At 45.4% G+C, this 288,358-nt stretch overlaps 5 protein-coding genes across 10 annotated transcripts in view; 2 read left to right on the top strand and 3 right to left on the bottom strand.

Moving 5' to 3' along the window:
• Positions 1-39,165, bottom strand: part of LOC111138638 (doublecortin domain containing 2) — a 134,892-nt gene extending 95,727 nt beyond the window's left edge. The window contains exons 1-2 of the mRNA XM_022490669.1: positions 38,873-39,165; positions 34,546-34,600 (exon numbers count right to left, since the gene is read on the bottom strand). Coding sequence (XP_022346377.1) covers positions 34,546-34,600; positions 38,873-39,165 — 348 coding nt within the window. The remainder of the gene's footprint in view (positions 1-34,545; positions 34,601-38,872) is intronic.
• A 31,519-nt stretch (positions 39,166-70,684) lies between these two features.
• LOC111138613 (MRS2, magnesium transporter) lies at positions 70,685-107,780 on the top strand. 5 transcript variants are annotated; one of them, XM_022490627.1, is made up of 13 exons: positions 70,685-70,874; positions 72,632-72,705; positions 75,615-75,651; positions 76,816-76,928; positions 77,491-77,495; positions 83,326-83,372; positions 89,893-90,023; positions 91,627-91,757; positions 92,230-92,346; positions 94,073-94,225; positions 94,456-94,573; positions 103,214-103,327; positions 103,823-107,780. In XM_022490627.1, the coding sequence occupies exons 1-13, from the start codon at positions 70,685-70,687 to the stop codon at positions 103,931-103,933; spliced, it is 1,341 nt and encodes a 446-aa protein (XP_022346335.1). In that variant the 3' UTR covers positions 103,934-107,780. The 5 variants fall into 5 exon arrangements, 3 of the variants coding, with proteins under 3 accessions (XP_022346335.1, XP_022346334.1, XP_022346336.1); XR_002640048.1 differs by lacking the exons at positions 77,491-77,495; positions 83,326-83,372 and having other exon boundaries at positions 89,850-90,023; positions 103,823-103,990; positions 106,599-107,778; XR_002640047.1 differs by lacking the exons at positions 77,491-77,495; positions 83,326-83,372 and having other exon boundaries at positions 89,850-90,023; positions 103,823-106,657; positions 107,669-107,778.
• On the bottom strand, positions 107,780-163,400 carry LOC111138612 (glycosylphosphatidylinositol specific phospholipase D1). The gene is made up of 25 exons (XM_022490624.1): positions 163,307-163,400; positions 159,586-159,641; positions 145,204-145,282; positions 143,266-143,363; positions 142,758-142,868; positions 141,691-141,739; positions 140,488-140,542; positions 129,136-129,243; positions 128,890-128,917; positions 128,651-128,790; positions 126,091-126,177; positions 123,942-124,062; positions 121,627-121,766; positions 120,045-120,231; positions 117,639-117,749; positions 116,342-116,416; positions 116,088-116,244; positions 115,453-115,594; positions 114,641-114,746; positions 114,464-114,557; positions 111,589-111,765; positions 111,048-111,208; positions 109,683-109,709; positions 109,537-109,587; positions 107,780-107,880 (listed from the first exon to the last, which is right to left on the bottom strand). Exons 1-25 carry the CDS (start codon positions 163,398-163,400, stop codon positions 107,794-107,796), a joined length of 2,541 nt encoding a protein of 846 aa, XP_022346332.1. The 3' UTR covers positions 107,780-107,793.
• Positions 163,401-166,501: 3,101 nt separating this feature from the next.
• Positions 166,502-190,400, top strand: LOC111138616 (aldehyde dehydrogenase 5 family member A1). 2 transcript variants are annotated; one of them, XM_022490640.1, is made up of 12 exons: positions 166,502-166,863; positions 170,279-170,362; positions 171,351-171,521; positions 172,875-172,995; positions 175,523-175,554; positions 175,604-175,606; positions 177,136-177,279; positions 178,505-178,648; positions 180,898-181,056; positions 185,020-185,189; positions 188,354-188,412; positions 189,679-190,400. In XM_022490640.1, the coding sequence occupies exons 1-12, from the start codon at positions 166,519-166,521 to the stop codon at positions 189,882-189,884; spliced, it is 1,638 nt and encodes a 545-aa protein (XP_022346348.1). In that variant the 5' UTR covers positions 166,502-166,518; the 3' UTR covers positions 189,885-190,400. The 2 variants fall into 2 exon arrangements, with proteins under 2 accessions (XP_022346348.1, XP_022346347.1); XM_022490639.1 differs by lacking the exons at positions 175,523-175,554; positions 175,604-175,606 and having other exon boundaries at positions 172,875-172,991.
• An 8,345-nt stretch (positions 190,401-198,745) lies between these two features.
• Positions 198,746-264,955, bottom strand: LOC111138609 (KIAA0319 ortholog). The gene is given in 22 exon segments (XM_022490622.1): positions 198,746-198,924; positions 202,695-202,786; positions 204,666-204,753; positions 205,909-206,031; positions 207,724-207,863; positions 211,047-211,206; positions 211,833-211,971; positions 213,754-213,905; positions 216,099-216,247; positions 217,286-217,418; positions 219,912-220,035; positions 224,149-224,377; positions 235,014-235,146; positions 238,123-238,189; positions 238,443-238,602; positions 239,817-240,946; positions 249,392-249,540; positions 250,971-251,069; positions 253,746-253,938; positions 259,921-260,823; positions 260,825-260,838; positions 264,901-264,955. Coding segments are annotated over 22 exon segments (4,611 nt in total).
• Between the last annotated feature and the right edge of the window lie 23,403 nt (positions 264,956-288,358).

Raw genomic sequence — 288,358 nt, 5'->3', positions numbered from 1 at the left:
TTGTCTTTCTGTCACTGATGGCCATAATAAACACTTTTCAAAGCCCATAATGCTTCGTGTGAACCCAGTAAGGCTATACGTGATTTAACTCAAGTTCACCGATTCCACATGGCGCTTAATAGGACAATAACCACAGCTGGGTCAAATTCAAGCGAAACCTACAAGACTCAAAAAATATGCACCTGTTTGTTATAAAAACGAGCTCAGTGTAAACAAAAGTGTTGCTCTGAAAATATATCTTTGAAAGAGTAACTCCAAAGTCTACAAAAGGAGTAAATGGCTATGGGGTCCACGATTCTGCCCTCTAGGATGGACCGCCACACTTTCGATGAGAACCAATTCAATGCCTCACACCTCATTTTCTTAATCTGTAAAAGTAGGGATAATCCTCCTAAACTAGCCCAAAGGGAGGCTCCATGAACTAATTAACCAAGAGGCAATGCCACTCCCTTGGGCTGTTAGGCTGAACGCTTCAGAGGATCCACCTGCCTTTTGAAACCTCTTGAAACCTCTTGAAACCTCTCGAAATCTAGGCCAAGAAAATCAAATTCAGTCTCGGGACCTGAGAAAATGATGCTGTTAAAGGAGCACCATCCCAAAAATCTCATGACTGCTGACCTCTTGGAAACACTCACTATACAATTTTTAAAGTCAGTATTTAAAAAATACATCAGGTTTTTGTGACTGCCCATAATAAAGATAAACCTAGGCATTTGGTGGGGGAAATGTAATGAAGTTATTTATTTGCAAAATATACGCCAAACCACACAAAAAGATTTCAACTCTATTTTCCTTACTGTATGGATTTAAGAAAGAGTGGAAAACAAAGTCCTTTACAAAATATTTCATCAATTTCTACCACTTTTTGATAAACAAGAAGAAAAGGGCCAAACATTTATAGAAGACACAAGAGTTGAAAATAACTCACCTAGGAGTCAATATAGCAGACAAACGTCCAAACTAGGAATTGGTCCAACGAAGTGCTTTAAGTAATTATCCTTTTTCTTCAGTATTACTATTTTTTAAAAGATTTATTTGTTTGTTTTAGAGACAAAGAGAGCGAGCAAGCATGGGGAGGGACAGAGGGAGAGAGAGAATCCTAAAACAGATCCCAATGTGGGGCTCGATCCCAGTGGCCTGAGATCATGACCTGAGCTGAAATCAAGGGTCAGCCCCTTAACAGACTGAGCCACCCAGGTGCCTCTACTCATTTTTAAATGGAAGAAGGACTGGCCAAGATGCCTGATGGATGGTGACGGTACAATGTCCTGTGGTGATTGTTTATATGATAATTAACAATTGGAATATGCCTCTATCAGAGGATAGTTCATGCTTAGAATTATATCCTAAGCTTCACGGAATGAAACCATTTTTTATTGAGATACTCCAGGTGCATGGGCTGAAGGAGAAATGTGACGAGGAAAGCCTGTGTAACAAAAGAGGGGGACAATAACCAAACTTCTCAAAAGAGTAGCTGACTCTCCCTCTCCTTGGATTTCTATCAAAGGTATTACATTGCATCTCAGTTATTATGAGTTGACACATTCTAACCTTCAGAGGAACACAGACCTTCTGAGACACAAGAATTACACCGCTTTTCTACCACTATTTTTCCCTTTTTCATATCTGAGGAAATACATTCTACTAACCGGTATGTAATTTTGACAAATAAAAGGCATCTGCTCTGCCTGTATCAGGTTGTTTTTCCAATTGAAAGAGTTGTTGTTGTTGTTTCCATATTCAGGTAAACTAAAGGAGAGTTCCACTTTGGATTAGGAGGTAGAAGGTTGTAGGGGACTATTGTTCCCAACATGACTACAAAAACTGAAAGATAAGCTAAATAGCATGATTTTCTACATGTAAACATCCCCTGTCATCTATGTGTGTAACACATATAAGTACACACCCTTACAGAGTGAAATTTTTAAGTGTGGTTAGTCTTGGAGGGGAGACTAGGGCAGGAGAAGTAAAGGTGATGTTATAATACTTTCCCTTTTTATACCCCAATCCTTTCTATATAACTTCTTTTCTTTTCTTTTATCTTTTGACCCCTGACCCATTTCTCCTACCCACCTCTGGCAACCACCCATCTATACTCTGTAGCTATGAGCTTGCTTGGGTTGTTGTTTTTTTTTTAATGGCTCATATAAGAGATATCATCTTATATTTCTCTTCCTCTGACTTATTTCACTTAGCATAATGCCCTTGAAGCCCTGAGACCCATCCATGTTTTCACAAATGGGAAGAATTCCTTTTTTTCATGGCCAAATATATTCCATTTTAAATTTATATATCATAGTGTTTATCCATTCACACATCGATGGACCCTTAGGTGGATTTCATATCTTGGCTCTTGTAAATAATGCGGCAATAAATATGGGGGTGCATATTGCTTTTCAATTTAATGTTTTTATTTTCTTTAGAAGGTATCAGAAGAGCCACTGCTGGATCGCATCATATTCTGAGGAAGCTCCATACTGTTTTGCACAATGGCTTCACCAATCAGCATTCCCACCAGAAGGGCACAAGTGTTCTTATTTCTCCACATCCTCACCAAAACTTATTTCTTGTTTTGTTTTGTTTTATAATAGTCTTTCTAATATGTATGAATTGATACCTCATTTTGATTTTTATTTACCTTTCCCTGATGATTAATTAATTATGCCTCGTAAGTATCTTTTTGTGGACCTACTGGCTATTTGTAGGTCTTCCTTGGAAAAATGTCTACTCAGATCTTCTGCCCATTTCTTAATTGGATTGTCTGGGAGGGGGTCGGTTTTGTGGTTTTGTCATTGAGTTGGAGGAGTTCTTTTGGACATTAACCCTTTAGCAGATCTGCAATTTGCAAATATTTTCTACCATTTGGTAGGTTGCTTTTGCTTACAGTGTCAGATTCAAAAAAATCATAGCCAAGACCCATGCCAAGGAGTTTATCACCTATGTTTTCTTCTAGGATTTTTATGGTTTTAGCTCTTAAACATTCAAGTCTTTAATCTATTTTGAGTTAATTTTTGTAAATGGTGAGGGACAGTGGTCGAGTTTTATTCTTTTGCGTATGGCTGTCTGGTTTTCCCAATACTATTGAACAGACTATCCCTTCCCCACTGTGTATACTTTCCTCCTTCTCATAAATTAATTGACCATATATGCATGGGCTTATTTTTGGACCTTCTGTTCTATTGATCTTTATGTCTTTTTCTATGCCAATACCATACTATTTAAATTACTATAGCCTTGTAATATAGTTTGTAATTGGAGAGCACAGTGCTCCAGCTTTGTTCTTTTTTTCTCAAGATTGCTTTAGCTATTTGGGGACTTTTGTGGTTCCATACAAATTTTAGGACAATTTTTTTCCTATTTCTTTGAAAAAACATCATTGGAATTTTGATGGAGATTGCACTGAATCTGTAGATTACTCTGTGTAGTAAGGACATTTTAACAATATTTATTCCTCTGATCCATGAGCATGGTATATCTTTCCACTCATTTATGTCTTCTTCAATTTCTTTCATTAATGTCTTGTAGTTTTCAATATACAAGTCTTTCACCTCCTTGGTTAAATTTATTCCTAGGTATTTTGCTCTTTTTTTTAAGATTTTATTTATTTATTTGACAGAGAGAGATCACAAGTAGGCAGAGAGACAAGCAGAGAGAGAGGAAGTAGCGGGCTCCCTGCTGATCAGAGAGCCCAATTCAGGGCTTGATCACAGGACCCCTGGATCATGATCTGAGCCAAAGTCAGAGGCTTTAACCCACTGAGCCACCCAGGAACCCCTATTTTGGTCTTTTTGATTCAATTATAAATAGGATGATTTTCTTTCTTTCTTTTTTTGAGAAAGAATGTGCACAAGTGTGCACACACAGCAGGAGAGGGGCAGAGGGAGGAGGGAATCTTAAGCATGCTCCACCTCAGCATGGAGCTCACCACGGGGCTCAATGTCACCACCCTGGGATCACGACCTGAGCCAAAATCAGGACTCAGACTCTTAACAAACTGAGCCACCCAAGAACCCTTCTTTATTTTTCTTTCTGATGGTTATTAGTGTGTAGAAATGCAACTTTTTGTGTATTAATTATGTAAACTGTAACTTTACTGAATTCACTTATCAGTTCTAACAGGAGTTTTTTGGTGAAATCTTTAGGGTTTTCTATATATAATATCATGTCATCTGCAAGTAATGACTTATTTTTCCAATTCTGATGCCTTTTTTTTCCTTGCCTAATTGCCCTGGCTGGAACTTCCAATAAGATGTTAAATAAAAGTAATGAGAGCAGGCAACCTTGTCTTACTCCTAACCTTAAAGGAAGCTTTCAGTTTTTACCATTGAGTATTTCAGCTATGGGCTCATAATATATGGCCTTTATTCTATTCTCCCTATTCCCACTTCATCGGGAATTTTAATCACAAATAAATGTTGAATTTTGACAAATGCTTTTTCTGTATCTACTGAGATGACCATATGATTTTTATCCTTAATTTTATTTCACTTATCCACGTTTTGTTAATGTAGTGGTATATCACATTGACTACTTTGAGGATGTTGAAGCATCCTTTTATCCCTGCAATACATCCCGTTTGACTGTGGTCTATGGTCTTTTTAATGTATTGTTGGCTTTGGTTGACTAATAGTTTGTTGAGGATTTTTGCATCTGTGTTCATCAAGGACATGGGCCTGTAATTTGCTTGTAACATTCCTTGTCTGGTTTTGGTATCAAGCCCAAGGTATCAGGGTAATGTTGGCCTTATAAAATGAGTTTGGAAGCTCCTCTTCTTTTTTTTTTGGAAGACTTTGAGAAGGATTCATATTCATTCTTCTTTGAATGTTTAGTAAAATTCACTAGTGAAGCCATCTGGTCCTGGACTTTTGTTTCTTGGTAGATTTTTGATTTCCAATTCAATCTTTTTACTAGTAATCCATGTTTGGATTTCATCATGATTCAGTCTTGACAGGTTGTAGGTTTCCAGGAATTTATCCATTTCTTCTAGGTTGTGCAGTTTGGGGCATACGTTTTTTCAGAGTAGTCTCTTATGAGCCTTTGTATTTCTGTGATATCAGTCATTTCTGATTTTATTTATTTAAGTCATCTTTTTTTTCTTGGTGAGTCTAGCTAAAGGCTTGTCAATTTTATTTATCTTTTCAAAGAAACAGCCCTTGGTTCCAGAGATGATCTTTTTTTTTTTTTTTTTTCAGATTTTATTTATTTATTTGACAGAGACACAGCGATTGAGGGAAAACAAGCAGGGGGAGTGAGAGAAAGAGAAGCATACTTCCTGCGGAGCAGGAAGCTCAATGAGGAGCTAGATCCCAGGACCCTGAGATCAGGACCTGAGCCAAAGGCAGATGCCTAACGACTGAGCTGTCCCTCCACTGATCTTCTTTATTTTTTTTAATCTCTTTTTATTTCTTCTCTAATCTCTGTTTCCTCTTTCCTTCTACAAATGTGGGGCTTCATTTGTTGTTTTCTTCCTTGTTCCTGAATGTGTAATGTTAGGTTCTTTATCTGAGACTTTTCTTGTTTCTTGAAACAGACATTTATCACTATGAACCTCCCTCTTAGAACTGCTTTTGCCGCATACCGTAAATTTTGGTATGTTCTATTTCCATTTTTGTTTGTCTCAGGTATTTTTTTATTTCCCTTTTGACCTCTTCACTGGCTTACTGGTTGTTCAGTGGCATGTTGTTTAATCTCGACACACTTGTGAATTTTTCACTTTTCTTCATGTAATTAATTTCTAGTTTCATACCATTATGGTCAAAAGGACACTGGACATGATCCCAGTCCTCTTAAGTTAATTGGGACTTTTACAGCCTAACACAGGATTAAGATCTATCCTGGAAAATGTTGAACTCTTTATTGTGTAAACTACTTATCTCCACTTTGTTAAGGTGTTTTCTTGTTGTTGTTTCCCTGAAGTTTTATCCTGTTCTTTCATTTGGAATGGATTCCTCTGTTTCTTCATTTCTCCTGACTCTCTGTGCTGGTTTCCATACAGTCTATGAAACATCCAGCTCTCCCAGTCTTGAGGAAGTGGCTCTGCGCAGCAGGCAAGCCCTGCTCAACCCTGCCCCAGCCCTTTGTCATCTCCCAACCTTTGAGCTTGCCCGAGCAGATTATTATATTTTTAAAAGCTCCCAGTAGTTGAAGATGTGCCAAGACCTCTCAGGGTCCCTAAGGGGGAGCTGTCAGCACCTAGATTCTTGCTCTTTAGAATCCAGGTCCTCAGACGGCAGCTTTTAAATGTATGCAGACATATACAGTCCTGGATAGAGTCTTGGGGACTGCAAACCTAAGCCCCACTAGCCTGGAGATCTGGAATGGGCAGCAGTTACAAAAACTAGAGTTCTAGACATAAAAGCAGGGTACCAGCTCCCGTCTAGGAGACACTGTGCTCTGGAGCATGGCAGAGGGAGAACATGAAGATAGCCTCCATCTTCCACCGTCTCTGGAGAAGATCCCAGTGCATCCCTCAGCACCTGTAATTTAAAAGCCTGCCCCTCGGATTAGCTCATAGGCCTCTTCCATGGAAAGACTGAGCTCCTGGGTCTGTTGCCTCTTACTTGGTCCTGGGGGTGTGGCAGCTGTATAAGAACTCTTTCTCTCCCGGTTACTGTCCTGTGGGAACCGCAAGCACCAGCCCCACCGGCTGTCAGAGCCAGGCAATATGGGAGTGTTCCCCGGTAGTAACTGCAAGAAGTGGGGTGTGAAATAGAGATTTAAGCTCCTTTCTGGGTGCCACCAATTATTACAGTCCCACAGGACCAGGAACACAAGGTTCCTTGGCCTCCAGAGCCAGGTGGTCAAGAGGTGTCCCCAGGGTGGGAGCCGCAAAGACTGAGGGACCCAACTCATGTAAAAGCTCCCTTCCAGGAGACGCTGGCGCTCCTGACCACAGGAAAGAGAGACTGCAAAGATGGCACCTGCAAGGGCTGGTCCCTAGAGAGTGTTCCCGCAGGCTCCTAGATGTAAATGTCAAATTAGACATCTGCCCTTTGGGCCGATGCTACAGTAGAAGGAAGGGAGACTTCACTTTATGTGTGGGCGCAGTCAGCTGCCTCTGAGCCGGACCCCTGAGTGGGTGAGTCCAACCACACAAGCCACTTAAGAGATGTCATGCAGACCGCTACAGACTTGTGGATGTTGCGACACCAGCCCCACTGGTTTTCGAAGTTGGCTATTGGGGGCTCATCTCTCAGGTGCAGGTTCTAAAAGCTCAGGTCCCCAGTGTGGGGTTTGAACCCTTCACTCCTCAGGAAGGTGTTCCAGGCTTTGAGTTTTCTCCCATTTGTGGGTTTGCCCAGGGTTTGTCAGGGGTGGGGTTTATGGTAAGTTTGTGTCCCAGCCTCTTCTACCCGCTTTTGATGTCATTTTCTTCTTGTTTGCCTTATATGTGGTTGTCACTCAGCCGGCCTTGAGAGTTTTTTAAGAAATTTGTTCCACAAGCAGCTGCAGACTCAGTGTGTCCATGGGAGGAGAGGAGCTCAGGATCTTCCTATGTCACCATCTTAAACTGGAACCCATATATTTTTTTAATGCATCAAAGAACTTAGGATGCAAAGAAGTCTAAATGAACTGGGGCACCTGGGCAGCTCAGTCAGTGAAGCGTCTGCCTTCGGCTCAGGGCATGATCCCAGGGTCCTGAGATCAAGCCCCTCCCCAGGCTGAGCAGGAAGCCTGCTTTCTCCCCTCTGCTTGTGTGCTCCATCTCTCTCTCTCTCTCTCTCTCTCTCTCTCAATCTCTCAAATAAATAAAAATCTTCTTTTAAAAAAAGAAGTTAAAATGAACTAAATCCTAGAGAGGGGTGAGCCCTTTCTAAATGAGGAGAAACCTATGAGTGCGTTCACCCCCAGGGGCACAGCAGGCAGAAGAAAAAAAACTTTCCACTGAGAGCCAGTGCATGGGCAGACCAGACAGAGGAGACCCAGATGTAGGGCAAGCCTATTTCATCCATGAATTCTTCCCCCACAGGACCTTCTTTAAGCGCACAGAAGTGTAGCAGAAGCTAAGCGCCAGGGAAAAGAGCAGGGAAAGCAATCCCGGGGTGTGGAGAGCTGGAGGCGGGGCTGGAGCACAGAGAGAGAGCTCGAGTGATGTCTAGGTCTGGGCCCTTGTCAAACCACTGCTTTTGCACTGGGTCGTAGGACGAGCATGTCTGGGCACAAGCCCTGTGAGAGCAGTCTCAGTTTCCCACCGCCGTCTGGGTCTCTTGGACGTAAGCCCTGTCGGTTTTCGAAGCCAGACATGTGGAGGGCTCTGTTGCTCCGGAGCGTGGTCCCAAGCATTGCAGGTGCCTGATGTGGGGCTGGAACCCCTTGCTCCTCAGGGATGTGGCTCCATTTTTGCAAGATCCCTATATCTTGTGGGTAGCTGCCCTGGGAGTGGGGTTTTGGTCAAGACTGTGTCTCTGCCTCTCCTAGACATCTCAGTGTGGTCTTTTTATCCTTTGTTTTGGAGCAGACACTCAGCTAATTCTTGGGTCTCCTTCATGGGAATTGTTCTACAGGGAGCTGTAGATTTGGTGTGTCTGTGGGAGGTGGTGAGTTCAGGGTCTTCCTAAGGCTGCCATCTTGAATCTTCTCCAGATTTTTTTTTTTTTTTTGATCAATGCAAAATCACAAGAGATACATAATGCCCATGTGCTCTATTCATTTTCATAACACAATTCTATTAAAGGGTTTTTTTTAAACAAATACATATTTAACCTTTGGTATTTCTCAAAAACATATCCTACACAATGTCTGACAAACTAAAATATCTTTTTCTAGGACTGGGCTCTTTTGGACTTAGGGAAACGAAGGTCCAGAAATACTGTTAATCTGGAATAAATACTTGGAGTTTATGATCCTCTATGAGAGTGAAGAAAAGCAAACATGGAATGTGGGAAATTTCATCCCAGTTCAGCAAAACGTTGTCCAACTTCATCCTTCTGTGACCTCTGTCAGTTTCCTATGTTAAGAAATATTCCTGCCCACACCTAAATGTTGGTTCTTCCCCCAGGATTCCATCCCAGCCTTCTTTTCTTTATAACCCAAACACTCCCCCGGTCACATTTATCCAACTTGTTGTTATTTATTATCAACATCACTTTACTGATGATGATCCGATCTCTGTATTTAGTCCAGATCCTGATCTCAAACCATTTTTTTAAGTGTATACCATGCCTAGAACTGCATCAAACACTTTCCATACGGTGCCTTAACTTTTTACATCATCTTCATAAGGTAGTTAATTTCAAGTAAGTTTATAATTGTAAAACACATCAGAATTTATAAAATGTTTCCATTGGGGCATCTGGGTGGCTCATTCAGTTAGGTGTCTGAGTCTTGATTTTGACTCAGGTCATGATCCCAGGGTCCTGGGATTGAGTCCCACCTCGGGCTCTGCCCTCAGTGGGGAGTCTGCTTGAGGATTCTCTTTCCCTTTCCCTCTGCCCCTCCCCCTACTCATGCACACTCTCTCTCAAATAAATAAATCTTTTAAAAAGATTAAATACTTTCATTTACAGTGACATTTGTTCCTCAAAATGACATTATGAGGTGAGTATTATTCTAATTGTATAAATGGGAAATGATGAGCCTTTCCCTTTGTCAAGGTCACATGGTAAGCAAAGCGGCTAACCCAAGACCCCACTTCTTCTGATTCCCAGCCCAAGCAGGATTCAGTCCTCCTGCAAAGGATGCCTGAGACAGAAATGGGCCACTAGCCAGACGCATAGTCACACTTATTTAAATAAGATCTTTCTCAAATTGCTTGTAGCTAAATCTATGCAAATATTTATAAATATATAAATAGGTACACCTAGAATGTCTTACTCAGTTAACCCCATATTTTCTCAAGACCACTCAGGTTTCTCTCTCTTTGACTGTTCCCATTGAGGTTCCGTAAATTATATGAGTACATCAGTATAATTTATGGAACCCCAATGGGAATGAACATTGAAATCCTTTAGCCCCCAGAACATCTAGAAATCCCAGAAAGGCATGGGGGCAAAATCAGCCCAACCACTGGGATACTTCGGAGAGAATATATTCATTATTACACAGTAAGAAAAAATTCCAACTACTCTAACTTCAGTGAGGACCTAGTTATAGAAGATGCCTCTAATTATAATGAACAGGCTGTTCAGGACATTCCCAGAAGGGTCCAATTAGTCTCCAGGAGCTGATGAAACCACTCATCTCTACCTGGGTCCCCTGTAGGTCCCCATGTTGTTGTACCCAGTCCAGGGGCTGATTCCCAGAGGAAGGAGCTGGATTCATCAGTCCAGTGTGCATTAGTATCTCTTATTCGGGGTTATTTTTCTGCCAATACAAGACACCTCGGCATTGGTTGTAGAAACGTCTTTCGAACTATTCTCTAAACAAATGCCTCCCTTCCTTAAATCAGGAAGACAATTCAAACCAAAGTCACAAAGAAAGGATGTGGCCATTCAAAAGCACGGCAAGGTAAAAGATTTCCTTTTAGCTTAAAAGTGACCCAAGAGTGACATGTTATTATGAATTTGTCCAAACCCATAAAATGTACACCCAGAGTGAGCCCTAACGTAAATAGGGACTCCGGGCAATTGTGAGGTGTCGATGTACCACTAACTGATGATGTTGGTAATGGGGAAGGTGTGCCCGCATGGGGGTAGAGGCACATGGGATATCTCTCTATCTTCCCCTCAACTTGGCTGTGAACATGAAAATTCTCTAAAAAAAAAAAATAATAGTAACATCTCATTAAAAAAAAAAACTCTTAAAAAGTGAACCAAAAGATTATCAATTATAAGTTCCACATTTCTTGGAAAACTCTTAAGTATAACTATAAATTTAAATAAAGTGTCCAGATTGCTAAACCTTCTTGCCTTAAAAAGCAGAATGCCATCAACTGTCGTCATATTTTGAACCATCAAGTCAGTTTCCCAGCATACCATGAATTTTTAAAACCATTCTCGTTTAATTTTCTCTTTATTACATCTTGTAGAATATTTTTTAAAAATCAGATAATCCTAAACATTCTGAATGTATAATGCTAAACCTCACATTTATTATCTTTATTATAAAAATATTATTTGCAATGGGCACTACCTTATAAGAAAGCTGAACATGACCTGATCATTTTTAAGGCCCTTATAAGTAAAGTCTGCAGGAGTTTCCCTAATGCTGGGCCAAAGAGGATAGTATGACCCTGACAAAGTTAAAAAATAACCGATTAACCCAAGAGAATTCACAGGAAATTACAGGAAATACCACCAACCAAGCATTAAAAAAATATTAATTTTTTAATTGTCTTTTCTTTGGAATTCCTTCTTCACTCATTATACCTTGCTTTACTATTTCGCCAGTGTCGTGGGTTTTTTTGTTTGTTTAGTTTTCCCAAGTGGGAATTTGGTTACCAAGCCACTCTAGGCAATGGAATGTAAAATTTCCACTAGGAATGCAGGGCAGTGGGGAAGCGCGTCCGTAACAATGCAAGATGAAAGTCAGCAATGCTGAGTATGTGCGGAGTCTGGTGGGCGGGGCAGAGAACAGCTTCCACCTCCCTCTGACTAAGTCCCCAAGTCCCCGGACTCCCACTGAAGCCTGTGCACCATCTACATTCAGTCCTTCACAAGCACTAAGGACGCTATTAACCCACCAGCACAGACCAAGGGAAGGGCACCTGGTGCTCGGAGGGGCTCTGAGGTCTTCACCCCCACGTGCTGGTTGTGCTGAGGGCAGGTGGGGGGTCTTGACCCCCCTCACGGAGCTACCTGCGGGGTGGGATGTGGACATGAACAAGGCTGTGCAACATTCCTGAGGAGCACTAGGCTAGGAGACAGCCTCCAGCCCTTAGGAGCCCACGTCTTCACGGAGTCACCGAGGCCAGTCACCTCACCAACGTGGGCGGCCACGTCCACTTGGCCATAGGATGGAGGGGACCACATTCTGGTCATCTCTCGGCTCCCTTCAAATTCCCACAGTATCCCAAAATATTGAAGTGTGGTCAAAATGCAACCCGTCTCAAACGAAAAGTAAAGCTTTTGAAATAAAACGATTAAAAATATGATTGGCTAACCCTATGTGTCGAAGAATTGCTCAGACAATTGAGATCTCTATGGTTTGGAACAAAACATCTTTATGTACATCAAGGAGGACCCAACAGGGGTGTCCTCTCTTAGAGAACTCTTAGAGAAACTCATCAACGGGGTTTTTAATAAAATCATCTATAAGCTTCAGTTTCAACTGCTTACAAGAGGCACGTCTGCAACCATACACCTCCCAGGACAAGGAGGCTGGTAAGGGCATCTGAAGTAGAAGAGGCAATGTGAGAACAGTAGTCTCGGACTTACACTGCTCAGAAAACACCCTCCACTCATCTCATAGCTTGTTTCCTTTCCACATAGATGGTTCACTCCTTCAGTGACATCCATCAGCTGTCACAGTTACCAGCTGTATACAGGGCAGCAGGGAAAGGGCTGAGTGCTCCCTGGTAAATGACTCAAGATCCCCGCCCTCATGAAGCCCAAAGAATAGAACTCGGGGATCAGTAGCAAATAAAAAGCAAAAAAAATAAATAAATAAATAAAGCCAAAAAAACACATAATCACAGATGATGAAAAAAAGTGCTCTGAGGAAGATGAGGCCGTGGTGAGGTAAGGCCGGTGGGGAGCAGCCCAGTGTGCCGGGGAGAGCGGAAAGGACAAACTGGCAGGCACCGTGCACGGCCCCACCAGCCAAGGCGGGGAGGCTCGATGTCAGCCTAAGTGTCCGCAGTCTCGACGGCAGGTTTCCACAAGGGTCACTCCGAGACCAAAAGGGGGTCTGTCAAGTTATCCAAGGAAGAGACGGTGGGGGCTTTTCCTAGGGGCTGACTGCGGGGAAAGAAAAAGTAGGCAGAGCCAAGACATAGTGGAGGTAGAGATTAGAACCTACTAGAAGAAGCATGTAGACGGCGAGGGAAAGGGCTTGAGCAGGCGGGGGTCCAACGGTGCTGCACGAGGGACAGAGAAGGAAGATCTACCCAGCTATAGAATCAATGGTCTTGTTTTGGACATTACGGAGACACCTATGAGACCTCCAAGCGGGGCACCCCACAGGCGAGCTGGAGCTCATGGAAGAAGCCAGGGCTTGAGAGGCAAATGGGGGGGGGGGGTGACCAGAGGTGAAGCCGTGACGCTGAGTGAGGCCACCAAGGGAAGGAGCGAAGAGCAAAGAGGGGGCTCAGGACGCCAGCTTGGGGTCGGACAACAGAGGAGAAATCATCCCACAGGAGACAGGACCAAAGCGGACAGACAAGCCACAGGTGAGCCAAGAGAGTGTGATGTTCCAGAAGCTAAGAGAGAGGGCCGGCTGCTTGGAGCCAGAATAAGATGAGGACAGGAAAAGGCCCGCTGAACTGGTCATGGCAGACACCATGGGAGAGCGTGACAAGAGCATCATGAGAGGAACTCAAGACACGGAGCCCTGCTGAGTTAAGTTCGGGGCTTAGGAAGCGGAGTCGAGAAGTGCAGAGGGAGCTTTCCGCTGGCATTATTAGTGTCTGCAGGAGACACACAATACATTTAGGACAAGCTCCTTCCTGTCCATACCTGTATCTGTATTTGCTGAAGCCAGGATGTGTACAAGGCATTTAGGATGGGAGGAAAGAGAATTTCCAGCTTCCGTTGAAACACAGAACCGGCTCAACTCAAGCAGCTAAGCAAGGGAGACCTTTGGGGTCACGCGATTCGATGCGCCACATACACGGGGTCATGAACGAGGAGGGCGTGGAACCCAACCACGAGAGGACTCCATGGGACCCTCACTGACCAGAAGGAGCAGAGAGGAGGTCGGCTGAGCGGAGCAGAGGGGAGAAGGAGCCCGAGGAACACAAACCACACCTGCATCAGGGCATAAGGCTAGATTATCCAAATGTAACTGGTGAAAACTGGAAAACTTGTACAAAATGGCCGTCCTACTTTTCTCATTCCCGAGAGATTGCTAGAAGCATTTCAACCAAGGAGAAACATGTGCCAAAATACTATCACATTCAGAGTGTTTAGAGAACATCGAAACTCCTACACATTGAGAACTAATATAATACCATTCTCCCAATGCAAGGAGATTTGGGGCAAAACTCTATTACTGATAACATTAAATTAATATACCAGTTTTTTAAAACTCTGTGGAATTTCATGCACAAAATGGGCCATATGTGCCCTCTGACACCTGTCACATTTATCCTGATCGAATAATTCAGAAGTAGAAAAAAGCTACATATTGTTACATACTGTTAACTAGAATATTACAGAGCAAAAACAATAGAGATTATCTAAATGTAACTGTAACTTATAGCATCAACTCAATAAAACAGTATACATTACTATAAAAAATGATAAACACTATGTAAAGGTGAAAAATATAAGAAAAACAATGTAAATGAAATACTGTAAAAAATACAAAGCGTGTATAAACTACATGTAAGACAATATAAAATCTGTATAAGATGTATTCTGTAATTACAACTCTCTCTATGCACAGAAAGATAAATATATCTTTATATACTTATATAAAGCCAGACAGACATATATATGGAGAAAAAGTGGAAGAGAATTTACAAAAATGAAATCCAATTGTTTTAATGATGGTCTTAGGGAAAATACAATTTTCACTTTAAATTTTTTTTTTTTTTACTTTTTCAAAGCTAAGATTCAGGATGAACTTGTGTGTTCTCAAGTCCTCTACTTGAGGAGCCGTTATTTTTTATCTTTAAAATGTGTATGGTGGATGACATCTGCTTGGCTAAATGAGAGAGTAAGGTTTCCTTCTGGCTTTGTAGTCTCTGCCCTGTGAGGCGCACCGTAGTCAGGTCTGATGCTTATTCAATGATAAGAGTGCTTTCTTTCACTACTGCCATTGTGGAGACAATTTCTGGATTGAAAGAGGAGGTTCTGTGTTTAATTCTATTTCCCCAATAGTACCCTCTGGCATGATGTCCCAGGCGGGGAACAACCTCGGCCTAATCACCAGAAAAACATCAGGAAAACCCAAAGGCAAAGATGCTTTACAAAAAAAGGGACCTTCAAAGTTGTCAAGGTCATGTAAAACTGAGAAACAGTAGCAGGTTGGTAGAAATTTAGAGGACAGCTGAAAGCAGTGTGGGATCCTGAATTGGATCTTGGACCAGAAAGAAAAAACATCAGTGTCAAAACAGACAAAATTTAGATAAGGTTTGTGGGGGGAAAAAAGGGGGGGGACGGTATCGATTTTAATTTCTTGCCATCAGTAACTGCACCATGCTTGTGTAAGATACTAACAAAGGAAGCTGGAGGCAGTAAACGGATAAAGGATTCTCTGCATTAGTTGGCAACTTCCGCCTAAAATTATCTCAAAATAAAAAGTTAAAGCAATGCGGCATTTAACCCCCCTTATCATAACTAAAAATCTAATACCTGGGAGGCGTCCCTCACCCTGTCTTTGCCTCCCATGGCGTCTTCTTCCAGTTCTCAGACACCACTCTGTGTTTAAAATGTTAAGAAGAAAAAAAAAAAAAACCTTCTGAGAAAATCAACGATAGTCTCTCCGTTTGTAACTAGACTGGCCTTAAGCACTTCTGTCTTGTGACTGTATTCGGTTTTGGGGTTAGTTTCAGAGAAACTGGATCCTCTATTGCTTTCTTAAGCCAAGAGACAAGTTGAAAAGAAGAAAAAAATCATCGAGCTACCTCTGACACTAAATTAGTTATTTATACATTAGTCTGATTTCCCCTAAAACAGAGAAGACAGCACAGTTGTCTCCCCGAAGATCAGTCATGGATTTTGTCACCAACGTGCAAGAGGTGGGGGTCTTTTTTCACACACCAGACTTCCGAGCTCAAAACAGGAAGAAACAATGGTTTACTGTGAACCAGTGAACCTAGCTTAAGTGGGAAAATATCTGTGTTCCCTTAGGGTACAGCTAGGTCAAAAAAATCTCACCCCTATATTAAAATTGCACCATGCAAGAGGGCAAAACACGTGATGTGCATTAAGAATATTTGAGATTCAGTGAAGAATTATTTTTTAATTAAAAGCATAAGAAAACCTCAAAAAGTGACAGTTCAAGGCTGTCACGGGCCCAGTGACACTCCAGTTGATGTAATTCACCCACTGTGAGCTTATCTCCTGCCTATGTGCATGAAGTACATTCATCTGAGAACAGAAAATTAATGAGAATGCAACTCTTTGGAGGAAAACACGGGAAGAAATAAACCTTGTATTGGGCCCATTAAGGACTTAAGATTTGCTGGGGGTGCGGAGGTTGTGACACTTTATGTCTCACTTATGAATAATCGGTATCAAGAAAATCAAAGTCTGTTCCCTCTGTGTCCCCCATATTTTCCTATTTCTCTTCCTTTTTGATCTGGATTGCTTGGGTGAGGGGAGCTCATCAAAGAGCCTTGGCACTTTGGTATCTAGAATATTTTGGCTAAATCAAGAAGCACAAGAGATACAAGAAAGAGTTTCACATCAAATACAATTCAGTGAGGCCAAGTTCATCTTATTCCCAGTCTGCCTAGTGCAGGGGAAGCCTTGAATTCGGAGGTCCCTGGAGTTAACTTCACCTCACGGAACAGTCCACACCGAGAATCTCCAAAGCTACTTGGTTCAAATCAAACACCAGCACTGTCTAGGGAGGAGGACATCCACACACACCCCTAATACTGTCCCTTTTCACGAAAAGGCCCTCACAGGCCACCATCTTGAATTGCATGACAGTGAAGAGGCAAATCAGGATGTCTTTTTAGTGCCAGGAAAAGCAGCATGGGACGTAGGTTATTGTGTTTTTAATATGTCCTATGGAGAAACCCTGAAAGTCTTGAAGCCTCAACCAACTAACCACCTTGGGAAACTAACTTAGACCTTCCCTCCCGCCTGCAAAGACAGCAGGCATGTTGCCCTCCGTGTAGCACACGGGAGGCCCCTTTCTGCAAGGTTGTTGCACAAAGAATGAACTAAAGATTTAGTTACGTTAGCACCATGTCCTAGTCCAGGAGTTTTCCACAAATGTATTCCACAAAGTTGTCTGCAATCCCAAGTAGGTGGAGTGGATTTTTATTATTTTTAAAAATAAATTACTGGAGAACATTTTTCTCACTGTCTCTCTCTCCTCTGTCCTCACACTCACCTCTCAGCCCATAAGAGGATATATTCCTTAGCATAACAGCAAGATCTGTTTTCAAGAAATAAATGTTTAAGTGCAAGACAAGTCACATTTTTCTCACCATGTCTCTGATTTTTAAAGTAAGAGGAACAAAATCTGTTTTCAGTCCCACAACCTCACCAATCTTACTACCATATATTTCCCTGCCATTATTTCAGAACTTCTTATCCCACTCTCATGTCGGATCCTAGACCACACACCAGTATAATTTTTCTTTAATATCATCATATGTGGGAACAGAGAATTAAAATTGTTCATCAGGTTTCATAGGAAATTTCAAAACCAGGAAGGATGGAAGGAAGGAAGTAAAGGAGGAAGGAGGTAAGGAAGGAAGGGAGGAAGGGAGGGAGGGAGGAAGGAAAGAAGAAAAAAGAGAAAAAGGTAGGAAGAAAGAAAATTTCTGTTCTGGTTAATTGAGGTAACTGAAGAAAACATATACCTATACATAATTCACTATGTTATGAGTAAGCCCATCTACACAAAACTTCCAATTCCCCCTATCCATGGGGAAAAGAAGGGCTACAGATAATCACAGCATTGACTAACCCAAAAGTCATTTAAAATTAAAATTTATTAAATCAGCATTTTGCTAATATATTTACTATCTCCCTTTGCAACCCAAACTAATGTGGAAGTAAGTCTTCCTTTTTCGAACACATCAACCGGTAAAAGGTCCTTACGAGAGCTCCCACGATATTAGAAAATCAGTCCAAATTTTAAAGTTTACTATACATGTTCCATGAAATCAAACATGACACAAGGATTTTTAAGAGCTGCTGAGAGGTGTCTTAGCCATCAAGAGAACAGAGGAAAGAAGGCATAGTTTATCTAGCATGTGAAGGAAAAAAAAAAAACCATCACCATTCATATCAATGGAAATGAAGAATAAAAAAAAAGAAACCACAATGAGAATGTATGAAGACTTTCACTTACATCCTCACTGAACCCATACCATCCTATACTCTGGTTAGGACACTTGGAGACTGTTGTCTCCCGGGATGGACCATTCGCCCTGTGAGCCCAGGGACAGCTTCACCGCCCGGTCTTTCCTCCTAGGGGCTCACGTGCCTCCAGCAACAGCAGCAGACATCTGGGGGCTCATGGGGGCCATGCACAAGTCAGTCAGAGTTAAGGCAGCTGGGGCCACAACACAACCCAGCCCAGCACCTCTGACTCTCCATCTGAGATCCTTCTACGCAACCCAAGCATTTTGTTTGCATCTCTGCGGATGCTTTCTTTGTTGACCTATTTACTTGAAACTCATCTCTGCTAATATGTTTGGGGTCTTTTTTAGCAACTGCCCACATATCATGGGTCTGAGTCACACAGACAGAATTCGTTCTCGCCTCAGTGGTCCACTTGGCAGTGATCTGTTAACATTGTAAACTTACAACAAAGAAATAGGGTCTTGCTAGTGAACAAAAGGAATATTCTTTACAGCATGTTTTTAGAGTCTCGTCTCCACACTAATGTGTCTTTCCCTTGCATGCATTAGTCTTGCTTAATATCCACCCAGCTTGATAGACACTCGCATGCCCACCACTGGCTACTCTCCAGCAGATGGCTAAGGTGGCCAGCACAAGAAAATGAGTTCTAGATTAATGCTGTTCCCCTTCAAGGAGTACAATATAGACCACTTTCTGAGTAATGCATAAATTCCCTGACAGTGGGGACAAAAACAGTCTGGGTGCCAAAACATATCTAATGCGTGGTACTTGCCCAAGGAGCACAGAGGAATACCTTCTCCATACATGCAGACACTTGACAAGCTCCTGCTCCGGTCACAGGGTAATTCTAAATCCCCTGCCTATTGGCACTGAGTTGCCAGCAACCGGGGATTTTCAAGCAGAGTCCCCTGTGTAGATCTACATTTACGGTTAGTAGATCTTCAAGTAATGAAGAGCTTAGGTTCCGTAAAGCCCAGGATAGGGGACGTTCACCTGGCTGTGCTTCTGGACACCCAAATATGCGTGCTTGTGAATGCAACTAATTGAGGCCACAACTTACATCTGAACGTCTCTGGGCAAAGGGAAGTCTGTATATTTAGAATGTTCCAGAAACTGGTCTGGGGACTGGTTATAGCTGGGGGGTGTTTCCATAGTGTGAGGCCCCCGGCCTTTCACACCCCAAGGGTCTGCGGCACAAACTCCAGACGACCGCAGCTGTGAAATGTTATGCCTCTGTGTCCTTGCCTGTGGGATCCTTACCTCATCTTCAATGTGTCTACTCAACTACCGATATTTTAAGGCCCAGGGTGTCCCCGCTCCGACCCTCTCGCCATGGCAATATTAATCACATTCCCCTCGGAACGCTGGTGAACTTGGGGCTTCACCGTGGTGCGCGACCGTCACTTGGAGGCACGTCTATCATTCTTGCTTAAAGAAGACTCATCCCTGGACAATGCAGGGGGGGGCTCTTTTTCATTTTCCATCCTGTTCAGCATCTGGCACATGGCAGACCCCCGACTTAACGTCTCATTTTAATAAATACAGCGCCGAGACAGGACAACACGTATTTCCGGTTCCAAATGAGGAAACTGTACGCTACGTCCTGGCATCAGGATTAGAACTTCGGCCTCCTTGGTTTCAAAATTCATGCTCTTTCCCCAGGCCGTGCCGTTTCTCCACCATCATGCTAACCTGAGACATTCAAATAAAAACAGCTGGCCATTCCCTTATTGGTGGAAGCATGTAAGTTAAGGCCTGGAGCCATCATCCAGGAGGGATAAGCTTTGTTACCCAGAATGTACGCAGATACAGAGTAGTTTGGAGACGTAGAGTAACACAACTGAAGGAGAAAGCTCACCCTATAACTCCCTCTGCACAAAGAGGCATTTCTTGGAAATGCCTTGATCACGTTTGTGTGTTGGTTTTCCTGAGCATGAAGTATCACATCAGGAAGAAAAAGCAAGTTCCATTAAATCTGTCATCAACTTGGGTCTGTGGAAATATTCATTGGAAGGAAATCCTGCCGTACTTCTGCTTCATTTCAACTCCTCACTTCTGCCCTGCAACCGCACGATTATAAAGGTGAGGAAGAATGGGGACCACTCAGAACCACAGACACACCGGATGGAGACAGACAGCATGGGCAACCGTCCACGTCAGTCACCTCGCTTCCAAGCAGAACGGGAAAATGAAGAGGGAGGGAGGGATGCCTGCTGTCGCCCCCAAACTGGAAACAACCCATTCTCATGATTCATCTGGGTTTTACAGGAGGTCTCCCTCCCTTGGCCCTTTAATCACATTCAGGGCGAAGAATTCAAGGAAGCAGTGAGAAGACACAAAATCAGCCCTCCCACCCCCGAAGCAGCGAGTCTTCCCTGCACTACCCGCTCTTGCACCAGCAGGAATAGTCCTGCCAAAACAAAGACATGAATGAATAAAACAGAGAGGGGTTGTTTGTGTTCTAATTTCCACACTGTGTTCCTTTCCATTTAATTGTAGTGCTTATATAATAAGAAATGCCGAAGGGAGGAAAAAACACATTTATTTAAAGAAAGCAAGCCTTTTATCCTTTCTTGGATATGGAGAAAAAGTAGCTCCATGAGCCTTCAAATGAAAAAGGATTGTAGCTCATCCACTGTCCGTCCCAACTGAAGTCTTTAGCAAACACTTTACCAGGGATTGTGGAATTATTTAATGATTTTTTTAAAAAAGTTCCACTGCACAGTGATTCAGAATTACTGTACCCCAATTAGCAGTAACTGTGAACGAGAAGCCAGCCTCGTTTGCAAGGGCCGTCTAGTCAATTCCTGGCTGATCCCTCCCGGTATTGCTTTCATTATGAGCACTCAGAAGAGTAACTGTTTGGCTGGCTTGTTGTTGCAATTAGGTTTCCAGGTTACCAGCTACCAAACAACCCCAGGCTGTAACTTCTAGACATGCTTCTTTTAAAGACTCCAAAACCTGCCCTAAGCATCACAGGATAAATTGCAATCTTCACACCCATGGGGAAGGGCGTAGGAAATCAAAGGAAAGCGTCACCCTGTATAATCAGTATTGGTTGGGCAATCTCGCACTGGAAAGTCATTCCGTCTGGCTTTGAAAGAGAAGGGATTTGCCTCCTAAAGTATCTGAAAACTTGGCCTTTTCAAATGGGCCACCACGAAGAACACTCAAGAATTTTGATCTTTGTGAGTTTGCTTTGCTAGTATGTAACGCTGGCTACCTTCCTGATTCGAGACAGGGCCATCTCCTTCTAGATTACTGCATGAAGACAGGATCCCACGATTCAAGAGGAACAGAGAATTTGCAAGGAAAGAGAGCCCACTCAGTCTGAGTAAGAGAAGGCTAGGCTGTGGTTGAATCCAGTGTTTCAGCACTGTAATGAACTCTCCCCCAGCACAGAGGTGCCTGGCTGAGTTCCCAAAAAGCTTAAATTTATTGCGGTTTTTTGAAACTAGGTATTTTAATCATCAAAATGAATCATGGTGAAAAGCAACTGGAGCATTTTCTCTTCTCCACAAGTACAACATTTGGGGAGAAAAGGAATATTGAAATAAGAGGCTCTTCCATTGTTCTTCTCAGATCCACGCGGACATCCATCAGCACCCTGTCCCGTGACATCCATCAGTGCCCCATCCCATGTTCAGCTGTTCAGAGGTCCTCCTATCTTTTACTCAAGCAACTCCTGTCATCTCACCCAGTCTACAAGATCTTTCCTACCTGAGTGAAGACGGGAAGGGAATCCCGTCTGGGGACGGGTCATTTCCATCGGTTTCCCTCGCTCAGCCTTCCAACACACATCCAGCCATTTCAGAATGGAAGTCTCAGCTGAGCATTGTTTCTCGGGTCTTCTAACCTTTCTCAGCACCATCTGCTTACATTATGAGCTCCTAAGGACTGCCCGGCTCTCTTTCTCGGTGAGCAACCCAGCATGGAGACATGAAGCATGAGGACAGGATGGTGGAACATCAAAAGGAAGGGGCAGACCTCCCCTCATGTGCAAATGATTTGACAGAAATGGCTTTGTGGGGTAATTCCATGGAAAATCCCTATTAATTTCTTCAATGACAATTGACATGCATCAGCTTCTGAAAAGGAAAATGTACCTCCCGTCAATTAGGGAATAAAAAATCCTTATGCAGTTTCCATGATGAATGAAACACATACTTGTTTGCAGACGTCCTTGGAATAAATAGATGAAGACCTTCAACTCACAGGACGTTCTAAATCATCACTTATTCTATCTGCGGGAAACAGGGAACTACTTTTGTCATATTACCAGTGAACGTCTCCTTCTACAATGTCTTCCAGTCGGGGAAAAATGGTATATTGTGCCCTTCAGGATGCTAAAAAGAGAGAGGAGGAGGGGGGAGAGAGAAAGGAGGAGAGCCTGTGTGCTAATTCACAAGGGTTTCATCAAACCCACGGATGTCTGAAGGCAGGCAATAACCACATCGAGATGCTGTAAGCAAGAGAGATGTCCAGGGTGGCAGACTGTATCTTCCAAAAATGGCCACAGCAATATTTCTGGCCCGCTTTTTCTAGAATCTCGCCACTCCCCATCAAGAGGTAAAATCTATTTCCTCCCTGAAAACCTTGGACAGGACCTAACACTGACCGGAAGAAAAGAAGGCGGTAGAAATGACTCTGAGTCTCCCTCTCTCTCCCTCTCTCTCTCTTTGTCCCCCTCCTCTCCCAGTCCCCCGTCTCTCTCCCACACTCTCCTCTCCTCCTCCCCCTCCTCCTCTTCTTCTCTCTCCATTTCTCCCTTCTTCCTTCCATCCTTCCCCATCTTCCTCCTCCTTCTTCTTTCCCTCTCTCCCTCTCTCACCCTCACCCCACCTCTCCCTGCAACCCCCCTCCCTCTCCTTCTCCCTCTCCTCCCCTGTCTCTCTGGCTCTGTCTCTCCCTCTCTATCTGTCCCCTCTCTCATTCCTCCTCCTCCTCCTCCTTTCTCTCTCTCCCTCCCCCCCTCTCCCTACTTGCCTCCAGCACCCTGCCACCACTCTGTAAAGATGCTCCATCCATCTAGCCCGCAAGGAGACCACACAGGACAGGGCAGGTGCGGAGGAACTAAAGCCCAGCTGGTGACCGACATTAGCTACGCTCACACGAGGGAACAAGCCTGCCAAGGACCCCAGCGCGCAGCTCTCAAGCCTACAGCCTGAACTCCAGACACGCTGAAGCAGAGGAAAGCTCTCTCTGCTGGGTCCTCCCTGACTTCCTGACACACAGGACCCAAAAGCAAAGTAAATCACTGTTTATGCTATTAAGTTTTGTTGCGGAAGAACAATGCTGAGACTCAGCCTCACAAACAAGTGAGTTCATGTATTTATATAATGATCACCCCAACTGTTTATCAGGCATGGAGTCTGGGGCACCCCAGTCAGAGGGAGTAAGAAACACCCCACAGCACCTGTGATGGGTGGGTCGTCCCCAAGCAACTTCAGTTACATTTTCCCCTTCAGGCCACAGCCCGGAAAAGCAGTGAGTACGATGGCTTATTCCACTGACCAGCTGCTCAACCCACAGAGCCCTGACAGACATGAGAGCCACCAGGCACAATGTCCATCGGCCAAATTCAAACTATTCACTTGGCACGGTGCTGAGAGCATAACGTCGGTCTACGTGCTTCTCATCTCTGCCACAATTCTTTGAAGAGGTACTATTATTTTGACATTTCAGATGAAGACAGTGAGGTCTGCAGAGATCAGGTGAATTACACCTTGAGATCTTGTGGGGAGAAAATGCAATTCGGGTCCAACACAGATGCCTCCCGTCCTCCCTTCCACCCACCCCAAAGGCTGCTCTCTTAGCTGTTACTCCAAACATCAGGTCAGAATGTTTGCTAAAGAGACTGAACAGACCTTTAGCAGTAAACACGACAATTAAAAATTCATCCATGGTTCTTGGTTCAATGTCTCCTTCTCTAACCTCTTTGCACCCTGTGGTAAATTTCCATGTAAAAATATTTTAGGTTTCCTGGGGGAGCCGTTTTATAAGTAGACATGCCAAAGCCATTTCAAGTGCTGTATTGGAAATATTCAACATAAATATCCTGTCCTAGAGGGAATATTAGCAAAGGTTTAAAAAAAAAAAAAAAACAGTCCCCTGAGACTACAACTAAAATAATGCCAGGCAAGATCCCGTGATTAACGGTAACTTGTTAAAGAGTGTGAAGGATGTTGCAAGAAAATTGTGCCCCTTTTCCGGATTCACTTCCCAACCGTAGTCTTCTTTATGTATCTTCTCTTCCCTGTCATCATTAAAGCAAAGCGTAATCAATAAGCAAGACTCTTCGCCCTCTCAGCGCCCTCTCAAAACCAAACAAGGCACAGTCGGTGCCTCTCGACTATGAGCTCTGTGGGACCGTGTCTTGTTCACCAGCTTCTTCCTCTGCAAAAGGGAACAGTAGGGGCGCCTGATGGCTCAGTGGGTTAAAGCCTCTGCCTTCGGCTCAGGTCATGATCCCGGGGTCCTGGGATCGAGCCCCACATCGGGCTCTCTGCTCAGCAGGGAGCCTGCTTCCCCCTCTCTCTGTCTGCTTCTCTGCCTACTTGTGATCTCTGTGTGTCAAATAAATAAATAAAAATCTTTAAAAAAATAAAAATAAAAATTTTTTTTAAAAGGGAATAGTAACAATCACTACTGTTGTGAGGACTGAGTTAGACAATCTTTGTGAGGGGCTTGGAACACTACGAAGCACATGGTGAAGAAACTCTCTTTCTCTTTCTCCCTGTCTGTCTCTCCCTCTCTCCCCACGGCGGGCTCTAGTTTTGTTCAACTCCCAACATTTGGGTTGGCTCCATATCCAAACAGTTAAGACTTCAAATATTTCTGACTGTCATGGTTATTAAGAAAAAAGCTGGGGGCGGGGGGCTGTGGATGCTGGGTGACTCCGACGGTTAAATGTATGACTCTTAGTTTCAGCTCAGGTCATGATCTCAGGGTCATGGGATCGAGCCCCACGTCAGGCTCCATGCTCAGTGTGGAGTCTGCTTGTCCCTCTCCCTCCTCCTCTGCCCCTCCCCTCACTCTCTCTCTCTAAATTATATAAATAAAATCTTTGAAAAAAAAAACAAACTATTCTCCCTGTCTCCATGAAGGGGACTGTATCTTCCCACTGATGATAGAACCATGCATCCTGTTGACAGAGCCAGAAATCCAAGAATCATCCACTAATCTCTCTTCATGAGAGTCCTGCCTGCCTCTCAAATCTGGTCCCTCTACCCTCTCCTCAGTCTCCCCAGTCGTGAGCACCATGTTCCTCTCCACTAAGTGGTCTCCCCACATCCTGCCTTGCTGGGGCAGCAAGGGTCATCTTGTCAACCCCCTGCTGAACCCCTTCTATAACTTCCAATGGTTTTAGAAGAACACCAAAGCTCCTTTAAAAACCTTTTATATCGCTGGATCCCCCTCTACCTCCTGAGTCTCATCTCTCACTTATCCCCCTCCCCTCCCTGCCACCCCCCCATGCCTTTCCATGCTTCAGCCAAATAGAACTGGTGTGAGTTTCGGAAGGTGCCCCACGTTCACTCATCTGCAGAGGTTCACACAGGCTGCTCCCTTTGCTGGGACCTCCTCCTCCCCTGCCGGCCTGGCGGACACCCGCTCATCCCTTCAGGGCTCCACTGAAATGCCATTTCTCCCAGGAAACGTTTCAGGAGCCCCCTGGCTCTGGTCACTGCCCCTCCAGCACCCCACGCCCCCTGGACTGCGTGCTCTGTTCTGACAGCTTGTTGGCCTCCACCGAACAATACGCCTCATGCAGGCTATGACCTTGTCTGGTTTCCCCGCCCCTGTAAACCCAATGTAGCAGGATGCCTGGCACATGAATCGGGGCGCGATACTTTTTTTTTGTTTTTTTGGATGAAAAGATTTGTGATACTAATTTTTTACTACCAAAAAGATCCATAAAACTTGCGATCGGTGTCATTCCCTAAAGCTCCCAACGTTCTCCTCCGTGAAAGGAGGACAAAAATAACAGCAGAGACACGGAGCAATTCATCTCCAGACTCCCCTTCCCCACACCCTGGAAACACAGCCATCTGCTCCAAAGTCTTTAGGATTGCTTAGATGGGGCACGAGAAGACTGCCATGGTGATCTCATGATTCTGCCTATAACTCAGAGTGGCCACGTGGTATCTGCAACACATAAGCTAAAGCAATTGTTACCCAGATTCCAGGTACACCTCTCGCCAGGACTGCCTACGAATGAATACGTTTATAGTAGGCACTGGGCATGTCCTATTGCCACCAGATTGGATGCACTCAACCCTACTGACTTGGTACCAGAAGGTAGAGCAAAGGGAATTCCCAAATGGAGAATTATAATTTGACTATGGTTATATGGGAACAAGTGAATTACAGAGGTGGGGGAGGCGAGGAGAGTTTAGAAATAAATTACAGTCACTGAGTTAAAATGCTGAAAGTTGCCAGGGACAAATCACATCCCCGGCACTCCATTATATCCACACCCATCGCATGTCAATAGACAGACCACCAGTTGGGAAGAGCCAAGGTTAATCCATATTATTGATAAATTAACTGCAGCTGGATAACACAAGTGAACAGCAATCTGACCAGGAGAAGCACCGCCTCACAGAAAGGTAATTTAATTCAGTTTCTATATACTCTTTGACTCAATTAAGTATCAGCCAATGGAGCATTCGTGAGAAACAAGCTCTCCACTTGCAAAAGCCATACTAAAAGCTATAGTAATACGTACACATAGTAATATATAAAATATATAATTTAAAGTTGAGATTTCCAATCACTTTTTTAATCCAGTTTTCAAAAGCAGCGGTGCGAGAGCCCATACTCACTAATGCAAGCCTTGCAGCACTAGAAATCTAGTTATCTGTTCACGTCTAGGAAAACAGGCTGCGAAGACGGCCTTTGACCCATCAATGTACACTTTACAATATGGGTAATATTAGATGATTTGTTTTGTAAAATGTCTGCAAGTCAGCAGCCTGGTTACATTAGGTTGTATAATCTGAAACAGGAAAGATGGCCATAGGAGTTCCTAAGTCTCTGAAACTCAAGATGAGACACACACCCAGCAGCACAGGTTGCCATCAGAAATTTCCTAGACAGAAATGTTCCAGGTTAAACATTAGACACTGCAAATATACTGAAATCAATTTAGTTTTCTCTCTCCCACAATCCCTTCCCACTTCCCAGCTACCAGGTGGGCTGAAACCAACCTTATTTCAACAAACCAAACATCCCAACTATGTAATCATGCGATGACATCTGAGCCTGATCTGGGTGGCTGCTTATAAAGGAGGCTTTCACAATGATAAATGAAATTCTCATTGTTGACCAAGCCAGACACCAAGGCACACCACCTGTGTACTTCCTGCTGCAATCAACCAAATGCAAATAAATAGCCTTTTTTTTTTAAGTTGTTTCCATACTGAGTGGGGAGCCCAACACAGGGCGCAATGTGGGGCCTGAACTCGTGACCCTGAGATCAAGACCAGAACCAAAATCAAGAAGCAGATACTTAACTGACTGAGCCACCCAGGCACCCCAATAACCCTATCTTAAAAAAACACTGCCATCCATCCATTTTGAAGTCGGCTTATTTTGTATATAAAGATAAGACTATTAGCCTGTGACCTACCTTCAAGATAGAGAACTTTATAGGTGTTTTTCCAGCACTGTGATAGAGGTAAGCTAAATTACCCATACACTCTCACCCATGCCTTCACCAGCACCACACCTGAGAGGGCTGGGAGCTGTCTGGGGGTCAGTCTGGGGCACAGACCCAGTAGAACTAAGAGGCCCATAGGGTCCAAGCACAAGTCCTGGCTTCATTTCCACGCTAATCAACCGGCAGACGTCCAAGGGCTTTGAAACGACCAAGACGTCCAAGACGTCTTTGAAACAAAGCTTCTACAAGTAGCCCATGTGAGAATAAAAGAGGAAATGCAAACACACACACAGAGAATTTGCTCTAAACTAAAGGGAAATAAAATTTAAAATTAGGCATACACTGACAAGCTTTAATACCATAATCAAAAATCAGTGTATCATCAGAGATGATGTTATATGCTTGTTTCTCGTCACTGATTCCTCTGAGTTTCACTTCTCTTATTCCTTTCACATACCACTCTCTTGGGTTTTTTTTCCCAGATGTACACTGTGGGGGGAAAAACCTGAAACATCTCTCAGGATGGTTGCTCTATCTGTCCAGGATGCTGGGGTACCTTCACTCCAGCGGTCCTCTCCCACACACGGCCTCCTCCATAGAGGGCATGACAACCCAAGCACGGGTCTTCCTGAGTCTCCCAGGAAGGCTCCCACAAAACCTGGGTCAGAGGGCATTTTGAACCTCATGTCAATCTCAACTCGGCTCCGCCATCTTGGTATGCAAATGAGACATGCAAGTCAGAAGAATGGGTCTGCCGTTAGAAACAGGCGGAAAGGAGCCGTGACCTACTCTTTCAATAACTGCTTGGTAGTCATCACCAATTTTCTTAAAAGTTTTCTTCCAATCTGACTCAAATTCTTCAGCCCCCTCACCCTGTATTTTGATTTTGTTTCCCCCTTTTGGTACTCAGCTGTGATGGAGAAGAGCTAGTTACCACCTTCTTAGTAAGTACTGAAGCCAGTTAAGAATTAGGTCTAAATAAATCATTTTCTCCCCTTGGGGTAACAATCGCTGGTATTATATTTCAATCTTTTTCTTCTTTTTGGTGCATCTTATCTCTTCAAACTCTTTCCAGCATCCTCCTACAACAATTACCTTGTCCTATTTTCTGATCTGCACATGGTAAGGGTCTTTTTATGTCTGTATGGCCGGAATCTAGCTCTCTGGCTGGCAGTCAGCAGGCTCTTGCTAAATCTTGAGAAAATGTGAAAGCATTCTTGGGCAGTATTCAATAAATGGCTGAGCAGAATTTATTTGCCTTCCTTGGCTATACTTTGCTATTTGTCTAGTCACGCTTTCCTGATTATTCCTACATCATACATCCATCATGAATAGTCCCTTCGACCTTAGCAGAAAACTCAATAAGCTCCTTCTAATGATTATCCTAAAACCTGAAACTAAGTATTGATTTTCGAGTAAGCGCACAACTAGAAGCTTGGTATACCATGGCAGAATCCTAGTGCACATTCCTAAAATTTCATCTTTTATGTGTCTGAATCCCATGCAGTATAAGAACAAGAAGTTTTTCTCTGTTCAGTAGGTTTTGTTGTGTAGTGGGGGCTTAAGCGTTTTATTATGAACAGTTTGACACTTCAATTAAGTGGTATTTTCAAACACATACATTTAGTTAGCAATTTATTTTATTAGATACTTTTTCTGTTTTCTTCTTAAAAGGTTGGTAATTATTTTCCAAATGTTTAGTTTAGGTCTGTCTTTGCTTAGAACAGCTTATTACCATAAATTTTAAAATTACACGTTTTCTAATTACATGCCTTCACTTTCACACTCAATCTCCTAAAAATCATGTCTAAATGCCAAATAGAAAATACAAAATATTTGGAACAAAAGTCATGATTCGGGCTAATGGACAAACTAAAATCACTAATCCTTTAGCTTTGGATCAGAGCTGATTAGGGTTATTTATGGATACTTTTCATTAGACCAATATTTTCCCGATTGACATAAACACTTCTTTCTCAGTCTTGTTCAAACACACACACGTACACAGCTCAATACTGAGAAAAAAAGTAAAACAAGAAAGTGTGAAAGGGAAATGAAGTATAGCCAGTTGGTTTTTTAATAGAAAACTTTGTCTTCATAGACCCCTGACAAGGTCATACTCACCTTGGAATCACCATGACCACTGACAGGCACTTACTATCCTTGGAAAAACACCTCTGACTTATTAGTTACATTAGAGAGGCGGGGGAAGGTAAGAAATAAAAGACTGGGGAGAGGCCTCGATTATCGTTGAAAGATCTCACAGATGTGGGTTTTATCTTCTTTGATTCTTCAGTGAATTAGTAAATGTCTAACATAATCTGGAAATCTTTCCCTAAGTTAAAGAAAGAAATATTTGGGACTTTTTACTGTATAGCAGTTCCCCCCTTTGAACCCAGAATTCCCAGGCTAAAGATTAGTGAGTTAAATCAGAAAGCCCCATGCCTTCCCCTCAGCAAGGTTAATAATTATACCCCATTTAATGCCTAGAATCCCATTTCCAACCAAAAGCCTTTAAGTAGCAACTCTCATAGTATGTTTCATTAGAGATTATACCTAATGATTAAGCTGAAGTTTGAAGTTTTAAGAATTATATTCAAAACCTTAAAGCTATGCCCCAAAGGAACCTACCTAAAGTACGGGCAACCCCCTTTACCCCAAACTTGTCAGTTTTGATATTCCTGAAATCTCTCGTCCCACCTCTCACGTCTCTCAGGGGCCCCTGCGAGTGTTCCTCCCCACTAAGAAGAAACAGAGTTCCCCCCAATTCTCCATAATTGAACATCTAAGATGAGGGACGTGGATTCAAGAGGATTCAGGGTGCCTGGGTGGCTCAGTTGGTTAGGTGACTGCCTTCAGCTTGGGTCATGATCCTGGAGTCCCGGGATGGAGTCCCACATCGGGCTCCCTGCTCTGCAGGGAGTCCGCTTCTCCCTCTGACCCTCCCCCCTCTCATGCTCTCTCTCTCTCTCAAATAAATAAATAAATAAAATCTTTTAAAAAAAGAAAAAAAGAGAGAATTCAACCTGATGGCTCATCCAACAAGGAGGATCCCACTTCCTCAGAAATGCATTCGCTGGGGTCCTAGCTCAGAGTTTAACTGGCAGATTTCTCTTTAAGGCCCCAGTTCTCAAAACTAGAGGGAGCGTACTTTTTTCTTGGGCACATTACTCAGACCAAGGCAAGCCTGATCGTCCACCGGTCGTGAAGTGCACGTGTGTCTACTGCCTCCGCTCGCACATGAGAAAGAGCAAGGAGAAACCCAAACAGATCCTTCATTTTTTTTCAGAAATAGGAATGTGAGGAATGGGCAAAAATGATCTTTTCTGCTGGCTCTGAGAACACAGAGTGGCAAGAGTCAAGAAAAGAAAGCTCCGGGTTGTTCTGGACACTTGCATTCGGGGTAGAGCAGAGAAGAACCAGACACAGGGAGAAGAAGACAGGGGAAGCCGAGAAGGAAGGTCGAAGGCCCGAGCCTGAACTGGCCTGGGAGACCAAGCTAGCTTTAATAATGGGGAAGTCTGATACTCAGTTCAAAAACCATTCAGCCCTCAAAATGAGGGCCTTGAATCAAACCAATGTACAAGTTCTTCAACAAAGATCATTGCCAATGGAGTTAAAATCCATCCGAGCAAGAAAGAGAGGCTACAGAGTGGTCTAGTCCACGAGGACAGCGCCTTGTTGCTGGGCTCCCAGGGGACAAGCCCAAAGACTAGCACACAGCAGGCAGCCAATAAATCCTTGTGAAGTCATAACATTCATTTCCTACAGCTCCAGATTACACTGGAGACACAATAATATATCACACAAAGGCTCAACGACGGCTTATTTTATCCCCACAACAAAATCTAAACAGAAGTTGGCCATGAAATGCTTTAGGTTTTTTTTGTAACATCCCATTTATACGGGAAACACAGAACAACCACAGTTCAGCCTTTGCTGCAACATGATGGAGTCAAGACCCCTTCAAAAGCTCCACACAAACTGGATCGAAGCCCTATCAAATGCAATCACTTATTGTCTGGTACTAGATGGGCATACATCTGTCTTTTCAGCAAGACTCTAAATTCCCCGGGGGTGAGAGGCTCTGTGTGTCTTGCTGAACTTTGCCCCCAGTGCCCTGTCAATGTGCTGCGCGGTACAGGCATCCAGTCCCGTGAAGGCAAAGCAGATGAGGTGCAGAAACAAGGAGAAACTCCTTCAGGAAAGCAAAAGGGCCAGAGCACAGTGGGGCCGGTAAGGACGGGGAAAGGCACGCTTTGTGCAGATTAGAGGCTTCTAGCCGGAGGGCAGAGGAAACACAGCCTGCTTAGGTGGCAGAGGAAAGAAAAAAGCTGGTGAGTTAACTTGGAATGTGGAAGGATCACAAAAGATCTGCACCTGGACTGAGAGGAGGGGAGAAGGAAGCAAAGAGAGGACCAAGAAGGCGTAAATAAGAGATGAGGTGCCAAGGTCCGAAGATGAGCAACCCGTCTCTGTTAAGACCCCCACTGATGGAGGGAGTGTCGGAAGAAAGATGAGAAGACAGCTATAGAAAATGCCTGAGGACTGGGAGCATGAGTACGCCTGGTCTAGAAGCTTCCTTTATCTGAATATCAGTAAAAGAAAGACCCACATATAGGCAGACAAGGGACATCTTCTCTGCATCCACCATGCTGTGCTGCCCATCTTGGAGCAGGGGCTAACCCCCACAAAGATGCCTTCTCAGTTTTTAAGACGTATCTCCTTTTTCTTCTCCCCCTTTCCTCCTGCCGTCTGAGGTGTTGGCCAGATAAGATCATGCACTTCTTTAGGGTTAGTGACAGAGGTCGGTAGAGTTCTGCCTTTCTCTGTCCTGGTGATATGGCCACCAAGAGCAAGAGGAACAGGCCTGGCTGTCCTTTCAGTGTCTCTTCAAAGATGAGCCTCATGGAACAGAAAAGCAATGACGGAAACCACAAAGGGACTTCAAATGTCAAGGTGACACGCACAGTCTCATTGCTGTGACCTGTGGTCAGCTAGTGGATACCATTGTGTCTAAATTATTAACTAGCTAGAGAACATCCAGATCATATTGTGAACTTGGGTGCGGGAGCTCTGGGAGAAGGGAAGGAATGCTGTTAACTCCCAGCGCCCACTGGCCGGGCTTCCTACCACATGCGCAAATGGCCTGCAGCGCCTAGGACACAAAGCCACACACCCAGCAGAACGCTTCTGAACTATAAAGGGTCTTTCTAGGAGTAACACGGGCTGGGGATTCTTAGAATTAATATGTTTAAGCTACGAGGATAACGGACTGGTGCACCGGTGTGATGGTCTTTGTTACAGCCCAACACAGACAATATGGACAGTATGACATTATCTCAGTTTTGAGGGAAATACCCCAATTTTGATAAGTAACGTTACTCACCCTTTATACCAGAACATCTCTGAATAAGCATGGTCTGTGTTCCTACTGCACGGGCAGATCCCCCCTTGAACCTACTGTCCACCCTCCGATTCCATGTAAGCATGTTCTAGACCCACTTCAAGAATTCTCTGAACCCTTCCTTGTGACTGGGAATAAGATATGTTACCTTCTTCCAAACAACAGCGGGTCATCAATAGCCTTTGACAAAGGGGTGCCACCTTTTCTCGGTAGACACAAATGCTAAATAAAATCACCACCTCCAATCAAGAAAATAGCATCTATGGTTTTTGTGAAAGGCCGGTGTCCGTCAAGTCTGTTCTCAAATTCTGAACACAGATAGTCCTCTAACCTTAAACTTGTTGCGTTCTAAAGGTTTGATTGTACACCAGTCGTGGAAAAGAGAGAGGTATATCCCCCAGTAAGAATTACACACATAGCAGGTTCTCAGAACAGCTCAGAAATCTAGTCCTCTCCTTCAAACAACAGGAATAATACAGTAGAACTGAGAGCTCAAGTGGTATCTTGATGAGAAAATGCATTCACACTTCCCTTTGGGGATTCCAGGAACCCCAAAACTCTCCCTTTCTGGCAGTGAAAGGAGGGGCTTCTCTTGCTCAAAGTGGTCATTTGGTGGATCCTGGTGTGGACTTCAGGAGGGAGCTCTCTCTGTGTTGAAAATCAAGACCAGGGAATGCAGGGGGAGGGGAATGAATGCATCCATGTCTAGACTGGGAGGCAGGGTTGGAGGACAGAAGGGGGACAGCGGGCCTCAGGGAGGAGCGGGGCTTGGGGAGTCGAGGAGCTCAGACATGCTGCTTCCCACCACCTCTCCCATCTCCCCGGCATGCCCAAATTTCTTCCACTTCTTTCTCTTTATCTCTTCTGGAAGCTTTTGTGGAGAAGGGCTAAGAAAAAATGGAAGGTGACAGCGGGGAAGTTGGAAGAAAGGAGATGCAGTTGGAAGAAAGGAGAAGACGAGGGAATCACCAGGGAGAAATACAGCGGAAGAAACGCAGTCTCCTAGTCGGAGGGAAGGGTTGGGTTTCTCACAGGTAAGATGTGCACCACCAGTCAGAACCTTGTCTGGGAGCAGGTGCACAGACCCACAGGTAAGAGACACTAGGAGCTACTGCTCCTCAGCAGAACACTCGGCACTTAAATGAGAGCCCTTGGGAACACTTCCCCCACAAAGGATGATCTTTGCAAGAAAGGGTCATTGAAAAATTTACTGCACATCTGTTGCACGTTGCCAGCTTCCTCCTCAGACACCTAGAGCCCAGAGAAACATATGCTCACGTTTAAAGAACTCACACACCTCAAATTCCAAGTTCTAAGATATGCAGTAAGAAATACAAAAATGGCACTGTGATTTACTGGAGTCTTCCAAGTGTCACTGGTATTACCTCTGTATTAACAACTTCCATAGGTCTCCTCTTCATCTCTCCTATGTCCAAGTAACTGTGGGAGGAAAACAAAACAGTAAGGTTCCTTTTGTTGCTTTTGAGTTAGTTATGTAAATTTCTTATTAAAAATTATTAAGACGTAAAGCAAGCCATAGGCAATGCTTAGGCCTAAAGCAAAAAATAGTTACCAATTAAAAGCAATGAGGGAATTAGGAACTGCCCTGAGCATCACCCACCAGAGCCGGTCCATGTCTTCTCCCAACATCAATGACACTGAAGTCTTAGAAACACACACTTCTTCGAGGAAACGTTTTTCCCCACAATGGTTGGCCCCTGACTATCTATGCAGTATTACTAATTCTTACACCTTTTTTTTTTTTAAGATTATTTAGTTATTTATTTATTTGACAGAGACACAGCGAGAGAAGGAACACAAGCAGGGGGAGTGGGAGAGGGGGAAGCAGGCTTCCCATGGAGCAGAGACCTCGATGCAGGGCTCAATCCCAGGACCCTGGATTATGACCTAAGCCAAAGGCAGACACTTAACTGACTGAGTCACCCAGATGCCCCTTCTTATACCAGTTTTGATAGAAAGAGTGGTTTGTGTGTACAGTTCCTTAACAGTTTCATTTGTCACAGCTTTTAGGTCAAAACAAAGTACTGGGGTGCCAGGTGGCTCAGTCGGTTAAGCATCTGACAACTCCTGGTTTTGGCTCAGGTCATGATCTCACAATCATGGGATCGAGCCCCACATCAGGCTCTGGGCTCAGCTTGGGGTCTGCTTCAGATTTTCTCTCTTGCTCTCTTTCTCTGTCTCATAAATACATAAAATCTAAAAAACAAAACAAAAAACACAACAAAGGAAGTACTGACAGCATGCATTAGACCATCTGTGAAGGGGGGGGATATCTTCTTCCCTATGAAAACACTTTCATGATATGGAAATGATCAGCCACGGGGATGTTTAGGCACTGGTTCAGCTAAAATGTACATGGATGGCCTCGTTAACCTCTGGAGACCCCTATTACTAAATTACTACTTGCTCTAGATATTAACTAGTGATCTTCTTTAGCTATAGTGTGAGTACAACCTGAAAGCCACACTTGTGTCAACCTCAGGCCCCGAGGCCATCACTGCGATCTGGTTCCACTGTCCTTCACGCATAGCAGGTGGTGAATAAATGTTTTAATATAAAAATAAGTATAAATCTAGCCTTTAATTTATAACCATAGATGCAAAGATACCTCAACCACCATCAGTGCCGAGTTGCCAAAAACAGAGTTTATATTAGAATTAATTTTATCTATGTTTTGTTATTGTTGTTTGTATTTTTGGATAGAATGCTTTAGTTAATCAGTACCACTGGAAATTTACATTTTTCTTACATGAACTGTATTTACATAAGACAGTGCAAAACTCCCTCTGTTTAGCAGTAAAATGGCTCTTTTGCAAATCTGCGGGGACTGATTTCTGACACAAGAGCAAAACAGCTTAACTGCCATTTGCAGAAAAGTGATCTCAGACCCACAAAATTAATGAAGTAGAGTCAACTTCCAAAACTTCCACACAGGAAAGCTTTAAGGAAAATAGCTATCTCTAGAATTCTCCGCTACAAAATAAAGGTTGAATAGCTACCTCAAGTTTAACTATGGTTTCAAAAATTTTAGGAAAACCCTGAGTCAAAGAAATTCAAGAAGGAAGTTGATCATTTTCATTTGAGTATTTTTTTCTACCATTGCTAAGTTCCCAAACATCGCTTAGGGTCCAAATGACATAAATTACCCTCAATATCTTCTGGGCTTTCTTTTCTTTGGCCGGTTGCCCCATTTGTTATGTAAACTTGCGACTGCTAAGTTTCCAACACATTCAGCATTTAAATCTTCAGGGCTTATCATTAAAACCATAGATTATACTTGAACAGAAATAAACAAACTGTTCACCTGTCAGCATGGAAAACTAACCATGGAAACTGTTATAACAAACTCGGGAGTTTTTTTGTATATGAGTTAAGAGCAAAGATTACCATGCAAATCTCTTATATCCATATAAAGAATGACTTGAAATACACTTCCTCTTTGGTTTGGAACTGGACCTGTTTTTAATCTTTTGAGTCGGTAGGGCCAAATAAACAAAAGAGAATAGGAGTTACAAAAGTGAATCTTAGACCTGGAGTGCCTGGGTGGCTCAGTGGGTTAAGCCTCTGCCTTTGGCTCAGGTCATGATCTCAGGGTCCTGGGATCCAGCCCTGCATTGGGCTCTCTGCTCAGCAGGGAGCCTGCCTCCCCCTCTCTCTGCCTACTTCTGAACTCCCTCTCTGGGTCAAATAAATAAATAATCTTTTTAAAAAATCAACAAGATATATGACGAAACATGTATTGTACATGGACATAGTGATCCTTTGTAATTCTATGACATTTTGATGTTTACAAAGCATGCTCACATCCATCGCACTCACTTTCCTAACAAGACCATGATTCAAGCATGGTTATGCTCCTTGTAGGTATCAGGAGGCTGACTTGCTGAGGCAAGTGCCTTGCCCAAAGATACACAGCTAAGAAAGAGCTCAGCCTCATGTCTCCTGATTTTTAAGTGTTAAGTATCTTTGAAGCACATGGCTCCATCTAGTTCTTATCCATGAAGTTAGTTAGCCAAAGTGTGCTGAAGGAGGTTTCCAAATGCATCTGTCATCTCGCATTAAAAACAATGTCTAGCAGAGCAAAAAAAGCAGAACACTCAGAACTCAGTTAAAGCAGATTCAGAAAAGAAAAGTGAATGTGACAACATCGGGGATATTTGGGAAAATATTTCTATATAGTGAAAATTAGAATTCACAAGTCTAGACTTGGCAATAAGGATACGTTTTTGCTATCCTGAGGCCCAAGCCAAATTTCAATGAAAACATTGTATTAACAACTATGAAACATAAAGTTTCCATGCGATCCAGTAATCCACTCCTAGGTATATAACCAAGAAAAATGAAAACTTGTACACAATTGCCTCCAGCAGCATTATTTCATAATAGCCCAAAGTGAAACAACCCACATGCCTCTCAATGGATGACCAAAATGTGGCATAGCCATAACCACGGGGTATTCTTCAACAAGACAAAGAATGAAGTGTTGATACACACTACAACTTGGATGAGTCTGGGAAGCTTCATACCAAGTGAAAAAGGGCAGAAACACCAAAGGCTACATATTGTATGATTCCATTGGTGTGACATATCCAGAACCGACAAATCCCTAGACACAGAGAGTAAGTAGATCAGCAATTGCCAGAGGATGTGGAGAAAGGGAAACTGGGGTTTTGTTCTGGAGTGTTAGAAATGTGCTAACATTATTAGTTCATAGTGATGGTTGCACAACTCCATGAACCTCCTAAAGATGACTGAAATAAGTAAAGTCTATGTTGTGAGAAATATATCTCAATGAAGTTGTAAAAAAAAAAAACGTGTGGAATATTAAATTCTACCTATCCTCCAACACCCACCCCCACCAGAAACAATGTCCCTCAACTGTGAACTTCCACATAATTTTATTTTTCTAATTCCATTTATTCCTTTCTACTTTGCATTAAAATGATTAGTGTGCATGTGGTCTCTCTCCTGCTAGATCTCAAACTCTTAAAGACAAGGAGTCACATCTAGCTCATCTTTGTTCTTTTCACAGATCTAAGCACAGCTTGCGAACTCACTGACCACCTGTATGAGTGAGATTTCTGCCAGGAACTGGGAATAAGCAGACTGACCCCCTGCACTTGAAGGTCTGGCCATCAAGTACCTACAGACAGACATATAGGCAGATACCATAAGCCAAAAAGCTTTTCCAAGCATTATGCTAATAACGTAAACATGCAGGTGGTGGGAGGAGGGTCACAGCAGTGGGGCATGGTCAGTTCTACCTGAAATGAAAATTTGGAAGAATTTAAGCAGGTGGGGTGAGGGGAAGGGCAGAAAGCAATTTTCTCCTCTGGTGATTACATACTATCCAATAGTTCAAAATAATTTTTAAGAAGCAGTTATTTAAACTCAAAAAACATGTGTCAAGAAAAAGGAGAAAGAAAACAAGAAGAAAGAAAAAAAAAAAAAAAAAAAACAACGGAAAACGCTCAAGTGTCCAGTCTGGTCACTGAACACTTTTCTAAGATTCCTGTTCCTCCTGCTTCCCCAGTCACACATAACCCCCCACCCCAGCCGCAGCGGGAGCCCGAGAGGTATCCACCCGCGCAGCCCCAGCCCCTGGTCACCGGGCGGGTGGGCGAGGCGGGGCTCACTCCTTTGCTCAGGCGACGACCTTCAGCGGTGGGCAGAGGGGACAGACGGACTCACTTGAGCTTCTTGAAGGCTTCCTGGCCCCCGGCCACGTAGTTGCCCCCGCTCTGGATCTGGTCTAGCTTCCGGATGCGGTGCCCGCTCCGCGGGGTGTAGATGTTCCTGACCGCCCCAAAGGGCGCCTGGACGCCACCCGTCACCTCCTTCAGAAAGACGTCGAAGCTGGACACCTTCTTCTCGTGAATGACAACGCGACGCCCCGCGAAGAAGGGGTCCCCGTTGCGGTACACCAGCACGCTCTTCACGACCGGCTGGGACAGGTGGCTGGACCTGGCGCCTGTGCCGCTCATCTTCCCCGCGGGACGCCGCCCTACGGGCTTCTCAGGGGAGGTGCCTCTCTGCCCAGATGCCTCGCCGCGCGCACCCCGCGGGGTCGCCTGCTGAAACCAACGCGAAACACACAAGCCCGCGGTTAAAAAAAGAAAGAAAGAAAAAGAAAAAAGAAAAAAAAAAAAAAGGCGGAGCGCGGACTGAGCGCCGGGCTTCCCCCCGCGGAGACCCTGCCGGCTGCGGGGACCCCGCGGGCTGCGGGGCGCGCCGTGCACGTCCGGCGGGCTCCCCACAGTCTGCACAGCCAATCAGCGCTCGCCGTGCGCGCAGCACCCTGCTTCGCACGCTCGGGGCAGAGCCCAGGTCGAGCCGCCCCGGGACGCGAGCGCGCGAGGGTCTTCACTCCCGGGAGCCGAGGCGCCGCGGGAGGGAGAGGTGAGCGCGCGCGCTTCCACGCACACACGAAGGGCAAGGACGCTCCAACTCCATGTCTCACTTCCTAGTCGCGGGACTCTTGCAAACGCTTGCCCGTTCTCGCTTTGCCCCCTAACCCCTTCCTCTCCTGCTTGCTCCCCAAATGAAAGCAATGGAGAGTCTGGCTCGAATTGCCCACATGCTTATTTGCCGAAAAATAATACTCTAATGTGCGTTGAGGGAGAAAAGGGGGGCCTCGGGGGAGGCTCGAGCTTCCGGGACCCCTGGCCCCACCGGCGACCAGCAGCGCCAGCGCGGGCGAAGGTCCCCCGGGTACCGTTTGAACCCCGCGGCGCGCCACCGGGTCCCAGGGCGGGAGGCAGCGGGCGGGGTCCCCGGGGACGCGGCCCCCGCGGGGGTACCTGGCGGCACTCGAGGGCCGGCTGGGGGAGGGCGAGGGCCGGGCGGGGGCGCGGCGCAGCGGTTCGGCTGGCACCGCGCTGAACTCGGGGGCGGCGCGGCTCTGCCGCTGTTCCTCCGCTGCCGTTGCCTCCGCGGGCCTCCCTCACCCCCCGGGGGGGGCGGGGGGGAGGGATGGACTTGTTACTTCTCGCCGTTTCCATAGCGACTGCAGCCACGCGCGGAGCCGCGTCCGCCAATGAGGCCTGGCGCGCGCCCGGGTCCCTTGGGCTTTGCCCCGGGGCCTCCCCAGAGACTGTGGAGAAGTTAGGGTTTGCGGGGGTGGGGGGAGGGGACGCCCGGTGGCGTTACTGTGCAGTCGTAATATAAATGGACGCCCCCTGTGTGCCAAGCGCTATGCTAGAGGTTGGTGATACAGCGGTGAAGACGGCCGCCTGCAGTATCTTGAGTGTTGGCCAAGTCACTCTGGGACATACGTATTGTGAGGCCAGGAAAAGTGTCCTTGAATTCTCCTTGCTGTGTGCAGACTTCATTACTGACTGCTCCTAACGCATCATATATGAACAGAAGTAGCATTGATAATATATATGATATATATAATATATTTAATAACTGCTATTAATGGAATGTTTTCTATGTAGCCAGCACTACGTTAAGATCTTGATTACACTGTCTCCTTGAATGCTCACAATAACCTTCAGAAGCAAGCATTATTCTTTTCTTCTGATGAGGAAACCAAAAAAACTTACCTCGGGTCGCACACAAAAGTTCGAGCCTCCTTCTCTGTGATTCCAGAACTGTCTTGACCACCATGTCCTATGAATCTAAAAGGCGAATGCGTAAACATCGCAATCTGGAGCAGAAACATTTTTATTAAGGTTACCTAATACATTCATGTCTGGAGAGTTCACAGTTTTCCAAAGAAGACCAAAGAGAAGAGAATAATACAGAGAGAAAAGAGAAGGGAATTCTGTAAGCCAGTTGTAAAGAACCCACAGGTTAAGGGAATGAATGGGGAGATTATCTGTGCAAATATGCTACCAAATAAGGAAATAAGGCAGAAAACCTGTTTTGACGGAAAGAAGGCAGTAAACCAAGCAACCCCCAGACAACCCAAACCCCTCTACCACCTATACCACCCTAGCACAAAATGAAAACTTGCTGCCTTTTGTTCAAAAAATTAAGAATATCAAGATGGCAACAGGAAAGCATTAAACCAGACACGGGGACGTCCGTAAGTGTGGGGCCTTGTTGTAAGTCCATGAACCCACCACCTCACATGTACATTCTGGTTCCTTCTACAGGAGTATCTCCAGTGCAGATCTGTCTCCTGGGGCCAGACTTATTTACCCAGTAGTCTCTTAGTGATGTGGTGGCAAGTATTTAGTTAATGGCTGTTGGGGAGGGGAAGTCCTTGATTCATACCTTTTACCAATTTTTGTAGTTTAAATACTGCAAATGTGGCTGATTTCCAGCTACCAGTCTCATGTCACTGAAGGCAAGAAAGGCACAGTTGCATGCCTTTATTTGGTATCTCCACCATACTGTTAGAGTAGACTTGGAACTTCATAGATAATAGTAAAATACAGGTGGTGGCGAGTTTTGAGTGTATTTATTACCTTTGTTTATAATATAATTTATTTAACTGTACATGTAATATAATTTAACTGTACATTTATACAGTTTAAACTTTTTAGTGGCCATGTTTGAAATTTTTTTTGAAAATTTAACAATTGACTCTCACAAGGCGGCTCCTGAACAGCTTCCCTAGACTATCAAAAAGCAACCTAGACTCAACACGTTCATAGGATCTCATGTTTTCACCAACACCTTCTCTTTTCCTCTCCTTCCCTTCTCCATAAAGGGGCCCTCCTCGACGCATCCGAACACACATTCCTCTTGCTCCCAGAACACATTTGACCGTGCAGAGAAACAACAGCGAACAGTCATCTCTTCAACCTCTCTGCTCCTCTGTTTGCTGAATTTGGTTTTGAGCTGTGCAGAAGCCCAAAACCACTGAGCAAAGGGAGAAGCATTTCAGAAGCCACCAAGGGTACCTGAACCCTGATCTCAAACAGTGGAGGGGGAACAAGAAGCCACTTCAGAGACTGATGCTGGACACTGTTAGTGCACACACAGAGAGAGGACAGTTTTGTCTTCCTGCTTCTTCCTAAGTGTCAGAAAGACCTTGAGGGTGAGAGATGGCAGGAGAGGATTTTTTTTTCTTTTCTTTTCTTTTCTTCTTTTTTTTTTTTTTTTTTTTTTTTACAGACAGAGCTCACAAGCAGGCAGAGAGACAGGCAGAGAGAGAGAAAGGAGGAAGCAGGCTCCCCGCCGAGCAGAGAACCTGACGCAGGGCTTGATCCTAAGACCCTGGGATCATGACCTGAGCTGAAGGCAGAAGCTTTAACCCACTGAACCACCCAGGCGCCCCACAAGAGATAATTCTTAAAGAAGTTTTAGTGTGCATTAAAAATAACACCATAAAGATACGGGGCATTTCCTCAAGAGCCTGAGTAAATCTCTGAAATGCTTCCTAGTCTACCTTTCTGCAGAAATAATAATTATTTCAATGGGATACTGGACTGAAACCAGACCACACTGCTCCCTGGGTTTCTAAGGGTTCTTCAGTCAGTCACCATCCTCTATCCATTCTCCCTCTCAAATATTCCTTCATAAGTGAATCCATTTGCTCATCTCCAAATCCATTTCCACCATCATCACCAGAAGTGTCACCCTGTCTCCCGTTGTTTCCCTACTTGCCATTCTCCACAGGACAGCCAGACTGAAAGTCTGTTGAAAAACACACATCCAGCCATGTCACTTTCCAGCTGAAAACTTTATGGATGTCCCTGCTTTTCATAAGATAATACCCGACGTCATCCACAATAATCCCAAAGCCCTGGATATGCCGGCTCATGACGCTTTCAGTCCATTCCCTTCTCACTCGACTCTCCCTATGGCTTCCCAATGTCAAAACCTGACCTTCCACTTCCTCGAGTTCCTTTGTACATGCTTTCCAGCTCCTCGCCCCCCACTGCCTTGTGTTCCAACCAGTACTTCAAGTCCCAGTTAAATGTCATTTCTCCTCTTTCCCAGCTCAAGATATATTTTCTCCATGGTCTTATCAGTTGTAATTATGAACCTTTGTAAAATTATATGTTTAATTTTTGTCTTTGTATGACTGGATGTTTAATCTTTCTATAATTATATGTGTATAGGTATAAATTCACTGAAGGAAAAAAGTATGTCTATTTTTATCCCACAGGGGCTGATATATATATATTTATTTATAAAATAGTACTAGCACAGAGGCTAGTATATATATACATAGAGAGAGAGAGAGCATGCGCCTAGCACAGAGCCTGACATATATGAGATATATATGTAAGAGTACTAAATAATCATTTGATGTGTGAATAAAGTCAAAATGTTTTAAGTTTAAAAATCAATATACAGCTTCAAAATATTTAGAAACTGCTCCTGTGGAAGAAATTTTCAGATGAGCAAATAAAAAAATACTTGATAACTAAAGAGATTCTAAAACTAATTGCTTAGCTTTGGAGAGAAAATGCATGGCCGGATACAGATGAAAGCACCAACACAGGAAGCCGGACTCTTTTTTTTTTTTAATCAATTGATTAACATATAATGTACTGTTGGTTTCAGAGGTAGAATTTAGTGATTCATCAGTTGCATATAATACCTATTCTCATTCCATCAAGTGAGGAAACCAGACTCTTACCCACCACTGAGTTTTGCCAGTCTTTCAAGGCATTAGAGATGTATATAGAATGCGGGACATATTCTGCTAGTTTTTCCTCAAAGAGTGTCATTACTTTTACAACTAGTGTTCATAACTCACTCTTGGAAAGAGCAACAACTTCTCAAGACCATGTTTCTTGGATATACGTTTGGATACGGGTGGCTGCTTCTGATAAGCACTGACTTCCTCTTGTCTGGTGAACTCTGCTGGTACCAGTAATGACTATATTCATCTTCATATCCAGGGATATGGGATGGGATGTCTACCCCAGTTGGCCATATTTTTTTTTTAAAGATTTTATTTATTTATTTGTCAGAGAGAGAGAGGGGGAGAGAGCAAGCACAGGCAGACAGAATGGCAGGCAGAGGCAGAGGGAGAAGCAGGCTCCCCGATGAGCAAGGAGCCCGATGTGGGACTCGATCCCAGGATGCTGGGATCATGACCTGAGCCGAAGGCAGCTGCTTAACCAACTGAGCCACCCAGGCGTCCCCCAGTTGGCCATATTTAAAGCCCAAGGGATCTGTAAGAGGGACCACCCGCTTCTATTTACAGCCAAATCATGTAGATTCCAGCTACCTAACATGCCCTAACCCTTCTCCTTCTCATTATGACCCCTCTCCCTACCTGGGTTTGGAGCTTAGTAAAAACGCTTGCCACATATCTAAAGAGTTATGAACAATAACAAATAATTGTTTCCTACTTTAGCTGAGTTATTGGTATCTAGAGTATGAGATGAGTAACCACAATCTCCTGAAACAATAAACTTGAAACTTCTTTTTTTATATTGCTTCCTGCCATAAAATAAACCCCAAAGGAATCTCTAGCAATTTATCTTTAAATTATACAGAAACTGAATATCACATTTTCCTACGTTACTATTTTCCTTCTCTGAAAAACATACAATTTCAAGGGGAGTTTTTTTTTTTTTTAAAGATTTTATTTATTTATTTGACTGACAGAGATCACAAGTAGGTGGAGAGAGAGGGGGAAGCAGTTTCCCTACCAAGCAGAGAGCCTGATGCGGGGTTCAATCCCAGGACTCTGAAATCATGACCTGAGCCAAAGGCAGAGGCTTAACCAACTGAGCCACCCAGACACCCCTCAAGGTGAGATTTAATATCAGTGAAAAACTTTGCAGTTCACACGGGTGTGTTCTGTAAGCCCAACAGAGAATTTCCACAGAGGGTTTCTATTTTCCCTGAACCACAGAGGGAAATATTATCTTGCCTGAATCTTCCAGCACTTAGCATCGTGGTAAAGGCTGGTGTTCAATAAATAGTTTTTAAATGAATTAATCTGAGAGTCAAGCATGATGCAGACATGAAGGAAGAAGGCAGAACGAAGGCATCTTGAGGGGAGCTGAACCACTGCTATAAGGTGCCAACATTGCGTTCAATGCTATTATGAAATATATTTGTTCATATATGATTTCTGCCTTTAGTGATTCTTTAGAAAGGATACTGATAGAACTCCATCTCCAACACAAGCTAAATATCCTGAGTCACTGTTCTTCTAAAACAGTAAAAACGAAAACAAAAAAACACCTGGATTAAGAAATGTTGAAATCTTTTTAAATGCACTGCCAATTTGGCAAGAATGAAAAGAATTCAGAAAAGCCAAAAGCTAAGTGAAAACAGCAACCTTGGGAGGTAAGTAAGTACTGAAATCAGTTTTAACCCTAAGTACACCTGGCCATGCCCTCGACTGGCCTGGAACTGATGTTCTGATAGCTGTCCATGGTGGCAGACTCGAGAGATAAGTCTGAGAACTTCCTGGGATGGACAGACTGAGAGGAGTCCTCCACCTGGAACTGTGATCTCAAGTTACGCCGTAAAGGTAATGGGCAACAGAATTAACTCTCTTCACAGAGCAGGTACAGTGAGGAGATGTGCTTGATTTCACATTCATGCTAGAGGTAGAGGTAGGAAGGAAGGATGGAGAAATTTCCTCCAATAATTGATAATCATAACAGTTGACTCTGGATAGCTACTGAAACCAATTACTCTATCTTTGGGATCTAAATTATGTGAGGCAGAGAATTAAATTTAAATTTAAAGTGATTCTGGGCTAGAAGTACTCTCAGCTGAGAAAGTCAACACAAATCCTATCTGGAGGAACACAGCTCTTACCCAATCTACCAATAAATCTCATAGATAATATTCTAGAGAACATGAGCTCACAGACAAAACACAGAAAACTTTTAAGAAAACAAGCCATGAGTGAGAGCCTGAAGAAACAACAGATACAAGCCAGACCTGAAAAGATTTAAGAGCCTGGAATTACCAGAGGCAGAACATAAGGTAATTACTCTTAATATGTTTAAAGAAGTAAAATTATTGCAAATACAAGTAAGGAACAAGAGACTTTAAGAAATTACCAAAGTTAAAAAAAAATGGTAATATGTGAAAAAAATAACTAAAATGAAAAAATGCAATAACTAAAATTAAAAACTCCATAGAGAAGTTAAATAGCAAATTAGTCACATCTAAAGAGAGAGTTATTGAAAAGTGTATTTGAAGAAGTCATCCAGAAGCTACACAGCAACAGGAATAAATGAAAAATACGAAGGAAAGGTCAGAGGCTAAATTAAGACTATTTGCCAGTTGTACGATGAAAATTCCAGAAGGAGAAATAGATACAAGGGCACAGAGGCTCTATTTGAAGTATTTTCCAGAATTGTTGAAAGATGCAAATCCTGACATTTCGGAAGTCAAATGAATCCCAAGTAGGATGAATTCAAACAATCACCATTTATATATATTGAAGTGAATCTGCCCTAGAAAATATACAAAATATGATCCTAAAAGCTGTTTGGGGAAAAAGACAAAATACCTCCAAAGGAAAGACGTTAATGGCTGACTTCTCAAAAGCAACAATAGAAATTAGAAGAGAATGAAGTAAGATCTTTGATTTTGAGGAAATCATTGTGAATATGAAATTTCTACCGAGCAAAATTCTCTTTCTCAAGAATGGGTGCAAATTAAGAGCATTTGTTACTAATAGGAATTCACTAAAGAAGATTCCAAAGAACTTAAGGGTAAAAAAATCATCCTGAATGAAAGTGTGAAAGACAAGAAGGAATGATAGACAAAGACATTGTTAACTATGTGGTAAATATTTTTAATGACTACATGAAACAGTAATAACAACGTCTGAGGTATGGTATTTATAATACAATTAAAACAAACGTGTTAAAAATAAGTGAAAATGAAGAAAATAAAGTAAAATAATCTGCCTTTTTTAAAAAAAAGAGCTAACATACTAGAGAATATAAATGAAGAGGGGAGTGATCAAATTTAAGTATTAGAAGAACCTCTTGTTTTCACACCCACTAGGATAGTTTGAAGAGTTTAAAACAACAACAACAAAAAATACGTGTTGATGAGGATGATGAGGAGAAAGTAGAACACTCAGACTGGGACGTCTGAGGGGCTCAGTCAGTTAGGCGTCTCTCAATTTACGCTCAGATCATGATCTCAGGGTTCTAGGATGGAGCCCCCAGTCAGGCTCCCTGCTCTACAGGGTGCAGCTGCCCTTCTCTCTCTGCCCTCCTCAACCCCTACTTGTGCGTGCGCTCTCTCTCTCTCTCTCAAATAAATAAATAAATAAATAAAATCTTTAAAAAAATATATTAGACATAGTGTTTCATGTGACCCAGCAATTCCATTTCTAGGCATATACCCAAGAGAATTGAAAACACATATTCACACAAAAACATGTAATAAATGTTCACAGAAACAGTATTTATAACAGCCAAAAAGTGGAAACAACCCCATCAACTGATGAATGGATATAACACATTTGGATGTACCTGAGGATTGGAAGCTCTATCTCCTGTGTCCTAGCCTTTGGTACTGGGACAAGTCTACTTCTCTTAGTATCTTTACTCTAGGGGTAGTGTTTTTCTCTGGGGCTGCCTCAGTTCCTCGTAAAGACACATTCCTGTTGGGTCCATCTGACAGTCTGGCAGATATGCTCAGATATGTGTGAATCCCTGTAGTGGACGTAACTGAGACCCGAGCGAGGACACCTTCCTTCCCTCGCCCCTACCCTTCCCCCTGCCCTCCCTCCCTTTCTCTCTCCTGCTCTGCCATCGTGTGTCTCTCCTTTTAGGCCCGTACGCATGTAATGTTCATTTGCTCAACTGCTCTAAGCACTTGAAAAAATAGTGTCCCACTCTTCTGAACATTTTAGGGACTGGCAAGGGCTATGAACAGAAAAGAGTGTGGTGACAATGACCAGAGATACATGGGGTTAAGGAAGGCCTTTCTTTCTTTCTTTCTTTTGTTTTTATTTACATTCCAGTTAGTTAATATACAGTGTCATATTGGTTTTAGGGGTACAGTTTAGTGATCCAAAACTTCCATCCATCACGCGGTGTTCATCATGATAAGTGTCCTCCTTCATTTCCACCACCTGTTTCACCCATCCCCCACCTACCTCCCCTCTGGTAACCATCAGTGTGTTCTCTAGAATTAAGAGTCTCTTTCTTGGTTTGCCTCTCTTTTTTCCCCTATGCTCATTATGTTTTGTTTCTAAAATTCCACATACGAGTGAAATCATATGGTATTTGTCTTTCTCTGACTGACTTATTTTGCTTAGCATTATACCCTCTAGTTCCATCCATGTCATTGCAAATGGCAAGATTTCATTCTCTTTTTTTTATATTTTTATTTATTTATTTGACAGAAAGAGAGATCACAAGTAGGCAGGCAGAGAGAGAAGGGAAAGCAAGCTCCCTGCTGAGCAGAGAGCCCGACGCAGGGCTTGATCCCAGGACCCTGAGACCATGACGTGAGCCGAAGGCAGAGGCTTAAACCACTGAGCCACCCAGGTGCCCCGATTTCATTCTTTTTTATGGGTAAGTATTATATGTATCCCACATCTTTATCCATTCATCTGTCGATGGATATTTGGGCTGTTTCCGTAGTTTGGCTGTTGTAGATAATGCCGCTGTAAACATCGGGGTGCGTGTACCTCTTCGAATTAGTATTTTTGTATCCTCTGGGTAAATACCTCGTAGTACAATTGCTAAATTATAGTGTAGTTGTATTATTAACTTTTTGAGGAACCCCCATACTGCCTCCTACAGTGGCTGCTCCAGTTTATAAAGAAGTTATAAAACTCAACATCCCCAAAACAGATAATCCAGTTAAAAAGTGGGCAGAAGACATGAAAAGACATTTTTTCAAAGAAGACCTCCAGATGCATGAAAAGATGCTGAACGTCACTCATCATCAGGGAAATGCAAGTCACAACCAGAATGAGATCCCACCTCACACCTGTCAGAATGGCTAAAATTAGCAACACAGGAAACAACAGGTGTTGGCAGGGATAAGGAGGAAGGGGAACCCTCTTCCACCGCTGGCGGGAGTGCAAACTGGTGCAGCCACTAAGGAAGGTCTTTCTGATGAGGCAAATGTTCAGCTCAGCTAAATGACAAGAGAGACTCAGCTATACAAAACCCTGGCACTTAAGCATTCCGTGCAAAGAAAGTAGCAGTGTTTTTATTTATGTCTTATGTATTATATTCCATAATCTGAGAGCTTCCCTTGCCCCTAAAGTTGGAAGAGGTGGGATTTTACCACCCCTGGTTGGCTTGTTCTACTCACCCAGGTATGAAGCTGGAGTCCACCTCGAGTGGGACCCGCAGGGCTCTCCGCTGTAGGGAGCCTCTCCAGATCCCTCTTGGGGCACAGCCATATTTCCAACTTAACTGCACGTTCTAATGGGGCCTCTGGGCATATGGTTTTCAGGGTTTCTAACCTCATTCCACAGAGAGGAGAACTTCAGGGAAATCCCAGCTGAGGTGCAGAATCACAGCGAGGAGAAGGCAGCGGGGAGCCCACATCCCCCGACCCTATACCCCCTATTTTCAGGGAATTCCAGATTCCACATAACTAAGCTCTAGAAGATGAAGATTAGGAATTTCTCCACTCTCTGTAAGGCATTCTGATGGAGCAAGAACATAAAGCCCGGATTCCCCAAGATGGCTATGGGACTCAGAGGGCTGTAGCACCTCCATGAAGGTCAAGGTCTCCTTTTCAACTCCTCAGAGGGGACTGTGGTCACCACCAGCTAAGCCTCCTCTCGTCTTTGTTCATCTTCTTTTCGTCATGAGATTTCCTTTCATTTCCTCTCCACTTCTTTACTGTATCAGATCATATCAGTTCGTAAAGGCCCATCTCAAAACACCTCCTCTGGGCAGCCCTCCCTGATTGCCGTCACCTCATTAATGTCTTCTTTGCTGAACCCTGACAAATACCTAGTCTCTTACTCATACCCTCTTGGTAGCTACCTTCCCTTCCTTTCTCCTCACTTTCTTCTTTCTATTCTTTGCTTTCTTCTTTCCTTCCTTCCTTCCTTCCTAATAATAAACTTATTCATCTCAAGCCTTCTAGAAAGAAATTATTACTATATTTTGAAAGCATAATGATAATATTTCAAATGCATGTGAGGGATATAAAATATTAACAATACGACAAAGATATGGGAGCACCTGGGTGGCTCAGTGGGTTAAAGCCTCTGCCTTCGGCTCGGGTCGTGATCTCGGGGTCCTGGGATCAAGCTCCCGCGTCGGGCTCTCTGCTCAGCAGGGAGCCTGCTTCTTCCTCTCTCTCTCTCTCTGCCTGCCTCTCTGCCTACTTGTGATCTCTGTCAAGTAAATAAATAAAATCTTAAAAAAAAAGACAAAGATATGTACACCCCCCACCAGCTCAAAAACAAAATATTACCATTTCCCCGTGACATCCCAGTGTGCTCCAGCCAGACTCATTCCCTGCATTCCCCCTCCCCACCCCAGTGGGTAACCACTGTCCTGAATGTTGTGTCTACCGTTCTCCATTACTTTCCTGTGTAGTTTGGCCACTTTGGAGCCCTAACCACAAATTATTTAATATTGCATGTTTCTGAATTTTACACTAATAGAATTTTCCTGTGCATACCGTTTTGCGCATTATTTGTTGGACTCTTGGGTTATGTTAGTGAAGATTCTTCCATGTTGGCCCATGCTGCTGAGTTCGTTTTCACTGCTGCATGGTATTCTATTGGACAACTGCATCATTTTTTTTTAATCTATTCTATTATTCTCCACATTAGAATTGCCTGTATTCTTATTATGAGAAATACTGTTGTAAAGTTCTTGTAGATGTCTCCCGATGCACCTGTGTGGGAGTTTCTCCAGGATACGTACAAAGTATTAGAAATCCTGGTTCTAAGGGTACACACATATTCAACTTTACAGACAACGTTAGATGTTTGCAAAGTGGTCGTAGAGTGCCTGCGTCTCCACATCCTTCATGACTTTAGTTTGTCATCTCTTAATTTTTGTCAATCTGGGGCAAAATCGATTTTAGTTAGAACTTCTCTGGTTTCTGGGGTGTTTGGGTGGCTCAGTTGGTTAAGCATCAGATTCTTGATTCTGGCTCAGGTCATGATCTCAGGATCGTGGGAAGGAGCCCCATGTCAGGCTCCCTGCTGGGCATGGAACCTCTTAAGATTCTCTCTGTCTCTCCCTCTCCCTCTGGGACACCCCACCTGTTCACACATGTACTCTCTTTCTCTTTAAAAAAAATGAATTTCTCCAATTTTTAATGAAGCTAAATATGCTTTCATATATATTTATTGATCATCTAAGTTTCCTCTCTTGTTAAGATCCTGTTCACATTTTTTGCCTATTTAAAAAATTGAGTCTAATCTTGGGTATTTTTTTTTCTCCTTACCTTTTTGGATGTTGAGTAGCTCCTTATATATTCTCAGCAGCAGTCCTTTATTGGCTACATATTTTACAAATATCACCTCCTTGTTTTGGGGGTTTTGTTTTCTATTTATGGCTTTCTTGGAACTGAAGTTCTTTATTTTAGTTAAGTTAGAAGTGTAAATCTTTTCCTACAAAACTTTGTGCTTTTCATTATTATTTAAGAAATTCTTTCTAACTTGAGGTCATGATGATATTCTCTTATATTACCTTCTAAAAGCTTTATGGTTTTGCCTGTCTCATTTCAGTTTAATCCATCACAAATTGATTTTTGTGTGCTGTGAGAGATCAAATTTCATTTTATTTTTCATTTTTTTCATAGGGACAACATATTGTTGATATCATTTATTACATAGTCTCCAATAACATGCTGCTATCTCTGCCGTATACCAGCTCCTCAAATACAATGTGGATCAGTTTCTTTGCTTCTCCTCTGTTCCATTGGTCCCACTGGCTAGGCTTGCCACAAAACTATTCTATCTTTATGGCTTATAATAAGTCCTGATGTTTTTGTGAGGCATGCCCTAGCATATTTTTCTTTTTTTTTAAAGAACATTTTTTTTTAAGGAACATTTTGGTATTTTAGTATTTTGATCCCCTATAACAACAACAAAAAGATAGAACAAAGAAACTAGATTGGAAATGAAAGAGAAGAGGCTAATTGAAGAGGCCACGGATATTGGAAAGAAAATCAGAGCATGTTATGGACAGCATTGCACCAATGCATTTGAAAACCAATAAAGTAAAATATTCTCTAAGTATGTAACTAAGTAATTAGACTCAGCACATGATTTAAGAATTTTGTTTTCTAGTTATTGCTGACAATGTGTATGTATGCAATAGATCTTATTATATTTATTGTGTCCAGAAATGTAAGCTCTCCTGGATTTACTTTAGAATTTTTGCATTAATGCAAATTGCTTTTTTGTTGTTTTTTACCTTTCCAGATTTTTTTTAAGATTTTATTTATTTATTTGACAGACAGAGATCACAAGTAGGCAGAGAGGCAGGCAGGGGTTGGGGGAACAGGCTCCCCGCTGAGCAGAGAGCCCGATGCGGGACTCGATCCCAGGACCCTGAGATCATGACCTGAGCCAAAGGCAGAGGCTTAACCCACTGAGCCACCCAGGCACCCCAACGTTTCCAGATTTTCCAGATTTTGTTATGTAAAAGTTATGCTCACCTCTGAAAGATTTGATATTAAATCAAAATTATAGTTCTTTCAATGTTTGGTTAAAACTCACCAGTCATTTGGGTCTTGTTAGTCATTTTTGTTTTAATCAGATTTGGGAAGTTATATATTTCAGCAATATGCCCATTTCCTTCTTTTTCAAGTTCATTGGCATAAAGTCTTATCTTCTAAAGGTCTGCAGCGTAGGTGGCACGTCCTGTCTTCTCCATTTCTGCCGTTGTTTCTTTATAATGCATTCTTTCACTCATTAATTTTACCAGAGTTTTGTTAATTTTATAAAGCTTTTCAAGAGACCAACTCTTGGCTTTATCAATCATCTCTATGGTATGCTTTATCCTTTTGTCATTAATTTCTGCTACTTTACAAAAACTACCTTTCCTGTTATTTTCTTGAGTTTACTTTGCTTTTCTCCCCCCCAACTTCCAAAGATGGAAGTTTATTGTTTTTATTTTTGTTTTTGTTTTAGCTTTTCTGCCATCAATTCAACTTCCAAAGATGAAAGTTTATTGTTTTTGTTTTTGGTTTGTTTGTTTGTTTTAATAGCTTTTCTGCATCAATCCATGATCAGAGGATGGCAAACTATAGCTGAAAAATCTGAAATAAATATTTCACTATAAATTCTATAAAGCATTGAGTACAAACAGTCCTCCTTTTATATGGTGTGTAAGATACAATGTGGGCAGAAGGGGGTTAGAAGAGAGGCATTCTGGTGAGGGGAGCAGACCCCGCCCTGCAGACCCCAAGGACCCTAGCATCCTCGGCGGGTTACCTGGCAGGATGCAGCGTCACCCCACAGAGGCAACGGTGCATAGGGGCTGGTACCTGCCTTCACAAGCAGTAGACTCCTCAGGAAAGAGAACCAAAAGAAATTAGAGCAGGGCATGAGGGACAACTGTGCTGCTTAAAAACCTCATTCCCTAGGAACTCCTAGAAATAACTGGAGGGAACGTTCGGAGATGCGGAGGGTTATGGGATGCACCTGTACTTTTCATAGGAAGCAGGAACCTGCCAACATGCGCCTTATTAATTTTGACCAACTTTGTGATATGACCTGGGAAAATACGGGGCTTTGAGTCATGAGAGCGAGGGAGTGGGCTATAGGCAAAAAATTAATAGAAGCTAGTCACATTATAAAAGACGAGTTAGTAACTATTTTAAATATCTGTGTGTGTGTGTGTTTAAAGATTTTTTTTATTTATTTATTGGACAGAGATCACAAGTAGGGGGAGAGGCAGGCAGAGAGAGAGAGAGGAGGAAGCAGGCTCTCTGCTCAGCAGGGAGCCAAATGCAGGGCTCGATCCCAGGACCCTGAGATCATGACCTGAGCCAAGGGCAGAGGCTTTAACCCACTGAGCCACCCAGGTGCCCCTGTGTGTGTGTGTTTCAAGATCAGAAGCAACTCTGCATTAGAGTTTCACCCAAAGACGCTGAGGTTTACATGACTGTTCCTTCACAAACACGCCGCTCCTAGAGATCCATTCTAAGGGGTATGGTTAATGAGATTCTTTGATCAATAAGGCCACTTGTAAACTACAGAAATTCTCAGAGGGATTCATCAATGCCCCGTGCCTTCTGGAGGCATTTAACTAGCCGCCTGGAGAATTCCCATCTCTAGACAATTATTTCGCAGTAAGGACAAAAAAAACTGCCTGAGGTTTTCAGCTACAGTTAAACTCATTGGAGTCAACATGGCAGACATCCTTGTAGCTGCTGCAAGTCAGTTAGGCACAAAGTTTTGCTCTTGAAGGATCGCTCCTTTCCTACATTGGATAGCATATAGATAGGACCAAAAATAATTTATTCCAGATGACAGAGAATCTGACCTCCAAAATCAACCCCCTCAATATTTGTTAGTGACAATAGACTTTTATTACAAAAGACAAATGACAGTTGCGGAGTTATTTAATGTTTAAAATACATACATTTTGTTGGGGCTCCTGGGTGGCTCAGTCTGTTAAGCATCTGCCCTCTGCCTAGGTGGTGATCTCGGGGTCCTGGGATCCAGCCCCGCATCGCGTTGGGCCCCTTGCTCCTGTTGGGAGAAGTGTGTGCCAAGTAGCACCAAATAAACACTATCTCTCATTTTTTAAAATAAATTGTTCTTGTGGGGATGAATGTGGTCAGTTGTAGATACTACACAGAGAGCAATCGGCAGGCTCAGGAGAACGTGACAGAGCAGGGAGAAGACAGCCCTGCCTTTGGTTAGTCCTGAGGTCAGTTGCCTCATTGCCTGAGACAGACCCTCCTGGTGCTCAGTCCAGGTGCTCTTGGGTGACCCTGGGTGTGTCCTCTATGTGCCACACCTGAGACTTCTCTACAGGTGGCCTTGAGGCTGCTGGAGCAACATCTTCTGAACCTGCAGAGAGCATAGTGCCTGAGAGTGTCTTTCTGTCCCCACCTTTCACCTACCAATCACCCCGCGCCTGCCTTCTGCCTCTCACTCTACGCCCCGGGTGCAAGTGGGTGAAAGCCCAGACCCCTTGCTCTACGTCGGGATCCTTCTAAGGCAGAAGACGTGTGTGAGAGCTCCCCTCTTGAATCAAGTGGAAGCTGCCCTTGGTGAGATGTTGTCCAAAATCACATCCTCACCTGGCTTCTTTCCAGTTACCCTGAAAGCATTTCCGAACTACGTCACTGTATACAAACCTAGGACTTGATCCATTCTGACTTTCTGACTTCCAGTCCTGGACCTTAGCTGCCTACCTGATATGCTCATTCATTCGTTCATTCATTCATTACTTCGAAAGCAAATGCTAGCTCAGAATCTACTCTGTACATAGCACTATTTCTGATTTACACCGTGTGGCTAATATTCTGCCCTTCCTCCATCCATCTGCATCTTCTGTTTCTCTACCCGGTACCCCCCAGTACTCAACTGTATATCCAGGAAGGAAGGGAGGACACGAAAGAGGGAAAGAAGTAAGGGATGAAGGGTTTGTTTCCAACGGAGTTCAATCAGGTCTTGGGGTCACACGCACACACACACCCCTCAGCACCCCCATCCTCTCCTGAGTGGTGAAGTTCTGCTGTCAGACCAGTGGTGGTCAGTAACCCTTCCGCCTCCTGACAGTTAGGGACCATGGGAACCAGCCCCAGGTGAAAAACATTAAGCACTTGGGGTGCTGTCTGTTGGCTGTTCTTGTTGAACTGCTTCTCCTAGACAGTACAGCTAGGATGCTGCCAGGATGGGCCCCATCTACAAGCCAGACTTACAACTGAGAACCCCCACCCCAAGAAGCACCAGTGGACGGCCCGAGTTGCCCGCCAATATCGACCAGTCAGGACGAGCCCCTTCCAACCAATCAAGATGATGCATTTCCCCCACTTTCTCTTATTAGCGTATTGGACCACAGTGGGAACCTGAGCAGGAACTTTCTCTGCATAGGCAGGTGCCCCCTCTGTTCCGGGAGGTCGGCCTAACTATTATGTGGGTGCTGTGTTTCTCCTCAGCTCAAGCTATTGCCCCAATAAAGCCTTTCTGTTCCTTTGATTTGGGGGTCCGGTCTCATTTCTATCACTGCCAGGGCCAAGAAGCCAACTCTCATGACATTTTTAAAGGTTTTCCCCGATGTACCATTTCAGACACTAGGAGATGCCTAGCATTTAATAACTACTGTCTGTCCCTCCAGTACTGCGTGAGATACTTGGAATGTATTTTAAATCAAAGAACATAGTGGTTAGTGGGCTATGGACTGCCAGAATGCGGCACTGAATTCTGATTCAGCACAGCGGGCATGGTACTTACCTCCCCAAGCCCCTCAGTCTTCCCATCTGTAAAATGGGAGCAACAGTAGTACCTATTTCGGGTAACCCCTCCATGAAGCGTCTGCCTTCGGCTCAGGTCATGATCTCAGGGTCCTGAATTCAGGCCCCCATCAGGTTCCATGCTCTGTGGAGTCTGATTCTTCCTCTCCCCCTATGGTTCCCTCTGCTTGTGCTCTTTCTCTCATTCTGTCTCTCATGTAAATAAATAATTTTTAAAAAAATGATAGTACTGATTTCATGGGTCATAGTGAGGACTAAACAAGATAATACATGTAGAACATTTAGTACAACTAATTATAAATGCTGGTGCTTCTTCTATTTTGAAAAAAAATCCTCACATTCTTGGGGCACCTGGGTGGCTCTGTAGTTAATCGTCTGCCTTCAGGTCATGATATCAAGGTCTTGGGATCAAGCCCCATGATCGAGCCCCATGTCTCTCTCTCTCTACCACCCCCCACTCGTGTTCTCTGTCTCAAATGAATACTATATGGTGACTAACGTAACATAAAAATCAATCAATCAATCATGGCACATAGCCCAAAGCCCAGCCAACTTGGGTGGGAACTCCCAGATCCTAGTATGCATATATCAGACGTGCATGCTATTTTCGGTTGATATACATTTTTAATGATATTCTGCCTAGCAGCAAAGGGGATGCTCTTCTGTAACTTAAGAGTTTCATCATTATTTTTTAAAATACAGAATGATAGAAAAATTCAAAAAAATAAGAAAAATTTTAAAAAGAAATTAAATCTTTTTTCTTCTTTCTTCTTTTTAAAAAAAAATCCTCGCGTTCTAAACCAATTTTTTTGTCAATGATCATTAGAAGAAAGTATAAATCCATGATGATAATATTCTGAGGCTAACATATTTAGCCTATAATATAGAAAATACTACTTATTTATATTTAAAAAAAAAAATACCAGCATCTGCTCAGAGTGATGTGTGGCGTTGCTGTTGAGGAATGGCTCCTACTTGCAGAACATTGAGGTGTCCGTGACGTCAGTTGGCTGGGGTTGCCATGACGAAGTCCCACAGACTCAAGATTAACAGGAATATATCGTCTCTCAGTTCTGGAGCCTGAGGTCCACGATCAAGGTGTCAGCAAGTGGTTTCTTCTGAAGCCTCTCTCATAGCTTGTTGATGGCTGTTTTCTCTCTGTGTCTTCACACAGCCTTCCTTCTGCCCACCACTGTGTCCTGATTTCCCCTTGTAAGGACACCAGTCACGGGAATAGGGCCCACCCCAATAACCTCACTTCAACTGAACTATCTCTTTAAAAACCTAGCATCAAATACAGTCACATTCTGGGACAATGGGGCTTAGGACTTTAACATATGAATTTTGAGGGGGAAATAATTCAGTTCATAATATTCATTATTTGTAATAATAGCTGTCCTGATTCTAGCCAATCACACCCGCTTCCAGTTACACAATGTTTGTCCTAAAGGGCATCCGGTTTACATCTGTTTGTTATACCCAATGACTCCCTTGCTAGGGGCAGACAGGCCTACAGGTCTTAGAGTGCCCTGAAGCAGAGTTTAAAGCTGGTGGCCAATGAAAAACACTAATCATCACGAGTTTCAAAAGCCTTTAACTTTTTTAAAGATTATTTATTTATTTATAAAGATTTGACTTATTTATTTGTCAGAGAAAAAGAGAGCCCAAGCAGGGGGAGCAACAGGTGGAGAGAGAAGCTGACTATCTGCTGAGCAGGGAGCCTGATGCAGGACACAATCCCAGGTCCCTGGGATCATGACCTGAGCTGAAGGCAGATGCTTAAGCAACTGAGTCACACAGGCGCCCCTTATTTGTGTATTCTAGAGAGATAAAGAGTGGGGGCCCATGTGTGTGCTCAAGTGTGGGGGGAAGGGGAGAACGGGAGAGGGAATCTTAAGCAGATTCCATGCTAAGCACCAAACCCACCCTGGGGCTTGAACCCACGACCCTGAGATCATGGCCTGAGCTAAGATCAAGGGTCAGATGCTTAACCAAGGCACCCAGGAGGCCCTCAAAAAGCCTTCAAAGGGGGCGCCTGGGTGGCTCAGTGGGTTAAAGCCTCTGCCTTCCGCTCGGGTCATTATCCCAGGGTCCTGGGATCGAGCCCCGCATTGGGCTCTCTGCTCAACAGGGAGCCTGCTTCCTCCTCTCTCTCTGCCTGCCTCTCTGCCCACTTGTGATCTGTCTGTCAAATAAATAAATAAAATCTTTAAAAAAAAAAAAAAGCCTTCAGAGGATCGTTCAGTTGCGTGAGGCAGCTTAGAAGGATGAGGCTGGAGTCAAAGCTGAAGTGATTACTGGTTCATTCACCCTTTGATTTGATTCTGTGTATCTGTTGGCCTGTTGGTTCATACCTTCTCTGGAGCTTTCTGGATACATTTGAAACCAGCTGTAAGGAAACATGGAAGGAAGAAGCAGGCCATTCCAGTCTGGCGGGTGGCGGTTTTAAACAAACAAAGGGAACATTCATGTGAGGTTTGTCTCGTGGGGAGCGGGACGAATGGATCCCCACATCCACCTGCCATATCTGAAACATCTATAAAGAGGCTGTAACTAGGTTCAGTCATGTGTACCATTCAGGTGTTCTCAGCACCGCGTCATCGTCTCAAAGCTGTGTCCTTGGAGCAGACTCTGGGAGTGGGAAAAGCAAGGGGAACCCACATTCCTAGGACAGAGGAGGAGGGAGAAGCCTCTGAGGCCCGAGTGTACCTCACCAGCCAATCATGTCTTTTTAATGACCTTCCCCAACATGGCAACGTACATCATTTGGATCACTGATCTCCTTTATTCTTGCACACTCTAGTTTCTGGAAATGAAGAATGAATTACAGCACTCTTCTTACAGAATACCAGAACCCGTGTGAGAATGGATCGGTCATGACCCGTAAGGACTAGAATAATGAGCTTGGCTTTTTTTTAATGAGTTCTTCTTAGTGGCAGGGCAAGAAGTGGCTAGGCTGACTTTCCTTGCCTGCAGGACAGCTGGAAGGAGCTGTAATAGTGAAGCTTTTCTTTGGGACGCCCAGGGGGCTCAGTGGTTAAGTGTTTGAGTCTTGATTTCAGCTCAGGTCATGATCTCAGGGTTCTGGGATCGAGCCCCGAGTCGGGCTCCACATTCAGCCCAGAGTCTGCTTGTCCCTCTCCCTCCACACCTTCCCCTGCTGGTGCTCTGTCTCTCTCAAATAAATAAACAAAATCTTTAAAAAGGAAGAGAAAATAAATTTTTCTTTGAGTAATCCCATTTGTGGAACAGTTGACTCTCTCTCACAAGGAGTTGGTTGTGGCGCTCTTGTTCCTGGAACAGAAAAGCTATTTAAACAGAGCAATGTCTCCTCGGGGGTGATCTAACAATCCGGTGATGGGGAGAAACAAAGCTTTCACAGAAGAAGACAACCTAAGTTCAAAATCCTTTCCACACTTCAGGGAAGTCTCCATTCCCTTCATTTACAATTAAATTATTTTTGTCACCAGAAGCAAGACTTTCTCTGATTCCAAGTCAATAAAATTGTTACTCACTTTTTCGGCTTGAGTCTGTGAACTGGCACCTCCCTTAGGAATGGTTTCACTCTGCCAAGCTAAGTTTCCTTTTTCTGTCTCTCAGATCTAAATTATTTGTACCTATAATCATTAAGTAAGGGGTGTAAATATCTTATTTACATAAGTCTGAAGTGACGTGGAAATTAGAGGAAGGCATATCTGAGGTTGCTGATTTTTTTTTTTTTTTTTTTTTTTTTACTGTTGTTGGTAAACTGAGTATCTTTTCATCATTCGGCTTTGGAGCAATAGAACAAGCGATGAAAATACATTAAAGCCTGTTCTCCACTATTCATTTTTTTTAAAGATTTTATTTATTTGACAGAGAGAGATACAGCAAGAGAGGGAACATAAGTGGGGGGGAGCCAGAGAGGGAAAAGCAGGCTTCCTGCCTAGCGCGGGACCTGATGCGAGGCTCTGTCCCAGGACTGTGGGACCATGACTTGAGCTGAAGGCAGACGCTTAACAACTGAGCCACCCAGGCACCCCCACTATTCATTTTTTTCACACTGCGGACAGGCTAACTGACCTTAATTCTTTAAGGTCACGAATTTTCTTTTCTTTCTCTCTTATTTAAATTCCAAAATAAAATCACTCTCCTTTGGCACCAGCAAGCATGTTTGGATGACTCTGGCTCACTCTATCATCGTTAAAAAGCTACTTCCAGCAAAATCTTAGATGCCCAGGGTGGACTACCAATTTTTTTAGGAAGTGTTTTGGAAGAGTTTCCTTAACTCACTGACAGTTAGTGAGGTAAAATAGTACTACCTCTTAGCACCTGGGAGGGTTTTGTTTTGTTTTGTTTTGTTTTCAGGTACAATGTCTGAAGCCACAGGGGACTTAGCAAGTTGAGGACTTTGATGAAAGCAAACTACCCCCTGCTGTGAACAGCCAGGAGAGAAGTTAACCATTACAAGATACCAATTTGGCAGGAAATTATGTCACTGAGGCAGAAGTTACTGATTAACTGCAGTCCGGTGTCTGGATTAATGGACAGAGCTGCTTTAGTGAGCCATGATGTTCTGATGTCATTCAAAGTTTGGAAATTCTAATTTAGAAAACCTGTATCAGTCAGCAAGACCATGACAGCGTAGGAAGCAGTATTATTGAGGCCAGACACCCTAGTATTTTCTCCTCACATATATTGATTTTTACTGTAATTATAAACTAACTACAGAAGGTTCAGTGATTGCACAATACATTTTTCAGCCCCTCGGTTTTATGTCCTGTTTGATCATTTCCCAGTGACATTTTCAGATAGTGCAGTAAAACCATAGGGGGTGTAGAATTGAAAAGCACTTCTTAAAACATCTGTGTGAACAGACGAGAAGGCTTTAAGTCCATTTAAGTTAAAATGCAGTGAAACCTTACCTATTAAAAACCTAGCACACCCTGAGCTCTGCCTAACTGATTTTCCCCATGATTAACTCAACAAATGACAAACAAAACAAAAGTTAATATCAGGAATGCATTCAAGCCAGAAGGGGGAAAAGAGGAAAGTAGAAACAAATCACCACATTACATTTATTCCAAGAGGCACATTTTTTCCCGCCATCTTTAAACCAGGGTGTACCTTACAGTCAATGAAGTCTTGCACCTGCCCATGACCAAGTGGTGTATTGGATCGTGGAGGAATTGGAACAAGGAGGAATCTGGCCGTACCGTTCACGTTGCCACCCCATGAGCTCAGCTATGTGCATGGTTGGTGCCTCACATGCTAAGCTTAATTGACTTTTTTTTTTTTAAGATTTTATTTATTTGACAGAGAGAGAGATCACAAGTAGGCAGAGAGGCAGGCAGAGAGAGAGGGGGAAGCAAGCTCCCTGCTGAGCAGAGAGCCCGATGTGGGGCTCGATCCCAGGACTCCGAGATCATGACCCGAGTTGAAGGCAGAGGCTTTAACCCACTGAGCCACCCAGGCGCCCCCTTAATTGACTTTTTAAATGAAATTTTTTTAAGATCACACCAGAATTTAACATGGAAGCAAAAAAGTTTTAGGAATGTCTTTACCAACATTTTGCTTACATTTTCCCACTTATGTACAAGAAAGTTACCCAAGAAAAACTTAGGTCTAAATGAAATCTGAAAAACAGCTTTCAGTATGCATAAAACTTTAAACAACATATAAGAAAGAGGGGCGCCTGGGTGGCTCACTTGGTTAAGCGTCTGCGTTGGGTTCAGGTCATGATCCTGGGGTCCTGGGATCCAGCCCCCTATTCGGCTCCCTGGTTATCAAGCTCCCTGCTGGGCTCCTTAGGCAGTGGGCACCCTCTGCCCTTCCCCTGCTCTCCCACCAGCTATTTTTCTCTCTCAAAAAAAAAACAAAAAACAAAAAACAACCCTATAAGAGAGTATTATGTCATCATTTATTTGAAATCTTTTCTTTGTTAGGGTTACATAAATAATGGACATCCTGTACATCACACGTTTTTTTTAATTATTTTTATTAACATATAATGTATTATGTGTTTCAGGGGTACAGGTCTGTGAATCACCAGGGTTACACAATTCACAGCACTCACCATAGCACAGACCCTCCCCTGTGTCCATCACCCAACCACCCTCTCTCTATCCCCCTCCCCACAGCAACCCTCAGTTTGTTTCGTGAGATTAAGAGTCCCTTATAGTTTGTCTCCCTCCTGATGCCATCCTGTTTCATTTTTTCCTTCCCTACCCTCCACAGTCTCCTGCCCTGCCATTCAAATTCCTCATATCAGTGAGATCATACGATAATTTTCTTTCCCTGATTGACTTATTTCGCTCAGCATAATACCCACTAGCTCCATCCATGTCACTGCAATGGCAAGATCTCATTTCTTTTGATGGCCGCATAGTATTCCATTGTGTATATATACCACATCTTCTTTATCCATTCATCTGTTGATGGACATCTAGGTTCTTTCCATTAGTTTGGCTATTGTGGACATTGCGCTATAAACGTTCAGGTGCACGTGCCCCTTCAGATCACTACGTTTGTATCTTTAGGGTAAATACCCACTATTGCGATTGCTGGGTCGTAGGGTAGTTCTATTTTCAACTTTTTGAGGATCCTCCATGCTGTTTTCCAGAGTGGCTGCACCAGCTTGCATTCCCACCAACAGTGTAGGAAGGTTCCCCTTTCTCTGCATCCTCGCCAGCATCAGTTGTTTCCTGACTGGTTTATTTAAGCCATTCTGACTGGTGTGAGGTGGTATCTCATTGAGGTTTTGATTTGTATTTCCCTGATTCCGAGTGTACATCACAAGTGTTTTACTTGATGCCCCTGTCCAGGGGCATCAGTCCTGATGTGTAATCCAGTTACGATCCAGTCTCTCCCAGCGCCTTCCACGTGAGCTGGAAGCCCCACCACCTGCTCTACCCTGACAAGCCTCTGTCCTTGCTGCTGCCATCATGTCTCCACCCCTAAAATCAGAGTGTCCTTGGGAAAGTAGGAAGCAAAACTGGTGGCTGCTTCCACAGGTTCCTGCCATCGTCAGCCAATTGTGATTTTACGACGTTATGGAAGTCAAGAGTTCAATCAGTAGGAAATCACCTTTAGAATCATGACCCAGCCCCCCAAAGTTTCACTGACTGCCGCAGAAAAGAATAACAGAGTTAGACGCATTCCCAATAGGAAGGGTTGGAGCAGAAGTGGCATCTAGCTAACCACCCATTGGCTCAGTCTGGAACCCACTCCCTGTACTCTCTTGTAAACTTACACGATGCCCTCCTGGATTGCAATTTGGATCATACGAGAATTTTCCTTGGGCATTTAGGGCTGTATTAGAAATGTACAGATGCATCTCCATCAGTTTTAAAACTTCTCTTCCTATATTTGGTAAACTGCAGAAGGCCTAGAACATGTCCATGAAATTCCATTCTTCTCACATTATCCTAGATGATTCCTAGCCAAGCATGGCTTGCCATCATGCTTGGAGAGGAGACAGAAGAAGAATGGCATATCCTATGGCGAGTTGGGTTTTTAGAAGACTAGAATGGTAACATTTAATGATAGAACACATGTCAGACATGTCATTACTCTATTTAACTCTGTCTCTCCCAATCTGAAATTCTTGAAAGTAATTTTTTTAAAGATTTTATTTATTTATTTGACAGACAGAGATCACAAGTAGGCAGAGAGGCAGGCAGAGAGAGAGGAAGGGAAGCAGGCTCCCCACTGAGCAGAGAGCCTGATGTGGGGCTCGATCCCAGGACCCTGGGATCATGACTTTAGCCGAAGGCAGAAGCTTTAACCCACTGAGCCACCCAGGCGCCCCGAAAGTAATTTTTCATCGGATTTGCTGTCTTGTGTTCTTGGCTGTATCCAGGGCCAATTCAAGTGTATTACAGTATGAAGGGCATGTATGTGTATTTTTTAAAGCATAGGAGTGTACACTTACAAGGCCCACTATCTTCACAAGCCAAAATGTAAACTTTTGACAGAAGCTAACTCTTCATAAAAAGAAAAAAAAAAAAAGAAAGAAAAAAGAAAAAAAAAGCACCGACTCAGATTTAGCACCTTATCAATCCATATACCTGCAGATCGGATATAAACATGGAGACTTTATCAATTACCAGATGTCTGCACAAACCGTGTACTCTCTTCAAAGTTTAGTTTTAACACTTTTATTCAAAGAACTTCTTTAAAACAGCTGGGTGGTACAGCAATCTTTCGTGTACAATGCTACCTGACCACGCTGATTTTTTAAAATTATCACTAAGAGAAATGCAATGCCAGGTGGGCATGAATGTCAATGTATAAGAATGGAGATGGAGTTAAGAGTCCTGATGGGTGGGACGCCTGGGTGGCTCAATTGGTTAAGCGGCTGCCTTTGGCTCAGGTCATGATCCCATTGTCCTGAGATCAAGTCCCACTTCGGGCTCCTTGCTCAGCAGGGAGCTTGCTTCTCCCTTTGCCTCTGCCTGCCACTCTGTCTGCCTGTGCTCACCCTCTCTGACAAATAAATAAATAAAATCTTGAAGAAAAAAAAAAAAGAGTCCTGATGGGTAATCCAGTTGTGATGGCTCATTTCATGGGCTGACTTGAGAAGACACAGTGGAACAGTATTTCTGGGTGTCTGTGAGGGTGTTTCTGGATGAAATTAGCGTTTGAATCAATACAGTCAGGAAACTGTTGTTCCTAGCCTGGGTGGGCATCATTTCATATTTAGGGGACCTGATTAGAAAAAAAGAAAAGCAGAGGAATTCGCCACTTCCTTCTTTCTGCCTCACTGCTTACCCTGGGATGTCTGCTCTCATCTTCTCCTGCTCTCAGACTGGCACGTAAAGCATGGGTTCCCCTGGTTTTCAGGCCTGAGACTCGAGACTGATTCACATCACCAGCTTTGCCAGGTCTGCAGTGTGCAGAGGCCGGCGCGGCAGATCGTGGGACTTCTCAGACATTATCATCAAGGGGGCCGATTCCTCATAATAAATTTCCTTTTCTGCTGTTGGTCTGTTTCTCTGGAAGATCCTGACTAATCTACTCACTGCACTTCTGATTCTTAGGTTAGGAATTCCCTGCATCACTTCACTCTGAAAGCAGGTGTTAAAATAGTTAATAAATAATTAAGCAAGCATAGGAATAGTGCTCCCTCCTGTGGCCAAAGTCCCAGAAAGTTTTCAAACGTGGGGATGCTCTCGCCTGAAACCGCCAGGTGGATCACAACAGAGCCAGACCCCAGAGAAGCCGACTTACCACGGCAGGTGCTGTGTGTGTGAAGACGATGTGGTTTAAAGGCTGGCCTTGTGGTTTCAGGTCATGGGCACAAAGAGATCAGGACACATGTTTAAGTTGTAAAACAAAGAAAAATAAAATTTAACTCAGCGCTGGAGTGTGGTAACATTAGATTTGGATATTTTAATGTCTACGGTGTGTGAAGAAGATGTCTTCTTTAAAGGGATAGATCTTCTAAAAGGAAAAAAAAAACAGATAGTAAAGAGTCACAGAAGTCTGAACTTAACAGCAAATTAAACCAGAGGGAAACATAAAACTATAATGTCTAATTTACTTCTGATCTGTATCACTGTATTTCCCCTCAGCAAAATAATTTTGTACCTTAAATGATGGCAGAGCACTCCATCTGGTGATGGAGCTGGGCGGGAATAAGAGGTTTGAGCATGGGATGCCTGCGTGGCTCAGTCATTAAGCGTCTGCCTTCAGCTCGGGTCATGATCCCAGGGTCCTGGGATCAAGCCCGCATGGAGCCCTGCTCAGCGGGAAGCCTGCTTCTCCCTCTCCCACTCCCCCTGCTTGTGTTCCCTCTCTCGCTGTGTCTCTCTCTTCAAATAAAAAAAAAAAAGAAAGAGGTTTGAGCATATCAGTAAAGATTTAGAAGTATTAGGGGAAAGTGGGGAGGGGTTGCTAAGAGAAGGTAGTAAAATAATTATCAGGTGGTATTAAGGTCAAAACAGGAGACTTGAATTTTATGGGCCCCAATCAACTAAGGATTAAGCTACGGGAAAGCAGTATATGAATTTCCTAGGGCTGCTGAAACAAAGTACCACAACCCAGGCTTAAAACAACAGAACATTATCCTCTCACAGCTCTGTGCTAGAAGACCAAAATTAATGATCTCAGCAAGACCACAGTCCCCCTAAAGGCTCTAGGGGAGAATCCATCCTTGCTTCTTTTGGCTTCTGGTGTCCTTGGTTTGTGGCTGCGTCACGCCAGTCTCTGCCCCCACCTTCGCCTGGTTCTGAGCGTTCAAGTCTCCCTCTCCTTTCTCTGGTAAAGACAGCAGTCATTGAATTTAGGACACACCCTAAATCCAGGATGATTTCATCTTGAGGCTCTTAGCTAGTTAAACCTGCAAAGTCTCTGCTTTCAAATAGGGTCACATTCTGAGGTTCTGAGGGGCCCGTTTTCAACTCATTACAGATTGGTACTTTGTTTCCTTCACTCCTCTATCCCTAGAACCTAAAATAGGCTCCACAAGTACTTATGAAATAAGTTCATCAGTGAATCCAAGAAGTACAAAGATTCAAGGATGCTGAGGAATGTATTTACACTGAGGTGTCAAGGTTGGGGGGGGTGGAGCAGCACCATAGTCCCTTACCAGATGAATCACCAGATGTAAATTTCAAAGTGAATATTCTCAGGAGCCATTACACAACTCTTGGACCTAGCATCTGAGTGGAAGACAAAAAAGGATTAGAAGACTGACGACTCAAGGCCAGACACTATGTGGAAAATCTAGAAAATCTTCCAGAGAAAGATTCCACTCACTTCAAGTCTAGTGAATGGAACTTCTTAAGATCCCTCCAAGGGCTTAAAAAGGTCACACAGACTCATACCTAAGCAGGGGATAGATAGCAGCTCTATGCCAGGGAAGTAACTGTGTTCCCTCTAATGGTACACGAATCCTGGGGTATAGACGCGACCATGGGAAACCAGTCTGGGTTGTTTTTTTTAAAGTATCCTGCCCAAAAGAGCAGCATGTGGGGAAGAGAGAAACCTGGTCCTTTGAGGCAAGAAGAGGTAGACTCTGTAAATGATCAGGAGGGTCACTGTTCACATCAAAAGAATGGCCACCAGATAGGCCTGGGGGAGGGGGAGGACTTCCAGAGAACTCTGGACCAGCCCACAAAGAGGTCAGCTTTAAAACCTGCCCTGCCTGTAGAGAGCACGATGCCATCTTTTGGTAAAAATGTTCCATTCATTCTTACTTGGCCTCACTGCCCCCAGGCAAGTCAGAAATGGCAGCCACAGAATAAGAAAGGAGGTGGGAAGGGATTGGGGGAGCTGACTGGGATCTCCAGCCACACCAAGAATTCTTCGTTGCTTCCAGGCTCAACAAGAGAGGAATCAAGTCTTTTCTTGAATGAAGATTGCAGCAGTAATTAGTGTATAGGGTCTGATATTGCAAATTATTGAATTGAAACTAGTATATGGAGTGGACATTTTCAATTACTGAATTGATGCTGGAGAGAACATTAGGACTGAGAGACCAGGAGAGTCATGGAACCCACCCAGGTTTTTAAGAGGCCAGAGAAGGACTAGCACCACTCAGCAGGTTTGCAGGGGCAAAAATAAAGTGGCTTCTATGATTACACCCCATGAATGCCATGTGTTCCAAGTACTAGTCATAGTGGTTTCAGATGATGAGTTACATAATCTGGGCTAGATAGAGAAGGGAGAAGAGCTGGCAAGGGTCTGATGGGAGACTAGAATTGTAGTGGGTATAAAGCCTCCAGGACGTTAGGGTCAGAGAGTGTATTATTGGTATTTCTGACACAAAACAGTTCTGGATGAGAACACAGTCAGAGTGTGAGCCTGGTTTGAGGCAACTGACATGCTTTGGAGCTCCAGAGCTAAGGAAAGGGATTAAAGAAGCTGAAGGCTAAATTGTTATACAGGTACAGAAGTCTTCCGGGATTCTGTCATGGCTTGGGTTGAATAGGAAGATGACAATCCAGATCCCATTCCCTACCCCTCTATGGAAACTGTTCCTACCAAGATCACCAGGAAACTCCAAAGTGTCACTTCCAACAGAGGCAATGCTCATTTCTCAGCTTCCTTGTCAGTAGCATTTGACATAATTGAGCAATTCCTCATTCCTGAAACTCTTCTGCTTCAAGGGTTCCACCCTTTGATTTTACTCCTTTCCTGGCCACCCCTTTTCATATTCTTGTGTTGGATCCTTCTCTTATCCTTAACCATTAAATGCTAGAGGATCTAGAGCTCAATCATAAGAACTTCTCTGTTTGCTGTCTCACTTTCTAAGAGATCTTACCCTTATGACTTTAAATACCTCTATATGGCCCCCAATATATATGTCTACCACCAACATCTCCCCCAAACTCCAGACTGTTTACTTGATATCTCTGCTCAGACATCTGTTTAACAGAGCTTTCAAATTTAACGTCCAGAAGCAAATGCCATCCAATAAACTGATCTCCAACTAAACTTCTTCCATTCTAGTAGATGGCACCATGATTGCCCAGTTATTTAGGCAAAATATTTTGCAATCAACTTCTTCACCTCTTTACTTAATCCCTCTTGCAAATCTTGTCAATTCAGTCTTCACTATGTAGCAGCAAGCTCGCCCTGTCTCCCCTTCCCCATCACCTACCTTGGCACACACCATCATCACTATCTCTACACTTAATTCTTTGTAATCTCTTCCCCACATAGCCAGAATGATCCACTTAAACATAGATCAGATCGTTACTTCTCTGCTCATTGAAGTCACCCCATGGCTCCCACCCTTCCCAGATTAAATTCCAAATCCTTGATATGAATTGCAAGTCTATGAGTCTGGCCCGGTCCCAGAGCTTTTCTAAGACTTTGCAAGGTTATCTTAAACAGAGCTGTCTCACTGAGCTAGGGTTATTTTTTTTTTTAAAGAATTATCACATTATCTCATAGAGTGGTCTCTGAAGGCATGTTTTTGGAAGATATGTTTCATCACTGAAGCTGTTAGTAAAATGAAAAATCTACCAGGTAGGTTCTTTCTGGATTTTAATGCTTTATGTTCTCCTTTTCTCTCAATGCTAAAATCAAACATCCTCTCTTCTGTGAAGGCTTCTGTCTACTGGCTTCCTAATTCAGCTTCATTCTCAATACCCTACAGGGAAAAAAAGGAAAGAAAAATGAGAAAGCTCTCTGTTTTGTTTCCTTAGCTGTGTTTATACATAGTGATTGAATGGAAATCTGTGAAACTCATGTCTGTCTTGTATCACTACTGTGGAAGGGACAAGTCTATTAACTTAAAAATATGCATATAGGGGCACCTGGGTGGCTCAGTGGGTTAAGCCTCTGCCTTCTGCTCAGGTCATGATCTCAGGGTCCTGGAATCGGCTCTCTGCTCATCGGGCTCTCTGCTCAGCAGGGAGCCTGCTTCCCCCTCTCTCTGCCTGCCTCTCTGCCTACTTGTGATCTCTCTCTCTCTGTGTGTCAAATAAATAAATAAAATCTTTTTAAAAAATGTATACTGTATTTAATCACTTCTAAAACCTACTTTTTTTTTTTCATATTTAAAGACCAAAATTGGGATGAGTCTTGAAATGATGTAATTAGAAAGCATAATTTATCAGCATTTTTTCTTTCTTGGTGGTACATAGTGTTAAACTTCTCCTTGAAATTAACACTATCTTACAGTTGATTAAATACAGAGTGTAAATCTTGTGGGTTTATGTTCCTCAATACTGAGCCGCACAAGTTTAGACTCTCATTCCATAGTGCAGTTAATTGTTTCTACTACAATAAATTTAAATGCAAACTGAGTTAGGAATGGGCATAACGTCCTCACTTCCAAATTGCGCATTTTATCATCTGTATGAAAATCCTCCAGAAACTGCAAAGCATGATCCGCAGCCCGAGTATTTCTTCACACTCTTGGTTACTAGGGATAAACCTTCCCGCGCGCCGCTGACCTCTCCAAGGGCGCAAGAGTCGGATCTAGGTCCGACAGCCCCCGCCGCACAGGTGAGCGCGCCCCGCCCGCCAGCCCAAGCCCGTCCCCCCGCACTTTCCAGGTACGAGACGCGAACTCTGATTGGCCACGGGACGCAAGGAGCGCGCCCCTCAAAGCACCTTCCGAGCATGCGCGATAGGGGAGGCGCAGGCGCAACGCGGCCCGCGCATGCTCAGTACGCTGCGGTCGTACTTTTCTTAAGCGCCCGCGCCGGGTCGCGTCCGTGCCGGCTAACCAGCCACTGACCGGCATGAGGGCCTGGGGTGTTAGGGCAACCTTCTGCTCGCTCCAGCGCCATGGAATGCCTGCGGAGCCTGAGCCGGCTGCTGCCCAGCGTCGTGGGGCTGCCCCGGCGCACACTGTGTACTCTGGCCCAGAGTCTGACCCCTGGGGCGCGCCCCGTTGTCGTCTGCGGCCGCGCGACCCAACTCCTCAGGCAGAGCCGGGCCGCGCCCCTGTGCGCACCCCTTCGGCCCCGCGTGGCAGGTACTGCGCTCCCCGCCCCGCAGCCTAGTACGCAGGTCTTGCGGTGTCCCCAGGGCCCTGACCTGACCGCCCGACCCCACCCGGCGTGGCCGTGGCTACCCCGCGCAGGCCTCGGACCCGGGTCTGCCCTTGGGGCGCCCGTCCGGGAGTGCTGGTGGCCCCCAGTGCGGACCCGCCGGTGCGTCGTGACCCCCTGGGGCCCTCACGCCCTAGCTGCAGATCTCCCCGCTGCAGATCTCCCCGCTGGAGTGCTCTTACGGGAAGAGTTTTGTTCTTTTTTTTTTTTTTTTTTTTTTTAACGACAGGTTAACCTTTATCTAAGTGTTTTTCTTCCCAGTTTTTTCCCCTTTGCGCGTTGATGCGTTTTTCCAGTTCATTTAAGGAATGGGGAAGCACCTGTAGATGAGGCTGAAAACTTTAAAGATTTCATAGTAACAGTTGCTCCTGAGAAAAATCTGTTTTCAAGTACGGCGTGACAAGCTGCAGGGGTCAGAGTAGTGGGGAGGAGGAGGAATCGGAGTGAGTGAGTTATTTATTTATTTATTATTTATTTTTTCGCCAAATGATGAAGCATGATGATATGTTAACATTTTCACAAATGTCAGAATGTAGGTGCTAATGTTGCTCAGAAACCGGCGACATTAAAATGTACGGCTCTCGAAAGGATTGCGCTGTTCTCAAGTTTTCTCAGTTTTATGCTCAAAAGTCTTCTCAAGTAACCGCACCACCTTCCCCACACTCACTAAAGAGACTGAACTGGGGTACTCCCCATATTCCCTACTTTAGTAACTCTTGGGAACCCAGTTTCAGCCCATCTGCTGTTTTAAGACAAGCACTGAGATTCAGAATCCCGAAACATTGTATCTAACTTGTGGCTGATTAGCAAATGAATCTCAATGGAAACATTTTATCTAACGTGGGGAAACACTTTATCTAACTTGAGAAACAACAAACCTCAGATGAGACACTATATGTAATGGGAAGGAATAAGATCAGAAATGAGAATATATCTGCACATTCCATAGAGTCCGCATGATTACTTTGGAAGCAGAAAATAATTGGTAATATTTTTACACTTTCTGTCCATTGCTTTTATGTTCAGTATTTTGAATGTTGTCCCTTGTCAGTCATTAAATTTATGTGATTACACTTCAGAACTCACTTCAACTCAGTCTAATCACACTTTAAATTTTGATTTTCAAATAAGGATTTTTCTTCATTCCAGTTCATGGGGGTCTGCACTCCAGTTCAATGGCTTATTTCATAAGTAGTCACTATGTAATGTGGAAAAGCTAATATGGAAGTAAAATCTAGGTTTCATAACTTATAGGTCAAATAATCCTAATATTGGAATGCTGAAACTGGTGGTATTTTAAGATCCGTGTTTTCTAAAATACATGTACCAGTATAATTTTCATGAAGAGCCTTTTTAAATTATGCAAAAAAGATGAACATTTTAATCTCAAAACACTGTTACGCATTTGTTCATTTGACTTTGAGATACCAGTAATACTTAGAATAAAAGTGTTTGGAATCCATAAATTGTTCTAGTACCTCGTCTAAGCCATTCCCTGCCAAATCTAACCTAATCCCCAACAGATGTTAACATTAGCAAGTAAGAGTGTTTCTTTTTCCTCTAGGAAAAAGTTTCCAAAAAATTAAAGTAGTCTGAAGACCATATAATAGGACAGTTATATTGTAGCCATATGTTAATATCTATTGTATGATTACAGAGAATTCTCTAATTTATTCTTCAGGTGAAATGCACCGGTTTAGAACTTCCGATGTCTCTCAAGCCACTTTGGCCAGTGTAGCCCCAGTGTTTACTGTGGTGAGTATGTATGGTAGTACATTTGATAACTTACACAAAGTATTTCCCATACTTACTGAGTTAACTGGGTTGGACTGGTCCACCAAGATAATACTTATTTTTTGTTTTATAGTGAGTCATTATACTTGTAAGTCCTTTCTTCTTTGTGTTTTGCCTAGCTAATGACCTGGATGTCTGCTAGATTCACTTAACAGCATCCTTGAAACTTTGCTGTTGACTGACTGTGGAGGTTTTCTTTAATCCTAGAACTGTTTGTTCAAATCACAGCTCAGCACTTCCCACTCAAGATTTCCTTGTGAATTTATGTAAAGTCCTTGAAGGCTATTAGCCATAGGTGCTTGACCCTGTGCTATGCAACGTAATATATGCAGAAGTATTTTGAAGGCAGTGAAGTGTAATTTTTAAGAGTGGATGCTTTGAAGTTTCATGATCTCTGCAACGGTCTCTGAAAAGTATCAGGAGAAAATAAAATAAGACATAAGAAATAATGTGTACCACAACCACATATTCTCGAAAGAAAAAAATTAGGCCATTGGGGCAAAATATTAGCAATATTAACAAAAATATTAGCAAAATATTAGCATTCTAGATGAAAGTCACAGGGGAATTGGCTGTAAGATATTCTTGCAACTTTTTTGTCAGGCTTTACTTTTTTCAAAAAAAAAAAAAAGTTGAATTAAAAAAAGTAATGTGCTTGTTATGAACTAGCATCCCTAAATTCAGATCTCAGCTGTGCCTCTTACTATTAACTTGGTGGACCTGAACAGGGTATGGTAACATTTTTATGCCTTTGTTTTCTTATCTGTAAACTGGGGGTGATAGTGCCTACCTTATCAAATTGTTGTGAGCTGTGAACTAACTCACACTGTATGTAAAATCCTCACCCTTGTAAGCATTCAATATATATATTAGCCATCATCATCGTCATTATATAGGCTTATTTACATAAGTTTATTTTCTTTATAAACTATACAAAAAACATAACCTCCAGAATTACATGTGAAAGTTATCACTGTTATCCAATGTTCTAGAACATTTGGCCAGTTTGGTTAAGAATAGATTCAAATATTAAATATTGAAAGAAGATTCTTTGCAGGTGAAGTCATTGTATACCAAGAACACCTAAGAAAATTAGTTGATACTATTTGCTGTGAATTGTGTAAGACTGATGAATCAGACCTGTACCCCAGAAACAAGTAATATGTTAATTTTAAAAAAAGAAAGAAAATTAGTTGATACTGTTTGAAATGAGAGCTTGCTAATCAGCTCATTCTACATGATGTTACTTTACAAGATAGACATTAAAAAAAAATCAGTTTGTATGATTTTTTTATCAGAAAATATTTCATTAAAGAAAAATGGTGAAGATAAATACTGAGATGCAAAAATACTCAAGTTGAAAATGGAAGAGAGAGTGCAGAAAAGTATAACATGAATATATATGAGTAGGAAAAGTCTGGGAGGACATTCAGTAAAATACTGGTATCGTTTTCTCTAAAATTTATCTTATTTCATGTGATATATTTTTAAAATTTTCTACAGCAGATACATTATTTGTGAAATAAATTTGAGGAAAGTTAGTCTATTACACAAAATAAAGTTTCTTTTGATATAATTTGCCTTTAACACTGATGGCTTATGGTACTCATACTAACCTTTGCTCATGAAAAACAAGCTACAATATGCACTGTGGGGTTTTATTCTGTTGCTGTTAACAGAGCACGCATACATTCCCTTGGTAGTGACCCAGCACGTGTAACTTCAGCTATACCTTAGAGTCTTTCCGAACATGCATATTTAGTAGTAATTAATAATTCAGTAGTAATTTAGTAGTACATTCCAGCACATATTCAAACTTGACAAGTATTCAATACTTGTGGACAAGTATTTCAGAAAAATGTTTCCTCTGCTTTATAGGAAATAAATATATTTTCTGCTTCATGTCCTCTCTTCAAAAAGCCAGAAGAGGGGGCGCCTGGGTGGCTCAGTGGGTTAAGGCCTCTGCCTTCGGCTCAGGTCATGATCCCAAGGTTCTGGGATCGAGCCCCGCATCGAGCTCTCTGCTCAGCGGGGAGCCTGCTTCCCTATCTCTCTCTCTCTGCCTGCCTCTGCCTATTTGTGATCTCTGTCTGTCAAACAAACAAACAAACAAATAAATAAATAAAAAGCCAGAAGAGGCCTTTTCTGTAAATCTTTGTTGATTCTGCAACACTTACCAGAGAGACTTCTTAGCCTCCAGTACTTAGAGTCACAGGATAAGCCACATCTGGTCTCACTCTGTTCAGAAGGCTAACGGATAGGAAATGCAAAGGACAGCATCAGGTGTTTCCCCTTCCAGAGAAGTCCTTGCAGCCATCCAGGGGTTTCTCTGGACCTTGCTTGACAGTTCAGGTGCAAGGAGATGATGTTCTTAAAGGTGGGTATGAGTTCCACCTTAGCTTAGAATCCCTATGCCTTTTAGTGCTGATATCTCTTGTAATCATCTCCAAGGCCAATGCAGGGTTCCTGCAAGAAACATGGCCAGTTGTAAAAGCCACCCCACTGAGGGAGAAGCAGGGGGATGGCTTCCTATCTGTAATTCTTTCATAGTCTTCCTTGTTCCATGAAATCTACCAGGCATTGGGCATTTTTACCATGAGCAATGTTGCCTAGTAACACAACTGATACTCCTTTATCAGACTTCCGGGGGAACCAAGACAAAGTTAATCAAAGGTCACATTTGTCCTAGCAGAAGAAAAAGGGGTTCTTTTAACCTTTAACTCATAACCGAATTTAACCTAAAGAAGCAGTTAAGGCTTACCTGTGCACTTCCGCGTTTGGGAGCTCTCATAATACCATATGGTGTAATACTATAAAGAGCATACTCATTTGGGAGAAAATAATATTTTGCTTTTATTTTCTCTCTTCAGACAAAATTTGACAAAGAAGGAAATGTTACTTCTTTTGGTGAGTATCTTTCGTTGTCTTATAATTCACTTTTTAAAAATCCGTGAATGAGTGAATCTCATGGAAATCAAGAAATTGCAGTGTTTTGAGTAGAATATTCTCTGTGTGTAGGGGTGTATTGAAAGAGATCTATCCTCTGCGTTTGTCCACTAGTCCTAATTGGAACTGGCAACACCTGGACTGTGCGTGTTCTCCCAGAATTGGTTTCTGGTTTTTAACAGGAGCCACTTTGTCTCTAACAGAAAGTTACAGGAACTTTTTTAGTCTCCCTTTCTACACCCTAGTCCTCATGTACAGCTCCTGTTCCACATTTGAGGCAGATTTATGTAATACTGCTGATGTTGCGATGGCAATGAGGGACAAGCCTGGAGGGACAGGGCACTACATGGCACTCTGCTGATGATGGCGCCTACGGACAGTGACTTTGTAAAAGGAAACTAAGCATCACTTTACTCTCTGACCTCAGATGCAGGCTTCATTCAGATTTCCCATGTGCTTCCAGCCCCATGATCCTGTTCCTGCTGCTGCTGAGATCCTGGTGGGAAATTTGGGGTATTTTTGGCTCATTATCTCCTTCAAATGACTGTTCTACTTAGTGCTCTGTCGCAGGTGTGATTGGACACTACAACTATACATGCTACTTTAATCACTTCTTGAGTTTCTTCATCCATTGTGCTTTCTCTTGGGTAATAAGGTTAGTTTTCAGGTGGGAGAATCTAGTGAGAAAACCAACTGTCTTCTCATTTTATATTAGTCCAAGAACCAAGAAAACTGAATTCTCTGTTCACAGATTTAAAATACTGAATATAGAAAACATTGGAACGTAAAACAATGGAACGTAAAATAATCCGTATTTTTAAAAAATGACCTGTCTCTAGAGCTAGAAATTGATATTGTAAGTCTTAATTGTGTGTGGCTGTGCTTTTTATACTGGTCCCAAGAGACATCTAAATGCAAAGAAATTTTATGAAGTATGAATAAGATGAAAAAAGAATTAGGGTTTGACCAAATTTTTATGTTTTTGAGGTAAAAATGGCTATTAAAAAGACTCCTTTTGGCTTGTTTCTGGTAGTAGAAAATGATGATGGGAGGGGTGCTCTGATACTAAAGTCTTCCATTAATTGGTTTGGCCCACTTGTTTTGTTAAAAATATTTCTTTTATAGAAAAGAAGAAAACTGACTTATATCAAGAATTAGGTCTTCAAGCCAGAGATTTGAGGTTTCAGCATGTGATGAGCATCACAACCAGAAACAATAGGATTATCATGAGAATGGAGGTAAAGGGCTTTATGTCACCTACGTTTCTCACTGGAGTCTTTAAAATGTTACTTTTTAGCCCTCTTGAGCAATATCTAGGTTAAAAGCAATTCTGTAATGAAATGGCTGTGTGAAACATAGGATACTTTATATTATAATGTGTCATTGTAGTGTAACTCTTTCGTGGATTCTATATGTGAAAGGCATAACTCTGCTCTGTTTTATGTAGGAAAAGTTATGAGTGCAGTCTCTGTTCTTTCTCACTGCTTGAATTTGGGCTCTAGTTTCTGAAATAAGAGAAAGAATCATGATTTATAATAGACATGTTCAGTTGTATGCAGTTACATGTCATCATAGTATAAGTTCAGCTACCAAGAACATTCTGGTTCTCCAAATAGATCAGGAATATCTCCTGAAGTTTATCATTTTAACTTAAATTTTTATTTTAACTGAAAGCTTCTTAAAATAAATTGTATCTTCCCCTGCCTACTGAGAGTAGACTAAATATAATTTGACTTTATGTAGTGATTGAGAATAAATTTGAACCTATGTAATTTTAGTGAGCTAAAGTCTAGGGTTCAGAAATAGTTGAGACATGGTTCTTGATGGTGTGGGTCCTGCAGTAAACATCAGACCTCCTTTCTTCCTTTTTTTTTTTTTAAGATTTAAGATTTTATTTATTTGAGAGAAACAGAGACTGCAAGCATGAGTGGGAGGAGAGGCAGAGGAAGAAGCATACTCCCCGCTCAACAGAGAGCCCAACACGGGGCTTGATTCCAGGACCCTGAGAATGTGGCCTGAACCAAAGGCAGATGCTTAAGCAACTGAGCCATCCAGGCACACCTGAAATCAGTTGCATTTCTATACACTAACAATGAAGCAGCAGAAGGAAAAATTAAGAAAACTCCCATTTATAACTGTACCAAAAATAATAAAATACTTAGAAATAAACTTAACCAAGGATGTGAAAGATGTGTACTCTGAAACTATAAAACACTGATGAAAAATTCAAGATGACTCAAAGAAATGGAAAGATACTATGTGTTAGGGATTGGGAGGATAAGTATCGTTAAAATGTCTATACCATCCAAAGCAGTCTTCAGATTGAATGTAGTCCCTATCAAAATACCAACAGCGTTTTTATTATATTTTTAAATTTTATTTATCCATTTGAGAGAGAGAGCATGAGCAGGATGAGGGGCAGAGAGGGAAGCAGATTCCCTCCCTGAGCAGGGAGCCCGACACAGGACTCGGTCCTGGGACTACAGGATCATGACCTGAGCTGAAGGCAGACGCTTAACTCAGCCACCCAGGTGCCCCTAAGTTTTATTTTAATCACCAATGCTCCTCATAACAAGTGTACTTCTTAATCTCCATGATCTTTTTCCCCCATCCCCCCACCTACCTCCCCTCTGGTAACTATTAGTTTGCTCTCTATAGTTAAGAGTCCGCTTCTTGGTTTGTCTCCTTTTTTCCCCCTTTGCTCCTTTGCTTTCTTTCCTAAATTCCATTTATGAGTGAAATCATCTGGTATTTGTCCTTCTGACTTCACGTAGCATTGTACTTCTAGCTCCATCCATATCTTTGCAAATGGCAAGATTTCATTCTTTTTCTTATGTCTGAATAATATTCCATGATACACATATACTACATCTTCTTTATCCATTCATCAACCAATGGATATTTGGGCCACTTCCATATCTTGGCTATGTAAATAATGCTGCTATAATTTATGGGAGTACATCTATCTCTTTGAATCTGTATTTTGTATTCTCTGGGTAAATACCCAACAGTGCAATTGCTGGATCATAGGGTAGCTCTATTTTTACCTTTTTTTTTTTTTTTAAGATTTTATTTATTCATTTGACAGAGATCACAAGTAGGCAGAGAAGCAGGCAGAGAGAGGGGGGGAAGCAGGCTCCCCACTGAGCAGAGAGCCCAATGTGGGGCTCGATCCCAGGACCCTGAGATCATGACCTGAGCCGAAGGCAGAGGCTTTAACCCACTGAGCCACCCAGGCGACCCTATTTTTACCTTTTTTGAGGGACCACCACACTGTTTTCCACAGTGGCTGCGCTAGTTTGCATTCCTACCAACAGTGCACGAGGGTTCCTTTTGCGCCATATCATTGGCAACACCTGTTGGGGTTTTTTTTGTTGATTTTAGCCATTCTGTGAGGTGTGAGGTGGTATCTCATCATAGTTTGGTTCGCATTTTCCTGATAATAAGTGATAATGAGCATCTTTCCATGTGTCTTTGTTGGCCATCTGGATATGTTCTTTGGAGAAATGTCTATTCATGTCTTCCACCCATTTTTAATTGGATTATTTGAGTTTGGGGTGTTATAGCAGTTCTTAATATGTTTGGATACTGTCTCTTCATCGGATATATCATTTGCAATATCTTCTTCCATTCTGTAGGTTACCTTTTAGTTTCGCTGAGTATTTCCTTTGCTGTGCAGAAGCTTTATTTTTATGTAGTCCCAGTAGTTTATTTTTGCTTTTGTTTCCTCACCTCGGGAGACATGTCTAGAAAGATGTTACTACAGCCAGTGTCAGAGAAATTACTGCCTGTGTTCTCTTCTAGGATTTTTGTGGTTTCAGGTCTCATATTTAGGTCTTTAATCTATTTTTAATTTATTTCTGCATATGGTGTAAGAAAGTGGTCCATTTCATTTTTTCAGATGAGGCTATCAGTTGTCCCAAACCATTTATTGAAGAGACGGTCTTTTTTCCATTGAATATTCTTTCCTGCTTTGTCGAAGATTAGTTGACCAGATACTTGTGGGTCCAGTTCTGGATTCTCTATTCCTTTCCATCGATCAGTGTGTCTGTTTTTTGTGCCAGTGCCATATTGTCTTGATGACTACAGCTTTGTAATAGAGCTTGAAGTCTGGAATTGTGATGCCCCCAGCTTTGTTTTTCTTTTTCCAGATTGTTTTGGCTATTCAGGGTCTTTGTGATTCCATACAAATTTTAAGATTGTTTGTTCCAGTCCTGGGAAAAATGCAGTTGGTATTTTGATAGGGATTGCATTAAATCTGAGATTGCTTTGGGTAATATAGAGATTTTAACAGTATTTGTTCTTCCCAACCCATGAGCGTGGAATGCCTTAACATTTCTTCGTGTCTTCTTCAGTTTCTTTCATAAAGGTTCTGTAGTTTTCAGAGTACAGGTATTTTACTTCTTTGGTTAGGTTTATTCCTAGGTATCTTAATGGTTTTTGGTGCAGTTGTGAATAGGATTTTCTTTTCTTTTCTTTTTTTAAGATTTTATTTATTTATTTGACAGAGATCACAAGTAGGCAGAGAGGCAGGCAGAGAGAGAGAGAAAGAAGGAAGCCAGCTCTCTGCTCCGCAGAGAGCCCAATGCAGGGCTCGATCCCAGGACCCTGAGATCATGACCTGAACTGAAGGCAGAGGTTTAACCCACTGAGCCACCCAGGTGCCCCAGGATTGTTTTTCTTAATTTCTCTTGCTGCTGCTTAATTAATGGTATATAGAAATACAAGAGATTTCTGTACACTGGTTTTGTATTCTGCAACTTTTGAATTCATGTATCAGCTCTAGCAGGTTTTGGTGGTTTTTAAGGTTTTTTTATATATAGTATCATGTCATCTCAAATAGTGAAAATTTTACTTCTTCCTTACCAATTTGGACGCTTATTTTCCTTTTTGTTGTCTGATTGCTGTGGCTAGCACTTTAGTACTGTGTTGAGTAAAGGTGGTGGGACTGGATCTTACCTTGTTCCTGATCTTAGGGAAAAAGCGTAGTTTTTTGAGTATGATGTTTGCTGTGGGCTTTTCATATTTGGCCTTTTATGTTGAGGTATGTTTCCTCCACAGAGGTGGAGGGTTTTTATCATGAGTGGATGTTGTACGCTGTCGGGTGCTTTTTCTGCATCTATTGAAAAGATCATAGGGTTTTTATCCTTTCTCTTGTGAACGTGATATATCACATTGAATGATTTGTGAATATTGAACCACCTTTACATCCCAGGAATAAATCCCACTTGATCGTGGCGAATGATTATTTTAATGTATTTTTAATGTATTATTGAATTTGATTTGCTAGTAGTTTGCTGAGAATTTTTGCATCTGTGTTCATAAGAGATACTGGCCTTTGGTTCTGTGTGTGTGTGTGTGTGTGTGTGTGTGTAGTAATTTTATCTGGTTTTGGTGTCAGGATGATAGTGGCCTCACAGAATGAATCTGGAAGTTTTCCTTTCTCTTTTTTTTTGAATACTTTGAGAGGAATGGATAATAATTTTTCTTCAGGTATTTGGTAGACTCTGCCTGTGAAGCCATCTGGTTCTGAACTTTGTTGGGAGTTTTTTTATTACTGATTCAGTTTCATTGCTGGTAATTAGTCTGTTCAAATTTTCTATATCTTATTGTTTCAGTTTGGGTATTAGTTTCTAGGAACTTACACATTTCTTCTAGGTTGTGCAGTTTGGCATAGTTTTTCCTGATATTCTCTTAAAATTGTATTTTGGGTGTTGTTATTTCTCCTCTCTCATTTGATACTACTTTTGGTTCTTTCCCTTTTTTTTCCTTGATGAGTCTGGCCAAGGGTTTATCTATTTTACTGATTCCACCCCCCAAGAAAACATTTAATTTCATTAATTAATTTGTTCTATTCATTAATTTGTTCTATTAATTTGTTTTCATTAATTTGTTCTATTGCGTTTTTAGTTTTTATATCATTTATTTCTGCTCTAATCTTTTTTATTTTCCTTTTTTGCTGGCTTTAGACTTTGCTTGTTATTCTTTTTCTAGTTTCCTTAGGTGTAAGATTAGGTTGAGATTTTTCTTGCTTCTTGAAGAAGACCTGTATTGCTATATACTTCCTTCTTAGGACCACTTTTGCTGTATCCCAAAAGTTTAGAGCCTCTATTTTCATTTTCCTTTGTTTCCATGTACCTTTTTATATTTATTTCCTGGTGGACCCATTCATTGTTTATGAGCATATATTAGTGTTCTTTCCAGATGTCTTCTTGTGGTTGATTTCTAGTTTCATAGCACTGTGGTCAGTAGAGATGTCAGCATGACTTCAGTCTTTTTTAATTTGTTGAGGCTTGTTTTGTAGTCTAATATATGATCTGTTCTGGAGAATGTTCCATACACACTCAAAAAGAACGTGTATTCTGCTTTTTTAGGATGTAATGTTCTGTATATATCTGTTAAATCCACCTGGCCCATCTGTTACTCGAAGGCATTGTTTCCTTGTTGATTTTCTGTTTCGATGATCTGTCCCTTGATGTGAGTAGAGTGTTAAAGTCCTCTACTATTATTGTATTAGTATCATTTACTTCCTTTATGTTTTTATTCACTGTTTTGTTATTTGGGTGCTCCCATGTCGGGTGCATAAATATTTAAATTGTTACATCTTCTTGTTGGATTGTCCCTTATCATATAGTGTTCTTCTTTGTCTCACATTATAGTCTTTTTTTTTTAATTAACATACAATGTATTATTAGCCCCAGGGGTACAGGTCTGTGAATCACCAGGTTTACACACTTCACAGCACTCACCATAGCACATACCTTCCCCAGTGTCCATAACCCAACCACCCTCTCTCTACCCTCCTCTCCCCAGCAACCCTCAGTTTGTTTTGTTAAGATTAAGAGTCTCTTGTGGTTTGTCTCCCTCCCAATCCCATCTTGTTTCATTTATTCTTTTCCTACCCCCCAACCCCCCATGTTGCCTCTCAACTTCCTCATACCAGGGAGGTCATACAATAATTGTCTTTCTCTGATTGACTTATTTTGCTAAGCACAATACCCTCTAGTTCCATCCACATCATCGCAAATGGCAAGATTTCATTTCTTTTGATGACTGAATAGTATTCCATTTGTGTGTGTGTGTGTGTGTGTGTGTGTGTGTGTGTGTATTTATACACCACATCTTCTTTATCCATTCATCTGTTGATGGACATCTAAGTTCTTTACAATTGAGGACATTGTTGCTATAAACATTCGGGTGCACGTGCCCCTTCAGATCACTACGTTTGTATCTTTAGGGTAAATACCCAGTAGTGCGATTGCTGGGTCATAGGGTAGCTCTATTTTCAACTTTTTGAGGAACCTCCATTCTGTTCTCCAGAGTGGTTGCACTAGCTTGCGTTCCCACCAACAGTGTAGGAGGGTTCCCCTTTCTCTGTATCCTTGCCAGCATCTGTTGTTTCCTGACCTGTTCATTTTAGCCATTCTGACTAGTGTGAGGTGGTATCTCACTGTGGTTTTGATTTGTATTTCCCTGATGCCGAGTGATGTGGAGCAATTTTTCCTGTGTCTGTTGGCCATCTGGATGTCTTCTTTGCAGAAATGTCTGTTCATGTTCTCTGCCCATTTCTTGATTGGATTATTTGTTCTTTGGGTGTTGAGTTTGATAAGATTCTTTATAGATTTTGGATACTAGCCCTTTATCTGATACGTCGTTTGCAAATATCTTCTCCCATTCTCTCAGTTGTCTTTTGGTTTTGATGATTGTTTCCTTTGCTGTGCAGAAGCTTTTGATCTTGGGGTGCCTGGGTGGCTCAGCCAGTTAAGTGTCTGCCTTCAGCTCAGGTCATGATCCCAGGGTCCTGGGATCGAGCCCCTCATCAGGCTCTCTGCTCAGCGGGAAACCTGTTTCTCCCTCTCCCTCTGCCTGCCTCTCTGCCTACTTGTGATCTCTCTCTCTGTCAAATAAATCTTTTTAAAAAAGGTTAAACTTTTTTTAAAATTCTAAAAAAGATGTTAAGTTGGTTAGGAAAAGAAAGAAAAAGAAAGTGGAGAGAATTTGCTCAGGCTGGAGACTAGAACAAAGCCCTGTGCTAGGTTTAGGGTATATTTTGATCTATTAGAAGTTGTATCCCAGGGGTGCCTGAGTGGCTCAGTGGGTTAATCCTCTGCATTCAGCTCAGGTCATGATGTCAGGGTCCTGGGATCGAGTCCTGCATTGGCCTCTCTGCTTAGCGGGGAGCCTGCTTACCCCTGTCTCTCTGCCTGCCTCTGCCTACTAGTGATCTCCCTTTCTCTGTCAAATAAATAAAAAGATCTTAAAAAAAAAAAGTATCCCAAATTTTTTTAGAAGAAAAAACTCTATGTGTCTACAAAAAATAAATTTAGATACAATGAAGGATAAATATTACTATAATAATGAAAGTTCAAAAATATTTTTTAATGACAGGTATTATTAAGATAAACTAGTTAAAAAACGTTAAAAGAGGAAAGAGTAAAAGTTAAAAAAATTAGAATTAAAAAATTTTAAAAAATTAATTAACGTTGCAAGACTAAAGAATCATGGGGAGAAAGCCATAAATTCCATGCTTTGCTTCCTCCTCCTCTGGAATTCCGCTGTTCTCCTTGATGAGTGAACTTGGTCTTGGCTGGATTTCTTGCTGATCTTCTGGGGGAGGGGCCTGTTGTAGTGATTCTCAAGTGTCTTTGTCCCAGGCAGAATTGCACCACCTTTGTCAGGGGCGGGACTAAGTAATCTGATCGGGTTCAATTTCGGGAGCTTTTGTTCCCTGAATGCTTTCCATAGAGTTCCCGAGTATAGGAATGAAAATGGTGGCCTCCCAGTCTCCGGCCCGGAGGAGCCGAGAGCTCGGGGCCCCACTCCTGAGTGCACCCTTAGAGCAAAGTGCTTAATCACTCCTGTCTCTCTGGCCTCCGGCCGCACCCCGAGCTCACCCAGCCTGTGACCAAGCATCTCTGTCTCTGGCACACAGCCCTGCCTGGAGTCTCCAAACCCAGCACTGCTCTTCCAGGGGGTGTCTCCAGATCTGCCACTTCTGGGGTCCCTGCTCAAAGCAGTAGTGTGACTGTGCCATGGATCACAGTTTAAGGTACCGAGTTGAGCGCTCACTCCTTGGCTCTGTCTCTGGAGCTGGCCTCCCTGCTCTAATACCTGTAAGCTCTGTGACACTCAGGCACCCCCGATCCTTCTGTGGCCCCGCAGGACCTGAGATCACACTGTTCCCACATGGGCTCCACCCTGGCTTAGCCCCTGGAGCATTGTACCTCAGTGGAGCAGACTTTTTTTTTTTAATTTCTTTATTTTTTTATAAACATGTAATGTATCAGCCCCAGGGGTACAGGTCTGTGAATCGCCAGGTTTACACACTTCACAGCACTCACCACAGCACACACCCCCACAACGTCCATAACCCCACCACCCCTCCCGACCCCCCTCCCCCCAGCAACCCTCAGTTTGTTCTGCGAGATTAAGAGTCTCTTATGGTTTGTCTCCCTCCCGATCCCATATTGTTTCATTTATTCTTTTCCTACCCGCCCCCCAAGCCCTCCACATTGCATTTCCACTTCCTCATATCAGGGAGATCATATGATAGTTGTCTTTCTAGTGGAGCAGACTTTTTAAAGTTCTGATTTTGTGCTCCGTTGCTTTGCCACTTGCTGGGAGCCGGCCCCTCCCCCTGCAGTCTATCTTCCCGTCGCTTTGGATTCACTTCTCTGCAGGTCCTGCCTTTCAGAAAGTGGTCAATTTTCTGTTTCTAGAATTGCTGCTTTTCTTTTCTTCCATCTCCTGTTGGATTTTTAGGTGTTCGGAATCTAGTCTTTGTTTTAAAGTCTGTTTTTTCCCATATAAGTTATTGCTACCCTGGCTTTCTTTTCCATTTGCGTAAAAGATGCTTCTCCATCCCCTCACTTTCAATCTGTGTCTAGGTCTAAAATGAGTCTCTTGTAAGCAGCCGATAGATCGATCTTTTTTTTTTTTAAACTCTTCTAATAACCTATGTCTTTTTATTAGAATGTTTAGTCCACTTACATTCAAAGTAATTTGGTAGAAATGTATTTATGCCACTTTATTCCTTGTTTTGAGGTTGTTTCTCAAGATTTTCTCTGATCCTTTCTTGTCTTTTTTCATAGTTTGCTGGGTGTCTTTAGTGATATACTTGGAGTCCTCTATTTTTTTTACATATCTATAATTGGTTTTGATTTGTGGTCATCATTATGTTTGTATAGAACATCTTATACCTATTGCAGTCTTTATGAAGTTGATAGTCATTTAAGTTTGGAACCACTCTCCCTGCCCCTCCCACCTTGTTCTAGGTATATGGGATCATATTTTTCATCCTTTCAATTTGTGAGTTCCTTGACTGATTTTTTTTTTTACAGATATATTCATTTTTACTGCTTTTGTGTTTCTAAACTTTATACTGTCATTTTTAGTCTTTCCTTTTGCACTCAGAGATTCCCCTTTAATATTTTTTACAGGGCTGGTTTAGTTGTCATGAACTCCTTTAATTTTTGTTTCTCTGGGAAACTCTTGCTCTCCTATTCTGAATGATAGCATTTCTGGATAAAGTATTTTTGACTTCAGGTTTTCCCATCTAGAACTTTGAATAATATATCATGCCACCCCTTTGTCTTGGAAAGTTTCTGCTGAAAAATCTGATAACTTTATGGGGTTTCCTTTGTATGTTACCATCATCTTTGTCTTGCTGCTTTTTATATTTTTTCTTTATCACTATATTTTGCCATTTTAATTACAATATGTCTTGGTGTGGTTGTGCCTTTGTTGATTTTGTTGGGAGTTCTCTGTATCCTGAATCTGGGTATCTGTTTCGTTCCCCGATTAGGAAAGTTTTCAGCTATTACTTCGGCAAGTAAATTCTCTACTCTCTTTTCTCTGCCTTCTGGGACTCCTACAAGGTGAATGTTATTACATTTGATAGTCACTGAGTTCCATAAGTGTTCTTCTGTTGCATAATTCTTTTTCCTCTTTTTTGTTCAGCTTGATTACATTAGTCTGTTTTTTAGGTCATTAACTCATTCCTCTGCTTCTTCCAGCCTTCTCTTCATTCCATCAAGTGAAATGTTTCTCATTTCATTTATTGGTCCCTTTATCTCTTTATTATTCTTCATCTCATTAAGGATCTCATTGATATTCTCTACTCTTTTCTCAAGTTCATTGAGTATCCTTATGATCATCATTTTAAATTTACATCAGGCATATTACTTCTATCTGTTTTGCTTAGATCTCTGGCTGTGGCATTGTCCTGTTCTTCCATTTGGGATAAATTCCTCTGACTTCTCATTTTGTCTAAGTCTCTGTGCCTATCTCTGCGTGTTAGCAAAGTCCTTTATGTCTCCTGCTCTTAAAGATAATGGCCTTATGAAAAAGAGGTCCTATAGTGCCCTGAAATATAGTGTCCCCTGTTTCCCAGAGCGAGGCACTTCTGCATGTATCTCCAGTGTGTGCTGGCAGAGCTCTGCTGTTGTGTCCTGGCCACTTTATCCTTCAGGCCAGTCATCTGGAGAGGCTTTCTTTGCCTGTTGTGGACAGTGTTTAGTCTCTGGCCTGAATGTGGCACATTTTAACTAGGTATGCTCTGGTCTGCTTGTGAAATGAGAGCTCTTGCCACTGCCATGGAAACCAGGGCCTTGTAAAACTCCTGGGTCGGGAAATGCGGGATGAGCAGGGGTTTGGGTTGGTCTTCTGAGGTAGGGAGCCTGCTGTGCTGGGAGTGAGAAAGGCAGGACTGAGATGACCGTTCCTCCAGCGTGTGGGGTGGTGAGACTTGGTGTAAACAGTTAGGTAATGAGGGTTGCTGCTAGGCTGGTTTCTGCAGGCAGCTCAGTGCTGATGCTGAGGGGCAGGGGAGAGAAATGGTGTCTGTCTGTTCCTTTGGCCCTTGAGTGGTCTCTCCATGAATGCTGCCTCTCTGCGGCACTTGCCAAGATGAACAGCTAACATTTCCCCACTGTGTGCCCCAGGTGCTCTTCAGATTGCTGTTTGCCCTGCCTCTTCTCCAGGAGCTGCCCTAGTGTCCTCTATGCTCCAAGCATGCTGACCTTTAAAAAGCCCCAGGCTTTAACTCACAAAATTCAGGCTTTCCTCCTTTTCAAACCAATCGCTGTGGGGATTTGTTTTCCCCATGCGCTCTCGTGCTAGTTTGCCTCTTGTCTTTCCCCGCAACCACGGCTCCCTCCCCACCACAGCGGGCACAAATTGCGTCTCCATACTTCCTGTCTTCTTTTTTGTGGTCTCGCTTCTACCTTTAGTTGTGGAGTTTGATCTGCCAGTCATCAGATTAATTTCTGGGGTATTTAGGATGGTCTCATAGTTACCTAAGTTGTATTGGTGGGAGGAGGCAAGCCTAGTGTCCTATTCCACCACCATCTTTTCCTCCCACCAACAGCATTTTTCACAAAACTAGAACAATATCCTAAAAGTTGTATGGAACCACAAAAGACCCCAAATAGCCAAAGCAGTCTTAGAAAAGAACAAAGCTGGTGGCATCACAATCCCAGATTTTAAGATCTATTGCAAAGCTGTAGTAGTCAAAACAGTCTGGTAATTGTACAAAAATAGACATATAGATCAGGAATAGACTAGAAAACCCAGAAACAAACCCATGTTTATATGGTCAGTTAATCTTTGACAACAGGCAAGAATATGCAATGGGAAAAAGGCAGTCTCTTCAATAAACGGTGCTGGGAAAACTGGACAGCCTCATCTCAAAGAATGAAACTGGGCCACTTTTTTACACCATACACAAAAATAAACTTAAAATGGATTAAGACCTAAATGTGAGACCTGAAACCATAAAAATCCTAGACGAGAGCACAGGGAGAAACAAACTCTTCATTCTAGAGAACAGACAGATGATTACCAGAGAAGAGGTGGGTGCAGGACAAGGGAAACAGGCGATGGGGATGAAGGGGGGCACTTGTGATGAGCACCGAGTGATGTATGAAGTGTTGAATCACTGTATTGTACCCCTGAAACTAACACAACACTCTGTTAAGTATATTGGAATTAAATTTTTTTTTTATTTCCCCTCATCATTTTTTTAAAAATTATCTCTTTGATGAAGGGAGAAGTGTGTGATAAAGCAAATTTAGAGGAATGTTATTTGTACAGTCTTAATGATATGTTTATAGGTGTTCACTGGGTAATTTTTCAACTTTTATGTTTAAAAATTTTCATAATATGTTGTGGAAAAATGTGAAAAATCTCTAATTTTATATTACTAATACAGTGGCCACAGGCTACTCTTCTAACTTAAATGATGCCACTCTTTAGTATAAATTTCTAATTTCTTGCTCCCTAAATTAGAGTACTAAGGCTATGTTTTGTCTTTATAATTTCAGATTAGCTTAATATGTTTTGGTGACAGTTTAAAAAGGCAACTTTTACATTTCAGCCAAAGTAGTCATGATTAAACTAAATCTTTTCTAAAAGTCTACCAAATATAGGGCTTAAGAATACCTTATCTTGGGGCGCCTGGGTGGCTCAGTCAGTTAAGCAGCTGCCTTCAGCTCAGATCATGATCCCAGGGTCCTGGGATTGAGCCCCGCATTGGGCTGCCCAATCAGCGAAGAGCCTGCTTCTCCTTCTCCCTCTGCCTGCTGCTCTGCCTACTTGTGCTTTCTAATAAATAAATAAATAAAATATTTTAAAAAAAGGAATACTTTGTCTAATTTTCTTTGTTCCCTGTTATTCTCCTGATTATCCTGGATATCTCTTGATATCCTGGAAGTCTTGATATGTAGCTTAATTCCAGTTGTGTTGAGAGTGAGGTAGACGTACATATATTTTAGGCTTCCTTTCTTTAAAGAATATCTTTTTTTCTTTTTCTTTCTTTTTTTTTAAAGATTTTATTTATTTGACAGACAGAGATCACAAGTAGGCAGAGAGAGAGAGAGAGGAGGAAGCAGGCTCCCCACTGAGCAGAGAGCCCGATGCGGGGCTTGATCCCAGGACCCTGGGATATGACCTGAGCGGAAGACAGAGGCTTTAAGCTACTGAGCCACCCAGGTGCCCCTCTTTTTTCTTTTAATAGTGATTTGGTTTAGGGTTAATCCAGAATTAAAGCAGTATTCAACCCTATTTTATGAATGTTATTCTTTTCCCATAGCTATACAGCTTGCTTATATGCATGTATGTGTGCATGTATATACCTATGTATAATTTTTTTTTTTTTACAGTACTTGAAAGCTGTGATAACTCCAGAGTGTCTTCTGATACTAGATTATCGTAATTTAAATTTGGAGCAATGGCTTTTCCGGGAACTCCCTTCTCAGTTGGCTGGAGAAGGACAACTTGTCACATACCCTTTACCTTTTGAGTTTAGGGCTATAGAAGCACTCCTACAATATTGGGTAAGCCTATTTTTATTTTGCTTCTTGAATGTTTTCTTGTTTTAAAATGCTGTTGAGTAGGAAGACAAGTTGGCATTGTTTCAATGACACCATCCCTAACCGTACCCTACCTCCCAACAAAAGTGTCTCTGAGGGTCCTGTGTGAAGAACGTACTTAATTCTTAAGCTATACGATCCAATCAAATAGATCTGAGGTCTCTAGGGACAGTTTATAGAGTCTCTTTGAGAGTCTTATTATGACATTCAGTTAAGCACATTTTAAGTTGGCTGTCCTTTGTATAGTTTTGATAATTGTATTTGAGGGGTGATAATTCAAAATACTTAACATCATATCAAAAAAGTTTTAAATATTCTCTATTATTCTGTAACAAAAGTGAATATTGTAAAACTGCATACATACGGTGAACATAGCTCAGATCATTCTCATACTTTCCCCGTCACTCTGATTTGTGGGTACAGTCCTTGGAGGCAGCTACATGATGCCACTGTTGGAGACCTACTTTGACATAGGAACCAGGGATAATTCTTCCAATGATTCCCCTATTATGTAGATCATTCCTGGGTGTCTAGGGACCCTATCAGGTCCTGAACAACAATGGTCACTGCCCTCCTGGCCCCACAAAATGGTTCATTATCTTTTCTTACCCCCCAGTGGTCAGTGCAGTGCTGTTCAGGAGCCGGCTGAGCGCACCAAGTGGAGGGAGGGAGGGAAGCAGGTGAAGAGGACCTGCAGTGGGTGAGGACTGGATGGACCCGGACCCTTCTCTTCTGTCTCCCCTGCTGTACCGAGGGAGTAGGAAATGGCTACATCCCCCACTCACTCGGGTTCGTGAGGCAGAAGCACTGGCTAGTACCAGCCCAGGAGATGGTGACCAGTCGGAGCCCAGTTACTAAACAGGGGAAATGCAGGGGAGGGAAAGGAGGGAAGGTGCAGCCAGTGGTGAGTGGCAGGCTGCGTGGGCTAAGCGCTCAGGAGCTCAGGCTGAGATGAATAGTGCGTGCTGGCTTCTGTGCCGTTCGTTGTTTTACTAATTAACTGCTTAATTCTGTTAATGCTGTTTGCCAGCTGGTACGGGAATATTTCAATATTTTAACAACGGGTATAGCCTGTATCAGTGCTGTCCTGCTGAATGCCTGAACAATAAGTAGTATAGTTTTGACTTGACACTGGTTTATTTTTCAAGTCCCAAGTTATGTTTTGGGTTTTGGAAGAATCTTTTTCATAGGAATTTTGAACTGTGTTCTGTTTACGAAGAATGTGGGTATTGTTTACCAAATGTAAAGTATGTGTTTTAACCATGAAATGGCAGGTTTTAATCAGCCTTGCATTCCTTTCATAATAAATGTTTGTGGGGAAGACTCTTAGGAGAGTTAATTCCCTGTCAACCAAATGGAAGCCTGGTAACGTGCATGGTTATCTTTTAACCTGGTGGATCTAGTTTATGAATCATCTGAAATAGGCATTCCAGCAGTGACCATGTTCTGAAGCATTACCAGCCTGCCTAGCTATTACAGATTTCTGTGTCTAATCAGAGGATTCACTGATCCTGAGTATTCTAAAAAGATTGTTTTGATTCTTATGAAAGGTCATGTTGTTATCTAGATCAGCACTCTTCAGGGGAAACTTAGCATTTTGCAGCCACTGATCCTTGAGACATTGGAAGCTTTAGTGGATCCCAAACATTCTTCTGTAGACAGAAGCAAATTGCACATCTTACTACAAAATGGCAAAAGGTAAATATGGGAGATCTACCAATTTGGGAGATAGACAAAAATATCTTAAGCTTTTCTTTTAGTAGTCCTAATAGAAAATGTATAGCATTAATTCAGATACAAAATCAGTGTGATTATTCCCTGTTTTAAAAATACCAACTAGTTTTGCTAATGGTAATGGTTTTCTCTCTGTGCCTTGAAGTCGGAAGGTAGCCTAGGTGAGAAGTTGAGCTAACAAGGGCACATAGACTAATGATTATGGAAAAGCTGTTTTTGCATGAAATGTTGTATCAGGGTCTTTAATTTATTTCTGGATGGAAATTGATTCTTGAAGTGCATGGTGAATATCAAAAATTTCTTTTACAAGTCAGTGTTTACCATTAATGTATAAGTGGGTCTACTTGATAAGATACTTTAAAAAGTTACGTTTTTTAATAGGAAAAGTGTTTATAAGTTAATGTTATTGATCATTTCTATACAACTACGCTTATAGTTTGTCGGAGTTAGAAACAGATATTAAAATTTTCAAAGAATCCATGTTGGAGATCTTGGATGAAGAGGAGTTGTTGGAGGAGCTCTGTCTCACGAAGTGGAGTGACCCACAAGTCTTGTAAGTCTGGAGTCCTGCTTTGTCACTGGTCTTGTTAGGATCAGTCTTCTGTCTTCTTCAGGATGGTTCTTCTTAGAGAACGTAACGTTTTCTCCAGAGTAGAGAATACAGGCACTTTTTATCCTCAGTTGTTTCACTATTTGCCCATATGCATGTTTAGTGTAATGAGGATATACTGAATGTCTGCTGTGTACATAGCACTGCGCTGGGCTGTGATGAATACAAACAACACCATTACCTTTATCTTCAAGGGCCTGACCCCCAAAGTGGCTGACACATCTACCCGAATAACTTAGCCTGGGGAGTGCGGTGGGAGAGCGGGAAAGAGACTCACATGGGGGCAGGGAAAGAGGGGTGGAGGAAGATAGGACACTGGCATATATTCTGTAACTTTGATCTGATATAGAAAAGGCTTATCTTAGGGGCGCCTGGGTGGCTCAGTGGGTTAAAGCCTCTGCCTTCGGCTCAGGTCATGATCTCAGGGTCCTGGGATCGAACCCCCCCATCGGGCTCTCTGCTCAGCAGGGAGCCTGCTTCCCCGCCCCCCACCCCGCTCTGCCTGCCTCTCTGCCTACTTGTGATCTCTCTCTCTCTCTCCCTCTCTCTCTCTCTCTCTCTCTGTCAAATAAATAAATAAATAATCTTTTTTTAAAAAAGGCCTATCTTGAGACGCCTGGGTGGCTCAGTGGGTTAAAGCCTTTGCCTTCAGCTCAGGTCATGATCCCAGGGCCCTGGGATCGAGCCTTGCATTGGGCTCTCTGCTCAGCAGGGAGCCTGCTTCCTCCTCTCTCTGCCTGCCTCTCTGCCTACTTGTAATCTCTGTCTGTCAAATAAATAAATAAAATCTTAAAAAAAAAAAAAAAAAAGCCTATCTTAGAAAACTTTTATCTCTTACAGAATTAGAAATTATTTGTTCTTCTTATGCACATCAAGTTAAATGTTTATTTTTTAAGTACTCAGAATATTTCATTTTTGTTCTTTGTAGACAAATATTAGAAATTAATGGAGACACCTCTGTAATGTATACAGTTTCCACAACCTGTACAGATTTTTTAAGCATTTTGGGAAAATAGTTATCTGTATTCTAATAAGGAAAAATTAAGACTATAAGGGCTATTATATAGCAGATATAGTAGCAGAAACTTGAACACATTTGTAACTCTTGTTTGCTTTATTAGGCCAATCTGTGTCTAATGTACTCTATGATCTAACTCTTTCACAGAGCACTTCAGTCCCACTAACTCTCCTTGGTAGGGGGTGGGGGGATGAGTAAAGGGGTACAAAGTGACTATTAACATCACTCAAGGACATATTTCTTCATATATGAAAATAACATTATGTATCTGCCTTGGAAAGGAAAAGCTTTTTGTTTTGTTTTTAGTTTGTTTTGCCTTATTTTCACTAATTTGCACTCATTCATCAGCATTTACACATTCAGAATTTTCCTTTGTCTGGTAGTGCATATGTGCATGAGAATCCCTTGACCTGGGATCGAGTGCAGTGAGCCCAGGCCTGCGGGCTGGAACCCGCACCCCCGCTTACTCTTCATAGTGTTCAGGATCACTTGGTTAAGCTACTCACTGATTGAGCTCAGTCACAGTAAGAAAAAACCGAGGCCACTTTTTTGTTCATAGTTGAGTATTCTGTACGGATTTAGACAGTGTTTGGTACCAAATGGGTGATGCCTGTGTTGGGGTGTGCTAATTATGTTAACTCTTAACTGAAGTGAAAAGAGCAGTGCTGGAATCGACCATGCAGAAGAGATGGAGTTGCTTTTGGAAAACTACTACCGGTTAGCCGAGGATCTCTCCAATGCAACACGGGAACTCAGGGTATTGATCGATGATTCTCAAAGTATCATATTCATCAATCTGGACAGGTGAGAAAGCATCCTGTAGAACAACCAAAGGAATTCTAAAGTGATGAATGTTTTAAGAAAACTGTCATTTTGGGAGGAGTTATACCATCATTATCATGTATAAATACTACATAGAAAGATGTCCTTTTCTAAAGGTGTAGATTTAATTTATGTGGTTTTAATAAATGATTTCATGAATTTACTATGTGTAGTTAGTGGGCCCTTCTGATGTAAGCTGTTCTCCTCTCCAGCCACCGTAATGTGATGATGAGGTTGAACCTACAGTTGACCATGGGAACCTTCTCTCTTTCTCTCTTTGGACTAATGGGAGTTGCTTTTGGAATGAATTTGGAATCTTCCCTTGAAGAGGTGAGACTATTATTTCAGCGATCTAGGGATTATTTTTTGTTTTGAGGATCATTTTTTAAAATGGTTTTTAAGGGGCACCTGGCTAGCTCAGTCAGCTCTCGATCTTGGGGCTGTGGGTTCGAGCCTCACATTGGGAGTAGAGTTGCTTCAAAATAAAATCTTAAAAAAAAAAAAAAGGATTTTAAAAAAGAGTCTTAACATATATACATCCCTAGTGAATTAAAATGTTTACTCTAATTCATTCAAAATTCAGGCAGTATTTTTAGACCCTGTTGTAACACAAATATAATGATAGCCATGGTTACCTCATGTTTCTCAAAAAATGGAACCACACATAGAAAAAGTTTGACAAAACAGCATTACACTGTGAAGGAATGCTCTTTGGAGGATCACACCATCAAAGAGACTGCTCTTCCAGGACCGCGCCGTGAGGCTCTGGTGATGTGGGATCACAGGATGAGGTGGTGCTCCCGCTGGATCGTGCCGTGAGGCTCTGGTGACGCGGGATCATAGGATGAAGTGATGCTTCTGCAAGATTGCGCCATGAGGCTCTGGTGATGTGGGATCACAGTTAGAGGTTGTGCTCCCCCAGGATCGTGCTGTGAGGCTGTGGTGATGTGGGATCACAGGATGAGGTGGTGCTCCCGCAGGATTGTGCTGTGAGGCTCTGGTGATGCAGGATCACAGGACGAGGTGGTGCTCCCGCAGGATCACACCATGAGGCTGTGATGATGCAGGATCACAGGGTGAGGCGGTGCCTCCTCAGGATCGTGCCATGCTGTGGCGGTAAGCAGGATCACAGTGAGGCCATGCTAACAGAAGACTACCTTTCTAGTTTTCATGTTCCCAGCATTGGTAGTTCACTTGCTTTATTTGGTGAGGTCACAACTATGAAGATGGACGTGTTATCCCTACTTTATAGATGAGAAGACAGACTCAGGAAATTGAAGTGATTTGCCCAGGGGCACAGTGCTAGAAAATCACGGTTGTGATCTGAGCCCAAGACTTGCACTCTCCACTCTGCTGCCTTTTCATATTAATAGAACACTAAGGTGCCAGAGCTCTTCCTATCATTGCAGTGTGGTCTTTCAGAAAGTATCTTGCTGTAGGATTTCTAGAAAATAATCTGCACACTACACTGCATTCAGCACACTTGGACTCTATGTCCTCATTAATCTTTTTTTTTTTTAATTTTATTTTACTTAAATTCAATTAATTAATATATAGCATATTAGTTTGAGGTAGAGGTCAGTGATTCCTCAGTCTTATATAACACCCAGTGCTCATTACCTCAGGTGCCCTCCCCTCACCTCCCCTCCAGCAGCCCTCAGTTTGTTTCCTATGATTAAGAATCTCTTATGGTTTGCCTCCCTCTCTGATTCTTATTTTGTCTTTCCTTCCCCTCCCCTTGATCCTCTGTTTGGTTTGTTAAATCCCACATATGAGTGAAATCATAGGTTATTTGTCTTTCTCTGACTGACTTATTTCTCTTAGCATAATGCCCTTTAGCTCCATCCATGGCATTGAATGTGGCAAGATTTCATTTTTGATGACCGAATAGTATTCCATTGTGTCCTCATTCATTTAAAAGATCTGTTCTCTGTCTCTTTGGCTGCCATCCTGGTTGAACCCATGTCATCTCTGATCAGGACCACTCTTTGCTTCTGGAAAATGGTCTGTAAAAGCAGCAAACCTTGTGGTCACTTTTCTGTGAAATGATTCACTGGTGTTTGCCCTTAAAATAAAGACCCAGACTCCTTGGCCCGCAGGGCTCTCCACGCTGAAGCCAGCCACCTCGCCCTCGCCACGGGTGTCGCATCAGTATTTCCTCCCCCTCGAGCTTCCTCCAGGCCACAGCTGTCCTTGGCTCCCAGCTCTCCTGCCCAGCCGACTTCTGCTTACCTCTACATCTCGGCTTATGCACCGCTTCCAAGGACGATCTCCAAGGCCCAGTCGGTGTTAGTCATTTTCACGTTCTTTATAAGATGTGAAAGGAAAAATCAGTGCAGTACATTTGTTCCTTCATCTTAAAAACGTGGGTTTTGGTGCCTCCTCTGTAGTGCGCGCTGCTTTCAGCCCCAGGGAAATGGCAGGGAGTGTCTGCCTTCAGGAAGGAGAGGGGCAGACAGACACAGAGCACGTTTGGTGGTAAGTGCCATCAAGAGGAAGCCGGGTGGAAGGATGCCAGGAGGTACGCTAAGGAGCATTTTAAAGCTGGGTGCTCAAGAATGTCCCGAGGAGGTGATGCTAGAAAGCAGGACGGTCGGAGGGAAAGTGTTTTCAGCAGAGGCGCGCACACAAGGAATTACCGGAGCGGGAACAGGCTGCGCTTGTTCAAGGAATGGCAAGGGCCGTGGGGGCAGGAGAGGGTGAGCCTGGCAGAGACAGGTGGGAAAGGTCAGAGCAAACGAATGGGAGATGGTGTTGAATTTGTAGAGCCTATGATGGTTTGCATTTAAGTGTGTTAGGCATCCGTTGGGAGGCTTTTAGGCCCACACGTAGTTACTAGAAAGTTCAGAAGCAACCAAAACATCTTGTGCAACATAAACCAACCCTTGAAATTCTCCAGAGGTAACTTCTAAAGACCTCTGCAGATTCCCCAGTGTGTGGCTACAGAACTCTTTATACAAGATCAGGTCATTTTTGTTAAGAATCGTGTTTCTATACATACAGTCTACAAACACACTTTTATACTTTTTTTTCATTTTATACTTATTTTCTCATTTAACGTCCATTTTTAAAAGGGATTTTTGAAAATTCCTCTCTGATAGTTCCACGCAGTCCCAGGTGTAGTGCAACCCAGTTATGACGGGAGGTGAGTGGTTTGTGGCCAGTTACTTGCTCAGTACAGGGTGATTAGCTCCGGCAGAACAAGATTCAGATCAGTCCCTCATCAGTTAGTTACTAATTACGTGTCTAGATAATCTGAAGAACAGCTCAGACGTGTTTACTAAATCCCCAGATGTCAAGGTCTCTACCCCTGTGTAGACGGGGTTACTATTGACAATGATCAACCTAGGATAGGAAAAACTTTTTTTACTTCTTGTTTTAAGATAATTTTAGACCCTTCTAAGAGTAGTCAAAGAATTGCCATGGAGCCTTCCCCCATTCTTTTATCACCAACATGTATCACCTTCCCTGTCTCATTCTCTCTCTTTTTTTAAGATTTTATTTATTAATTTGACAGATCACAAGTAGGCAGAGAGGCAGGCAGAGAGAGAGGAGGAAGCAGGCTCCCTGCTGAGCAGAGAGCACAATGCGGGGCTTGATCCCAAGACCCTGGGATCATGACCTGAGCTGAAGGCAGAGGCTTAACCCACTGAGCCACTCAGGCACCCTCATTCTATCTTTATATACAGCCTCTTTTTCCTAAAACCACTTGAGAGTAAGCAACAGAGGTGATAACCCTTTACCTCTGGCAACCCAGAAATAAATCCCACTTGACAGTAATGAATGATTGCTTAATGTATTATTGGATTTGATTTGCTAGTATTTTGTTGAGTTTTTTTGCATCCGTGTTCATCAGAGATATTGGCCTGTAGTTCTCTTTTTCGTAGTGTCTTTGGTTTTGGTATTTGGGTGATGCTGGCCTCATAGAATGAATTTAAAAGTTTTCCTTTTTCCTTTTTTTTTTTTTTTTTTTAAATAGTTTGAGAGGAACAGATATAATTTTTCTTTAAAGTTTGGTAGAATTAACCAAAGCAATCTGGTCCTGACTTTTATTTGTTGAGAGTTTTTTTTTTTTTTTATTACTGATATAATACCATTGCTGGTAATTGGTCTGTTCAAATTTCCTTATTTCTTCCTGATTCAGTTTTGGGAAGTTATATGTTTCTAGGAATTCCACTTCTTCTAGGTTATCCAATTTTTTGGCATATAATTTTCTATAGTATTCTCTTACGGTCCTTTGTATTTCTGCGATGGTTATTATTTCCTGTTTCATTTCTGATTTTGTTTGAGTTTTCTCGTTTTCTTTTTGATGAGTCTGGCTAAAGGCTTCTCAGTTGTGTTGATTTTTTTTTTTTCCCCCAAACAACCAGCTTGTTATATCTTGTTGGATTATCTTCTTTATTATTATGATGTCCTTCTCTGTCTCTTGTTACAGTCTTTGTATTAAAGTGTTTTTTCCAATGTAAGTATGCTACCCTGGCTCTCTTCTAATGTCTATGTGCATGATAAATGCTTCTCCATCCCTTCGCCTTCCATCTGCAGGTGTCCTTAGATCTGAGACGAGTCTCTTGTAGGCACCATGAGATGGGTCTCGCGTTGTTATCCACTCGGTCACCCTGTGTCTTTTGATGGAAGCATTTGATCCGTTCATAACGTTCATAGTAATTGTTGATAGGTGTGTGCTTTTTGCCATTTTGTTACTTCCTTAATGGTTGTTTTATAGTTCTTCTGTGTTCCTTTCTTCCTTTGCTCTCTTCTCATGATTAGTTGGCTTTCTGTGGTGTTATACCTGGAGTCTTTTTTTTTTTTTTTAATTTTTTGCATATCTATTACTGGTTTTCAGTTTGTGGTTGTTGCTGGTTTGTATATAACACCTTCTGGGCATAGCAGTCTGTATTAAGCTGATGGTTGCCTAAGTTTGAGCCCATTCTTTTTTCCTCTCCCCACCCCCACCTTTTAGGTGTCCTACTTTACATCCCTTTACTTTGAGTCCTTTGACTGACTTTTACAGGTGTACTTATTTCTACTGCTTTTATGTTTCCTACTTTTCATACTGTCTCTTACGGTCTCTCCTTTCTGCTCAGAGTCCTCTTTAACATTTCTTAAAAGGCTGGTTTAGGGGGCACCTGGGTGGCTCAGTGGGTTAAGCCACTGCCTTCGGCTCAGGTCATGATCTCATGGTCCTGGGATCGAGTCCCACGTCGGGCTCTCTGCTCAGCGGGGAGCCTGCTTCCCTTCCTCTCTCTCTGCCTGCCTCTCTGCCTACTTGTGATCTTTCTGTCAAATAAATAAATAAAATCTTTTTAAAAAAAAAAAAGGCTGGTTTAGTGGTGATGAATTCCTTTAATTTGTTTCTCTGAGAAACTCTTCTCTGTCCTACTCTGAAGGACAGCCCTGGGAGGTAGAGTGCTGTTGGCTGCAGATGTTTCCCTTTCAGCCCTTTGGATTTGCCACGCTGCTCCCTTCTTGTCTGCATTTTCAGCTGAGAAATTAGCTGGTAGCCATGTGGGGTTTCCTTTGTATTTAACTGCTTTCTTTTGCTACTTTTAAAATCCTGTCTTTATCACCACTTTTTGCCTTTTTAATTACTAGGTGTCTTTTCTTTTTTAAGATTTTATTTATTCATTTGAGAGAGAGAGTGAGCATGGGGCGGTGGGATGGGGAGGGAGGGGCAGAGGCAGAGGGACAAGCAGACTCCATGCTGAGCAGGAGTCAAACCCAGGACCCTGACATCACGACCTGAGCTGAAGGCAGACGCTTAACCTACTGAGCCACCCGGCACCCCAATTACTGTGTCTTGGCGTGGACCTCCTGGGTTGATTTTGTTGGGCTGTCTCTGTGCCTCCTGGATCTGGATTTGTTTCCTTTCCCAGATTCTAGACGTTTTCAGCTATTATTTCTTCATATAAATTTGCTGCCTCCTTTTCTCTTTCTGGGGTGTTATTACACTTGATGGAGCCACTGAGTTCCCTAAATCTGTTCTTGTTTTGGATCATTTATTTCCCTCTCACCTGCTCAACTTTACTTTCCATGACTCTGTCCTCCAGGTCATTGATCTGTTCTTCTGCTTCCTCTAGCTACTAGTTATTCCAGCTGGTATATTTTTAATTTTGTTTATTGTGTTCTTCATCTCTGAGTGTTTCTTTCTTCCCTCCTTGTTAGGACCTTACTGATGTCCTCCACTTTTAAGTCCAGTGAGTATATTATTATTTTTTTTAAGATTTTATTTATTTGACAGAGACACAGTGAGAGAGGGAACACAAGCAGGGGGAGTGGGAGAGGGAGAAGGAGACTCCCCACTGAGCAGGGACTCCGATGTGGGGCTCGATCCCAGGACCCTAAGCGATCATGACCTGAGCCGAAGGCAGACACTTAATGGCTGAGCCGCCCAGGCGCCCCTGATGATTACTTTAAATTCTCCATCAGGCATATTACTTATCTCCATTTCACTTAGGTCTCTTGTTGTGAACTTCTCCTGTTCTTTCATTTGGGACATAGTCATTTGTCTCATTTTGTCTGCCTCTCGGTGTTTGTGTGTGTGCGCTAGGAAAGTCGGCTGTGTCTCCTGCCCCGAAGGTGGTGGACGCATGGGGAAGAGGTCCTGTCTGCCTGCAGGGCGAGTCCCTGCTCACCAGAACCTGGTGCTTCAGAGCTCTTCTCCCAATGTGCTGCGCTCCCCCCCGCCCGCCGTGTGGCTGGGCCGTGTTTGCCTGCGGTCCAGGTGTCCACGTGGCTGTTTTTGCCTGCTGTGGGCCGTGTTCGCTCCCTGTGACATCAGTGGGTCAGTCTGGGGCCACCCTGGGCTTGAGCCGGGTCAGACCGGGTGTTTGGCAGAGCTGCAGACTGCTTCTCTGCACTGTCCCCCGAGACACTTCCACGGGTGGGCAGGGCCCGCAGTCTGACCAGCTGTCTGCCGCCAGCCCGCTGTTGGGGCCACATTCAGTGTGTGCAGTTAGTTCCCCTCTCCCCGGGCAGGGGGTACTTTGGAGTGGTGCCGGCCCCTATGGGGGCAGCTTGCACAGGGCCAGGAGTGGGGTGCTTCTTTTGATGGGCTCCTGCTTTGGGGAGGGTGGATGCAACCCCCCTACTGGGTACAGGAGCCTCAGTGTTAGCAAGGTTTGTTGGGTCTTCTGGGGGAGCAGACCCCGTGCTGGGACTGAGGCCAGCCTGGCTGGAGCGTGCAGATGGGAAGCTCAGGTGAGCGGGTGGGCGCAGTGTAAGCAAATCAGTGGGTGTTGTGCTAGTTCCCCCAGGCACTGTGTGTTTGGGGGTGGGGGGGCAGTGGAGATAGCACCTGCAGGTCCTTTGTTCCTGGAGGAGTCTCTCACGATCTCTGTTTCTCCAGAGCGCTCTCTGAGGTTAGTGAGCCGCTCTCCCTCTGTATGCCCCAGGTCTTTCCAGATGCTCCTTCTGTGCTGTATCTCCCCAGGCTGTTGTGTTGTCTCTTTAATGGTGGGGACTCTGTTTTCTCTCACCCTCTCTGCTCTCCTAAAGTTGAGCCTGCTGATTTTCTACAATTCCAGGTTTTAAGTCCTACTGATTGTAAAAACTCACAAAACTCAGCCACTCTGGTTTTCAAAGCCAAATGTTATGGGGACTCAGCTTTCCACGCAGCCTCCCCCGTGCGATAGTGTGGTTCTCTCCCTTCTCTGTGCTGGCAGCTTCCTTCCTTTCATGGACAGCCCCACAGTTTCACTGAGCTCCCCGCCAGGTCTCTGCCCTGCCCGCCCTCTTTGATGTGGCCCCTTCTTCGTTGCAGAGTCCGTTCTGTCAGTCTCCAGGTCATTGTCTGCGTTACTTACACTGATGTGTTGTCTAGTTGTGCCTGCGTACGAGGTGAGCTTCCGGTCCTCCTCCTGTGCTGTCTTCCCACAGTTTGTGTGTGTGTTTGGAATTTCAGGCTAGGTTGGAACTTCTCTCTCTAGTTTATCACATTTTGGCATTCTCAGATTTTTCTTCATAGGTGGGTTGTAGAACCAGTCTACAGCAAAGACAACAGTAATCTATTGTTCTAAATCTCATTTAAATGTAATTTTTAATAAACTACACCCTCTTTTTGGGTAACTGGAAATGTGTTCACCAAAAATATTTAACTTGTGTTAGCACTTGTCTTCCTGATATAGGTCTAAGTTCCTGTTCCAAAGAGATGGGTTTCTCCTTCATATGGTGTGCATTGCCCCCAGTGAGAGCTAACCGTTTGCGCAACACACCACCCTGGGCCGGGGAGCTCCCCGTCCCTGGAGCCACCCGGGCTGTGGTTGGTAGCCAGCGGTGGCATAGCTGGCAATGGGATCCCTTTCGTGGGGGCCTGTGGTTCCGTCTACGGATGCGTGCACATTACACTGCCAGATAGTACAAGCTTGAAAATGACGGGAAGATGTTTAAGTCACAGGTTCCCAAACTTTCTTGGTTCGTGATATGTTTAGTGTCTAGTGTCTCGGGAATTTTTGCATAGGATTACTAGACCCAGAGTTTCTTTTAGGACATCGTTTCTGTGATATTACCTAACAGGTTGTTTATGAAGTAGCTAGGTCTGTTTTGCAGATGACATTGTGTTTTCCTTGAAAACTTAAAATACTCTCGGGTGCTGTGGTGCCCAGGACACCTCAGCTCACAGATCAGGAACTGTGGCTCTAAAAGCAAAAAATTCAAATTTGGTTGTATGTCCTCTGTGATTACAACTATTAAAATTTGTATACACGCAAACGAAGACTGGGAGGAAACACAAAAGTGGTTATGTTTGGCTTATAGATGATTTTTAAATATCGAAGCCCTTTTATGTCTTTTCTTCTGATCTATTCTCTGATTCTCTGGATGCTATCAAGTTTTGTTCTTAGGTCCTTTCTATAGGGAAGAGCTGTATGAACAACACAAGGCCTCTTTAAGCTCCGGGGCAATCATAGTTGGGGAATTTTACAGCTGAGGAGCCTGACCTTTTGTGATTGAAAGTAACTCTGTGTTCTCTTTTAGGACCACAGAGTGTTTTGGCTGATTACAGGAATCATGTTTATGGGAAGCGGCCTCATCTGGAGGCGTTTGCTGTCATTCCTGGGACGACAACTAGAAGCTCCTCTACCTCCCGTGGTATGAAGGGTCTGGGTTGGTGCAGTGTAGTCAAGGGGCTGATGTCTGGTTCTGCGGGCACACCGACTGCCTGGGCTGGTGGTGTCCCCGGCTTCGTGACCCCGAGCGAGTTCTTTCATTCCCACATCCGTCGGTGGCACCAGTACCAGCGGTTGGAAAGCGCTTATTCCAGTGCCGCACCTGGCACGGTGCCGGCTCAGTCCCCCGTGCTCAGTGCCTCACTCTGTGATGAGCTTTCTGCCCTTAGATGTTGGCAGTTCTGCTGCAGGCTTTGTCATAACCCAGACTGAAACATAGAAGACATGGTGTCGTCATTAAGAGAAAAGGTTGACCCTTTCTTTTTCCTTTCCACACTCCGTTTACACCGGGAATGAATACTTAGGGTACTGACAGGGGCTTCTAGCCTCCCATCTGCTAGTTACCTCTGCTTTTACTTGTGGCATTTCCTTTAACACACACACAGACTAAAATGAGTCATTGTTCTGCTTTATTTAGATGGCCTCTTTACCCAAGAAGTCCCTTCAGGCGGACAGAAGGATGGAAATGAAGCACAGCTTCCGGCCAGACGGGCTCGGCTCAGGCAAGAGTGTCCTGACAAACCGTTAGAGACATCAGCCCAGGAGAGACTGGGTTACTTTTTGTGGTAGTCACGGGAAGCTTCTGGTACTCTTTCATTATTTTCTTTTATAGAGTCAGAGACTTGAAAAAAATCACTAAAATTACAGTGTCTGATGATAAAGATACCATGGCACTCCGTAATGCTAGAACTTCTGCATTTTCAAAATTGAGGAAAGAAGCAAAGGATATGCTTTGTAAAAGGCCAAAATTCTATTTCCCACAACCTTAAAATGCTGTTTTTTATAGATGTGATGTGAGAATAGATTGTTGTGTAGATTTTCTGATTTACACGTGTCTCAGGCCAAGCAAAGCCTGAAAACTTGACAAGCCCACAGTGACGAGCTCGGGTAGCAGTAGTTCTTACTAAGGGGATCATGTTCTTGGGAGCTTCCTGACTCGCAGGTGACTGGAAAGGCAGGAAAAAATACATACTAACCTTAGAACAAACTCTGAAAGTTTGTGCTTTAAACCAATCTTTAACATACTCTATTTTCTTGTCTTTTTTATATAAGGCAAATAAAAAGGAAATGATTAACTAGAATCCATTTAAGCTGATATTAAATCAATATTTTATTCTCTTGACTCCTGAAACACTTTTTCTCTGCTTGGCTACAGTGGAAACCTTTGGAAGTAATGTTGAAACTGTTTCCATTTTGTTACTGTTTTTTAGGTCTGGAGTAGAGTAGATGACTGAGTAGATGGAGGTGTCCCCTCAGCCACTCCCATCCCCAAAAAAGAAAGTGTATGGAGCCCAGTTAATCTGTATGCCTACGCCTCAGAGCTTGACAGGGGGCTTCCTAAACCAGAAGAGTGGCCAGAGCTGCTCTGCTACTACAAACGTAATAGTAGTAAAGCCCGTGCGCTGACAGTGTTGGGGTTATCTGATGCCGTAATAGGATGGCAAAGGAGGAAGTTTGGGAGTCCATTCACCAAGTGGTTTGGTGAAGAGAATAAAAATGCTGTTCCAGTAGCAGATTTGAGAGAAAACAGAGTTGCTAAGTAGTTTCCCTGCTCCCCTGTGTGGTTAGAAGAAGCCACTAGAAGCTGGCACATACGATGACCCAGGCTGGGTTGGTCTCAGCATGGAGTGGCCCACTTGGCACCTCCCCGTGGGTCAGGGACACGCTTTGAGGTATGGGTGTCAGAGTGAGGCTCTCTCTCTCTCTAGCATCATAGATGTGTGTGATGACTTTCAAAACAAAGTATCTTTGATAGTCTTCCGATTCCATGGGACACTGTCATACCTCAGAGCACTGCTGCTGTTCTTGATCTTAGGGAATCACTGGACATAGGTTAGAAATAGGACTTCACTGTAACGGGAAAAACAAAGCCCAAGGGGCTTGACTCCAGTCAGGCACAGAAATAGAATTTTGGCCTTTTTCCTTCTGGTGTGACTTACTTAGTTTGTAGACTTGAATAAAAAAATTTTTTTTTTCAGGAGTCCTGTTTCCTCAATCAAAGGGAAACGTAACTACCTCTTAAGTCTGATGCAGAGAAGTGACGGGTGGTTTATAAAGTTCTTGAAGGTGGTTAGATCAAGGAGGATTTCAAAATGTCAACTCACTCTGCTTTGTGGATAGCAGGATGCTTCTTACCTAAGAAGTTAGGCGATTTTAAACTTTGACTTAAAAATGATTGAGCACAAGTGTTTCGTTATGTGAGTGAGCAAGCAGTCTCATCCCCCGTTTAACAAGGTCAAGGCATGAGATTCTTAATAGACTGTTTTTGGAAGGCCTCTAAGGAAAGGTGGCAGAAGATAGCACAGACTGTGAGAAATAACCACTAAATAAAAAGCTGTTGGTCTCGTTATTCCAGGAGTTGTACATAGCTTTATTTTTGGAGCTACAATATTTAATACACTTTAATCTCAGGATTTACTTTCCCTACTTTAGTAATACCTATGGAGGTGGTCTGAGGGATGGTACGTGGACAGGGCATTCGGAGATCTGAGCTCATTGCCGGACTTACTCCAAATCCCTTTAGGTCTGTTTCACAGGCATGAAACCATTTTGATCTTAAAGCAAGTTTTGTAATAGAAAAATTGCAAATACATACATGTGTTTTGATATCTTTGAAATAAAGGTCATGGAATTAAGTGCAGAGTTGTGTTAATGAGAATAAAACCCTACAAGGTATTTGTTGTTAACCATTTCAGAACCTGTGTTTAGAACTATAGCTAATACTTAGCGTGAAAACAGCCCACCTACGGGGCTAACGCACAGACTGTACAGGCCGGCGTGTACGGCTCTGCCATCCAGGGTGACCTTCAGGAGTAGGAATACCACTTTGCACTTTTGAGTGTGGGATTATGCAGGTTAAGGATTCTGGATAAGATCCTATGTGAGAACCTGGTTCGGTCTGGTGTGTCTAGACACTGAGAGAAATGTCCGTCCTTGGGTAGAAGATGGTTGTGCGTCAGCACAGGCCCGCCCTCTCAGCTGAGGCAGCAGCCCCTTGCTCCAGCCATGGCGGTGTGAGAGAACACAGACTTCTGAGGAAGAGGGCCAGCACTCACAGACCTCTCAACGCGTAAATGAAGCTAGTTAAGGAATTCTGGCCCCTAAAAGTAAACTTCAACTAAACATAGTTATTTCACACGAGTTGAGCTACCACTCATTGTTACCCAAATGAAACCAAATGTGCTGTTCCCTAGAGATGCAGCGGCTAGCACCTGTCCGGAGGAAGGATGACAGTCCCCACAGTCATCGCGAGGTACGCCCGTTGGTCCCCCTCTTCCCTGCCTTTATGCTCAGTGTTAACTCACAGAGCGTTGCCGTGATTTCTACTTTGACTCCTTAGCTGGATTCTATCTTTGAACCAGTCTCAACGCTGCCTCTAGGGAAGTTAAAAAGGGATCTTGTCATCGGTTACTTTTCTCTACTGTTAGAGCCAGGAGGAAGAATGGTTCCTCCCTGATGGCTGCAGGATCCCTAAGAATGGCTTCACATGTTTAGTGAAGCCAGAGCCTGTGGCAGATGCCTTCCCCCCAGTGTCCCCACCTGCAGGCCTGGCCGATGTACGCTCCACCAGTCACCAGTCAGCCCCGGAACCGAGGAAGCCAAGACATGCTTCTCTCTGCTCGCTCTCGCGCGGTGGCCTCCACCCGGAGCTCTACGGGGCGAGTTTTGTGGGCACGGCTTGTGCCAGCCCAGTGCGACGAGGGCTTCTCTTGGGAGGACACAGAACCAGTGGAGTCACTGGGTTCAGCTGTTAGAACAGCCGCTTCTACAAAAGCAGGGGAGGGCACCAACAGGAGGTTTTAGTTTTGTATTAGTCGTTCACTCTGTGAAACCCTGGAAATGCCGCAGTTCTCATAAGGACCCACTCGCTTCCAGCAGGTGACTGGAGTGGCAAGGCTCTCCCGCACCCCCTCTGCTCACCGGACTGTTGCTCTGCCCACTCTGTCCTGTACGCTGTGCTTTCTGTTCCATTTTGATTGGAATGAGTCACCAACTTTAAAGGACATTTTAGGAGAAACTGTGACAGATTTTCCTAAGAGCTAACTAAGTACAGAGAAGCCTTTCTAGGCATCAGAAGGACATAGGTATGGTGTGGAAAGGGCAGCGGTCATACAGCAGGGCTGAGGCCAGGCCAGAAGCTGGGAGTAAGTTTCAGTACAGGGGAAGCAATGGAGGAAACCTGGGAAGGGACACGAGGCAGCAGAGTATCTGTCGTCGTCCACTGGTTCGTAGTCCCCCCCACCCAGGCCTGTCTCCACTCCAGGAGTCCCACTTCTAGCAGGATCCGCCCGGCTCCCCTGGAGGTGCCCCTTTGTCCACCAGAACGCTCACCCTGGCGAGGACTCGGCCCAGAGAGGGGACGCAGAGGAGGAAGAGGTGGCGAGGTCTTTACTCAAGGCCCAGGCTGTAGACGTGCAGGGCCCCGGAGAGTCGGGCTCCCAAAGAGCTCCTCCCAGCAGCGACGACCACTTGGTTCTGTAGAGGACACGAGACAGTATTGTTCATCACGCCCGTGAAGTCCCTGCCCGAGTCCAGGCACCTTGCTGTGCTCCGGTGGCACAGAGATGGGGACATGGGGTAAGTGCCATGAGGGTTCAGAAGTGTGGACTGAGGCGGCTCAGGTGCAGGCTGAGTCCCAACTCCATCCCGGCCCTAATCGGCTCGCTGCGGGAGGTCAGTGAGCGGCCGTGCTCCTCCTCCTCAGACTGTCTGTGTCCACTCCGCAGCGGACCTGGACTCGGGGCTTCACGCCACAATCCCAGGGAGCTGGGCGAACTAACTGGAGTGTCCACCTCGGTGAACTATTCTGAGAAAGGCGGACTTGCACTGTTAAACAGCAAAGAATCAACTGCCAGTTTCTTACAATCTACAGCACCTCGCAGCTTGTGTAAGTCATGGCGGATGTATAATTCACGGGTTCTTGATAATATCTAACTTTTTGGAAAATGAATTTTAAGTGTAAGGCAAGCTTACGATGTAATCTGTCACCAGACCTTTTGAGAATCCTCCCACAAATTTAGTAATCCATCTTTTTTGTTCTAGGTAACCCTACATTTTGCTCATCAGTCTTGCCTAGAAATGGAGTCAGACAAGGGCCACTTGAACTGTGGGCCACAAGAGGGCAGTGTCCCCCAGCGCCAGAACGCCAGGGCCAGCTGTGCGGCTGCTGGTCCTGTCCCTCTCCTCTTTAGCCCTTAGTCCCGCCCTGATGGGCATTTCCCTCTCCTTCCCGTGCGTGTAGACCGTGTGCTTCTCAAAGGTATGGCTTTGTCTCAGAGCCTGCACGGTTCTGTGCGATTCCGATTCCAAAGTAACTGAATGGGTTCGGTTGGTCTAGCTGCAGGGTGGAAGATAAAACCCTTTCACTGCTCTGTCCATTACAAAGTGTGCAGACCCTCTGCTTAGCGATCTTCCAAAAACAGCAGCAGGGATATTTGCATAGTTATATAAAAATATAGTTGTGCAAGAATGCTCACGATAGTAAATAAATTGGAAATAATGGAGAAATAACAGTAAAGATCTGGGAAAAGTGAGCGGAACAAGACAGTGCGTGGGGACAGTCCCCTGCAGCGGCAAGCAGCTGGCCCCGCCTGTGTCTGCGGGAGAGGGAGCGCGATACGGGAGCCCGTGAGCGGGACCAGTGGGAGAGTGCGCGTGCGCATGGTGTGCCCCAGAGGCCTGCAGCGACTCCGCAGTCTGGAAGGAAACACTAACAGTGCTCAGCTGACGTGGCAAGGGTTTGCCCACGCTCCCCTGAAGGCCCAAGTCCGTATTCGAACGTGAGGCTTCGCGGGGCAGCAGCCGCCACAGACGTGCAGGGCCGTGGCCCAAGGAGACTACGGACACTGAAGTTTAAACTTCATATAAATTTCACGTGTCATGAAATAGCCTTTTTTTTCCAACCATCTAAATGAATCCTTTTTAGTTCACAAGCTATACAGAACTCGAGGCGGCCCACAGGCTGGAATTCGCTAGGTCCTGCCGTGGGGGATGAAACCGGGAGAGCGATGGGACGGTGTGTGGAGGTTCCTTGTGTGTGTGTCTGTCTCAGACAAAAGCTGAACGACGAAATGAGATCATCCCACCCCAGCCTTAGCACGGAAACTTCAGGAGCGCCGTCTTCACCCTCACCTTGTCTTTAGACCTCACAGTGACCACAGAGCTCCCAAACCTTGAACTTGCCTGTAAAATGGGGAAAAAAACACCAGATTTTATCAGTTTAAATTAAGGAAAAGAGCACTTCCATGGTTTTCCTCATTCCTACAGGAAGTACTTACCTCAGGAGAAACCAGTACGTATTGGGCCTGAAAGGAAAAGGGGAGCAGGGGACCGGTTACTGTCTGTGTGGATTTAACGGACGCCCCACACGCACACCTCTGCACGCGAGACGGGCCGGGCCCGTGCTGCCCTCAGACACCAGCAAGTCACCTCACAGGAACTTAACAAAGCAGATGTAGTCACATATATCCTCACTTATAGTTCACTTATAAATTCGTTTACAGTATAATTCCCACTGTATCTTTTTTATAACACTGGACTGAGGTAGACTCAGGGACTGATAACAGCTACGGATGTTTACATAAACGTGGCTTATCTGCAGATAACCCGGAGGCAGCCGGGACAGTTGCCGCGGGAGAATGGAAGCGAGCGTGAAAAAGCCACGGGAGAGACCATCGCCTTACAGAGTATGTACAGCGGCTCCGTTATACAATATACCCACACCCAGTGTAATGACAAAGAGTGCGTTTCGGGTGCAGGTCCCTGTCCTTTCATTTCCGAGCACTGTGACCTAGAGCACCTTCCTCGGGCATAGTGCCAACGTACCAGCGCTGACGTGGGTCAGAGGTGGCCGGGCAGGGCGGGGGAGCTGTGCCGTGCTCCGCACAGTGCTAGGCGCAGAGTAAATGCACAGTAAGCGGTAGCCATGGAGGTCGGGAAAATATACCAGAAGGATGCACATCGAAAGGTTAATTATTTCTGCAGCGTGCAATTCTAGGTAGATGATTTTTGAATTTTTAAAAAGAAATTTTGTACCATATTTTCTACAATTTTACAATAAATTTTAATTTTGCAACTAAATAGTTTTTTAAAATAATGGGTGTTTTATGCTCAGGGAACTTAAGGAAACCCACCTGAGACAAGGAATAAAAGCAGTGAAATGGGCACCTGAGTGGCTCAGCAGTTAAGCGTCTGCCTTCAGCTCAGGTCATGATCCCAGGGTCCTGGGATCGAGCCCCACCTCAGGCTTCCTGCTCAGCGGAGTCTGCTTCTCCCTCTGCCCCTGCTCTCTCTCTCTGTACTCTCTCAAATAAAAATCTTTTTAAAAAGGCAGTGAAACGGAAATTAGAGTGTGCGTTTTAACGAGAGTGCAGTGGCCCGGGCCTGTTTTCCTCTGCTGTGGGCTCCCACCCAGTGGTGGCAGGGTGTGACCAGAACCAGTGGGACACCATGTCAGCTAGACTTGAGCCACGGGGACAAGCGCTGCAGACCTGCAAGAAGGCGGGGCCACTTGGCCTACAGAAACAGACCGTGATGGTGTCCTGACCGCACACAGTCCCGGCAAAAACTCTGGGATCCGCAGTGGACATGACTACAAGGCTTCGTGGGCACCCGCCTTTCCCAGCATGGCATGAACACCTTACCTTTTCTTCAGGACACGGAGCCGTCCATGATTTGCATCTGCCTGTCATGTCACCAAAGGTGATGTCTTTGCCATTATATACATACACGCGGCCATCTTCTCCCCCCATCAGTCCAGAGGTGACATCTGTTATCCTCAGGGGGGCTGCCACGATGACTTCATCTGCAAGCAAGAGAGACCAGAAGGAAGTATGTCCCCCTCACTGTCCTTTCCACTGCCCCTGCTGGGTCCCAGCCCAACCTCCCACAAGTCGGATTAGTGCATCCTTCACCGGGTCTACCCTGCGCTCATCCCCGCCCAGCAGAGGCGCGCTTTCCTAGTTTATCCTCCATCGGTGACAGCGGATGTGGGTGGCTCTCATGTCACCGCCTTCAGGAAGTCCAGCTCAGTTGGCTCTGGTCCTGCCGGACTCAAAACAGTTGTAAAGGCCGTCGGGCCACTGAGCTGCCCGTGTGAGGGCGGAGGCTACATGATCCAGTTAGGGGACTGGTCTGTTGAGTAAAGGGATTCGATTCTGAGCCAGAGGCCCGTTCCTTTCCCACCTAAGCCATCGCCGTCCAGGTCACTCAAGTGCAGGACCCCGCCAAACCGAGAGAAGCGGCGGTCCCCGCTGAAGGTGCTGAGCAGAGCAGGCTGGGCGTCGGGGGTCAGCTCGTACATCCGAGTGGTTCCGCCTTGGTGCAAGGTCATGGTCAGGAATGCCATTCTGGACACCTCATCTGAAATAAACCAGGGCACACTGTCTGCTGCCATCCCAGGAACGAAGAGAAGACACAGTCCCAGCCTTGCTTCAGCCTTCCATGCTCCGGTGACACGACGGCGCAGAACCGCACAGGGCGGGCATTTGTAGTGGGAAGGTCCAGCTGGCTGGGGCACGGAGGCCCAAGCGACAGCCACACTCAGGGCTCCCCCACCTGACAGCTCTGACCCACACAAGCGTCTTAGTTCTAACACTAGGTCCCTCAATCCTTCCAGTGACCTCATACCTTCGCAAAACTGGGATTTGGGGATTATAATAAAATGCAGGTACCATGAGAAAATCCACGTGGATTGAAAATGAGGATGGAACTGCCTGATCGGATTCCAGGTTTGAGAACAGGTGCGGTGCCCAAAGGGAGCCACGTTGTTGGGACACAAATTCAACCTGTGCAGGACAGTCACACCAGGCCCCATACTTGGCTTAACACTCTCCAGTCACCAACGTGAAAATCTGATTAATCTTGCAACAGAGGGGCCCTGGGCGGCTCAGTCAGTAAAGCGTCTGCCTTCTGCTCTGGTCACAGTGCCAGGGTCCTGGGTTGGAGCCTCGCATCGGGCTCCCTGCTCGGCGGGGAGTCTGCTCCCTCTCCTCCCTACCTGTGCTCTCTGCTGCTCTCGCTCACTCGCTCTCTAAAAATCTTAAAAAGGCAACCACCTCGGATGTGAAAGCTTCAGGGTGCTTGTCTATGGAAAGCTCAGAACTGCCTGGACCTGTTTCTTGGGGGGGAAAAACTTTTTTTTTTTTTTCCCCAACAGAGGGCTCTGCATTTCTGTTTTGTACCAGGATCCACAAATTATGTGGGTGAAATCTACGCAAAATGCAAGTGCAATAGGAAAATCTGAACAAGATTCGAGCGGTGGATGTATCGGTGTCAACAGCCCGGCTGGGACCTGCCGTGGTTTGCGGTATTATCTTGAAAAAAAACTGGATAAAATGGGACATGGATCTCTGTATGATTTCTTACTATCGCAGGTTCATGAGAATGGTCTCGAAATGGTTGATCTCCGGGGGCATTTGGGGGCCTCAGCTGGACAAGCTGCCAACTCTTGGTTTCCTCTCAGGTCGAGATCTCAGGGTCCCGGGGTCAAGCCCCACCCTTGGCTCTGTGCTCAGTGGGGAGCCTGCTTGTCCCTCCCCCTCTCTCTCTCATAAATAAAAATAAATATTAATTTGTATAGAATACAGATCTCTAAATTAATCTTTTTATATTTCATATAGTATTCTGAAACAGGAAAATACTAAGACAGGAAAAACATTAAAACAAAGTCTGCACAGCACTGCAGTGGAAAGAGAAGTGAAGCAAATAAAACCACTAACAGGTGTTGCAAGAGTTTGGTAATCACCAGCTAGTCTCTGTGAAAGGGGGAGAAACCCCAACTACTCCAAGGCTAAGTCAGCAAGTTTCCGGGGTTGCAATGCTGTGTCCTTAATCATGCAGTGAGAAAATCTCGTCATTCAGGGGTGGCTGGCCGGTGCCGTCCCCAGAGCACGCACCCCTTGATCTCCGGGGTCGTGAGTTCAAGCCCCACGCTGGGTGTGGGGCCTAGTTAAAATGATAGAAAGAAGAGAAAAAAATCTAGCCATTCCTGTACCCAATCCACTCTGCTTATTATTCTAATGTTGTGTGACACAAACACCTTCCTGAAAAATAACTTGACGATATGTAAGAAGAGCCTTGCTGGTAGCCCCTCCAGCCCAGTTCTTCCTCCAGGAGGCTGTTTTAAAAACTATTCAGGAGGCAGAGTTTTCCGTACATCGATGTTCGATGCCAGGAGCAGCCTGAATTTCCAGCAACAGGATGGTGGTAAAAGTTGACATGTGCACATGGGAGCAAATGTGATCGGGATCGAAAACCACACTGTAGAATCAGTACCATGAGGACACGCTCAGGGCATACGATTTAAAAATTACTTATGAAAACGTATACACACACATATATATAGTATGAGCTTAAGTTTTTAAATATTTGGAGAAGGGGCAATTTCTAGCTACGTCTGTATTTTCACAAATTTCTACAATAAGCATGATTCACTTTGATCATCTTCAAGGGAGTAGGTTTTGTTTTGTTTTTAAGATTTTAGTTCGAGCAAGCGAGCGAGTGAGCGTGAGCAGAGAGAGAGGAGGAAGCAGGCTCCCCGCTGAGCAGGGAGCCCGATGCAGGACCCGATCCCAGGACCCCGGGATCATGACTTGAGCCCAAAGGCAGACACTTAACCAGCTGAGCCACCCAGGGGCCCGAAGGGAGTAAGTTTTTGTTGGCTTCTTCAAACTCTTTCCCATAAAGTAAATAAGATAATGGCTTGTTAACACATGTCCTTAGAAGACCTAGTCCTAGAACTGACTCGGGATTTTCTGAGCCTCCCTCTCGTTCTAAGCTCAGCGGGACAGGAGATTTAAAAACACAGTAGGTGACTTTCCGGAGGGACTGTCAACTCTCTGAGGTGGATCATAATCAGCATTTTGCAGATGATGATACTAATGTTCCGGGAGGTTAAGTAACCTCCCCCAGGAGGTTCTCATAACCCCCAGGTTATGAGAAAAGCAAATATTCACAATCAGGTTTGTCTGGCTCCAGATGTCACAACACTCCCCCCACAGGACAGGGTCAGGGAGCCACCGGACTGAAACGCAGCCAAGTCTCGCGGTGCGTGACCTACCGCGAGTCGGGGCTCCAACCAGCAACACCTGTTTCCGGGTCCCGTTCACCAGCACGTGGCCACTGGACAGGGAGGCCCCCAGCTTCTCCATCGCCTGTGAAGGGCAGTCAGTCAACACTGTGCGGCCCCAAAGACGGCAGGGTGCCCCGGCTCCCGCGGAGGGAGCGGCGGCCGTACCTTGTCTCCGGAAATGGTAAACGAGCTTTGGCAATTTGGGGGCAGAAAGCCGTACACCCGACCGAGGCTCTGTTTCTCGTCGTGAGCGCGGAACTGGGGGGCCAGGCTGGAACGAAGCACACACGGGCGGCGGGGGGAGCTGGCCACGTATTCCGGCCCCAGCAAAGACGAGCTCCCCGTGCCCCTGCCCGGCCCCGGCCCTGTGATCCTCGGGGCAGCAGCGCTGGCTGTCCGGGGTCCCAGTACGAAGACCCCCCACGCGAGGCTCGCCGCCCCGAGAGCGGCCACAGGGAGACCCGCGGCCACGCGCTCGGTCGTGTTCCGCCAGAGCCCACGGGTTGGATCCTAACCCCACACCTCAGAATGCACGTTTGGAGAGCGGGTTTTCAAAGAGGCAACCGTTACGCTGGGGTCCCTGGGGTGGGGCCCTAATCCAATGGGACTGGTGTCCTCGTAAGAACAGAAAGACACCAAGGACGGGCACAGGGAGAAGGAGAGGGGTCTCCAAGGTGAACGCCACCGACGTCGACCTCGGATCCCTGGTCTCCAGAACCGGGAGAAAATGCGTTCCTGTGGCTTCTGCCACCAAGTCATCGGAGCCCTGGAGGACCCTTCCTCCTCCCTCCTCCCTCGCTCACGTTTCAGCTTCTAAGGAGAAGGCTCTTGCTGCACAGCCATAGCTGTTCCTCGCCGGGGGGGCGGGGGGGCAGCGGGGGGGTACTCGGCCCCTCTGCGCACCCCCCGCAGGCTCCCGCAGCAGCAGGCACCTGCCCCTCACGCCCCTGGGTCCCTGGGCCCCCAGGAGCGCTCACCCACTGGTGTTCCTCCAGGTCGGGCTCCCCACCAGCAGCACGCTTCTGTTGCTCACGCGGAGCCCGTGGAGCGCGTAGCCGAGCCAGGAGAAGTCCGCCTCGCCCCGCACCGTCCAGTTGGCCGCCTCCACGCCCAGCTCTTCTACAGAGACAACCGGCGCCTTTTACCTTACGTGGCGGGGCGGGCAGAGTCTGTCAGAGCTCCTGTGTACCCCCAGCTGCTCCCAGGGGGCCCCCGTGTCAGACATGGAGCCCACACTTCATAGGAGAAGTACACTTCTGGAGCCCACGTCTGGGGGGTAGAGGATGCGATACAAAGGGAGCCCCCCTCCCTGCCGCAGGCCGGGGCATCACTGGGATGCCTTCCGTGGAAAGCCTCTGCCAACAACCTGCTGGCCCCCTCTGCATCTGGACCTGGACGTTGGACCCCTTTTTGTCTATCCAGGGACTCTCTATCACCCGGATGATAAAGGTACATGCTCAGGTATCTTAGCTGCAAGAGGAAGCGCGATCAGAAAATTCAGACGAAACGAGAGTGGAAGGAGGGAGAAAGGACAGAAGCCCCTAGGCACGAGGGCAGACCAGACCGGAGCAGAGAGGTCTCCAGCCCTCCCTCCCCGCCACACAAGCACTACCTTTGTGGCTCCAGCTGGGGTCGGAATAAAACGCAGCCACCATGCCCTTCTGTTTCCCTCCGCCTGGGGCGAAAGGGGAGCCCATGACCAGATCAGGCTCGCCGTCTCCGTTCAGGTCTGCGGCCACGAGCGTCCAGCCCAAGTTACAGTACGTGTCCTGCAGGGGAAGCCGGAGAGCACATCCCGTTCAGAGGCGGACGGCCGGAGGCGGCAAAGTCTGGCCCGCAGGACTGGCCGCGAGGGGATCCCCGTACCCGGCAGGAGATGGTGACGTTAGGGCTGGAAGACATTCCTCCTCGTCTGGAACCGAAGTAGACGTACACCGCACCCTAGGTGAAGGCAAGCCATGGGGCGGTCAGAGGCAGGGCTGGTGACCCGGGAAACTCAGGTCGCAGCAGAAGAGACAGGGTGACGAGGATCTAAATCCCCCCGAGCCCATGGCCAGGGCTCAGCAACAGACAGAAACCGGTCCTGTGTGTGTGCCGCTGGGCTGAGGTGGTTTTTACAACTGCCACTTGCATCAGCATTGAAGTCCCCAATGCTGAAACGGTCACTCCTGTCCTTGCCCGCCGTGCACACTAGCTCAGTGCACCAGCTGGACAACCGCTTGCCTCCCTGCGCGAGGCCTTCCCTGACCCGGCCCACGATTACTCGAAACATGCCATGTGGCCAGCGTCCACAGCAGACGCATGTGCACCATCAGGCTCTGTCCCAAACCAGCTCCTGTCTTGTAACTTGCTGGCCTCTGTCCTCCCTCGGGAAGCATCTATGTTCCACCACGAGCCAAGGGCAGGGAAGACCATGATAAATAAGACACACTCTGTCCTCCCGAAAAGCGGCCCATGGACAGTGACACCACGGCATGGAAGGTACTAGAGTAGGGGTGGAGGCTGCAGTGTGAGGACAGGCAAGTGTGACCTAGACCAGAGACTGCCGACAGCGGGTGCCGTGTTGCTCCTAAAGGAAAAAGGCAAGAAGACCTTCCAGGGGGAGGGATCCTCTGAGCCATGTCCTCGAGTGAGGGGGCCTGTGGGCCCAGAGACGACAGATGGCTCACAGTCTAGGAGCGCAGAGTGAGGACATGGGCACAAAGGCGAGCTTGTGGCAGGCAGAGAGTGATAAAGGGCCTCTGACCTTTGGGGTCACACAGGATCTGAAGCCGGTGCCCTACCGTGTGCGGGGTACACACAGACGAGAGCCTGTGCTGCAGGAAACAGGGACCAGGGAGGTCACCGCTCTGCTGTGATGACGGGGCTCTCGAGGGCCTGGAACCCCCATCCCCTCACTACCACTCAGTAGCCTGTGGGGGAGGGGAAGGAGTACAATTTCTGGGGTCACCAGGAAATGCAGGAGGCCAAGTGGAGGCCAGGGAGGAAGTAGGCACTGCCAGGCAACCCAAGGTCACGTCAAGGACCCCAACTGGGGGCCCGAGATCATCTCCCCACAAATGCCGGCCCGGCACATCCGGCTGCCTGCTGTTCATGGAGGCTCCACCCGGCCCCGGCCTGCCCCTCCCCGACGCCCCCTCTCCCCCGGCAGCGGCAGCCTTACCGTGTAGGCAAGCTTCTCGGAGCCCACCGATGGCGCACCCACGGCCAGGTCCAGCACGCCGTCCTTGTTGAAGTCCAGCACGGCCAAGGCCGAGCCAAACCGACCTGAGGGCTGAAGGGGCACCAGTGACCTCCGGGCTGAGCCACAGCCTTCAGAAGAGCACGCGACTCCCTGGGAGTCCAGGGGACCCGGGCACCCGACCCAGAAGCCGAGGGCCAAGGGCCAAGTCCGCAGCGACTGGAACACATCTGCACCCGCCCGCTGGGTGGCTCGGCCCCAACAAGGTTTCGGGCACGTCTGTCTGCTTGGAGGGGAAGACCAGGTGCCAGAAAGAAAAGGGTCCGTTCTCACAAGTTCTAGGTTTTTCGAAAATGGTCCCCCACGAAGGGCCAGACTCCCTTTGGAAAGTGTCCAAAATGAGAACCCCATACACCAGCAAGCACGGCCACCACATTCGGAACGTTCTAGAACCACCCCGTGCAACGTGGGGGCCACCAGCTAAACGCGGCTGGATTAGCTGAAGTCGCGTTAAACCAACAACTCAGCTCTTCGGTTGCGCTGGGTCCTCAAAGCCCCCGCGGCCCACGGCCCTCCGACGGGACGGCACAGCCGCAGAGCGGTCCCGTCGGGCAGAGAATTCTGTGGACGCCGCGCTTGGCCCGACCCGCACGGGGCAGGTCCGTTTATTATCCCCGCTCGCGCGGTTACAGATGGGAAACCCAGCCCGGGCGGGGACCCTTCCTTCTGAGGTGGGTTTTCTCCGTCCTCCATCTCCTGCTCTCTAGAATCGGCCTCGACCGAAAGCCACTCACTCGGTCCTCCTGATCTTTCACAACGGAGAGAACAAAGAACGGTCTTGCACAAGTGGAGGTTTGCCCCACTCGCGCACACACGCCCCAGAACCCGCAGCAGTTGCGGATTGGCCAATCGTGCCGCGCCTCTGTGCGATGGCCTCTACGGAGACTGTCCCCTCCCGCGAGGCGGGAACCTGATAAACCAGAAAGGGCTGCTCCGGCCACAAGGCAAGAAGGGGCACCGGCCAGCTGAGGCCAGCCTCGTTTCGTCATCGCAGCTGCACCCCAGGGCCTCCCCCGGGTTAACCCGTGGTTCCTCGACAGGCACAGGATCTCCTCCTTCCTCCATCGGGGCCACAGCCGGGCTAAGCACAGGCCACGGCTAAGGACAGGGCGCTACCCTGGCCCACGCCTTCAGCCGGCCACTGGCCACGTTACCCACGGTCCTTGGGAGGAGAGAGCACAGAGCTGCCGCCTCCTGGTCCCCGTCTGAGGGAGCGGACCACCCTCAGACAGCGGCTGCCTCCTCCCTCCTGGGCTGCAGGAGCCCAGAGGATTAGGTTTTACCCAACAGTCCGACAGGGGCTTGGCTTCGAGGAGCAGGGGCGCCTGGGGGCCCAGTCGGTTGAGTGGTCCCAGGGTCCTGGGATCGAGCCTCACACTGGGCTCCCTGTTCGGCCTGGAGCCTGCTTCTCCCGCTGCCTGCCGCTCCCCTGCCTGTGCGTTCTCGCTCTCTCTCGCTCTCTCTCTCTAGTAAATAAATAAAAATCTTAAGAAAAAAAAAAAAAAAAGGAGCACCTGGAATGGGTAGACTTATTTTGGAATGTTCTCATGTGGTGGCAGATTCCAGAAAACACTGCCCCTCCTAGACGGTGGAACGTCACATGTGGCTGCCAGCGGAGGATCGCCTGTCGGACTCAGGGCTCCCCCGGCCCGTCGGTAACCCCGTACCTCCCGTGGGTCGGGGCCTGTGCACGCAGGTCGTCTCGCTTTGTCCTCGCAGCATGAACTCCACAGCAAAAGCTTTAGCGGTTTCCCCGCAGCAGAACCACCATCTGACCCGCAGTCCAGCGTGCCGTGCCCTGCTGCTTGCTCCCGGAACACGCCGTCCCACCAAGGCCCCCGCGCTCGCCTGTCACCGGTCACAAGGCGCCTGCCCTCCCTCCTGCCCTTGTGAGGACTAACGCCAGTCACTCCCGACGAAACCCTTCCAGGTCCGTGGTGCGCCGGGAGGCCCTGACCCTGACCCCACGCCGAGCATTCCTCCCACGGTCGCTGTGGGGTTTTCCTGGGGACGCGTCACCACTTGAAACCGGGGAATGAAATCTGAGTGAGGTCTGGGGTTCGGGCAAGAGTCACGCACCTGTGTCGGTTTCTTAATTCCGACACGTTGCCACCAAGGTTACGTGAGCCGTTACCTTAGGGGAAACTGAGGGGAGGGCGTTTGGGAACTCTGTTCCAGTGAGGACAGGAGGAGGCTTTTAAACAGGACAGGCGTCCACAGAGGGAGGCCACCAGCATGGCTGCTCCTGTCATCCTCGGCACTGGCCGCTTGCTCTGAGGAGCGCAGCGCACTGACGCGAGAAGGGGGACTTGGGGACAGACGCCTCACCTGGAAACCCTCCAGCGTCACGTGGGCCTCCTTGTCGAGATCCAGGTCGATGGGGGGCAGCCCCAGCTCGTTGCCGTAGAGGAGGTACACGCGGCCGACCTGGGGGTGGCCGGGGCGGCTGTAGCCGGGGGCGCCCACCACCAGGTCCCCGTGCCCATCCTGGTTGAGGTCAGCCGAGGTCAGTGCCCTGGGGGAGGGAGAGAGAGGCCCACCCCGTGTCTGCAGAGAGCCATGCTCCCCGCAGACGGTCGCCTGCTTCTCTCTAGAGCCCACGGCTTGAGCTCCCGCTTGTTGAGTTCTCCCCCCCGCGTGACCGTGGAGAACACCCCTCCTGCCGCTATCTTGTCTTTGGGATTGGGTCTTGCTCTCCAAGAAACACAACAGCAGCAACACTGGACACGTTAAGGGCTCTGGGCATTTCTGAACTGTATGACCCGAGCAGGAGAAAAGCATCTTCACGAAGCATCACGTTCTGTGCAAACCCACAGCCACCACGCAGGACCCTGGGCTCCCAGGGGACAGACAGGAAGTCTGCTTTCGGGCGGGGCAGGAAACAAACGGAAGAGAAAGGAGCCCGAGACCCACGTGCGTTAAGCACCCCGTGGCACTGCTGCCACGGCTGCCCGGGGTTCCTTGTACTGTGAAGAGATGAAATGCTGAACGTATTTTGTGGTTGTTTCTAAGTGCGGGTCGATGACCTACCGGTTAGAGAGCAAAGGTTCAAATGTCTTTGTTGGGGCAGCTAGAAGGACCAGAAATCACGTACTTACTCTAGTTCTTATGGCCACAGAAGCAACCAGAGATAAAAGAGGAAAGTCGTTTCTAGAGGGGCTACCACCTGGTGAGAGGGACCGGACCGTTCCCCGGCTCCCGGGGCTGGACGCTGGGGAGGGACCTCTGCACACCCCTACCCGGGCCCAGCCAGAGACCGTCTTCGGATGTGTCAGGAAGAAGAGCCACCATGCACGGGGACGGGCCAATAAACACAGCATCCGCCTGCCATCACCTGTGCTGGGGCTGAATGCGTCAGGGGCCCAAAAAAGATGGCCTGTCAGCGAACTGCTCCCAGGGAAACAATGTCATTTCAACCTAGGAAGTGTGGCTGAAAAAACAGGTTTCCCCAAAACCTCCATATCCTTGGGCTCCGTTTGGGTTGATTGTGAAAATCTGAGAACTCCCCAACGTTCCACTTCTACAATTATTGGGGGGGTGGGGTGCTAGGCTTTTCTCACATGAAGCGAAGCTACCCTGATCACCGTACTAGCGGCTTATCCGCTTCTGGTGTCATGCCATTCCCCAGAGTCTGTAACATCACGTCTTTAGAACATCGAAGCTTTGCGATCATTCCATGACACCGCATCATGGTAATTTTCAGTAAAGAGAAAGCTCCCTGCACTTAAACCCATCCTGACCCACTTTAAGGAGGCAGTTTCATCTTAAAGTAACTTGGCCGCTATGTTATGTTTTTGTTGAGGAGCTGACTGGGATTTAAGGCACCAACAGGTGCCACCGAAACCATCTGTCAAATGACTGAACTTCGTACCGACACCAGCTTTCAGGAGTGGGAGAAAGTCACACCTACCAGCCGAGTCTTGTGTAGGGAAAAGACAGGAAGTAAGATGCCAAGGGGCTGGACACATGCTTGTAGGACTGCTGGGAGCTGCCCGTGAACATTGTCCGAATGTTCCTTTCCAAAGCCTGGTACATAAAAGTAAGGGAATCCTGGAAACACAAAAACATTATAGATAAAAGACACGTGGCATCGTCAACAAAACTAATATTTCCCATCAAAAGTATTAGACTTTCTAAAGGAAACCCATTTGGACCAGAACTAAAAAATAAAGCCTCGGGACGCCTGGGTGGCTCAGTGGGTTAAGCCGCTGCCTTCGGCTCAGGTCATGATCCTGGGGTCCTGGGATCGAGTCCCGCATCGGGCTCCTTGCTCGGCAGGGAGCCTGCTTCCTCCTCTCTCTCTGCCTGCCTCTCTGCCTGCTTGTGTGTACTCTCTCTCTCTGACAAATAAATAAAATCTTTAAAAAAAAAAATAAAAAAAATAAAGCCTCGATTCCTATCACAAAGTAAGATCTCGGATGCCTGAGTGGCTCATTGGATTAAGCCTCTGCCTTTGGCTCAAGTCATCTCAGGGTCCTGGGATCGAGCCCCGCATCGGGCTCCTTGCTCGGCGGGGAGTCTGCTTCTCCTCTGCCTGCCTCTCCCGCTGCTTGTGCTTGCTTGCTCTCATGTGCTCTAACAAATAAATAAATTAAATATTTAAAAAAAAAAAGAGATCAATCCCTTGGGATGAGCAGTTAGGGAGGGAAATCATGACCCCCTGTGCTGGGAGGGTGGGTGGTTATGACCCTCACAGCCGTGCCAGCATGGTAACGGAGAACAAGCTGGGCCTTTACCTGGACCAAAGTCAAGAGAGTCTACAGGAACCCGCAGAACATAATCAGATCAATGTAATGAATCAAAATGGCTTAAACGTTAATTTAATCTAGAACTAGTGCGAAGGTCCTGAGTCAGTCTCATAGAACTAGTGCTGCCCCCACCCTCATACCCCCTGCGCCCAGCTCGCTCATCCAGGAAGCATTTATGCAGCTCCTACTATGTGCCAGGTGCTAGGACAGGCCTGGCCCTCCCCTGCAGGACTCCCCCTTTCACGGAGGACACAGATCCAAGGAACTACAGGACAACACAGTACGTGCCGTGGTAGGGCCCCAGGTCACGACGGGCTACAGAACGCGCAGAGCCCATGCAAAATGAAAACACGGAGCCCCAGGCTCGGAAGTTACTAAGAATTTTTTCTAAAGATTTCATTCATTTATTTGAGAGAGAGACAGTGTGAGCAGGGAGGGGTGGGAGGGAGGAAGGGTCGGAGGCAGACCCCACCCTGAGCGCAGAACCCCATGCGGGGCTCGATCCCACGATGCGAAGACAATGACCTGAGTCCAAACCCAGAGTCTGACGCTCAACTGACTGAGCCTCCCAGGCACTGCCAAGTTATTAAGGAATTTACGGCAGCAAGAGCAAGAGCATTAGCCCAAGTGTGGGGCCCTTCTCAGGGCGATGACTGCTGGCACACCCACACAGCAGCCTGCTCGGCCGGACCAACTCCCAGAGGCCCCAGGGAGACGGTGTCCTATGACCCTTCTCCAGACGTTAAGAGCCTTCACAGTCCTACGCCTGCTTCCCTTCCCAGACCTCTCCCACCTGCTGCCTCGGATCCCAGTCTTGTTTTCCAGGCAACCAAGTCTACTCGCATCTCCAAATATCCCCAAACTTCCCCAAGAGATAAACGCTCACTGATGAAATACTACCTACTGTTCAGGGCCTAATGCAAATGCCACCTCTGCCGTGAAGCCTTCTCTGATTGACCACAAAGCTGTTAAGCTTTATCTTACAGGCAAAGGACTCCCCACCCATGTGTTACTTGCATTCTATTCACATATGATCATTTGTGTATGTATCACCCCAATTAGACAGATTTGCTAAAGGTCAGAGTCCATTTCCCTTTCATCTGAAACCCCCAGTCGAGTGTCTGACTCTTAATCGGTGATCGCGCGGCCGGATTTCACCCGCAGCATCCCCGTGGGGGCTCTGCGCAGTCCGCCTACCATGCTGCTGACACAGCTGGCCTAAGGACAAAGCAGGACTGGCCCAGGTGCCCCGGGGCCACCTCGGGCTCCACCGGCCTCGCCCAAGGCCGCGTAGGTCCAGACCCACATCTCAGAACATCTCTGGAAAAAACCCAGGTTTGGCAGCCAAAGACGTTTGTGGCCTGACTCTGGCACAGGCGACTCCCAGTGAATGAGAAGAGCCAGTGAGTCTACAGGACGAGATCCCGGGGGCAGCATGTCCCTGTCCCCCCACTCCCTGGACACAGAAGATTCTTACCGAGGTCCACGAATCCACGCTAAAGAACACACCTCTTTTGGTGTGGTTGATGTTTTTCCTGACATCTTTACTTAGGGAAACAGTCAAATTCCTATGGAAATCATTTTTCTGTACTCGTGAACTGCTGAAAAGTGAGAACAAACAAAATGGGTCAGACTGAAGAACGGCGGGCCCCCCAGTAATGGCATTGAAGGTTACGTCAGGTCGATCACAGCTCAGAGACCGTAACATTCAAGTTTCTGGGAGCTCAAAGAGAAACACCTTCATGGGACATTGCATGGAGTTTTAGTCCAATGTTTCCAAGGTGTAAAAGCCTATCCTTACCAAAAATACTTCCCAGAGCCCCAAAGTCCTATTGCATTAAAAAGTGTGATTTCGGGGCACCTGGGTGGCTCAGTGGTTAAGCCTCTGCCTTCGGCTCAGGTCATGATCTCAGGGTCCTGGGATGGAGCCCCGCATCGGGCTCTCTGTTCAGCGGGGAGCCTGCTTCCCCCTCTCTCTCTGCCTGTCTCTCTGACTGCTTGTGATCTGCCAAATAAATAAATAAAATCTTCTTTTAAAGTGTGATTTCTTCTAGATTACTACACACAAAACAAAGAAAACAAAACAAAAACAAAGGCATTTCAGTATTTCACACACGTGGTCACAAAATAGCATGTAGCTCTTTGGGATACTGGTGTGCGGGTACGGACTTCCGACGTGCTAGAATGAATCCTACATTAAAAGTATATTTTCAAATTTGTGCATTCTAATGAGACTACAAACCAGGTGCCTGGAGGAGCCCGACAGGCTTCCCCAGTGACTGAAGCGAAGCCCCCACAGCGGGAGTGAGCGAAGGGGATGTGTGTCAAGCAGCCAGCGGAGGGACCCTGACAGTCAGGGGACTGAGAGCCCCATGTAAACACACTCAAGTCAGTCAGAGGAAGGAGGGAGGGAGGGAAGGAAGGAAGGAGGGAGGGAAAGAGGGAAGGAAGGAGGGAGGGAAGGAGGGAAAGAGGGAAGGGAAAAGAAAGGAAGAAAGGAAGAAAGGGATGGGGCTCCTGGGTGGCTCAGTGGGTTAAGCCTCTGCCTTCGGCTCAGGTCATGATCTCAGGATTCTGGGATCGAGCCCCGCATTGGGCTCTCTGCTCAGCAGGGAGCCTGCTTCCTCCTCTCTCTCTCTCTCTGCCTGCCTCTCTGCCTACTGTGATCTCTGTTAAATAAATAAATAAAGTCTTAAAAAAAATTAAAAAAAAAAAAAAAGAAAGGAAGATAGGGAAAGGAAGGGGCTTAAGGGAACCTGCCTGTCTTCTGTTCTCCTGAAGCTCGATGCTCTGACCTTAGGACCCTTCACCACTAGGACTGCAAGAGCGTCTAACCCTCGCTCACCCTGAAGTATCTCGGCCAAAACACTGCTCGTTCACCGAGAGCTCCCCTTAGGACGCGCCACTGCACGTCCCTTTCCCTCCTAACACCTGAGAGCATCAGGAGCTCTGCTCGGCGCCCACGCACCCACCGGGACGCAGCCCCAGCACGGCAGGAACACGCTCTGTCCTGCTCTCGACGAGCCCTCGGTGCCCACATCGGCTCCTGGCAGAGACGGCGCAGGAAACGCTGCTGTATCGGTATTTATTGTCTGAATCCAGCTTTTAGGCGCCTGCAGCTGGCACACGACCCCCGCAGGAATCCCACCTCTCAGGATACAAGTCAGGCTTCTGGCCCTGTGCCTCAGCAACGGCCTGAAAACCCCCTCCTCATCCCATCGCATCGACCGGGACTCTCTCAGGGTGGAATCTGGGTAAAAGTTACGCATCATAACAATAATGAGTAATAATACTATAATAATAATAATAATAATAGTAATAATAATAATGTAATAATACTATTAATACTATTAAATGCCATTTTTGTTGGTAAGCGAGCACCTTACCGCTGCGCTCTTTACCTCCATTCCTGCACACCAGCAAGGTCGTGATTCTGGGAATCTGCACATGTTCTTTCTTTTTCTTTTTTTAAAGATTTTATTTATTCCCTGAGCAGGGAGCCCGACGCAGGGCTGGATCCCAGGACCCTGAGATCATAACCTGAGCAGAGGGCAGATGCTTAACCGACTGATTCCCCAGGTGCCCCGAGATGTCCTTTCTCTAGGAAGGTTCTGGAATCCACTTACCCCTGGCTGCTGGCTGGTTGGCCGCCGCACGGCCCACCTGCCCGGACGCATGTGATGAACAGAGGGTTCTCGGGCAGGCTGCAGTGGCTGGGGAGAGAGGCAAAGGAATCAGGCATTTTCTTACCTCCCTGGCAAGCATCAGTCTTACTGAGAATCACGGCGCACGTCACACTGTCTCTGGCTGTGAAGGGTCCGGGGCTCACTGCAGAGCCAGACGCGGCAGGTGAGGAGCTCGGGTCCTAACTGATGATGGCCCATGACTGCAGGTAGCAGGATGGTACACAGGCGGCCCCACGCTTGGGTCAGCCGGACTCACAGCTGCCCCCCGCCCCTGCCCAGCAGCCCCAGGCTGACGTGAACCGCCCGGAAGTTCAAGACGGACAGAAACGGATTCCTAACTGCGCCCCTCTCTGCCCGATCATGCCCATTTCTGCTCAAATAGGTCTTAGTCTCTCAAACTCATTCCTTTAAAAACAAAGATTTGTGAATGGACAAGGCCACCGAGAGTACATAAGGTGAACTTTCCTCGCCTCTGGAAAAAGCACTAAGGGAGGGCGGACTCCACTAGAAGAGTGGACAGTGATCGCGGAGGGAGGCTGGGCAGCGTGGAGCCCACCCCATGGGGGCAAGGAGTTCAGAAAATGAGGTCAGGAGAGGCTGAAGGCAAACTTCTGTCAAAATCTTTCTTGGGGCCAGCTTCAAGCTTAGGAAAAGTTTCTTCCTCAAATTCCCACCAGGATTAGGATGGGAATTCCTCAGACTCCACCACCAGGATCCAGACGGCAGCCTTGCAATAAATAAGAGCACTACAGTTACGGGTAATCTTTGTTGTTGTTCTTGTTAAGATTTTACTTATTTATCTGATAGGGAGAGAGAGCAGGAGAGCACAAGCAGGGGGAGCTGCAGGTAGAGGGGGAAGCAGGCTCCCCACTGAGCAGGGAGCCCAACATGGGGCTCGATCCCAGGACCCTGAGATCATGGCCTGAGCCGAAGGCAGAGGCTTCACTGACTGAGCCACCCAGGCGCCCCTGTGAATTATCTCTGAGTTATGTAGAGCTCCGGCTGGGAATGTGACCACTATTCTTTCACTGTTTCTTTAGGAAGACACAATAGGAGTTTCAAGCAACACATTGCTTTGGAAGATAATTATCAGGTAACAAATGCTTATAACATGAAACTATGTACACTATTTCTTTCCCTCATGAATCTGTGTCCTCTTTCTTTGGAGCTTTCTCCAAAGTTCCCATTCAGTTCCACAAATGCTGACGAATCTTCCTCTGTGTAAAGATGCAGCCAATTCATGGAATTTTCCGCCTTGACAAGTTAGAACAGACATCGAGAGACAAAAACAGTTCCCCAATTAAAGAGTAACGTCTAGCTGCCTGTAGCTATTTGGACGGCCTAACCGAAACGAACACTAGTGCTGTTCTCCACTCGAGGATCGTGACCTACGGGCTGGAGACAGCGAGTACGAGCCCCTCACGCTCACGTGACCAATGCAGATTTCACTTCCTTCCGTAATAACAACACCCGCATCAACACACTTCAAGTGCCACCTACACGCTGACCCGTTTACCTGAGTGACCTCGCGTGCTCCTCCCGACAACCCCGTGACAGACGACTGTTACTGTCCCCATTTCACAGAGGAGAACTCAAAGCTTAGGGAGGTTCAGCTACTTGCTCAGAATAACTCAGCAGTGAGAGGCAGGTCCTGCAAATTCTGAGACTCCTCCCGTAGTGTCGTGTGCGCTTAAAATCCTGGCCACAGGGGCGCCTGGGTGGCTCAGTGGGTTAAGCCGCTGCCTTCGGCTCAGGTCAATGATCCCAGGTCCTGGGTTCAAGCCCCACATCGGGCTTTCTGCTCAGCAGGGTGCCTGCTTCCTCCTCTCTCTCTGCCTGCCTCTCTGCCTACTTGTGATTTCTCTCTGTCAAATAAATAAATAAAATCTTAAAAAAAAAAAAAAAAAATCCTGGCCACAGGAGGAGAGCCTGGGGATGTCACAGGAGGCTTATTTCACTGCTAAAAAAATAGTATTTATATGGGACTCTTTCCTGTTTACCAACGGTTTAAAACAGGTTTAACACTCACGGCCTAATACCGACTTGATCATGCAAGGCGATTTTGTTTCAGATCCCGGCATGCAGTTATGGTTAACAGCCTCTGTGTACTGGCGGATGTTTTCAAGGCTGAAGAACATCATCCCACACACAATATCCTGAAGCCACTCGGATCTACGTCCCTCCGATTTAGAGCCCCAGCCCTGTGCCCCTCGACCTGGAAGAGCCGCCTGGTGCAGACGCAGCCCGACAACCTCTCCCACTCCACGGCTGCTGCTCGGGCTTCACACCCTGCCCTTTCCTGCACAGGGTGCTGCCTCCACGGCTCCCTCTCCAGACCCGCCTCCCAAGCCCACTCAGTGCCGGGGCAGGTTGCATACTTAGGAGAGGCTGGGACGTCGTGAGACCTTTTCATCTGATCAGGTGGAAACCTGAGAGCAGCACCAGGAGAGGGAGGGACGGGGCAGGAGTGGCCGGCGGGAGAAGTGGGCCAGTGTCTCACCTGGTCCCGTTCTCCAGCATGAAGCTCGTCAGACGGTAGATATTAGTGGACCAAAACGCCATGTCATCCAGTCCCCCCAGGAAATACTCTTGGAATTGTTCCACCAAAAATGGAGACTTTCTGGAGTACGTCGGATAAAGCTATGGCACACAAAAAAAGAAAACTTATCAGTAAGTGTTTTTTCTGGTATCTTTATAATCCTTTAAATGAAGGTTCTGAAGAATGAAGCCTTTCTTTACCTTGGAAATAGCTAATATCTCTCCGTACCTGCAACATGAACAAAAATTGTGCCTGTTGAGTGAGGTTTGGACAAAGAAGGGAAGCAAGTCAACAACAGGCCCCATCCACAGGTGTCTGCTCTCACGCGACTGCCTTCGGAGAAAGCAGAAATCCAGAAATCCAACTCGGGAAACTAAAACGTCGAAACGCGCACTAAGGAAGTCACACTAAGCTCAGCTACAAATTTTCCTCTGGGTCACACCTACATTTCCAAGAACTGAAGGTATGAACAGTCAATAATTGCACTTCTGGTGATGACTTCTCGGCCATAGAGTTGCTTGTAAATTTCCAGCAGATCTTCAACAGGCACGTACCTGAGAAAAGCATTGGAATAAAATAAGATTCTGAAATTAAAGGGAATATCGGCGGCAAAAGCATTGACCATTTACTGCATGATTGTTCCATGCCAGGCACTATGCAAGGGGCCCTCCATGGACTCTGTATTTAATGCTACCCACAAGCCACAAGAATGCGGCTGGTACTGCCACATTCCCAGCAGACATCAGTGTGAACTACAGCGCAGGACGCGAACCAACAACGGACACCCCAATCCGACAGTCGAAGGTGCACTCAAAGATCGGAAACTAGCTCTGAAATAGAAAATGAATGTTTCGTCTTGTGAATTCACAGTTCAAGGAACAATATATTTTATTCCTTGGAGGACTGAACTATTCTCAAAAGTTATTATTAATTTTTGAGAGAGAGAGCAGGGAGGGGAGGGGCAGAGGGAGAAAGGGAGAGAGAACCTCAAGCAGGCTATGTGCCCAATGCGGAAGCCAACACGGGGCTCGATCTCACGACCCTGAGATCAGGACCTGAGCTGAAATCAAGAGTCAGATGCTTCACTGACTGAGCCACCCAAGTACCCCAAAGTTATTATTTTAAAACACCAAAAATGGCTCCTCACCCCCATCCCAGTTTCCGAGCACACAGCATATGGTAAAAAGCACCTAAGTCAGGCCTCTAGCTGACAACTGCTGTTACTTCAGCTGGAAGAAGAGACCCTACGTGAGACTAATGCTGAACCAGCTTCCGGCTTCATTTCTGAAGCCTTAGACTGTATCACACAGAAATCACAACCAAACAAAACCTGATTTTAGTGTATTTATAAGAAAGAATCTATGGTGATGCCCACTTTTTAATTTATAAGTGCCCCAGAGCGTCCTCTCAGCAAAAACAGCTTCAGGCCAGACAAAATAACAAAATATTTTTTTAGATGAATCACCCCACTAGCAAGAAAGTGCAAATTTTCCAAAGGCCCAAAACAAATTGAATCTGGAAGCTTGAAGAGGTAATAAGCAAGTGTGGAAGCCAGCTGTGCCCCGAGCCCTTGGAGATTTTCCGATGGCTGCGCACACACCAGAGACGCGGGCTGAAGCGTAGGAACCAGCCACAGCAGCCCGTTTCAGAAGAGCCACTTGCACTAAAAGCTACAGCCTCTGCATGAGTATCCGCAAGAAACAAACCCAGCCTACTAAAAAGGACAGCAAAGAAACCGGGCTTCATCCTGAAAATCAATCGAGTAGGGGAAAAACAGATCTCCCCTGACCACTGGTAACTACTACCAGTCCTGCAAATGTCCTTTCCTGCATTCATGCTGTTTCTGTAATCAGGAAAACTTCAAGAGCTGAATGTAATGCAACGTGGTCCTAGGTTCATGTGCCTCGACGCAGCCTACAGAAGTCCAGAGAAATCCTCGCTGAAGAGATGCGAGTCTATGTCCAGCCATGAGCACTTCGAGCAGCATGGGACATGACCAGGAGATGAGCTAAACTCCCATAAGAGCTGCTGAAGGACACCTGAAGGCAATTCATTCATCAGAGATGAGGAGGGTCACTATGCCAAGAGGAAAAGGGCCAACTCACCAGAAAGATGTAAGATTTTTACACTTGAATGTATCTAACAACATATCTTCAAAACATAGACATAGCAAGTTGAAAGAACCTCAAGGAGAAATGGAAAAAAAAATTCACCATCGATGGGGGAAATTTTTTAACAAATTTTTCTCTAATTATTACATCAACCTAATACAAAAGGGCCATTTTATTTATAATTTTAACAGTAAATTAATAAGCTTACATTAATAAGGATATATATAACATTAGGTCAAAAACTGGAGAACATTCTCTTCAAGCAGAGATGGGATATTTACAAGAGTTGATTATATGCTAGACCTTAGATCAGGACTCAACGGGAGACCGCTGGCAAAGACGGCAGAGTAGGAGGAACCGAGATGGAGCTCGGCTCACAGATAAAACTCGACAACACATCAGTGCAAACAACCCAGAAAACTCAAAAGCCAACAGAAGAATGGCACCTGGCTAGCTCAGTCAGAAGAGCGAGGGCCTCTTGATCTCAGGCTTGTGGGTTCAAGCCCTACATTGAGGATAAACATTACTAAAATAAATAATTAAAACACATACACATGCATACACACACACGCGTGCACGCACACACACGCACGCACACACACACGCGCGCGTGCGCGGCAGAGGAAACTCCACAAGTAAATGTAGAGAAGAGGCCAGATCAAGGCGAGTGGAAAAGTCTGAGACACGGTCGGGTGCTAAACCCCACAGGTCTGGCGACCACAGAGAGGGAGCCATAGCTTTGGGGTGGGTGGGAGAAGCAGATTATCACACTGCGGATCCTGAAAGTGGGAGCTACATCCCCACAGCATTTAGCTTTGAAAAGAAGAGGGGCCAAATGTTCTGAGTTCTAGCCAGTGGGACTTAAAGCCTGGAAAAAAAAAAAAAATCAGTGGGCTTAGCTCAGGGAGAGTCCAGGTAGTGACAAGAAGCTGAGTCTCTGCCCTTAAAGAGACAGCATGACAGGACACCTGGGTGGCTCAGTCGGTTAAGCATCTACCTTCAGCTCAGGTCATGATCCCAAGATCCTGGGATGGAGCTCCCACATCATCGCGCTCCCAGCTCAGGGGGGAGCCTGCTTCTCTCTCTGCTTGCCACTTCCCTGCTTGTGTGCGTGTGCGAGAGAGGGATTCACAAAACAAAAGGATGTAAATTATGACACCGTATCTCTAAAATGACAAGGAGTAAAGAATGGGTTTAAATTAAACAACCATCAGCTTAATACAGACTGAGGTAAGCAAAAGATGTTATATATAGCCATAAATCAAAAACCACTAATAGATATGCAAAAAATAAAGAGAAAGGAATCCAAGTCTATCACTACAGAAAGCCAACTAATCATGAAAGAGAGTAAGAGAAGGATCAGAAAGAAACTAAAGAAAGCACAAGATAAGTAACAGGATGGCACTAAATATACTCCTGTCAATAATTACCTTGAATGTAAATGGACGAAATGCTCCAATCAAAAGACATAGGGTGACAAGATAGATTAAAAACAAAACAAAACAAAACAAGATTCACCTGTAGGCTGCTTACAAGAGACTCAACATAAAATGAAAGACACCCGCAGACTGAGAGTGAGGGGATAGAGACACATTTATCATGGAAACGTATGTCAAAACAAAGCTAGGGTAGCAATACTTATATTGGACAAATAGACTTTAAGACAAACACTAAAAAATAAAAAATAAAACACTATAACAAGAGACAAGTAAGGGCACTATGTAATCAAAAAGGTCCCCATCCAACAAGAAGGTATAACTGTAAATATTTATGTTCCCACTACAGGAGCAACCGAGCATGTAAGTAGTTAGTAACAAGCAGAAAGGAAGTGGCTGATACTAACACAATAACAGCAGGGGACTTGAACACCCACTCACATCAACGGACAGATCACCCGAACAGAACATCAACAAGGGCTTTGACGGACACCTTGGATCAGATGGATCTAACCGATGTAATCAGAACATTCTATCCTGAAACGGCAGAATGCACATTCTTTTCCAGTGCACATGGAACACTCCAGAACAGATCACTACTTCCCTACCAAACAACAAGCCTCGACAAATTCAAAAAGACCAAAGTCATACCATGCATCTTCTCTGACCACAAGTGCTAGGAAACTAGAAATTACAAAAAACTGGAAAGAACTCGAATACACAAAGTTAGTTAAACAAGCTATTGAAGAATGAGTGGGTCAACTGGGAAATCAGAAATTACAGTTTACACTGAAACAAATGAAAATGCAAACAGTCTAACCATCCAAAACCTTTGGGATTCAACAATAGGGGTTCTAAAAGAGGAGAGTTTACAGCAATACAGGCCCTACCTCAAGGACCAAGAAAAATCTCAAGTAAACAACCCAACCTTATGCCTAAAGGAGCCAGAAAAAGAACAAACCAAACCCAAACCAGTAGAAGGAAGGAAATGATAAAGAGTAGAGCAGACATAAAGGATGTAGAAACTAAACACCAAGAGAACAGATCAATGAATCCATGAGCTGGTTTTTTGAGACAATTAAAATTGATAAACATTTAGCCAGACTCATCAGAAGAAAGAGAGAGAGAGAGAGAGAGAGATTTTAAATAAACAAAACCCCCCCAAAAGAAGAGAAATAAATGATACCACAAAAAAGACAAAAAACTGTAACAGAATATTATGAAAAGCTATATGCCAACAAGTTGGACTACCTAGAAGAAATGGAAAAATTCCTAAGAACATACAAACTACCAAAACTGAAAGAAGAAGAAGTAGAAAATTTGAACAGACTGATTACCAGCAATGAAATTGAATCAGTAATAAAAAAAAAACTTGGGGCGCCTGGGTGGCTCAGTGGGTTAAAGCCTCTGCCTTCGGCTCGGGTCATGATCCCAGAGACCTGGGATCGAGCCCCGCATCCGGCTCTCTGCTCAGCAGGGAGCCTGCTTTCTCCTCTCTCTCCCTCTGCCTGCCTCTCTGCCTACTTGTAATCTCTGTCTGTCAAATAAAAAAAAAAAAAAAAAAAAAAAAAAAAAAAAAAACTTCCAACAAACAAAATTCCAGGACCAGATTGCTACACAGGCAAATTCTACCAAATATTTAAGGAGTTAACACCTATTCTCAAACTATTCCAAAAAAAACATAAGAGGAAGGAAAACTTCCAAATTCATTCTATGAGGCCAGCGTTACCCTGATATCAAAACCAGATAAAGACACCACAAAAAAAGAGAACTATAAGCCAGTATGTGTCATGAACACGGATGCAAAATTCCTCGAAAAGATACCAGCAAACCAAATCCAATAATACATTTTTTAAAAATTCACCATATTGCTGGATTGAAAGGGTAGTTCAATATTCACAAATCAATCAACACAAATTACACCATTAAGAAGATCATTTGAGAGGCGCCTGGGTGGCTCAGTGGGTTAAAGCCTCTGCCTTCGGCTCAGGTCATGATCCCAGGGTCCTGGGATTGAGCCCCACATCGGGCTCTCTGCTCAGCGGGGAGCCTGCTTCCTCCTCTCTCTCTGCCTGCCTCTCTGCCTACTTGTGATCTCTGTCAAATAAATAAATAAAATCTTAAAAAAAAAAAAAGAAGATCATTTGAACAGATGCAGGAAAAGCATTTGACAAAGTACAACATCCAGTCATGATTTAAAAACAAAAACAAGGGGCGCCTGGGTGGCTCAGAGGGTTAAAGCCTCTGCCTTCGGCTCAGGTCATGATCCCGGAATCCTGGGATCAAGCCCCGCGTCGGGCTCTTTCCTTGGTGGGGAGCCTGCTTCCTCCTCTCTCTCTCTGCCTGCCTCTCTGCCTACTTGTGATCTCTCTCTGTCCAATAAATAAATAAAATCTTTTAAAAAAATAAATAAATAAAAACAAAAACAAAAAACCTCTACAAAGTAGGTTTAGAGAGAACGTGCCTCAACATAACAAAGACCTTGTATGAAAAATCCACAGTGAACATCATACTCGATGGTAAGAAACTGAGATTCTTTCAAGTTCAGGAATAAGACAAGTATGTCCACTTTCACCACTGTTATTTAACATAGTACTTGAAGTCCTAGCTACAGCAATCGGACAACAAAAAGAAACAAAAGGCCTGGCACCTTGGTGGCTCAGTCAGTTAGCCATTCACCATGGGCTCAGATCATGATACCAGGGTCCTGGATTGAGTCCCCGATCTGGCTCCTTACATCACAGGGATTCTGCTTCCCCACCTGCCTGACACTCCCCCTGCTTGTGCTCTGACAAATAAATAAATAAAATCTTAAAAAAAAAAAAAAAGGAAATAAAAGGCACCCAAATTGATAAGGAAGAAATAACATTTTTACTATTTGGAGATGACACAATACTTTATATGAAAAACCTAAAGACTCCACAAAAAACTGTCAAGAGTTGGTAAATGGATTCACTAAGATCATAGGACACAAATGTCAATGTATAAAATTCTGTTGAATTTTCATATATGAATAATGAAGTAGCAGAAAGAGAAATTAACAATCTCATTTAGAATTGCACCAAAACCAATAAAATATCTAGAAATAAAGAGGTGAAAAACCTGTACTCTGAAAACTATAAAACACTGATTAAAAAAAAAAAAAACTGAAGATGATACAAAGAAATGAACAGACATTCCAGGGAGGCTTGGGTGGCTCAGTAGGTTAAGACTCTGCCTTCAGCTCCTTGTCCAACAGGGCACCTGCTTCTCACTTTGCCTCTGCCTGCTTGTGCTCTCTCTCTCTGACAAATAAAATCTTTTTAAAAATCTTTAAAAAAAAAAAGACACTCCAGGTTCATGGATTGGAAGAATATTGTTGACAGGTAGATACTACTCAAGGCCATCTTCACATTTAATGCAATCCTAATCAGGACGCCTGGGCTGCTCAGGTCTTTAAGTGACCAACTCTTGATCTCAGCTCAGGTCTTGATCTCAGGGTAATGAGTTCAAACCCCTTGTTGGGTTCCACACTGGGCATGGAGCCTACTTAATAAAAAAAAAAAAAAAGGTAATCCCTATCAAAATACCAATGGCAGCTTTCAAGAGCTAGAACAAAAGACCCCAAATAGCCAAAGCAATCTTGAAAAAGGAAAGCAAAGCTGGAGGCATCACAATTCCAGATTTCAAGTTCAAAACAGTATGATCTTGGCACAAAACAGGCACATTAATCAATGCAACAGAATAGAAAACCCAGGGACGCCTGGGTGGCTCAGTTGGTTGGACGACTGCCTTTGGCTCAGGTCATGATCCCGGAGTCCCGGGATGGAGTCCCACATCGGGCTCCCAGCTCCATGGGGAGTCTGCTTCTCCCTCTGACCTTCTCCTTGCTCATGCTCTGTGTCTCTCTCAAATAAATAAATAAAAATCTTTAAAAAAAAATGGAAAACCCAGAAATGAACCCACAATTATATGTTCATTAATCTCCACAAAGTAGGAAAGAATGTCCAATGGGAAAAAGGCAGTCTCCTTCAACAAATAGTGCTGGGATGTTCAGACAGCTACATGCAAAAAAATGAAACTGGACCACTTTCCTACACCACACACAAAAATAAATTCCAAAATGGATTAAAAACCTACATGTGATAAACTATAAAAATCCTAGAAGGGAGTAAAGGCAGTAATTTCTCTGACGTCAGCCATAGCAACATTTTCCTAGGTATGTTTCTTGAGACAAGGGACATAGAAGCAAAAACAAACTATTAGGGCTTCATCAAAATAAAAAGCTCTGCACAATGAAGGAAACAATCAGAAAAGCTAAAAAATATTATGTGGGATGGGAGAAGATACTTGCAAATGACATATATGATAAAGGGCTAGTATCCAAAATATATAAAGAATTAATGTAAGTCAGTACAAAAAAAACTCCCAAATAATCCAATTAAAAATGGGCAGAGAACATGGACATGTCTCCAGAGAAGACATACAAATGGCCAACAGACACATGAAAAGATGCTCAGCATCACTCATCATCAGGGAGATGCACATCAACACTACAGTGAGCGATCACCTCACACCTCTTAGAATGAGGAAAAAACAGAACACCCACAAACAACAAGTACTGGGGAGGATGTAGAGAAAAAGGAACCCTCGTGCACTGCTGGTGGGAATGCAAACTGGTGCAGCTACTGTGGGAAACAGGATGCAGGTGTCTCAAAGGTTAAAACTAGAACTGCCTTATGACCAAGCAATTGTGCTGCTGGGTATTTACCTCCAAAACACAAAAACACTAATTCAAAGGGATACATGCACCCCGTGTTTATAGCAACATTATTTACAATTGCCAAGTTATGGAAGCAGCCCAATGTCCATTGACTGATGAATGGAAAAAGTGGTATATGCAGACAATGGTATATTACTTGGCCATAAAAAATGAAATCTTGCTATTTGTAACATGGATGGAGTTAGTATAATGCTAAGTGAAATAGAGACAAAAGCCATATGATCTCACTCATATGTGGAACTTAAGAAAAAAAATGAACAAATGAGGGGGGGGAGAGAGAGAGAGAGAGAGAGGCAAACCAAGAAAGAGACTCTTCACTATACGACAAACTGAGGGGAGATGGGTGGAGATGGGTGAAACAGGTGGAGGGCATTAAGAACACACTTTTGATGAGCACTGAGTAACGTAGAGAATTGCTGAATCACCGTATTGTACACCCAAAACTAATGTGACACTGCATGTTAACTACACTGGAATTAAATTTAAAAACTTAAAAAAAAAAAAGACTCCACAAATTTCATAAGAACCTAAAGAAAATAAATATATGAGTAAAAAGTAATGAAAGAGAAAATGAACACATAATAGAGAGGATCAATAAACCCAAACCCATTCTTTACGATAATGAAACTGAAATATATTAGATGAGACTAATTGAAAAATGCAAGAAACGTCAGGATCAAGATAACAAGGGAACACAAGTACAAATAAGGAAAATAGACGGTAAAATATTAAGAACTTCAAGTCACAATCTTTAAACATTTAGATGAAATGGAAAAACCCTAGAAAAACAGAACACCTTAAGAAGAAATTGAAAAACTGTGTAGTCCTATAACCATGACTGAAGTTTTTAAGAAGTCCCTGTAGAGAGAGAACACCACGCCTAGAGAGCTTTACAAATTCTACCAAACATTGAAGCAATCAAAGTGTTGATCTTACAGAGACTTCCAGAGAACAGAAAAGAAAAGAACTTTCCTCCTGATATCATGAAACTAGCATAACCTTGATACCAAAACCAAACAAGAAGAGAAGAAAGGAAAATGATAGCATGAACTCACCCATAAATAAAAATACAAAATCCCAGGCAGTAACAGATGCAACAAATATTAAAAAGGAAATATACTATTGCTAAGTTGGTTTTGTGCCAGGAATTCAACTTGATTAAATATTGGCAAATAGATTAGTACAATTGTTATATTATCAGATTAAAAAAGAGGGAACTATTTCAACAGATGCAGAGTAAGAGTTCAACATGTGTGAAGTTATTTCATAATTACTACTAGCAAACTGAAATAGAGGGAAACTGCCTTAAGCTGATTAAGGATATTCACAAAAACCCAGGGCAAACATTGTGTCTGATGAAATTTTGAAAGCATTCTCTTTAAGGTCACAAACAAGGTAAGTATGCTCAGTATCGCCACTTCTATTGTACTGAAAACTTTATAACTTTCTTCTTTCTGCTGAATCACACAGGCTAAAGACTGAGAAAGGAAAAGCAAAATGGTCGCAATTTGTAGATGATGCACTGTGAGTATACAGTAAATTAAAAAACATCTCTGGGAACATTAGAATGAATGAGGGAATTTAGAAATGTGGCTAGAAGCAAAAATCAAAATGAGAAAGTCACTTGCATTCTACACAGCAACAATCAACTAGAAAATAAAACTGGTACCGAAAGTTACCATTTATGGTAGCAAATAAAAAGTCTCTGCAACAAAATTGAACAAAACATGTAAGACCTTGAAGGGAAAAACTTAGACAAGTTTAGTTAAAGTCACTAAAGGGGGCTTAAATAAAATATATAGCATATTGAGAAGACTCAATATTTCAAAGTTGTTAATGCTCTTCCAATGGATCTCTAGATTCAATACAACTCTAATCAAAACCCCAACAAGATCTTTCTTAGAACATGGCAGCTTGCTCTTCTCACTTTATTTGAAAGAGCCAAGGCAAAAGAATTGGCAAGGTATGTCTGAAGAAAAAGGATAGGCTGAGAGACCAGCCCTACTAGATGTCAAGATGTATTATAAAGCCACTGTAATTTAAAAAGAAAAAAATCAGTATTGCTCATGGACAAGTAGATCAATAGAACAGAATAGAAAGCCCACAAAAAAAAAGGGGGGGGGAGACTATGGATAAGTGTCCTGATTTGTGGACTATCTAAGTTACATCCACAGAAAGAAAGAAAATCAGATTCTATCTCAGAACACACAGAAAATTAACTCCAGGTAAATGAAAGACAAAGTTTAAAAAAATAAAACCATAAAAGCTTTTGAAGGCCAAGGAGGAAGAGAATGACCTCATCCCCAAAAAGTAGGGAAGGATTTCTTAAATCAGACATCGAAAGCACAAATTACAAAGGAAAAGATATAGTCAACTACATTAAAATTAAGTTCTGTTTATTAAGATACATCATAAGTTAAAAAAAAAAGTCCCAAAGTATAAAAAGATATTTGTAACAAATAAATGATAAACCAACAAAGATTAGAAGCCCTAATATACAAGGACCACTCACCAGTAAGTAAAAAGGCCAAACCAACCAACAGAAAACTAGGCTAAAAGCTAAACAAGATGTTCACGGAGTATCAAACACAGATGATCCGTAAAGTATGAAGGAACTTTCAGCCTCATTAATCACTGGGAAATGCAAATGAAAACATCAGTAAGATACCAGTACACACCAAACAGACTGTATTTTAAGTTGGACAAGACCAAGTCCCGGAGAACGCAGGGGAAGTAGATCTACCACATACGCCCGAGGACAGGGTCCGCTGGGAAGGCCTTTCTGAAAGCCTCGGCTCACTGATGCTGAACTCACATCCGCCCCAGGACTCCCTGCCAGTTCCGTGTCCGGTGCTGAGGATGAGAGACCCCCACTGTGGTGCACAAACGTACGAGATGTTCACCACAACACCGCCCATAGAGCAAACACACACGCTCTGCACTAACACCTCCGTCCCCGCGGGAGTGGAGCACCGTGTGGTCCATCCCGGTAACAGACGGCCACACAGCAGGGAAAATCCACCACGGCCAGACGGACACAGGTGACCGGACCTCGGAACCAGAAACGCGATTCTATTTATCTGAAGATTAAAATCACGTCCTATTTTGTACATGGACACATCCATATGTATTCATCTCTAAAGAGAAGCAACAAAACGATTAACAGAAATCCCACCGGAGCAGTTTAGAAGAGCAGGAGAGAACGTTCTCGGTGGGAGGCGCTTAGAAGACACCCAGAAGGCTTGGCTGTGAGCCAAGTGTTAGCTACAGGAATGCACGTGATCTTATTTTTTGTAAATATGCATTGGATATGGTGTCGGTCACAAGTTCAAAGCATCTTAAACTGTCCTCATCTGCAGTTCTGCTTTTCAAAATTTACAAATTTTTGATGCCTAATTGCATCGGAGGCCGCATTTTCTACAGGGATAAAAAAGGTCCAGCTTCTAAGCGCCATTTAGGGAACACACGTGTAAGCGTAGTTGTTCTTACCAGTGCCGTGCGAGGTAATTAAAATTGAACTCGAACTGGCTCAACACATCTCCTCCTAAAGCACGAGAAAAATATTTACACTTGGTGGGTCAGCGACGACACTCGGCTTCTTTCCGCAGATCTGCACGGTCAGGTGATGAGTTCGCTACCTTGCCCGCATGTTCTGCTGTTTTAGGTACAAGCAGATCTCAGAGAAAAAGCGATCATTCACAGCTTAGCCAGTGAGACTTGTGAGTTAAGAAACACCCAGATAACCAAAAGTTTTTCACTTGAAGGAAAGATGAACCATAAAAGTTCTTTTAAAATCCCATTCACCATCTACTTTGGCTATTTCAATAATTCATGGGAGGGAGGAAAAAGACAGAGGTACCAAGTTAAAGTGAGGGCAACCTTAGGTAAAGAATTTTAAGCTAATATAAGAGTAAAGCTTTACTAAATTAGGACATATGCCAATGATGAACTGTGATTTTTTTTATAAAGACATACAACTTTTGGGAAATACATCTCTATGGCAAATGAGATATGCCGTACTCTAAATGAAATATTAAAATAGAAAGCTAGTTAGTATATGGACTGGCGAGCTGTGATTAAAAATCTGTATTTTGGGACGCCTGGGTGGCTCAGTTGGTTAAGCAGCTGCCTTCGGCTCAGGTCATGATCCCAGCGTCCTGGGATCGAGTCCCACATCGGGCTCCTTGCTCATCAGGGAGCCTGCTTCTCCCTCTGCCTCTGCCTGCCATTCTATCTGCCTGTGCTTGCTCTCTCTCCCTCTCTCTCTCTGATAAATAAATAAAATCTTTAAAAAAAAAAAAATCTGTATTTTACTTTAAATACTTGGTTTTTTAGTATAAGTTGAAGTTGACACACACAGGAGAGAAAGAGGTACTGCGGGAGTCCGCCATGATCTGCGCACGTCTCTGCCAGCAGCCACTCCCGGAAGCATCTCTCTCTTGTCGTCTAGACACCTGCCTGGTTATTAGCCATTTCCCAAAGTGACTGAATACCCACCCCATAGAGTATGAAACTGACACTTTTGCTCAAGAGAACCACATAGACAGTCCTAATGCAGCATGAGATGGTCTCAGTTAAGGAGAGAGGTTTTTCGACATGGGGGAGAAAAGTACAGATTTAAGGTACAGTAGTGACTCTAGGACAAGGGAGACAGAACCATTGCAAAAGAAACCCGGCAAATGTAGACAGTACCGAAATCACCCGCTGAATGCGCCTCGGAATAGGAGCCATGAAAGTCAACCTGAGAAAGAGAGAATCATCTGACATGTGTACGGGTATCACCGACTGTAGCCCAAAGCCCACCCCGCAGCCATGCCAGGGGCAAGGAGGTGAATGCCTAACCTGGTCAATGCAAAGGGTCCATAACAGATGGACTTGATCTTTTTAAAAATGATAATTTTATTTTTTTGTTACAAATTTACAGTGGCAGCTGAGCCACATATTAGCGTCTGGAGACAAAGCTCTTGCAAACACTTGCACCGCTGGGGATGTAGACACAGTCTCCAGTGAGTCCAAGGGTAAGTTCTGCACAGAATGGGACCAACAACAACTGGGGACCGGGGGGCTTCCAGAAACAAGGGCGCCATTTCAGTTCGGGGCCCTGGCATTTTCATATAGAAAACGGGGGGGAAAAAAAAGCCAGCGTGGGGAGATGGGCGAAATGGGTGCAAGGGAGTAAGAGCTTACGGAGTGACTAAGTCACAGGAATGAAGGCACAGCCCAGGGAAGACAGGGTCTGGCAGTGTGGGGGGCTGGGCGGTGACGGGGGGGGGGGCGAACACAGCTGCACACAGCTGGCGGATCGTCACGTCGCCCACCTGGAGCTCACGCGACGCTGTGTCAACCACACGCAAATAAGAACACATTTTTGCATGTTAGGAAGGAAAATTTTAAAAGAACAAACACGTGGAGTGGAGAAGAACTCCAAGGAGAACTGAGTGGCGGCTCTTTGTGTCCTTATTAAGACACGCGACTTGCCCGGAGCGTGAAATTTCACAAATGCTGTGTGCGACGACACAGGACAGCACATTTACTGCTGATTTCGGTGCACGTCAGGGTCCTGCCCGCGGGCCGAACGTGCAGGGAGCCCAGGGAAGAAGGGGAATGGGGAGGAGGAGCTGGAGACGGACGGCTGCTGGGGCAGGAAGTCTCACTTGCGTCCACATGGCCCTGAGTGACCTCGAGTTCTCCCTCCCGGGCTTCGTCCCGGGCAGGACAGGACAGTCCCCTCGAGTCACCCGCCACCGACGCGTACTCACGGCGCCCATGGTGCGAAGGAATCCCTGCTCGATGCCCAGGCTGTGCCAGCTCACGTCAGCCGCCATGTGAGAGGTGATGCCGAACAGGAAAGCCACCAGTTTCTCCGTGTCCTGCCAACGAGCAAATTAGAGGGACGGGCGCTGGGGTTATTTTGTAAAAGTCCTATTACGGTGTTTAATAAAGAGGATTTCCATCCCTGAGCCTTCACAGCAATACAGAGGCTGGTACACTGCAGTTTCTAGTGACAAAACCCACCAAGGACTCGTGGAGAAGTGTCGGGGGTGCCTTGGAAGTGCTTTCAGAGGAATTACTCTTGGGGCAGAAACGGCCAGGTGACCTCCTGCACTTCTCTGAGTAGTTTGCTCAGGTCTTAACCAACCGCATCCTGGGCTCACCCTCAGCAAGGGTGAGCTGCTCTCCCGGAGCCTGGGGGGCGACAGGGTGCAGACAGGGGTGGGGGTCTGGAGCGGAATTTCTTCTCGGCACTGGAGGGCCGGCCATGCCTACCTTCTCCCAGGGAAGCGGGTAGTTCTCTCGGATATAATGGATGCTGGCATTCAGAAAGGGGGTCCAGTGCGTGCTCTCGGACACATCATGGAACTTCCCTGGTGAGACAAGAGCAGGTGTCAGGAGTCTGTCCAGAAAAGCTGGAGATATCTCTTCCTTCCCTTCCAGCCTCCTGTGTTCTTCCGTTGATGTTCAGAGGAAGCCTCTAGAAGAGAAGGGCCAGCTGGGAGGGAGAGAGAAAGCTGGGACTAGCTCACAGCATCTGGAATCACAGGGGCTGCTGCGGGGCTGGAAGGGTTTTCCGTTTCTGTGCTAAAGGGAAGGAGGAAGCAGCTGTGCAGGGTAGTGGGTGGAGGGTGCTGGAGTTGGTGGGGGGCAGTGCAGGTGGGGTGCAGGGGGGTGGGAGGGGGCTGTCAAATGTCACGAGGGGCAACGGAAACCAGAACACCAGAGTTTAGATCCTTCTGTTGAAATAGTTTTGCTGTCACTGAAGTAAAAACATCCTTTTTTTTCTAAGATTTTATTTATTTATTTGACAGGGAGAGAGATCACAAGTAGGCAGAGAGGCAGGCAGAGAGAGGAGGAAGCAGGCTCCCCACTGAGCAGAGAGCCCGATGCGGGGCTCGATCCCAGGACCCTGAGATCATGACCTGAGCCGAAGGCAGAGGCTTAACCCACTGAGCCACCCAGGTGCCCCTCAAGTAAAAACATTCTAACCAGTTTTAAACCATTGGCTTTTCTTGAAATGATTTTCAAAGACACCACAACTAGAAATTTGATCCGCTCTAAGTTTTCCTCGAGATAAAACTTACAATTCCTATTTTACAGAATTCAGTAAAAATCCCAAATTAAGGGTAACAGCAGCTCTTTGAATAAACCTCCCCCTTCACCAAATTGCCAGATTAAGCAACGTTTTTGTTCCCCTCTGTAATCCTAGTGAACGGAGACCCAAGGAAGCCTGCCCAGGGAGCCTGCTTCTCCCTCTGGCTCTGCCTCTCCCCCTGCTTGTGCGCGCGCGCTCTCTCTCTCTCTCTCTCTCACACACAAATAAATAAAATCTTAAAAAACAAAACACTGGGATAATGGCCATGACCCTGAGACTCCAAATATGGATTCCGTGACGACCAATATACTGGATGTCTTTCATTTGTCCCTCCAGACCTTCTGTCCAACCTGCTCTGCCCTGCACGGTGCCCCTGAAGGGACCAGCCCGACTGGCCTCTTTGCCCCCCAGCTTTGGGTGGGTTGGGTCCGGCCAATGTGGAGAACGGAGACGAGATCAGAGAAAAGGAAGGGAGGTGGGGGTATTCGTTCCCCCAGATCCCTGACTTAGGGTCCTGGGGGCTGGCTTCAGTCCCTGAATGAAGGACTGGCCCCTCACAGGGGCCTTCCGGCAACTGCTCCCTCCCTGCCCTGTTCCTGCAGATTTCTTAACCAGGCCCATAGCTCCTACAAAACACCCCCCAATTCTCTGTCAGAGTGCACCTTCCACACCCCACGGGGTCCTGATACTACCCCCAAGCCCAGGTCACTGATACCACTGCCTTAGATCTGCACACCACTCGATAATATACATTAACACCAACAAAGTCCGGTAGAGGCAAGGGAAACATTATTATGATTATGTCCCAGGCGTGGAAACACTTTCTGAAGGTCACAAGGCTAATAGCACAGCAGGAACGAGAACCCAGACCCTTCCACCGCTTTCAAAATCTTTTCTCTTCTGCCACAAAGTAGTAAATTAAGGACACACAGGATCGTGAAAATTTTCAGAATTTCTACACTTAAGTAGGTAAGATCTGGTTAAATGAAAAATGCAGTTATGTGAACCAAGTCAGTGACCAAGGACAACAGAAACACGCTGTTGGAGTTCTGTCCTAGCTGCTCCTGTTAACCAAGTGGAAGCCGCATCACTGGGTCTGTGAGACTCGAGCTTACCTCTCTCGCAGATGCTGGGGTAGAAGGCATCAGGGAACACGGCTCCAGCCTGGTACGCATCCTGGTGCTCAAGTAACAGCTGGGTAAGAGGAAAACAGAGATTAGGGGCAAGAGGCAGCAGCCTGGGGAGGGACAGAAGGAAGGAGTAAGTACGCACGTAGTCAAAACTCGGGTATGATCCAAGATGACACCCTACAACAGAGAAGCTCAGGTTCTGTCCGAGCAAACACAGGCTGACCAAGAAGGACCAAAAGTCACTCATTTGATTTCAGCTCCTTTCTCTGGCCACTAGCAGAGCAGGATTTCCGCAAGGCTAGTTCACTGACTGGTTTGTGGTGAGATTTTCAGCGATCCAGTGAAAAGTCAGTGCAATGAGAGAAATACAGACATAGGCCTATAAAACACACACACACACACACAGTTACACCGCTGACCCCAGAACACAGATTTGAACCACATGAGTCTAGGCAGATGCAGATTTTTTTGCTAAATATAGTGGAGTACTAGAAATGTATTTTCTTTCATGCATTTTCTTTAGCTGCTTTACTAGAAGGATATAGGATATAATTCATATAACCTCCAAAGTAAGTGTAAACTGATCAGTAAGGCTTCCGGTCCACAGTAGGCCATTAGTAGTTAAGTCTGGAGGGAGTTAGAAGTTACATTTGTGTTTCTGACTGCCTGGGGATCAGCACCCCTAATCCCAGTGTTGGTTCAAGGGTCAACTATATACACATAAACTGATCTATTTACATATAAGTTTATAGTTACCTGTACTTTACAGTCAGATGATATCTTGAGGGCTTCTAGGGGGGTTTAAAAACTCCTTTACCTTTTAAAATTATGGTAAAATAACATTATACTTCAGGGCACCTGGGTGACTCAGTCAGTTAAGCCTCTGCCTTTGGCACAGGTCATGATCCCAGGGTCCTGGAATCGAGTCCCACGTGGGGCTCCCTGCTCAGCGGGGAGTCTGCTTCTCCCTCTCCCTCTCCCTCTGCTGTTCCCCCTACTTGTCCCTCCCGCTCACCCCCAGCCCTGTCTCTCTCTCTCTCTCTCTCTCAAATATATAAAATCTTAAAAAGAAAAAAAAAAGTTATTATATTTCAATGTTCTCCTTGGTTGACTGGCTCACTCATTCCATTCTAACCCACTTCAGGCGGCCCAGCTGTGGCCACAGTTCCCAGACTCCACACGCAGCCCCTCTCCCCTTCTCCTTCCTCAGCTCACAGGTGACAGGGGGCCGTGGCTGCCACCGGGGAACCCTGTAGGCCAGCTCTGCGCGAGGCTCTGGGAGCCCTTCCTGGACGCTCCGCTCCGAGCGTGCTCTTCCAGAGCTCAGAGACCATGAACACGCAGTTCTCCAGTTCTGGGGGGCGCTCACCATCAACTAGCCGAGGGGTTTCCAGGATCTGCAGATAAACTCGGATTGCCAAAGTAAAAATGTGCAGCCTCAACTTTTTTTTTTTTAAGTATTTATTTAACTAATCTCTATCCTCTCCCCCCAACCTGGGGCTCAAACTCACAACCTGAGATTAAGAGCTGCACATTCTTCCAACTGAGCCAGCCAGGTGCCCCCTAAGCTTTAAGATTTTATTTATTTGAGAAAAAGAGTGCGAGAAAGCGAGAGAGCCAGAGAGCATGAGCAGGTGGATGGGGTAGAGGGCAAGGAAGGGAAGGGGCTCCCCCGCTGAGCAGGGAGCCAATGATAGGGCTCCATCCTAGGATCTTGAGATCCTGACCTGAGCTGAAGCCAAACGCCCAACCAAGGCCACAGGTGCCCCACCTTAAACTTTGTAATTTATTCATAAGGACTGAAGAATCCCCACGGCCACCACAGTCTGTGGCTCAGAGATGCACGTCTGATCGAGAGCTTTCCCTTGTGGGTTTTCAGGCTGAACGCTGAAGGCCTGTGTCCCCCACGTGGAGAGAGACCACCACCCACCTCTGCGTGCAGCTCTGCTCCGAGCGCCATCAATTACATAAGCCAGTGGAGTCTCCTTTTTCTCTAAAGATAGCTTGCAAGTTGCACTTTGGTCACTTGAAAATAATAATTAACTTTATTGACTATTTACCTTGCTTTGGTGTTGGTTGCTTTATATGATTAAAACTTGTTGAATCTGCATTTCTAGGTGAAGAAGATGCTACTGTTTAACACTGAAAAATAATCTGAAGTAAACTTTGAAAAGTAAATGTGTCAGCAAAATAGGAAGCTGCTGGGGGTGGGGATTAAGTACTGGGGAAGGATGGCTCCCTTAGATAGAAAAATGTATTTCTAAGCTACAGAAATAAGAGCAATAGGATATTGGAATCAAAAGAGATCAAGGAAACAGAATAAAGAGCAAGAAAACAGACTCAAGCCCACACCACGTACAGTGGGATGAATGAAGATGGAGTCCCCAGCCGGTGGTGTCGGCACAGCCCCGGGCGGTGGGGGTTCCGTTCCTGGTGGGACCCAGTGTGGCCGATGTGACACGGACGTGAAATTAACATGACCAACAAGAGGTTCCCAGACCGCTCACGGGCTTTATGCCAAAATATGTACAACATGAATCAAAGAGTTAAAGGCAGAACAGGAAGCCACAGAATAAGCAGGACAAAACTAAAAGGAATAACGGCATAATCTCGAGTGGGAATGATTTTTCTAAGGAAAGCATACAGGCAGAAGCCATAAAAGAATAGAATGATGCACTTAACGACACAAAAATTGGAGCATTCTGCACGGTGAAGAGCACTGGAAGCAAACTGAAGAGAAAAATAACTGAATCATTTGACACACGATGGGGCGGGTAAGTTCAAGAAATCATCCTTATGCACTGAATGTAGAGAAATGAGCAAAATGTGCAAAAATGAGCAAAACACGTAAGTGATTCACAGAAGACGTAATAGAAATAGTTGATAAACACCTGAAAGTATATTTAACCTCGTTAACTAAAATGCCAATAAAGCCTGTAACAAAAACACCATTTTCCACCTACCAAATGAGCAAAAATGAAAAAATGTTAAGTCTCCTTCTCCTTCTCCCTCTGCTCCTCCTCCTGCTTGTGCTAATAAATGTTTAAAAAAAATTTTTTCAATGAAATACACAAGCAACAGAGAATATTAAGCCTTCCTCTGTTGTAGAGGTCTTTTCTGTTTCGTTTTGTTTTTCCTTGGTTTCTGGGCCAGAAGAACTCGGGTAGCAGTGTCAGAACTGAAGGTTTTGCCAAACGTGGTTGGGGACACTGGTCACAAACGAGGAGACTGAGCACAAAGGATATATTGAGAATGATGGCTAGGCTTCTCAGTGTTGGAGAAAGGGGACACAGATGCGGGCACAGAGAAGGCTAGAACGATTCATGTGGCGAAGGCCCCTAACTGGAAATATTCTTGCGTGAACTCATGGTTTTAAAAAAATAGGCACATAAACAGACACAAAAGCCAACTTGAAGCAGAATCTGGGACAATGTCAGTGTCAAGATGAATGATAAGGTAACATAAACGATTAAATAAAAATCCATTAATGTGCATATATGAATGGGGAAGAAGGAATGGCTCTACTTTAACAGTAGAAAGCCAAGAAATGTAGAAAGACTGATGGAATCAGATAAATAATTTGGCAACCATCATAATAATTATTTCAGGCAAGAATTAGAAAGAGATGCTACAACCAGTGGCTAAAACTTGATGAGAAACAAGATATTTACATTAAGATCTCTCCCCACAAAATATTTACTTGCTAATTAAAAAGCAGAAAATACTATTAACTTTCCATTGTAAAAAATGTGAAGACATCATCTTAACCAGGAGATAGAAATTAACATCACTAGGACTTCTGTTCCCAGGAAGAGGGAACAGATGTATTTATTCCTCTTGCTAAGCTAACCCCTGGGCGTTGTACACAAAATGAGCATAAGAAGCCCGTGAGAGGTAGAGGTGTCTGGGAGCTCAGGGCCAGAAGAAGACACTGGTCAATTCTCTGGGCTTTCTCTTTGCCTCAGAGATCCCAAACTGGATACTCGGAAAGCATGCCAACCTAGAAACTCTAATGGGCATAAACCCCCCCCCCACACACACACACACATGCCACAACAAAAGCCTGCTTTCTCTAACCCTAAGACCAAGAAAAGGGCAGCCTACCAAGACAGAAAACTTTTAGACAATAGCCTTTTACTCCAGCCGAACATCACAGAAAACACTGTGGCCCTACCCTCACCAGGACTTTCATCTGTCCCCCGTCCCTACCCCTCCATGTCAGTGGAGACAATGGGGAGAGCCTGGGCCTCCAATCCCAACTGCAGTAACATGGCGCCTCTCCCCATCCCCACTGGGTGGGATCAGAAGAGGCCCTGGGGAGGGCAGGAAGTTCACCACCATGAGGAGACACCCCCCCAGTATCTGTAGAGGCCACAGAGAAGAGCAATAGTTGGGCACTTCTACCCCTCCCAGCCAGAGAGGTGTCCGTGGAGGTTCAGAGGGAACCTTGACTTCTACCCCAAGTTGGCAGTCAGGAGAGTCAGGAGGTGGGTGACCCTCCCCATTCTGTTTCCTTCCCAAAGAGGTGTCAGAAGAAGTCAGTAAGATCCAGAGTCTCGTAACCTAATGCCTGAAATGTCCAGGTTTTAATCAAAGATCACTTATCACACCAAGAACCAGGGATCTCAGAAGGAATGAAAGGAGATACCAATAGAGGCCAACACCAAAATGGTGGAAATTTTAGAATTACCTGGCAAATACTTTAAAGCAGCCATCATAAAATACTTCAGTTACAAACATACTTGAAACAACCCCCACCCACCACCACCAAAATAATCTCAGGAAAGGAATATTAAAGAACCACCCAATGAAAGTCTTAGAAAGGAAAAATTCAGCATCACCAAAACAGTACACTTGACCCCATGAACCTTCTGGTACGATGCCATAAGAATACGGCATCGCTTCTGTGTTCTGTGATGTTTCTGTCAAAAGATAACCTGCAAGGGGCGCCAGGTGCCTCAGTCAGTTAAGCGTCTACTTTCAGCTCAGGTCATGATCTTGGGGTCCTGGGACTGAGCCCCGCATCGGGCTCCCTGCTCAGACGGAAGTCTGCTTCTCCTTCTCCCTCTGCCCCTCCCCCAACCCCTTGCGCTCACCCACATGCGCTAAGTAAATAAATCAAATCTTAAAAAAAAAAAGGTAACCTGCGAGGAGGAATGTGCACATGAAACCAAACTAGGGTACATTTGGCTGTTACTGGACTGTGCCCTTTCCAAAATATCAAGGTCATTAAAGACAAATTAGGCCTGAGGAACTGTTCTAGATCATATGGTCCTGGATCAGTCCTGGAACCAGAAAGAAGATTAATTACTGAGACAACTGGAGAGATTTTAATAAAGTCTGAGGACTGGGGGAGAGTGTTACTCAATGTTGGTTTCCTGACTGATTATTGTGCTGTGGCTCCATAGGAGTGTCCTCGTTTTTAGGAAATACACGATCATGAGTTGAAGGATAATGGGCATCACACCAGGAATTCACTCGAGAATTGTCCAGGGGAAAAGAAATCAGTATGTATAAATAGTGTGGAATTGCATGGAATCTCTAGCCATGAGAGACTCCATTTTCATGCCAACTAACAAACTGAACTGGGCCAGAAGCAGCAATTCTTTGACAAGCGGTTGGCTCATAAGATTTCAACAGAGCCACTGGCATCTGGATCAGATGAGGACAGCAGAGTCAATAAATACACAGGAGGACTTTGGCTTGATAGCAGCGATGATCAGTAAGACAGTCATCACAAGTGGTTCCACTGGTTAGCACCAATACAGCAGCATTCTTTTCTTCTCTGCTTTATGTAAATCCTGTAATTCTCTCTTCCTTCTCGTAAAATCCCCTTGCTTTCCCTGCATGAGTTGGACACTTTTCTGGTTACTCTGGAATCCGTGCTCCCCTGAAGTGCAATTCTGAGACACTAAATAAAGGCCTTCATTCCTTCCCTGTTCTACCTCCTTCCCTTGGGGGACAACAGAGAGGATGAAAGGCCAAATATGCCAATAGAGGATCTACAGGAATATGGTAAAGAGCATATAGAGATTGCCCAACTGTCCAGCTTTTCTATGGGTTTTTAATTACTTCCAAGTAAAAAGTTAAAATATAAAATTGGCTGAATAAATTATGATACAGTATGGTAATAGAAAAATATGTAATTGTTCTAATTGATTCTCAACATCTTTTTTGACATGGAAAGATATCACCAATATATTCAATGAAAAGTAGCAAGTTGCATAGTGTGTAGAGTGTAATTTGGGGGGAAGAAAGTACTAATAAATTAAAAAACAATGTCTAGAATGATATAAAGCCAAGTGTCAACATTCATTGTCTCAGAGTGTTTTACAGTGAGCATCTCTCAGTTCTCTAATCACAAAAGGACAAATCTCTCCTGTAGGCAGGCAGAAGGAAGTGGGGCAGAGAAGACAGCACCAACCACATAACTACCATTGTAGGATTTCATGGTTAAAATAGCAAATTATGTCTATTTTTATAGAAAGTAAATCTATATAGTGAATCCAACCATCACAGTATGAAACTAGAAATCAACTATAAGAAAAAAAAAAAACTAGGGGAGAAACAAATGGACGCTAAACGACATGCTAGTGACAACGGACGGTCAATGATGAAGTCAAAGAGGAAATGAAACAACACATAAAGACACACAAAAATGGAAACACAATGACCGAAAATCTTTGTGGGGACACCTGGCTGGCCTGGTTGGTAGAGCACAGGACTGTCAGGTCTCAGGGTCATAAGTTGAAGCCCCATGTGGGGTATAGAACCTACTTAAAAAAAAAAAAATCTTTGGGATACAGCAAAAACCGCTCTAGGAAGGAAGCTTAGAGCAGTACAGGCCTATTATAAGAAACAAGAAAAGTCTCAAAAAAGCAATCAAATCTTTATCCAAAGGAACTAGAAAGAGAATAACAAAGCCCAAAGTTAGTAGAAGGAAGGAGATAATAAAGTTTAGAGTGGAAATAAGTGAACAAAATTATTGTTTATCAATGAAACCAAGAGTTAGTTCTTTGAGAAGATAAACATGACTGATAAACGTTTAGCCGGACTCCTCAAGAAAGAGCTCAAGAAAGAGCAAGCACTCGATAAAATCAGAAAAGGTGAAATAACTACCAACACCACAGAAATACAAAGAATTATTAAACAATACTATGAAACGTTACATAACAAATTGGAGAAACTAGAAAAGATGGATAAATTCCTAGAAACATACATTCTGCCAAAACTGAATCAAGAAGAAGTAGAAAATATAAACAGACCAGTTATTAGTAAAAACACTGAATCTGTAATCAAAAAATTCCTCAACAAGAGTCCAGGACCAGGGGTGCCTAGGTGGCTCAGTGGGTTAAAGCCTCTGCCTTTGGCTCAGGTCATGATCCCAGGGTCCTGGGATCGAGCCCCGCATCGGGCTCTCTGCTCAGCGGGGAGCCTGCTTCCCCCTCTCTCTCTGCCTGCCTCTCTGCCTACTTGTGATCTCTGTCTGTCAAATAAATAAATAAATAAATAAATCTTAAAAAAAAAAAAAAGTCCAGGACCAAATGGCTTCACAGGTGAAGTGCTACCAAACATTTAAAGAAGAATTCATTCCTATTCTTATCAAACTATTCAAAAAAATAGAACAGGAAGGAAAACTTCCAAATCCATTTCACAAGGCCAGCTTTACCCTGATTCCAAAACCAGACAAAGACAACACTAAAAAAAGAGAACTACAGGCCAGTATCCCTGACGACCACAGATGCAGAAATCCTCAACACTTATTACCAAACCAAATTCAATAGTGTGTTAAAAGGACCATTCACCATGATCAAGTGGGATTTATTCCTGGGATTCAAGGGTGGTTCAATATTCTTAAATCAATGTGACATATCACATTAAGAAGAAGTATAAAAATCATATGATCTAAAGAGCTCTAGAAAAAGAATCTGATACAGTACCTTTGTTTGTGATAAAACTGTCAGTAAAGTGGATTTAGAAGAACCATGCTTCAACATGATAAAGGCTTCCATGAAAAACCCACAGCTAACATCCTTCTCAATGGGGAAAAACTGAGAGCCTTTCCCCTAAGGTCAGACACAAGACAAGGATGTCTGCTCTCACCACTTTTATTCAACAGAGTACTGGAAGTCCTAGCTGCTGCTATTAGACAAGAAAAAAAAAGGCATCCAAACTGGTAAGAAAGAAGGAAAATGGTCACTCTTTGCAGACGACATGATACTATATATAGAAAACCCTAAAGACTACCGAAGAAGCTATTAGAATAAAGGAATTCAATAAAGTGGCAGGATACAAAATTAATATGTAGAAATCTGTGGCAATTCTATTTGTTCATAATGACATAGCAAAAAGAAAAATTAGGAAAATAATCTCATTTACAATTGTGCCAAGTAGTATAAAGTATCGAGGAATAAATTTAACCAAGGACGTGAAAAACCTATACTCTGAAAACCGTAAGATATTGATGAAAAAAACTGAACATGACACAAATGAAAAGAATTTCTGTGCTCATGGATTTGAAGGATTAATGTTGTGAAAACGTCCGTATTACCCAAAGCAATCTACAGATTAATGCAATTCCTATCAAAATATCAATGGCATTTTTCACAGAACTAGAACAAACAATACTAAAATTTGTACGGAATCACAAAAGACCCCAAATATCCAAAGAAATCTTGGGAAAGGAGGACAAAACTGGAGATATCACAACCCCAGAATTCAAGATACACTACAAAGCTACAGTAATTAAAATGTATGGTACTGGCACCAAAACAGACACATAGATCAATGGAATGGAATAGAAAGCCCAGAAATAAACCCTCACTTAGTCAATTAATCTATGACAAAAGAGTCATAATATACAATGAGAAAAAGAGTGTTTTCAAGAAATGTTGCTGGGAAAACTGGACAGCAACATGCTGAAGAATGAAACTGGTCCATTTTCTTAAACCAAACACAAAAATAAAATAGATTAAAGACCTGAATGTGAGACCTGGAACCATAAAAATTCTAGAAGAAAATATAGGTAGAAGAAAAATAGGACATTGGCTTTAGCAACATATTTACGGATAGGTCTCCTGAGGCAAAGGAAACAAAAGAAAAATAAACTACTGGAACTATGCCAAAATAATAAGATTTTGCACAGGAAAAAAAAAAAACAAAAGAACACAACAGAACAACAAAGTAACTTACTGAATGGAAGAAGGTATTTTCAAATGATACATCCAATAAAAGTTTAATATCCAAACTTTAGAAAGAACTTCTATAACTGCGTGCGCGCGCGCGCACACACACACACACACACACACACACACACACACACACCCCTTAACAATCCCATAAGAAACAGATGACTTGAGGACATTTTTCCATAGAAGACCTACAGATGGCCAATACACATATGAAAAAAAGTACAACATTACTAATCAGTGGGGAGATGCAAACCAAAGTCACAAGGAGATTATCACTTTATACTTGTCAGAATGGCTAGTATCAAAAAGACAAGAAATAAGTGTTGATGATGATGTGGAGAAAAAGGAATCATCGTACACTGTTGGTGGGTATGTAAACTGGCACAGGCACTGTAAACATAGTATGGAGGCTTCTCGAAAAATTAAAAATAGAAATACCATAGGATCCAGTAATTCCATTGCTGGGTATTTACCCAAGAAAATAAGAACACTAATTTAAAAAGATACATGCACCTGAATTTATAGTCAAACTATAGAAACGATCCAGGTATCCATAGACAGGTGAATGGAGAGAGGAGATGTGATTATGCGCGCGCGCGCGCATGGAGCCTGCTTCCCCCTCTCTCTCTGCCTGCCTCTCTGCCTACTTGTGATCTCTGTCTGTCAAATAAATAAATAAATAAATAAATCTTAAAAAAAAAAAAAAGTCCAGGACCAAATGGCTTCACAGGTGAAGTGCTACCAAACATTTAAAGAAGAATTCATTCCTATTCTTATCAAACTATTCAAAAAAATAGAACAGGAAGGAAAACTTCCAAATCCATTTCACAAGGCCAGCTTTACCCTGATTCCAAAACCAGACAAAGACAACACTAAAAAAAGAGAACTACAGGCCAGTATCCCTGACGACCACAGATGCAGAAATCCTCAACACTTATTACCAAACCAAATTCAATAGTGTGTTAAAAGGACCATTCACCATGATCAAGTGGGATTTATTCCTGGGATTCAAGGGTGGTTCAATATTCTTAAATCAATGTGACATATCACATTAAGAAGAAGTATAAAAATCATATGATCTAAAGAGCTCTAGAAAAAGAATCTGATACAGTACCTTTGTTTGTGATAAAACTGTCAGTAAAGTGGATTTAGAAGAACCATGCTTCAACATGATAAAGGCTTCCATGAAAAACCCACAGCTAACATCCTTCTCAATGGGGAAAAACTGAGAGCCTTTCCCCTAAGGTCAGACACAAGACAAGGATGTCTGCTCTCACCACTTTTATTCAACAGAGTACTGGAAGTCCTAGCTGCTGCTATTAGACAAGAAAAAAAAAAGGCATCCAAACTGGTAAGAAAGAAGGAAAATGGTCACTCTTTGCAGACGACATGATACTATATATAGAAAACCCTAAAGACTACCGAAGAAGCTATTAGAATAAAGGAATTCAATAAAGTGGCAGGATACAAAATTAATATGTAGAAATCTGTGGCAATTCTATTTGTTCATAATGACATAGCAAAAAGAAAAATTAGGAAAATAATCTCATTTACAATTGTGCCAAGTAGTATAAAGTATCGAGGAATAAATTTAACCAAGGACGTGAAAAACCTATACTCTGAAAACCGTAAGATATTGATGAAAAAAACTGAACATGACACAAATGAAAAGAATTTCTGTGCTCATGGATTTGAAGGATTAATGTTGTGAAAACGTCCGTATTACCCAAAGCAATCTACAGATTAATGCAATTCCTATCAAAATATCAATGGCATTTTTCACAGAACTAGAACAAACAATACTAAAATTTGTACGGAATCACAAAAGACCCCAAATATCCAAAGAAATCTTGGGAAAGGAGGACAAAACTGGAGATATCACAACCCCAGAATTCAAGATACACTACAAAGCTACAGTAATTAAAATGTATGGTACTGGCACCAAAACAGACACATAGATCAATGGAATGGAATAGAAAGCCCAGAAATAAACCCTCACTTAGTCAATTAATCTATGACAAAAGAGTCATAATATACAATGAGAAAAAGAGTGTTTTCAAGAAATGTTGCTGGGAAAACTGGACAGCAACATGCTGAAGAATGAAACTGGTCCATTTTCTTAAACCAAACACAAAAATAAAATAGATTAAAGACCTGAATGTGAGACCTGGAACCATAAAAATTCTAGAAGAAAATATAGGTAGAAGAAAAATAGGACATTGGCTTTAGCAACATATTTACGGATAGGTCTCCTGAGGCAAAGGAAACAAAAGAAAAATAAACTACTGGAACTATGCCAAAATAATAAGATTTTGCACAGGAAAAAAAAAAAACAAAAGAACACAACAGAACAACAAAGTAACTTACTGAATGGAAGAAGGTATTTTCAAATGATACATCCAATAAAAGTTTAATATCCAAACTTTAGAAAGAACTTCTATAACTGCGTGCGCGCGCGCGCACACACACACACACACACACACACACACACACACACACCCCTTAACAATCCCATAAGAAACAGATGACTTGAGGACATTTTTCCATAGAAGACCTACAGATGGCCAATACACATATGAAAAAAAGTACAACATTACTAATCAGTGGGGAGATGCAAACCAAAGTCACAAGGAGATTATCACTTTATACTTGTCAGAATGGCTAGTATCAAAAAGACAAGAAATAAGTGTTGATGATGATGTGGAGAAAAAGGAATCATCGTACACTGTTGGTGGGTATGTAAACTGGCACAGGCACTGTAAACATAGTATGGAGGCTTCTCGAAAAATTAAAAATAGAAATACCATAGGATCCAGTAATTCCATTGCTGGGTATTTACCCAAGAAAATAAGAACACTAATTTAAAAAGATACATGCACCTGAATTTATAGTCAAACTATAGAAACGATCCAGGTATCCATAGACAGGTGAATGGAGAGAGGAGATGTGATTATGCGCGCGCGCGCGCATACACACACACACACACACACACACACACACACACACACACACACACACAAGGACTATTACTCGGGTATAAAAAGAATAAAATCTTGCCATTGGTGACAACATGGATGGACCTGGAGGTTATTATGCTAAATGAAGTAAGTCCAAGAAAGACAAATACCGTATGAATTCACGTGCATGTGGAATCTAAGAAATACATGAACAGACAGACTTTTAAATACAGAGAAGAAAAACTGCTGGTTACCAGAGGGAAGGTGGAGGGTAGGGAGGGATCAGCAAAATAGACGAAGGGAGTTAAGGTACAAGCTTCCAGTTACAAGTCATGGAAACAAAAAGTACAGCCCGGGAGACACCATGAGTAACATTGTGATAACACAAGGTGACAGGTGGCGACCACACTTCTCAGTGGTGAGCACGCGGCAATGTGCAGAAGTGTGGGGTTACTGTGTTGTACATATGTAATATAGCAGTATCTGTCAACTACACTTGAAGACTAAATAAGGATAGGAAAAAGGTATCAGGGCAATAATGACCACCAATATGAGGTGAGCTTGCTTCTGATAGTTCTTATAAATTAATATGCTGATTTTCTCAGCTTTATGCATTATTCTCTTTGTAGAAGTCAAAGGCTTCAAAGAGCAGTCAACTCTGGATATATTAACAAAAGATAATTCCAGAACCAACAAAATTCAGACCCCAGTGAGTCTGGAAGTCCCCGAAGAGCAGGTGTGAATGGGGAGAAAGAGACACTACAAGTCCCACATACAGAGACACAAACTACGTCATAAAAAGGGATCGGTTGTATCATAAGAGGTGAGGCAGTGCGACCCTCAGAAACTGAAGGTGGAGTGTAAGCACTCAGGGCACGGAGTCATTTCCAATGACGACATCAGTATCTGCGTTAGGACCGACACGGAGGGGAAGGATAGGTGTCCAGCTCACACATTTCAAATTAAGTTAATGATACAAGTGTATCTCTACGAGAAAATTGCTCTGCACGCACTCACGACTGACTGTTCACATGATGAATTCAGCAGGTTCTTGCTTCTTCCCTCATCCCTAGCTACCCTCCACCAGGGTCAATGAAGTTAATCAAACACTATTCAGTTGCCAAGTAAAAAAGCTGAAACAGGGCGCCTGGGTGGCTCAGTGGGTTGAGCCGCTGCCTTCGGCTCAGGTCATGATCTCAGGGCCCTGGGATCGAGCCCCGCATCGGGCTCTCTGCTCAGCAGGGAGCCTGCTTCCTCCTCTCTCTCTACCTGCCTCTCTGCCTGCTTGTGATCTCTCTCTGTCAAATAAATAAATAAAATCTTAAAAAAAAAAAAAGCTGAAACAAACGTCTAAAAGTGGTTTGAGAATATGACAGATTTCAGATATCTTGCCATCCTGCTTCCCATACTGAATTACAGATACTTACTGGTAATAATTTGATTCAATTCTGATGTCACCAGGGAATATTAATCTCTATTATCAAATGTTAAGTATTAAGAATCATCTTTGCACAAAGCATTATTTAGCCTAGAACCAGAGTGTATAGCGTCAGAACAGAACCAATTTGAGGATAAGTACAGGAGAGCCATTGGATAGTCTTACCAAGAATAGAGTGGGAGGAGACACAGACCAGCATCTCAAAGCGGACTTCTGAATAAACATTCCCTGCTCCTTGTGCTGATGCAATTTTTATAGGATTGCAGTCAAGAGGTGAAAAATAATTTATCTCAGGCGTGACCTCTCTTTGTAAAAGCAAAAAGATGTACCATTTTTAAAAAGTTCTCTCTCAATTCTTCAAATCTTGATTCATCATTAAAATATCCCAGTGATACTATTTAAGTTATATATAATATATATAATTGCATATAAGTTACACATGTTATACATATAAAAATAAATATATAATAGTATTAAAATATCTTAATTATATAACATATAGTATGTATGTTCAAGTATAAACTGTATATATGTTATATAATACAAACATATATAATGTATATTCAAGTACATGTATTATATGTATATATATAATATATATATTTGTATGTTCAAGTAGTACAGGAGGGGACATACACCTTTTATAATCCTAAAGATCAATGTTTTATGAAGAAAAAAACTGACTCCTAAAATTGCCTAAATATCTGTTAGGACCTTTATTTTGGCACCAATGGAAGAGAGTTAATGCACAAGGAATGAGGAAAAAAATTAAACTTCATACCTCTTTGTAGTTAACTCTCCCATCCTGAAGGTGGAGAAACTCCAGAGCTCTGTGTCCTGAGAGAAATAAGTAAATCAATTAAATTCAACTGTAGCTGAGACAGAACTTATTCAAGATATTTTAAAAGAAAATGGGGGTGTATGGGTGGAGCAGTCTGTTGTGTATTACACTCTTGGTTTCGTCTCAGGTTGTGGGATCGAGCCTCGAGCAGGCTCCATGTTCAGCATGGAGTCTGCTTAAGACTCTCCCTCCCCCTCTGCCCCTCATCTCTCTCCCTCTGTCTTAAAAAAATAAAATAAGGGCCGCCCGGGTGGCCCAGTCAGTTAAGTGTCTGCCTTCAGCTCTGGTCATGATCCCGGGGTCCTGGGATCGAGCCCCACACTGGGTTCCCTGCTCAGCACAGAGTCTGCTTCTCCCTCTGCCTCTGCTTCTCCCCCAGCTCGTGCTCTAATAAATCAATAAAAATCTTTAAAAAAAAAATAAAGTAAAAGGAAAATAATTTTGTTACTCTATCAAGGAAGGGGGAAACGAAAATTAAGTGTGTACTCACTAGTCACTTTCATTAGGCATGGTAAGATTCAGATGATATTTATATTGCTAAAACACGAATCAAGTTTGCATGGCGATTTGAAGCTTCTGCTTATCTGGCACCACCGCCCTGCTAAAGCCAGGGCTCAGTTCCCTCCCGGGTAAAAGTAAGTAAATAAGGTGTGCTGAGAGGGTCACCCAAAATACATGTGATGTGATGAGCACAGTGGCTGATACACGGTAGGAGCTCGGTAAACAGCCTGTGTCTTCATTTTATTTTGCCTCAACAACCCACTGAGATAAATGACCCTCAGCAGGAAATAGGACACACGGCCAAAACCATGGACGAGTCAATTACTCTCAAATGTTTTATCATCAGTTGGGCCACAGTAGATGGACCCCCCCCCCAAAAAAAAAATCCCAGGTCACCTGCTCCACCCACACACCAACACACAGACACACACACCCTGAATCTTCCTAGAATCTCTAAGACAAACATGCCTTCTGAAGGCACATTCAAAGGGGACACCTTACTCCTGTTGTGAATCACATCCAGCTTTGTAAGTCATACAAAAATAGAGCCACTCCTCTAAGCCTAACACTAGAAGCCACAGACTCCCAGCCCACACCAGTAACCTGCACACAGAACTGGGGGGATTTCCAGCTGCAAACCACCGCACGAGGCCTATTCCAACTAACTCACAGAACCGTTGGCCTCCCGACAGGCTTTACATAAGGAGTGAAAATGTGAACCAAGATATTTACAAAATCCTCTAAATAACTAGCAGATGTTGGAGTTTTGTCTCTCACATATGACTCCTCAAAATCTGTGGTTAGGAATGGTCTTCAATTATGTTCACATAAACAAAGTTTTATATTAATATATTTAATATATTAATATATTAATATTTATATATTCATATCATATATAGAATAGGTAATTAAAAGTATATACTTAATTTTATATTTAATAGATATAAACATTCATATATTTGCTATATACTTATTTTTATTAAATATTAATGTTTACATTTTAATATATTCAATGTATATTGAATGGTAATGTGTTATAGTCAATGGTTAATGTGTTGATATATATTCATAATATATAGACTGGTAATATGTTTGCATTTAATAAATCTTATAAACATGTTTAATAGATATTTATATATAATGTACTACCATGTTTAATATTGTATTAATAGATTAATATATATGAAACATATATCCAGCATAATCTATTAGGATCTTTGGCACCTACTGAAAAAAGGCAAGCAGTTATATGATTTCATTAAGATTTCATATTTCATCTGTGTTTAAATTCTCAAGATTGGGGCACCTGGGTGGCTCAGAGGCTTAGCCTCTGCCTTCGGCTTGGGTTGGCCTTGGGGTCCTGGGATCAAGCCCCGCATCGGGCTCTCTGCTCAGCGGGGAGCCTGCTTCCTCCTCTCTCTGCCTGCCTCTCTGCCTACTTGTCATCTGTCAAGTAAATAAATAAAATCTTATTTAAAAATTCAAAAAAAAAATTCCAAAGATTAAAAGCTTTCCATTTATACTTATTCTTGAATATTTTCATTTATACTTCTTCTCAGCCCACTTTTAATTTTAGCAATTTCAATCTCAAAGAACAAAAACAACAAAACGACAAAACTTTCAAAATCACAGAGATGTTCGGCTGCTTTACAGAAGAGGAACACAGAAAATGAACCGCTCTGAGTCACGTACTTAGTGTACAGCAGAGCTGGTATTAGAAGCTGGGTCTAATTCTCCTTTCTATTGTTTCCTGACTACCTCTTAGCAATAAATGTGTTTGGAAAGAGCACTGGCCTGACTCTCGGGAGCTGCAATCCTAGGCCAGCCCTCTAACGAGTGAGCTGGGAGACTCTCCAGATCGATTTCCTTGTACATGAAGTACAGGGACCGGGCTCCGTGACCTCTCCTGCCCTTTCAGGAGGCAAAATTCTGGGATCACAGGTTCTTGTCCACCAGAACTCAATGAATACCTTGGTCTATTTGGTACTGGGAAGTTTCACACCTTATTTGTAATCTTGTTCTGACTGGTACCTTCTGGCCAGGGGGCCTAACTATAAAATATTCTTGTTTTTATCTAAAAGAAAACCCAGACATCAGATATAGTTGAAATCAATCTGAAACTGTTATAGAATATAAATGTTTCTCATGGCATTACAAATTGGCTTACATTTTCCATGAGTTAAAAAAAAATTACAAATAGGGGTGCCTGGGTGGCCCAGTCAGTTAAGTGTCTGCCTTCGGCTCAGGTCATGATGCCAGGGTCCTGGGATCGAGCCCCACATCGGGCTCCCTGCTCAGGGGGATCCTGCTTCTCCTTCTCTTACTCCCCTTGCTTGTGTTTCCCCCTCAGTGTGTCTCTGTCAAATAAATAAAATCTTTTAAAATATATACATATATTACAGGGGCGCCTGTGTGGTTGAGTGGGTTAAAGCCTCTGCCTTCAGCTCAGGCCATAATCCCAGGGTCCATCGGGCTCTCTGCTCAACGGGGAGCCTGCTTCCCGCCCACCCCCCCACCCCCACTTGCTGCTCTGCATACTTGTGATCTCTATCAAATAAATAAATAAAATATTTAAAAAACTATATATATATATATAAAAAACTATATATATATATAAAATACACTTCAAGAACCAAATCCACCATGTGCCTGTATCTGCTACTCGGCCTCCAGCCCCGAACCTGTCCTCCCCAGCTCCTGTCATCATCCCGGGCCCCTCTAATGCCAGTGGTCAGACTCCCTCGCTTCTTTGCCCTCCCTGGAGCCAAAAACTTGACTCAGGGGACCCACTCCCGTGACCACAAGTGGCCTTGTATGCATACTTGGAAATATAAAACAACAAAAACACATTCCTTAGTCCTACCGAGTTCCACCCATCTTCCTCCTCTCCCATGCTATGGTCCTGCTGCACGGCGGCCTCGAGTTCCTCCAGCTCCTCCTGTTTGCCCACCTGGAGGAACAGCCTGGGACCGGATCATCAACCAGGCATTGTTCTGGAGCCTCCTGCCCGCCCCTACACGGAACCCACCCGCCTCCAGTCCCGGCTCACTGCAGTCCTGGAAACTCATTACCAATACATGGGACAGACTCCACATCTCTTCCTGAACGCCCTCTGACAGACTTAGCATCCCTCATCCCATGGCCAGGTGCAGGCACTTACCTATCTCGATGTGCGTGGAGATGCCGCACGAGCCTGCCGGGCAGAGGGAGCCCAGCGCAATCAGCAGGCCAAGCCAGAACCTGCGAACAGACATGCCCTCGTTACTCGCCGCTCCTTGGTGACACAAAGTGCTCAGAGCTGTGGCAACTGGCCTGAAACCCGGGCCCAGATCCACTGTTTTCCCTCTAAGCAGGTCACTGACACGGAAAACCAAGCCTCATTTCAAAATAATAACACTTCCCAGTCAACTGTTTAACTACTGTTTAACTTCACCAGAACAGCAAACAAACTCCACCTGGGAGAGGGGAAAAAGCTATCAGCCAAACTGTGAATGTCCTGAGCAGGGGGCATGGCTACTTTCTGACCCGGGAGTCCTCCAGATTTCTTGTTAACATGAAATGAGTATGGTCACCCTAGCAAACTTGTCTGTAAGCGTTCTTTGCTTTCTTCAAAAAAGAAAAAGAGAGAGACAGAGAGACTCACCTGCCTAGACGGAGGGTCCGCATGCTGGGCCACCTCAGCTCAGAGGGCAGATCCCTCGGACATCTTTCACACACGTGGATCAGGGGGACCAGCGTCCCTGGCCTCCGAAGCCACAGTGGCTGGGAGAGCTTTTATGACGATCAGCTGGCGCTGGCTTCTCGTTCAGGATTTGGCAACAGATACCGACACCTGCACGGGATTACACAAGAGCAAGCCTTCTGGTCTCTCGCTTCTGGCTGTTCTTACGGACCTTATCTCAAGCTTGCTGCACGCTCAGATTCCTGCTCCCCAAGCAAAGACGATGATTCCGTGGCAGGGCGGGAGGCGTGGGACAGATTTAAGACCAAGAAACAAGGATTCAGAAAATGCTAGTCTCAGAATATAACCGTCAAGAAGTATCTGGTCTGCAGCACTTAACCCATGGGAAAAATTCGGAGAAGCTCTTCATGAAATGATGGTGATCTTACAGCTCAAATTATATGTATTATATGTGAAAGGCAAGAAAGGAGATCCTGAAAGAGTGGGAGGAAACCGTACTCATGCTCAGGTGAGCAAATGGAAGAGAAGAATAGGAGAAGATAGGATGATTTGGGACCCTTAGGTGTCTGCCAAGTTTGTTCTGTAACCTTAGCTTGGCCACCTGCAAGCCCCAAAGAAAAGAAGCCCGTGGCTCTCTCCCAATCCGGAGGGCACTAGGTCCAACTGCTCCTGACTGCTTTTAGGCCAGAGGCCATGAACTTTGGCTAACAGGGTGTTTTATATACAGAGGTCTAATCTCCCCCTTATGGCAAGTGGAGGAGCAGATGGAGAAGGGTGGGAGTAGAGGTGGAGGTGCCCAGGTCAAGACTGGGTGAAGAAGAAAGGTCCCAAAAGCCAATGGTCTTGTCCTCATAGGCCCCACTGAACCATCACACCCAGCCAGGCTCTGGGAGGCATCGGAGCCTTGGAGCAAGACAGAAGCAGGGGGTTGTTCCCACTCGGAAAGGGGCTCACAGAGGGCACAAGGCCGTCAGAGAGAAGGGGAGGCCAATGTCATGACTTTCCTAGGACTTAGGCACTTTTGATTTTGTGGTCCCCTTCCTGAAAATAAGTCAGAGTTTACATCTCTGTTGGCCTAAAAGTTCTTTTTTTTCCCCCTGATTTTTAAAAGAAATGCAACAGTTTTGTGTGCCTCCAGAAGTACTATGGGCCTTAAGCAGTGTGCGTTTTTTGAGAAGTCAGCTGGAAAAGGGACTGGACCCAGTTTGAAACAGAACCTTAAGAAGATAAGCAGACTGGTTTTGGATCCAGAGAGGCGGCTACAGTTGTCGCAACAGCAGGGCGCCCTCTGCAGGCAGCAGGTGGAAAGACGCCAGGTTACCCATCCTCAGTGATAACCCACCTGGCAGCATCCTCCCCTCCAGGAGGTCCTCTCTCCCCCAATTCCTTCACTAGAATACAGAAGGAAATAGCCAACACACACACACACACACACACACACACACACACACACAGAGATTAAACTCCACTGTTCCCACTTCGGCTAGATGTGAGACTGAGTGACGCCGGCTCAGCAAAAAAAAACAAAACAAAGTCAAAACTTAAAGTTACTGCCTCTACATTTTGCAAATAAGAACTCAACGTCCCAGAGAAAGTGGAAGAGCCCACAGGCTCCGGAAAAGAGACTCGATGCAGCAGGAGAAGAAGAGATATGCTGAGACTATTGATCCTAAATCAATGCATAGAAATGAGATGGACCCCAACCTACAGATGCCAAAGACAGCCCTGCTAAATACGGACCTGTGTCCTCATTAAAGCTGTGACTCCCTTCCTGCTTCCAGATTCTTAGGCGCATGTCTACTTGTAGGTATACCTCGGCTGACTCAATTCTGACAAATGGTCCCATTGACTAGTTGGAGGCCTAACTTCACTAGTGGCTTGTTCCAGGGCAGCTACTAGAACTTTGAACGATGTGAACTTAATGTAGCAACTCTGCTAAGCAATTAATTATAGATTATCTCACAGTAAAACAGAGAACTTTCTACAAGAAAAAGAACTGAAGTTAAGTAATTTGTCTAAGGTCACACAGAGCTTGTGAACAACAGATTCTGAGTTTGGAGCCAAGCCGGTCTCTCTCCGGAAGCTCTGTGGCACATCAGGGGGATCCCTGCTCCCAATAAATGGAGAAAATATGTAAACACACTCCCAGAAAAACACCCAGCCCTCAGAACACTGAGCCACGCTTGGCCAGGGCAGAGAACCCTCAGCCCAGATCCCAAGTGCGCGGGAGCTCCGGCGATGAAGAGCGGGGATCATGCCCTTAGCAGCTGGGGCAGACGCCACCAGCGCATCCACAGACCCAGGACAAATTCCAGCGGCAGGGCATACAAGTTTGGGGTGGGGGGCGGGGGTCGTGGGGGAAGGAGCTGTTGGCTTGCAGCAGATAGGGAGCTGGGGAATAATTACAAATGAGCACTCGAGGCTGGTAGGGTGAGGGGGTGAGGCCCGCAGGTGCATCTCCGGGGGAGCCTTCCCAGGTCTGCCGGAGAGCGAGGCGGCGCGCCACCGAGGACCAGGTGCGGCGTCAAGGACGCGGGAGAGGGCGCTGCTCCGCGTCCCCTACGCCGCCTCCAGTCCGCGTCCCCGCGTCTCCGGCGCGTCCCCGCCGCCGCCTCGCTCCTCCCGCCGCCCCGACCCTTGCACTCGGGCGCGCGCTCGCTTGCCTGCTTCCTGCCGGCGCCTGCGGGGCCATGGCGACCTGGCTGCGGTTGCGGAGCTGCCGGGCCCCGCGCCTCCCGCCGGCGCCTGCAGGCCTCGGCCTGCGCCCCCGCGGCTCGGTGCCCGCCGCGCCCGCGCTCGCCTCGGCGCAGCCCGGCCGCTCCGCCGGGGGCCTGGCGGGCCTGTCCGCGGCGCTGCTGCGCACCGACGGCTTCGTGGGCGGCCGCTGGCTCCCGGCCGCCGCCGCCTTCCCCGTGCACGACCCTGCCAGCGGCGCCGAGCTGGGCTTGGTGGCGGACTGCGGGGTGCCCGAGACCCGCGCCGCGGTGCGCGCCGCCTACGAGGCCTTCTGCAGCTGGAGGGGCGTCTCGGCCAAGGTGAGCGCGCACGGGGCCCCCGGGTTGCCCCATAGAGAAACCAGCTGTGTCGGCTCCCCCTCCCCGATCCACCGGGATTCATCAGGCAGAAAGTCATAGGAACAGGACAGAGGTGATCCAAAAGTAAGTCTGGAGCGTCGGTTTTGTCACAAGCACTATGCCAGGGGGTAGGGACAGGCGCCGCCCTCCAGCCTCTGAAATGTCCAGTAGCGGGGGCAGAAGCTGTGTGCTTAACATGAAATTACCAGCGAGCGGGGGCTCTGGTGAGCAGGGAGAGGGGCCTGACGGTGGAGGGCAACTGGGCGCACACCCAGATAGACTAGCAGCCAGGGAGAGCTAACACAGGAAGGCTCGTGGAGAAATCGGGCTTTGTGCAGGCAGACGACCATTCTCCAGGTTTCGGCCTGAATAGCGCGAGTGCGGTTAACATCTGCTTGGCTTGTGGACGGCCGTCTGTGCACGACCTTGCCTCAGCACCTTCCCATGTCCTAACCTCTTCTGGTAAAGACACCAGTCATACTGGATTAAGACCCACATCTCTGACCACATTTAACCATAATAACCTCTTCCAAGACCCTGTTTGGAGGTTAGGACTTCAACCTGTGAATGGAGGGTGGGGCACGATTCTGCCCACACATCAGGGCGGCCTCCTTGAAGACAGCAGCTGCAGAGATTAAAGAAGGGGCGGGAATTCGGCTGAGTCAGAAGCATGCCTGACCCACTTGTAGAACAGCATGGAGTCCACGGCAGTTCTGAAGGCCGTAGTAACAAGGGGAGGCAGGGCTGGGTCCAGTGGGGTGTGTAGCCGTCTTAAGGACTGGGGTTTTACCTTGAGGGAGGTGGGGCACCACTCCAGGGTTTGGAGCAGAGCTGTGATCAGGTTTGCAATGGAAAGGGTACTGTGGGCCCCAGCATAGAGAACAGGCTGAAGGAGGGGCATGGTTGGGCAGAGGCCCGGTAGGGGGCTGCTGGCAGTGACCGAGGTGAGAGAGGAGGGCGGCTTGAACCAGGGCGCTCTGCAAGAGGATCTGCTGGGACTGGAGAGTCAGCTGGAGGCCCTGGTGATGTTGGGATGAGAGAAAGAGGGCTTCGGGCCAGAGCAATGGGAAGGAGGACCCACCGGCTGAGATGGGGGAGGGGAGGAGAACCTGGTGGTGGGACAGGTGTGGGGAAGCTCTTCTGGCCCAGTCTCGGCTTCAGTGGTTGTTCGGGGCACCAGGGCTAGTGCCGGGACCGCTCACGGACGCTGTCCGCTTGTGGTCACATCACCCACCTGACATCCACGCCTCTGGAACGTGAATGTGGCGTCAGCCTGTCCTGGGGAGGCTTGAGTCTTCTCAGGGAACCTTCCTCCTGGGAAGGACCTCGGAGTGTCTTGCTGAGGAGTGGGAGGGGCCTCAGCATTCCGGAGTGAGGCGGGTCCACCTATGCGGCAGGGAAAGGTGGGCTCTGCTGGAGCCCGAACCCTCCCCTCTTGCCCCCAGAGGCCTGTCTCCACCCTGCCCGCTGCTGGTTTGTGTTCCCCCTCCGGCCCCCTCCTCCAGGTCTAGCCCTAGGGTTGCGTCTGCCATTGCAGGGTCAGAGCACGCACCCTGCCGCTGTCCCTGCTTCCCGGAGCTGCAGTGTGGGTCCGCCGCCCTCCGGGGACATGGTTTTCATTGCCTCACGTCTTTCTTTTTGCCTGTTTTAGGACCTCGTTTCCCACCCTGTGAACTCCTAGGGGATCTCGGGGGAAAGCAGCAGCCAGACACTTACCGCTCTGTGCCCTCAGCCGTTCCTTACGTTTCGCCCTGTAACAAATTAACACCAGTTTAGTGGCTTCCGACAACACAGATTTATTCTCATACTGTCCTGGGGGTCGGAAGTCCCAAATGTGTTGGCAGGGCTGTGTTCCTTCTGGAATCGCTAGGGGCTTCCTTTCCTTCCCGGCGTCCCGCTCCGTCCAGCCTCTGCTCCTGGGAGCACGCGCCTTGTCTGATGCAGACCCTCGTGCCTCTCTCTTAAACGAGCCTCCTGATTCCACTGGGCACACCTGGGTGATTCCAGAAGCCCTCTTCGCCCCCAGATCCTTCAGTGATCGCATCTGCTGAGTCCCCTCTCTGATGGGAGGGAGCAGATGCACAGGTTCCAGGGATTAGGACGAGGCCGGCTCTGAGGGCCGCCAGGTGCCCTCCACGGCCGAGTGCTGCTCTCGGTGCTTTCCAGGCGCTTTATCTAGTACTTTCAGTGGCTCTCGGAGGCAGACTTGAGCCAGGGTACAGATGAGGAGCACAACTGAGAGGCTCCGAGTCCACCGTCCACCACGCACCCCTGCTCAGGTGGGCCCCGAGCCCCAGACCCCGAGTGCCACCCTGTTGGAGACCCAGGTACTCTCACAGCTCCTCACAGAGACTGTAGTAGCTTTCCTGGGGTGTCATCACAAAACACCCCAGACCTGACGGTTTCAACAGCAGTAACATACTCGGTTCTGCAGGATCGAGATCCCAAGTCGAGGGCTGGATCGGCCCCGACCTCTGTCCTTGACTTGTAGGTGACTGTCTTTTCCCTGTGACACCCCCACTATCATCTTCCCCCTGTGCATTCCTGTTTCTGTGTCCAAAGTCGCCTTTTTACAAGGACCCCCTCCTTTTATATGTTGGAGTAGGGCACACCCTAATTTTAGATTAATAAAACTTTAAAAAAATTTTTAACTTTAAATTTATTAAAAGTTGAACTTCACGGTAACTCGCTTGCCTTGGTCACATCTGGAAAGACCCTGTCTGTCGCCGTCTGAGGTACTGAGGGCTGGAACAGTGACAGATCTGTTTGGGACAAATACTGTTAACCCACGACACAGGCTGTGCATCCTGAGCAGGGCCCGTTGGCCTCCCTGATTTCCGGAGTTCGGCCTGGACATCGTGTTTCCCGTCAGGAAGCCGAATCTGCTTTGCATGCCTGCTGTTCTCCCACTGTTCCGTGTTCTCCCTCCTCTCCCAGGCGAAGGGTGGGCTCTGTGTGGAGCAGGCCCTGGGCTCAGATCTTTGCTTTCTTGCTCCAGGCCAGGCCCCCTAGAGCTCAGCCTTTTGTCTCTCCCCCAGAGTAAGCACTGGCCTCGCTGCTCGTGCACAGGGCGGGCAAGGACCTAGAGCTTCGTGTGGGGAAGTTATTGTCTGTGCTGTTCCACACGAGCCTTTTTTTTACAGCTTATGACTCAATACACCCCTTCAGATGCAACTTGAAATGGAACCTTCCTTATTGCTTCTCAAAGAAAAGTCTGCATACCTGTAACTAACATGTCATAAACTTCTGCCCCAACTTAAAAAAGCAGAAGACAGGTCAGTGTGTGTCTCCCCGAGCCTGAGGCCACACACGCCAACCGTCTGAGGACACAGAAGGTTATTTAGTAGTTCTGTTGCTCTTTTTCTTTCCTCCCCAGGAGAGGAGTTCTTTACTTCGGAAATGGTACGACTTAATGATACAAAATAAGGATGACCTTGCCAAGATAATTACAGCCGAAAGTGTAAGTTCAGGGCCCTAACTTGCTCCCCTAAGAAACTGTCCCAGGATGCTCAGGCTCGAGCAGGGGCAAGCCCGCCGCTAAAGAAAATGGGAATTCATGGCCTGATGATGCCATATCAACTAACTCTTGTGCCAGGCCTCACATCTGCCCAACAGTTTGGATGTTCTACCCGAATGTTCTATTCGAGAAACATGCATGGAGCAAGAGCCCATTCCACTAAGTGAAATCAGTCATTCTGAGGAAGACAGATACCGTAGGATTTCACTCTTACGGGGGATTTAAGAAACAAAAAAGAAAGAAAAAAAGAGAGAATGACTCTTACAAACAGAGAACAGGCTGGTGGTTGCCAGTGGGAATAGTAATGATACTAAACTGAAGAAATAGATTTTGAGTGGAACTGTGTGAATAATGCTTTCCCACCATTCCAGATTTTTTTCTCTGTGATTGGCGTGCTTGACTTTTTTCACACGCCATGTTTGTACGTTTAAGAATGTGCCAGAAGTTTGTCCATAGCTGTAATCGTGGCTTTCCAGCAGGGTCCCAACACTGAGGAGATGTCAGAAGGAGAAACAAGTGGGACATCCGGGATGCAGACAGCTTGTGGTCTGGCTTTCTGCCTGCACCTGTCCTGCTTTTCCAGGCTCCTGCTGGGGTCACACATTTCTCAACAGCCCCGGGGTTTTGTTTTTTTTGTTTTTATGATTTTTTTAAAAGATTTTATTTATTTGAGAGAGATCACAAGTAGGCAGAAGCAGGCAGAGAGAGAGGGGGAAGCAGGCTCCCCACTGAGCAGAGAGCCCGATGTGGGACTTGATCCCAGGAGATTGGGATCATGACCTGAACCAAAGGCAGAGGCCTTAACCCACTGAGCCACCCAGGCGCCCCAGCCCCAGGGTTTTGTAAGGAGAGAGTGTCTGCTCTGTGCACAGCCTGACAGAGTTCCGCCTTTGTCCTGAGAAGGCAGCCAATGTGTCCTTTTCTGATTCAGGGGAAGCCACTGAAGGAGGCGCAGGGGGAAGTTGTCTATTCTGCCCTTTTCCTGGAGTGGTTTTCAGAGGAAGCCCGCCGCATCTACGGAGACGTCATCTACACCCCCACAAGAGACCGGCGGGCCCTGGTCCTCAAGCAGCCACTCGGGGTGGCCGCAGTCATCACCCCGGTATGAGGACGGGCAGACAGGTGGGGTCCCGGGATAGGAGATGGAGTGGGACTGGGACAACGCCTTCTTCCTTGTTAGGAGGTGTGCTGCCCTGTTAGCTGCGTCACCTGTCCCGGTTCCCGGTTCCTTTGCTGTCCCCCGGTCCTCTGGGATACCCAGCTGTGGGTGCGGTGCGTGGGAATGCCAGCCGGGTCACACCTGCAGAGGTGGGAAGACCCACAGCAGGACCCAGGCCTGTTCGGACCAGGTGTAAAGGCTGCTTCGAGGTCATGCCTGGCACGTCAAAAAAGATATATTTTTTTTAAGACTGAAGCTATGACACATTTAATGGGCCATTTTATGCTTAATCGATGATTGTCATCAACAGTAGGGTGTCATCGGTGTGCTGGCCCGGGTTCTGCAGGTAGTAAGTTTTCCAGATACAGCACCATGTGTCCCCAGCTGGAGCCGTGGCACGCTGGGGACACCCTGCTCTTTCCTGGTGGCCAGCCTCATGTGGCCACTGTCCACGACGTCCCACGTCCACTCCTCTTGGGTGCTGGCGGGTCTCAGGGCTGCCGTCCTGGCCCAGCAGAGGTGCAGACGGACACCCCCTGAGCCTCGCCTGACTCAGTGTGACTCAGAGCCCCCCGTGCACGAACTGTGTGACCTGGGGCAAGGGAATTGGCGGCTCTCGGTTCCCCTGAAATAATGTTCTCGTTATTCCCCAGTTTAATAAGGGCCTCAGTGGGTTGGGATGAGGATTTCATTAATGATGATTTAAAAGGGCTTCCTAGCACAGCATGAGCACAAGACAAGGATTTGTCAAAATTTTTTAAAATGCTGTTCGTGTAGATATGGGGATATCTACAAATACCTATCCATAAATAGAGAGAAGGAAGTCGTCAATCATCTGCCATTTTCAAAATTACCTTGGCTAATATAATCCAGCCTGATGCATTGGATTAAATGATGTTGTGAATAAAGTTTTACTGGGACCCAGCCGGGCCCATTCCTGTACTTACTGGGGCCGCCTGCACACTGGAGCCACGGACTCCTTGGGACAGAAACTGTACAGCCCACAGAGCCTAAATATTTACCATCTGGCCTTTTACTGAGAAAGTCTGCCAACTCCCAGTATGGATGGGCTTGCACTGTTTCAGATTCTGGGGAGGTGTCCTTTCTTTATGAGCTCGTGGCTCCAGAGGTGACCGGTGTCAGGGGTTCTGAGCGCTCACCTGGGCAAGAGCGGGAGCACCGCTTTGAGAGCCTGTTTGTGCAGTGGAATTGGTTGACTGACTCCTTGACCTGCCTTGTTTTGAACTACAGGGCAGTCCACCCGGTCTCATACTTTCTCTGTTCTTCTGACCCCAGTGGAATTTCCCCAGTGCCATGATCACCCGGAAGGTGGGGGCCGCCCTGGCAGCCGGCTGCACCGTGGTGGTAAAACCCGCCGAGCACACGCCCTTCTCCGCCCTGGCCCTGGCCGAGGTGAGCCTCTCCCCCAGGTTTGCGCACAGCTGGCCAAGTCTGAGCGGGGTCATTTATCCAGGCCGGAAAGAAGCTGACTCGAAGCCTCCTTTGGCTGTATCTCATGCTGGATGTGCTGTGTGCTTTAATTTAGCAGCAGTCATTTTAAGTCTGATATTTTAAGTCTTTAAGTAGGCTCCACACCCAGTGCAGAGCCCAGTGCAGGACTTGAACTCACGACCGTGAGATCAAGAGCAGATGCTCAACTGACCGAGCTCCCTAGATGCCCCCAAGTCAGATGTTTTAGAAAAAAACAATGGATAGGGGATTCCCTGACATAGAGCCAATGTATATTTTAGGCCGCCCTAAAAACATCATCTGTCCATCACTTTCATTAAGTCAGCAGGAGGATGACTAAAATGTGGGCATTTCTCACATTTACGGAACCTCTTCTTTTTTTTTTTTTTTTTTTTTTTAAGAGAGAGGGAGAGAGAGCAAGCACAGGCAGACAGAATGGCAGGCAGAGACAGAGGGAGAAGCAGGCTCCCCGCCAAGCAAGGAGCCTGATGTGGGACTCGATCCCAGGACGCTGGGATCATGACCTGAGCCGAAGGCAGCTGCTTAACCAACTGAGCCACCAGGCGTCCCTTACAGAACCTCTTCTTAACCTCTCCCTCTTCCAGTTCAATCGGCATTCAGTCAGGTCTCGCCATTCTTGTTTAAAACCCTCCCATGGCTTCTCTTGTCCCTCAGAGTGAAACCCGGACTTCCTACCTTGGCTTCCGAGGCCCTGTAAGATTCCCCCCCCCCACCCCCAGCCCTAGTCCCCCTCTGCCCTCGCCCTGCCTGTTACTCCAATGTCCCAGACCCGTCAGCTGCAGCCAGTCGGGCCCCTGCCACTCCTCAGACCGCAGCAGGGTCACCCCGACTCAGCTCTACACCTGCCTTTTCTTCTTCCAGAAAGTTCTTCCCCAAATGCCACCTTTCCAGGGAGGCTCTGCTTGGAAAATCACAGCCTCGGACTCCTGTGCTCCCGATCCCTTCTCTGCTTTGTTCTTCCCGCTGCGCTCCGTGCACCTGACATGCCGCTGTCTCCCTCACTGGCATGCAGGGCCCACAGAGAGCTGTATCTGTTGGGTTCACTGCTGAATGCCAGCGCCTCTATGGTGCCTAGGCCCAGGGGGCCCCCAGGGAAGGTTCGTGGCAAGGAGGGCTTCCGTGAGAGCCATGCTCAGTGTGGGGTCAGTTTCTGGCCTCATCACCTCCATCCTTCCTGGGCCGGGACCTCCTCCTCATTTGGGTCCTTGTGCCCCTGTCTTTGGCCCTGTGGTCAGCTGGAGAAGCTTCCAGAAGGCAGAGGCATTTGCCGCGTTTGCTGTTCTGGGCTGTCAGAGACTGGATGCAGCTCCAGACCCAGTGACTAGAAGCTCCTGTCCTTCAGGGCGCTTCCCCCAACGGCACCTTATTTCAGAGGCAAACTGGACATTTTATTCCTATGGAAACATTAACCGCATGGAAGGCTTCTTTTAGATGAGCCGTTACAGTTTTCCTTGAAATAATTCTAAAATCTGTGCGACATGTGTAAAGGAACTTATCACTAGACTCCTGAGGCGTACACAGAAACAGAGTGAGTGGTGCGCTTCCTACAAATTCTAGTGTCCGGAGTCGGTCTGTGACCAGCAGACCCTCCTGCTTATGAGGTTGATCTGGAAACACACATCTGTGTTGCTCGGAAAGGTGCAGGACCACGTTTTTAAAAACCTCCGAGCCTCATCCAGACTTTGTCAGACTTTGGTTTGGTCTCCTTGTGTCCTTTCATCAGGAGGCACAGCCAGTTGTCCCTGTTGTCATGACACTGGCAGGGCTGCTGGTCCATGCTGCTCATTTTTAAGTAATCTTTATACCCAACGTGGGGCTCAAACTCACAACCCAGGGATCAGGAGGTGAGCTTCTCTGAGCTACCCAAGCACCGCTGCTTGTCACTTCTTCTTTTTTTTTTTTAAGATTTTATTTATTCATTTGACAGACAGAGATCACAGGTAGGCAGAGAGGCAGGCAGAGAGAGAGGAGGAAGCAGGCTCCCTGCTGAGCAGAGAGTCCGATGCGGGCCCGATCCCAGGACGCTGAGATCATGACCTGAGCTGAAGGCAGAGGCTTTAACCCACTGAGCCACCCAGGCGCCCCTGCTTGTCACTTCTGAAATTAGTTTTTCCTCGTATTTCTAATATCTCCTGCGTTCCCTTACCTCATTTCCAGAATTTCTCTAATTCTGATTCATGTTGTTCTTTTGTATCTTGGCACATTTTTTCCCTTCATAGTAAGTTACCACTTTGATCTGTTTTGTGGGCATGTCTTCCTGGAATGCTTTTGTCCACGAGGATGCTTTCTGCTCTTTCTTCTCTTATTTTCCTCTATTAATAATGTCGTATGGGATTTGATTTGGGTATTTTTCTGAGCATTTACTTCATTCTTTTTTTAACGATTTTATTTATTTGAGAGAGAAAGCGCACACGAGAGAGCGAGAGCACGAGACGGGAGAAGGTCAGAGGGAGAAGCAGGCTTCCTACTGAGCAGGGAGCCTGATGTGGGACTCAATCCCGGGACTCCAGGATCATGACCTGAGCTGAAGGCAGTTGGTTAACCAAGTCAGCCACCCAGGCGCCCTGCTTCATTTTTGTACTTAGTTTTCCAAAGCTTTTGGCAGGAGGCCCATTCCCTAACTTCATGAGTGTCTTGTTTCCTTGCTCTGAGATTTCCTGGCGCATTCCCTTCCCTGCTTGAACGGAGCCTGCCCAACCCACCACGTTCCAGCACTCCTCCCTGCGGCCCTGCTCTTCCTCTATCACAGGGTTCCCTGCGCTCCTCTCTGCGCCCCTGCACTCCTCCCTGTGGCCCTGCTCCCCCTCTGTCACAGTTCCCCGTGCTGTTGCTCACCCACCCCCCCCCCCCCCCCCCCCCCCCCCCCCCCCCCCCCCCCCCCCCCCCCCCCCTCCCCCCCCCCCCCACCCCCCGCCTTCCTCCCTGCAGAGTCCCTGCCGCACCTGCTCTTGGGCTGGGCAGTCCGTGGGCCGTTCTGGCCGGTCTGCCCCGGTTCCAGGGCGGTTCTCTGGCACCCGTCAGAAGGCTTCCTCTACAGCTTCTCCTGCAGGTGCTGTTGCTCCCAGCTGTCACCAGCATGTCCACACCCCCTGGTCAGGCAAAAAAAGCCAGTTGCCAAACCCCCGTTTTCCGAAACTTCAGAGGAAGGGCTGCCTGGCTCCTCATCTTAGCGGCGTGGCCAGCAGAGTATGTGCCCCACACAGGCATTTAAGTGGATGCCCAGGCGGTCAGACCTGAAGTCGGCCTGCGCTGCAGTAAAACACAACTGTCCTGGGCCCCCATCACATCCTGTCTTGGAAATGTTGTCTCTGATGCTTTGGTTTGGCCCCGTAATTGCCCTATTTTTACAAGATGAAATTACTCTGCAACACTCTGCTATTCCGTCTTCCCAGAATCCCCAGATTTGCACAGTGAGCATTTTAATGAGATTCGGAAGCTATCTTAATCCCAATATGCCCCGTCCAAAGAGGGCCGCTGTGGAAAGAGCGCAGGTTTCCGGCCCAGGCAGCGGTGGGTCCACATGCTGGCTCCGTTTCTCCCTGGCCTGCGGCATGGGCACGATCCCCCAACAAGGCCTCCAGGTCGTCACCACTGCCCCAGGGGTCCCCTGCGGGACGGCCTGCCCACTTCCCCCCACACAGGCGGTGCTCTGGGCGTGCTCCGCTGCACCCTCTCCCTTTGGTCCTTCTACAAGTGAACCCAAAACTTCTGGAACTCTCTCCAGACTTTTCTCGGGAAAGAAATCCAAGGGTTTTTTTGTTTTGTTTTTTTAACCAAAGTGGCATTAAAAATTTAGTTAATTAAAATAAATTTTTTTAAAAAGTGGCATTGAAATTCATGCTATAAAATATTTAATTGTGTAACAACACATTTAATATCACTTTAGCATGAATAAGGATCTTATTTCAGTTCCAAGTAGTTCTAAATGTATTCTTATTCTGTCCCCAAAGTTAGCTTCGGTTTTTTTTCACTCCACGTTACGTTTTGGATTAAAACATCTATTTCTCTTTTTCTGTTTTTCCAGTTTGATCATTTGCTGCCCCCTGTTTGCTGTTTCTCTTTATAGCTTGCAAACCAGGCTGGAATTCCCCCAGGTGTGTACAATGTCATTCCCTGCTCTAGAAAGAAGGCAAAGGAAGTAGGGGAAGTACTTTGTACTGATCCTCTAGTGTCCAAAATATCCTTTACTGGCTCAACAGCGACTGGAAAGGTACGTGACTTAAGTCAGACTTCATTGACTTCAAACAGACGTCATACTAGTATTTTCTCTCCTATGGCATATGAAAATACTAGTTCATCTTTATCACCCTTCTTAGGGAGATTTGCAGTAGAGAGTTAAGAGGTCTGTGGGATAAAGTAACGTCTGATCACCGTCCGGAGACTTTTTGGATGGTGTCCCTTACTGTGACATGACAGAGGTTCCTCTCTGACGATCCCAAGGCATTGGGGCAGCCACGAGTTCCCATTATTTGTTGCATGTGAAGTGGCTGAAAGCTCTCCCTTGTACCTCCTCAGTTCTGGAATGCATGTTCCTTTCACAATCTAGAATTAAACACACAACTGATGTTGAAATGGACCTCTTAGAAGGGAGCCAAAATTGTATTTAGTATAAACGTACTTACAGAAACAGAAAGGTCTTTGTTTCCTTAAAAAGCTTTATAATTGTGCACTGAGCTGGCAATTCTATTTCTACAAACTATACTGAGAATAATTGCAGCATTATTTTGAATAGCAAGGAATTGGAAACCTAAATTTCCCACAGATGGGGGCTGAATAAATAAATGCGTGGAACAGCCATGCAGTGGAGTTTTATGCAGGCAGCTGAGGGAATGTTCTAGAAACACGTGTGCTACCATGAGCGTTACCCTGCAGGAAGAAGGTATAAGGTGTTATGAACATGTTAAAATGTTCCAGATATGTGGTTGATTGGGAAGATCAAAAGATTACAAAACTGTTTAAATCTACATTCTGTTTTCTTAAAAAAAAAAAAAAATACATCTACATGAAGCTGTGTGTGTGGCCAAATTCTGGATCGATAGACTTTAAACTTCTATCAGTGGTAAGCGAAGGGTGTAGGCTTCTGGATGACTCTGTTATCTTCCCTATATTATGATTATATAATTTTTAATAGGCAGTGTGCTTATGTGGCTCAAGGATCAAGACCGTGTAAACACGCTTAGGTTCAGAAGGCTCACCCCTGCCTCGACTCCCTCCCTTCCGTCTGTAACTACCTTTAGTTTCTTGTAATCTCCCTGCTGTCTCTAGCATGTACAAACGCCTGTTTCTATTTCCTCCTGTTTGTGTGCAAACTAAGTCATCCCACAGACCGTGCTGAGCGCCTAGCCGTTTCCCTGACGGGTCAGAATTTAAACAAAGGCTTAGGCAGGTGGCTGGGTCATCGGATCCGGCTCACCAGGTCTGGGGTCTGCCCGCAGGTGCTGCTGCACCATGCCGCGGGCTCCGTGAAGAGGGTCTCCATGGAGCTGGGTGGCCACGCCCCATTCATCGTCTTCGACAGCGCCAACGTGGACCAGGCTGTAGCAGGGGCCATGGCGTCCAAATTCAGGAACTCTGGACAGGTGAGCCCTGCAGCGTTTTCAGGGTGTGTGTGTGTTTCACAAAGTTTTTACTGTCTAATCACTCCTGGAAGGAAACTTGCAGGTTCCTTCCGTCATTCTTTCTTTGCTCACTTTCAGCAAATATTTAGTGAGGGCCCTCTTTGCCAGCGATGTTCTAGCTCAGAGGGTCCAAAGAGAAATAAGGTGTAGTCCCTGGACAGCAAATGTTTTTTAATCAAATTGTTCTCTTCGTCTTCCTGCTCTTTGAATCTGGTTATTTTTGTAGTTTAACCTCTTTGGGCTTTTCTCTGAATAGGTAAAATCATCCCCTCAGACACAAAACAGCCCAAACAGCTAGGGCCTGAGGCCCACAGTCTTAAGGAAAAGAAGGCAGGAAAATGTTGAGATTGTTCTTGAAAAACTCCAAACGCTCTTGCCTGGGTCTCCCTGTCCCTGAGGTGGAGGTGGCCTGATAGGCACATGGTACAGTATGCCCAGGGGGTGCCCAGGCTGTCATCGGAGAGGAGTGGCTCAAGTTCACGCTTCCATAGGAAATCCTGGCTGAGCACACCGGGCATGACCTTCAAAGTGACCTGATACAGACCTCACATTTCACAGTTGAGGAAATGGAACTCTGGAGAGACTGGTTGACTTGGAAGTCCTAGGTCCTTGGGTCATGGTCACAACTCAGTGGACTAGGGTCCTGTCTCCCAGTTTCTGTCCAAGCTGTTGCCAGGAACCTGACTTCTTACAAAATATTAAGTACTTTCTCTCAGCGGACCATCAATAAGTAGTTTTAAATGCATTCCAGAGACAGAATAAAAACTCCTGAAAGGTTCTATTAGGGGGAAAAAAAGGTAAAATGTTGTATAATACTCTGTATCAGGTAGTTTTCATCCATCTTTTGACTTTGAGTAATTAATTTTTCCCCTTTTATATAACCTTAAATAAGCTTGGTTGTTTCAGAAATACCTGTGTTTCCTTTTAGAAACATAAAATGCTAATGGGTGTAACTTCAGAGTCACACTCCTAAAGCTACAACTTCAAGGTATGTTGCTTGAAGCCAATAAAAATGCGTAGGACACAAAATTATATCTATATGTATCTATTTACCTATAGTTTCTACAAGAAAAATACATGATTAAGAAAAAAGACAAGAAGAATATCTATCAGTGATAACTGCATTTCCTATAATATGGTTATATTTTATAATTTAAAAATATTAGGTCTAGGAGTGCCTGGGGGGCTCATTCGGCTGAGTGACCAGCTCTTGACTTCAGCTCAGGTCATGATCTCAGGATCCTGGGGTGGAGCCCCATGTCAGACTGCACTCAGCAGGGAGTCTGCTTGAGGATTTTTTTCTCTCTCCCTCTTCCTCTCCCCCTGCTCACACATGCACTCTCTCTCTCTCTCTAAAATAAATACATATTTAAATATATATATATATTAGGTTTAATTAGAAAAAAATAAGCAAGAGTATTTTCAATAATTTAGGCTGACATGGATGAATGGTATCGTGTCCATTTTCAAAATGTCGGATTCAGCGAAACCCTGAACAATTTAATAAGCTATTGGATATAAGTCAGCCTTCGACCACCTTCCATCCTGCCCCTGCTCTGTTACTGCTGCATCCCTGTCTCTCATGGAGTTACAGGGTTTTTTTTGTTTTGTTTTTTTGTTTTTTGTTTTTTTTTTAAGATTTTCATTTATTTATTTGACAGATAGAGATCACAGGTAGGCAGCGAGACAGGCAGAGAGAGAGAGAGGAGGAAGCAGGTTCCCTGCTGAGCAGAGAGCCCAATGTGGGGCTCGATCCCAGGACCCTGGGATCATGACCTGAGCCGAAGGCAGAGGCTTTAAAACCCACTGAGCCACCCAGGCGCCCCAGAGTTACAGGGTTTTTAATTCTCTTTTTTTCTTGCCCTCTGTTTCATAGTGGCTTACTTAGGCCGTTGGTAAAAACTTGGTCAGGCGGCTTTCTCTTGTTCGCATAGATATCTGTATTCACTTACTCGTTTAACCACAAGGTGTGGCAGATGTGGAGAAGGCTGGAGAGGAATGCACACTTCCTACGTTTATCTTCGGGGCCCCACCCACATGGGGAGGAATGTGGCGGGTTGGACACAGGACGGGACCCACCTGGGGAAGGGTTCTCACATTCAGAGAGGTAGCAGCAGTCACACTTCTTGGGTTGGGTCAACAGCCTCTGACAAACTGACCTGTGAATTTGGGTTTTTCTGTTTTGTTTTGTTTTTCCCCCCCACATCTAGACTTGTGTTTGCTCAAACCGTTTCTTGGTGCAAAGGGGGATCCATGATTCCTTCGTGAAGAAATTTGCTGAGGCGATCAAAACAAATCTGCATGTGGGCAATGGATTTGAGGAGAGAACTACTCAAGGCCCATTAATTGATGAAAAGGCAGTAGAAAAGGTACGTTCGTTTGATTTTTTTGTTAAAGTAAATTTCATGGTTTCGATATCAAAGGCTTAACTAGCAAAGGACACTTCGGTAAGGTGCCCAGCAAGGCTGTTTTGGCAACAATGGAGAAATCAGGAAAAAGTGAATTTCTGCCCATAAGTATAAATCATGTGGCTTCATCTGCCTCTAAACTTTCCCAGCTCTGGGTTTACACTGAGTGCCCATGAGATCTGTCACTTTAGATCTTCTACTGCCCTCCCTAAATTTTCTGTGATCGTGATGATAATCTTATCCCTCGCTGCCCTAGGAATTAGGATCTTGAAAGACGAAGGTCTTTAATTTTTTGAATACCCAAAAGGAAAGGAAGACTCTTTTTATTTTTGAAGTCATGTATGTTTCAGCTGAAATGCTGGCTTCTGTTGACAAAAAAATACCCTTCCTAAAGAGTCCTTGACAGACGCATCCTGGTAGGGAGATACGGAATAGCAGAAGCTGCGCCCAGGATTTACAGGTGGCAGAAAAGGGAAATTGCTTTCAGGAAGAATCTCTTTGTTCATAGAAAGTCACAGTCTAGACAGACCACTAGCTAAGTGAGACTTTTGTCCTTGCGGTTTTAAAACATAATCTCCTGTTTTTAAAACATTACCCTTTCTAATAAAGAAGATGTGGGGGGCGCCTGGGTGGCTCAGTGGGTTAAAGCCTCTGCCTTCGGCTCAGGTCATGATCCCAGGGTCCTGGAATGGAGCCCCGCATCGGGCTCTCTGCTCAGTGGGGAGCCTGCTTCCCCTTGTCCCTCTACCTGCCTCTCTGCCTACTTGTGATCTCTGTCAAACAAATAAATAAAATCTTTAAAAAAAAATAAAGAGGATGTGGCATATATATACAGTGGAAAATTACTCAGCCATAAAAAGAATGAAATCTTGCATTGGCAGTAACATGGACGGATCTAGAGAGTATGATGTGAGGTACGTCAGTCAGAGAAAGACAAATACCATATGATTTCTCATGTGTGGCATTTAAGAAACAAAGAAAAAAGATACAAACAACAAAAAAATCAGACTCAACTACAGAGAATTACTGGTGGTCTGCGGGGGTGGGAGGGAGGCGGAAGAAAGAGCTGTGGAATAATTGTGTACAATAATTGCTGAATCACTGTCTCGTACACCTGAAACTAACCCAGTGCGTGTTAACTACACTGGAATTGAATACATAAAGGGGAAATAACATAATCCTTTTTAGAGTTGCTTACAAGGAACTTTCTAATAATATGAACATCCAGAACAAAAACAAAACAAAAAATATGAACACCCAGTATATTCCTTAGATAAGTCTCTACTCATGGAAAGGATTTTAGTGGACTCATTGAGCAGATAAGCTGGAGGCTGGACTGTGTGTGAAGAAGGACGGGTGACACAGCCAGCCTTCTGGGTGTCACTCGAGGAGCCAAAATTAAACTAGAGCCAGGTCAGCCCCCAGCTGGGATGCACAGCCTGCCTGGTGTTCGTCGGCCGCCTGAGGACCAAGACCCCCAGGGCTGTCTGGCCTCAGTGGGCAGACAGGCCGGCTGAACCCACGTCTGTTGCCCCAGCCAGTGGGAGCCAAGGGGAGCATCGAGGCTGGACAGAGCCCTGTAGCTGTTGCCCTGGGATTGCCCTAGTAGAGAACATGCATTAGAGTGTCCATGGGCACCACCAGCACTTGAGGGGACTTTGGACCCTGTGACTTGATCAGCTGGTGCCCACGATTTGGGTCTGTATTAGCTGTGGTTCAAAGGCCCAGAGGGCTGGTTCCCAAGCCATTCTGTGCCTTTTGCAGCTCCAGATGCTGGGTCCTACCTGAGGAGACTGGGTGTGTGCAGGGCCTCAGCACTGGTTGTTTTTGTTTTGTTTTTTCTTTTTTAAGTGCCCCAGCTCTTGCTCATTTGCCAGCCCTGGAGACCTCCGTCCTCAAGATTTTGTGGTTGTTGCAGAAGTGAAGGTGCAAACATTGCCCTGTAGAGGGTGCCGTTTCCCAGCACTTCAAGCAAAGACTGCAAAAATTTTTTAGAGGGTTTAGAGAAAACACGTCCTTTGAAAAAAAATCGACTGTGTTGGCTTTAGTATACAAACGGTCACAGGGGAAATTCCAGGGGAAGAAACTGCACATGACATTCTATATGACCAGAAAAGGGCAAAGCATATAGTCTATCTGGGGGCAAAGTGGGGGGCCTTGTTAAATATGTTAAATGTAGTTATTTTTGGAGCTATAAATCATGCGAAGTAAGCCACTATGGCTACTGGGGATTAGCTGCAGACACTGGACTTGGCACCTGTAGGGGCAGGGGCTTAAAGAGGGTGGGTCTGGATGGTAGAATGTGCCCAAGCACCTTCCTGAAGTGCCATAGAATATTCCGCTGAGAATGGAGAAGAGTGGACGGCTCCAGTGGACCAGAGGTTGTGGACTTCTGAAGGCAGAAGAGATGGTGTTAACAGAAGTCAGCGCAGACAAGGCCTATCTAGAACTGGCTGGGTCCTGAGTAGGCAGGGGAGTAGGGGAGCCATAGCGCCAACTGGTTGTACTTTTGCACAGTTTCCGGAGTTGTTCCTATATCACTCGTCCTCGCAAGCACCACCAGTACACACAGGACAGCAGAGGCATTTGCTCTGGGCTGGGCTCCAGCTTCAAGAGTGAGGGTGGGTGTGACAGAGCCGGGCTTCCCTGCCCTTGCCCCTTGGGGAAGGGGGCTGTCCCTGAAGTGAAGCCTCCCAAGTCAGAATAAACCTGAGCTTGCCGTTGGCCCTCTTGTTCAGGGGAGAGAATGGAAACCGCAAAGGCCACCCATGTCACCCACTTAAATTAACCACCAGGCCTTCATGAGGGAGGTGAACATTCCGGAATCATGATGCCTTTAGGGCAAACCCTCAGCGCGTAAGAGGAACAGTTGACCCTCAAGGAAGAGGTGAGTCTGGGAGCAGAAAGGAATTTTCTGAGAACCGAGCAGCGTTCTCCGTGTGGTTTGAGCAGCATCGGTAAAACAAAAGCAGGTTCTGTGAAGATGAGGCAATGAGGGCGAGAAAGTTCCTAGAAATTAAACACATGACAGTCAAATCTTTTTAAAAAATCAGTAGATGAAGATGGAAGACAGAATCAAGAAGAACTCTTAGAATTTAAAGCAAAAGACAAAGAGATGAAAAATATGATAGCAATTTGAAAAGAAGATAATTAATCTGTGGTGAGGGGGATATCCATTTCAGCAACAGGCGCTCCAGAAAGAACCGAGAGGGAAGCAGTAGCAAATAAATAACATGAAAACTCAGAGCCAGGGGAAATCATTCTTCAGAGGGAAAGACTTTACTATTCTACCTAGTGGAATGAAAGGGGAAAAACCCAGCCACGTTCTGCTGAACCACCAGAATGTCAGGAACATAGAAGAAGATCCTAAACGCTTGGGGGGGGGGGGGCAGGTACCCGCCAAGGAGTAAGAACTGTCTTTGAACATGACTTTCATCAGCAACACTAGAAATAGAGGCATGTGCTCAAGAGCTCTGAAGCAGGATGATTTTGGATCACCAATCCATCACTAACCAGTAGCAAGTAGGACATCAGCCATGCCTTGGAAAACTCAGGAAGTAGGCATTTCCAGTGAACCTTTCTCAAAACAGCCACACGAGGAGAATGTATTAGAACAGGATGAAGGCCGAGAGGACAGCATGGTGCCCGAGAACCCAGAGCTGACTCCAGAGTGTGAAGAACAAATCCCAGGAAAACCAGAGTGTCAGGCCCAGAAGGACATCAGGCCATACCAGACCCTCAACGAATTATAGTGGAGAATCTAAGGGCAGAGGAAGGTGGCACAGGGCATGTCGTTCTCAACCTATTTTTTAAGAAAAAAAAAAAAAAAAACCGTTTTCTGCATATTTAACACTCCAAGAGACTATCATCCCCACAGTATCTTCAAGCCAGCTTTCCTAAGCTTCTCTTTTTCTCTTCACACAGGTAGAGACACACGTGAGTGATGCAGTTTCCAAAGGGGCCACCGTTGTGACCGGCGGGAAGCGACACCAGCTTGGAAAAAATTTCTTTGAGCCCACCCTGCTCAGCAACGTCACCGGGGATATGCTGTGCGCCCATGAAGAGACGTTTGGGCCTTTGGCGCCCGTTATCAAGTAAGATCACCCCGCCAGCGGGAAGACTGGAGAGGGTTCGGGCAGAAGAAGGTCCCTGGGAAAGGAACGCAGCTGGAGAGCTGTCTTGAGACCAGGGGTGGGAGGGGGAGCTGCAGAGCAGAGCTCTGTTATGTCAGCTGAAGAGCCAAGAACTATTCATGGTTCTCAGAAAGAACATATATAACATATAACAATATTAACATATATAACGTATATAACATATAACAATATTATTACCTATTTAGATCCCTAAATAGGGATTCTTTCCTTCGCCTTCTTTCTTCTCACTTTGGGCTGAAGTCTGTTTTCTCCTCAGTGGAGCACATACTCAAAGAGTTCTTTCAAGGGAGTCAGTGGTTCTTAGGTGATGTTCTGTCTCACTTCCGGAGGTCGGTAATAGTTCACCTGGATAAGATTCTCGGTTCAGCACTGCGAAGATATCACTACTTATCTACTTATTTCCGGGGTTGTTACCGAGGAAGCTGGTGTCTGTCTGGCTCTTGTTCCTTTTTCTCTTGGAAGCTGCTGGGATTTCTCACGGTCTCTGACATCCTGAAGTCTCACGGGTGAGGCCCATCACGCACGTCTCCGGGCTGCGGTCCTGTCGACTTCCTCTTATATCCGAGCTGTCTATCTAGTCCTGGGAAATCCTTGGTCATCGTTTCTCCAGATACTTCTCTCCCCTCCTTTCATTCTGAAGTGACCTTCTAGGAAGTCTTGTGACGGTGACACATCTGTGTCACCCCCCACTTCTCTTCACACCTGTCTCTTCGTCACACGTCTTCATCCATTCCCAAAGCCTTCTGAGACCCTTGGTACCCTCTGCCTGCAGCTGAGCCCCCCGTTCCTCAGAGGCACGCACGCTGCTACCCTGCCGGCCCACCACAAGCCTTCGGCTACTCTACCGTCCCTCATCTCTCCAGATCGTTCTTCCCCATCGTGGGTTCTTCCCGCTTCATTATTCTCCCTTATGTTGCTGTGGATGCTTATCCGTTTCTTGTATCTTATTCTGTTGCTCTGTTTCCACCTCCTGCGGTGTGGCTTATTCTGTATGTCATCCTCCTTGTCAGAGCTCCGCCGGTGTCTTGTCATTTCCCACGTGGCCTAGTCTGGAGCTCCTGGAACTCTCAGCAGCCCTGACTAGAAGTGTCTGCCTTGGAGTTGTGGTAAAAAGCTTAGACCTTAGTCTGGGCTGCTTCCAATACATTTGAGCCTCAGGAAGGAAGCTTCTAGTATGAAGACCCAGTCTCAGCACAACTGCCCGTGTCCTGGGTATTCCTGGGGTTTGGCTTCCTGGGATATTTTGTTGTTACCTCTGGTGTAAAGAGAGGCGTTCGAGGGAAGAGGCCTCTGGTTCGTGCTGTTTGCACGCGTTTGGGCTGACTCGCCAAGGCGGCTGGGCTCCAGTTCTGCCTGGGCCCCCCACCCTGAGCTGGCCCTGCTGCTTTTCTGCCCGTAGCCATGAACCATTGGTCCAGGGACCCAGGTCTGAAGGCAGCAACACCTGAATTTGCAGACACAGTGGGGAGGTGCAGCCCCTCCCCCCACCCCCACGTGCAGGCTGCCAGCATCCTGGCCCTTCCCACCCCTCCATGGGTAGCCCCCAGCCCTCTCCCACTTGAGGCCATCATTCCTTGAGGATTCCACCACCTTCTCAGCCTCCAGAAGCGTCTTGTTTTGGGTGTTACTTGCTGATTGAGGGTTTTTGAGCAGATTCTTTCTCTCTCCTCCAGCATCCGGTTCTCAGGGAGAGCTGGCCCCTGGCACTCCCCAGGCCGTCTTGTCTGGGGCAGAGGTCTGTCTTATCATACAGTTTCCAGGCTTTGTTACCATCTTGCCAATACAGTTTACATATTAACCCACCAGAAATGGAGCACTGGAAGAACTTTTGTCTTTGTCCTAGTAACAGTTGTTTTACCTAGCATGTGAACTTGACATTTTCAAGGAGCCTAGAGGATGCAGTTGGTGGTGAGGGGTGCAGGCTTTGGAGTTGAACTGGGTGTAGATTCAGGCTTTGCTGCGTCCTACCTGTGCGCTTGGACGGATTGACTTCTCGGAGCCCCAGGGTCCTCTCCTGGGAAAGGAACAGGACTAGTGCTTGCTCTGCAGAAGTTTCAGTTAACGTGGTGTGCATAAGGCACTACGCCCAGTGCCTGCTAGCATTATGGTTGTTGTTATGTAGTTAAAGAGTGAGATCGGGGGAAAAAAAAAAAAAAAGAAAGAGTGAAGTCGGGGAGGGGGACGGTTGTTACTAGTGGGCTCTGGTCTTACCACCCCTCTGCTGTGGGCACAGGGTGGCGGGCGCACAAGTCCAGTGTTGGCAGGAGGTGAAAACCCTCAGAGATGCCACAGTCAGTGCTGTGATGACCGTGTGAGGAAGGGGGCGTAGGAACCTCAGCCGTGACTGACTTTCCGTGCTCCGGCAGGCAGGACGGCTTGTTGTCTGTCTGCAAGTCGACAAGCTCAGGAGATGCGGCTGCTCCGCCTCAGGACAAGTGATCCTCCTGGGGTGCCCCTCCTTGGTCTCTCCCTGGAGCCCTCTTCTCTCCTACCCTTCCTCTTGGGTAGACGCGGGCCCAAGGTGACCCCGCTGCCTCTGCCCGGTGCCTTCAGAGAGATGCCTGGCGTCCACAGCCAGCAGATCCCTGAGTTTAAGAATGGGGGCCTGAGGGCCCTCTGCCCCAGGAGAGTGCTTCTCAGATATTGTTCAAGAAATAAAGTGATAAAACTGGAAGGGACCTCGTAGGGCTTTGGAAAGACCGATCCTCGTTTCAGGCAGGAGCAGGCCCCCAGCGCTGCACGCGCAGAGCCCCGGCCCTCCCCCTCCGGATGCCTTTCCGCTGCATGACGCCTGCTTCTCGGGTGGTTGCTGATTGTTACGTGGCCTCCGCAGGGAGCAGAGCCGTCATGCTTTTGGGAGGCGCAGGGTCAGACGTTCCGGATACACTGTGTCCCGCAGGCCTGCTTGCCTCTCGTTCTCGTGGAAGAGAGGAGCCAGCGCGTGGAACCGTGGGCTGCTTTCCTCTCTCCCCTGCCCTGGGGTCTCTGTGCAGAACTGCCATTCACCCTTTGCCACTATTTGGGAAACCGGTCAGGAGAAAAGATGGCTGGTTTTCCTTACTCTGGCCAACAGATTCTGCTGACCACGTGTTTCCCTCTGGTAGGTTCGACACGGAGGAGGAGGCCGTGGCGATAGCTAACGCGACCGACGTGGGGCTGGCAGGTAGGTGGTCCTCCTCGTGCTGTGCGAGGCTCCCGTTTCTCCAGCTGGTGCCACGTGTGCCTTTCAAACACCACCCTGGGTTTTGAGGAGACGCCCTTGTGGGGTGTGTTCTATTACTTTCCGGGGCACAAAGGGGTTTGTGCAAGTTCACAGTCTGCCACCTGGTCCTTCCGTGTTTGGGAGCTCCCTGGTGAGAGTGGAGGGAGTTCAGGAGGAGAGTGGGGCCGCTCGTGGGGCAGCCCACACCCCACAAGTCCCATGTCCTCTGAGGCTTGATGCCTGCAAATTCCAAGTCTTTTTTCTTCCATTCCACCTGGCTCCGGGCAGCCTGGCCCGGACTGAGGGCAGCAGCAGAGCGTCAGGGATGGTGGAAGAGGCAAGAGGCATGTGTGCAGACAGAGCCTCGGTGGCCGCCATCCTCTTAGTTTGGAGATGGTCAGGGCGGCCGCAGCACTACCCCGTCACCCTGACATCACTAGACGCGCACACTGGCTGGACATCGACGTTCAGTGTCCGCAGTGGGGGGAGTACGGAGCAAGATGCTCCGTGGGGTCCCTTCCCCCATGCTGCAGGGTCCCCCACAGCACCTACAGAGTTGTTCTAGGGCTCGGGTGAGGGGGGTGCGGCAGAGCCTCTGGGACACTGCACTCTGGGCTCCGTCCCTTCATGATAGGACGAGGGGAGCTGCACTAGGTCCTCAGTGATGGGCAGCGTCCTGATGATGCAGAGATGGGAGCAGAGAGGTTCTGGGCAGAGGGGACCATGGGAGTTAAGAAGGAACGAGGAAAGGACAAGGACAGTTTGGTCACAGAGTTCAGAGAGGATGGTTGGCTAATGGCGTGATGGAAGGGAACACTGAAAACGTTGCCCGAGTCCACACTGGGGAGGGTTCAAGTACCCAGAAGACTTTAACCTTATTTTGTAAACAGCAGGGAGTCACTGGAAGGGTAGGGCAAACACAGCACAAGGACAGTCCCACCGGGTGGCAGAGTGTGCGTGAGAGACTGGGCCCCGGACGGCAGGACCTGGGGAGGCTACGGCTGCAGTCCTGCTAGGGGGTGAAGCGATCCCTCATGAGAGTGGGACAGGAGCAGAACCAGATGTCCCCCGGGTCTGAGATGAAGACACGGACAGGACCAGCTTAGGGCCCTGTGGGAGCAGTGGGATTCCAGGCCCGACGAGACACCCTGTCGCCCGTGGCTTCCTTGGCGTTAGATGGGATGTCTTTAATGGCTGTCCTATGTCTGTCCTCTATCCCCATGACAGGTTATTTCTACTCTCAAGACCCGGCCCAGATCTGGAGAGTAGCAGAGCAGCTGGAGGTCGGCATGGTTGGCGTCAACGAAGGACTGATCTCCTCTGTGGAGTGCCCCTTCGGGGGCGTGAAGCAGTCGGGCCTCGGGCGAGAGGGCTCCAAGTATGGCATTGATGAGTATCTGGAACTCAAATACGTGTGTTTTGGGGGCTTGTAGGGTTCACTAGTTCTTTCAAAAATAAAAAAGGAAGCTAGCCTACATATATGGGAACATGCCATCCATTATTTTAAGTTAACTTGTAGGTGACTGGGATTAGGCATTTTTAAAGACTCATCCAGTGCTCATTATCTCAAGCAGAGGTGAATCCCACCCCTCCGCGGACCTGACTCGGGACCCAGGGATGCCCCGTGCCTGTGGCGGCTTTCCCGCCAGGAACCAGCACGGCCCCGGGGTCTGTCACAAAGGCTCCATCACTGCCTGGGCGCCTGGGGGCCCCGCGCTCCTACCGGAGGTCTGCAGGGAAGAGCCCTGGGCACAACGCGCAGGCCGGCCGGGCGGGGCACAGCAGCCCCGGCCACCCGCTGGCTCAGCACTGCAGACCCCGCTGCGCGTTCAGAGGTCTGGACACACGGGCTGAAGTAATCAGACCTCTGGAACAGCCCAAAACTGCCTGTGTTTCTGTGGGCAGTGAAGGAGCACCTTTCCCTTTTCCCGGACCTTTTTTTTTCTCTTAGATTTTTTCTTAGTAGTCTCTACACCCAGCATGGGGCTGGAACTCATGACCCCGAGATGAAGAGTCGCGGGCTGAGACAGCCAGGTACCCCTGGACCATTTTTTAAGTTGAAGGCTTCGTCGTCCTAAATATACTACTTAAAGATCATGTTTTCATTTCCATCCCGCGTTCCATCTCATTTTGTTTCCTTTAGGAAGCGAGCCTAAGCCTAAAGCAGAGCCCTGCCCTGCTTCAGCTAGTGGAAGGGAAGGGAAGGGAAGGGAAGGGAAGGGAAGGGAAGGGAAGGGAAGGGAAGGGAAGGCCCACGCACCAGAAAGGCCTGACCCAGCGGCTCCTCCCCCAACTCCCCGCCCCACCCCGCCCCGCCCCGGTAGCTTTGTTTGCATAGACCTGCCTTTCAGCACCCCTGTTCCTCCTGTGGACTGGAGATTCCGGGTATGCCTTACTTAGCTTAACGGGCAGAAAGTGAAATATCTGCAAAAATAAAATCAGTGTAAGTACAGGGGCCGTTAGTAGTAGTAGCAGCATAGCCCTCCTTGGGCACTGAGCTGCGGCTTTGCCAAGATGGGGAAGGCCGGTGCCCACCCGCTCTTCTACCTGAGACGAGGCGGTTGTCACCTGCAGCCTGCTCTTCCTGTCCTCTCGGGGTGCTGCTCCCTCACCTCCAGGAGGACAAACACAGTCTCCCCACAGCGATCCTGAGAGGAAAACAGATTTCCATAAGGGCCCATCCACCTAGCGGAAGGGATGTGAGGCCTTGAATGGCAGGTACCCTTTATCCAGTAAGAGTTTCTACAGTTCGTTATTTAAAACAAAAATGACCGGTGTTTCCTGTCACTCTGAAAGAAGAACTCTGATTCGGAAAATTCTAGGCTTTTCTGGACACGTCTCCCGTCCGTACTCAGACACTGAGGAATCAAGGCTGTTTGTGGCTGAATAAGCAGTCATGGAACTTTCCTTTCCCACCATGTGTGGAATCCACCGTCATTCCGTGGATATTCTGGGCGTTGGAAGGAGATCCTGAGGGCAGGTGTGCTGGGGAGGGGTGTCCCCTCCCTGCCTCTTGGTAGTTAGCATCGTTCCCTGTACCCCTGGGGAGCCGAGGTTAAGTAACTGTCTGGAATGCCCGTGGGCACAGAGGAACTCGCCTCTGGTCCTGGCGCTCCCTCCTGTTGGCCTGCCTCGCACCAGCCATCTCCCCATTCCCACCAGAGAGACAAGCTGACCTCCGCCTCGGGCCGACGTATCTCAGCCATACCCTGTCCAGAATCACATGTGCAGCATACTGATGGTTTCTTTCTTTTATAGTTTTAGGTGGTTTTCTATAACTTTCTAATTATTTAAGATTTGGATGTATCCATCTGTTTGAATAAAGATGCTGTAACATTATTTGTCAGAAGTCTGGAACACGGACACCAGGAGGTGTTAGGGGAATGCGTTCACCTGCGTGGGTAGCTTGGTAAGCCCGTGGATTCCTTGTCTGGGTGGCAGACTGGAGTTTTCTTGCTTATCTGGCCCCCCGGTTCCATAAATCGAGGTCCAGAGACTCACTGCAATGTCTTTAATTATGTATTTAAAGTGATTTGAGAAGGAACTAGGTTCCTGTTGAGTAAAACTGTTCTGGGTTGTGGGAAGAAAGAAGTGTCTCTAACTGAACATTTCGGAGGGCGGGTATCTTTGAGTAAGGTGACCCCGTGTGGTGAAGTTGGGCAGCGGCTGGCAGACAAGAGCGCGCGCACAAGCCAGACCCAGCCCACCACCTGTTTCTGTGTAGCCCAGAGCTAAGAATGGGTTCGTATTTCCAAATGATTGGGGGCAAAATCAAAAGGACGGTATTTCATATCACAAAATTGTAGGAAATTCCGACTTCAGATTCCATCCATAGAGCTGCGGTGAAACACAGCCACCCCCATTCATTCAACATCAGATCCGCGGCTGGTCTCTCGGCAGAGTTTAGTACCGGCAACACAGACCGACAATACGGCCTGCAAAGCCCACAGTACGGACTCGCCGCTCACGGGAAAAGTTTGCCAACCCGAGGTGTAGTAGAGCTACTGATGCTGAGGGAGATCTGATCTTCCTGCGTTTATCAGGCACTAGTTCATTGAACGCCTGTGTAAAAGGTACTTTTCTGGGCATTGCTCCAGCGAGTTCTCACCAAGAACTTGCCAGCAATGATCCTGTGATCAGATGAAATTACCTGGATAATAGGAGTCTGTTGGCCTCGAGAAAACTATTCCATTCACTTTCCCCAGCTAGGCAGGGATTCGCATTGAAATCGCTTATCTGCACTTACCCCTTTGAGTGGCTTTCAAACACGATTTTATGTCAGGCATTGTTTTCTTTTCTCCTTTATTTTTAGGGAGAGACTGTGAAAATAAGCATCGGAAGCACAATGCAAATAAATCTGCTTTTACTGTTAAACTGTTAGTTTTAGATTGTGCCACAGGCCTGCCTTCTCCAAAGGCTGCAGCCCAGGGTTTTAATCATTCATGTGCAGCTATGTTAGCATTTTACTTGAATAATATTGATGCTGTGATTTTCTGTGTGTGCTTTATTTTGTAGGATAAAACTTGGGAACAAGTGTAGTGGGAAGTATGGGAACATTCTGCTTTTTAAATGTGCCTAGAACTGTTTTCCAGTTTTTGATAATTGTGTACGTGTATCAGTCTCATCAGCAGAGTTGTGCGTGTGTGTGTATAATTAATAAATGTTGCATTAACAGAATTTCCTGTTTCTGTGTTAAGGTTTCTGGTTGTGGTTTCCTCCTTCCCAGTTCATCATTTCTGTTTATACTGGGTACTATTAGCCCAGTTCAGATATGCATGAAGAACAGCAGAATATGCTATCCCAAAGTATGCTGCTTTGGTATAGCAATTACCATGAGCTGAAGATGTCTAAAAGAAACAGATACTAGAAAAGCTCTCTGCCCTCCTCCTACTTTCTTAAAAGCAGGACCTAATTTACACAGGTGCCCCCACCCCTGCAGTAGGAAGGATAAATGTTGATCCCCGGAGACAACTCCAGACCCTGTGGGCCTGGAGAGGCACCAAAGGAATCTACAGGACAGATTTTACCAACTGGCTTTTGTCTCAGCCCTTGAAAGCCGACAAATGCTTTCCTCTGTCCTGTCATTTCTCTGTAAATGTACTGCTCTTTGTTGAGGATGCTACGTAAGCCAGAGTTTCAAGCTGCCTGAGTTCCTCATTCTTTCCCGGGCATCTCCAGGACACCTGAGGCATACATGGTAATAAGCTCCTGTTTTTTTCCTCTAGCTTTTATTTAGCCAAGAACTCAGAAGGGTAGAAGGAAAATTATTCTTCCTCTCCTGCAGGTGTAAATAGTGAATGCCGTGGGCCAGGAGCCTGCATGTGAAATTCTGTACCCTAGCATCTTCACAAAGATCTGTCCCATGGTTTGTGCTCATTAAATGTTTGCTGAATCAGACTGAAAATTTACATGGTTTGTAAGTGTGAGAAAGGAGCGCACTCCAGCTTTCTCAAATTTCTACTCACTCCACTGTTACCCATTATGTACTTTTCCTCAAGTTTGAGTTTTTCTGATAAAGAGAAGTATGAGGAAGAAATTCCCTGAAATCCTACTATTTGGATATAATCACTGTTAGTTATTTTAACAATGTATCCTATATTTTCACTCCGTGCTCATTATTTTTTATTATTAAGCTTTTCACTGGAAGAAAGAACTGTGCCACTGGATACGTGTTTCCCTCTGCCATTCCACTGAGTTCATGCATTTCTTTTCACCTGCTTTGGTTTTTTAAAAAATGAACCTATGGTAAGTATTTTATTTAACTCATTATTGAGGAAGCTGGTAAGGGCATTATAACCAGTTGAAAGGAGAAGCCAAAAACTCCCACAAATTTATATGGGTGAGAAACCTTGAAAGGAATGTCCGAGTGGAAGTACAATAGCTCCTTCCACATTCAGGAAGGAGGCCGGTCAGACTCTCAAGATGCCAGAATCTGCATTTCACACTGCTCTTCTCTACAATGGGATAGGGTCAGAAAATGCATGAAGGGCACTGAATGTGGGAATCAAAGAACCCAGAACCCAGGAAGGCCTGCTCTATATAGATGATGCCTACTGTTCTGCTGAACCTGGTTTTTTTTTTTAAGACTTTATTTATTTGACAGAGATCACAAGTAGGCAGAGAGGCAGGCAGAGAGAGAGGGGAAGGGAAGCAGGCTTCCTGCTGCCTGCTGTTGATTTTTAAAATTACTTGATTACCAGGAGGTTATCCACTTACCTCTCAACTTGAGGGTTCTTTACATACTAGGAATAGGCCTCTGCTTTAAAGCAAGTGTTACTTTCGTCTTCCTATTTCTTCCATTCTCTATCAGTAAGTGTAAATGCTACAGCTTCATTCTTAGTTTAGCCTGCAACAAATTAAAAAGCAAATTAGCATGGTTTTCATTGATGAAGTCTGGGAAACCTCCAGAAAAACAGCAGGTCCTGCTTCATCTAAGGGCACTGAAAGGCTACCAGCATATTCTGTTTTCATGTGGTATGTATAAATGAATGGAAATGTGTTTGGAAATTGGCAGTCTGAAGATTTACTTATCATCCATCCCTTTTTTCAGCTAAGTAGGAAGGACTTGCCACAGTGCAGGCCACAGACAAATCCCCTGTCCTGGTGATGCAGGGGACATGGTTTTTGCAGGTGATGTGTCAGATTAGGCAAGACTGTGTGGTTTCTTCCTGTTGTGCTAAGACCTCGGGCCTGCAACTCTGGGCTCGTCACCTTCAGGACAGAGGTGACAGTACTAAGTAGGCTTGAAATACAAGAAATTTGGCCATTCCCTAAACTCACCTCAAAAAGAGAGACTGCTCCGTTGGAGAAATCCTGGTTGTCGTTGTTGCTGACTTTAATGGAAGAACTTTTAGTACAGCACTGTTGATCACAAAGCTGGCTGTTTCCCCTCAGCATCTTCCAACTTTTGATCTTGAAATAATTACAACCTCATGGGAGGTTGCGGAATCAGTGGATTCCTCTATGCCCTCCACCCCTCTTCCCCCAGTGCTCACCACCATACATAACTCCTACCAGGCAACTGACATCAGTATCATCCTGCTGATACAGGCCAGCATCCGCAGTGCCCTGTACACTCCTTTCTGTGAATGTGTGTGTTACCCAACTTAACCCCATCAGTAGGAAGGTTTATGTCACCAGTGCCACAATCAAGATACTGAACTGTCCCACCAACACCACCAAGGAAATCCCCTGTGCTCTCCCTTTATATGTAGTTGGCTTTGGAAATGAAATCACTCAGCAAGGTTTCTTACTATTGGGTGACGGACATTAAGGAGGGCACTGGATGTAATGAGCACTGGGTGTTATGTACAACTGATGAATCATTACATTCTACCCCTGCAACTAATAATACAGTATAAATTAACTAAATTGAATTTAAATTTAAAATTTTTTAAATTTCACTCACTGTAACATGCATGCCAGAAAGAGTACATAAGTGAATAAGTGATCAACTTATGGAACCTTCACAAGCTGAGGACACCTCGTGACCAGCACTCAGAGCAAGAAACAGAACACTGCCAGCCCCCGCTGGTGCCCCTGCTGGAATGACTAGCGTTGTTTTGTTGGCAAAGATGTATTTATTATGGAGAGAGAAAGAGGGAGCGGACATGCAAGGGGGAGGGACAGAGAGAGACTCTCAAGCAGACTGTGAGCTGAGCACGTTGAGGGAGGTAGGAAGTGGCCAGCTGTGGGCCTGGACACATGGTTCTGCGAAGGGCCAGGACCCGCTCCTCTGACGTCCACAGAAGCAGGAGCGAGGGGCGCGCCTTCCGCCATGGCTTTCTTGGCGCACACCGAAGTCTCACAACAGCCTTATGACTTCTCCAACCATTTGGAAACATGAAAACCGCCACTGGTGCAAGGGCCACACAGGACAGGTCGCAGGCCAGCTGGCCGACTCCCACCAAGGGGAGCCCCGCACAGGAGGCATGAAGTACCCCCCCAGCTCCGAGGTGGCGTTACAGAAATACACTTGATTTAGTCTCCTACGTGCTTTCCTGCCATTAAGACCTGGTCTGACCCGGGAAATAACGTACAGCACAGGGCGGCCTGGACCATCCGGGACCCCCGTCCTCCGGCTGGCGAGCCTCCAGTGCTGCGTGCCTTGCGGGATCTTCCATCACAAACATAGCTGGCCTCTTAGCCCCCGGGTCACATCCTCTTGCACCGACTGTTAGGGTCTCGTGGGCAGCCCTCCCAGGAACAAATGGTCCAAAAGGCCTGCCAGAATTTGCTGTCCACCAGCTGAGGGTGGGAGGTCCTTGTGTAGTCAGGGAGGAGGGTGAAAAGCAGGGGCTTGACAGCTTAAAAAACCTGCATTCAGTTCCCAGACCTAGCACTCTGGCTGTCACCTTGCACAAGGTACTTAACCTCTCTGGGACTCCAGGTCGTTCCCTGCAACATGAGAATAATCGCATCTACTTTCCAAGGTTGACTGGAAGGACCCGATGGGCATCTCTAGTATGTGTATTACGCACATAAACACTGAGCACACGCTCGCTCCCGTCTCATCACTGCACTCCATCCACCTGCTCTTCCGCAGTCCTCGAGGCCAGAAAGTCCTGGTGGCACACAAAACCCCCCACTCTGCTCACAAGGCACCCCAGATACTGAGTTTATGAAGATAAATTCTGGTGTAAAAAACATCACACTTTCCAGATAGCAGACTGAACTGACTAACAATGCGGAAAGAGGAAACCTAAGCAAAGAAATTATGTTTTAAATAAAACAGTCTTACACTTACAGTACGTTCCCCAGAAAGTACAAAACTGCAAGCAAGATGGTCTCACGAGGATAAATACAACCAGAGAGAACAAAAGCACTTGCAAGCTTCATTTTGCTCAGGGACCCACAGGAACTATCTTCTCATTTGTTCCCACCCTGATGGTTTAACATGGGTTGTTTAATCCTCTTGCTTTTCCACTTAATCGTGGTAAAGCCATCCCAGTTTCACAGAAACTTGTACACTAGGATACTCTTCAGGTGTGTTCCCGCCTGAGGCCACAACACGGGTTCAGATCTGTGATGGGCCCCACCTCTATTCTAATCTCTCCAAAGAATGCCAATGGGCCCCTCCCGGGCCACCCATCTTGGCTGGGTAGAGAACCCACCTTAAGGCTGGGTAGAGAACCACCATGAGCCAGCCACCTCCGTAGGCTACGGTTCACCCCAGGTCACTGCTCTGTGGCGTTCTGTGATTGGGGATAGTTTTTTCCCCCCAAACATTCAAATAAGATTTGGTTAAAAAAAAAAAAAGTTTAGTATGTTTTTTAAACATATGAAGTGAATGTCTATGTCAATTTGTTACCACGGAAAGAACCTGTAGGCCAATGATCATGAACATACCAACCTAATTAAGACAGACTGTATTTCTGATTTTGAGACTATGTACAAAGTTGCTGAGTCATTATTCCTATCTAAGGCAATCCAAATGCACGGCCTATGGGCATACTCAATAAATGCTCCATCAGTTAATAATCACTTTTATCATGTCTAATGTACACTGGGGCTAGGAGAGGCTTCAGGGTAGTTTTTTTGTCTAGAAGAAAGTAAAGGCAAAGAATGTTTCCATGCAATCTTCAACTTTAAACCTACAGGTCACTAAGCCCCCACGTCCCTTTCTGTGCCTCTGGTCCTTGTCCTGTGATTCTCACTCAGCTCTCGGATTCCCAGGAGCTGCTGTCCACAGAGGACACAGAAACAGTGGTTGGCCATAGCCAGGAATAAAGGTCCCGGGGGTTTCTGCTCTGTTCGGGTTTCTCGGTCAGCACAGAAAACTTGCTACACAGAAGACAACCCACACCTCCAATAAACTATTGTAACAGACACAGCAGCCTTGGGACTGTGGGGGCCCGACCAGAGAAACCATGTCTGGAAAATCCTCCTTGAAGGCAATCACAGCTCCCAAGAGAAATGAGACTCTCTAAATGTGTTTAATTTATCTAGAGGTCTGCAGATAGACGCAGGTGTCCATCCTTACTTTCACAAAGGTACTATAAACACTGTGCCAGCTACAAAGCACAAACTCTTTTAAGTACATACCTCGTATCTCACCCAAACTGTATCCCTATCAGCAAGCATCTCTGCTAAAAGAGCAACGTTAATGTTTTGTTTCATATCTCAAACGCTCCAAGAAAACAGATCTTTTAAACGCAGGGACACACATCCAGCCCGCTGTGAAAGGACCGTAATGCATGATTCTCACAGGAGTTAGCTCTGTGTGTGAACTCCCATTCACCGGTCCTGGATTCAGGGATTCCTGGGGGTAACCTTTGAGTTTACAGCTGCTTCCTTATCTGTCCTTTGAGCAATAGCTGAAGGGAGCGCCATTTCTGAGGGACCCATTCACGGAAACCTTTGGATTCCCTCTTTCCATCCTCTCTCTGCTGAAGATGGTGTCCTGATCACTGTCAAACTCCGACTCGGACACCATTAGGCTGGAGTTGTGCTCCGTGCTTCGGTGTTTAATACCTGGGGAGAAGCAGACAGATGCATCTTGGGGGAAATGGCCCTTTCACTCCCAGCTGCTCTTCTGGTCGTAGGTCCCATGCACCCAGCTGTGCTCTCTGCACCTTCAAAGCAACACTCACAACACTGCAGGGGTTAGAGGCCCTGGTGAGCAACAACAAGGGCTTTGAGTCAGCCCTGAGCTTGAGCCCAAGCTTTGACACTTACCAGCTAGCTGTGTGGTGCTGGACAAGATGCCTAACCTCTCTGGGCTTTCAGTCTCCAGCACCATCAACACTGAGAGACGGCAGGCACGTACTCCACGGGTTCGGGGTGCGGACTCCGTGAAACAGTGCGAGTGAAGCTGAGGCCCAGCAGTTAGCACTCAGGAGGCGCTCAGTGAGAGCTGTTAGGATTTTATGATTCGGTTCCATCAAAATATTTTGGGTAGAATATGTGATTGCCTGTGGTCAAACTGAGACAGAAGTGGTAAAAGACGTGACCTCTGCTCTCAGAGAATATCTATTATAGTATCTAGCTAAGTGTTTAAGACAAAGGGTTTAAGACAAAGACTCATGAGAAGACAGTTCAAAATAGGCGTAAATGTTGAAAAATCAACCTCACAGGGATCAAGAATGGATAAGCGCACACCGATCGGCCAGCATTGCTTCAAGCCGGGATTTAGACAGAACCCAGGAGGGCGTGAAGTGTGCCGAGTGGCACCAGAAATACTGGGAGAAGCAGGTGGCCCGGCCCTACCTGCCACGGGCCCTCGCTGGCTCGGTCACTCCCGGCCAGTGGCTAAGCTTTCCTATGTCTCAGTTTCCTCTTCTGTGAAATGGGGATCATCACAGTACATGTCTCAGAGCTGCTGGCCGCCCTGGGATTAAATGGGTAATGTGCTTGGAACAGGATGTAGTACGTCTGAAACAGTTACAGTTAATGCTCTCAGATCCTGAGGGTCTGAAGGGGTCATCAGAGTGTTGGGGACAGGGGACAAGAGACTAGGCGAGACGGTGGGTGGAGTGGGAACAAGGCACCAACAATAGGTTTAGAGCCCGGCAGGAAGAAGAATGGGGGTTGGGACATGAGAAGGACAAGGTTACTCTAGGAGGAAGGGGGTGACATAATGCAACCTGAAAGTGTGCTGAGAGGCACCTGGGTGGCTCAGTTGTTAATCATCTGCCTTTGGATTGGGTCATGATTCTGAGGTCCCGGGATGGTTAGTTTCCCAACTAAAATAGTTCATTTATTTCTGTTCAAGTAGGAATATCTGTGTTTATAATGATAAGCCCTGAAGATTTAAATGCTGAATGTGTTGGAAGCTTAGCAGTTGCAAGTTTACACAACAAATGGGGCAACTGGCCAAAGAAAAGAAAGCCCAGAAGATATCGAGGGTAATTTCTGTCATTTGGACCCTTAACGATGTTGGGGAACTTAGCAATGGTAGAAAAAAATATTCAAATAAAAATGATCAACTTCCTTCTTGAATTTCTTTGACTCAGGGTTTTCCTAAAATTTTTGAAACCATAGTTAAACTTGAGGTAGATACTCAACCTTTATTTTATAGTGGAGAATTCTAGAGATAGCTATTTTCCTTAAAGCTTTCCTGTGTGGAAGTTTTGGAAGTTGACTCTACTTCATTAATTTTGTGGGTCTGAGATCACTTTTCTGCAAATGGCAGTAAAGCTGTTTTGCTCTTGTGTCAGAAATCAGTCCCCGCAGATTTGCAAAAGAGCCATTTTACTGCTAAACAGAGGGAGTTTTGCACTGTTTTATGTAAACACAGTTCATGTAAGAAAAATGTGAATTTCCAGTGGTACTGATTAACTAAAGCATTCTATCCAAAAATGCAAACAAAAATAACAAAACACAGATAAAATTAATTCTAATATATACTCTGTTTTTGGCAACTCAGCACTGATGGCAGATGAGGTATCTTTGCATCTATGGTTATAAATTAAAGGCTATATTTGTACTTATTTTTATATTAAAACATTTATTCACCACCTGCTATGCGTGAAGGACAGTGGAACCTGATCACAGTGATGGCCTCGGGGCTTGAGGTTGACACAAGTGTGGTTTTCAGGTTGTACTCACACTATAGCTAAAGAAGGATTACTAGCTAATATTAGAGCAAGTAGTAATTTAGTAATAGGGGTCTCCAGAGGTTAATGAGGCCATCCATGTGCATTTTAGCTGAACCAATGCCTAAATATCCCCGTGGCTGAGCGTTTCCATATCATGAAAGTGTTTTCATAAGGAAGAAGATTCCTCCCCTTCACAGATGGTCTAATGCATGCTGTCAGTACTTCCTTTGTTGTGTTTTTTGTTTTGTTTTTTAGATTTTATTTATTTATGAGAGAGAGAGAGTGTGCACGATCAGGAGGGAGAGGGAGAGAGAAAATCTGAACCAGACTCCAAGCTGAGCCCAGAGCCTGATGTGGGGCTCCATCCCACGACTGTGATATCACGACCTGAGCCAAAACAAGTTGTTGTCGGATGCTTAACCAACCGACTGAGCCACCTGGGCACCCCAGTACTTTGTTTTGACCTAAAGGCTGTGATGAATGAAACCCTTAAGGACCTGTACACACAAACCACTCTTCCTTTCAAAACTGGTGCAAGAAGGGGCGCCTGGGTGGCCTGCTGGTTAAACATCTGCCTTTGGCTTGGGTCATGGTCCCGCAGTCCTAGGATAGAGCCCTGCATTGGACTCCCTGCTCAGCAGGAAGCCGGCTTCTCCCTCTCCCACTCCTGCTGCTTGTATTCCCTCTCTTGGTCTCTCTCTCAGTCAAATAAATAAATAAATCATCTTAAAAAAAAAAAAATTAAGCCCTCTGAGCTCTTAGGTCTAAAGCCGCTGTATAAAGCTGGTGTCCCACGATGTGATGAGAGGCGAGCGCACACATGCACTGATTAGGTGTGTCCTCGTGTCCGTGTCCCTGCCAAAGCCCCTGGCCACACTCCCCGGACGTCAGCCACGCGGACCTCGGTGCTCGGCCAGTCCCGGCCGGGCTGCTGCGGGATCACCCTCTCCAGCCGGGGCTCTGTGCTCCCCCGGGCCTCGCTCGGTGTCCGCGCAGAGGGCAGGCACTCAGCATTTACTACGGACGTTTTGCATCTCACGACTTTGAAAGTGATTATGTCCCTCTGTGAGGATGCAGTTACAAATGCAGGTTATGAAGGGCCCATACGAGCACTAAGCAGCCTCTGACGGCCAGGAAGGAGAGCCAGCAAGCTCGCGGGGTGGCCGGGAGGTGGCTCAGAGCATCGGGGTCTGCGCTTTGTGGCGACAGTGTTGTGTGGAAGCTGGGGTTCACCCACGTCTGGCTAGTCCGCTAAGGGCAAGGCTCCAAGCTGGAGCCTGCTGGTCATCTGGGAGCATCTCTCGGGGAGCAGACCCACAGGGCACAGTGTTCAGAGGCGAGCTGGTGTGGAACGCTGTCACACGCCCCACACCCCAACCACGAGAGAAAAACCTGCTGGAAAAGCAGTCTTTGCCTGCGGGCATTCGATGGGGGCTCAGCGGACGCGAGGCCTCTCCGTCCCTCACCCGGTAAGGCCTCTAAGTGCGTCACCAAAATCTCACAGAATCTGGATACAACTATGCCGCCGTCGCCTCTCCGTGGGCCAGATGTAGGTGCTTCTTCCTGGAAACTCAGACTCACTGTTCTTTCCCCATTAACTTGCCGGCTCCCGCCCGTCGTTCCACCTCCCACCAAGGCAGCACTCAGGGGTGCCGGCACCCAGTCCGCTCAAGGCCCCGGGAAGCATCCCACAGGCCATCTTACCGTGCTTGGGCCTCAGCTCCATTCTCTCCTGCTCGTCCATGCTGTCCAGGATGGTATACTTGGTTTTCTTTCTTATTTTAGTCCTTTTTCGTCTGAAAGGAACAACAAAAAGCTCGACTCAGATTCTTAGGGAACCGGGAGCCAGGAGTTAAAACAGTAGCGGAAACACTCGGCCTTCAGAACGCAGGGCTCGGCACCGGTGGGAACGCTGTGCGCACACGGCCAGGTCTGCGTTCCGGGCACCTGAGGTACCACGCGGGTCCTGAACACACACAGGAGCGGCACGGCCACACCCCTGGTGCCCACCCACCTGTGGGCTCCCGGCTAAGCCCGGGGCTGATGAGTCCAGACCCCCGAGGGCCGTCCTCTCAGCACCTTCGTGCTGGCACAGCGAGCTTTCCCGTGAGTGATTCTTCACTCAGAGAAACCTGGATGCCCACACTGGCCCCCTGAACCTATACTGGCCTAGAAGGTCCAAAGATGCAAAGATGATGGAAACTAGCAACTAGGGGGTAACAAATCAACCGACCAGAAATATAGCAGATTCCTAAAATTAAGTGGCAACAACCCAGGATTTCATTTTCCACAACGCATGAGAACAACTGGGCTGGTCCTTCGTGTGTCATCCCGAGCTTCAGGGGATTATGTGAAAACACACCTCAAAGCCGTGGGGAGGTTACGCTGAGGACAGTTTTCCACAGGCGGGTGACTAAGAACATGGGCCCCTAAGCCTTGACTGAGTGCTCACCAGCTGTGACTGCAGGTTCCCACCGGTAAAATGGGAGTAAAAACAGTCCCCTTTGGTATGGTTGCTGGGAGGACTGAATAGTGTAGAGAGCGCACAGCTGACCGAGAATGGCAGATACTTAATATTACTTACTAATACTTAAAATGGTCACAGTCAAATACTTTCTTCATCATCACGGTCATCTGCTTAATACATATGGCCACAAAACTGCACAATGTGTATTTTTTAAATTTTTCATTTATTTTTATTTTTTGCAGAACTTTGGAAGTGAAGCACAACAGGGTGCCCATGGTCCCAAATGGCTCTAGAAAGCTTCCTGGGATTTAGGCCTCTGAGTGCCTGTGCTCCCCTTCCCCAGCCTTCTGCGATTCACTATTGGGATCACCATAGGGAAAGTAATCACAAATAAAACCAAGAAGATAATATAAGCAGTTTCAAAATATAACTATTAATTACGATCACATCTTTTTTTTTTTTTTTTTTAATCATTATCTTCTTTGGAGAGCATTTAGTGTTTTGTGTTGGATGGTGGTGTTTTGTGTAGGATGTATTCCCGGGACTTGAGAAATCACTGTCTCTACAAATCTCCTCACAGAGGACTGGGCACAGGGTTCTGGAAGATTCAGACCAGGAGGCAGCTCAGAGGCTTCTCGGAGGTCAGCACCCCCCAAAAAGGAAGAAGGAAACACCTAAAGCAAAATTCCTCTTCCATGATCCTACTGCCTGGATTAAAGTTTTGCATTTATTCAATAGGACTGAGAGTCCACTGTTGCATCACACACAAGAAGCAAAATCTAAATTTGCATTGTATGCTTCTAGAACTCCTCCCTCTCCTGAGGGCTGATGGGCTACTCCAGGAGTGTCTCAGTGAACAAAGGTGAGACAAAGAAAACACTAGACCTGATACAGAATCCCTGAGCCTTGCAGGGAAGAGGAAAGCTGCATAAGGAAAAGCGGCCGCTGGGATTATTGCATTTATCCGCCCCACACCCCACGTGGGCCTTGGACTCATGACCCTGAGATCCAGAGTCCCATGCTCCACCAACTGAGTCAGCCAGGCCCCCTTATAAAGGACTCTGAAAGCCTAGTTTGTCTTCATGTAAAAGTGATTGTCAAATGGTTCAGTAGCTTAACAAACCCAAGCAAAGGCTACTACAGCTGTCGAGTCCCATTTCCTGGTGTGTCTTTATCCCAGGGCCATGAAAAAAGGAGCGGCCACGTACCTCCTGCAGTAGAGGCAAAGCCAGGGTACGCCCCCGGTCAGCCCGAGGACAGTGAGAGCCAACGCTGCCACGTAGAACACACTCCACTCTGGAAAACAAGAAAGCCAGAGCAGACACGGTTACACGCTGTTCACAAAACAACTTTATTTCTGTGCTTCACGATGTACATTAGCGAGTTCTTAAGACCAAAGGCCATCTGTGGCCTCACTGGTCCGCTGCAGAGCATAAACAAGGTACAATATAAACAAATCAGGAACAACTTAAAAGTACCCTACTTTTGTCCAACTGGGTCAGGGACCTCCTGGGGTATATTTCATGCTGACTTAAGGACAGAATTGTCAAAACCAAATTAATTAAAATGTATGCTGTGAACACCCATGTATGACACACCAAAATACTAATTCCATAATCACAAAAAGCACAGCTCTCCCCACCAACATAGCTCTGACTCAGTTTTTAAACAGGCAAATAAAATATCTGTCTGGTTGCCTAGGACACGAAGACACTTTTTAGAGCCAGACAGTAATTCAGAAACTACCTGATCTGTATTCCTCCCACATTCTTGTACAAATCCAGTGTAAAAAGCTTTGCAACAGCAATTCCGGACAGAGAAACCAAGGGCCCAAAGACAAAGGATTAACTCCATTAAATACCTGCTCCTTGGAAAAACCATCCAAGGGCTGGCTATTTTCAAATTTCTCAGCCATATACGTCCAACCTGGATCCCCACGGCAACAAAATTACTCTTGGAAATAGACTGGCATTACAATGGATTCCTCCCTAGAGGACACATCAGGGCACCGGCAGGGCCAGCGGAGACAGAGGCTCCAATTGTTGGTGTAGCCCGGGCAGACAACCTGGAGGAGTGGGTCTGATTCTGCTGTTCATCCACGTCCAACAGGCCCACACCAGGAAACACTTCACCAGAAGGCCAAGTGAGCCCAAGCCAAGGCAGGGGCACCCGGACAACGGCCCCAGAGGCACAAAGCAACGCTCTCAGCAAGGCTGGGTACAGTTAGCCAATTGTGCTCTGCCCAGGGGGGTTTCCTTATCAGGAAGTTTTATGGAAGAGCCTAGGTCCACAGGCATGGTAGGTGTGGGGAGGATCTTACCTCACTCCTCCTTGGCTTCAGGTGAGGAGAGCGGAAGGTTTACAGTGGCCGAGTGGGGCAGATATTTCTGGTATTGCAAAAGGCTGTGTCCCCACACGCCTCGGCCATAGCCGCCCCCGCCCCGGACTCACCGCAGTTGCTCTCCCCATCCTGGAGGTAACGCTGAGTCAGGTTCTCCATCCACAGCTGGGAACACACGCAGCGCTTCATGATGGGGTCACAGTGGCCGTGGCCTGAGCACCGCAGAAGGCAGCCTGCAAGAGGTGGGCGCGGCTGAGGCCAGCGCAGCGGCGGGTGGAAGCGGGGCCTGACTTCCGCCCACTGTGCTTCTGCATTAGCTCGGCCCCCACAGACACATCTTGCCGAGTCAAGAGCCTCTATGGCCTAGAGGGGGCCCAGGGGGTCTCTCCCATCAGGAAGCAAATGGCAGAAAAACAACAATCCACACCAGGTGACAAAAGCCTTAAAAATGTAGCCAATACATTTTTTTCCCTGGACCTCATACTGGTGTGACCAAGAAAGATGGCCTCTGGCCTAAGAAAGATACATGCTAAGAATTTATACATTCTAAGAAAATAATTGGGGATATACACAAAGATTTGTCTATACTTAGAGCATTATTTATGGCCCGCCTCAAGTCCCTGAGTAGAGGACTGCCTGAGCACACCCAGGATGGAGGGCTCTGCAGCCGTAAGTACCCTACTGAGGGAGAAATCGTCAAAGATTTGAAAAAAATGATCAAGATTTGATTTGAGGTTAAAAAACAGATTAAAAATATTTATCCATTTTATCCCGATTGTATCACGTTTCCAGAGATGAACGAACTGGAAGGAAATGCATCAGATACTAATGAAAGTTAGGTTTGGAGGGTGGGGATTCTAGGCTCAAGAACCTAGAGAATTGTTTAAGTTTTTTGCCTCTCTGGATTCCAAATTTCCTATAATAAATAAGGCATTACTTTTGTAGTTAGAAAAAAGGGATTATTTTAAAAATTACGTTAGTGTATGTTAGCCTTACGCACGTCGATTCCGGACAGACATCCGACACAAGCTATACCGTACTGCCCAGCATCGCGTGTCTCTCGTGATGCTCACAGTCCTAGGCGCCTGCTGGAACGGCTGCTTCAACATCATGAGGGATTCACATTCCTTATAAGGTCGTGACTGAGAACTTGGACAAAGACCACATTTCTGACTACACCCATGGTGAGCAAGCAAGGGGCTTAGACGGAGATACACTGGAAGGCACTTAGAAGTCACCCTGCATTTCCAGCGGTCTATGAAACACCACTGTCACACCAGTGTGAGGTCCAGCGGAAAAACTGTATGAACACAGCTTTTCCGGCCCATAACACTGTCTTTACCACTGTCCTGACTGCTTAAATATGAAATTTCTGACAATGATCATTATCTGGAGTATAGTTTTAAAAACCCACCCATGACCACTGTTGGTCTTGCTTCCCTCAGAGACAAAGAGCAGTTGGCAAATGTGTTGGAGGAAGCCCACCATAGAACTAAACATACAACATGTTTCTGGACGCTAACGTGAAAATGGTCACACCTCACTCCTCTTTCCACACCAGTGAAACTTAGCCATGCCTGGCAAGCCTGAGTCTGATTCTTTTATAATATTCCCAGAGGCATATTCTTGGAGGAATGAAGTTTGATATTTAATTTCTAATTAAATCAATATTGGACTTCATGCCCAGTCAGTCCAAAAAGACTATGTGACCTCACCTCTGTCCTGTCAGACTGCAAACACATCTTAGATCCCCTCCCCTGAGAAATCTGCCACTTCAACCTCAATGGGCATTTAGGTTTCTGTAAGATTCTCGATGCAGTGAATTTGATGGGATGTTTTGCTCAGCGCCACCCAGTTCTGAATAGATAGCCAATATTTATATTACTTGGCCCCTAAAAGAAGGCACATTCCCATAGGAGACATACCTGCTGTGTCGATCCTCAAGACTTCAAAAAGCAAGAAATCAGCCTTCTCTTTTGAGAGCCATCTGTGCAAATTTCGGACGTCAGCAGCTTTGAGAACCTTGAAAGGCGGCCCACTCTGGATGTAAAACACAATGATGGTGCTGCAGAAGACAAGGGGAGAGGACAGCCACGCGGTCAGGTGGCGGCCGAGAGGACAGGTCTGCCCTGGCCCTCTGACCAGTGAGGGTCTTGACTGCCCCAGCTGGGTGGGTTGGCAAGGACACAGGGCATCTCTTGTAGGCCAAGGAACTGATCCGTGTTTATTCACGAACACAGACTCCTCATTCCCAGAGCTGTCTAGTCACTGGGTGACAGTCACACCTCTAGATTAATGGGGCAATATGCTGGTGTGTGGAAAGAGACTCAGCCGTCCACACGGCAATGTCAACTTTTATCTTGGACTGAGATAGAATTTACTTGCACTGGCACTCGCCCTTCTAAATGGTACCACTCAGCGGCATTTGCATATTCACCGCACTGGGCCACCATGGCCGCCATGTGACTCCAGAACATCGTCATCCCTTCCGGACAGAACCCTGTGCCCATGAAGGAGTGACCCTTCATGCCTTCCTTTCTCCGGACTCTGGCAACAAATCATTCTCTTTCTGTTTCTCCTGGTCTGACTGTGCGTTTGCTACACGTCACGCATGAGGCGCTCTGCTGTGTTTGCTATAAATGACACACACACAAGGCGCTCCGCGTCCTGCTTCTTCCAGCGAGCATGCGGTGTTTGCGGTTTATCCGTGTCGTTCTGTGCACCATGACTTCCTTCCCCTTGATGCCAAACCCTAGTCCGACATCCCTCACTGAATTACCCGCTTAGCCACTGATGACGTTCACACTGTCTCCCCTTTTTGGCTGTACGGATTCGGCTGAATGTGTAAATGTTGGTGTGCAAGTTTGTGTGTGGACACACACTGATTGTTTCTCTTGGATATGAACCTAGGAGAGGAGTCACCGGGCTGCACGGTAACTGCTCAGCACTGGTTTCTACACTGGCCGCCCAGCTCTGCATTCCCACCAGCAATGCAGAGGGTTCCGATTTTTCCGCATGCTCACCAGTATTTGTTCTGGTTCATTTTCTGGATTAGAGTCACCCCAGTGGGTGTGAGGTGCTTCTCAAAGGGGTTTCGCTTTGCATTTCCCAATAGCTCAGGATCCAGAGCACCTTTTCATGTGCTGATTAGCCATTCCTAAGTCTTCTCTGGAGACCTTTCTATTCAAATCTGTATTGGTTTTCAAGGTTGCCATTAAAACTGCCATGAACTGGAGAGCTTATCACAACAGAAGTTTATTTGCAGTTCTGGAGCCTCGAAGCTCAAAATCAAGGTGTTGTCAGGGCCATCCTGTCTCTGCAGGTGCTAGAGGAGAACCTGTCCCACACCCTTCTCGTGGCTCTCGATGGTGGGCGCTCTGTGCTTGCTGAGGCATCCACCTCACCTCTGCCTCTGTTGTCACGTGGTCATCTCCCTGTGCGTCTGTTTCTGAGTCTCTTCTTATAAGGACACAGTCACACTGGGTGAAAGGCCCACCCTACTACAGCAGTATGACCTGATCTCAACTATCTCTGTCTGCAGAGATCTTATTTCTGCAGAGGCTCACACAGGTAGTAGTGGTCAGGACATAAATGTAGCTTTTGAGGAGACATAGCTTTTGAGGAGCCTACAAGTGTTTGTAGCATGAAAGGCTGCTGGATTTTATCAAATGCTTTTTTCTGTGCCTACTAAGATGATCACATGGCTTTTATCCTTTATTACAGGACAAAAGGGTTTATTACATTTATTGACCTCCCCTGCATGCCTGGGAAAAATTCCACTTGGCCATGTGTCTACTACTTTCAATATGTTGCTGCACGCAGTTTCTAAGTATTTTTTTGAGCATTTCTGCTTCTATATTCATAAGGGATATTGGCCAGTAGTGTTTCTTTTTCCCTTGGGAATGTCTCTGGTTTTATTTTTAGTTCTTTATTTTAAAGATTTTTATATACTTGAGAGAACGAGCAGGGGAGAGGGGCAGAGGCAGAGGGAGAAGCAGACTCCCCACTGAGCATGGAGTCCAACGTGGGGCTCGACCCAGAACCCTGGGGTCACAACCCAAGCCGAAGGCAGACGTTTCACTGACTGAGCCCCCCAGGTGCCCTTCTGTCTGGTTTTCATATCAGAGTAAAAACTGACCTCCTAGAATGAGTTGGAAAGTGTTCCCTCCTCTTCTATGTTTTCAAAGAACTTGTGTAAGTGGTGGTAAATCTTTAAATGTTTGGTAGAATTCACCAGTGAAGCCATCTGGTCCTGTGCTTGGTAGGAAGTTACTGATTCCTAATTTAATCTCTTCACTCGCTACAGGTCCGTTAAGATTTTTCATTTCTTCTGGAGTCAGTTGGTATAGTTGCTTCTTTCTAGGACTGCATCCATTTCATCCAGGTTAACTAATTTGTTGACATGCAATTGCTCATAGAATAATTCTTTTTATTTCTATGTGGTTGGTAGGATTACCCCCTTTCAATCCTGACTTTACTAATTTGAGTCTTCTCTATTTTCTTGGTCAGTCTAGCTAAAGGTTTATCAATTCCATTGATTTTTCAAAGAAATAGCCTCTGGTTTTGTTGACTTTCAGACTTGTTCCATTCAATGTTTGATATTTTGTAAGTAAGGGAAATGTGTGATTTGTTTTGATAGAGTTCTATGAAAAAATACAATTTTCCTTTAACTTGGTATTTTTCTAAGTAAACTTCAGTTGTCCAGAAAACAATTCAAACAGAGTGGCTGACAGTAACTAATGGATTTTCTGTGAATGGTAGGTTTTCTTTCCCATATCCTTTCTCTTCTCCCACCCTCCCCTACTACTCATAGACTGGATAAACATTAAAAAAACAAAAGCATAATTAAATAGATAAATCTTGTAAGAAATAAAGGCTGGCGGTTTAGCCTCCTAGACTCTCAGAGGACAGCAACGGTAAGCAATGTTCCTCTCACGCCGAGAGAAGCCTCAGTCCTGGAATGTGGGGCAGCGATGAAGCCGGCTGTGAGACACGCTCTGCGTCAGGCATTCGCATGACCTCCAAAGACAGCAGAGCTAAAGGACCCGTTCTGGCTGACGTTTGCTAACTCCTTCATCTGGTACAGGCTCAGTCAACATTTACTGAGACCTGAAGGAGGGACCTGGAATGACACTGCCCTTCCTGCTGCCCTTTGAGCAAAAGAATGTATGGATGAGATACAAGTGTGAGCAAAACAACAAGCAAAGGAAAGAAACAGGGTCCTGCCAGACAGGCGTACGGCGCACACCTGAAGTCTGAGTGGGCCTGGATCTTCTGAACCTTAACATCTGAGTCCAGCACATTCAGCAGGGCTGCCAGCTGCCTCACGAGGGTGTCCTTCTGCTGCTCGGTCAGCTGCCCCACGCCCACCTGCAGGATCAGCTCCACCAGTGCACTCTTCCTGGGGTCTGGGAAAAGAGAGCACATGGGGTTTCCACTTGGAAATCATGCTGGACAATGTAAGGAGCGAGGCCTGCACAAGGGTTTAAAGAGTTTAAAATGATCCCTGGTAACTTCTTAGGACTAAGGTTGGACTCAGTTTACCAAACAGTACAGCGGCTGCTGTCTGAGAGTGCTTTCTCCTTGTTTTACCCAAGTCTGTGTCTATTAATTTCTTCCCGGAAGATAATCAGGGGCACCTAAACAGCCTGTGGGCTACCTTGAGATTTGGGCACTGCACACTTTTTCCTTGGGCTATGCGGCGGCAGCTGCTGCTCTAGCCACAGTGACATGGGGGATATGGGGGTCCCTTGCCGGAGCTGCCCCCCTCTGTGCTCCCACACTGAAGCTCCCGTGGCCACCTCGCATTCCGACAGGAACACAGAAGTGACATGAGATCCCAGCTCACTGTTGTGGTTTGGAGGCTGAGTCTTCTGGGGGTAAACAGCGAACAGGAGGGAAAGCCGTGCCGTGGCTCTGGCCAGGAGCCAAAGCCAGCCCCGGGGGCCACCCCACCCGGGGGGCCCCTGTCCACTGCAAAGAGCCCAAAAGTGGGCCGCCCAGGTTATAGACCAGCACGTCACCCCAGGCGCACCTGGCCGCACTTCCACGGTGGCTGTGTCCGTGTCCGAGGCCCCCTGACCGTCAACGACTTGCAAGCGGAACGTGTAGACGCCCTCCACCAGATTGGTAAGCTGCAGGGCCGCGCTGTGGTCGGAGCCGCCGATGACATCCTGCAAAATAACGTCCGTCGCCAGCCAACACTCCCAACTTCAGGCCCACTGCTGATCCCAGACCTCGGAGGCCCATCTCTTTCATGTGTGCGTGACTGTAAGGGGCAGGCTGAAGAGGGAGATGGCTGGTGGGTCAGCTGAAGAGAGGGGCTCCTCAGCAACTCTCCCACAGAAAGCGCCGGGGCGCTCAGATTCTCAGCCGGGACGTCTGAGCTGCGCTTACTGAGGGCCGTCCGGCCATTACCAGATCGTTCAGTTCCTCCAACAGAGGGAAAAACCGTTGACGTGAGGGTCAAGCACCCCTAACACAGTTTTACAATAGTCTCAACTTGGGTTCCCTCCTAATGTATCACATTTACCTTCTCAAATGACCCAAGAGCCCAAGGAGAGTATTTCTGTTCCCGGGGGTTCCCAGTTCCAAAGAATTAGAGAAGAACCCTGGACGCCCCTGGTCTGCACTTGCTAAGAGAAGGGGACCCTAAGCAAAGGTAACATGTGCTCTGAACGGAGAACCTTCATCCTGAAAAGCTAATCCCCCCTCTAGCTGAAGAGCACTCATTCCAGAGGTGTTTCGGAAAGCGTAAAGCATGTTCAGTTCCCTCCTTGTGACGATTTCCTTTATTTTTTTTTTAAGATTTATTTATTTGAGAGAGAGGGTGAGGGCATGCATGCGAGAGCAGGGGAAGGGCAGACCGAGAGGCAGAGAAGCAGACTCTGCTGAGCGTGGAGCCCGACAAGGGGCTCAATCTCACAACCCTGAGATCATGACCTGAGCCGAAATCAAGGGTCAGACGCCTGGCTGACAGCCTCGCAGGCACTGCTCCCTGGCCCCCACAACCACTTCTTTGGTGCATGTCCAAGAGCACATCTGCAACTCCGAAGTCTTTAGCAACAGCACGAATGAAAATGCGCCTACATTTATAGCCTAAGGAGTGGAGGGATCTAATGGGGAGAAATGTCTGCCAGGAGCTAAAACTTGGGTCTGTCTGGTCTGATTAAGCATGACTTGGTTGACCTTGTCCAAGACATTTTCCAACTCTGCATCATGCCTCCTGTACTTGTGAAAGGGGAATGGCAATCCTTGGCCAACTGCCCCAGCTGGCACGATGAGGAGAAAAGGAGAGAACCCACTCGGACCCAAACAGGAACAGCGGGGAAGCCGAGGAGCAGAATGAGTCCCAGTGGAGACTCCACACCCAAGTCCCCCGGGCTATGGTTTCCTACCTGACCCAAGTCCGGTGGGAAAACATCAGAGAGGGCTTCCGCCTTTGCTTGAATCTAAGAGCAGCTTGCCGCCTCCAGGCCTCCGAGGAAACCAAGAAGCATAAGCACCTTCGTGGGGAGCACGGAAAGGGAGACGAGGCCCCAACGGAAATGATGTCTAGCACTGAGCTGTGCCCAGGCCTTCACACTCATCTGCTGAAGCCCCAGCCACTGGCGGGGCTGACTGTGCTCGAAACAGGGCCCGTGAGGAGGTAGTTAGGGGTACACGAGGTCACAGGGTGGGGTCCTGATTCCACGGGATTAAAGTCCTTGAAGGAGACACCCCAGAGGGCCCTCCCTCTCTGCCATGTGGGTGCACAGCGAGAAGGAAGTCACCTGTGAGAACTCTGACCAGCAGCCAAATCGTCCTGAGCCTTAACCTTGGACTTCACGGCCTCCAGGACTGGGAGACATGTCTGTCTGTCGTGGAAGCCGCCCAGTCCGTGGTCTTTCCTCATAGCAGCCCGAACAGACTGATTCCACATGATGGAAGTGGGACGACTCTGGTCAAGCACTCACCCCGGCGGCTGGGCTCTGGCCGTCCCGGACCCACAGGTAGGACACAACTCCCTGGTCATCCGTAGACCTCGAACCATCCAAGGTAATGCCGTTACTAGGCAGCACAAGCACACGGTGGCCACCAGCATGGGCTCTGGGAGGGCTGTTGTTTGCTGCGTCAAAGACAGCAAAAACAAAAACAAAGAGACGGATGTGACATGCAGGTGGCAGAAGTGGGGCATGGACCACCCGCAACGGCTCCCCCTTGCACATGTGTAGATCCGCAGTGTCCGAGAGGCACTGCTTCCCACCCGTCATGTAGAGACTTCCTTAAAGCTCGGTTTATGCGTGGTTGTAATTTCGCAGCCTGTACCCTGGGGAGTTTTCTAATACCACGAAAGTTTTCCTCTTTTTGAAAAAGAGACAATGACCTTCCTTATCAGGGTCCAGAAAGTGAAAATATTTTAGTTTAAAATATATTCTGATTCATTATGTCCTGGTGCATACTATCTGGCCCAGAAATACTTATTTCTACAAGTGCCACCTCTTGCTTAAGTCATTAAAACTTGAGTCAAAAATAATCAGGGCTTCACTCCCCCTACAGGGTGTTAAACAAGCACGAACAAGGTAAGAGCCATTTCTGATACAATCACCTCAGGAGAGGGGGGCCCCAGAGAGAATGGGGTGCGGGGGAGACCAGAATAAGGCACAGCTCCACTGTGAGGACAAGGGAAACTGCTGTGAGGGAAATCCTGCCTGTTCAGGTGCCCTCTGGGACCCTACGTGACCCCTTGCAAGTCAAGCAAAAGTCATGGGGTGAGGATATCCAGACACTGATCCAAGGGAGCAAGGAGCACCCCGCCAATCACTGGTCACTTTCCTCCAGAGAAAACAGCCCAGAGGTTAGAGTAGAGGTACCTGGTACCATTAGTAGCGTTTCCACACTGTTCACCACACGCCCCTTCTGGAACGACTTGTGGGGAGAACCTGGTGTTAAGGAGGCTTAGTTCTGCTGTGGACCACGGGGAGGCTGGAAACCACAGAAACAGACTACAGCAGACTGCATAAGCCCGAAACTCCTTCTGTGAGAAATGATTACGAGGGCTTCTCTCGCTTCCAGGCTGGACGAAAGCAGCCACTCCCTTCCACGCTTATGTCCCTGCCATCTTGAACACTGTCAGGAGGCTCCCCGGGCACTCTCCGGACAGACCATCACCGCAAATCTGCTATGGCCAAACTCAAGCCCCTGCAAACCCGCAGCCGCTCTTGTCTGGACGGAGGCCAGAGCATGGCGCCCCCGCCCACCCGTGCACTGAAGTCACTGGCCCTGAGTCACCGAGACACCCACCATCTTTCTTCCCCCCAGAACCACTGAGGCATCAAGTCCTGGGACTTCAGCTCTAAGATGTCTTTCTGGTCAATCCCTTCCCCTCTGCCCTCCCTGCTGCTGACCTCCCTTCCCATCAAACCTTTTGTAAAATCCCAACCCTCTCAGGTAAAATGACATGGTGCGAGGGTTTGCTTTAAAAGACTCCAACCAAACTAAAAGAAAATATGAATGGCTAGATGAAACAAGATTGGCAAACTGCTCACAGCTGTTGAAGCTGGGTGATGGGGACATAATGGTCCACTGAGCCTTGTTTCTCTGCTTTTACTTACGGTTGAAAACGTCCACCATAAAACATCTGAAAACATCCCCATCTATGTCCTTTGCTGATAAAACTGCTCCAGCCACTCCCGCCTGGCGCGCAGATGAAGGCCCCCACCTCCCTGGCCTGACACTCAACCCTTCAGAAGCTCGGGCCCTCCCCAGCACCCCTGCATGGGGTCGTCCTTGACTTTCTCTGTCCAGCGCGCCCTCGGACAGCTCTGTGCTTCCACATGTCATGACCCTGCGTTCATTCGCACACGCATCCCTTCCTTCCAGCACCCAGCATTTGCGAGCTGCCATGAGCCTTGCACAGTGACACATAGGACACAGAAATGTCTGGAACAAAGGTCCTCAAGCAGAGTGGCACGAGACTAGACCACAAGTTAAGAAACAATATGGAACACAAAAACATCTCTGCTCTTCGACTCCCAGTTTGGAGAGAGCATAGTGCCGTCACATCTCATGGCCAGTGGTCACAGAAGGATCGTGAGGCCACAGAAGGCTCACTCAACACACAAAAGGAAATGCTGTTTCTCTGCAGACGGAGGCTGGACCCAGCGAGCGTGCGCAGAGGAAGAACGGTGTTTTCTCGGCCGACCTCAGCTTGGCATGTGCTGCAAACCGATCAACAGCAGCGCTCCTGAACAGCCGTGCCTGAGAGTCCTGTGAGACGGGAAAGCAGGAGGCGCCCGCCGGCCGCGGTGCCAGGACTCACCCTTCCTCACGGCCATGGTGAGGGTACTTGTGCCGCTCAGCCCCTGCAGGTCCGTCACGGTCACACGGGAGCGGTGGGCACCCGCCTGGAGCGCCCGCACGGCGTCTACGGCCTCATCGGGATCGTCCACCTGCCTGGCGCCGGGGCCTCTGTGAAACAGGGAGGCAAACAACAGACGGAGCGGGCACGGTGTTCTGACTACGGCAGGCATGGTATCTGTGTCCTTATAAAAGCCCCATTTTGCAGCTAAAACATAGCCTCCAGTGAGTTCTAAGATGACTTTTTAGCCACTTATATTCTCTAGTTGAGGTTATAGGTCAAAGTAATGCCTACTTTAGACTGAGCCTGCAGAATTCCTAGGAAGAGGATTTGGGTTTTTTTTGTTTTGTTTTTTTAAGAATGTATTTATCTATTTATTTTAGAGAAAGAGAAAGCGCACAAGCAGGGGGAAGGGCAGAGGGAGAGGAAAAACCTCAAGCAGACTCCACACTGAATGAGGAGCCCGACGTGGGACTCGATCTCAGCTCCCTGAGATCGTGACCTGAGCTGAAACCAAGAGTCGGACGCTTAACTGACTGAGCCACCCAGGCGCCCCACTGTTTTGTTTTTGTTTTTAAATTGAGCTCTCAGTGAAATGATCTCTTTGGCAAACGAAGTCTTAGAAACTACTCTCATTTCCTCTGAATGAAATTAGGTTAAACCCTCATCTGCCTTGACAGAGAGTATGGGAGAGGAGGGGATGAGCCAAACCAGGGGTCTCCTCCGGGGAATTACAGTGTGGTCATTAAGATCGTGGGCCCTGTCGTCAGAAAGACCCAGCTCCCCCCTTTCTGTCCAGGCAAACCTAGGCTGGTGACCTCACCAGGCTCTGACAAGCAGAGCAGATGGTCTGAGTGAGGGTAGACAGGAGGCCTCATGAGGGCCTCACACATGTCTCCCAGCCCCTTGTGTGTCACAAAGCTCACCCACACCCAGACGGCTGCATCCACCTGGCGTGGCACCACCTCCCTCTACTGCCAGTGAACATCTATCTTGTCCATCCACACTCGATCTACTCTTCAGCAACAGTGCTCCTGACTCCCCAGTGTGCTCTAGGTGAGTGTTTAATCTGGACCCTCCAGAGAGTAGGCAATGTTAGCCCTGGGCCAGGGGCATGACCCCAACGGCTCAGTGGTAAGACAGCCTACCTGACGTGCTCCCAGTGGGAGAGGGCGATGCCCTGGTCTTCCGTGCTCCTGCTGCCATCTAGCGTGGTGCTCTCCACTGAGAAGATCAGCTCCTTGTCGGGGCCAGGCACAGCCACTGGAGGCCTGTTGCTTTCTAGAATTACAGAAATGATGTGAAACACTATTATCTCTTTGCATGAAGCCTGTGATCCCCTGATTTCTTGATTGAAGCAAATTATTCCTACTTGTATCAGGGGGCTACTAGAGTGTGCGGCGTCCTGGGGAGAAACACTGCAGGCTCTTGGCTGAGCGAGGACTTCAGTGTTTTGGGGTGAGACAGGGGTCCAGACAGCAGGAAATATTGTTCCCTAATAAATACATGTTTGGTTTCCTTAAAAGACCTCAAGGGGTGCCTGGGTGATTCAGTCGGCTAAGTGTTTGACTCTCGATTTTGGCTCAGGGCATGATCTCAGGGTTGTGAGACTGAACCCCCTATCACATCAGACTCCACACTGAGGGGGGAGTCCGCTTGAGCTCAGCTCCCCCCTCCTCATGCATCTGTGTGCATGTGCACTTTCTCTCTCTCTCTCCAACAAACAAATAAATAAAGAAAAGACTCAAAAGTCACAGAGTCAAGAGAGAAGGAAAAGGAACAGCATGGACAGATACAGAGAAGGACTGGGGATAGGGTGGGGGGAGGCAGGCAGGCAGGAACTGGAAGGAAGTGAGTCGACAGTTGCTTTTTCAAGCAGGACTTACTCCCTTTTGTCTTTGTAGCCCCAGTGCCTAACACGGGGCCTGGTAAATAATAAATGCTCGAACCATTTCAGTTAAATGTTGAACAATAGTAAGTGATAGATGGGACGTCCAGCTGGCTTGGTCGGTAGAGCACATGACTCTTGATCTCAGGGTTGAAGTTCAAGTCCCACGTTGGGTATAAAGATTACTTAAAAATAAAATCTTAGGGGCACCTGGGTGGCTCGGTGGGTTGGGCCACGGCCTTCAGCTCGGGTCATGATCTCAGGGTCCTGGGATGGAGCCCCGCATCGGGCTCTCTGCTCAGCGGGGAGACTGCTTTCCCCATCTCTCTCTGCCTGCCTCTCTGCCTACTTAAGATTTCTCTGTCAAATAAATAAATAAAATCTTTAAAAAAAATAAAAAATAAAATCTTAAAAGAAAGATTAAAAAAAGTAAAAGATGCAAAGTATTGCTGATATTGATACCAGAACTAAAATGGTCAAATTTTCTGTTAAAAAGAAAGTCACAGAGTCAAACACTGAAGCAGCTAATACTCAGTATCTCAACCACGTCCAAGCCTCACTGTGCTGCTCAGCAGAGCTCAGTGGTCCCCGGGTTCTCTTACCCTTCGGATATAATACTCACGCGACCATTGCCACAAAGCCCTTGACGTGAGCCCCTGCCTCTCTCCACAGCATCTCTTGGCCTTCTGATCCCTGTGCCTCACACTCCCTCGTCCTCACTGCTTTCTTTTTCCCACCACACTCTTCCTCATTCCTTCAACTACCAAACTCCCTTTCATTCCATGGCTTTTATATGTTGTTTGCTTTGCCTAAAAACCTCTTCCCCTTGCCCTTCTCTCCCCAGATTCACCTGGCCAGCTGCAGACCTGAGCTCAGGTAAGACTCTGCAGATGCCTTAAGCCCAGGTAGGTGTGTCCTTTTGCGGGCTGCAGCGGTTCTGACTTCATCCCCTAGAAATGCACGGATCTTGTGGTTTTGTTTTTGTTTTTTAAGATTTTATTTATTTATTTGACAGACAGATCACAATTAGGCAGAGAGGCAGGCAGAGAGAGGAAGGGAAGCAGGCTCCCTCCTGAGCAGAGAGCCTGATGCGGAGCTCGATCCCAAGACCCTGGGATCATGACCTGAGCCGAAGGCAGAGGCTTAACCCACTGAGCCACCCAGGTGCCCCGATCTTGTGGTTTTTCAGTGGACTTCCCCATGAGCCCTGGGAGGACGGAGACCAAGTTTTTCTTGTTTAATTCCACATCCCTGGGTCTAACCACTAACCCTTACTACATATTAACTGAATAAATAAAATAAATAAACGTATCGCCTATAAGTTGAATATATTGTCAGTTGCCAGTATATTGGACAGTGACCAGGATCAGCAGCATCTTCTAGAAAAGTTCTAAAGCAAAGAGCACTGTCAAGCAAAACCCTAACTACCCTTAAGGTTATTTAAATCTGCAGGAAGGCAGAGCCCTGGGTTTTCATGAAACCATTAACGAACTGGGAGCTGATCTGGAGTCAAGTGTCCATTTGGCTATGAACCACGGAGCTACCAGGCCACACATCATGACCAGACTCTTCAAGAAGGCCCTGGAGGTCTGCAGCAGGGTGGGATACGTGGGGAACTGTCTACCTGGCAAGTGGAGCCCGCGAGGGGCCCTGAGGATATCCGTCTGGGTCTCCATGCCATGGTTTCAAGACACAGTTAACACAAGATTCTGAACCACAATAGAAACCTAGCTTTGCATTAAGATCCAGCTTCTCCAGCCCCGATTTTCTGATAGTTAAGAGATTTAGAGAATTTGCCTCCAAATTTGGCTTGTCTGAAGCCCAGAAGCCCAGGTGTCATTTCTGCCTTAATCTCTGGGGCCACAGCCCTCTTCCAGCTCACCCACCGGGCTGGACAGTCACAGCGACCATAGCCGTGGACTACTGCTTTGAAGAATCCGTCACCGTCAGCTGGAATGTATAGTCTCCTTCCTGCAGGGCAGACAAATGAAGGTATGGCGTCTTGACGCCCTAAGTAATAGCAAATAGAGATGAAAAAGAAAAAATAGTTTTAAAAAGTAAGTAGTATAATGTAATGAAAAATGAGTGCTTTTGCTAAATATGGAGATCCTGCCTGAAAAAGAAACGTGTGTGCCCCAGGAAAATGCAAACTAAAGGTCGGTGTGTATCCTCCTATGCTGCTGAAGCACTATAAATTGATCTGGACTTTTGGAGGCCCATGTGGCAACATCCAGTGCCATGGTAAATGAGCACAGTCTCCCCAGGGATTCTACTTCTAACCACCTACCCTAGAGAATGCCCATGCATGCAGGAGCCTCACACCCGGATGCCAACAGAAGCCTTGACAGTGGAAAGAGTCTAACTGTTCAGTAACAGTGGGGCACCTGGGTGGCTCAGTTAAGAGTCCAACTCTTGATTTTGGCTCAGGTCAGGATCTCAGGGTCATGAGATTGAGCCCTGTATTGGGCTCCACACTCATCAGGGAGTCTGCTTGAGTTTCTCTCTCTCTAAATAAATGCACACATGCATACGTACGTACGTACGTACGTACATACATACATACATAAGTAAATGTTCATCAACAGGGCGTGGCCAGACTCACCATAATATACTACAATGCTAGTTTGGGGAAAGTTTAAAAGAGTAAGGTAGATTGATACATACTGAAATGGAGTGGGACTCCATGCTAGGCGTGGAGCCTACTTAAAGAAAAAAAAAATGTCTGTAGCTGATAAATAATGAAATGCAAAGATGCCAAAGACATATCATCAAGCAAAACGAGAAAGTTGCGGAACGATGCATACAGGGGGACGGATATTTCTCTGCACACATATGCATATCCACAGAACACATCGAAAAGATTCTGTAAGGATAGACATTAAACTGATAAAAGTAATCACCTCCAAAGGAGACTGGGGTACGATCAAGGTACATTTGTACTTTATTAGGAGTTAACTTTTTTTTTTTTAAGATTTTATTTATTTGACAGACAGAGATCACAAGTAGGCAGAGAGGCAGGCAGAGAGAGAGGAGGAAGTAGGCTTCTCACTGAGCAGAGAGCCCGATGTGGGGCTGGATCCCAGAACCCTGGGATCATGATCTGGGCGGAAGGCAGAGGCTTTAACCCACTGAGCCACCCAGGCGCCCAGAAGTTAACTTCTTTTAACTACAAGAAACAATTCATGAATTACTATTATAAGTAAAAATATTTTTTTCAAACTCTTAAGATAATATAATTTTTCAATAAGATATTTTTTTTTCAATTGAGTATATAATAGCTACACTTGTCTCCAGGTTAATAACCTTTCCCTTTGTTGCTATTGTGTTGCTGTCGGTAACATTTCCGATTACTGCTTATGTTTGAGATTCATGGCATCATGGGAAGGATTTTTAATCGTAAATCCTATTATTATTTATTTACTTTTAGAAATCCCAAGATTGTCTAAAGATAAACGTACCTGCATGTGTTTGCTAAAGGTTTTAATGGAAAATTGAAAAAGAAAACTGATAGAAAATCAATTGCGTTTTATCACAAGGGGAACTATGAATCTTGAAATACACACTTTTAAGAACTTAGAGAAGGTGATTTTCCTTACTTTGAAATAAAGCAAAGTATTTTGCTATGAAAAACTCCATGAAATTATAATTTCCTAGTACTTACTTCACAATTAATGTGGTTACATAAATGCTTATGCACACGGTACAGGGAATGTTGTGGCAAATGGGAAGCGGGCAGAATCACACATATCCCCAAACACCCTCAAAGCCACCATACCCTCCAGGTAATAGCAGTGAACTTCCCCCAGGTCTCAGCAGGACGCCCTACATGATGTTTAGACCAAGACTCCAGTTTACAGAGTCATCTTGGTGATTGCCCCAGCTAATAAAAAGATCACTCATTTTAACATCTTCATCGATCAGTCACAAGGCAATGACCTTGTTACTGTGGATAATCTCAGAGTGTCTGTTGCAGAAGGGTAGGTGTGGAGGAGCTCGGACACATGTCAGGCAGACATGGATGAATTCTGGGGTGTGAACTTTGGGCACACAATTCTCAAAAACTAAAGGAAATAAAACTCTGTTTTTTAAAAAATTTTATTTATAAGTAATCTCCACACCCAATGAGGGGCTCTAATGGACAACCCTGAGATTTAAGAGTCGCACACCCTTCCAAATGAGCCAGTCAGGTGCCCCTGGACTATTCTTTTAACCAAGGAAATACAAAATATCCCATCCTTCTGTTTTGCATCCAAAGCCCTCTGAATCAGAATTCGCAGCCCAACAGAAGCAAACAGCACATACCACAACCCTTAGACAGAGGTGGACACTACAACATGGCCCTCAAGTTCCATAATCCCAACCAGTCATTTTAAATTCATCATAATTGCAAAATACTGTCCAGAAACATCAGAAAGGAAAGTAGGTAAGCGTTCATGGGATATCTGACTTCATCTAAAATTTTAACAAGAAACTGATGTTGGACAGATGAGATGGAATTTGAAGAAGTACAAGGTGGCAATATAACATTCTACCTTTTTCCCATTAAACTTCCAAATAGTAAAGAAAAATATTTGCATAGTCCCTGCAAGTAGTTTAAACTTTGAAATAATAACCTGAAACTAACATAACGCTGTATGTTACCTGGAATTAAAATACAAACAAAAGGGGTGCCTGACTGGCTCGGTCAATAGAGCATGAGACTCTTGCTCTTTGGGTCGTGAGTTCAAGCCCAGGCGTAGGGCTTAGATACACACACACACACACACACACACACATAAAATAACTGAAAAAAGAATAAAGTGAAAACTGTCAAATAATAGAACAACTTAAAAATAGCAAGGTGGTTAGCAAAAAATCCCAAATAGTCTGGCCATCACCAAAAGAAGAAGCAAATAGCTTATACACAGTCATGTGCACACATACCACTCATGGCAAAATTGTCTATGATAGGTAGTATGTCTTTAGACAAATATATTTAAGATTTGAGCAAATTAAAATTTAGATACTAAAAGCTCTTAAAAAGAAATCACTAGATCCAGAAATTTCTGGATCTATTTTAGAAATGAAGTTTCTAAAAATGTGAGAAATAAAATAAGGAAAATTCCCTGATGATAAAGTTTATGTTGGATTATTTCAAAATTTTCTCCCAATAATAAAATAATATTTCTGTAGCAAATGTTGCGTCAGACTTTCCCCAAACTAGCTTCAAGATCAAGCTATCAACACAGGACCCACTTAGTTTCTATTCTGTGCTAAAAGAGAATGGGTGAGGGGGAAGGATGTACGTTTGGGAGATCTATGACTTTTAGGTACTCTTCTAACAGTTGTAATATCTCAAACAATCTTATAATCTTATAATCATATATTTTCTGGATCTATAACACATAACAATAATTTAAGTAGATAGGAAGGTAGATAGATGTGTGAACAGTTTTAAATGGATGGACAGATGTACAGATGGGTGGATGGTTGGTTAGATGAGTAGGTGGGTGGATGGTTGGTTAGATGAGTAGGTAGGTGGATGGGTAGATAGGTAGATCGATGGATGGGTAGTGGGTGGGTAGGTGGATGGATGGATGGATGGATGAGTGGGTAGACGGATGGATGGATGGGTGGATGGGTGGGTGAATGGATGGGTAGATAGATGAATGGCTGGGTGGGTGGATGGATGAATGGGTAGATGCATGGATGGATGGGTGGGTGGGTGGGTGGGTGGATAGGTGGATGGATGGATGGATGGATGGATGGATGGATGGATGGATGGATAGGTGGGTGGGTGGGCAAGTGGTTGGATAGATGTGTAGGTGGGTGGGTAGATGGATGGATGTGTGGGTGGGTGGATGGATGGGTGGGTGGATAGATGGATGGGTGGGTGGATGGATGGACGGGTAGATGGATGGATGGATGGGTAGATGGATGGATGCATGGGTGGGTGGATGGATGGACAGTGGATGGGTGGATGGACGGATGGGTAGATGAATGGATGGGTGGGTAGGTAGATGGGTAGGTGGTTGGTTAGATGGGTGGGTGGGTGGGTGGGTAGGTGGTTGGTTAGATGGGTGGGTGGGTGGGTAGGTGGATGGATAGACAAGTAAAAGTCTGAAGGCAGGATAGAGAACTTGCCTGCATGGCCACCTCTTTGCTCTCACTCCCTGGACCCAGGGACCACTCATAGACGACAATCTGGTGATCATCACTGCTCTGGTTTCCATTCAAAGTGATGGAGTTTTGGGGCAAAGTTATGGTCTGATCTGGTCCTGCATTAGCAACTGGAGGATGGTCCACAGCACTGTTGACTATGAGGGCTGCAGTTGTGGAGTTAGTGGCTCCATCCGAGTCTGTAACAGTCAGTCTACAAAAAAGAGAGGAAGCCATCATGCTGCAAGAAGATGCCAAATTTTAACGACAAATGGTCCATTTAGTCTGCCCACAATACACTTCTCAGAAAAACTCAGCAGAGGTGTAAACAGAAATTTGAGGATGAGACCGTGAAAGAACAGAGCACCTGAGGTTTTTGGTTTTTTGTTTTTAATTTGCTGCTGTTGGTTTATTTTATTTTTAGCTAGTAATACAGTCACATGATGGAGTTTTCTCTTATATGGGTTTCTGACTAGTCTTGGAGATGCCAGATGAAGAAGTCTTCCTCAACCAACACGGGAGCCTCCCTCTAGTACCTGAGACAAAGAATGTGTTGGGTTTAGGTCCTGCCTTCAGGTCTGAGCACATGGAGATAGTACAATACTCATCAATTTTCATCTACAAAGCTTTTGAATTTTTTTATTCTAGAGGACTTAATACAATCATGCTTTCAGAACACTCCCTGCAGACACTCCTTGAGGACCTCCTGTGGTATACTCACTGCTGATGAGGTCACAGATCAGGAAATATGATCACTTCATCCGTCTGGGGTAAAGATGCCAGTTCTGAACAGTGATGAATTCTATACAGGTGTTAACAGGAATATGATAATGAAGCTATGGGAAGAACACAGGATTACGTGTAGTGAGGTCTGTGTATGGGGCATGTGCATTCTGTGTATCCTTTCACACTATCCCACACACTCCATACAACCAAGATCCAAACTCTGGTTCTGGCTCTGACAGCAAACCAAGCATCTGAGGTCGCTTCTCCTCAGCCAGGGTGTCAAGACACATCCCGGGCCCCTAAGGGAATTTCTTCATGGTTAAATGGGGACAGCAGCAGTAACTTGACTTAACCAGATGATGAATTAAATAAAAATGAAATGGGAAGGAGTTAAGATGGCAGAGGAGTAAGGGTACCGTATGCTTGCCTTGTCACTCAAACACAGCCAGGTAAATAGCAAATCATTCTCAACACCCAGGAAATCGATCTGAGGGCTGAGAGGACAAACTGCCCAACAGGAGGGAGAAGAGAGGTCACATCTTGGAAGGTAGGAGGTGCAGAGATGTGATGTGGGGGAGAAAAGAATCCCAGGTGCTGCAGAGGGTAGGGAGCCCTGATCACAGAGGGGGTAGGGAGAGAGAGAGAGAGAGAGAGAGAGAGAGCACGCGCGCAGCACACAGGGGATTGAACAAGAAAAATGCTTCCCCAAAGCCAATGACTGGGAAATCGAGAGAGGCTGCTTATTGTGAGTTTTTACAATCAACGGAGCTCGAAGACTGAAGTTTTAGAAGTCTGCCTACAGCCAGAGTGGAGCCTAGGGGCACAGCGGTGCTCCTGTGGAGGAGGGCAGAGGCCCAGGAGTGGGCAGTGTGGTCTGAGGACCCCCTGCATTGCACTGGGAGGGAGAGCCCCCCTTCTTGGAGTGCACTTGGGAGAGGCGGCACTGCCTCGAAGGGGACAAAGAGATGGTGGGTGCCATTGCACTGCCCCACTCATTAGGGGCAGAGGCACCTGCTGATGGCAGCTAACCTGGATGCCAGCTCTTTGCTGTGCTTTACTCCAAACCCCAAGCACCTGTACATTCCTGCAACTGCCCTCCTGGGATAAACCCCTACCAGCCCCAGTGCCCCAAAACCCCCCCTCCAGAGGATCATTGTGGGTCCTGCCAGTGCTGAGTCCCAAAAATTTGGAGTTTTGAAACTCTGCCAGGTGCCAAAAGTAAAACATAGAAGCAATGTGCCACTCAGTGGGCAGCAGCTCTGACGCAGACACGGTGAAGGCAGAGATCTGAGGGATACCTGGCACATGAGGGGAGATTCTTCATTCTTCTGTGTGGGCTTACTGAGCAGTGGGGTGCAAATTCACCTGTCGCGGACCAAGGGAAAGGGTAGATGCCATTTTTTTTCCTCCACCCAACAGCACCACTGGATTTCAGTGAGCAACAGAGTGCCCCCCTCCTCGTCCCCCACCCCCCACTGCCAGGGGAGGCTGGAGCCACCTACACCAAGCCCCACCCCCTGCCCTCTGCAGGTGCTTCAATGCTAGAGCAAGTATGCCTAAGAGTCAGGGCAGCAGGCCTCTCCCACAGAAAACCAGCACAAATTCCCCGTATGCACCAAGTCCACTGATCAGAGCTCTGCAAAGCTGCAGCTCTAGTGGAAACAGGATCTGGCCTTTTTTAACAAGCAGATCAAAGCATACCTAGTTAAAACTTGACAACACTGGACAAAGTCCAAACACTCCTTAGTGCCGGCAAGGAAAAACTCAGCAGAAGGCTTACCTGGGGGAAAGAGCAGCCAAAATACAGCAGCAGAGTGCATGTAGCACAGACCAGACACACTTTCTGAAGCACCAGGCCCTGGACAGTACATGACCTCTTCTTACAAAGCCATTATTCTCAGGAGCAGGAAACATAACAGGCTTTCCTAACACAAAGAAGAAGATACAGACCTAGCCAAAAATGCCAAGACAGAGGAATTCATCCCCAAAAAAAAGAACAAGAAAGGGACATGGCCACAATCTAATCAATATAGATACAAACAATATGCCTGATCCAGAATTAAAAACAACAATCATAAGGATACTAGCTGGGCTTGAGAAAAGCATAGACTATATCAGAGAAAAGCATAGACTATATCAGACATATCACTATATGTCCCTTACCACAGACATAAAAGACCTAAAAACTACTCAGGCCAAAATAAAAAATGCTATAACTGAAATGCAAAACTGACTAGATGAAATGACCACAAGGATGGAAAAAGCAGAGGAGAGAATAGGTGACATAAAAGACAAAATTATGGAAAATAATGAAGCTGAAAAGAAGAGGGAAAGAAATATATTAGATCATGAATGTAGACATACAGAGCTCAGCAACTCCATGAAGCACATTATCATTTCACATCATAGGAGTCCCCTAAGAAGAAGAGTGGGAAAGGGGACACAACGTTTATCTGAGGAAATTATAGCTGAAAACTCCCCTAATCTGTGGAAAGAAAAATACCTGCGATCCAGGAGGCACAGAGAACTCCCATCAAAATCAACAAGAGCAGGCCAACACTAAGATATATCACAGTAAAATTTGTAAAATACAGAGATAAGGAAAAAATCCTAAAAGCAGCAAGGGAAAAGAAATTCCTAACATACAAGGGAAGACAAATATGGTTAGCAGCAGATCTACCCACAGAAACTTGGCAGGCCAGAAGAGAGCAGCATGATACACTCAACATGCTGAATGGGAAAAATACACAGCCAAGAATACTTTATCCAGCAAGGCTGTCATTCAGCACAGGAGAGATTAAAGAGTTTCCCAGATAAACGAAAACTAAAGGAGTTCATGAACGATAAACCAGACCTACAAGAAATATTAAACGGGACTTTTTTGAGTGGGAAAGAAAGACCAAAAGCAACAGTGGGAAAGAAAGACCAAAAACAACAAAGACTAGAAAGGAGCAGAGAAAATCTCCAGAAACAATGACTCTACAGGTCATTAACTGCATATCTCCCAATAATCACTCTGAATGTAAATGGACTAAATGTTCCAATAAAGAGAAATAGGGTATCAGAATGGATGAAAAACAAGACTCATCTATATACTTTCTATAAAAGACACATTTTAGACTCAAAGACACCTCCAGATTTAAAGTGAGGGGATGGAAAACCATATATCATGCTAATGGACATCAGAGGAAAGCCAGAGTAGCAATACTTGTATCAGACAAACTAGATTCTAAAACAAAGACTATAACAAGAGATGAAGAAGGGCACTATATCATAATTAAAGGGTCTATCCATCAAGAATATCTAACAACTGTAAATATTAATGCCCCCAACTTAGGATCCCCAAATACATATAGCAATTAATAACAAACATAAACTCATTGATAACAATACAATAATAATAGAGCCTTGTTGGCACTAAGTAGTGTTTGGACTTTGTCCACTTAAATCAATGGACAAATCGTCTAAGCAGATCAACAAGGAAACAATGGCTTTGAATGACACAGAGAACCACATGTACTTAACAGATATATTCAGAATACTGTATCCTAAAGCAGCAGGATACATATTCTTCTTGAGTGCACAAGGAACATTCTCCAGAATAGATCACATACTGGGTCAAAAATCAACCCTCAACAAATACAAGAAGATTGAGATCACACCATGCATATTTTCAGACCACAAGACTATGAAACTTAAAGTCAACCACAAGAAAAAATTGGGAAAGACCACAAATACACAGAAGTTAAAGAACATCCTACTAAAGAATGAGTGGGTTAACCAGGAAATTAAAGAAGAAATCAAAAAAATACATGGAAGCAATTGAAAATAAAAACATGACAGTCCAAAACCTTTGGGACGTAGCAAAGGCAGTCCTAAGAGGGAAATATATAATAATGCAGGTATTCCTCTAAGAAGCAAGAAAAATCTCAAATATACAACCTAACTTACACCAAAAGAACCCAGAAAAGGAAGAGCAAATAAAGCCTAAACCATCAGGAGAAGGGAAATAAAAAGATTAGAGCAGAAATAAATGATATAGAAACTTAAAAAAAAAAAAGAAAAGAAAAAGAAAAAAAAATCAATGAAACCAGGATCTGCTTCTTTGAAATAACTAATAAAATAGAAAAACCCCTAGTCAGACTTACCAAAAACAAAAGAGAAAAGGTCCAATTAAATAAAATCACAAATGAGAGGGGAGAAATAACAACCAATTCCAAAGAAATACCAAAAAAGTGTAAGAGAATGTTGTGAAAAATTATATGCCAACAAACTGAACAACCTGGAAGAAATGGATAAACTCCCAGAAACTTACAAATTACCAAAACTGAAACAGGAAGAAACAGAAAACTTGAACAGACACATAACCAGCAAGGAAATTGAAGCAGTAATTACAAATCTCCCAACAAACAAAAATCCAGGCTTCCCAGGGGAATTCTACCAACATTTAAAGAAGGGTTAATACCTATTCTTCTCAAACTGTTCCAAAAAATAGAAAAAAGAGAAAACTTCCAAACTTACTCTCTGAGGCCAGCATTACCCTTGTAGTAAAATAATAAAGACCCCGCTACACAAGAGAACAGGCACTATAAAAGAGAAATCAGCACGCAGAAGCTGTCACATTTCTATACACCAATAATGAAGCAGCAGAAAGAGAAATTAAAGAGTCAATACCATTTACAGTTGCACCAAAAACCATATGATACCTAGTAATAAACCTAACCAAAGGGTAAAAGACCTGTACTCTGAAAACGATAGAACATTTATGAAAGAAATCAAAGATGACAGAAAGAAATGGAAAAATATTCTATGCTCATGGATTGGAAGAACAAATATTTTTAAAATGTCTATACTACCCAAAGCAATCTACACATTTAATGCAATCCCCATTAAAATACCACCAGCATTTTTTCACAGAGCTAGAACAAATAATCCTAAAACTTGTATGGAACCACAAGAGACCCCAAGTAGCCAAAGCATTCTTGAGAAAGGAAAGCAAAGCCTAGTGGCATCACAATTCTGGACTTCAAGCTCTATTACAAAGCTGTAATCATCAAAACAGTATGGTATTGGCACAAAAGCAGACAGATCAGTGGAACAGAATAGAGACCCCAGAAGTGGGTCCTCAACTCTATGGTCCACTAATCTTCAACAAGGCAAAAAAGAATATCGAGTATAAAAGGACAGTCTCTTCAACAAATGGTGGTGTAAAAATTGGACAGCCACATGCAGAAGAATGAAACTGGACCACTTTCTTACACCACGCACAAAAATAAACTCAAAATGGATGAAACACCTAAATGTGAGATAGGAATCCATCAAAATCCTAGAGAGCACAGGCAGCAACCTCTGTGACCTTGGCCAGAGCAACTTGTCACTAGGCACGTCTCTGGAGGCAAGGGAAACAAAAGCAAAAATGAACTATTGGGATTTCATCAAGATAAAAACTTCTGCATAGCAAAGGAAAAAGTCAACAAGACTAAGCTACCTATGGCATGGAAGAAGATATTTGCAAATGACATATCAGATAAAGGGCTAATATGCAAAATCTATAAAGAACTGATCAAACTCAACACCTGAAAAACAAATAATCCAATCAAGAAATGGGCAGAAGACATGAACAGACATTTCGGCAAAGAAGACATCCAGATGGCCAACAGACACGTGAAAAAGTACTCAAGATCACTCGGCATCAGGGAAATGCAAATCAAAACCACAATGAGATATTACCTCACACCAGTCTGAATGGCTAAAATTAACAAGTCAGGAAAGGACAGGTGTTGGCGAGGATGCGGAGAAAGGGGAACCCTCCTACACTGTTGGTGGGAATGCAAACTGGTGCAGCCACTCTGGAAAACAGTGTGGAGATTCCTCAAAAAGTTAAAAATAGAGCTACCCTACAACCCAGCAACTACACTACTAGGTATTTATCCAAAGGATACAAAAATACTAATTCAAAGGGGCACATGCACCCCATTGTTTATAGCAATATTATCAACAATAGCCAAATTATGGAAGCAGCCCAAATGTCCATCGGCTGATGAATGGGTAAAGCAGATGTGATATATATACAATGGAATATCACTCAGCCATCAGAAAGGACGAATTCTTGCCACTTGCAATGATGTGGATGGAGCTAGAAAGTACTATGCTAAGTGAAATAAGTCAGAGAAAGACAAAATTATATGATTTCACTCATATGTGGAATTTAAGAAACAAAACAGATGGACATAGGGGAAGGAAGAAAAAAAAATTAAGAGAGAGGGAGGCAAACCATGGGAGACTCTGAACTACAGAGACAAACTGAGGGTTGCTGGAGGGCAGGAGAATGCGGAGGATGGGGCAACTGGGTGATGGGCATTAAGGAGGGCACGTGATGTAATGAGCACTGGGTGTTACATGTAAGTGATGAATCAATGAATTCTACTCCTAAAACCAATATTACATTATATGTTAGCTAACTAGAATTTAAATAAAAAGTTGAAATTAAAAAAAAAAAATAATCAAAAGCACCTCATAAAGTGGCATGGACATTGGTGAAGTTACAGACTGAGTATCTGTGTCCCCCCTGCTTAAATTCTTATGAAGAAACCTAATCCCTAATGTGACCGGTACTTGGAGTGGGGCCTTTAAGAGGTGATTAGTTCATGAGGGCAGAGAATGGGATTAGCGCCCTTGTAATAGACCTCAGAGACACCCCCCACCCCTCCTGCCATGTGAGGGCACAGGGAGAAGACGGCCACCTATAAACCAGGAAATGGGCCTTCACCACACACCCAATCAGCCAGCACCTTGATCTTGTACTGCCCAGTCTGCCCTTGTACTGCTCATGAGAAACAAATTTCTGTCATTTAGAAGCCACCCAGTTTACAGTATTTTTGTTATAACAACCCAAACAGACAACGAGTGTACAAGCATCTGTCGGAGCCCCTGCTGCCAGTCCCGCTGCGTACACACCTAGAAGCGAGACTGCAGACACGATAATTCCACGGTGGATGTGTGAGGAGCTGACACGCTATTCTCCACACGGGTGCACCATTTTACTTTCGCACCAGCAGCACCCAAGGATTCCCAGGACACCACATCCTCACCAACACTTATTTTCCTTTTTTTTTTTTTTAAATAATGGCCATCCTAATGGGGTAAACTACTTCTTATGCTGAGATTTCGAATAAACCAAAACAAACGTTTTCATGACACGTGTACAACGTAAAACACTCCAGAGCACCTCTGTGAACTGTTTAGTCAAAGATGAATCCAGTCAGATGCTTGGGAGTTTCTAAACCTACGCAGACTTCAGGAGATTCATAAATATATGGACGCATGGACAGGTGGGCTGCTCTGAAACCAGTAGATTCTTAATTGGGTATATGAGACCTTAAAAACATAGTTACGTCAGAATATGTAGGATGCAATTAAAGAGTACTTAGAAGAAAATGAAAGTTTTAAAAGCTTTACAGACATTTAAGAACGATCTAATATGAATGATCCAAGATTCTACTCTAAGAACTTAGAAGAACAAAGTGAATCAAAAGTTAATAGAAGTAAAGAAATAATAAAGATATGAGCAGAAACCAACAACTTAGACAAAATTAACACAGCTCTGGTTAGGGGTTCTGTGGAAAGATAAACAAAATTAACAAAATTCATAATTAGATTGATCAGAAAAAAGAGATAACATAGGTCACCAATAAAGTAAATGAAAAAGGGCTTATCACCACAGTTCTAATGGGTATGAAAGGATAATATGAAAATACTATAAAACCCTTTGTGCCAACAAATTTGACAAATTAGATGGAACAAATTTCTTGCAAAATACAACTTACCAAAAACCTACACAAGAAAAAAAAAAGCAACAGAAAATATAAATAGCCATACAACTATTTTAAAAATTGCATTTCCTATCAAAAACTTCCCCAGAAAGAAAACTCCAGACCCAGTGATTTCACTGGGAATTCTATCAAACATTCAAGGAAGAAATACTACCAGCTGTTAACAAATGTTTCAGAAAGTAGAAGAGGATAGATCATAGGTCACCTTGTTTCATTAGGCCAGTGTGATCCTCATACCCAAAGTTGACATAGACATTGCAAAAAAAAGAGAGAACAGCATTAACCAATATCTCTCATGTAGACAAAAAATCCTTACCAAAATATTAGCAAATTTAATCCAATGCTATATAAAAAGGATATCATGAGCAAATACCATTTACCCCATGAATGCAAGGTTGAGTAAACATTAAAAAACACCACACAATACATAAAAGTAACTCAAAAGACATCATAGATCTAAATATAAAAACCTAGAACTATAGAAGTTCTAGAAAAAACATAGGAGGAAATCTTTACTATCTTAGGACAGGCAAAGATTACTTAATTAGAACACAAAAAGCATGAAAAAGAAAACAAATTGATGAATTAGACTTCATCAAAACATAAAATTCCTGCTCTTTCCAAGATTAAGAAAATACAGTTGATCTTAGCCAAAAGGTTGAGAAGCTATTGAAACATTAAAAAAATAAAAAAAATCATATACTGGCAGGAAATATCCACACATATATAAAATAATGGGCTTGTTTCAGAATGTATAAGGACTTGGGGCGCCTGGGTGGCTCAGCCGATTAAGCCTCTGCCTTCAGCTCAGGTCATGATCCCAGAGCGCTGGGACCGAGCCCCATGCTGGGCTCCCTGCTCAGCAGGAAGACAGCTTCTTCCTCTCCTTCTGCTGCTGCTTCCCCTACTTGTGTGCCTAATCTCTCTCTGTGTCAAATAAATAAATAAAAACCTTTTAAAAAGAATGTATAAAGACTCTTAAAACTAAATAAGACAATGCAATTTTTTAAATAAGGAAAGGGGGGGCACCTGGTGGCTCAGTTGATAGAGCATGTGCGATCCTTAGCCTTAGGGTTATGAGTTCGAGCTCCATGTTGGGGTAGTTCACTTAAAAAAATAAAGGGAACATTTAAAAAAATAAAATAGGAAAGGGATACTTCACAGAATAAGTATATGAATGACCAGTAAGCAGCTGAAAATACGCTTAATATCATTAGTCATCAAGAAAATGCAAATTAAAACCATAATGAGATACTACCACTCATTAAATTAAATAAAAAAGACTGACTATAGCAAGTATTGGTGAGGACATGGAGACTGGAACGTTCATATACTGAAGGTGGGAATGTACTTTGGTGCGCCCACCTCGGGAAAGAGTTTGGCAATTTCTTAAAATGTTAAACACAAACTTACCTTAGAACCGGACCTTCTCACTACTCCACAATTTACCCCACAAAAATGAAAATATCTGTCTATGTGAAGACTTAAAATAAAGGTCAGTGGCAGCTTTATTTGTAGTAGTTCAAAGCTGCAAACAGCCCAGATGTCCATACTGGATGGAAGGATAAATAAATTGTGGCACCCACAGATTTGGAATAGTACTCAGCAATAAAAAGGAACAGACTCGATAGAGACAACACGAATGAATCGAAACCATTTGCAGAATGGAAGACAACACGGGTAAAAAGGAGTACATATCACATGATTCCATTTATGTAAAATTCTAGACAGTACAAAATAATTTAAACTGGCAGAAAACAGTTCGGGGTTGCCCAAGGAGAGAGTGGAGAGAGAGACAGAAACCCAAGGGGCGTGAGGAGACTTCCGGGTTGAGGGGCATGTTTCTTATCTTGATTGTGATGGTTTTCCGGAGATTCCCATGTCAAAACTCATCAAGTGTTATACCTTAAGCATGCACATTTTATTACACTTCAGTTGTATCTTTAAAAGTTATGAAAAGAAAAAGATTAAGAAACACATAAATCATACAACCCTGCTTCACTCTGAAGATACACAATTTCTGTCACATAACAACACAGCAAAAGATGCCATCCGTGGACATTCCTGACAACCAAAACCAAATGTTTCCAACAAACAGGCACTTCCAATCCAGAATCATCCATGAGTATGTCAGTCGAAAGTGGTTGTCAACCAAAACTCCCAAGGAAACGTAATGGCCTTGACCTCTTGGTCACAACAAAAAGAAGCCCAGCGTAGGGCAGAGGCATCAGTTTAAGCAAAGAGCCACAACACAAGTTTGGAAAGCACAGCAAAGGTAGGGAAACCACTTGCCTGAAAGTGTAGTTTCCAGGGATGAGGTTAGACAGATGGAAGACAGGGGAGTCAGCTGGGGTCTTCTTCTCTCGGGAGGGGCCACTAATTTCTTCCCAGCGATAACTCACGATTTTAGTGTCATCTGTACTTTCTAGAAAGATTTAAAAATAAGTGAAGGCTAATCATATGATCTCTCTGATATGAGGAATTTGAGAGGCAGGGCAGGGGGATGTGGGGGATAGGGAAGGAAAAAATGAAACAAGATGGGATCAGGAGGGAGACAAACCATAAGAGACTCTTAATCTCACGAAACACACTGTGGGTTGCTGGGGGGTGGGGGGCTAGGGACAGGGTGGCTGGCTGATGGACACTGGGGAGGGTATGTGCTATGGTGAGTGCTGTGAACTGTGCAAGACTGATCAATCACAGACCTGTACCCCTGGGGCTAGTAATACACTGTATGTTAATAAAAATAATTTAAAAAATAAGTGAAGGCTAGAATGAAATGCCACAACAGTTAAACATAAATTTTGTAATTTATCAACGTCATGCTTAAATTTGTTTTTGCATGAAATTATTTAATTACATAGATTTCAATCGATATGTCTTATGTGCTAGCAGGAGGACTTCTTCTTCTCCCTAAACTGTTATCACTATATTCCTCCTGAATTTCCATCAGATTTGAGTGAGGCTGTTTTCACTCAGTTGTGAACTAAAACAAAAAAACAAAAAAAACAAAAAAACCACAGTGCCAGGTGTTCTTGCTTTTTTAAGAACAGGAGTCAAGCAGATGTACCACATTGAAATGCTACTTCTACTCATCTCAACAATGCATGTGATAACTTTCTAGCATTTTCCAAAGGTATCTGAACTGACAGACTGATAAAGAATTAAGAGATGTGGGGCGCCTGGGTGGCACAGTGGGTAAAGCCCCTACCTTCGGCTCAGGTCATGATCTCAGGGTCCCGGGATTGAGTCCCGAATCGGGCTCTCTGCTCAGCAGGGAGCCTGCTTCCCCCTCTCTCTCTACCTGCCTGCTTGTGATCTCTCTCTGTCAAACAGATAAATAAAATCTTTAAGAAAAAAAAAAAAGAATTAAGAGATGCTTACATATAAATATAATACACCTTTCCTACCGACATCATTAAAGTGTAAATCCACAGAAAAGGAATATCCTACAAGAAAACTTCCCTTTTCTGCTTTAGAAGAGAGCAAAAAAAAGTGTTACATAGAGTCACAGAGACAGAGCTGAAAGGGACCCAGCTCCATCTAACTCAGTTAAAGAACAAACTAGTTCAAGTGACAGATTAATCATCCCAGTTTCCTGTACCTAAACCGTCCGGCGTTAGAGAAATCAAAACGTGCTACGTTTCCTCATGTAAATATTTTCATCTAAACTACGCTTTGTTTCCATGCTGTAAGGAGGAAATAAATGTAAGGAAGCTATTTATATCTGAATGGGTGCAGATGATCACGTCAGTGTGACTTCTGTGTGTCTGCAGACTGCGAAGCGGAGCAGCCCCAGCAGCGGACGGACAGGTACCCTTCTCCCACCAACCAACGCAACTACTCTGGATGCCACAGGGTGTGTTAGTAGCTTTGTGGTTAAATGTACATGAATAGAAAGACCGGGTACACTGAGACCGAACATATCTTGTGGTACACGGTCATAGATCTGCATCTGTCTATATTAACATACTGTCAAACACAGGGAATGTTTTCATCCACTCTCATGTGCACAGACGCCCGGAGTCAGACGCGGCCCCTCTCACACGGAAGAGAAGGAATGATGTCCGACTGAAGGAACAAGCACTGCCCACCCTAGACGAAGGCAACCATTCTTCTGTTTGTTTAAGTGATTTTCCCGTTGTTCATCACATATACCTCATCAAAAGGAGATTCTCTAAGAATTGCTTTACTTCCAGATCAAACAGCTAGGCCCTGAAGAAGTCTCCATGGACAGCCGGGACACAGGTGACTGCAAGGTGAGCACGGGGCAGGGGCTGTGACAAAGGGGCCCAAGGGCTGTGAGCCACACACATCCAGTTGTCCTAGTACTGTTTGTTGAAAAGACTATTCTTTACCCCATGGAATTTTCTGGACACCTTTATTTAATACAATTGTGTTATTTTATTTTTTTTTATTTTTTTTTAAAGATTTAATTTATCTATTTGGCAGAGAGAGATCACAAGTAGGCAGAGAGGCAGGCAGAGAGAGGGGGGGAAGCAGGCTCCCCACTAAGCAGGGAACCCGATGTGGGGCTCGATCCCAGGACCCTGAGATCATGACCCGAGCCGAAGGCAGAGGCTTAACCCACTGAGCCACCCAGGCGCCCCCAATTGTGTTATTTTAAATACTTTTTTGGTGAGAGAAATCTTTGTTTTTGTCATTAATTCCAAGCTTTTTACTTTAGGAGAATAAAATTATATTTCTTATGCTGCAGATCTAATGTTTATCAACACGAATTCAAGGATTATTTACAACTCCCTTCAGTTCAAAAAAACTTAATTAGAATGTAGGGCAAAATTTGTATTTCAGTGTAAAATAAACTACTGTCTATAGGTTCTCCCAGTTCTCTGGTTCTAGACTTTCTTGTATTTGAGCTATTGTACAACTTTACTAGTTGTAGGTAACTGATAATACTGCAAAATAACTCTTGTCTATAGACATGTAGACTTTCTCCTAGAAAAACCAGTTCTGGGGCGCCTGGGTGGCTCAGTGGGTAAAGCCTCTGCCTTCAGCTGGGGTCATGATCTCAGGGTCCTGGGATCAGGCCCCACATCGGGTTTTCTGCTCGGCAGGGAGCCTGCTTCCCCTGCTCTCTCTCTGCCTTCCTCTCTGCCTACTTATGATCTCTCTCTCTGTCAAATGAATAAATAAAATCTTTAAAAAAAAAAAAAAACAGTTCTACCTCCATTTGCATATTTATTTCAATGTTCTAGATCTATGAATCTGGGGTTCAGTGGACTCGCTTGTAAAACAATTATAACTGATTAACTCATTAATTGTTGGGGGAGTAGAGACAAAGGAAGTTTTCCAAAGGATTGTCAGAACTTAAAGAAGACTCCCAGGGTCCTGGAGGCCAGCCTAGCCTGAAGCTAAGGTGGTTTTTGACTCTAGCACTAGCCTGAAGACAGCTGGGAGTTTCCTGGAGGAATGTCACACTCTGCCCGCCTCCAGTATTCGTCAGGGGGCTGCAAGAGGTAAGGACATTGAATTTTATCTGAATTTCCTTTTGCCTCTGTCCTGCACACCAGGAACTGCTGGCCATCTGGACCACAGCCCCCCATTTGACTGGAGCCCTTACCCTGGTTCGGGCCCAGGGGCAGCTATAGCCCCCATGAGCTGAGGTCTGCCGGTCGCACCCCTTCCCCAGCCCGGGTTCCACATTGGGAGATGCTGGAATTGCGCCCAGGACTTCTCTTGGCTGGGGCGCTGCACTGTCACCTGCTCACTGAGGCTCGAGTAAGGCGTGCGCATGCTCGTCTTGCTCTGAGCGGACGCAGCCTGGCTGAAAGAGGGAATCTCCACATTCGGGAGCGCTGGGTGCGCAGGGCACAGCTGCTGCTCGCGTGGAAGGACTACAGCCCCGAAGTCACAGACGCCTCTGCCAACGGCAAACTCTTACCAACACAACCCCCTTCCAATCCTTTGGAAAACTTCCTTTGTCTCTACTCCTTCAACTTCAAAGTCTATTACCAATGGCTCTTCACAATCCCAGTGCAGCTCCTTCTGCCCAAGGGTCCTGTCCCAGAGCCTGGATAAAACCACCTCTTTTGCACTGAAAATATCTCAAGAATTCTGTCTTTTTTTTTTTTTTTTTATGGAACGCTTCACGAATTTGCGTGTCATCCTTGCGCAGGGGCCATGCTAATCTTCTCTGTATCGTTCCAATTTTAGTATACGTGCTGCCGAAGCGAGCACGCAAGAATTCTGTCTTGATGGTTTGCTCTGGGACCTCACCGATCACATCAGTTCTCAGTGTGGCTAATGATTCCAAACAGACGGAGAGCTTCAGAAAGCAAGTGAGACCGGGAGCGTAACACCGGGAGAGCCGAGTCCAGACCTAGGGAGGGTCTCCTGAGGCCCTGGGGAAAGGCAAGAAAGAGAACTGAGAAAGGAAGGGGTCCACGAGTGCCGTGGGCCCACAAGTGCCATGGCTGTGTTTCTCATGGTCCCTGAATGCCGTCAGCAGGGCACCTTGGGCCCCCAACCCTGTGACTGCCGCCAAATCTGTTAATTAACAATTCCAGGTTTCCAGCTGGCTCAGCAGTGGAGCATGTGACTCTTGATCTCAGGGTTGTGAGTTCAAGCCCCACATTAGGTGAAAAGATTGGTTAAAAATAAGATCTTAAAAAAAAAAACAAAAAACACAATAATTCAACCAAGGGTTTTTGAGATCTAACTGGGCTTACTGAATGATTCATCAATTGGGCAGCGCCCTATCTAGCAATAGTAAGGAGCTCTAAAGGGTTACAGGAAGGATAAGTTTTTAAATGCAGGACAAGGCAATTGTAAACAACAACAAAAAGGGATTATTTCAGGGAAGGTCCCCTCCCTTTGGAGAACCAGAGGATCTCATTAGGGGCTTACCTCACTGGTGCAGGCTGGGAAGTTGGAGAAGGACGGACTGAGACTGCGTCCCTGGGGAAGGTTAACCGCAGTCAGGCTGGGTATTAAGCCCTGGTTTGGGGAAGGGGCCCTGATGACTGCACTTGGAGCCTGGGAGTTTTCTCTGGGGAAGTGTGCCGTGTCTACAGACCGGCTGCTGGGACGTCTGTAGATCCTTATTCCCTGGGGATACTGGGAGAGGCATCCCACGGGAGAAGTGCCGAGTCATCATCATGAGATGACTGGCTTGTGAGGGCAGAAATGTGTTTCTTTTTCACACTCTGGTCCCGAAGGCGCAGCAGAGGAACAAGATGCGTCTGGCTCCCGGAGGCTGTGAGGGTTACATTCTGATGTGTCCAGCCCCCGGCCTCCCGCCCGCACAGCCCCTCCATGCACCGCCCACCCTGAGCTACCCAGCCCACCTCTTCCCCAGAGCCACTGCTAGATGCGTCCTGGAGCCCAACAGTCTCCCTTCCCAAGGCCTCTCTGGAAGGTGGAGCTGTCACCCAGGGCAGCGACGTCCTGCTCTCCGAGGATCGTTTTGGGGCCGGGGTCCGTGCTGACCCATTCAGCGGATGGAGCACAGGATCCTTCTGCTCCTGGGCGGCCCCGGGCAGGCCGTCTCCAGCAGAGGGGCTGCCCGGGAACAGGCCCCAGTCCATGTACTCGTCACTGCCTCTGGGCTCCTGCTTGCTGAGGGGCTGGAAGGGGTCCTGCTCAGGGTCCCTGTAGTCATCGGAGTACTCCGACATCTCCTCTGGGCCCCACTCAGGGTCCTCCTGCTCCTCGGCGGCCCCGGGCAGGCCGTCTCCAGCAGAGGGGCCACCCGGGAACAGGCCCCAGTCGGTGTACTCGGCACTGCCTCTGGGCTCCTGCTTGCTGAGGGGCTGGAAGTGGTCTTGCTCAGGGTCCCTGTAGTCATCGGAGTACTCCGACGCCCTTCTCAGGCGGAGAGCGGGGCCCAGAGGAGACAAGTCCTTTCTGAGACCCTCAGGAGAGTCCCCCCAGAGTCCCGAGGGGGACCTCCTGCGGAGCACCATCTCCCTGTAGCGGAGGAGCTGCCAGGGCCTGCGGGCCGGCCTGCCCACGAAGGTGAGGTAGGACCTGACGGAGCCCATCTCCCTGGGCTCGCAGCTCTCGGAGCGCGGGCAGCTCACCAGGTAGCAGCGGCCCTCAAACCACCAGGCCAGGTCACAGAGGGCCAGGTCACAGCACGCGGCCGTGCAGTCCGCCACGGGGCTGGTCTGAGGCACCCATGCGATTCGGGTAGTTTCCAGGTTTGGTGAAATGACGGCATTGGCGAATGTCCTCCCCTCGCTGCACGGGGCCACAGGCACAACCTGCAAAGGACACAGTCTCTGATGAGGAAAGGAGCCAAGTCGTGTCTGGCCAGCCCATAAACAACCAGCATTTCCAGCAGAAATTCCCCTGCTGTACCTCACAGTACCCCCCTCATTGCCACACCCATCCACGCGTCCTCCTCCTGTCCCGCCCCTCCACCCCGTACCTGTCCTGACACTCACCCACCTGCCCACTGGATGCTCCATCCTCTCTCTCTCCATGTTCTCTCACTGGGGCCCAGAAGAATCCTTTTCCATCTGTTGCTGCTTTTCTATTATTTATAATATTTTGCTCCTCACCCAAAATTCAGTTATAAAGGTTTAGTTTAGGGATATCACATTATTGCTGTTGTTAAACTGATTTCTTTAAAGGATTTTATTTCTTTATTTGACAGAGAGAGACACAGCAAGAGAGGGAGTACAAGCAGGGGGAGTGGGAGAGGCAGAAGCAGGCTTCCAGCTGAGCAGGGAGCCCACCCCACGTGGGGCTCGATCCCAGGACTCTGGGATCATGACCTGAGCTGAAGCCAGGTGCTTAATGACTGAGCCACCCAGATGCCCCTGATTCTTTTTTTTTTTAATCTCACAGGTTATTCTGATGATAGCTCAACTGACAGGGAAATATCAAAGGAGAGAAAAACTTGTCCTCAGTACAGGTCTGTAACAACTAGTCTTTTGGTTTTCTTTTTTTGCTCCCCCTCTAGAATTTTTAAATAATTATTATTTTTTATTATGTTAGTCACCATATAGTACATCATTAGTTTTTGATGTTGTGTTCCATGATTCATTATTTACATATAACGCCCAGTGCTCCATGCAATACCTGCCCTCCTTAATACCCATCACTGGGTTTACTTTTAAAGACTTTTATTTAGCAGAGAGAGAAAGTGAGAGAGCACAAGCAGGAGGAGCAGCAGAGGGAGACAAAGAAGTGGGGCTCGATCCCAGGACCCTGAGACCAGGATCATGACCTGAGCTGAAAACAGCTGCTTAACCGACTGAGCCATGCAGGCACCTCTGCAGCAACTAGCTCTAATCAGATTCTAAATAGCTACAAATATTTCCAGTCAGCAAACTGGGCAAGTGTGAGGGCAATGCTATCCCCCACCCCAGCTGTGTTCTGCAGATGCAGTGGTGCAGGCCCATGAGACACAGTGACAGCAAGTGGCACTTTCAGAACCTTCTGCAGCAGTCTCTCATTCCCCGAAAGCCAAAGGCAAAGTCACTTTTATTCTTTGTTGGTAGAGGTCTCTTTACTTGTGAGGGCTCGTCACTGACAATTTTTTAAACTACTGTTACTTTCCTCATAGTGACAATCAGAGAGCACTTCTAACTGGAGGGAAGAGAAATGGAGTCCCTTTTATTTTTACCTGTGTACACATGAGCATCATTATACACTTTTAAGAATTGGTCAGTGTCAAACACTGGCTCTATAGGAAAGTCTAATTGGTCCAATTTAAGAGGAATTAGATGTAATAGATATGCATCTTTCCAAATGAATAAGCTAGCAAGGAATTATTTTAATTCAACTGGAAGGATATTTTCTCAAATGCAAATCTATTTAGTAGTTTCAGCTTTTATTTTCTAACAAAAAGCTTAATATCAGATATAGAGAGGGAAAAAAGACCTCCAGCTGAACATAAAAAAAAAATCTCTAATTAAAACCAAGTGATGAAGGGTGTACAGCAGACAGTTAATCTCTGACTCCCACCTATACTCTCAAAAATACTGCCTTTATTTGTAAAGATACCACTACATCTCTGAGTGGCCTTTAAATGAAGACCCACGCTAGAAACTTCTTTCAAACACACATGGTAAGATGTGCTTCATTTCCCTGGAAAAATTGTGAGGTCATCTTCTTTTGGACAGTGTGAGCCACAGAAATGGCCTTGTTTCATTTCTGGTGTTGGCCACCAGGCAGCTCTAAAGCTACTTATAAAACTGTGTCAGAAACCACTATCCAGAAGGCAGGCTTTGCTCCTAAAGCAAGCAAACTGTTTCAGTGTCTACAGAGAACTGGCCATGGCAGAAGCCTTGGAAGAGCTTAAAGCAGTTTTCAATCAGGTGGAAACTGCCATACACTTCTGGGAGTTCATAATCCCTTTGTTTTGCAAAAACATCACCTGAATGATCTGTATGGACAGAAGTACCTAACGCAGAGGTCTTAGTGCTCAATGAAGAAGTCTGAGAGGGTTTCTAACAACTAAACCATGCTTCTCTTGGGCCAAGTGGCCGTAATTACTTCAGACTCTCTCAGACTCACTCCACGAAAGCTCTTGAAGAGACCAGAGAAGACTCACCCATGTTCATACCCTCTACCATTGTCCCCGCCCAATCTAGGATCATAGTCACTCCATGATTGCTGACAAATCGGTAAAATCGTTGGTTAGCATTTTGTTAAAGGTAGAGTGGACAGAGAGGGAAGACAGGCAAACTGCACATAATGTTACTAATAAAGTAATTCAGGAATTTTAAATTAATGGAAAAATTACAAGAAAAAGACAGAAAGGAATGAAAAAGTGGGGATTTGGGAGGGGAAAAAAAAGTGTTCAAATATTAGTAATCTCTGGGGGAATGACAGGGCTTCTCCAGTGGCAGGGTTTTCTGAGGGGGCCCCTCCATGCTCTACAACAGTGCTTCTAATGGTGTAGCTGCTTCGGACCCCTGAGCCACACCTGCTAGGTGTTCTGGTTCCGTAGGTCTAAAGCAGAGGAAACTGCATTTTAACAAAGATCACTCTCCGTGTTAAAAAGAAACAGGCCCAAAATGGAATCACTTATGTTAAGCTCTACTGAGATGACCTATTTGTAACTGCAGATTCTGCCTCTTCCACGAATGCAACTGAAACTTCTCAGTCTGGACAGTGTAGATCCTACACCTGAAGTCATCTGCATGGTAAGACTCTGACTTCCCCTGAGAAAAAGTGACCTTGCCTACTTCTCCCTGTAAAATCATTCCATTTTGTACAGCTCCTTCAAGCTCCCTTCTACCTTCTCAACGGAATGCTGCCCAGGTCACGAATCCTTGAATAAAGCTAATTAGATCTTTAAATTTACTCAGTTGAATTTCTGTTTTAACATAGGTAAACCTCATTATGGCTTCACCACACTTGGATAATCCCCGCGCACAAACTTAGGTTCCCCGGCCCTATCTCTACTCTCAGTCCTCGGTAAATTCAAACGGGCCAAGCCAGGACACCAATCACCAGCACTGCAGCTCACCAGTGATTTCCTGTCATGGGTATTTCCACACTGAGCAAGCAGAGCAGAATATATGAAAATAAAGATTTATGATAAAAGAGTGTGGTCATTTGCTTTCCAAAAAGATCTATTATGCAATTATTTTAAATAAATATATAAAGTTTTCCTAGTATATACAAACTGTGACCTTATGTTTTCAAAAATCGTCATGACAGGTGTGCCTGCGTGGCTCAGTGGGTTAAAGCCTCTGCCTTTAGCTCAGATCATGATCCCGGGGTCCTGGGATGGAGTCCCTGCTGAGCAGAGAGCCTGCTTCCTCCTCTCTCTCTGCCTGTCTCTCTGCCTACTTGTGATCTCTGTCAAATAAATAAATAAAATCTTTAAAAAAAATCATCATGACAATAAAAAACTATTTAAATTCCCATTTCCAGAAAACCACTGGCGCATGAGGTTGGACTTTATGCCTTTTACATGTAAAATAATTCTGCTGGGAAGCAAACACATAGTACCTTCATTTCAGGTTGATCTGAGTTGTTTCGTTGTTTATTACTTTCTGAAGTAGAGGTCAGTGATTCATCCGTCTTACTTAACACCCAGTGCTCATTACATCATGTGTCTTCCTTCATGCCCATCACCCAGTTACTCCATCCCACCACCCCCAATCCCTCCAGCAACCCTCAGTTTGTTTCCTATGATTAAGAGTCTCTTATGGTTTGTCTCTTTCTCTGATTTCGTCTTATTTTATTCCTCTTTCCCTTCCCCTAGGTTCATCCCCTAGGTTTTGTTTCTGATCTGAGTTGTTTAAGCCAAAGACAGGAAGCTCATGTGTGATGCTAGGGTCTCCAGGGTGAGGGTTTCCTACCTGCAACAGTGGCCAGCAGCAGTAAAGAGGAGAGCACACTGGTGGGGGGTGCCATTCCGTCTCACACAGTGGATGGAGTCCAGCTTCCAAAGAGACCCTGGAAGGCCTCTGGTGCAGGCTTCCTTTGATGTTTCTTAGGAACTAGATTTGAACTCAAGAACTTCAAAGGAAAATCAGAAAGCAGACAGGAAGAAGAATAAGTAAATGAGAAAAAAGAAAAAGAATAGGTAAATGAGGAAACACACAAGATAATTTCTATGACTTATCCATCTCACTGGGAAGCCTATCCTGTTAACACCTCAGGGTCATATTCCAGGCAAACCGTCCACTCTAAGTTTGTGCAAACAGAAAGGACAATTCCTGGGATGAGGCAGAGGCTTTCACGCTTTTGTAGGGTCCAAGGGCAGGCAGCCCCAAAATGGGCCACTTGTGCATGAACACTGTTTTGAGTTAAAAGCAATCCAAACCCAGCAGATTCAGGAGAAACTCTATCTCCTCTCAACTGCCTACTTGTACCAGGAAGACAGCTATTTTTTTTTTTCTTAAGATTTACTGATTTATTTGGGAGAGAAAGAGAGCAAACACATGTACACAAACACACATGTGTGTGAGCAGGGGAAGGGGCAGAGAGAGAGGGAGAGAACCTCACGCAGACTCCCCAGTGAGCACAGAGCCTGATGTGGGGTTTAATCCCACAACCCTGAGATCATGACCTGAGCTGAAATCAAGATACTCAACAACGGAGCCACCAGGCACCCCAGGAAGAGAGTTATTAACAAAGATTGCTCTTTACCTAAGAAATTCTCTACATTATAGGGCGCCTGCCTGTGGTTTCCAAACACCACCTTTCACCTTTCTGCTAGTGGTCTTTCTCCTTTGGTATTCTCAGATCCCTTCCCCTCTCTTTAGCTCATCATATAAGCCTCATGCTGCCTGTCTTTGGAATTTCCATGCCTGTGTGGATTCCCCATATGTACACTATTAAATTTGATTTCCTCTTGTTAATCTGCTTCCTGACAATCTGACTCTTAGTCCAGCTAGAAGGACCTTAAATGGCAGAGGAAATTTTTTGTCCCCAACACTTGCTGCCCTTACAAACCCAAACCTATGAAATAAGACGAAATCAGTGACAGTACTATATTTTGTCAATTCTAACAGTTACATATTTTCATACTTGTAGTACCCCTGGAATCAGGATGTCTTAAGTTGGCCAAGCACTGGGCAGGAATAGACGCCAGTGCTTGTGCGTACATATTAATTATGCAGAACTGGTAATCTTGGCTTGGAAGAAAGACAGTATGAAGCACTCTTCTAAGAAATATTGCATCCCCAGTGCTCACGATGATACACAGGCAATGTTATGTGGGAAAAACTCTGATAGCACTAACCGCCTTAACAAATGATTCAGTAGCAGTAGATCAAAACTGTAGGGAAATTTAAGAATACCTTAATTTATATTCACTTATAGTTCCTTTTTACCAATGTACAAGGATGATTTATTATAAAAATCTGTCCAAATAAATCTGTTTCAATATGAAGAAATTTTCTGACAAGAAAATGATGTGCTGTGGGTAACTGACAGAATTTTCTTCTTCCCTAGTGGTATTTAAAATAATAAGACCTCTTATAATCACTACCATCATAGTGTCAAAAAAAATGTAGTAATATTGGCACTTTTTGTCTGGCACTTTCTTCAGTGTGATCTTCATAACAACCCAGGCAGTATTATTATCTCTGTTTTAAAAATAATGAGGGGTTTCGATGCTTGGGTGGCTCAGTCAGTTAAGCTTCTGCCTTTGGCTCAGGTCATGATCCCAGGATGCTGGGATCGAGCCCTGCATTGGGGTTCTTGCTCAGTGGGGAGCCTGCTTCCTCCTCTGCCTGCTGTTCCCCCTACTTGTGCACTCTCGTGCGTGTTCTCTCTCTCTCTGACAAATAAATAAATAAAATCTTTGAAAAAAAATGATGAGGGGCGCCTGGGTAGCTCAGTCAGTTAAGCATCCAACTCTTGATTTTGGCTTAGGTCATGATCTCAGGGTCATGAGATCAAACCCCATGATAAGCTTCACACTGGGCACGGAGTCTGCTTGAGATTTTCTTTCTCCTTCTCCCTCTGCCCTTCCCCCCACCTCCGTCTCTGAAAAAAAAAAAAAAAGGTTGAAATTGAAGCTTAGAAAAGTTCACTGAGGGGAGCGTGGGTGGCTCAGTTGGTTAAGAGTCTGAATTTGGCTCAGGTCATGTTCTCAGGGTCCTGGGATTGAGTCCCCTGTCAGGCTCCCTGAGCAGGGAGGCTGCTTCTTCCTCTCCCTTTGCCCCTCCCCCTGCTTGTGTTCTCTCTGTCAAATAAATGAGTAAAATCTCAAAAAAGGAAAAAAAAAAAAGTTCACTGATTTGCCCAAGGCTGACAAACCAGTACTAGCGTTACTGGTCATCACTAACTCGGGAAAAAAATGGATAAGGCCTGCTGTCCTGCTTCCACTGTCGCCTCCCAGGCAATCTCAAGGATGCTGAACAAATAGAAAGCAGAGCTCCTGGCTGAGCTTCCCAACAAGGCTGCTGAACAAACTCAGGTAAACTTACCGCAAGAGAAGCCAGTCAGGAGAGAAAGGTTTGGAAAAGAGAATGGAAGAGGTTTGCTTTGGGTGCTGGCAGCAGGTGGAGGTGGCAGGCTTAGGCCTTACCACCTGACCTCTCCACCAGCAGAAGAGATGCCTCTTCACGGGGCGAGAGCTTCAGGGGGTATTTCCAAGAGAGCAGACAGCGTGTGGTCATAGACAGGGGTGGGCAGATGTTCAGCACACGATCATGAGTAGGAAAGGGAACGTGTGGGTGTGGAGTAGGGACTTCTAGGCATTACATCACTTAGAGCTTTTCTGGCCTGGTGGCTGGAATGTTCCAGTCACTGCAAAACATCTTAGTCAATGTCTCAGAAATAAGAACAATGGGTCTCAGGTAGAGCATCAGTTAAGGGGTCTTCTCTACTTCTGGTTTTAACTGTTGGGGTGTATGGTTGAGCAAGAGGCTAGTGACACAAGTACTTGCTATTTCGAGTACATCAAAGGCTTCCGGGAGTAAGCGCACCTGGGTAGAGGCTTCCTCATGAGTGTGTCGGAACCTTGCTGTGGTGCAGGTTGCTGTGTTCTCATCAAGGAGACTGTAGTTGCGCTGAAAACCATTCTTTTCCCACCCACACCTTAGTTCCCTCCCCTTTTACCCATAGACCCGGCCTTTTAGGAGACTTGCTTCCCCTCCTTGCACCATCCGTTCTAGAAGCAACCCAGAACATTTAGAAATTTTGGAGTGTAGGAGGAAGGGGGAGGAATAACAAAGAGTGGGACATACCCCAACCCAGGCTTCCTGGCCATTATTCAGGACTGATGTGGTAATCTAGGGGACACGAGAGGTTCAAATGACAAAGCTAGAACAAGTCCAAAGTGAGTCTGAGGGAAAACAATCCACGGGTTGGGGACATGCTGTGCCTCGCCATCACTGGACACTCTTCCCGAGGGCTGTGGGCAAAGTGAGCCTGGAGAGTGTGAAGGGGAGAACTGGTCATCCCAAAGCATTCCATTTCGGCGTGAAGACTTTGAGCTAAAGGTAATCAATGCCCAGAAGATTCAGGAAAAGGTCTATACCTCCCCCTCAACTGCCTACATCTACTTTGGAAAGGCAGCCGCTTCCAGGAAGAGAGCTATTACTAGAGACAGCTTTTTACCTAAGAAACTTATCTGTAAAACAGCACAAACTTTGTTTTTCAAACATTCTCTTCTTTCCTGTCAATGGCCTTTCTCTACTGTGTATCCCTAAACTGCTCCTCTCTTCCTTAACTCAGGATGTTATATATAAGCCTTAACTACCTGGCTTTGCTTTTGGGTCTCATATTCTCATATTTTTGTGGGGCTCCCACACATATGAAATTAGTTTTTCTCCTGTTGATTTGCCTTGTGTCAATTTGATTATTAGAGCAGCCAAAGAATCTAGAAGGCTGGAAGGAAAATTTTCCTGCTCCTGCAGGTATTAGAAGAGGCAACAAAAGAAGAGGGCATGACTGGCTAGGAGACGGAGGATTCCTTATAAGGCTAGCAGGAACTATTTTCTAGGGTCAGGTAGGCTCACTAAAGCTGTTGACCGCGACTGGCATATGTTAGGTGTCCACGACAGATGTTTCCGTAAGTGCGGGCTGACTTAGGGTTAGATTTGTGATGGCCTCAGCCACTGGGCAGCCTCCATTTGTGGGTCCTTAAAACAAGTTTACTTTACCAGATGCACCTGGAAAGGACAAGGAGTCTGCCAACAAAACTGAACACAACATTCTATGGAAGGAAGGCTTTGGAACTGCCAGAACTTGCTTTTGAGTCTTTATCAGAAAACAACTCAAATTACAAGAATGCCTCCTGTTCGACTTTGCTGACAAGCTCTGCCATCGACCCCTTGGAATACGGCTGCTGCCCACCCTGCAACCATCACTGGCCCAGGCCCAGGGGAGGCCAACGAGGGCCTCAAAGGGCCTTGTGTTACTGAGTTGACATAGACTAAGAAATCAGAAAGGAGTGCGGGTGATCTAAGGACAAGTCAGGAGATGGCTAACACTTCTCCGAGTCACAACAAGAGAGGCCATCAGATCACTGACTTCCAGAAAGTGAAGCGGGGAATGTCAGCATTCAGTAAGAGTCCCATAAGCTTCCCACCGAAGACCCCAGAAGAAGAAAACCTGATCGTGCAAACAACTTGCCACCAGTAACTTCCTTTCTGTCCAGCAAGGAAAGTGTGGTCTGAGATGGCAAGAGGATAGAAGGGAAGACTGGCCATCTCCCATCGGCAGTAACTGACCACTGTCTACCCAAAAGAAAAGCGAAGGGCAGCTGGGTCTCGGGGAACAGCATTCAGTCAGCTGCCCAGGATGCCGCCCTGGATGGTACCAGTGCCGCGGCCAGCCAGGCAGAGCTGCTCAAGAATCCCATGGATAAAGGCCAGTCCTCCACCAGACCTTTGGGCACCTTTGGCCAAATTAAGAAATGGCACTGCTCTGGGCAGCACCACTCCAAAGGTTCACCGCCTGGCAAGCAGACGGTGTGCCAAATTTCCAAGCCCTCAGCACTTTGGCAGATACACTTGCGCAATACACTTTCACAATTACATGGTACCTGGACGGCAATCCACTGCCATTTTCTCAGGGCAAACGGTTCTCAGTAACAAGGTTGTTTCCTAGTCTCAGTACCACAGCTAAGGGGGTCTTTGTTTAGTACAATAATATGAGCAAACAGTGGGCCTCCATTTCCTCAACATTAACAGGCACATGGACCACCTGTTACCAAGTCTTTTCAGCTCTGATGTGTTATAAGTTTTGCATTTTTTAAATACATAGGTAGTACTTTGTGGGTTAAATTATGTTTTGACATATCTTCCTATTTGACCCACAGAACAACCCTCTCTGAACTAGTTCTTATTATTTCCATTTTACATGAAAGGAAACAGAGTTTCAGAGTCAGAGCACAAGCCTGCCCTGCAGCAGCCCCTGCCACATCTGTGTCCTGCGAAGTAAGCACATTCCTCTCCAGGTTCCTTGACAAGACTCACTGATTTATTCAGTCTCTGAATTGCCAATTCCCTCGATAAGGGTCATGCTCTCTCCAGCTGCTTGCCTTTTGCCACCTTCCTGTTATTTTATGTCCTCAGTAAAGGATACCTTCCAAAAAAATTTCCATCGAAGGTTAGGTTGTATAGTGATAAAAAGGACTTTTAAAAGGCGGCTTAACAAGTTCAAAATGTTATAAATAGTACAAACCCACATAACCTAACAAACTCTGGATGGATCAGCTTAATACACCTAAAGATCTGAAAGAAATGCCCCTCCCAAGGTGAAAATTGGTGAGAATAATTGCTGTGAGTAACCCTCGAAGACGGGCAGAGGGCGCCAGGCTACCCGGCCCCCCGCTGTCACCGAGGGGAGGCAAGCTCTCACCTGCAGGCGGTGCGGGCACGACAGAAGCCTTCAGTTCCACCTTGCGCTCCGGCAAAGTCACAATTCGATTCTCGCCAGCCCACACCAAGAGTTCTTTCACTGCAAGTTGATTGGAAACAGTACAGTCCTTTATGCACAATAATGATGTTATATTACTGCCCAACGACAGATGTGTTACTTACTTACTCATTTTTTAAAGATTTTATTTATTCATGAGAGACAGAGAGGAGAGGCAGAGGGAGTAGCAGGCTCCCCACTGAGAAGGCAGCCTGACCCGGGGCTACATCCCAGGACGCTGAGATCATGACCTGAGCCGAAGACAGATGCTTAACCCACTGAGCCACCCAGGTGCCCCTAGATTTTTTTTTTAGATAAGATAACAGAACATATTTTTGTAATCGTTCTCTCTCTGATTTTATCTAAGACACATCCATCCTTCCTCTGGCTAGTAACCATACCATGACCTATATTCCATTGCAGGCCAGATTTCGTAAATTTTCATTCATCCATGGGCATTGACAAGGTGAAGAAAGTGATTTGGGTTGACTGAGCACAGTGTTGGGTAACAAGGGTCCTTTGTGGGTTGACTCTCTTTTCTCACTTACCGTCAGCACTTCTTGACTCCCTAGTATGTGCTATTTTTATTTAAAAACTGAGTGTAATCGTGTTTCTCTATCATAAGTCACACGCTGCTCATTTCTGATAGCAGCCTCGTGAATTACCGCTGATGGCTTTGCTCTTGGAAGCTTTCCAAGAGAAAACCCAGTCAGCCTCCATAAAAAGGCGATTTTAGCTCAGGCCATGGGACATTCATGCTCGTCCAAAGCACTTACCGTGAAAACAGCCCTCAGGACCACATTCATTCTCCTTCCCTACAACCAGCAGAACACTGCTGTGTTCAGCTGGCTTCAGTCTCGCTTGTGAAATACAGTTGGGACATGTCAAGACATTACCCAGAGAAAAGCAGAGTTTTGCTTAAAAAACAGAAGAAACCAAAGCAGAGTGCTCAAGACATCTCAGCTCGTTGGAGATGCTGGGGAGCCAGGTGGCTTGCTTAAGCCTGCTCCTGTCCTCACAGTCGGTACCCTGTCCTTCCAGTACCTTCCTGGGCCAGCTGTAGGGGCCACCTGGGTGTCTTGGGCTCCTTTCTCCCAACTCTTTGCCTTGAAATTCAGCAACTGTGGACCCAGAGGCGACACTGGTCCCAACCTATCATTTTACAGATGAGAGAACCGAGCCCTATAAAGGTCAAGTAATTGCTCAAAGTTATACGAATAGCTGACAATAAGAGATCCACCAATAATTAATTTAAATGTATTTATTTCAACAAACACACATACCAGATTACACTGTGCCAAGCTCGGCTCCAAGGACTTTAAAATGATCACTTCTTCTGAGCTTGTAACACCTCCCTGAACAGGTCCTATGAGAACCCAAGAATCCTACTTCCCAGGCTGGTTTCCTTCTCCCTAAACACCATACAGCCTCTCTTCTGCTATCACCTTTCTCTGTACACTAGCTCAGGATCAAAGTAAATCAACACAGCAGAGAGGGTCATCCCCACAGAACGGCTTGGGAAACAAGTCTCCAGTATCGCCTTCGTTAGTAACTCTAACGGGAGCTCCTCAGTGCTGCCCACGGTCTCTGCGAGCCCTGGCTCTTTCACGACACCTTCCTACATGGAAGTCTCTCTCCTTCCCTCAGCCCATGCCCTCCTCCTCATGTCCGGCCTCTCTGGCAAGACCACTCAGCCAGCTCTGCAGACTCCTCTGGCCCTCTAGCTCCTGATATAATGACATCTTCCAAGTTCCTGCCCAGGCCTCTCTCGAGCTCACCCACCACCATCCCCGGAAGGTCCCACGTGTGCCCTAAGCCTTCAGTCATCGCCTCTGTGCTGATGACGCCTGGTCCTCCATCTTTGGCCTGCTGCTCATCTAGCTTCTGGTCCCACACACTCACTGATCTCAGAGTCCTCAGGTCCTGCCAGTGAGCCACTCACCAAATCCTAGTGATTGCATCCCCATGAGAGCTCTTTGGGCTGCTTCTGTCTCCCCATCCTTGCGACCACTCCCCTCTAGTCCTAATGCATCTTCTTGTCTCCAATCAACTCCACATTATTTTCTTGAAAACAAATCTCATCATTTCATTTTCCTGCTTAAACTCATTCAGAGATTGTCCACACTTACCCGATAAAGCCTAAATTCCTTAGTACACATTACAGGTCTTTCAAAGTCTTACCCTTACCACTCCAGATTCACACCTTGCCCTTCCCTCTCACTCACATGCCCAGCTCCAGCCAGAATAACCTCCTGACAGCGCTCCCAAAAATGTCACAGTGCCCCACGCTCGGTGGGTTCTCACCGACTAGAACCATCATTATTGCTTTAACACATCGCTGCCCTGACCTGAACAACACACCAACCCCATGTCAGCTGGCTTGCTCTATCCAGCATCACTGCCTCTGGAAAGGCTTTCCTGGCCCTTCTGAAAGGTCAGGCGGGGTGTCTCCCTCCGCTCCCATCGCACCTGTCACAGCACTTACCACAGGATATGAAAACCAGATATTCGCCTGTCACTCGCATTTGCTGCCTTACAGATCACTGAGGGAAAAGACAAAGTTCGTGTTTTCGTGGCTGGTGTGGAGCACTGTTTCTAGCACAGGAGAGAGGCTTGACGACGCGCTGGGAGGGAACGAGCAAACCTTACCGTTGCCCTAGTGTAATCCGACAGCATGGTTTGCTACTTTTCTTCCAGCTGTATTGTTCCCACAGTTACCTGTCCGGGGAGCAGTGGTCGGAGATACAGGTTGCTCTGACGGGGTGGACTCAGCAGGGATGAGGCTAGCGGGACGGGTTGGGGCGCCATGATCCGGGCTCCTTGTGGGGACTGTGAGAAGTGGGCTCTCCTCAGTAGAGGCTGGGCTGAACTCCAGTCTGGCTGGAGAAGGATGACGGGAAGGCATTAGAACCTAGAAGATCAATCACAAAGACAAACTGTTAAGAAATAAAGAAAAAAAAACAAACCAAACAAAAAATCGTTGACCTCGTTGAGCAACACAATGTCACGGACCTTTTACATAAATGGTCTTCAAAATACCATGTCTACTATCACAGAATGCTACCATCTCTTTCTTTTTTAAAAAAAGATTTATTAATTTATGAGAGAGAACAAGTGTACGTGCATGTGTGTGTGAGTCGGGGTGGGGAGAGGAGAAAGAATCTCAAGTAGATTCCCCACTGAGTGCAGAGCCTGACACAGGGCTCGATCTCGGGACCCTGAGATCACAACCTGAGCTGAAACCAAGAGGTGGACGCTTAACTGACTGAGCCCCCCAGGCATCCCTAGACCATCTCTTTCAAATATTCTCTCTGCTATCTATTTTAAAAAATGTAAGAAAACTGTGGGGTAGACAGTTATTATAAGTGAATACACACAGGCAATCACTCGAGATGAAAGAGAGAAAATAACTGTAGTGGGCTTCTAAACTAGTCAGTAAGGTAAAAACTGAAGGCAATCTGGTAATTCAACAACCAGGCTTCTAGACTAAATAATCTCTATTTGTACCATCTATTGTGTATAAACTGTAACTGGAAGTTATAGTTCTAGTTAGCCAACTTAGAGGGTTTTTTTTTTTTTTAAGATTTATTTAATTATTTGAGTGGGGGAGGGGTAGCGGGAGAGGTAGAGAAGCAGATTCCACTAAGCACAGAGCCTGATGCAGGGCTCAATCCCACAACCCAAGATCATGACCTGAGCCGAAACCAAGTGTCAGACACTTAACTGACTAAGCCACCCAGGCGCCCCAGCTAACTTAGAGTTTTTAAATTATATACGATGTGCCGGAGAAGAAAGTTTCATCATATGATAATAAAATGCTTCTTCTGAGGTGCATCTGTCAGGGACCACAGGGCTAAGGAAGTGAAAGTCAGGCTAAGAACACATGAGACCCAGGGGGCAAGGTGCGGCGAGAAGTCACAGAGAGCAGAGCTCTAAGTCCGACGTGCTCCAGGGAAGGGGCCAGTGGTGGCCACGGAAATCGCACGCTGGTGACCCTGCTGCAGCTGAGGGACGTGCGGACCCAGCACACCTTTGTGCCTGGACACCTGGTCACTGGCGTCACTGCAAATACTCACTGGATACCAGACACCGCGGCTCCTAAAGCGCCAGGGAGGACCAGACAACTGGTAAAACCGTCCACAGCAAATTCCGGGAACAACGGAACCCTGAGTAAGGTAGGAGGGCCCACAGTGACCCCCCAACCCCTGGCTGAATAGACAGGCTCCAAGGCGAGCCACCCGGAAACATCCATAAGCCCAGGTGACAAACGGGCTACGAACACATGAACACGGGTACCAGAAAGGGAAAACTGCATCCGTCCCCACACCTCCCCATGCCCTCCCCACCCTCCCCTGTAGCTACAGCCCCCAGCACTGCTCTGCTGTCCTGCCCCCCACTCCCCTGCAGGGCATTCAGTAAACGTCCACCCCCTCTGCTCTGCTCCGCGTGACGAACCAGCCTGCCCCACTTTGGTGGCCCCCCCATCCGATCGGGAGACCCCACAGCCTCTGTAAAGATAAACCAGTTCTGTTTAGTTTTAGAGTCCTGAAAAATTACCACCAAGTTGAAATAAAGAACAGAGTCCACAGACAGTGGGGGGAAACATTAAGGTACCTCTCGAAGGGTTCACAGCCATCACCAGGTCATGGCTGAGGGGACAAGTCCACTCCTGCCTCCAGTCCAGACCACTTCCTTCCCGCTCATGGCGCCTCTCTAGGCTGGAAGACCTTGCCAGTTCCTCACGCACTCCTGGGCCCTATCTCCGTGACCTCCACACAGAGCTTCTGACTGGGCCATCAGCACGCAGGTCCTCCTTGACATACCCCACCCAAAGAAAACGGATCCTCTGTGGAAGCAGTGGGTACCCCCACCCCCCATTTTGGCCTTCAGTTTATAGCCTGGCCCCGTCAACAAGAGTCTCAAATGTCCCATTTCTTTTTTTCTATTCTTAATTACTTTTTTTTTTTTAAGATTTTATTTGAGAGAATGAGATCACAAACAGGCAGAAAGGCAGGCAGAGACAGAGAGGGAAGCAGGCTCCCTGCCGAGCAGAGAGCCCCATGTGGGGCTTAATGCCAGGACCCCGAGATCATGAACTGAGCCGAAGGCAGAGGCTTTAACCCACTGAGGCACACAGGCGCCCCTCTTAATTACTTTCTAAACAACTTCTTGTACATGCGTCCGTCTGATCTTGCCTACTTAAAAACAAAACTGCAGGAAACATCATTTATCCTCTACAAATTTAATCTGCATTTGTTTCAAAGTTCTTGAGTATGTTCTACTTGGTCACACTATTTTATGAATAATGCTGCTACGCGTCCTTGTATGCACAAATGTTTTCGTTCCTATTGCGTAAAGACTTAGAGGTTGAATGGCTGGGTCATACGGTGACTCTAGGTTTATCTTTTTTTTAAGGTTTTTGTTTTGTTTTTTGTTTTGTTTTAGAGACAGAGAGTGGATGTGCCAGCAGAGGCTGGGGAAGGGGGGGAGGGAGACGGAATCAGAATCCTAAGCAGAATCCATGCTCAGCACAGGGCCTCTGGTGGGCTTGATCTTACTACCTTGAGATCATGACATTCGGCCAACTGAGCCGCCTGGGTGCCCCATTAAGTTTATCTTCTTGAAGAACTGCTGGACGACTTCCCAAGGGCCTGTACCATATTATTCTCCCACCAGCAGTGCCTGAGGGTTCTCATTTCTCCATCCTTACTAATAGTTGTTCTTTTTCTTTTAAATTCTAGCTACCCAGGGGAAGGGGTATCTCACTGTGGCTTTGATTTGCATTTTCCTAAAGATCAATGCTGTTAAGTTAATTAAATAAGGAAGCCATTCTACCGAAGACAAGGAGAGATGTTGGAGGTGGGGGGGCAAGGTAGGGATCTAAATTCAGTTTTTGTACCGGAATATCCAGTTGTCCTAGTACTGTTTGTTGAAAAGACTATTCTTTACCCCATGGAATTTTCTGGACACCTTTATTTAATACAATTGTGTTATTTTATTTTTTTTTATTTTTTTTTAAAGATTTAATTTATCTATTTGGCAGAGAGAGATCACAAGTAGGCAGAGAGGCAGGCAGAGAGAGGGGGGGAAGCAGGCTCCCCACTGAGCAGGGAACCCGATGTGGGGCTCGATCCCAGGACCCTGAGATCATGACCCGAGCCGAAGGCAGAGGCTTAACCCACTGAGCCACCCAGGCGCCCCCAATTGTGTTATTTTAAATACTTTTTTGGTGAGAGAAATCTTTGTTTTTGTCATTAATTCCAAGCTTTTTACTTTAGGAGAATAAAATTATATTTCTTATGCTGCAGATCTAATGTTTATCAACACGAATTCAAGGATTATTTACAACTCCCTTCAGTTCAAAAAAACTTAATTAGAATGTAGGGCAAAATTTGTATTTCAGTGTAAAATAAACTACTGTCTATAGGTTCTCCCAGTTCTCTGGTTCTAGACTTTCTTGTATTTGAGCTATTGTACAACTTTACTAGTTGTAGGTAACTGATAATACTGCAAAATAACTCTTGTCTATAGACATGTAGACTTTCTCCTAGAAAAACCAGTTCTGGGGCGCCTGGGTGGCTCAGTGGGTTAAGCCTCTGCCTTCAGCTGGGGTCATGATCTCAGGGTCCTGGGATCAGGCCCCACATCGGGCTTTCTGCTCGGCAGGGAGCCTGCTTCCCCTGCTCTCTCTCTGCCTTCCTCTCTGCCTACTTATGATCTCTCTGTCAAATGAATAAATAAAATCTTTAAAAAAAAAAAAAACAGTTCTACCTCCATTTGCATATTTATTTCAATGTTCTAGATCTATGAATCTGGGGTTCAGTGGACTCGCTTGTAAAACAATTATAACTGATTAACTCATTAATTGTTGGGGGAGTAGAGACAAAGGAAGTTTTCCAAAGGATTGTCAGAACTTAAAGAAGACTCCCAGGGTCCTGGAGGCCAGCCTAGCCTGAAGCTAAGGTGGTTTTTGACTCTAGCACTAGCCTGAAGACAGCTGGGAGTTTCCTGGAGGAATGTCACACTCTGCCCGCCTCCAGTATTCGTCAGGGGGCTGCAAGAGGTAAGGACATTGAATTTTATCTGAATTTCCTTTTGCCTCTGTCCTGCACACCAGGAACTGCTGGCCATCTGGACCACAGCCCCCCATTTGACTGGAGCCCTTACCCTGGTTCGGGCCCAGGGGCAGCTATAGCCCCCATGAGCTGAGGTCTGCCGGTCGCACCCCTTCCCCAGCCCGGGTTCCACATTGGGAGATGCTGGAATTGCGCCCAGGACTTCTCTTGGCTGGGGCGCTGCACTGTCACCTGCTCACTGAGGCTCGAGTAAGGCGTGCGCATGCTCGTCTTGCTCTGAGCGGACGCAGCCTGGCTGAAAGAGGGAATCTCCACATTCGGGAGCGCTGGGTGCGCAGGGCACAGCTGCTGCTCGCGTGGAAGGACTACAGCCCCGAAGTCACAGACGCCTCTGCCAACGGCAAACTCTTACCAACACAACCCCCTTCCAATCCTTTGGAAAACTTCCTTTGTCTCTACTCCTTCAACTTCAAAGTCTATTACCAATGGCTCTTCACAATCCCAGTGCAGCTCCTTCTGCCCAAGGGTCCTGTCCCAGAGCCTGGATAAAACCACCTCTTTTGCACTGAAAATATCTCAAGAATTCTGTCTTTTTTTTTTTTTTTTTATGGAACGCTTCACGAATTTGCGTGTCATCCTTGCGCAGGGGCCATGCTAATCTTCTCTGTATCGTTCCAATTTTAGTATACGTGCTGCCGAAGCGAGCACGCAAGAATTCTGTCTTGATGGTTTGCTCTGGGACCTCACCGATCACATCAGTTCTCAGTGTGGCTAATGATTCCAAACAGACGGAGAGCTTCAGAAAGCAAGTGAGACCGGGAGCGTAACACCGGGAGAGCCGAGTCCAGACCTAGGGAGGGTCTCCTGAGGCCCTGGGGAAAGGCAAGAAAGAGAACTGAGAAAGGAAGGGGTCCACGAGTGCCGTGGGCCCACAAGTGCCATGGCTGTGTTTCTCATGGTCCCTGAATGCCGTCAGCAGGGCACCTTGGGCCCCCAACCCTGTGACTGCCGCCAAATCTGTTAATTAACAATTCCAGGTTTCCAGCTGGCTCAGCAGTGGAGCATGTGACTCTTGATCTCAGGGTTGTGAGTTCAAGCCCCACATTAGGTGAAAAGATTGGTTAAAAATAAGATCTTAAAAAAAAAAACAAAAAACACAATAATTCAACCAAGGGTTTTTGAGATCTAACTGGGCTTACTGAATGATTCATCAATTGGGCAGCGCCCTATCTAGCAATAGTAAGGAGCTCTAAAGGGTTACAGGAAGGATAAGTTTTTAAATGCAGGACAAGGCAATTGTAAACAACAACAAAAAGGGATTATTTCAGGGAAGGTCCCCTCCCTTTGGAGAACCAGAGGATCTCATTAGGGGCTTACCTCACTGGTGCAGGCTGGGAAGTTGGAGAAGGACGGACTGAGACTGCGTCCCTGGGGAAGGTTAACCGCAGTCAGGCTGGGTATTAAGCCCTGGTTTGGGGAAGGGGCCCTGATGACTGCACTTGGAGCCTGGGAGTTTTCTCTGGGGAAGTGTGCCGTGTCTACAGACCGGCTGCTGGGACGTCTGTAGATCCTTATTCCCTGGGGATACTGGGAGAGGCATCCCACGGGAGAAGTGCCGAGTCATCATCATGAGATGACTGGCTTGTGAGGGCAGAAATGTGTTTCTTTTTCACACTCTGGTCCCGAAGGCGCAGCAGAGGAACAAGATGCGTCTGGCTCCCGGAGGCTGTGAGGGTTACATTCTGATGTGTCCAGCCCCCGGCCTCCCGCCCGCACAGCCCCTCCATGCACCGCCCACCCTGAGCTACCCAGCCCACCTCTTCCCCAGAGCCACTGCTAGATGCGTCCTGGAGCCCAACAGTCTCCCTTCCCAAGGCCTCTCTGGAAGGTGGAGCTGTCACCCAGGGCAGCGACGTCCTGCTCTCCGAGGATCGTTTTGGGGCCGGGGTCCGTGCTGACCCATTCAGCGGATGGAGCACAGGATCCTTCTGCTCCTGGGCGGCCCCGGGCAGGCCGTCTCCAGCAGAGGGGATGCCCGGGAACAGGCCCCAGTCCATGTACTCGTCACTGCCTCTGGGCTCCTGCTTGCTGAGGGGCTGGAAGGGGTCCTGCTCAGGGTCCCTGTAGTCATCGGAGTACTCCGACATCTCCTCTGGGCCCCACTCAGGGTCCTCCTGCTCCTCGGCGGCCCCGGGCAGGCCGTCTCCAGCAGAGGGGCCACCCGGGAACAGGCCCCAGTCGGTGTACTCGGCACTGCCTCTGGGCTCCTGCTTGCTGAGGGGCTGGAAGTGGTCTTGCTCAGGGTCCCTGTAGTCATCGGAGTACTCCGACGCCCTTCTCAGGCGGAGAGCGGGGCCCAGAGGAGACAAGTCCTTTCTGAGACCCTCAGGAGAGTCCCCCCAGAGTCCCGAGGGGGACCTCCTGCGGAGCACCATCTCCCTGTAGCGGAGGAGCTGCCAGGGCCTGCGGGCCGGCCTGCCCACGAAGGTGAGGTAGGACCTGACGGAGCCCATCTCCCTGGGCTCGCAGCTCTCGGAGCGCGGGCAGCTCACCAGGTAGCAGCGGCCCTCAAACCACCAGGCCAGGTCACAGAGGGCCAGGTCACAGCACGCGGCCGTGCAGTCCGCCACGGGGCTGGTCTGAGGCACCCATGCGATTCGGGTAGTTTCCAGGTTTGGTGAAATGACGGCATTGGCGAATGTCCTCCCCTCGCTGCACGGGGCCACAGGCACAACCTGCAAAGGACACAGTCTCTGATGAGGAAAGGAGCCAAGTCGTGTCTGGCCAGCCCATAAACAACCAGCATTTCCAGCAGAAATTCCCCTGCTGTACCTCACAGTACCCCCCTCATTGCCACACCCATCCACGCGTCCTCCTCCTGTCCCGCCCCTCCACCCCGTACCTGTCCTGACACTCACCCACCTGCCCACTGGATGCTCCATCCTCTCTCTCTCCATGTTCTCTCACTGGGGCCCAGAAGAATCCTTTTCCATCTGTTGCTGCTTTTCTATTATTTATAATATTTTGCTCCTCACCCAAAATTCAGTTATAAAGGTTTAGTTTAGGGATATCACATTATTGCTGTTGTTAAACTGATTTCTTTAAAGGATTTTATTTCTTTATTTGACAGAGAGAGACACAGCAAGAGAGGGAGTACAAGCAGGGGGAGTGGGAGAGGCAGAAGCAGGCTTCCAGCTGAGCAGGGAGCCCACCCCACGTGGGGCTCGATCCCAGGACTCTGGGATCATGACCTGAGCTGAAGCCAGGTGCTTAATGACTGAGCCACCCAGATGCCCCTGATTCTTTTTTTTTTTAATCTCACAGGTTATTCTGATGATAGCTCAACTGACAGGGAAATATCAAAGGAGAGAAAAACTTGTCCTCAGTACAGGTCTGTAACAACTAGTCTTTTGGTTTTCTTTTTTTGCTCCCCCTCTAGAATTTTTAAATAATTATTATTTTTTATTATGTTAGTCACCATATAGTACATCATTAGTTTTTGATGTTGTGTTCCATGATTCATTATTTACATATAACGCCCAGTGCTCCATGCAATACCTGCCCTCCTTAATACCCATCACTGGGTTTACTTTTAAAGACTTTTATTTAGCAGAGAGAGAAAGTGAGAGAGCACAAGCAGGAGGAGCAGCAGAGGGAGACAAAGAAGTGGGGCTCGATCCCAGGACCCTGAGACCAGGATCATGACCTGAGCTGAAAACAGCTGCTTAACCGACTGAGCCATGCAGGCACCTCTGCAGCAACTAGCTCTAATCAGATTCTAAATAGCTACAAATATTTCCAGTCAGCAAACTGGGCAAGTGTGAGGGCAATGCTATCCCCCACCCCAGCTGTGTTCTGCAGATGCAGTGGTGCAGGCCCATGAGACACAGTGACAGCAAGTGGCACTTTCAGAACCTTCTGCAGCAGTCTCTCATTCCCCGAAAGCCAAAGGCAAAGTCACTTTTATTCTTTGTTGGTAGAGGTCTCTTTACTTGTGAGGGCTCGTCACTGACAATTTTTTAAACTACTGTTACTTTCCTCATAGTGACAATCAGAGAGCACTTCTAACTGGAGGGAAGAGAAATGGAGTCCCTTTTATTTTTACCTGTGTACACATGAGCATCATTATACACTTTTAAGAATTGGTCAGTGTCAAACACTGGCTCTATAGGAAAGTCTAATTGGTCCAATTTAAGAGGAATTAGATGTAATAGATATGCATCTTTCCAAATGAATAAGCTAGCAAGGAATTATTTTAATTCAACTGGAAGGATATTTTCTCAAATGCAAATCTATTTAGTAGTTTCAGCTTTTATTTTCTAACAAAAAGCTTAATATCAGATATAGAGAGGGAAAAAAGACCTCCAGCTGAACATAAAAAAAAAATCTCTAATTAAAACCAAGTGATGAAGGGTGTACAGCAGACAGTTAATCTCTGACTCCCACCTATACTCTCAAAAATACTGCCTTTATTTGTAAAGATACCACTACATCTCTGAGTGGCCTTTAAATGAAGACCCACGCTAGAAACTTCTTTCAAACACACATGGTAAGATGTGCTTCATTTCCCTGGAAAAATTGTGAGGTCATCTTCTTTTGGACAGTGTGAGCCACAGAAATGGCCTTGTTTCATTTCTGGTGTTGGCCACCAGGCAGCTCTAAAGCTACTTATAAAACTGTGTCAGAAACCACTATCCAGAAGGCAGGCTTTGCTCCTAAAGCAAGCAAACTGTTTCAGTGTCTACAGAGAACTGGCCATGGCAGAAGCCTTGGAAGAGCTTAAAGCAGTTTTCAATCAGGTGGAAACTGCCATACACTTCTGGGAGTTCATAATCCCTTTGTTTTGCAAAAACATCACCTGAATGATCTGTATGGACAGAAGTACCTAACGCAGAGGTCTTAGTGCTCAATGAAGAAGTCTGAGAGGGTTTCTAACAACTAAACCATGCTTCTCTTGGGCCAAGTGGCCGTAATTACTTCAGACTCTCTCAGACTCACTCCACGAAAGCTCTTGAAGAGACCAGAGAAGACTCACCCATGTTCATACCCTCTACCATTGTCCCCGCCCAATCTAGGATCATAGTCACTCCATGATTGCTGACAAATCGGTAAAATCATTGGTTAGCATTTTGTTAAAGGTAGAGTGGACAGAGAGGGAAGACAGGCAAACTGCACATAATGTTACTAATAAAGTAATTCAGGAATTTTAAATTAATGGAAAAATTACAAGAAAAAGACAGAAAGGAATGAAAAAGTGGGGATTTGGGAGGGGAAAAAAAAGTGTTCAAATATTAGTAATCTCTGGGGGAATGACAGGGCTTCTCCAGTGGCAGGGTTTTCTGAGGGGGCCCCTCCATGCTCTACAACAGTGCTTCTAATGGTGTAGCTGCTTCGGACCCCTGAGCCACACCTGCTAGGTGTTCTGGTTCCGTAGGTCTAAAGCAGAGGAAACTGCATTTTAACAAAGATCACTCTCCGTGTTAAAAAGAAACAGGCCCAAAATGGAATCACTTATGTTAAGCTCTACTGAGATGACCTATTTGTAACTGCAGATTCTGCCTCTTCCACGAATGCAACTGAAACTTCTCAGTCTGGACAGTGTAGATCCTACACCTGAAGTCATCTGCATGGTAAGACTCTGACTTCCCCTGAGAAAAAGTGACCTTGCCTACTTCTCCCTGTAAAATCATTCCATTTTGTACAGCTCCTTCAAGCTCCCTTCTACCTTCTCAACGGAATGCTGCCCAGGTCACGAATCCTTGAATAAAGCTAATTAGATCTTTAAATTTACTCAGTTGAATTTCTGTTTTAACATAGGTAAGCCTCATTATGGCTTCACCACACTTGGATAATCCCCGCGCACAAACTTAGGTTCCCCGGCCCTATCTCTACTCTCAGTCCTCGGTAAATTCAAACGGGCCAAGCCAGGACACCAATCACCAGCACTGCAGCTCACCAGTGATTTCCTGTCATGGGTATTTCCACACTGAGCAAGCAGAGCAGAATATATGAAAATAAAGATTTATGATAAAAGAGTGTGGTCATTTGCTTTCCAAAAAGATCTATTATGCAATTATTTTAAATAAATATATAAAGTTTTCCTAGTATATACAAACTGTGACCTTATGTTTTCAAAAATCGTCATGACAGGTGTGCCTGCGTGGCTCAGTGGGTTAAAGCCTCTGCCTTTAGCTCAGATCATGATCCCGGGGTCCTGGGATGGAGTCCCTGCTGAGCAGAGAGCCTGCTTCCTCCTCTCTCTCTGCCTGTCTCTCTGCCTACTTGTGATCTCTGTCAAATAAATAAATAAAATCTTTAAAAAAAATCATCATGACAATAAAAAACTATTTAAATTCCCATTTCCAGAAAACCACTGGCGCATGAGGTTGGACTTTATGCCTTTTACATGTAAAATAATTCTGCTGGGAAGCAAACACATAGCACCTTCATTTCAGGTTGATCTGAGTTGTTTCGTTGTTTATTACTTTCTGAAGTAGAGGTCAGTGATTCATCCGTCTTACTTAACACCCAGTGCTCATTACATCATGTGTCTTCCTTCATGCCCATCACCCAGTTACTCCATCCCACCACCCCCAATCCCTCCAGCAACCCTCAGTTTGTTTCCTATGATTAAGAGTCTCTTATGGTTTGTCTCTTTCTCTGATTTCGTCTTATTTTATTCCTCTTTCCCTTCCCCTAGGTTCATCCCCTAGGTTTTGTTTCTGATCTGAGTTGTTTAAGCCAAAGACAGGAAGCTCATGTGTGATGCTAGGGTCTCCAGGGTGAGGGTTTCCTACCTGCAACAGTGGCCAGCAGCAGTAAAGAGGAGAGCACACTGGTGGGGGGTGCCATTCCGTCTCACACAGTGGATGGAGTCCAGCTTCCAAAGAGACCCTGGAAGGCCTCTGGTGCAGGCTTCCTTTGATGTTTCTTAGGAACTAGATTTGAACTCAAGAACTTCAAAGGAAAATCAGAAAGCAGACAGGAAGAAGAATAAGTAAATGAGAAAAAAGAAAAAGAATAGGTAAATGAGGAAACACACAAGATAATTTCTATGACTTATCCATCTCACTGGGAAGCCTATCCTGTTAACACCTCAGGGTCATATTCCAGGCAAACCGTCCACTCTAAGTTTGTGCAAACAGAAAGGACAATTCCTGGGATGAGGCAGAGGCTTTCACGCTTTTGTAGGGTCCAAGGGCAGGCAGCCCCAAAATGGGCCACTTGTGCATGAACACTGTTTTGAGTTAAAAGCAATCCAAACCCAGCAGATTCAGGAGAAACTCTATCTCCTCTCAACTGCCTACTTGTACCAGGAAGACAGCTATTTTTTTTTTTTCTTAAGATTTACTGATTTATTTGGGAGAGAAAGAGAGCAAACACATGTACACAAACACACATGTGTGTGAGCAGGGGAAGGGGCAGAGAGAGAGGGAGAGAACCTCACGCAGACTCCCCAGTGAGCACAGAGCCTGATGTGGGGTTTAATCCCACAACCCTGAGATCATGACCTGAGCTGAAATCAAGATACTCAACAACGGAGCCACCAGGCACCCCAGGAAGAGAGTTATTAACAAAGATTGCTCTTTACCTAAGAAATTCTCTACATTATAGGGCGCCTGCCTGTGGTTTCCAAACACCACCTTTCACCTTTCTGCTAGTGGTCTTTCTCCCTTGGTATTCTCAGATCCCTTCCCCTCTCTTTAGCTCATCATATAAGCCTCATGCTGCCTGTCTTTGGAATTTCCATGCCTGTGTGGATTCCCCATATGTACACTATTAAATTTGATTTCCTCTTGTTAATCTGCTTCCTGACAATCTGACTCTTAGTCCAGCTAGAAGGACCTTAAATGGCAGAGGAAATTTTTTGTCCCCAACACTTGCTGCCCTTACAAACCCAAACCTATGAAATAAGACGAAATCAGTGACAGTACTATATTTTGTCAATTCTAACAGTTACATATTTTCATACTTGTAGTACCCCTGGAATCAGGATGTCTTAAGTTGGCCAAGCACTGGGCAGGAATAGACGCCAGTGCTTGTGCGTACATATTAATTATGCAGAACTGGTAATCTTGGCTTGGAAGAAAGACAGTATGAAGCACTCTTCTAAGAAATATTGCATCCCCAGTGCTCACGATGATACACAGGCAATGTTATGTGGGAAAAACTCTGATAGCACTAACCGCCTTAACAAATGATTCAGTAGCAGTAGATCAAAACTGTAGGGAAATTTAAGAATACCTTAATTTATATTCACTTATAGTTCCTTTTTACCAATGTACAAGGATGATTTATTATAAAAATCTGTCCAAATAAATCTGTTTCAATATGAAGAAATTTTCTGACAAGAAAATGATGTGCTGTGGGTAACTGACAGAATTTTCTTCTTCCCTAGTGGTATTTAAAATAATAAGACCTCTTATAATCACTACCATCATAGTGTCAAAAAAAATGTAGTAATATTGGCACTTTTTGTCTGGCACTTTCTTCAGTGTGATCTTCATAACAACCCAGGCAGTATTATTATCTCTGTTTTAAAAATAATGAGGGGTTTCGATGCTTGGGTGGCTCAGTCAGTTAAGCTTCTGCCTTTGGCTCAGGTCATGATCCCAGGATGCTGGGATCGAGCCCTGCATTGGGGTTCTTGCTCAGTGGGGAGCCTGCTTCCTCCTCTGCCTGCTGTTCCCCCTACTTGTGCACTCTCGTGCGTGTTCTCTCTCTCTCTGACAAATAAATAAATAAAATCTTTGAAAAAAAATGATGAGGGGCGCCTGGGTAGCTCAGTCAGTTAAGCATCCAACTCTTGATTTTGGCTTAGGTCATGATCTCAGGGTCATGAGATCAAACCCCATGATAAGCTTCACACTGGGCACGGAGTCTGCTTGAGATTTTCTTTCTCCTTCTCCCTCTGCCCTTCCCCCCACCTCCGTCTCTGAAAAAAAAAAAAAAGGTTGAAATTGAAGCTTAGAAAAGTTCACTGAGGGGAGCGTGGGTGGCTCAGTTGGTTAAGAGTCTGAATTTGGCTCAGGTCATGTTCTCAGGGTCCTGGGATTGAGTCCCCTGTCAGGCTCCCTGAGCAGGGAGGCTGCTTCTTCCTCTCCCTTTGCCCCTCCCCCTGCTTGTGTTCTCTCTGTCAAATAAATGAGTAAAATCTCAAAAAAGGAAAAAAAAAAAAGTTCACTGATTTGCCCAAGGCTGACAAACCAGTACTAGCGTTACTGGTCATCACTAACTCGGGAAAAAAATGGATAAGGCCTGCTGTCCTGCTTCCACTGTCGCCTCCCAGGCAATCTCAAGGATGCTGAACAAATAGAAAGCAGAGCTCCTGGCTGAGCTTCCCAACAAGGCTGCTGAACAAACTCAGGTAAACTTACCGCAAGAGAAGCCAGTCAGGAGAGAAAGGTTTGGAAAAGAGAATGGAAGAGGTTTGCTTTGGGTGCTGGCAGCAGGTGGAGGTGGCAGGCTTAGGCCTTACCACCTGACCTCTCCACCAGCAGAAGAGATGCCTCTTCACGGGGCGAGAGCTTCAGGGGGTATTTCCAAGAGAGCAGACAGCGTGTGGTCATAGACAGGGGTGGGCAGATGTTCAGCACACGATCATGAGTAGGAAAGGGAACGTGTGGGTGTGGAGTAGGGACTTCTAGGCATTACATCACTTAGAGCTTTTCTGGCCTGGTGGCTGGAATGTTCCAGTCACTGCAAAACATCTTAGTCAATGTCTCAGAAATAAGAACAATGGGTCTCAGGTAGAGCATCAGTTAAGGGGTCTTCTCTACTTCTGGTTTTAACTGTTGGGGTGTATGGTTGAGCAAGAGGCTAGTGACACAAGTACTTGCTATTTCGAGTACATCAAAGGCTTCCGGGAGTAAGCGCACCTGGGTAGAGGCTTCCTCATGAGTGTGTCGGAACCTTGCTGTGGTGCAGGTTGCTGTGTTCTCATCAAGGAGACTGTAGTTGCGCTGAAAACCATTCTTTTCCCACCCACACCTTAGTTCCCTCCCCTTTTACCCATAGACCTGGCCTTTTAGGAGACTTGCTTCCCCTCCTTGCACCATCCGTTCTAGAAGCAACCCAGAACATTTAGAAATTTTGGAGTGTAGGAGGAAGGGGGAGGAATAACAAAGAGTGGGACATACCCCAACCCAGGCTTCCTGGCCATTATTCAGGACTGATGTGGTAATCTAGGGGACACGAGAGGTTCAAATGACAAAGCTAGAACAAGTCCAAAGTGAGTCTGAGGGAAAACAATCCACGGGTTGGGGACATGCTGTGCCTCGCCATCACTGGACACTCTTCCCGAGGGCTGTGGGCAAAGTGAGCCTGGAGAGTGTGAAGGGGAGAACTGGTCATCCCAAAGCATTCCATTTCGGCGTGAAGACTTTGAGCTAAAGGTAATCAATGCCCAGAAGATTCAGGAAAAGGTCTATACCTCCCCCTCAACTGCCTACATCTACTTTGGAAAGGCAGCCGCTTCCAGGAAGAGAGCTATTACTAGAGACAGCTTTTTACCTAAGAAACTTATCTGTAAAACAGCACAAACTTTGTTTTTCAAACATTCTCTTCTTTCCTGTCAATGGCCTTTCTCTACTGTGTATCCCTAAACTGCTCCTCTCTTCCTTAACTCAGGATGTTATATATAAGCCTTAACTACCTGGCTTTGCTTTTGGGTCTCATATTCTCATATTTTTGTGGGGCTCCCACACATATGAAATTAGTTTTTCTCCTGTTGATTTGCCTTGTGTCAATTTGATTATTAGAGCAGCCAAAGAATCTAGAAGGCTGGAAGGAAAATTTTCCTGCTCCTGCAGGTATTAGAAGAGGCAACAAAAGAAGAGGGCATGACTGGCTAGGAGACGGAGGATTCCTTATAAGGCTAGCAGGAACTATTTTCTAGGGTCAGGTAGGCTCACTAAAGCTGTTGACCGCGACTGGCATATGTTAGGTGTCCACGACAGATGTTTCCGTAAGTGCGGGCTGACTTAGGGTTAGATTTGTGATGGCCTCAGCCACTGGGCAGCCTCCATTTGTGGGTCCTTAAAACAAGTTTACTTTACCAGATGCACCTGGAAAGGACAAGGAGTCTGCCAACAAAACTGAACACAACATTCTATGGAAGGAAGGCTTTGGAACTGCCAGAACTTGCTTTTGAGTCTTTATCAGAAAACAACTCAAATTACAAGAATGCCTCCTGTTCGACTTTGCTGACAAGCTCTGCCATCGACCCCTTGGAATACGGCTGCTGCCCACCCTGCAACCATCACTGGCCCAGGCCCAGGGGAGGCCAACGAGGGCCTCAAAGGGCCTTGTGTTACTGAGTTGACATAGACTAAGAAATCAGAAAGGAGTGCGGGTGATCTAAGGACAAGTCAGGAGATGGCTAACACTTCTCCGAGTCACAACAAGAGAGGCCATCAGATCACTGACTTCCAGAAAGTGAAGCGGGGAATGTCAGCATTCAGTAAGAGTCCCATAAGCTTCCCACCGAAGACCCCAGAAGAAGAAAACCTGATCGTGCAAACAACTTGCCACCAGTAACTTCCTTTCTGTCCAGCAAGGAAAGTGTGGTCTGAGATGGCAAGAGGATAGAAGGGAAGACTGGCCATCTCCCATCGGCAGTAACTGACCACTGTCTACCCAAAAGAAAAGCGAAGGGCAGCTGGGTCTCGGGGAACAGCATTCAGTCAGCTGCCCAGGATGCCGCCCTGGATGGTACCAGTGCCGCAGCCAGCCAGGCAGAGCTGCTCAAGAATCCCATGGATAAAGGCCAGTCCTCCACCAGACCTTTGGGCACCTTTGGCCAAATTAAGAAATGGCACTGCTCTGGGCAGCACCACTCCAAAGGTTCACCGCCTGGCAAGCAGACGGTGTGCCAAATTTCCAAGCCCTCAGCACTTTGGCAGATACACTTGCGCAATACACTTTCACAATTACATGGTACCTGGACGGCAATCCACTGCCATTTTCTCAGGGCAAACGGTTCTCAGTAACAAGGTTGTTTCCTAGTCTCAGTACCACAGCTAAGGGGGTCTTTGTTTAGTACAATAATATGAGCAAACAGTGGGCCTCCATTTCCTCAACATTAACAGGCACATGGACCACCTGTTACCAAGTCTTTTCAGCTCTGATATGTTATAAGTTTTGCATTTTTTAAATACATAGGTAGTACTTTGTGGGTTAAATTATGTTTTGACATATCTTCCTATTTGACCCACAGAACAACCCTCTCTGAACTAGTTCTTATTATTTCCATTTTACATGAAAGGAAACAGAGTTTCAGAGTCAGAGCACAAGCCTGCCCTGCAGCAGCCCCTGCCACATCTGTGTCCTGCGAAGTAAGCACATTCCTCTCCAGGTTCCTTGACAAGACTCACTGATTTATTCAGTCTCTGAATTGCCAATTCCCTCGATAAGGGTCATGCTCTCTCCTGCTGCTTGCCTTTTGCCACCTTCCTGTTATTTTATGTCCTCAGTAAAGGATACCTTCCAAAAAAATTTCCATCGAAGGTTAGGTTGTATAGTGATAAAAAGGACTTTTAAAAGGCGGCTTAACAAGTTCAAAATGTTATAAATAGTACAAACCCACATAACCTAACAAACTCTGGATGGATCAGCTTAATACACCTAAAGATCTGAAAGAAATGCCCCTCCCAAGGTGAAAATTGGTGAGAATAATTTTCCTCTTCCTTTCTTACATATATTTTCTTTCTTTTTCCTAAACCAAACACATCTTACCTTTGCATTCATAAGGTACAATTATAATTTTCATTTTTAAGAAAAGCTTAGTATTTCGACATGGTCATTCTAACATGGTAGCTATTTAAAAAGTATAGAATGGATATTTCTTTTTCTTCTTTAAGATTTTATTTTTACTTTTTTCTCATATACATTATTTTTATTATGTTAGTCCCCAAACAGTACCTCATTAGTTCTTTTTTTTTTTAAGATTTTATTTATTTGACAGAGATCACAAGTAGGCAGAGCAGCAGGCAGAGAGAGAGAGGGAAGCAGGCTCTCCACTGAGCAGAGAGCCCAACGTGGAGCTCGATCCCAGGACCCTAAGATCATGACCTGAACCGAAGGCAGAGGCTTAACCCACTGAGCCACTCAGGCACCCCAGTACATCATTAGTTCTTGATGCAGCGTTTCATGATTCACTGTTTGTATATAACACCCAGTGCTCCACGCAAACTGTGCCCTCCTTAATAACCATCACCGGGCTCATTCATCCTCCCAACCCTCAGAACCCTCAGTTTGATTCCCGGAGGAGTGCATAGTCTCTCATGGTTCAACTCCCCCTCTGACTTCCCCCTTCATTTTTCCCTTCCTTCTCCTAATGTCCTCCTTGCTGTTCCTTATGTTCCACAAATAAGTGAAACCATACGATAATTGTCTTTCTCTGCTTGACTTATTTCACTCAGCATAATCTCCTCCAGTTCCATCCATGTTGATGCAAAAGCTGGGTCTTCATCCTTTCTGATGGCTGAGTAATGCTCCAAGGTATATATGGAGCACATCTCTTCTATACCCATTCATCTGTTGAAGGGCATCTCAGCTCCTTCCAGTTTGGCTATTGTGGACATTGCTGCTATGAACATTGGGGTACATACGGTCCATCTTTTCACTACGTCTGTACCTTTGGGGTAAATACCCAGTAGTGCAATTGCTGGGTCATAGGGTAGCTCTATTTTTAACTTTTTGAGGAACCTCCACACTGTTCTCCAAAGTGACTGTACCAACTTGCATTTCCACCAACAGTGTAAAAGGATTCCCTTTTCTTTTTGTACGTAAGAAATCTCTTCCCTCTCACTGCTTTCAAGATTATTTCCTTGGCTCTAAGATTTACAAATGTATTATTATATGTCGTGGCAGTTGTCTGTTCTCATTCATCTTGGGGGAGGTCCTCTCGGCCTTTAGGACACGGATGCTTATTTTCTTCCCCAGGTTAGGGAAGTTCTCAGCTACAGTTTGCTCAAATATATCTTCTAGATCTCTCTCTCTCTCTCTCCACTCCCTCAGGGATACCAATAATTCTGATATTGGAACATTTCATTCCGTCACTAATCCCTCTGTTAGATTCCTTGGGTTTTAATTTGTTTTTCCCACACCGCCTTGATTTCCATCTTTTCTATCATCTTATCCTCTATCTCACAAATTTGTTCTTCTGCCTCGTTTACCCTGTAAGTCAGCATATCCAACTTAGACTGCATTTCATTCATCACATTTTTAAGTTCGGCCTGATTAGATCTCATTTCTGCCCTTAGAGATTCTATATTGTCGTTAATATTTTTCTCAAGCCTAGATATCGCCTTGATAATTGTTACTCTGAAGTCAATTTCTGACATGTTGGTTATATCCATATCCAGTAGTTCTGTGGGAAAGGCCACTTTTTCTGGTTCTTTCCTTTATTGGAGGTTCCTCCTCTTAGTCATTCTGTTGAGGGGTGGTTGAGGGAATGCACAGTCCAAACTACTGACCACAACCCAAGCAAGATGCATCTATTTTATAGGGACTTTAGGGTTGTCTGCCTCTTGCTCTTCCAGCCTGTCTTCTGGGGGAGGGGCCTGCCGCACTGTTACTCAGGCAACCCTGTTTGGGCAGAGTTGCCCTGCCCTTTGTGGTGGGGGGGGTGGACAGGCTCAGTGAAACCAATTTTTTGTTTTTTGTTTTTTTATTTGACAGAGAGAGACATAGTGATGGAGAGAACACAAGCAGAGGGAGTGTGAGAGGGAGAAGCAGGCCTCCCGCTGAGCAGGGAGCCCAATGTGGGGCTCAATCCCAGGACCCTGGGATCATGACCTGAGCTAAAGGCAGATGCTTAGTGACTGAGCCACCCAGGCACCCATGAAAACTGGTTTTGGGGGGCTTTTGTTCTCTAGTGGCTTTCCCTGGTGGCTTTCCATGTTTCTTCCAAGAGTCAGAGCAGAAGTGACCGTATCCAATCCTCCGTCTCAGAACAGAGAGACTGCAGTCTGACCTTCAGTGAGCTCTCCAGGACACACTGACTCCACTTCTGTCTGTGTTGCTAAGAACCACAGGGTCCTGGGTTGTGCATCCCACAGAAGCACTCTCAGCCCTCACTTCCACGTCTGGGTATGTCTCTGTTCTTTGTGCTTCTAAAACCACCAGCTGCCCCCAGTTCACACGCAAGCCTCCACAGCTCCAGGTTTCAGTCTGGGGTGCTGTCCTAAACTCCTTTCCCCGTGGCTGCTGGTCTGCGAGTCTGTGCCTGGTCCCCAGCCCAGGAGGCTTTTGTGCTCCTGTGTCATTTCACCTTCCTGGCTCAGGTGCCTATGGCAGCTCCTGCCCCCTTCCGTTTATCTTCCGATATCTGCCTGCAGAATTACGGCTCTCCACTTCATACCTTGAGAACAACAGCCAGAGATATATTTTTTTTTAAAGATTTTATTTTTATTTATTTGACAGAGAGAGAGAGATCACAAGGAGGCAGAGAGGCAGGCAGAGAGAGAGAGGAGGAAGCAGGCTCCCTGCTGAGCAGAGATCCCGATGCGGGGCTCGATCCCAGGACCCTGAGATCATGACCTGAGCCGAAGGCAGAGGCTTTAACCCACTGAGCCACCCAGGCGCCCCAGAGAGATATTTTGTTTGTAGAGATCCAAATGTATCTTTTTACATCTCAGGCTGATTTTGTGGGTGTTCAGAATGGCCCGGTAGATATCCAGCTCAATTCAGGGAACTGGTTGAAACTGGGTCCCCTAGTCTTCTGCCATCTTTCTCCTCTCCTAAAGTTTTATTTTTAAGTAATCTCTACATGGAGCTGGAACTTACAACCCCGAGATCAAGAATCGCAAGTTCTACTGACTAAGCCAGCCAGGTGCTCCTAGACGGTTACTTCTGACCCTTGATATTTCTGGCCTCATTCTGTTCCCTCCTTCTCTGAGTGTTTGGTGTCCATGACCACTAGACCATGCTGGAAGCCTTGCCCCAAATACATTCTTTCTCTATGGATGATAGTGACGACTCAGAGATGAGGTTAAGTAAGGCTCAGGAATAGGATCAGAGAATGAATGAGATGTAGGAACAGGGTGAGCCCAAGCATGGGCAAAGTACAAAGTACTCCCGTGGCCAGCTCTCTGCAACCATGAAGAAACCTCGAGAATATTAGCCAGTGCTAGATAGAAGGCATGAACGTGGAGTTGCCAGAGCAGCCCGGGCTGCCAACCTTTGAGTTTTTCTGAGGAGAAATAAAATTTTATCTCCTTTAAGCCACTGCCTATCTTGAACTACTATAAGGACCTAGATGTCATTCTAGTTAATAAGTAACATTACTCAGGCTTTTTTGTTGTTGTTCAGTTTATAGGATATAAAATGCTTAGGTACAGATAAGCTCACAGCAGAGACACAGTAACAGCTGCTTTATGGAATGTCAAATGACAAAAATAATACAATTTAGCAACAAGTCTGAAGTCCTTTATTCAAGGAAAAAAAAAAAACCAATCCATGGATTGGAGGAGTACAGTTCCCCACAAGCAATGGAGCATCCTTCCTGAGAGATTTTGGGCAAGAGCCAGTTTTACTGAGCATTAGAAGCAGCAATGCATAAAAGGGCATGAGAAGCTGGGATTCTGGCTGGGAGGTCCCGTATCTCCTCCTACAGCTAGTAGGTCCTGCTTCCTAGGTGAGGTAAGTTAGCCAAAGCAGAGTTGGAGTACTGCCATTTGCATGCGTTAGGATTCTTTGACAGGTGTTTTCTGTAACTTAGGTTTAGATTTGTAATGTGGGCTGGTCCAGGGGGCAGCCTCCATTTTCTGGTCCAATATATTAATTAACTTTATCAGAAGATTTCAAATATGGGGGCCTGGGTGGCTCAGTTAGTTAAGCGTCTGCTTTCAGCTCAGGTCATGATCCCAGAGTCCTGGGATCGAGCCCTGCACTGGGCTCCCTGCTGGTGGGGAGCCTGCTTTTCCCTCTCCCTCTCCCTCTCCCCTCACTTGTGCTCTCTTTCTCTCTCACACTCTCTCTCTCTCTCAAATAAATAAAATCTTTTAAAAAAATTTTTAAAAAGAAGATTTCAAATACTATATAAGACCAAAACTTTATGAGAACTTTTAGTAATTTTTTAAAGTGGCTGATAGAATTCTGAAACCACTTAGATGCTAGGTAGCATATGTTTCTTTATGGGGGCAATCAATTTTTTCAGACAAATGTGGTTTTTTATTTATTTATTTATTTATTTGAGAGAGAGAGAGAGTGAGAGAGCATGAGAGGGGAGGTCAGAGGGAGAAGCAGACTCCCCATGGAGCTGGGAGCCTGATGTGGGACTCAATCCCAGGACTCCAGGATCATGACCTGAGCTGAAGGCAGTCGCTTAACCAGCTGAGCCACCCAGGCACCCTGTGTATTTTCTCTCCAACTAAATTATAAACTTCTTGAGGAAAGAGGTCAATCTTAAAACTTAAGTTGATATATTCTGATTTCTAATTTAAAAATTTCTCACCTATTAACATTAATTATTTTAGTTTTTTAAAAAGCTACTATTTACGGTAAGCACACATTTTAAATAAAAATATGGATATTTTAGTTAAAAACACTTAAGTAACAGACGATTTCAGGACTGCTGGTATACATAACAAATAACTTTGCATTCCCCCACAGTGAACCAGATGACTATACAGTAGAAAGAAGACACATAATTATCTATTTTTAAACCTCAAAAAGCCAAAGATTAAATTTAAAAAAATCAGAAGATTAAGTTGTATCTAGTTTTTCTTAGAATTTTCGCCATTCATAATAACGAGTTAGAAGAAATAATGGGAAACAGGCATTTCTGCAAAGAAGACATCCAAATGGCCAACAGACACATGAAAAAGTGCTAAACATTACTCGACATCAGGGAAATACAAATCAAAACCACAATGAGATACCACCTCACACCAGTCAGAATGGCTAAAATTAACAAGTCAGGAAACAACAGTTGCTGGCAAGGATGCACAGAAAGGGGAACCCTCCTACAATGTTGGTGGGAGAAACTCTTCAGCTCAGGAAACAAACTGAGGGCTGCTGGGGAGCGGGGAGGGATAGGGTGGTTGGGTTATAGACACTGGGGAGGGTGTGTGCTATGGTGAGTGCTGTGAATTATGTAAGACTGATGATTCACAGACCTGTACCCCTGAAGCAAATAATACATTGTATGTTAATTTTAAAAAAAGAAGAAGAAGAAATAATGGGAGAATATAGCAACAAGAAAAGAATATAAATGGGTTGCCTGGGTGGCTCAGTCAGTTAAACGTCTGCCTTCAGATCAGGTCATGATTAGGGTCCTGGGATCCAGTCCCACATCGAGCTCCCTGCTCAATGGGAAGTCGGCTTCTCCCTCTCCCTCTGTCCTCCCCAGCTTGTGTTCTCTCTGTTTCTCTCAAATAAATACAATCTTCAAAAAAATCTTTAAAAAAAGAAAAGAACATAAATGATATAACACAAAAGTGCAGCAACAACAGCAAACAAACAAAATAATAAAAAGCAGAAGACCCGGGAATGAATTCACCAAGGTATTTGCCCACTTTAAGACTTAAAAATGGGAAGCTGTGGGAAACACAATAAATAAATGCAGATAAACATGAATAGGTGTTCTTGGATAGATAAGCTCAACTTCAGAAATGTCAATTTTTCCTAAATTAACCCATTCATTTCTATGTTTCCAATAAGAATGATGCTGGCAGAAATTTTAATTGGGGGAATGGGAAACTAGACAGAACTGGTTACAAAGTTCCCATAGAAGAATAAACAAGAAGGGGAGGAAAGAATTTTTTGAAATAGAAGAGAAATAAGGGGAAATTAGTCCTACCAGAGAGTGAAACATACTATAAAGTGAGAATCGTTAAAACAGACTGGTATAGGTGCAACGATAGATACCTGAATAGAACAGACACTCAGCAATGGGCAAACAGTTACAAGACTAAAGGACATGATTAAAAATGGCATCTCAAATCAATGGAGAAAGATTAATTATTAAAGTAAATGATATGGGAAAAATGGCTAGCCACTTAAAAAAAATTGTAGTTGTATGCCTGCCTCACACCTTATACTAAGATAAATTCCAAACATAAAAAACAACCATAAAAGCACTCTAATAAACCACGGGATTGGCTTTTGACAAAGGTATCAGGATAGTTCAGTGTGAAAAGAACAGTCTTTCCAACAAATGCACTGCAACGACCAGGTATCAAAATGCAGAATAATGAAATTTGACCTCTACCTCCTAGCATATACAAAAATCAACTCAAAATGAACCAAAAACTAAAATGTAAGAGCTAAAACTATAAACCTACTAGAAGGAAACAAAGATATAAATCTTTATGACCTTGGACTAAGCAATGGTTTCTTAAATATGACACCAAAACAAACAAAAAAAGAAAAATATAGATAAAATGGACCTCAAAATTTAAAATCTTTTGTGATTAAAAAGACACCATTAAGAAAGTAAAAAGAAAATCCATAGAATGGGGTAAAATTTTTATAAATTATGTATCTAATAAGAAAACTGTATCTAGAATACATAAATAACTATTATAATTCTATAATAAAAAGACAATTTTTCCAATAGACAAGGATCTGACCAGACAGTTGTCCCGAGAAAATATATAAATGGCCAGTAAGCACATGAAACCATGGTTAACATCATTAGCTATCAGGGAAACACACATCAAGAGGACAAAGAGATACAACTTCACACCTAATAGCACGACTCTTCTCAAAAAAGCAAACAATAAAAACCGTCGCAGATATGGAAAGACAGAAACTCTCACACATTCCTGGTGCATGTAAAGTGACATGGCCATTCTGGAAAACAGTCTGTCGGCCCCTAAAACAGTTAAACACACTTACCATATGATCCAGCATTTCTACTCCCGTGTACACATCCCAAGAGAAATGAAATGAAATGAAAACACGTGTCCGCATAAAAATTTGTGAATGAGTGGGCACAGAATCATTAAGCACAACAGCCAAAGAGTAGAAACCATCCGAATCGCCCACTTACTGAAAAGTGGATAGCATGCTCTAACCACAGGTGGAGCATTATTCATCAATAAAAAGAAATGAAGTACAGGTCTATACTACGAGACAGATGAACCTTGATGACATTATGCTAAAAAATTAAAGCATTATGCTAAATGCAAGAAGCCAGTCAGAAACCACCACCAATTAAATCATCCCGTTTATACAGAATAAGCAGAAGAGACATCCATACGGACAGAAGGTAAGTGAATGGTTGCCTGGTTTGGAAGACTGGAGTAAAATGAGGAGCGAATTCTAACATGCACAGGATTTCCTTTGAGGTAACGAAAAAGTTCTAGAACAGACTGTGGTGATGGTTGCACATCTTTGTGAATAGAGAAGAAGTTACTGAGTTGCACCATTTCAATTGATGAACTGTATGCTACATGAACTATCGCTCAATAAAGCTTTTGTTTTTAAAGAAAAACAACAGGAGACTACATATAATTATGTAACTATATAATCTTCGAGTGAGGAAGGCTTAGGAATGATGTGAACTCAGAAACCACAACAAAAAATAAGAATAAACTGATCCATTAATAAAAGGTAGGGATATAAACAAAAATTTTCATAGAAACATCACCATATATAAAGTCAGTGTCAACAACAGAGTGGGCAAAATATTTGCAACTCACATTACGAAGACTAATTTCCCTAGTAAACAGGAATGGCCTCAAACCAATAATCATCCAATGGAAAAAATCCATCAACAGACAGAACACAGAAAAGAAAATATAAATGCTTTTTAAATACCCTAAAAGATGCTCAAAATCAGGAATAAAAAGAGGATACAAACTAAAACTAAGAGATCTCATTTTTTCACCTACGTGATGGTCATATGTGAGAAAACCTTCCCACGTTCTTCTGTTGGTGAGAGTCTGCCCCCACCAGCCCCCGGGCATTCTCAGTCCCCGCTGATGGAAGTGTAATTGGTGCAGCCTCTCCGGAGGGCAGGTGGCACCGTGAACTCCCGGCAATCCCACTGGGGGGGGATGTGTGGCACAGACAAGCCTGGGCGCTCAGGAGATCATATGCACAGCAGGTTACTCCTGGGTACAATCCTAGTCCTAACCAACAGGCTGGAAGCAACCAAATTTCCGTAAGCAGGGAATAGGTTAACTAAGTTACAGCCGACTCCTATCGTGAACCCCCCTGCATTTGTGAAGAAAGAGAAGATGCTTAGCGTGCTGGCACTGAGCAAGGTCTATTGTGACATGAAGAAAGAAAATGCGGAATGGCAATTATGGTTCTACTATTTATGCAAAAAGAGAATGGGTTGGGAGGAAATATAAATATGAATTGGCTTGAAAATGAATTACCCTCTGGAGGAATATACAAGAAATCATTAATATTTATTGTGCCCTCCCTAGAGGGCAGGGACAGAGACTTTTTCTCTTTTTTTTTAGCAAATAGCCTTTTGTACCCTTTGAGTCCCGTGAATGTTTTTAATATCTTATAAATAAATAAATATTCTTGCTATTATGTTGGTCACTGGAGGCTTAGATCCGCTCAGCATCAAGAGCCACAGTACATCCAACAGCAACAGAGAGCCCACATGAGGTTACACTCAGGAAATGGATGTGACACACAGAGGGAAAGGGGATGAACACGGCAGGTGGACTTAACAAATAAGCATATAGGATTCCCAATTAAATGCAAAATTTGGGTAAATCATTTTTTCTATCATGCAATATTTAGGACATATTTACACTGTATTTCATCAGACAACTCTAGCTCTGAGAAAACGCTTAGGCTGCACTGGGCAGCTAATCAGAAACACGACTAGCATACGTCCCTCTCCAGAAGAAGGGTCCACATGCCACACTGTCCAGAGAAAGAGCTGACATGGATTCTTCACTCACGAAGTAACAGCTTGACCCGTCACCGTCCTGAATCCCCACTGATGTATGAGATTGTTTAATGCAGGCATGAGCAGCTTATGAACAAAACACGGAGCACAAGGAGTTACCATTTTCCAAGAGAAAGGGAGAACCAGAGTGAGGGAAAGACTTAGAAACCCAGTCCATGGGGGAAAAAAAGATGTTTTCATATTTTAATTTTCAACTTTTTAAATTCAGCAATCCCAAGTGCAAAGACATACAATGACCATGGTTCTCTGAAATATTTTTTCAAAGCCAGCTGACAGGTTTCCTCTCAGCTGGAGCTGAGTGTATGAAAAACTAAAACCTGGTATGTGACAGCCAGAATCCAACACTCCTGATATTTACTTCCTAAGGGTCTTGTTTTTGGTAAGGTTTGCCCACAGTTACCCATCTCACAGCAGTGGAATTCATTTTTGATCCTGGAAGAAGTCACTGCATGAGCTGTCACCCATGGACTCAGGTCAAGGAAGAAGCACCCCAGTGGCCAATGGCCGGCCTCCCAGGACTGGGAGGGATTATGTACATGTCACACGGGCTTGTTCAGACGATGACAGGAGCCGGCATTAAAAATGCCTGGATAGGACAGACACCTCAGGACTGGACAGCAAACTGGTCACACCACCTCTCCGTCTGCCCTCCTCCTCCCAGTCTTCTTTCTGATGTCCATCAGTGTCCCCATACTCTCTCCCCTACGCTGTCAACAGCCAGCTCCAAGCCAAAGTCATGGCTCCCTCCTTAGGAGATGTCCTGAGGCCACATTATCGCCAAAAGTCACACGCGGTATTCAAAAAACAATTCGCACTATAGAAACTACTATTTATTTCATCATGTCCCCAACATTGTACATGCATTAGTTTGGTGCTCTAACTCCCATTACATTATTATCATCCCCATTTCATAGACGGTAAAACGGAGGCTCAGAAATACAAAGATGTCCAAGAACTGGAACCCAGTTCAAGTGTGGCTGATACCAGAGAATATGTTCTTATCACTACTCTGTGCTGTCTTACGTCTCTCTGTACTTAAAAACAAAAAACAAACAAACAAAAAAAAACCCAGCTAATCGAGTTTTCTTCTAAGTTATAAAAGGAATAAGTATAATAGAAAATCTAAGCAACTAGGTCTAGCAGAATAGGCTTGTGTTACCTGCCAGTCCCTCTCTGTCCCTCCTCCTCTCTGCCAAGCGATCTCACGGTGCCATCATCCCTAGGCATCTCAAAGCCCAGTTTCCACACATCATATTGTAAACTACAGGGGCAGGGACGTGGACTGGTTGCCACGCTCACCCCAGAAACTAGAGGAGAGGACAGGACATGCTAGGAGCTCAGACGTACTGAATGGATACATGCATGAATGAATGAATGCTAACTCTTTCCTTGAATGAGTGAGTTTGCCTGCCAGCCCTGTGCAGGGGCCACGCTTATCATCTCCGGATTGTTCTACTTTTAGTATATGTGCTGCTGAATAGAGCACATTCCTTGAATAAGCAAGAGTTAACTGCGATGCCTAACGTTAAAATTCAAATTACTATGAATTTTTAACATGGATTTAATTATTTTACATTATGTATCTAATTCTACTTTGTTTTTTATTTGCATACATGCAAAATGACATATGGTATTGCAGCACTGTTAATAATAACAAAAGGCTGGGAACAACCCAAATGTCACTGTCAACCGACAGGAAAGTAGTTAACAAATTATGATCTGTCCTGGTAATGGAATACTCTGCAGCTATAAAAGAGAATTTTATATACACACACATATATACAAACACTATATGGATACATACATGTATATATACTATCATGAATAACATAATATAGAATGTATATGCATAGATACACAAGTGTATGTATTATGTATCTATTGCATACAGTGCACATTATATACCACATGCATACATACACACACGTATACATACACACACACACACACTGATATTATCAGAAGATCTCTGGATACTAAATGAAGCAGGCAAGCAAGGTCAGTGTCTATAGTAAGACACCTTTCGGAAGAAGACAGGATTCCTGCTTGCTTGTATTTGTAAAAAGAAATCATGGAAGCACATAACAGAAACAAAGAGAAGTGGCAGATGTGGAGGGTGGGAAAAGGAATTGGAAGAGGGGGGAGACATGGGTGGGAGCAAGACTTCTCACAGAGTATGTTTTTATATACCTTTATTGTAGGTGATGTGATGTTCCATCTTAGACTTCTTACGTTAATCCACTCTGAAGGCAGAGAGCACCCCGAACAGCCTCCCTCCCCATGCCCAGGTCCACTCTGGAGGAGCGGCCGGCCACTGTCAACGCCCACAGCTCTTCTTTCTGGTACTCGCCTTCACCTTTTAAAATACAGTTCTCAGCATTACCTCTTGAGTTTTCCATCTCGAACTATCTTCCGCATCTTTACACAGGTGCACACACACTTGCCCTTCCCTTCAGCATCCCTCCTGGCTATATCACAGTTTTTTCCTCCATTTACATTCAGTGTATCAGAGAAGGAATCCCTCTTCACACAAGAAGGAACAGGATAAAAAATACCAGTTTCTCCTGGTACGATGAACAGCTTCCAAGCACGGCGTGCATTCTAGGATGGAGTCTAAGAAAAGCACCGCAGAATGAAGGGCCTCCCAGACTCCTCCGCAGACGACGCTGTCTGCCGTGGTGCGTGCTCATTACCCTGTGTCTCGTGGTGCCTTACACTCTCCTGAAACACTGTTCGGATACCAGGTTTTACAAAAATTGGTATAAGATGGAAGGTTTGGTTTTTTTTTTTTTTTTTTTTTAGATTTTAGTTATTTATTTGACAGAGTGAGAGACTGTGAGAGGAGAACACAAGCAGGGGGAGAGGGAGAAGCAGGCTCCCCGCTGAGCAGAGAGCCAGATCCAGGGCTCGATCCCATGGCCCTGGGATCACAACCTGAGCCGAAGGCAGATGCTTAGAGACTGAGCCACCCAGATGCCCGTGAAGATTTTTTTTTTTTTTTTTTTTTTAGATTTATTTACTTACTTGAGTGAGAGCACAAGTGGAAGGAGCAGAGGAAGAGGGAGAAAGGATCTCCAGCCGACTCTGCACTGAGCAAGGAGCCCGGAATGAGGCTCAATCTCACAAGCTTGAGATCATGACCTGAGCTGAAGACAAGAGTCAAACGCTTAACTGACTGTGCCACCCAGGGGCCCCTTTTAAACCCTATCAGCTGACATAAAAGATCCTATCAGCTGACATAAAAGATCCAGCATGATCCTCTCAAGGTTTTTTAAGATTTTTTTTTTTAAGATTTTCATTTATGTATTTGTCAGGGAGCAGAAGCAGGGAGAACTACAGGCAGAACAGGCAAAGCAGGCAGAGGGAGAAGCAGGCTCCCCACTGAGCAAGGAGCTCAACGTGGGACTTAATCCCAGGACCCCGGGATCACAACCGGAGCCGAAGGCAGACCTTAACCAACTGAGCCACACAGGCGTCCCTCAAAGTATTTTCTTAAAAGATTTTTTTTTAAATTCATTTGAGAGAGATACAGAGACAGAGACAGCACAAGCAGTGGAAGAGGCAGAGGGAGAAGCAGACTCTCCGCTGAGCAGAGAGCCCGAAAGGGGGCTTGATCCCAGGACGTAGAGATCACAACCCAAGCCGAAGGCAGACCCTTAACCATCTGAGCCACCCAGGCACCCCTTTTACCAAAAGATTTATTTATTTATTTTAGAGACTGAGCAAGCAGGAGGAGGGGCAGAGAAGATGGAGAGAGAGAATCCTTAAGCAGACTCCTCCCTGAGCACACAGCCCCACATGGGGCTCGACCTCATGACCCTGAGATCATGACCTGAGCCAAAACCAAGAGTTGAATGCTTAACTGAGTTCCCCAGGCACCCCTCAAGGCATTCTTAAAAATTCATTATATTCAAACACTGTAAAAGTTCAATTTATCTTGATGTTTTTAAGGATTGATACTTTAATTGATAATTAAAAAGCAATATTTTAAATAAAATTAGTCATAACTAAAAAACAATATAACAATAAATAATAAATTGGAATCTCAAATGTCCTATATTAAGGTATGATTAAGTATTACTGTATATCCCATGAATATATAATATTCATGTATTACCACATAGTCAGTGACACCATATTGCGTGAAAGACGTGAACTGTGAACGGAAAACACAGCACCATACACGTGTGGGGAAGTCTGGATCTCTGGGTCTAGCAAGGCGGCGAGCCAATAAACTACTGAGGTTACCAGGGAAAATATGATGCAAAACACCCTGTTAAACCCCTACCTGCTCTCCCCAGAGAATAAGCACTAAAGCCAACAGGCGGCTAGAAAGCAGGGCGGAAAACCAACCCTGACGCAGAGGCTGCCAGAGAGACTGTAGATTTCTAGAGCCCAGAGACCTGAGTGTGATGACACAGAGAGGGCACAGCCAGAGCGCCGGGCACATTCAAGTCCGAGGTTGGAAACAGAGTGCCTGTGGAGCCAGAAACCTTTGAGAAAGATCCCTGCAGGTGAAAGGGTGAATAAGAAAAAAAATTCAGCCCCAGGGCTGTGTATGAAGAAAAATTTTTCTTTTTAGAATTGGTAACCACAGATTTGGGCTCAACTTTTCATTCCAAGTTTGGTTTCCAAAGAGCAGACAAACCTGAACTTAGGATTCAAAATTTCAAAACATACAGGCACCCTCAAGAAAGGCAACAGAAGGGACGCCTGGGTGGCTCAGTTGGTTAAGCAGCTGCCTTCGGCTCAGGTCATGATCCCAGGATTCTGGGATCGAGTCCCACATCGGGCTCCTTGCTCGGCAGGGAGCCTGCTTCTCCCTCTGCCTCTGCCTGACACTCTGTCTGCCTGTGCTCCCACGTGCTTGCTCTCTCTCTCTCTAACAAAAAAAAAAAAAAAAAAAAAAAAAAAAAAAAAGGCAACAGAAAAAAAAAAAAAAAAACCAAGAGAATTAGGTTTCTGTGATTTTCAGACAACAGAATTCTGGCACAGAGAAACAGAAAATAAGATGTTAAAAATGCTTAAGGAAATAACATCAATAATAAGGTGTAAGATTTGTACAACAAAAAGACCCTGACAGATTTGAAAAATAGCCAGGCACAAATTCCAAAAAGAAGAAGATATCATCTTTGCTATCAAAAGCTCAATATGGGGGCAGCTGGGTGGCTCAGTCGGTAAAGCACCCAACTCCGACTCAGGTCATGATCTCAGTGTCCTAGGATCGAGCCCTGTGTCAGGCTATTCATGCAGTGGGGAGTCTGCTTGTCCCTCTCCCTCTGCCCTCCGCTCCCTGCTCTGATCTCTCTTCCTCTCTCAAATAAATAAAATCTTAAAAACAAAAACAAAACAAAAACCAATAACAACAACGAGAAAAACTCCAAACCTCAATGGATGGGGGCACCTGGGTAGCTCAGTCAGTTGAGTGAGTGACTCTTGATCTTGGGGTCGTGAGTTTCAGTCCCATGTCATTAAGTGAAGAGATTACTTTAAAAAAAAAAAAAACAAAACCCGACAGGTTAAGTAGCAGACTAGACAAGGCAGTGCTGAAGAATTAATGAACTTAGAAAGTCTTATCTGATCGAAGAGAAGAGATGAGAGAATGAATCCTGGCGGCATCTGAAAGCAGAGGATACGAATGTACATGCATTGAGGAGGGAACGTGCCCAGTGTTCCAGGGACAGCAAGAAAGGCAGCCCAGAGAGAAGGGAAAGCACGGGGACATAAGGTTAGGGAGGCGGCGGGAGGCCACTGTAGTTTGTGGGTCAGGAAGCCTTTAGGTCTTACTCTTTTTGAGGAGGCTAGCAATTTCATAAGGAGATTCCTGGGCACCAAAGGAGTCTCTGGCAGAGGGTGGTATGGGAGACGTGTGGGGGACAGGTGCTTGTCTTAGGCTTTCTAATCAGTTACTACTTAACACGCCTAGGTTATCATCAAAGCTTGAGAGAGTAACAGACCAAATACCCAGGGATTCATTTCATGGTTGGAAAGAACAGAAGAATGGTTCCATCCTTGCTGTTCAAAGTATCTGATCTCTGTAAAGAGGCAGATCCTGGAGACAAGGGTCATCATTATTCCAAGGACTGTCCAGAGACACAGCACAGGCAGCAAATACATTCACTTTAATCTTTCTGGGGGAAAATCACCTTCATTAAAAGAACTCTGGCAAGCTAAGAGTAAAAAGAAAACTTTCTAGTTCAAAATGGCAGACTGCACACAGATCTCTTCTAATGTTCCTAGTAAAAAATTAAAAAATCAAAAGAGAGGGAGAAGGCAGGCAGGACATTTGAACAGATGGAAGAAAAAGGGAATCTGAGAAACAGATGAATGACCTGATCTATGAGAAACACCACAATGAAGAAGGCAAAATAGTCGGAAAAAAAAAAAAAAAAAAAAGAAAAAAGAACAGAAGTTGACCCTTAGAAGATAAAGGGACAAACCCAGACACTCCAAATCCATTTGCACAGCTTCCTACATCCCTTCACAGAGTAGAGATGGAAATGTAAAAATTAGGTTGCTCAGACTTCCTGGCACTTAGGATTCTGACTGCAGTTTAGAACCGCTGAAATACATTCAAGTGAGACTTGGAAGTTGGACATGAAGCCTTGGCTCCCTCCTGATGTCCCTCAACAGGGAAGGAACAGTGAACTTGTGGGGTTTGGCCACATGGTCCTGTCCTACTCAAAGTTGGGCTCAGCCTTGAGAGCTGGACTGTGCACCATCCTATAGCAAGTCCTGTCTCCCTTTACATCTCCATCAAATTGTCCACCGAGGAGAGTAAGAATAAAAATGAAATGATAAAGTTACCATGTCAACCTCATTCCATATACAAAATAAATCTTAGATGAATTACAGATCTGTGAGATGCAAAGTTTTAAGATGAAAAGAAAATATAAACAGAAATATCTTTATAACCTTTGATTAGAAATAGGTTTATTAACAAAACCCAAAAGGCAAAAAATATAAACAATACAGAAATTATTATATACAAATTTGTTCATTCTCAGATATCTATTGATTCCTTAACTTGATAAATGGAATCTATAGAGACTTGTCAGTAATACCATACTTAACGGTGACAGACTTTTCCTCTAAGATCAGGAACAAGATTAGGATGTTTTTACTCTCCCTCCTTCTATGCCACACTGTACCAGAGGTTCTGGGTGGGACATTAGCAAGAAAGTAAAATAAAAGCATCCAGATTAGAAAGAAGTAAAAATATTTCTATTTGCAGATGACACAATCTCACATTGAGAAAATCCTAAGGAGTCTATGAAATACTATTAGAGTTCAGCCAGGTTTCAAGATAGAAGATCAATATATAAGTCAATTGTATTTCTATAGCAATAAACAAGCAAAAATAAAGAAAACAATTCCATTTACCATAACATCATAATGAATATATATTTGGTAATAAATTTAACAAAGTGTAAAATCAGTACTGTGAAAGCTACAAAATATTTTATTTTATTTTATTTTTTAAAGGTTTATTTATTTATTTGACACAGAGATAGAGAGTAAAGGTAGGCAGAGCAAGAGGGAGAAGCAGGCTCTCCACTGAGCTGGGAGCCCGATGTGGGGTTTGATCCTAGGACCCTGGGACCATGACCTGAGCTGAAGGTAGCTGCTTAACCGACTGAGCCATTCAAGCACCCCGAAAACTACGAAGTATTTTAAAGAAATTAAAGAATACCTAAATGAATGGAAAGACAACCTATTTTATGGTTTGAAGTGCTGAATATGATAACAACAGTCCCCAAACTGATCTACAGATTCAATGCAATTCCTGTCAAAATCATGACTGTCTTTTTTGCAGAAATTGGTTGTAACATTCATACAGAAATACGAGGTACCCAGAATAGCCAAAAAAATCTGGGGGGAAAAAAAAGAACAAGATTGAAGGATTCACACTTCCCAATTTCAAAGCTCACTACAAATCTATAGTAATCAGGACTATATGGCACTGGCATAAAGAAAGACACATAGATCAGTGCGATAGAACTGGGAATCCAGAAATAAACCCTTATATTTCTGGTCAGCTAATCTTCAACAAAGGTGGAACAACTGAATAAGGAAAGAATAGTTTTTTCAATAAATAGTTCTGGGGAAACTGGATAGCCACATACAAAAGAATGAAGTTGGACCCCTAGCTCACACCATATACAAAAGTTAACTTGAATCAAGACCAAAACTATAAAGTCTATAAAAGTCTATAAAAGTCTATAAAAACTCTTGGAAGAAAACATATGTATCTTTGTAATATGTATTATGTAATATGTAATATGTATCTAATCCAAGATACCCTTGGATTAGGAAATGGTTTCTTAGGTATGGTAGCAAAGGCACATATAACAAAAGGAAAACCAGAC

This window comes from Enhydra lutris, unplaced genomic scaffold (assembly GCF_002288905.1).
Source record: "Enhydra lutris kenyoni isolate GAN:26980312 unplaced genomic scaffold, ASM228890v2 scaffoldscaffold93, whole genome shotgun sequence".
Lineage (NCBI taxonomy): Eukaryota > Metazoa > Chordata > Mammalia > Carnivora > Mustelidae > Enhydra > Enhydra lutris.
The sequence above is the reverse complement of the archived record's forward strand: the minus strand, read 5'-3'. Positions and strand labels throughout refer to the sequence as shown.

Coding starts and splice junctions, on each gene's coding strand:
- LOC111138613 (XM_022490627.1), top strand. CDS start 70,685: ATGGAATGCCTGCGGAGCCTGAGCCGGCTGCTGCCCAGCGTCGTGGGG. Junction 70,875..72,631: donor CCTTCGGCCCCGCGTGGCAG/GTACTGCGCTCC, acceptor TTTATTCTTCAG/GTGAAATGCACCGGTTTAGA. Junction 83,373..89,892: donor TATCTTCTCCCATTCTCTCA/GTTGTCTTTTGG, acceptor TTCTGATACTAG/ATTATCGTAATTTAAATTTG.
- LOC111138612 (XM_022490624.1), bottom strand. CDS start 163,400: ATGTCTGTTCGCAGGTTCTGGCTTGGCCTGCTGATTGCGCTGGGCTCC. Junction 159,642..163,306: donor CTCCACGCACATCGAGATAG/GTAAGTGCCTGC, acceptor TATTTCTCTCAG/GACACAGAGCTCTGGAGTTT. Junction 140,543..141,690: donor GCATTCAGCGGGTGATTTCG/GTACTGTCTACA, acceptor CTCGTGCTTTAG/GAGGAGATGTGTTGAGCCAG.
- LOC111138616 (XM_022490640.1), top strand. CDS start 166,519: ATGGCGACCTGGCTGCGGTTGCGGAGCTGCCGGGCCCCGCGCCTCCCG. Junction 166,864..170,278: donor GGAGGGGCGTCTCGGCCAAG/GTGAGCGCGCAC, acceptor TTTCCTCCCCAG/GAGAGGAGTTCTTTACTTCG. Junction 171,522..172,874: donor TGGCCGCAGTCATCACCCCG/GTATGAGGACGG, acceptor TTCTGACCCCAG/TGGAATTTCCCCAGTGCCAT.